General features: G+C 44.7%; 2 protein-coding genes across 2 annotated transcripts in view; both read right to left on the bottom strand.

Annotated features, from left to right (window-relative positions):
• Window positions 1-14,503, bottom strand: part of LOC309546563 (thiol S-methyltransferase TMT1A-like) — a gene marked incomplete at its 3' end in the record, with an annotated part of 21,613 nt that extends 7,110 nt beyond the window's left edge. Inside the window, exon 1 of the mRNA XM_082246313.1 lies at window positions 13,913-14,503. Within this exon, the coding sequence (XP_082102439.1) occupies window positions 13,913-14,410 (498 nt within the window). The 5' untranslated portion in view covers window positions 14,411-14,503. The remainder of the gene's footprint in view (window positions 1-13,912) is intronic.
• Window positions 14,504-72,344: 57,841 nt separating this feature from the next.
• On the bottom strand, window positions 72,345-185,983 carry LOC309545153 (thiol S-methyltransferase TMT1A-like). Its single transcript, XM_082244290.1, has 2 exons — window positions 185,403-185,983; window positions 72,345-72,607 (listed from the first exon to the last, which is right to left on the bottom strand). The coding sequence occupies exons 1-2, from the start codon at window positions 185,898-185,900 to the stop codon at window positions 72,368-72,370; spliced, it is 738 nt and encodes a 245-aa protein (XP_082100416.1). The 5' UTR covers window positions 185,901-185,983; the 3' UTR covers window positions 72,345-72,367.
• Between the last annotated feature and the right edge of the window lie 102,375 nt (window positions 185,984-288,358).

Genomic DNA, 288,358 nt, shown 5'->3' with positions numbered 1-288,358 from the left:
CTGCAATGTTAATTGAACAAAAAGATAAGGATTAGGAAAGGAAGTTGTGAGTCCCCCTAGCAAGACATTTGAACACTCACCCTCTTTTCTGCGGACAAGAGGACAGTCGTTTACCAGATGATTCGGGGATGCGCAGTACATGCAAAGATGTTCGGTTTTCCTCCTGGCACGTTCAGAAAGGGTCAGAGGTGGACGTATCATTCCTACTTCCATAGGAGTAGGGTCAGCAGGCAACATCCGAGAAGGACTGGAAAATGGTGAGCCCATCTTCTCAGCCTTTCTTTCTCGTAGTCGTCTGTCAATATTGATACTGGTCTGGATCAATCCCTCTAGAGTGCCAGGTAAATCCGCTCGGGCGAGCTCGTCTTTAACGGCCTCAGATAGGCCGAGTCTAAACTGCGTTCGCAAAGATGTGTCGTTCCACCCTGAATCAGGGGACCATCTTTTAAAATTGGCCACGAAATCTTCAACAGGTCTCCTTCCTTGTTTTAGGGCCCGTAACTGGGTGTCAGCAGTACTCTGCTTGTTGGGGTCTTCATATAAAGTAGCAAGTTGTACTAGAAATAAGGGATAAGAATTAAGGAGTGGATCATCCTTTTCAAAGAGAGCATCTGCCCAGGCCCGGGGTTCACCTGTTAAATAGGAGATGATGGTACAAACCTTAATTTGGTCAGTGGTGTAGGTTAGAGGTTTTAACAAAAAAAACAATTGACATGCGTTTTTAAATTCACGGAATTTGCTCCGATCACCAGAAAACACTATAGGAGGGTTTATCTTAGGCTCACGGGGCTGAGCAGCAGGAGGCTGTGTGAGGCGGCCAAGCTGCTGTCTCAAGGTTTGGTTGTCATTTTTTACCTCTGTAAGTGCATGGATCAATGCATCTACTTGTTGTTTCAATTGTAGTACATGAGTGGATAATTCTGCTGAATCCATATTTTTTTTAAAGGCTCGTTCAATCTGTAACGTTCATGCGTTTTTGTTTGCGAATGGATTTACAGCTGCAGAATTATTACACTCAGTAGCCTTGTAGAGAATGTGTTGAACAACATATCCAACTCTCAGGACTTCATCACCGTGTACAGCCTGTTATATACTATATATATTATTAATAGATGTTTAATGGAGGGATAGAGTATATGAGGATATATAGATGAGAGACAGGCTATTGTATGGTGAGCACTAGAAGTAGTATAGGAGAGTTGCAGGTGATGGTAAGCAGATAGGTTCTGATGTCAAGTATAGTGCAGATGGTAAGAGGACACAGATGGGGTATACTTTAGACAGAGTAACCTAGTGCAAGGATAGTTCAAGGTAGTCCCAAGAGCTAACAGTCTTATGCAGATGATAGTGAATAGATAGATACAGATAGTCTTGGTAATTGCAGTAGATGACAGTAGGAGATTGGTTAGTAAGAATCTCCTGCGGGGTATTTATCACTTAGATAGGTTAGGAAATACAATGTCCAGAGGAGAGGGGTGATCCCGTAGCGGGATACGGATCACCAGCGAGGTTTCCGGCTTAGTTCAGCAAGGAAGGTATGTCAGCAGCTCCGACTTCTCAGGCGTAGGTGCGATGAACATGTGGGTTTGAACGAGCGATGAGTGAGAGCAAACCGGCGATTGAAATAGCCGCTCATAGCGTCGCTCGGCAGTGATGTCATCCGGTCTTAAAGGTGTATGCGTCCTTTGTATATACAAGATGGGACGCAAGGAGAGGAGAAATATAGGAACAAGGGTACCATAGGTACCGGAACATTACAGTCATACAGGTGCCAAAAAATTGGGTGGTGCCTGAACACCATAACCCCTCACAGTTACTCTTGCTGGGCGCAGGAATGGTATCTGCTGGTAGGAATTCCATACAAATTTGAAATCGCATTTACTATACAGGTGCAAAAAATCGGGCCTTTGGTGTTGGTGGTGCCGGAACACAGTAACCACTCACAGTTACTCTTGCTGGGCACAGGGCACACTACATTTTAATTTGTATGCACCTGTCATACAGGTGCAGACAAATTAGGCCTTGGGGGTTGGTGGTGGTGACCTAAACCCAAAACATTGTTGGAAGATAGCAGAATCAAGGTAGAGGCATAGGATAGGCAGCATATGCAGTCTTTAAGGGATGGCAGACCCCTAGCAAATTCAATCAGTTACATCAGCATCAGGGGCTTGATAGCTCTTGTTGATCCAGGACTGGTTCATTTTGATAAAAGTCAGCTGGTCAACAGAGTCTGTGGACAGACGCACTCTTTTTCCGTTACAAAACCTCCAGCAGCACTAAACGTCCATTTGGAAAGCACGCTGGAAGCAATACAAACCATTAGCTCTATTGCATATTCCGGCCAGTGGTCCATCCTCAAGACCCAGTAACCTAGTGGATGCTCAGCTGGAAAGGTCTCCAAGTCTGCTCTTGCGCCTAGATAATCATGCACCATATGATGGAGACACTGCCGATGGTTGCTTGAACCTAACAGCCCTGGGTGCTGCTGAGGACTAAAGAAAGGCATCGGTCAGCCGGCTGCCTTCTCCACCACTCCTCCTGTGGCTGAAAGATGCCTCAGAAACATGTCCAGAGAATTTTGCCCTCCCAGTGTCTGGAAAGGTGGTACACAAATTTTTTTTCAAGGCCTCCTCAAGATGTTTCATCCTCTACTCCCTCTGTGAAAGCAGGATGAGCTTTGCAACTTTACCCTTTTAACATGGATCAAGAAGGGTTGCCAACCAGTAATTATCCCTCGCCTTGATAGCAAGAATCCTCGGGTCCTTTTGCAGGCTTTGCAGAATCAGGGAGCCCATGCAACGTAAGTTGGAGAGGCATGAGCTTCTCAGTCCTCTGGGTCACTAAGGATGACATTGTCAGGAGCAACCTCTCCTCAACCATGTACAACTCCTGGGGTTTCTGGGGAATCAAAATCATCCCTTGAAGACTGCTGTATGCTATCCTCTATATCCATGCTGCCGCAATCCTCCTCCTCCTCTTCCTTTTCCTCCTGTGTGTTTTGTGGCTCTGCATGAATGATATCTGCATAAAGTGGGCCTTGTGAGGAAAGGAAGTTCTCCTCTACCTCTGGCTGTTCTGCCTCAAGTGCCCTGTCAATGATTCCACGCAGTGCATGCTCCAGCAGGTAGACTAGAGGGATAGAGTCACTGATGCATGCACCTCAAATGGTGACAGGACGGTGCATGCATTCTTTATCAAAAGCCAGTGGCATGGCGAAAAAAAAGCCAGGCTCCCCTGACCCTGTTCTTGTGCCATACTCACACAGGTACTCATTGATGGCCCTCTGCTGCATGTGCAGCCACTGCATCATTGCCAATGTTGAGTTCCACCTAGTGGGCCTGTCACAAATGAGGCGGTTGGTGGGCAAGTTGAATTCCCGTTGAATGTCAGATAAGCGAGCACTGGCATTGTACGAACGGCCACAGACTTTTCTGGTCTGCCTCAGGAGATCTTGGAAGCATGGATATCTGCTCAAGAAATGCTGCACCACCAGATTCAGGACATGTACCAAGCATGGAACATGTGTCAAGTGTCCCTGTCGGAGGGTGGAGAGAAGATTGGTGCCATTGTTGCATACAACCATTCCTTGCTCAAGCTGTCTTGGCGTCAACCATCTCTGAGCCTGCCCTTGCATAGCCGACAGACCAACTGAAGCACGACATGCCATCATTTAGCCTGACTGCTTGGATAGCCCCTTGAACACTTAGGGAGAAGACAATTGAGCAGAAGAGGACATGGAGGAGGTGGTGATGGAGTAGCCAAATGTGGCAGAACCAGCACTAGCTTTTTGGACTCGTGGTGGCAAAACAAGCTGCAACACTGATCCCTGTCCTGCATCCTTTCCAGCTGCCAGCAAAGTTACCCAGTGCGCCATGAACGAAATATAACGTCCCTGTCCATGCCTGCTGGACCAAGAGTCAGCAGTAATGTGCGCCTTCCTGCTGACCGCTCTGTCCAACTAGGCCAAGATACTACCTTCCACATGACGGTAGAAAGCCGGAATGGCCTTACGCGAAAAGTAATGCCTTTTTGGTACCTGACTCTGTGGTGCAGTACATTCCACAAATTTGCGAAAGGGAGCAGAGTCTAAAATTGATGTCCTTATTTTCCCACAAATAGAGCTTTATTTTAATGGTATTTGGTCACCTGTGCGACTTTTATTTTTTGCGCTATAAACAAAAAAAGACCGACAATTCTGAAAAAAAAAAACAATATTTTTCACATTCTACTACATAACATCCCCCCCCCCCCCAAAAAAAATTAAATATCACATTTTTTTATCCCTTTAGACCAATTTGTATTTTGCTACATATTTTTGGTAAAAAAAAAGATCGCAATAAGCGTATTTTGATTAGTTTACACGAATGATATCGCGTCTACAAACTAGGGGAAAGATTTGTAATTTTTCTTAATTATTTTTTATTTTTTTTACTAGTAATGGCGGCGATCTGCGATTTTTATCTGGACTGCGGCATTGCGGCGGACAGATCAGACCCCTAACTGACCTTTTTGACACTTTTGGGGGGACCAATGACATTACTACAGTAATCAGTGCTAAAAATATGCACTGTTACTGTAATAATGACATTGGCAGGGAAGGGGTTAACCTAGTGATCAAGGGGTTAAATGTAAGCCTAGGGGCGTGTTTACTAACTGTGGGGGGGCGGTTGGGCTTTTGAAATGACCATAGAGACCTGTGATCATATATAGAAGGATAACAGTCCCTCTGTAATCATTTCAGAAAGAACGGTCAGCTGTGTTTACAACAGCTGCCCGTTCTTCTCTCTCAGCGGGGAGCGACCGCGGGTGGTCGGCAGCAATCACGGCCGCCGGCCCCGTGCATCGGCATCCCTGCTGCCTAGTAGTTGCGCGCTTGCCTCCCTGCACCAGGCACGTACCCCTGCATTGGTTCGCGCAGGAGGGGCTGCCTGCCGCAGTATAACTGCGGTGGGCGGTCTGTAACTGGTTAAATAGCATAATATCAGATACCTTATGGAGACCCCTAGTGGCCAAATTCCGCAATTGCATGTAATGCACACAATTATTTAAAGTACCGTATATACCCGTGTATAAGCCGAGTTTTTCAGCACATTTTTTGTGTGCTGAAAATGTCCCCCTCGGCTTATACTCGAGTCAAGAAAAAAAAAAAGTCCCTGGCCGCTCCGACTTGCTTAAGCTTTAACCACTTAAGCCCCGGAAGATTTTACCCCCTTCCTGACCAGGGGGTATTTTGCGATTTGGCACTGCGTGACTTTAACGGACAATTGCGCGGTCGTGCAACGCTGTATCTAAACGAATTTGGCGTCCTTTTTTTCCCACAAACAGAGCTTTCTTTTGGTGGTATTTGATCACCTGTGCGATTTTTTTTTTTTTTTTTTTTTTTTTTTTTTTTTTTTGATCACGCGCTATAAACAAAGAGCGTAAATTTTGCAAAAATAGCAATATTGTTCACATTTTTTTATATGAAATTCCCCCCCAAAAAAATTTAAAAATCAAAATTTTTTAACATTTTCGGCCAATTTGTTTTATGCTACCTATGTTTGGTAAAAAAAAAATCGCAAAAAGCGTATTTTTTGATTGGTTTGCGCAAAAGTTATCGCGTTTACTAACAAAGGGAAAGATTTTTGTCATTTTTGTTGTTTTTTTTTTTTAACGCGTAATGGCGGCGATCATCGTTTTTTTTGCGGTACTGCGACATTGCGGCGGACAGATCGGACCCTTGACTGACATTTTTGACACTTTTGGGGTTACCAGTGACATTTCTACAGTAATCAGTGCTATATATATGCACTGTTACTGTAAAAATACACTGGCAGTGAAGGGGTTAACTTTTTTTGAAAGGGAGGGGCTATGTGTGTCCCTAGGGGCGTGCTTTCTACTGTGATTGGCTGTGGCTTCAGATGTATGAAGAGTGATCAACGGTTCTACATAGTAGAACCGTATGATCATCCTTCATACACAGGGGAGAATGACAGGCAGCTTGTTTACACAAGCTGCCTGACTTTCTCCCTCTCCCCCGCCGATCGCAGAGTGACCGGCGGACATCGGGTCCGCCGGTCACACGCGCGGGGGGGTCCGTGACCACACGGGAGCGGGAGCGCGCCTCCGGGGGCGCGCGCTCGCTCCCTAGACCCTCACAAGCTAGTGACGTAGCCCTACGTCACTTTGCCTGTGAGGGGCTGACTGCCGACGTAGATCGGCGTTAGGCAGTCGGCAAGTGGTTAAACATGTCACCGCGCATGCGCCGCCGCCGCTCGGGACAGGCCGGGAATAGCCGAACGTATACGAGCGGCGGCGGCGCGTGCGCAATGACGTGTCGGCGCCGGGCGGCGCCATTTTTAAAATGAAGGTGCCTCTGGAACAGGTAAGTGAAACAGTTGCACTACCTGCCTTTATGCAGGGCTGCGGGCATACTACAAGGGATGCAGTGCTGCGGGCATGGTCCACCTGTACCATGCATCTCCTGTAGTATGCCCACAACTCCGCATCCTCTTGTACCATGCCAGTCACCCTGCATTCTCCTGTACCATGCCTGCCACCCTGCATTCTCCTGTACCATGCCTGCCACCCTGCATTCTCCTGTACCATGCCAGCCACCCTGCATTCTCCTGTACGATGCCTGCCACCTTGCATTCTCCTGTACCATGCCCGCCGCCCTGCATTCTCCTGTACCATGCCCGCCGCCCTGCATTCTCACCCTAGGCTTATACTCGAGTCAATCATTTTTCCCATCTTTTTGTGGTAAAAGTAGGGGCCTCGGCTTATACTCGGGTCGGCTTATACTCGAGTATATACGGTAGAAGTCCAGGCAAAACCTAGCTTAACCTGCTCTGTGACACATTCTAAACCTAATCTACAGTATCTAACCCTGTAAAGCAAAAATCGCTCTACTAACCTATTCTGCAGCCGATCCGGTCCGGTCCCAGCACCAGCTGTCAGTGGCGTCTTCAGCATGGAGGCTGGTGCAGGAGAGGCATCTGACAACAGAAGCCACACAGTAACTCTATGGGTGACGTCACTTCCCAGGCATTTCATGGCCGTTGTCAGTCCTCTCCTGCACAGAACTTCTGACGCTGGAGATGGGACTGGATTTTGCTTTACAGAGTTAGATAGATTAGGTTTAGAATGTGGCACAGAGCAGGTTTAGTGTTAGTTAGATTTTTCCTGGACTTCACCTTTAACCTTTTTGGTATCACAATGAGTCACATAAAATACAACCACAGCTCTATCAGCTACCATAAGCATGTTCACAGCTGAAGTTCCCTAATAATACATAGACCTAAGATGATCACTGTTTGACTTTGCAGGTTGTTCTAGTCCTTTAAGAATGTGGTAAGTGCAAGGAGTTTGGCACTAGAGGAAGTTCTGTCATTCGGCCCTGGGGGTTCTCTTTACCCTTAATGTGAGAACAATCTAACATCTTTGGGTGGTTTTGCATCTGATCTACTCTCAACTTGAGTGTCCTACAGTGTGCCAGGGAGCTTCTATTCATGCAAATGATGACCTATTAATTTAGGAGGCCATGGAACTATAGTAAGTGTTTATACATTCATTTTTGGTGATGAATACACTGGTGGAGGATGCACTGATTCATTTGATTTTTCAAAGATTGGGACTACATGGGAATGAGTTACAAGTAGACATTTTCTCACTTTTATATGTTTTGTATTTTTTAATTTCAAAGTGGATCGCCACATTCTTTCTCATATCTCTTCCTCTGCACCCCTCCTGCCCTCTGATGTTGAAATCGTTTTTTTTTAGCTTTTTCTTTGTAAAAACTCTTCTGGCCTGCCCCCCATGCACGTTATTTGCCTAGGCGTATGACGTGATTTTTACCCACTGTGCCTCCTCGGATATGCATGTCACATATCCCAGGACGCATTAGCTTTCACAGAGAAAAGAAGAGGGGGGTGGGCTTAGCGCTGAGACATTGAAGAGCCGCTGACTATTCTGGTATTAGAATCCAGAGGACATCACAAATGAAGATGGCGACGCTGGGCTGAGCATGGGGCAGAAGGGAGGAGGATCTCAGGGGGACAACACTGGATCCAGGGGGTGGGTGGGTATGTTTCCTGTGTGGGACCTGCAACCAGGTAAGCGGGGGCTAGAAAAACAAAAGGAGGAGGGTAATGGACTGCTTTAACTGCTTTACGACCACCCACCGCAGTTATACTGTGGCAGTCAAGCGCCTGCACGAACTGCCGTATCTATACGTAAGTCGTGCCCAGGAGGCTAGGGGGCGAGTGGGCGAGTGGTTCGTCAGCGGGGAAGCCGATGCAGCAGGCAGACGGCTCCGATTGCCGCCTGACACCAGCGATCATTCCCTGCTGGGGGAGAAGAACGGTCAGCTGTTGAAAACACAGCTGACCATTCTTCTCCCTGGAATGATCATAGAGCCCCTGTGATCCTTTTAAATAGGATCACAGATCTCTATGGTCATTTCACAAGCCACGCCCCCCACAGTTAGAATCACTCCCCTAGGCTCACATTTAACCCCCTAATCACCCACAATGTTAACCCCTTCCCTGTCAGTGTCATTATTACAGTAGCATACAGTGCATATTTTTAGCACTAATTACTGGAGTAATGTCACTGCTCCCCCCAAAATTGTCAAAAATGTCAGTCAGGGGTCCGATCTGTCTGCCGCAATGTCGCAGTCCTGCAAAAAATCGCAGATCGCAGCCATTACTAGTAATTACTAGTAAAAAAAATAAATAAAAATGACATAAATCTTTCCAGTAGTTAGCAGACGCAATAACTTTTGCGCAAACCAATCAAAATACGCTTATTGCGATTTTTTTTTTTTTTTTTACCAAAAATATGTAGCAGAAAACCAATTGGCCCAAAATGTTAAAAAATTTAGATTTTTAAATTCTTATTTTTGGGAATATCATATAGCAGAATGTGAAAAATACTTTTTTTTTTCAGAATTGTCGCTCTTTTTTTGTTTATAGCGCAAAAAATAAAAATTGCACAGGTGATCAAATACCACCAAAAGAAAACTCTGTTTGTGGGGAAAAAAGGGACATAAATTTTCTTTGGGTACAGCATTGCAAGACCGTGCAATAGTGAGTTAAATTCACGCAGTTCCAAGTTGAAAAAAGTGGCCTGGCCATTAGGGGGCAAATCGTTCCTGTCTTAAAGTGGTTAAAAAACTTCTTTGGTATTTCACTCATCTTTGCACCACAATTCATTTCTTTAGCACAGCACAGTATTTTTAGTTTTGTATGACTAAGTTGATATCAATTAGAGTGCTTGCAACTGGTTTTTACAATTATATTTGTTTGGTTTATTTGACCACTTATCTACTATCTCTAGTTTTTTCAGTTACACTGTAATATTGCTCTGAATGAGCGGAATTACATCTCCTAAATTCTCCATCCCCAGCACAATATACTTACCTTCCCTTTGCTCAGCCTGCAATACCTAGTACTTCCAGGTATGGAGGAGCATGTGACAGTACTGTGCAAAACAGAGGTGTCATATTGGAAGTCTTTATCACAGTGTAGGCTACAACTCCTGGATACATACATATATATACAGTATCTCACAAAAGTGAGTACACCCCTCACATTTTTGTAAATGTTTTATTATATCTTTTCATGTGACAACACTGAAGAGATGACACTTTGCTACAACGTAAAGTAGTAAATGTAAAGCTTGTATAACAGAGTAAATTTGATGTCCCCTCAAAATAACTCAACACACAGCCATTAATGTCTAATCTGCTGGCAACAAAAGTGAGTACACCCTTAAGACCAGATTGGGCACTGATGAGGCTGCACTGTGTCAAAGTGTCAATATATTGTGTGGCCACCATTATTTTCCAGCACTACCTTAACCCAGGGTTCGACAAACCCCGGGCGCCAGGTCGCATTTGCGCCTAGAATTAGCGACCTGGCGCCTGGGGTGCCCTGCAGGAGGTGTCCTGTCCCTTTTGCGCCCCCACCTCCTCCCCGAGTGCACGGACTGCCACGCCGTCCGAAAATTGAGGCCCCGGCTTTTCGGCCTTCTTCTGTGAGTGAGAGAGGCTTCCAATGGGGAACTTTCGCCCTCTTGTGGTGGCCGGGAGTAATGACTTTCCACTGCCTGTTCTCAATGCAATGACAGGGAAGTTTTTGCAGGCTTCATCTCCCTATCCAGTTACCTTTGCTTAAAGGTAAGTGAACAGGGAGTGTGGTTATAATTATTAATTTATTTTTTAAATTAAAAAAAAATAAATAATAATAATTTTTTTCTTTTTTTTTAATTATTAAAAAAAATAAAACATTTATTTTTCTTTTTTTTTTTTTCAATTATTGTTATTAAAAAATTATATATATATATATATATATATATATATATATATATATATATATATAAAAAATCTTTTTTTTTTCCCTCATCGCCATGCCACAGCCAAAGGCCCCTTTCACACGGGCTGTCTGATCAGGTCCGCCTGTCAGTTTTTCAGGCAGACCTGATCGGACCCTTCATTCTCCTCTATGGAGCAGTAATCTGCCGCCATCTGATCCTGTCCGCCAAAAACAGACGGATGGTGGTTCTATTTTCTATCCATCCCGACCGTGGATCGGATCAGATGGCAGTGGATGGAAAGAGACAGTCTGTTTCCATCCAATTGCGCTATAGAGGAGAGTGGGGTTCTATTCGTATTAATGTGTAAATTTAGTATCCGTTTTATTAACTAAAGCTTGGTTGTTTTAAAAAAAAAAAAAAACTGGCTCCTAACTTTTTTTAGCTGGCTCCTAGATTTCAGGCAAATTTGTCAAGCCCTGCCTTAACCCTTTTGGGCAATGAGTTCACCAGAGCTTCACAGGTTGCCAATGGAGTCCTCTTCCACTCCTCCATGTAGACATCACGGAGCTGGTGGATTTTAGAGACCTTGCGCTCCTCCACCTTCCGTTTGAGGATACCCCACTAATGCTCAATAGAGTTTAGGTCTGTAGACATGCTTGGCCAGTCCATCACCTTTACTCTCAGCATCTATAGCAAGGCAGAGGTCCTTTTGGAAATGTGTTTGGGGCCGTTATCTTGTTGGAATACTGCCCTCTGGCCCAGTCTCCGAAAGGAGGGGATCATGCTCTGCTTCAGTATGTCACAGTACATGTTGGCATTCATGGTTCCCTCAATGAACTGTAGCTCCCCAGTGCCGGCAGCACTCATGTGGCTCAGACTACAACACTCCCACCACCAAGCTTGACTGTAGGCAAGACACACTTGTCTTTGTACTCCTCACCTGGTTGCTGCCACACACGCTTGACACCATCTGAACCAAATAGGTTTATCTTGGTCTCATCAGACAGCAGGACATGGTTCCAGTAATCCATGTCCTTAGTCTGCTTGTCTTCAGCAAACTGGTTTTCTTGTGCATCATCTTTAGAAGAGGCTTCCTTCTGGGACAGCCATGCAAACCAATTTAATGCAGTGTGTGGCGTATGGTCTGAGCACTGACAGGCTGACCCCCCACCCCTGTAATCTCTGCAGCAATGCTGGCAGCACTCATCTGTCTATTTTCCAAAGACAACCTCTGTATATGACGCTGAGTACACACAACACCTTTGGTCAACCATGGCAAGGCCTGTTCTGAGGGGAACCTGTGCTGTTAAACCACTTATGGTCTTAGCCACAACACTGCAGCTCAGTTTCAGGGTCTTGGCAATCTTCTTATAGCCTAGGCTATCTGTATGCTGAGCAACAATTCTTTTTTTCAAATCCTCAGAGTTCTTTGCCATGAGGTGTCTTGTTGAACTTCCAGTGACCAGTATGAGAGAGTGAGAGCGATAACACCAAATTTAATTTCCTGTTCTGAAAAGTCCCCCTGACTTTTCAGAACAGGAAGAGATATAGCACTGAAAAAAACTGATTTTAATAGAATGAGGAAGGGTTAGACTGTCTCATTTGTTTTGCTGTCACAGTGACACCACAATCTCTTATGGCTGCCACATAAACAGGAAGTGAGGTGTAATCTTTCCAACTGGATCACAGGCAGAAATAAAAAAGACTTAGCATAGAAGTAGGCCAGGACAGCAGATTTAAGTGCAGAGCATTTTCTGGAGTTCCATGTAAAACCAAGGTTTCAGGGAACATCTTGATAGCGAACATTGGTTTCACATGTAGGTTTCCTTTTTACACCTAGACATTATACAGTACTACCAAGCCAAGCATCCCTTATGATATTGTCCATGAAGGAGTCAGTGCGGGACAGATGACAGCCAAAAACAAATTGTTAACAGAGAAAGGATAGGTTAGGACTTCTAACAACATTTTTATTGCTGCCTGTACCTTCCTGTCAGGTGACACCTCAACTTGAATATTTGTCACATAAACAGGAAGAAAGGGAACATGTCCCAATGGGGTCACAAGCAGAAATTGAAACCTGGAGTAGATGAAAGCTCGTGGGACTCCTTACAATATTGGGAATTAAAGTATAACTACATTTTTTTTTTTTAAGTTTTGGATAGAGTGCAGAGAGATTAGAACGCTTGTCAGTTTTTATTGCGGTCTGTGCCTCCTTTAAGTAGATTCAACCTCTCTGTTTGCCCTGTTTACCATTATTATTGAAAAAGTAAAAGAAAATGTACTTAATAGTAAAATAAAATTTACGTAATAGAGAGGAAATCTTCCAATAAGAACACTAGTTCTCGTGACTAGGGAAAGAAATTTCCCTAAAATGTTTTTTTTTTCTTTTTAAATAACCCGCGTGACAGTTACCGCTCGTGGTTGACAAATCAGCAATCTGCCCAAATTGTGCTCTTTTTGTTCTTTGTGCAGCATTCATTACTTACTATAAGCTCCTGATTCACAATGCGGCCATCATGACTATGGGCATCTGAAGCCCGCTGGGACTCTCTTTGGGCATTAGGTGCAGTTGGCTACCCAGCATGCAAATCCCAATCTCAAACATGTGCAGTGGGAATGAAGCACGCCCCATACAATAGACTGAATTCTCAATGGGACAGGAAGTGAAGGGAAATCTTGACAATGGGACACAGATGACGAAATAAAACCTGACAGGGTTTATAACCCTCCCTCGCTCTATTCAAAATGAAACTGAAGAAAAAGTTTTGCCTTTAGTTCTACTTAACCACTTGTCGCCCGCCCGCCCGCCCACCATCAAATTACGGCGGAGCGGTTCTCATTCTGGGACACTGTCATATGACGGCGATCCAAAACGGCCTTTCTCCCGCGTCCCGCGGGGGCTCGCAGTGCAGCGATCGTAGCCGCACTGTGTTGCTAGGACATGGCGCGACCCCCGATCTTGGTAAAGAGCCAATGACATGGCTCTTTACCCATGTCATCAGCTGTGTCCAATCACAGCCGGTCACATGTTAATGAGGAAGTGCTGTTTATCAGCTCTCCTCGCCTCACACTATCAGTGTGTGGCAAGGAGAGCCGATCAGCGGCTCCTCCTCAAGAGGGGGCCTAGGACAGGTAATCAGGGCACTGATCATCAGTGCCACCCGTCAGTACCCATCAGTGCTGTCCGTCAGTGCCCATCAGTGCCACCTATGAGTGCTCATCAGTGCCACCTATCAGTGCCCATCAGTGCGGCATATTCGTACCTCCTCATCAGTGCCCATAAGTGTCACCTCATCGGTGCCCATCAGTGCAGCCTATCAGCGCACATCAGTGAAGGAGAAAAATTACTTATTTTCAAAATTTACTGACAGAAAATAAGAAAAACATTTTTTTTTTTTTTCAAAATTTTCGTAATTGTCATTCAACGTGTGACAGTGCTGTAAGCTGAAAATTGGCCTGGGCAGGAAGGGGGAGAAAGGTCCCTGTATTGAAGTGGTTAAAGGAGTTTTTTCCTAATACACCTGCATGTAACTGATTACATGCCACTGATATATTCACCAATAGCCAGTATTGAACATCTAACGTACATGTGAGGCACCAGAAATACACTTACAGGTCTCAGCACACGATGAACTTCCTCCAGAATCCCTTCAATATTGTCTACAGAGCACAGCACCAATGTGCAGACCACAACGTCCATGGATCCACTCTGTATCTGGGCCATGTTCTCCCCTGGAGCCACCACAAAGGCCTGGAATTGGACATGCTGATTCTCCGCAAGGCTGTTGCTAAGATACTTCTTGAAGTTAGGGTTAGGATCTACACAGGTGACTTTACATCCTTCAGGATAGAACTGAAAGTTTGCACCAGTGCCGCAGCCCAGCTCCAGGATTCTGAGCTCCCTAGAAGGGCCTCTGAAGTCATTCAAATTCCTAAAGAGCTCCTTCTTGTGCTCGCCCATGTGTTTGTTATAGGTCTTGGTGACTTTTTCCAGGAGGTAAGGAGCTACTTTCTTGACTATGGGATCCCACAGGCCCAGGAAAACAAGGATGTATATGGGCAGTGCTATGAGAACTACACATATCTGGAAGAATAGAATGTGCACGGCCATTGTCAGAGAGTGCAGCCTGTAATGTGTGCAGCCTGCGTGTGAGCTGAACAGGGAGGGGGCGGCCCTGCTATTACTGCTGATGGGCGACCGAGCAGGAGGAGCTTTGCTATTATCAGTGTAACAGTAACCTTTAAACAGGAAAAGTGTCATGTACACAAAGCTGGAAAAGCTAAAGCATGTGATATGATAGTCATATACTTAAGGTTCATACAAACATGTATGTCTTATGTCTCCTAAAAAAATCAAATGCTTTTAGCAGTCTTTAATTTGCAGCTCTGAGGCTTGGGAAATGTTTGGACGATGCATTAGCTGGCTGCTGAGAGACCACAGCTTCCCTTCCCAGAATTTTAACTTAACCGGTTGCCGACCGCCGCACGACTATATATGTCGGCAGTCAGCCCCGGCCAGGCAAAGTGACGTATTATATATACGTCACTAGCCTGTCACTTGCTTGGGAGCCAATAGCGGGCGGGCGCGATGTCCGCCGGTCACTCGGCGATCGTCGGTGCAGAGGGAGAAAGGCAGACGGCTGATGTAAACAAGCCGCCTGTCATTCTCCCCTGTGTAGGAATGGTGATCATACGGTTCTACTATGTAGGACCGTTGATCACTGTTCCTACACTAGTAGCCATGTCCAATCACAGTAAAAAGCATGCCCCTAGGGACACACTTAACCCCTCCTTCCCCAATAAAGTTAACCCCTTCCCTGCCAGTGTCATTTTGCAGTAACAGTGCATATGTATAGCACTGATTACTGCAGTAATGTCACTGGTAACCCCAAAAGTGTCAAAAATGTCAGTCAAGGGTCCGATCTATCCGCCACAATGTCGCAGTACCGAAAAAAAAATTGCAGATCGCCGCCATTATGCGTTAAAAAAAACCCACCAAAAATGACAGAAATTTTTCCCTTAGTTAGTAAACGCAATAACTTTTGCGCAAACCAATCAAAATATGCTTTTTGCAATTTTTTTTACCAAACATATGTAGCAGAAAACAAATTGGCCAAAAATGTAAAATTTTGATTTTTACATTTTTTTTTGGGGAATTTCATATAAAAAAATTTGAAAAATATTGTTGTTTTTGCAAAATTTACGCTCTTTTTTTTTTTTATAGCACAAAAAGTAAAAATCGCACAGGTGATCAAATTCCACCATAAGAAAGCTCTGTTTGTGGGAAAAAAAGGATGTCAAATTCGTTTAGGTACAGCGTCGCACAGCCGCGCAATTGTCTGTTAAAGTCACGCAGTAAAAAAAATCGCAAAAAAAACCCTGGTCAGGAAGGGGGTAAAATCTTCCGGGGCTTAAGTGGTTAAAGGTTCTTTAACCAAATCTGGACCGGAAGGTTCTACCCCCTTAATGACTAGGCCATTTTTTGCAATACGTCACTGTTTTAATTCAACTGACAATCGCGTGGTCATGCGACGCTGTACCAAAATAAAATTGATGTCCTTTTTTCCCCACAAATAGAGCTTTCTTTTGCTGGTATTTGAGCACATCTGTGATTTTTATTTTTTGCGCTATAAACAGAAAAATAGCGACAATTCTGAAAAAAATATATAATTTTTTGACAATCTGCTATAAAACATTCGCAATAAAAAAAAAAAAAAAATAAAAAAATTAATGGCGGCGATCAGCGATTTTTAGTGAGACTGCGACATTGCGGCGGACAGATCGGACACCTAACTGACATTTTTGAGATTTTTTTTGGGGGGGGGGGCAGTGACATTACTACAGTAATCAGTGCTAAAAATATGCACTGTTACTGTACTAATGACACGTGCAGGGAAGAGGTTAACACCAGGCTCGATCAAAGGGTTAAATGTGTCTCTAGGGGGTGCTTTCTAGATGTGTGAGGGATGGGCTTGCTGCATGAAAATGGAGACTTGTGTTCCTAAATAGGAGGCACACGGGATTCCTGTGTTCATTACTGACAGAACAGCTATCTGCCATGTTTACATCGGCAGACCGCCGTTCTATCTCCTCGGGGAGTGATCGCGGGTGCCCGGCAGACAGGCTGCCAGACTCGCCGATTGGCTCCCCCTGTGGCCAATCGGCGCGCACCCCTACTAGCTGTCCCACAAAATGATGTACAGGTACGTCGTTTCGTGGGACAGAGCAGTATAATTACAGTGGCTGGTCAGCAAGTTGTTAAAGGAAAGAGAATATTAAAAGATTGTTTACCTAAAAACTGAATGCGCCCATATTAATAAATGAAAATAAATGTGCATTGCAGTTGTAGCAGTATTCCCAGGTCTTATACCTGATGTGGGTATGCCATTGTTACCGGTGATACCTCCAACACATTTGAGTTGTGACCCCAGGTGTGAGAACTGAGACAATGGCCATTCCGGCATCTTTGGTTTGATTTGTTTTATTGTATTTGGGGATGGGAGAAGGGAATGAGTGGGATATTCCTCTGGCTAAACTAGGTACACTTTGGGACACTTGAAGAAAAATAAAATGCCTGTTGGCGCGGTCTTGACGCCAGTTGAATGCCGACCAGCGCTTTCTGACACCTAAAGATACCGTAGTACTGAAACTGTGCTGGAACCTTGACTTTAACTCAAAAGATGCAGGACTGTAGAACACTTGACTCCTGACACTCTGTTTTAGCTCAAAAGTCACTGAACAGCTCCCTCCAGCCCTGCACTGGCTGAGGTAGCTCTGTAGATACTTGTGCTGCTGCAACTCTTAACTTGTAAACTTCCAACTGTACACTGACTCTTCAGGGCCCAAACTACAGGCGCCCCCTTTCACAATTCGGGGTCCTCTACCTAGGTACCCCCTCTAATACTTCAAGGTCCTCTGACTAGGTACCCCCTTTCACAATTAGCTGACTCCTGGATCCCTAGAACCTTCTTCGGAGTGGTCCCCTCTGACTCTAGGCAGTCCTCAGTACTTACAACCTTTGTAGGCTTTCCTGGAACTGGACCACTCTCTCTCTCCGCTGGTTCTCGGCACACCGGATCCCCTCTGCAGCTCAGCTTCACACTCTCTGGATTCCCAGGCCGCCACCCGGGACACTCGCTTCCTCTGATAGAAGGAGAGACAGCCATACTCTCCCTCCTGGGACTCTGCTTCCCGCCAAAGACGCTGCGTCATGCGTTCCCTTCAATTTTATACTTGCTCCCAGAATCCTCTGCGGCAGAATCTGCCTTCTGGGGTAGATACAAGCCTGACTGAGCCACTGATTGGGTTTCCTCCACTGCCCTATGGGAATCCTCTCACAGAGCCAGTCTGACGCGTTTCGAAGCAGTACCTCTTCCTCAGAGCCTAGGGGCCATGACAGTCATGGCCCCTAAGCTCTGAGGAAGAGGTACTGCCTCGAAATGCATCAGCCGATCTCTTTGACTTAAACAGTGGACTCCAACATTATGGACGTTGTCAGTCGGATTTGATATGCTGGTTTACATGACTTGTTTGTGAGTAGACATTTTTTAACAATTTATTAATAAAAGCCTGTTGAAGATAATGCGCTAGGCTGGTGCGCCCTCTTTTTTTGTGTTTGTTTACTTTAGCCTGACAAGAAGTGCTTTGAGAGGCAGCCAGGAGGCGCTGTGTCTCCCTTCAAAGAAAGGACTCTGCATAGATAGCCAGTGTTAGGGCACAGATTTTCCAGCAGGAGGGAACTAGTGGACCCGGCGAGTCAAGATACTGGTTAGCAGAGGTAGTCAGGGAAGGGAGTGAGAAGGTCGCCCTGCATAGGAGGGTCTTCTCACTCAACTGTTCAGTCAGTTAGTCTTGTATTTTCTCAATGTATGCAGTTGACTAACTTTTCCTTCCATTTCTCTATAGGTGGGCTCATCATAGATATAGTCAGTAAGGGAGTGTAAATTGTGTTTGAAAATCCCCACCAAGCAAGTTTGTTTGGTGGGAGGTGCATCATCTTTATGCACCTAATTTATTTGTACATTCATTCTTTCCCTTTTCCCCCTTTCCAGGTTTGTGGGATACTCCAGATTTATGGCTGAAGTTTTTGATAGGAGGCAGCTGCCAAAGAGTTAATGGGGACATGACTCAGTTTGGTGTGGGGTGGATGTAGCACCCTACAAGGTAGGTGCTAGGTAAAGTGTAGTAGGCCTTGACTGCTTATCATCGGGGCCATGATTTTCAGCTAGGTTGTCATGGTTCCCAGGTGTGGCTGTTGAGACTGGGGAGTCTCCCCACTGTACTCAATGAGGGCTGTCATTGGGCAGTGGAGTTAACCAGGCCAATGGCTCACCCAGGCTTGTATCTATCCCCGGAGGGCAGATTATGCCACAGAGCATTCTGGGAGGGAGTATAGGTTTGAAGGGAGCACATGATGCAGCATCTTTGGCGGGAAGCAGAGTCCCAGGAGGGAGAGTACGGCTGTCTCTCCTCCTGTCAAGAGGAATTGAGTGTACCAGGCGGCTTGCCTGAGGGGACAGAGGGCTGGGCTGAGCTGCAGAGAGGATCCGGCGTGCTGAGGATCAGTGGAGCTGAGAAGGGTCGAGTTTCAGGAAAGCATTCCCAGTCGTGAGTACTGCAAACTGCCCCTGGGGGTCTGCCTAGTGAGAGGGGACCACTCCGGAGAAGGTCAGAGGGATCCGGGAGCTAGCTAGCCGGTGCAGGAAGAGAAAAAGGGGGTGCCAGTGTTGACCCTGAAGAGTAAAGGGGGTGCCAGTCTTTGGGCCCTGAAGTATTCAGTGTACAGTGGAAGTGTACTGAGTACAGTATACAGTGTTGAGAGTTGCAGCAGCAGCAGCGTTACTAAAGGCTGCCTCAGTCAGCAATATCATTCGAGATTATGATACACAAGCCGATGTTCTGATCCATAGATTTATGGAAAGAGAAGGATCTGAAACATCTGAAATATCTGGTAAGGAAAATGAAAAGAGAGGATCTCATACAAGAAAATAACAATAACAACAAACACAACAACAACAAACATGAATTTGCTTTTATCACTGGTTTTAACAGACAGCATAAGTTACATAGTTACATAGTTAGTGAGGTTGAAAAAAGACATCAGTCCATCCAGTTCAACCTATGATGTGTGTGTGTGTGTTTGCTTTTAACCGTACATTGTATACCCCTGTATGTTGTGGTCTTTAAGGTGCCCATCTAATAGTTTTTTGAAACTATCAATGCTCCCTGCTGATACGACTGCTTGTGGAAGAGAATTCCACATCCTTACCGCCCTTACAGTGAAGAACCCCTTTAGTATTTTAAGGTTAAACCGCCTTTCCTCTAGTTTTAGTGAGTGGCCACATGTCTTATTGTATTTACTTACTCTGAATAGTTTGTTCCTTATGCTAGGGTCGCCAGTACAGTATTTGTACATTGATATCATATCCCCCCTCAAACGTCTCTTCTCTAGAGAGAATAGGTTCAGTGCTTGTAGTCTTTCCTCATAGCTGATGTCCTCCATTCCCCTAATTATTTTTGTTGCCCTTCTCTGGACTCTTTCCAATTCCAGCACATCCTTCCTGAGGACCGGTGCCCAGAACTGGACAGCATACTCCAGATGTGGCTGGACCAGAGTCTTGTAGAGTGGGAGAATAATCTCTTTATTTCTGGAGTGAATCCCCTTTTTTATACATCCCAATATTCTGTTGGCTTTGCTTGCAGCTGCTTGGCATTGCATGCCACTGCCAAGCCTGTTGTCAACCAGTACCCCCAAGTCTTTTTCCATCCTAGACTCCCCCAGAGGTTCCCCCCCTAGTGAGTAGCTGGCTTTCTGGTTTCTGGCCCCCAAGTACATTACTTTACATTTATCAACATTAAACCTCATCTGCCATGTAGTTGCCCACCCCGTTATTTTGTTCAGGTCCGCTTGTAAGGTTTCCACATTCTGCATAGAAGATATTGGCATGCTTAGTTTAGGATCATCCGCAAATACTGAGATTGTACTAGATATCCCCTCCTCCTGATCATTTATGAATAAATTAAACAGGATTGTTCCCAGGACCGAACCCTGGGGGACCCCACTTTCCACACCGCCCAATCCGAGTATTCCCCATTAATCATCACCCTCTGGACTCTCCCCTGGAGCCAGTTCTCTATCCAGGTACTCACCTTATGGTCCATACCTACCTTCCTTAGTTTGTACAGTAAGCGTTTGTGGGGAACAGTGTCAAAGGCCTTTGCAAAGTCCAGATACACCACATCCACAGGCTTACCTTTATCTAGGTGGCAGCTCACTTCATCGTAGAAGGTTAATAGATTGGTTTGGCAAGAACGATTTTTCATAAATCCATGCTGATTACTACTAATTATATTGTTTTCATTACTAAAGTCTTGTATGTGGTCCCTTAACATCCCCTCCAAAATCTTGCAGACTACAGATGTTAGGCTGACAGGTCTATAGTTACCCGGGATACACCTTGGCCCCTTTTTAAATATTGGTACTACATTGGCCTTTTTCCAATCTGCTGGCACCATACCCGTCTGTAAACTATCCTTAAAGATCAAGAATAATGGTCTGGCAATCACCTGGCTGAGCTCTTTAAAAACCCTCGGGTGCAAGCCATCCGGTCCCGGTGATTTATTTATGTTAAGTTTCTCAAGTTTAGTTCTAAGTCTATCTTCTGTTAGCCATGGGGGTACTTCCTGAGGTGTGTTGTTTAGTTTGGCCTTACAAGCTGGGTTCGTGTAGCCCCCCTTCTTTTGTGAAGACTGAAGAGAAGAAATTATTTAACACTTCCGCCTTTTCCCTGTCCTCAGTGGCCATATTTCCTTTGTCATCTTTTATGGGGCCAATGTGTTCTGACCTCGCTTTCTTACTGTTTATATACTTAAAGAACTTCTTGGGGTTCTTTTTACTCTCTTCCGCTATATGTCTCTCGTGTTCTATTTTAGCCGCCCTAATTTCATCTTTACATTTCTTATTACACTCTTTGTAATGCTTAAATGCTGCCAATGACCCCTCAGCCTTGTATTTTTTGAAAGCCTTTCCTTTAGCACTAATATGCATTTTTATGTTGGAGTTTAGCCACCCAGGGTTTAATTTTGCTCTTTTAAATTTATTTCCCTTTGGAATGCACTGGTCAATCCCCTTGTTAAGTATGCTCTTGAAGCACTCCCATTTTTCCTCCGTGTTCTTTGTTCCCAGGGTTCTATCCCATTTGATATTTTCTAGCAGCGAGCGCAGTTTTGGGAAATTGGCTCTTTTGAAATTCAGCGTCCTTATATTACCCCTCTGCTTCCTATTACTGTAATTAATACTGAAACTTATTGACCTATGGTCACTGTTTCCTAAGTTCTCCCATATTTCTATATCCGTGAGCAGGTCTGTATTGTTGGTAATCAGTAGGTCAAGTACCGCATTGTTTCTTGTCGGTGCATTCACCATCTGACCCATGAAATTGTCCTGCAAGATATTTAGGAACTGCCTAGCCTTGGCTGAATGTGCGGTTCCATCTGCCCAGTCTATATCTGGATAATTAAAGTCCCCCATTATAATGACATTTCCCATCCTTGCTGCCAATCCTATCTGTAAAATGAGGTCCGCCTCCCCCTCCTCCCTCAGGTTGGGGGGCCTATAGCATACGCCCAATATTACCTTCCCCACTGTGCCTTCCCTTTGAAGCTCTACCCATAGGGATTCTGCCTTGTCCTTAGCTCCATTATTAATATCATCCCTCAAATTTACCTGTATACTGTTCTTAATATACAGACATACCCCTCCCCCTTTTTTACCTTCTCTATCTCTGCGATAAAGGGAATACCCCTGAATGGTCGTCATCCAGTCATGGGAGCTGTCAAACAAAGTCTCAGTTATCCCCACAAAATCTAAATCCTCCTCAAACATCAGCAGCTCCAGCTCTCCCATCTTGTTGGCCAGGCTTCTGGCATTGGAATACAAACCTCTTAATTTTGAGCGGCTACATATATCACACATAAGGATATTGAAAGAATAATAAGAAAACATTGGCCTATACTCCGAGCTGACAAAACTCTGAAGAATATACTACCTGGGAAACCCTCTTTCATATATCGAAGAGCACCCACACTCAGAGATAAAATAGTGCATAATGTGGTTAATCCACCAAGGACAATTCATTTACCCACTAGCATTAATGGCTTTTTTCGATGTCAAAACTGTCTACCTTGTAAAACTAACAGGAATCAACAGAAGAAAATTAAAAGTTTCAAATCTAACGTCACAGGTATGGAATATAAAATTAAGAAAACCATCACGTGCACTAGCACACATGTCACGTATGTGATAGAGTGCCCCTGTAAATTGCAATACATTGGTAGAACCACACGTCCCTTATTCCTCAGGATAAGGGAACACATTAAAAACATTAAAAAAGGTTTTGATAAACACAACCTCTCCAGGCATTTTAAGGAAGCACATGCCCAGGATCCCACAGGGATGACTTTTTACGGAATTGACAAAATCAAAGGGGATTGGAGAGGCAGCAATAAGAAAAGGATGGTTTCAAGGAATGAAACCGAGTGGATCTATTTGATGCACTCCCTCCGACCTGAAGGTTTAAATGTGGACATTATTTAAACTGTTTCATTACGGATATATGAACAACCATGCATTACCTGACATTTTAACCTATTTATTATATATTTTTTACAAGCGTGACTTTCTTACCCCCTTTTTTACTTCCTCCAGTGACAATAAGTCCTAAATTTAACTTTATATAGTTTTTCTGTTTTTGGGTTTTTAAACTCTTATGCCCCATACACACGTGCAGATTATCTGCAGACTTTTGTCTGCAGACTTACCTTTTCTATGTAGTGCAAGGGCCTGCCGGATTGCATACAAATTGAAAGTGTTTAGGTTTGACCTCATATTATATGGTTTTGGTAAGTCTGCAGACAAAAGTCTGCAGATAATCTGCACGTGTGTATGGGGCATTAGCCTTCTCCTGCATTTTCCTTTTGTATCATTCTTCTGCATCAATTTGCATCAATCACCATATCTCTTTGTATGTCCTCCACCAATCACATCTCCGCAATTTTAAATTTTTTTATACAATTTTTATGTATTTTAAAATAATTTTATCTGTTTTTATATATTTTTTTTATATTTATATATGTATACAATTTTTATGCATATTCCCTATTGGTTCACCTTTTTTTCAGCATTCTCCTCCAACATCTATTTACGGCTTATATATATTTAAATTTCTCTATATATTTTTTTAGCCTTCTCATCCAACATCTTTTTATTTTTAATTATATATAAACCCTGTCTCTGTTTTTATCAACGTTTTACCTTCACCTTTCAAGAAAACCCTCCTTTTATAGGATTCTAATTCATTTGCCTCCCAATACATAGTTTTTATTTGTCAATATAATTTTTTTCTGACACCTCCTCTTTTGCTATCTTCAACCAAAGACTTTCTTCTCCTAGAATATATAACTTTACTTGGAATATAACTTTTTATCCTCCTCCTAATATATAGAACATAAAAAAATCTTTGTGGGGCCTTCTCGTCCGGCATCATCATGTATCATATGGTTAACCTTCTTATTCAATATTATATTATATATATATATATATATATATATATATATATATATATATATATATATATATTTATTCCACTTTTTAAAAAAAAAATTGTTAGCCTTCTTATCCAGCATCATACAGTTTTCATGTGTTGTTTCCCCGACTCACATCGGCTCCCTCATCCCAGCCATGACGCTTATGTTCCACGCTGGGTCACCACGGTGACGTTCGCAGTCCTGCGCATGAGCAGGGACTTTCGGCCAGGGTTGATGACGTCACTCTGAATGACTCATCACCCGGGGGCCGCGGCGTTTAAATAGAGCACGGTATGTGCTCTCATTTATGGCGGCATTCCCCATCCGGGGGGACACACTGTTCTCAGACTGGAGCAAATCCCTGCCTTCACACATCTTGGTAAGCAAGCCTTCGCTTCTTCTTACCCTCTAATAGTTTTTTCTGATACCTGATACAACATTACTGATTTCAGGTCACAGGATGATAAATCCGTACATAGCCTCAATAATACTGATATGTGTCTAGGCAGTATGCTCCAGGTCCAAAGAACGTATTCCCTCGTTATCTATTACAGTTCATAAGGCACATTCTCCTTATATCTTTTTCTCGCCTGATTGGCTTTTAGGTACGTATAGGTTGATTACTGTTATATACTATGTGCCCTTTCTATATATATCCAACTGAAGCGCACTGTACTATGTATCACTATGCAGCTGTGGCCCCCACGTTTGTTCCCACCCATGTCCACTTGCCCAGCCGATGCATCCATGTTACAGGGCCTCCCCCTTCTCCCTTCCCCCTGGTGTTTGATAAGGGTATCTAATTTAGCCTCAGACCACCATGCTTTATTTACCTTTAGTTGTCTCTGTCACATCAATAGTTGGGACTCAACTTTCACTAAAATGTTTAGAATTGTATGTATGTCTCTGTATATTGGTATACTTATCCCTTTATGTCATTATACAGATGTTTTGTATATACCACTTGCTCCAGAGGAAGCTTACAGTGATAAGCGAAACATGTAGGGCAACCTGGATATAATTCAGCATCTGTTCACCAGCATTGCACTGAAGGATTCCAGAGACGGTTGTATACCCCCTTTTTTCTACAGCCGTCCCATGAATACAATTACCTGGTGATATACTCCATTGTCGCTATTGTCTATTGTGCTATGTGACGGAATTTGCACACCGTTTTGAGGCCTTTGCCTTATTTTATTGTATGTATGTAATTGTTCGTCTGTATTTCATTTCCTATATTTTTTTTTGGTTTTGAATCAATGTTTGTGAATTTCTCAATAAAATATATATTTTTTTAAATACTGGTGCCATTAAAGTCCACTTTCTTCTCTTCTGCCTTTCAATTTCCTGATTGTATATGATGATAACTGAGCCGATTGAAATCTATTCCTATACCAGCCGGCATTTTGGCTGGGGGGACCAACATGGCCTCCTTTCCGGCTTCGCTGGAGCACTAACATGGAGGCGGTTGCATCGTTAGTTGCTAGGATATGGCTGGCTTTAAATTGACTGGAAGTGTGATTGGCAGACACCGCTCCAGTAGACGTCCAATGACGAAGCGTGCATAGGGCGGTACTCTACGTCAACGTCACTTCCGGTCTGCAGTTTGCCAGCTTTGGAACGCGGAAGCACCACGGCGCTGCAATTACCTTACTGAATCAATTAGCCTGAATCGTGAGTCGATATTACTTGCCTTATATGTTTGACAGTATATGCTACACCATGGGGATCTCTCTGTGTTTGAGCACCAAGATGGGACCTGCTTATCCGTGAGGATTCTCTGGAACCCGGCTCAACAGCCACAGTTTGGACCCCATTCACCCCTTTGGAATCCCATCCATTTTCATAGCATTTATTGTGATTCCAAGGTGGAAAGAAAGGGTGAGTGCTACATCTAGTGGACATTACAGGTACAGGCACCTGTGTTTCACTATACTCACCTCTATTTTATCTCACTTATCACGGACAGTAGTCCAAAGCACAGTTTTTATATAGAGGGTTTCCCTCCCCCCTTTCATCACCACACTATTACAGTGTCACCGATTTTTTTATTTCATTATCACTCAGGTTATCAAGATCCTAGTGCACAATTTTGTATTGATACATTTTTTTTGCACTTGACAATAAATTATTTCTCTGCACTTTGTGTTATCAGTTTATATCTTTCACAGCACTTTAAGTACTTCTCAGGGCTTATACAACTCAGCCCAGATATTGTCTCTGCTAGTTTGCACTTCACACTTTATTCTGCACCAATGCATTATGTATTGATTCACTATTTATATGGTTTGCACTAAAACCACTCTGTAGGATCTTGGAATATCTACATACTAGGTAGCGCCGATTCCAACCTTTTTATTTTCTCCTATACATTTTTGGCTCCTAATTTTTAGGGGCTGGTTGTTGGCAGCTTCTACACCTGTATATTTGTTTTCATCACTCCATAGCGCTGGTCACCCCCCCCCCCCCCCACTCACATATTTATTAGTGTCAAGGACTTTTGAGCTAACCAGAGTGTCAGAAGTCAGTGTTCAGTACAGTACAGTACGAGCAAGTCAGTGATTTCAAGCACCAGCAAGCGTTGGTCGGCATCCAGCCGGCGTCAAGTCAGCGCTGAAAGGCATTTTTTTCTCAAGTGTCCCAATTTGTACCTAAGCCAGAGGAGTATCACACTCATTCCCTTCTCCCATCCCCATATAAAATAAACAAAACAAAACAAAGATGCCGGACTGTTCTTTGTCTCAGATCTCACACTTGGGCATTCAGCCTAAAGCGGTTGTATACTGCCTTAAAAACCCTGCAAGACAAAGGCATAATGAGCTAGTATGCATCGCATACTAGCTCATTATGAAATACTTATCTTAAAACAAAGCCCCGACACAGACCCCCAGACACCGCTGTGGGAGCTGACATGCTCCCTCGGCGTCTCTTCCGGGTTTGCGACTCCGACGCTGTGAGTGGCCGGAGCCGCGATGATGATGCACGAGAGCCACTTTCCGGCAAGTGCCCGGCAAGGAACTCTGAAGGTCCGCCGGACCTTCAGAGCGCATGCGCCACTAGCGTCAGCGGCTGCATGCAGGGCAAATATCTCCTAAACCATGCAGGTTTACGATATATTAATTGTACCTACAGGTAAGCCTTATTATAGGCTTACCTGTAAGTAAAAGAAAAAAAAAAGGAGTATACTACCGCTTTAAATTGACTGTTAATGTTACCGGTGACCATGGCAGACCCACGTCAGGCCCAATGCCTGGAAATGCTGCTACACCTATTTCTGACACATGTTTACAAGTTAAAATCAGTATTTTTTGCTAGAAAATTGCATAGAACCCCCAAACATTATATATAGAAGTACAAAAGGTTCTGGGATTTCCCTGGGGTCGGATTTTAAAGGCACATAAGGATGTAATACAAAAACTTGGCGTAATAAACATGATATATATATATATATATATATATATATATATATATTTTTTTTTTTTTAGCAAAGACTCTGGAGAATAAAATGGTGGTTGTTGCAATATTTTTTGTCATGTGGTATTTGCGCAGTGGTCTTTCAAACGCAGTTTTTTGGGAAAAAATAAATGTCATGCTGAGTAAATAGATACCTAACATGTTAAGGTTAAGGTTTAAAATTGCGCACACTTGTGGAATGGTGACAAACTACGGTGATGCTTTAACGGTTACCAGTTTGGAGTTACAGAGGAGGTCTTTTTCTAGAATTATTGCTATCGCTCTGGCAATCGCGGCGATACCTAACATTTGGTTGGAACACTGTTTTCATTTGCGTGCGCGACTTATGCATGTGTTTTTCTTTGTGCTCGAGCTCACGGCGACTGGGGTGATTTAAATTTTTTTTTCCCTATTTTATTACATTTTTTATTTTTAGCACTGTTTTTATTAAAAAAAAAAATCTGATCACTTTTATTGCTGTCACAAGGAATGTAAACATCCCTTGTGACAGTAATAGGCAGTGACAGATACTCTTTATGGAGGAATCGGGGATCTAAAAGACCAACGACCATTCCACTGCACTTCATAGTATTCAAAATGCCGAAATATGCATTTTTGAATACTGACAGATTTTTAAAAAAATGTTGTGACGTCACTTCCGGGATACTACATCGGAGACTTGATGAAAGCCAAATCCGGCTTTGTTTGGGGATTCCAACCGGCCGGCGGATGTGGCTGCAGGTTGCCTGGGTCTCTCGGTGGGACGGGAGACCCGGCCAGAGCCACGAAAGGCGGTGGGAGGGGGCGTCCCCTCCCGCTCGCTGGGATAACGGCCGAGCAACTGCTGAGCCGCATCGGCTGTCATCTCTTGAAAGCCGACCGCTGGATCTAAAAAACAGTACTGGGTTGATAAAAAACTATAGACAAAAAATGCAGCGCTCATAGAGTAACATATGGTGTAAATGAATATATGAAAGTCCACTTCAAGCTGTCGAAATGAGTTGTATAGTCCACGACAACACCCTTAATGTGTGACAAACCATTTATGAAATCACAGGGACAGTGAAGACCTGCACCACACACAAAGTAGCCTGCTGGCCTCTTACCAGATGGGTATGACCACCGCTCTCACAATGGTCACACAACGCTTGTTGTTATAAAGCTTGATAATGGACCCTGAAAGCCTTCCAACAGGTGCTCCCAATTCAAATGTCGGATCCCAAAGTAGAAGTAGCCAGGCACAGTCACTCCCAAAAGTTAAAAAACAGGGGGAAGACCATGGTGAAGTACGTTTTCACAGGTGTATGTTTATTGAAAGTAAAATGCACTCACCAGATACATCATCAACATAAAACAGCCTTGAATCAATAAAACCACTGTAGCAGTAAAGCACTTCCAGCTTGTGACGTCGAACCGTGCTGAAGCTCCGCCTACATGTTTCGCAGGCAACTTCGTCATCAGGGGGGGAGGGATTGGCATCGGGAGACGTCTTAAATAGTGATTGAAACAGGAAAGAGGAAGCATAAACATCCGGACACACCCGCTGGAGCCCTTGACCTGGAACTTCCTGTAAACCACAGTGATTGAAACAGGAAAGAGGAAGCATAAACATCCGGTGTTCCGTGAAAAAACCATACCCGTGAGAAAACCATACCCTCATCACTTCCAGTGCACCTACGGAGGGTATGGATTTCTCACGGTACTTAAACTTGCGGCGGTTACATTAAAACAGCTCCTCTGCATCATGGCTCATCTCCGCTCCTTCCCCTGTCACTTCCTTGCTCTCAGGTAATAAACACAAAAGCAGATCACGGAGCCGTGATCGCCGTCATTTACATCTCATACACCCGCCGCCGCTTTTATATTTATTAGGCGAGATCAGGGAAGTGACAGGGACAGGAGAGGAGATTATTGATGTTGCAGCCGAAGTGTTTTTATTTAACCGCCGCAAGCATAAAATTACACACAGTGCCGTGAGAAGTTCATTCCCTCTGAGCATGCGCACTTCTCAAATTCTTTGCTCTTCAATTACGTTTCCGGGGCTCTGAGCATGCGCACTGCTGCGCTGCTCAGCTGTTTCAGACAGGAAGTGACGACGGTATGGAAATCTAACGAGGTATGGAATTCTAACGTTACACCGGACATGCCGGCTGGGGCCCTTGACCCGGAACTTCCTGTAAACCACAGTGATTGAAACAGGAAAGAGGAAGCATAAACATCCAGACACGCCCGCTGGAGCCCTTGACCTGGAACTTCCTGTAAACCACAGTGATTGAAACAGGAAAGAGAAAGCATAAACATCCGGACACGCCCGCTGGAGCCCTTGACCCGGAACTTCCTGTAAACCACAGTGATTGAAACAGGAAAGAGGAAGCATAAACATCCGGACACGTCCGCTGGAGCCCTTGACCCGGAACTTCCTCTAAACCACAGACAAGGAATAAAAGGAATTGGTGGAAAACATATAGCATGTAACAGGGATGAGGTCACAAGCAGGAAAATGCAAGAAATCTTATAACAAAGCAAGGCACACATTATTAACATATCATAAATCTGTCACATTACATATGAGAATGCAAAAGACATAATGTGAAATATCATGAATAAAAATATAAAAATATATAAATATATCATAAATATATAAAATACCAGTAAGTACATGACACTAAATGAATCAGAATCAGCTATTGTTGATAAAAGAATTGATGTCAAGTTCGACATTCAAGCCTGACGGCCTAAGACTTTTTAGGAGATATATCCATTTAGTCTCCAACCGCGAGACACCCCTACGTAGGTGGTCTCCTCTCCAGTTGGATTGGAAGAGATCGATCACCATAAAAGAGGTCCCTGAGGGGTCCCTCCCATGGTGCTTGTCATAATGTTTAGACAAATTGTGTTTCGGGAATCCCCTCCGGATATTCCCAATGTGCTCATTCATTCGCACTCTAAATTCTCTAATCGTATGCCCTACGTTGTGTAGCCCACAGGGGTAAGTTATCAAATACACCACCCTTTTAGTTGCGCAAGTGGCAAAACATTTGATGTCATATGTTATGCTGGTCTTATTGCACGAAAATTGGGTGTACCTCCTCTGCTTCAAATGGTTGATGGAGCAGACGGCACAACGTCTGCAGGGATAAAAACCATCTTTATCAACAAAGAATTTAGGTCTGACAGGAGGCTCAATGATATTTGGAGCTATTGTCAACCTCAGAGGGGGGGCACCCCTAAAAATTACAGATGGGTGATCCGGGATAATGGGTCCCAGAACCCTATCCCCCTTCAGAATGTCCCAATGCCTAGTCAGAATCCTCTTTACCATATAATGGTGTGAAGAAAAAGATGTAAAAAAAGAGAACCTGGGCGAAAACCTGGAGGATTCAGCCACTATCGTATCATTTGAAAGGTTCTCCCTTGCTGGATTTAGAATCAGATTCCTATCAGTCTCTGCCACCGTTTGGATGATAGAGTCAAGTTCATCCGAACCATACCCTCTGTCCAGAAACCATTCCCTCAAGACTTGAGCCTCTGCATGATAGTCCTGCAATAAAGTACAATTTCTCCTAAGTCGCTGAAATTGGCTCCTAGGTACTCCTTTCAGCCATGGTCTGTGGTGGCAGCTCTCCAGACTAATAAACCCGTTACGATCCGTTTCTTTGAAGAACGTGGATGTAACGAGTGTATTATCCTGGACCCGGATCTTCAAGTCCAGGAAATGTATTTCTTCCCCACTGATGTCATATTTGAGGGCTATATCACGATCATTGCTGTTCAGAGTGGAAAAAAAGGACTCCAAGGAGTCCCTATCTCCACCCCAAAACAGCAATATATCGTCGATATAGTGCCCCCAGTAGAGAAGTTCAGGGATACTAGGTTCATAAATCACCTCCTCCCACCTTGCCATAAATAGGTTGGCCATTGAAGGGGCAAATTTCGCCCCCATGGCCACACCTCTGCATTGGACGTAGTGGTTACCCCCAAACCAAAAGAAATTATGCCCCATCGCATAATCCATGAGGTCAAGAATAAAATTTTGATGCCTTCTAGGGAGAGAAGCATCCTTCCGAAGGAAAAATTGCACTGCCTCCCGACCATGCTGATGGGAGATGATAGTGTAGAGAGAGCTCACATCTGCTGTGGCCAGCAGCAGGCCTTCTCTCCACTCAAAAGCATCCAATGTTCTAACCACCTGTGTCGTATCCTTGATATACGAAGGCATACTGGTGACAATAGGCTGGAGATAGTGGTCAATGTAACGCCCTACTCTAGACGTTATAGAATTGATGTCACTAATTATGGACCATCCTGGAGGATGGAGGGGGTCCTTATGGACTTTCGGCAGATAGTACATAATTGGTATGCGAGGTGCTGCAGGTACCAAAAATGCCTTCTCCTTCCTATTCAGGATCTGTTGTTGGTAGCCCTTCTCCACTAGTAAGACTGGGTTGATGCCTGCAGCTGCAGGCTTCATCCAGGTACAACCACTTCTGCAAGCCGACGTACAGGTATGTCGGTTTGCGGGAAGTGGTTAAGCAGATCCTGTGTTTGACGTGCATTTGGAACATACGTCAAATTCAGGTCAGAACAAGACCTTATTCCCTTAAAGCCAGGTTCACACTGAGGCCGTTTTGAAATCCTTTTAAATCGATTTCAAGCCGGCATTTCAGTACGATTTCGGGGGCAATTTCACAGACATCTGTGCGGGTTCCTGCACAGATGTCTATGGAAGTCGCCCCCCGAAGTCGCCAAAAGTAATACAGAAACTACTTTTGGGAATCGGTGCGGAGCCGCAAAGTCGGCGTTGCATCGATTCGGACGGTGCAATTGGGTCCGATTTGACTTGTCAAATCGCATGTCAAATCGTACCAATGGGAACGTGGGCTAAATTGAACAGCACACATTGCATTGCACTGAGTTTCTCTGGAAACCTAGTTGCTGAACCTGGAAGAAGACTAGTGTGCGGGCATTGGATCACTACAGGGTGGGAAAGTATTGGCGGATTTAGTTACTCTTTAAGTTTGAATCAGCCCTTTTAGAGGTTCCCCTCATTTATTTTCACAGGTGAAACCAGGAATTACAGGGCAGATTCACATCAGCCACATGACTGCTGAGAAGCATAGGCTAATTTATGGCCAACTAATAAATCAATACTTTGCCCCCCAAAAAGACACAGAAGCTGATTAAGTTGGAAATAGAGCAAGGCCACAGCTTTATAAAAAAAGTGGTTGAACGAGAAACTTCCAAACACTCGCCCAACGCTTAGTGTTGTAAGGGATATGGCATACAGTTAAAAACTAAAAATAGTTAAAATCTCATAAAATTTGCTGATAGCAGCTACTGTGATAATAAAACCATCTGTAGAAAAATGTAAAAAATACTAAAACTGGAAAATAATCAGCAGGAAGTAGTACGGGGGATACAGGTCTGCTGTGTGGTCGTGTTTCTAGTCTCCAGTGAGCGGCACATATAGAAAGAAGCGAGCACGGAGCCTTATACCTCCAGGCAGTCCCCTCTAGCCTTAGCCTACCTCACAGAATTGGGCGGCCAATGGGACGCACAGCTCCTCCCCGGAACTGAAAGTGCCTGTGAGGGGGTGTAGCAGGGCCGATTTGACAGTGACACCAACAGAGCTGTAGCGAAGCTCGCTCTGTGTTACGGGGGGTGCGCTCCTCTATAGCGGGGAGGCTGGAAAACCCCGGCATACACCCAGCCTGGAGAGAGGAGCCTTCTGAGAGGGGACGTCATAGAACAACACGGGGGGAAGAGGAAGAAGAGAGGGCTAGGAAAGACCCCCACACCTGGGCACACCGTGCATAGCGGCCCGGCGGCTTACTACGACACTCTGTCAGCGCCTTGGACTTCCCCATGGTCCCTGAGGGATATTGGATTGCAGTGGTCATCTGGTGGTAGCAGAGGTGTTCCTGGCCTTCAAGGGTGCAAGCAACCTTTGCTTACAGGTGCATGATCATTATACTTCTGGTGAGTGCCCATTCCTAAGGGGAGCACTTTTGGTGTGGTGAAGGTGAACGCCGGATCAGAGTATTGAGCACTGGGATTACAGATGTTATAGTGGAAATCTGTTTTTCCTCAAACAAAGACTTTTGGCTGATATATTACTCACATTATGAGGACTGTATGATTTACAATATGCAAGCACATATTGAGCGCTGCTGTATGTAATTAATGCTGAATATTTTCCAGTTTTAGTATTTTTTACATTTTTCTACAAAGGCCACAGCTTTATTTAACTTTCCAAAAGTAACAACTTTCCAAATATACCAAACAACAATGCCAGTCACAGTTATACCGTGCACCCATAAAACATAAACTCACATAGTCTAGAGGCCTGCCCTTACCATCAGTGCCAGAAAGGCATTAGACTGACCCCAGAATTTATCTTGAGGGCATAGCCCATAAAGCAACATCATTTGCTGGCAAGGTCAAAACCGCCACACGCAAGTCAGTGGTACACTGATGAGCGCCCCACCACAGCCAGCACCTGCTCGATACCAGATTGTAGGCCAAGATTAACATATTTAGGCCAATCATTTAAATGAACCCCATAAGGTCTCAATTAATACTATTATATCCCTCAAGACCCTTGTGGCGCATAATCTCCATCGAGCTAACCAGTGACCTAAGGGTTCCTGTGTGATTCCCCTCTACAGTCCCCTCTACAGAAGGAGCTGACTATGCCACCAATCCTGTGGACAACTTTAAAAACCTAGGCATTCACCTTGCAGCAAAACAGCTCCAAACAAGAACTAAAAAACAAGAACAAAGTATGTGAGGTCCAAAAACAGAAAATGGGGACAATGTTGGACCAAATGATAAATTGGTAAAAGTGGCACAACATTGAACAATAACATGCTTAATAGATGAGATTGAATCTACAGACTGGCAATGCCCTTCATCGTTACCCCATACATAAATAAGAAGCTCCAGACCTAGTGACTTGGGATGATGAAAAAATACATGCTTACACAAGGTTGAAAACTGCAATGGTGGGTGCCCCAGGGTTGGGACTCCCTGATTATTGTAAACCTTTTCATTTGTATACCAGGGACAATTGTAAAACAATGGCTGCTGTCCTTGCGCAGGAGCATGGAGGTAAGCTGAGACCTGTAGCCTATTTTTCCAAAGTAGTTCCAGTTCTGGTATAAGAAATACCAGCATGTTTATGGGCTCTGGCAGCCTGAGCAATGGGGGTAGAGATGTCAACAGTTCTCACATTGGGACATTCAACTGTTTTGCACACATCACATCAAGTTTTGCAGTTGTTAATGTAGCGGGCATCCTCCCATTTACAATTGTTCATTAGTAGACTGTATAACATTTTGAAGGAACTCGGCTCCATCTAGTGGCCAAACTGCCACACTGCAGCTTGGTGGTTTTCATCAGAAGTTTTTTAGTGGCCAAACTGCCACACTGCAGCTTGGTGATGTTCATCAGATACTACGATACCCACAATTCAGTGGGAACACCAGGGTGCATTGCTTCACCGCACAGCCTTTTGGGGGAAGCTTTATAAAGGAAGGGAGGAGCCAGGCTCTCTCTCTTGTCTCCTGACACAACAGCTAGAAGGAAGCAAGTGCTGTGGGCTGATGCTGCGGACTAGGCCTGAAGCCTGAGCCTGAAGTGACGGAGTGGAAGCATTTCATCTGCAGTAAAGGAGCCTTCCCAGAGAACCCATTGATGCTCTGCAGAGACTGGTGTTGCCCACATCTAACCACAAGCGCGGCTGGTGACAGAAATCGGAGGTGGAGAGCTCGGGAAGAAAGAGGCCGTTTGGTGAGCAGGGCACATGCCCAAATCTGTTTCTCGCTTGGAAGAAAGTAACTTTAGCCGGTGCTAACTACACTTCAGATAGTACGCAGTACACTCAGCGGCCTAGTGCACCTTCCAGGAGACTAAGCATTTAAACACAAGTACATAAGGTGTCAGGGGCCTATATATGCACCACTAAGAAGATTAATACGCCCAATTACGCAGTAACATTGCGGGTGATTGTAACCCTTTTTTTTCTCACCCCTTTTGACTATATATCCTTACTTTTGGATTACAAATAGCTTGTGCACCAACGATTGCTAGCGAAGATTCCAAACCAAAAGGAAGGAACTGTGTATGGGATTCAAATAGGTTCTGCCTACCTGATACAAGAGACTAGACGTGTGTAAAGTATAGCCTGCATTGGGTAAAAGAAAGCCTATGAGTTATCTTTTAGTTGCATAAGTATACAAAAATAGCTATCTTAATCATATTGTTTATTATTGTGTCAATAACTTTATCTTTCTTAGTTGACTCTTGTGATGTCTTTTGGAGTCAACTTGTACTTTAACTCTCAGTAAAGCTACTTTGGTTAAGCAAAAGTCTGTGTGTTGCACCTTGTGTCACCCAGAGGGACTGCGGCTGGAGAAAGGTAACAAGTTATTATTACTTATTGGGGTGATATATCCTGAACTGTGTTCTCCTGTAGCCATTTGGTATTATAGTCCCATTTCGTGTCAGTTGTGCCTAGGGAGGGTTCGAGCCAATTTCAGGGGTTGGAAGGCAGGACGTAGACCCAATAATCTAATCAGCAGCTCCTGCGGGGGTGGTGCTACACGTGGGGGCTCGTCCGGGATAGAAGTGATCCCCGAAGTGATCCCATTGAAGGCATTACAGAAAAGTCATGGGAAGGTTTTGGTGAGTGTCAGAAATACTGCTACTACTCCGGTGAAGGTGCCGGCCAGGGTGCTGTTGGGCCAGGTGAACCCGGCCACCCCAGTTGCCCCATCAGATTTGAAGAGGGAAGACGGGGGCGAAATCACCATAGAGGAGCTCTGCTCTGGAAATACGGCCCTCCCACCGGAATGGAAGAAGAGAGCCAGGGCCCAACTGATTCGATGGAAAGAAATATTCTCTAGAGATGAATTCGATGTGGGGTGTGCAAAGAGTGCCACCCATAATATCCGTCTACATGAAGATAAACCCTTTCGGGAGAGAGTCCGACGGGTTCCCTTGGGTGACTTAGAAGATCTACGGGAGCAGTTGGGGGAACTCAAGAGAACAGGGATTATTCGAGAATCCAGGAGCCCGTACGCTTCTCCAATAGTGGTAGTCCGGAAGAAAACTGGGTCCCTGAGGCTCTGTATCGACTACCGAACACTGAACAGAAGGACTATTCCAGACCAGTATACCACCCCCCGGATTGAAGACGCTTTACAAAGTTTGTCAGGGGCCAAGTGGTTCAGTGTGATGGACTTGAAGAGCGGATACTACCAGATCCCCATGAACCCTGAGGATAGGGAGAAGACAGCCTTCATCACCCCCGTGGGGTTCTTTGAGTTTAACCGCATGCCTCAAGGGTTGTCAGGAGCCCCAGCCACCTTCCAAAGACTGATGGAGAGAACTGTTGGAGATATGAACCTGATAGAGGTACTGGTATACTTGGATGATATTATTGTGTTCGGCAGAACCCTAGAAGAGCATGAAGAGAGGTTGGAAAAGGTCCTAAAGAGGTTATATGAAGAAGGCCTGAAACTTTCTCCGGAGAAGTGCCAGTTTTACCAGTCCTCGGTCCATTACCTGGGTCACATTGTGTCTGCAGAAGGAGTGTCCACCGACCCAGAGAAGCTGGATGCTGTTACTTCCTGGCCGAGGCCCACAAATGTGACTGAGCTCCGATCATTCCTGGGTTTCTGCTCCTATTACAGGAGATTTGTGGAAGGGTTTGCCAAAATTGCCCGACCCCTCAATGAATTACTCAGAACCGAAGGGGAAGATGATGTTCCAGAACTAGTCAAACCAGTGAAACCCGCCATGGGGCCTAGAAAGCCCAAGGAATCTATTCAGGATCAGTGGACCTCGAAATGTGAGGAAGCCTTCATTCAGTTGAAGAAGAGCCTGACCACTGCCCCTGTGTTGGCCTACGCAGACCCCTCAAAACCCTACGAACTACATGTCGATGCCAGCAGAGATGGGCTAGGTGGGGTGTTGTACCAGGAGCATGACGGTCACCTGCGGCCCGTTGCTTATGTGAGCAGAAGTCTGATACCTTCCGAGAGGAATTACCCCACACACAAGCTGGAATTCCTGGCCTTGAAGTGGGCTGTAGTAGACAAACTGAAAGATTACTTATATGGAGCAGAATTCATAGTCAAAACGGATAATAATCCACTTACCTACCTGCTGACCACTGCCAAACTGGACGCTACAGGACATAGGTGGTTAGCCGCTCTCTCTAGCTTTATGTTCAGTTTAAAATACCGACCAGGTGTTGGGAATAGGGATGCAGACGCCCTCTCCAGAAGGTCTCATGCCCCCAACGATCCTACTGAAGAATGGGCTCACTTGACCTCAGAGGGAGTGCGCGCCCTATGTCAGGGAACGGAATTTCGATCCAGTGGAGGAGCAAGAGCCGAAGAGATTGGGGTCTCAGCTGCTGGAGTACCCAGGTGTTATTGCAGGGTGACCCAGGTTGAAGAAGGTTTGCCTAGGCTATCGAAAGGGGACTTGAGGAAGGAGCAGTTAAAAGACCCTTTGGGGAAACTTTTGCTGAAGGCCATAGAGACTCAGCGCCCTGAGCTGCTTCTAACAGACTCCCCTCGGGAAGCCCGATTGTTGCATAAAGAATGGGACCGGCTACAGATACGCCAAGGGGTGGTCTACCGAAGGGGCCCCTCTGATGATCTGGAAGAGAAGTGGCAACTGTTCCTACCAGCTAAATTCAGGGAAGGAGTCTTGGCTGCTCTCCATGACAATCATGGTCATCTGGGGCCTGAAAGGACTTTCCAACTTGTGAGAGACAGGTTTTACTGGCCCTGTATGCGGGGTGAAGTTGAAGGATACTGTCGTTCTTGTGCTCGCTGCATCCAGAGGAAAACTTTGCCACGTCAAGCAGCCCCAATGGGCCATCTGCAAAGTCAGGGGCCTATGGAACTGGTGTGCATTGATTTCCTTTGCCTGGAGCCTGACTTGAGTGGTCAAGGGAATGTCCTTGTGGTAACAGATCATTTCACCAGATACGCCCAGGCGTTTCCAACAAAAGACCAGAAAGCCACAACAGTGGCCAAAGTATTAGTGGAAAAGTTCTTTGTGCACTATGGTTTACCGCAACGCCTCCATTCAGATCAGGGAAGAGACTTTGAAAGCCGGCTGATTAAGAAGTTGCTAGACTTGTTAGGCATCCAAAAGACTAGGACTACTCCCTACCACCCACAAGGGGATGCTCAGCCTGAACGGTTTAACCGGACTCTTTTGAACATGTTGGGGACCCTGAGCTCAGAAAAGAAACAGCACTGGAGTAAACATGTAGCTGCCATCGTACATGCCTACAATAGTACTGTCAGTGATGTTACAGGATACTCCCCATACCGATTAATGTTCGGGCGGGAGGCTCGGCTGCCAGTGGACTTGGCTTTCGGCATATCACCTGATCACACCTCAGCAGCATCTCACAAGGGGTATGTGGACCGGTTGAGGAAGAGCCTAAAAACGGCCTACGAAAAAGCCCAAGTCTCATCTGATCAACGGGGGCTGAGAAATAAAAGAAACTTTGACCTGAAAGTTAGGATCCAGGATTTGCAGCCAGGGGATAAAGTGTTGTTGAGGAACTTGGGTATCCCTGGGAAACACAAGTTGGCTGACCGTTGGAAATCCCAGCCCTATGTCATCTGTAAGCAGCTGCCAAACCTTCCTGTGTATCAGATTAGGCCGGAAGGGAGAGTGGGCCCACTGAAGACTTGGCATAGGAACCACCTATTACCTCTCTCAGAAGCAGTTCGCCTACCTCCTGACCCAGTCTCACATGAAGTCCCTTCAACGTCTCAAGGGCACAGGCCAGTTACCAGATCTCAAACAGCATTTCCAGATGTGAGGGATGGAGATTCTCCAATTGAAGATCTGGAAGATGAAGAGGAGGTACCTGATTGGATGTGGTCATCTCAGTTACCAGAACCCACGACTGAGTACCTGTCTTCATCCGAACTGGTTGAAGGAGGAACCCTTCGGGCAGAAGCTCCTGAATTTGTGCCTTTCCACATGCTTACAGAAGAAGTAGCTGATGGTGAAGATCCTGAGGAGGAGGTTGCACCTTTCTCTGTAGAAGAATTAACTGCTTCTGAAACCCCAGAGTCCAATGCGTTGGGACTAGAGGAGGAAGCTCTTGAAGAATCCCCAAGAGCGGCTGGTTCCAGCACTTCTAAGATTGTGACTCCCAAAGAACAGAGGGAAAGAAGAGTCATTCACCCACCCAAAAGACTAACTTACGACCAATTGGGGAAATGCTCGGAAGAAGCTGTCCTTACTTCTAAGAGAACTCTTGATCAGCCTAGTTCTTCCACTGCAGATTTAGTGGAGGACAACCCTAGCTCACCCCCAGGCACATCTGTACAAGCCACTCAAGTGTCGGGGGTTTGTGAACAGAACCACCTTCTCTCCCCCAACAATTGGTGGGAGGTTCCGCTGTCGGCCCTGTGTTTTAATGTGCAGTTGTTGGGTTTGAACTCTGCTTCTGATAAGGGACATGGTTTACCGTTGTGCATGAGTTAATTGTTTTTTTTCCAACGTATGTGACAGGATACATGCTGTCGTTATCTTTGGGGACCAAAGTTTCTAAAGTGGGGGAGTGTGTAGCGGGCATCCTCCCATTTACAATTGTTCATTAGTAGACTGTATAACATTTTGAAGGAACTCGGCTCCATCTAGTGGCCAAACTGCCACACTGCAGCTTGGTGGTTTTCATCAGAAGTTTTTTAGTGGCCAAACTGCCACACTGCAGCTTGGTGATGTTCATCAGATACTACGATACCCACAATTCAGTGGGAACACCAGGGTGCATTGCTTCACCGCACAGCCTTTTGGGGGAAGCTTTATAAAGGAAGGGAGGAGCCAGGCTCTCTCTCTTGTCTCCTGACACAACAGCTAGAAGGAAGCAAGTGCTGTGGGCTGATGCTGCGGACTAGGCCTGAAGCCTGAGCCTGAAGTGACGGAGTGGAAGCATTTCATCTGCAGTAAAGGAGCCTTCCCAGAGAACCCATTGATGCTCTGCAGAGACTGGTGTTGCCCACATCTAACCACAAGCGCGGCTGGTGACAGAAATCGGAGGTGGAGAGCTCGGGAAGAAAGAGGCCGTTTGGTGAGCAGGGCACATGCCCAAATCTGTTTCTCGCTTGGAAGAAAGTAACTTTAGCCGGTGCTAACTACACTTCAGATAGTACGCAGTACACTCAGCGGCCTAGTGCACCTTCCAGGAGACTAAGCATTTAAACACAAGTACATAAGGTGTCAGGGGCCTATATATGCACCACTAAGAAGATTAATACGCCCAATTACGCAGTAACATTGCGGGTGATTGTAACCCTTTTTTTTCTCACCCCTTTTGACTATATATCCTTACTTTTGGATTACAAATAGCTTGTGCACCAACGATTGCTAGCGAAGATTCCAAACCAAAAGGAAGGAACTGTGTATGGGATTCAAATAGGTTCTGCCTACCTGATACAAGAGACTAGACGTGTGTAAAGTATAGCCTGCATTGGGTAAAAGAAAGCCTATGAGTTATCTTTTAGTTGCATAAGTATACAAAAATAGCTATCTTAATCATATTGTTTATTATTGTGTCAATAACTTTATCTTTCTTAGTTGACTCTTGTGATGTCTTTTGGAGTCAACTTGTACTTTAACTCTCAGTAAAGCTACTTTGGTTAAGCAAAAGTCTGTGTGTTGCACCTTGTGTCACCCAGAGGGACTGCGGCTGGAGAAAGGTAACAAGTTATTATTACTTATTGGGGTGATATATCCTGAACTGTGTTCTCCTGTAGCCATTTGGTATTATAGTCCCATTTCGTGTCAGTTGTGCCTAGGGAGGGTTCGAGCCAATTTCAGGGGTTGGAAGGCAGGACGTAGACCCAATAATCTAATCAGCAGCTCCTGCGGGGGTGGTGCTACATTAAAAAATCTGAAATACTTCTGTCTACTACCTCTCTGACTATTCAGTATGCTTCTCCCACATCAGGACCTGCCCCATTCCTAATGCTTTATTGGGTTTAAAAGGAGAAAACGATGAGGTTATTGAGCCTCATGATTGCAACACACAGATTCAAGACAGGCAGTCAATATTTATACTGATTCCAAATACAGTGGAACCTCGGTTTACGAGTACCGCGGTTTACGAGCAACTCGAAAGACGAGCAAACATTTTTTATTTTTTTTGCTTTGGTTTGCGAGCGGCACCCGGAAGTGACATCATCAGCCGAGTGCCGAGTGTCTCGGACTTCTGCAGAGCGGAGCGGATGGGCGGATGGAACCCCTGCACCTGCATTCTAAAGAGGCACAAGTCAGGCTCAGGCACATTTGAGTTATAAAAGGAACCAAAATACATTACACAGGGCTGAACAATGAGACTATACAGGGCTGGTGAGCTACAGTATGTACTGTGCAGGCACAAGTGAGTTATAAAAGGAACCAAAATACAGTACACAGGGCTGAACAATTCTTTTCAAAGGCAAAGTGCAGGTTAATTTGTTTCATTTTTACTGTACAGTACAGTACAGTACAGTACTGTATTTTGAAGTTCAGCTTAATTTGTTTTATTTCTACAGTACACTTTATACTGTATTTTGTATTGCCATAATGAATAAATGTTTGTGGAACGAATCATCTGAGTTTCCATTATTTCCTATGGGAAAATCTGCTTTGATATAAGAGCGCTTTGGATTACAAGCATGCTTCTGGAACTAATTATGCTTGTAAACCAAGGTTTTACTGTATGCACATTTTGGCTGTATAGGGATGCAGAGGGGATTTGTCTCGGCTGATGGCAAGCCTATCTCTCATTCAGAGCTAGTCAAACATCGTATGGATGCTTTTCTCTTGCCTTCAGAGGTTGCTGTAGTTCATTGTAGGGCACATAAAAATGGGAGAGATTTTGTCTCCAAAGGCAATGCCTTGGCTGATAAATTGGCAAAGGAGGCTGTCCTGCTTTCTTCCTTTCAGCCCTGTTTTCTTGCCCTACCACCCTTGAATCTCCCTTTGCCCCCTTCTGATCAAGGATTTCCAAACATATGTCTTGATTATTGGTCTGCTAAAGGTTTGGCGGTGACTCCTGAAAAATTAATTGCCAAAGGGGGGAATGCTTTAATAGTAGGTATTCCACAACATAGTGCCTGTGTGTTTTTAAGTCATGTACATGGAGTAGAACATAAGAGTCGGAAGGAAAGCAGATTTTAGGGAGGTAAAACTAACTTAAAGCGGAGTTCCACCCAAAAGTGGAACTTCCACTTTAGGTATTCTAACCCCCTGACATGCCACATTTGGCATGTCATTTTTTTGGGGGGGAGCGGGCCGCGGCGCCCTGAACGGAAGTTCTCCTCTCCCCCTCCCTCCCTGCAATCTTCTGGGACATGTCAGAGGTCCCAGAAGATTGCCGGCCAATCAAGATGCGCAGCGCGACTCGCGCATGGGCAGTGGGTACCCGGCTGTGAAGCCGCAAACTGTCACAGCCGGGTGCCCACAGCAGTGATGCCGGCGCCGAGGGAGAGGATCGAGGCTTCGGGCGGCCGCATCGCTGGACCGTTGGACAGGTGAGTGAAATGGCTGGAACTCCGCTTTAAGCAGGGAAATAAGTTAAAAGAAAGTGAGAGAATGATATGCATGTGTTGTGTACAAATGGGAAAATGATGGCAATTTTAAAGAGATAATTGCGTATGTGTGTAAATGCTGGAACTCTTAGTTCTACATCTTGGGTGTGTCATGTTAGCTGTGTGCAGATGTGATACCATCCCTTTCCCCCCTCCCTTTTCTCTTTCTCATAAAAGGAATGTACTAAGATGAGACATTAGTGATAACTAAATGTTAAGACACAGCAGGAGGAGGGCCGTGGGAGGAGAGACAGCGATTGCCGCCTTCCTCCCCCAATCGTCTGGTAATTGGAGAGAAGACCCGCCTGCTTATGTAAACAAAGCAGACTGATGTTCTGTGAGACAGTCAGGGACAGATCTGAAGTTCCAGCTAAGCTGAAACTGCGATCTGTCTGTGCCTGTCACAGAACCCCCCCCCCCCCCCCCCCACACACACACAGTTAGTAAGCATACAGGCATACATTAACCCCTTTGATCACCCACAGGGTTAACCCCTTCACTGCCAATGGCATTATTACAGTAACAGTGCATATTTTTAGAACTGATTACTGTAGTAATGTCACTGGTACCCCCAAAAGTGTCAAAAATGTCAGTTAGGGTTCCAGTCTGTCCGCCGCAATGTCGCAGTCCCGCTAAAAATCTCAGATCGCCGCCATTACTTGTATAAAAGAAAAGAAAATAAAAATTACATAAATCTTTCTCGTAGTTACTAGACGTGATAACTTTTGCGCAAATCAATCAAAAGACGCTTATTACGTTTTTTTTTTTTTTTTCAAAAATATGTAGCAGAAAACAAATTGGCCTGAAATGTTAAAACATTTTGATTTTTACATTTTTTTGGGGGGGATTTTATATAGCAGAATGTGAAAATATTGATTTTTTTTTTTTCAGAATTGTCGTAAATAGGACGTAAATTTTGTTTGGGTACAGCGTCACACGACCGCGCAATTGTCAGATAAAGTCACATAGTGCCAAGTTGAAAAAAGTGGCCTGGTCATTAAGGGGGCAAATCCTTCCGGTCTTAAAGTAGTTAAAGATGACATGTAGCGACAGCTCTTGTAGCATGGCCTGCAGGGTTGTGGTCAGTGGATATATAATGCCATTGTGTTGGATGGGTGAATCTCCTAATCCTTAGCACTCTGTTGTTAACATTAACATAGAATGTTCTAATCTCGTTATAGATGTAACCTAACACCACTTTGCTGTCAGTGTAAATATCAGCATCTTTAAGGTCAATGTCCATTTCTGATGCGATAAGTTCGGCTAGCTCAACAGCTAATACCGCAACACAATGTTCTGGTCTGAGTATGGCGGGCTCAGGGTGTGGACTCAGTTTTGCTTTGCCCATGACAAATCCTATGTGGTGTTTTGCTGTAACATCTACAGTTTTTAGGAAGGCAACAGCAGCTATAGCTTTGACAGAAGCATCGGAGATTAGTCAAAGTATTTGGCTTTGTACTTCTGTAGAGGGTACAGGAGCATATGGGCGTGAAACATGCAGATCAGATAAAGCTGTCAGAGAATTTCTCCACTCTACCCAATAGTTCCTTTTATCAGGGGGCAGAGGGGCATCCCAGGCAGATTTTTCACAGGTTAAGTCTCTATGAAGTGGTTTACCTTGAATAGTGACAGGGGCTGCAAAAGCTAATGGATCATATATACATAGCTGCCAACTGTCCCGTTTTTGACGGGACAGTCTCCCGTCAAATAGGACCTCGTCCCGGCTAATTTACACTCCCGGGACTTGTCCCGGCCAGTGAAGGCTATCTGACCTTTTTTCCCTATATCTCGTCTCCCTGCGCTGAGTACAGCCGTCATGATCTTCATGCTCAGGATGGCCGGCGGGAGCGCCCTGTGATTGGGCGAACTGTGGCAGGGGGGCTGGCCTCTGTTCCTGTCCAATAGCGTGGGTTGGGATATGCCCCGCCCACACAGTGTTCGTCACCAGCGCGGGCTCAGGACTCAGAGCACACAGCCTTCAGCTATGGATGGAAGTCAACTGAACAACGTTCTTCTTCCTCCTCAACAGTGAGTGACAATGTGCAGTGCTGGCAGATACATTGCATTTACAGATGTCACAGATCATACAGTGTGCCAATGTGCCACAAAGGGGGACAAGGAGATCCATAAATATTCATTTTACAGTCTGATGAATGTACTGAGATCAATGCAGTGACAGACATTGGCATGGGAAATGTTTTTTTCTTGATGAATCCCCATTCAGTATGTTTCACAATTGTAGGCAATAAGTAAGATTAAAGTCCCGGATATCTCAGTCCCTGTGCTGCTGGTGGAGGAGTGACTCGGCTTAGTAAGCGCTGAGGGAATCTGCTGTAGAACGGTGGCAGGCTCAGGGCAGATTGGGAGCGAGAGGTCCGTGCAGAGGCAAAGCCAGCAGTGCATCCATCCCTCCTCTGACACAGACTCAGCAGGCAGCAGTGCACACAGAAATGTCAGGTACAGAAGGGACATCTGCTATGTTTACACTGTTTCCTGTCTCCTGCTACAGCAGCACCTTTCACATCCAGTTTTACTCCCCCCCCCCCCTCTCTCTCATAGTTGCCAACATTTGAAAAAAATTTCCAGGGACACTTTGCAGCGCAGCTATCAATTACTTACCACACCCACTTCCCCGAAGCTCCGCCCACTCTGCATAATTAATCTCCGCCTACTTATCAGATTATAGGGTCTACTTCAAAAAGAGAGAATTACAGGAATTTGAAAAGGGAATTGAAAACTTGAGGCCAAAGTAGCAGAGTTGGAATAATTCTCCCATTCAGCTGCACTACTTCTGCCTAAAGTTTAAAATTCTCATCACAATTCCCTGCAATTCTAAAGTGTCAGCTTGTCGGAAGGTGCTCTGCCTCCCCCTGCTGGCGGATTTCAGAAAGTGCACCATGCTAACACCCTGCCTTCTGTGACACGTTAAATTTGCGACAGGCGGGAAGAGTGAGCAGGCACATAGAGAGAGACAACCTGCTGCCAGAACTACAACACATAGCTGGGGTGAGAGCGACACTGTGTGGAACAAAATAAAAAAAAAAAAAAACATTTTTTTTTTTTTTTTTTAATGATTTACATTGTCCCTGATTAACAGGGACAATGTAAATTACCCGGGACAGGCTCCTATTTGCCGGGATTGTCCCGGGAAAAACGGGACAGTTGGCAGGTATGCTCTCTGTGTACTTCAAGTCTTCCCGGTAAAATTAGACAATCACTGATTCTCCCCCCTTCACTTTCTCCTGTTTGCTCTCCACTCACATCCTGCAGCCTCCTGTCTCAGCAGCTCAGTACAACTGCTGAACAGTTAGAAGAGATAAAAAGTCATCTGGGATGAAAAGGGAGTCAGGCATACAGTCAGTGTGTGGACCCCTAGAGAGGAATGTCCAGATCTGAGACCATACCTGTAAAGAAGACCTTAGGGGCTCATTAACACAGGTATGTGGGGCAGTACAAGCAGGCAGTTGAGCTGAAATTTTACCACCCCCGACCACCCCACCTGAAAAAGGAGATGTAGCACTAGTGCTCTTCAATGACAAAAATTAAATGACATGTCACCATGAATGGGGTACACCACAACTCCCCTGCAAGTGTGTGCAATCAACATGGCTGGGGCATTGTGGATCTGCAGTTAAAACAGGCGGTGAGTAAATGACATATTGCCCCCTCACTGCATGTCAAACACCACGCTAGATGGCCTCCCATCCAAATTAGCACTTAAATTCCTTTTAGCCCCCCTTTCTCTCTTCAAGTTCCCCTAGAGCCCCTTAGTTTCATGCATTCCAACAGAGCCAAGTTCCCCTCTTTTATCCCACTGACATACAGGAGATGCCAAATGAGTCCTCCTCAGATTGACAAGTGACGTAGTCTGATGATGATCATTGAAGGACAGTGAAATGCGTCCTTAGCCCCTATCACACAAGTGGGACTCCACTTAGCTCAGTGGCGGATCTGTCCATTGATTCCCCACTGATCAGAGTGGATGGATGACAGGTCCATATCCACTCAGTTTATGCAGAGCAGCCACGGATCGAGCCAACTCTGCTCTATGGTCAGTCGGGTGTAAATGGACTCAGCTGTCTGTTTACACCCAACTACCCTCCAATCTGCCTGGACGTAGGAGGACATATCTCCTTACGTTTTTTGGGGGGTCTTTTTGCGAATTGGAGGTAGTCAATGAGCAGGATCAAGGGGTTGGGTTGGGGGCCCCATGATTTCTAACATCAGCCCTGGGTGTGACCATACAAAAAATGTAATATGTAAATATAAAGTGCAAGGTGTAAATAAGTACAATAAAACCTAATTATACCAGGTAGTATAATCGTACTTATTTACACCTTGCACTTTATTTATATTTCCATATTACATTTTTTGTATGGTCACACCTCAGCACATTTCACACTTTAGAATTGTAGGGAATTGTGATGAGAGTTTTAAAACTTTAGGCAGAAGCAGTGCAGCTGAATGGGGAGAATTATTCCAACTCTGCTACTTTGGCCTCAAGTTTAAAGTTCCCTTTTTAATTTCCCATAATTCTCTCTTAATTGAGTAGACCCTATAATCTGATGATGAGTAGGCGGAGATTATGTGAAGTGGGCAGAGCTTCAGAGAAGTGGGTGTGGCAAGTAATTGATAGCTGTGCTGCAAAGTGTCCCTGGAAATTTTTTTCAAATGTTGGCAACTATGTATATAGGCTATTAATCGTGGACAAATCACGTGGTTTACAAACGGAAGAGAACATTGTTTCTGCTTACAGTTAAGCAGCCCATAGATGATTCAGTTTTTTTTCATTTAACTAGTGGCGGCTGGTGCTCAAAATTTTTGGAGGGGCGCAAACAGAAAAATGCAATAGGCATTGCTCTGCGGCAAAAAACGCTGTAAAAAATTGCGTGACTTTGAGGTCACAAAAGTGTGAAAGGGGCCTTCAGTAATCAAGGTATAGTGTGCCCCCTTCAATGCAGAGTGACCACAGCGTGCCCCCTTCAATGCAGAGTGACCACAGCGTGCCCCCTTTCAATGCAGAGTGACCACAGCGTGCCCCCTTTCAATGCAGAGTGACCACAGCATGCCCCCTTTCAATGCAGAGTGACCGCAGCGTGCCCCCTTTCAATGCAGAGTGACCGCAGCATGCCCCCTTCAATGCAGAGTGACCACAGCGTGCCCCCTTTCAATGCAGAGTGACCACAGCGTGCCCCCTTTCAATGCAGAGTGACCACAGAGTGCCCCCTTTCAATGCAAAGTGACCACAGCGTGCCCCCTTTCAATGCAAAGTGACCACAGCGTGCCCCCTTTCAATGCAGAGTGACCACAGAGTGCCCCCTTTCAATGCAAAGTGACCACAGCGTGCCCCCTTTCAATGCAGAGTGACCACAGAGTGCCCCCTTTCAATGCAGTGACCACAGCATGCCCCCTTTCAATGCAGAGTGACCGCAGCGTGCCCCCTTTCAATGAAGAGTGACCACAGCGTACCCCCTTTCAATGCAGAGTGACCACAGCGTGCCCCCTTTCAATGCAGAGTACCACAGCGTGCCCCCTTTCAATGCAGAGTGACCACAGCATGCCCCCTTTCAATGCAGAGTGACCGCAGCGTGCCCCCTTTCAATGCAGAGTGACCGCAGCGTGCCCCCTTCAATGCAGAATGACCACAGCATGCCCCCTTTCAATGCAGAGTGACCACAGCGTGCCCCCTTTCAATGCAGAGTGACCACAGAGTGCCCCCTTTCAATGCAAAGTGACCACAGCGTGCCCCCTTTCAATGCAGAGTGACCACAGAGTGCCCCCTTTCAATGCAAAGTGACCACAGAGTGCCCCCTTTCAATGCAGTGACCACAGCGTGCCCCCTTTCAATGCAGAGTGACCACAGCGTGCCGTACCCCCTTCAATGCAGAGAGACCAGTGTACTTAACTGCAGCGGCGGCTTCTCCTCAGTCCCCCGCGTCTCATTGAGTCCTCCCGCCTCCTCCTCGGCGTTGTAAACACAGCTGACCATTCTTCTCTCTGCAATGATCATGGTCATTTCAGAAGCCACGCCCCCCACAGTTAGAATCACTCCCCTAGGCTCACATTTAACCCCTTGATCACCCATAATGTTAACCCCTTCCCTGCCAGTGTCATTACAGTAACAGTGCATATTTTTAGCACTGATTACTGTATTAGTGTCACTGGTCCCACCAAAAGTGTCAGAAATGTCAGTCAGGGGTCCGATATGTCTTCCCCAATGTCGCAGTCCCGCAAAAAATCGCAGATTGCTGCCATTACTAGTAAAATAAAAAAAAAAACAATAAAAATGACATAAATCTTTCCCGTAGTTAGTAGACGCGATATCTTTTGCGCAAACCAATCAAAATACGCTTATTGTGATTTTTTTTTTTACCAAAGATATGTAGCAGAAAACAAATTGGCCTAAAATGTTAAAAAATGTAGATTTTTAAAAAATTTTTTTTGAAAATGTCATATAGCAGAATGTGAAAAATATTGTTTTTTTTTTTTCAAAATTGTCACTTTTTTTTGTTTATAGAGAAAAAAATAAAAATGGCACAGGTGATCAAATACCACCAAAAGAAAGCTCTATTTGTGGGAAAAAAGGACATCAATTTTATTTGGGTACAGCGTCGCACGACCGCGCAATTGTCTGTTATAATAACGCAGTGCCGAATCGGGCCTGGTCTGGAAAGGGGGCAAATCCTTCTGGTCTTAAATTGGTTAAAATAGAATCTGAGCTCCAAAAACAGAAAAGCCACTGAAGTGGCTACATTTCCCCGGGGGGACTTTATATGAGGCACCACACTTATTTATAAAGACAAAGTAGTATTACATACTATAAAAATTGAATAATTTTATTGCACAAATAGCAAAAATTACATTTATAAATTGACCCATGAGGTTCTTTGGCACTCCCCGCACTCCTTTGGCAGCAGACATGGCGTTGGGGGATGCCCTGTTCAGGCATTTGGGATTCGCCATGAGGGAGCAGAGCTTCACCTTCCTTCACCTTTGTGCATCATTGCTGGGCTGCTACATTTTATTAATATCACAGCAAGTGAGTTCATAATTTTTTAAATTTTAATGTTTTAAATTTTTTCCACTTGTTTTGTAGATCCCACTTATACAGTATATACAAAATAAATTAATTTCACCATTATGCAACAGTGTTTGGCTGTTGAATGACACACCTCACTGTACACTTCACACATCCTACTTTGCCAGTCAGCATTACTTCTTTGTCACCCATACTTTTTTATACTTGACTTATATACTTTTTTGGTCTCTGATTGGAATACTGATCTTCCCCTATTTTTTCCCCCTCCTATCTACACCCAAACACAGGTGCTATACACTGTATCACTTGCTCTGCGTTCCTCATCATCCCTTCGTTCGTTGGTTCCCCCCCCCCCCCACGGCTCCCGGGTTGAACTTCCCAGCTGACCGCATTCTCCAGTTTTTGTCCTGAGCAGACTGATTCAGTGAGTATAGAGCTTTGATAGTTCATTGTCCAATGTTTGACTCAATACCCATGATATTGATACAGTCTAGATACCTATAAAATATAATATATATACAATACTTATACTACTGTTTTATTTTTTAGATGCATGACATGCATCCACTCCGGAAGAAGCGAATCATACTTCGCGAAACACGTAGAGTGCATTAAGATGCAGGGTTTTACTATGATTTTCATGTGTATGCTTATATTGGTAATTTATCATTGCTTTATTTGATCAATCTAACATGTCTCATGGGTCAATTTATAAATGTAATTTTTGCTATTTGTGCAATAAAATCATTCAATTTTTATAGTATGTAATTCTACTTTGTCTTTATAAATATAAGTGTGGTGCCTCATATAAAGTCCCCCCGGGCAAATGTAGCCACTTCGGTGGCTTTTCTGTTTTTGTATGCATATTGGGATGGAGGCACACCACTTTGATGTTAGATCCAGATCACACTTCTCTGCAATCAAGAATCTGAGCTCCAACGATGCACCTGTTTCCTTTTCTCAGAATGAAGGATAATGAGAATTCATATTAACCGCTTCCTGCCCAGCCTATAATAAAATGCCAGCCAAACAGGAGCGCTGCCACACTAGGTGGATGTTATAGACATCCTCCCAGGATCGCGCCTTGCGTAGGCCACACTCAGGCGCAGTCTGTCATCCACTGTGACCAATCACAGCAGATCACATGGCAATTGTACACAATGAATGGCTTCCATTCATTGTGTACTATTGTGTTGATCTCTGTGATTGGTCACAGTGATCACATGGTACAGACTGGACCAATTACAGTGCATCTGTACCATGTGATAGCTGTGGCCAATCACATCTTCACAATAGCACACATTGTATGAATGGTGGCTTATAACCATTTAATAAGGAACAATTTGGGAAACACACTACCGTGGGGTGGTAGCATTAGTGTGTACATCATAGAACTACGTGACACATCCCAAAACTTAGAATATAAAGAAACTAGAACAAGATGGACTTTATAGGCACTGGTAAAACAATTTCATGAATTTTATTATTTAAATATACCAAAATGTACAATGTATACACAATTTCATATCATCAATGTTAAAATCAAAAACAGGAGAATTGGATTTACCCTAACCAGACCATGTGTGTCTGACCCTAGTGGGTGGGGATGGAAAATACCACACCATTGATACTACAGATTTGGTTAACAGCTGATTGGACCGAGGTCCAAGCTCAGGGTCGGTGCTAGACTATTTTACGCCCTAGGCAAGACCTTCTACTTGTGCCCCCCCCAAAAAAAGGGAAGGGGTTAAAAACTCCTCTATGTCATACCCAGTGACCCTGATCCGATGGTTCCTCCATGTTATGCTTTCATACCCATTGACCCCCATATTCCTCCATGTCACACCTGGGGACCCTAATGTCCCTCCGTGTCACACCCAGGGACTTTGATGTTTTTCCATGTCACACCCTTGGACCCCAATATCCCTCCATGTCATGCTGTCATACCCACTGACCCTGATGTTCCTCCATGTCACACCCAGGGCCCCTGTGTTCCTCCATGTCATGCTGTCATACTCAGTGACCCTCTATGTCACACCCTGATGTTTTTCAATGTCACAGTTGGGGACCCTGATGTTCCTCCATGTCCCACCTGGGGACCCTGATTTTCCTCCATGTCACACTTGGGGACCCCAATCCCCTATGGCACACCCAGGGACCCCAATTCCTCATGGCAAACCTGGTGACCCCGAACTCCTGTTACACCCGGTGACCCCTATCCTCCATGTCACACCTGGTGACCCCGTTTCCCTTTCATACCACGGATGCTCCATGTAACACCCAGGGACCCCAATCCCCTATTCTGGGGACACTAACTGGGCGGTATGAAGAGAGTGGCCACCACTCTGCCCTCCTTCACAGTAATCCTGCTGATTCCTTCTCCCAGGACGCTCCTCTCCTGGACCACAGTACTCACCACAGCTTCTGCCCCAGTAAAGGTTCTGCCCTCCAGTGCTGAGCTCCGGCTCAGCTCTCCTCCGCTCCCTGCTTAATACCAACCCAGGGAAATGAACGGCTGCCTACCAGCTCAGTGCAGAGAGTCATTTCCTGCCTGGGGTTAAGGCCGTTCAGCTCCAGCTGAAGAGGATCATCATGCAGGCAGCACTCTGGTGGGCTCCATTCCTGCCTCTTGGGGCCCCTCCAACAGTGGTGGAAAGCCAGGACCTGATAGTTCCGCCACTGCCCAAGACACCTGGCATCTTTCTCTGTCCTTTCTTCCTCCCCTACCGCCACCTCTCCCCTCAGCTCACAATAATCATTCATGATGGAGAGAGAGTACCGACTCCTGGCTGCGCCCCTAGGTGGCAATGCACCCTAGGCGGCTGCCTAGTTTGAAGAAATTGTGTGTGAACCAGGCAGGGACTTTGCAAGCACGATTTTCATAAAATACATTTTATTATAGAAAATTTTTGAATTAAAATCTACAATGAGAATGCATATATTTCAATGCTGCCTAGTTTGCCTAGTGGAAGCACCGGCCCTGTCCAAGCTCTACATGTTTTACCAGATAACGCTTCTTCAGGAGCTCTTCAGATCATTCCCCAAAGAGGTCCAGATTGGAATAGTTGGAAAATGAAAGCACAATTCCTTGGCTGGTTTCTTAGACATGTGAACACAATATATAAAAAAGAAAGGCGAGTATCGGTTCATAGAACTAATTTGGTAATTATATAGCACCTGGCGAATCCCACCATTAGGGAAATATATATACAGGGGGGGGGGGGGGGGAGAAAGCAGGTGATTGTATAGGTAACGGAATGGTCAGTATAGAGTTAGGTAAATAATATTGCCAAATTGTAGCAATGATAGTAGAAAAGTCACCACATATATGTATAAGGGGATACGGGCTGATATGATAGCAAAACAGTGTATCTTTCCAGATAGAACTCTGTTAAGCTATATCATCTCTTTCGTTCCCCATCCTAATCGCAGGATAGGTCCGGGTCCATGTATTATGTTTAATTAATAACTGTTATAAGCAATCATAGTGTGTAAAAAAAATAAAAAATAGATCACCTCCTTAGAGTAGTACAGTGTCACTATGGTAACACTGTATGCAAAAAAAAATGTAAAAGAAGAAAAAATCGTAATAAAAAAAAAATGTAAAAACATTTTTTTTTTTTTTTTTACACACTGTCACCAGTCAGTGTCCCTGATCACCGCCACACCAGATATATGATGATGCTGTACTGCTCTGGTGACAGTATGTAAAATTTAATTTTGCATACATGTCTTAATTCTTATTTATGGCAAAAAATTACTTAAATCTTGTCATGTCTCTTACTAAATACCTTGGACTGTCTACTTTTCAAAAAGGGGTAATTTGGGGGGTATTTGTACTGTCCTGGCATTTTCGGTGCTCAAGAAATGACATAGGCTGTCAGTACATCAGGATTAATCGAATTTTAAATACACAGTAGATGCCATAGTTTATGGACTCTATAACTTTGATAAAGACTAAATAATATACACTGATCTGGGCTATTTTTTACCAAAGAAATGTAGCAGTATGCATTTTGACCTAAATTTATGAAGAATGATTGTTTGCAAAATGTTAAGACACATGAAAAGTGTTTTTCCCCCCCCAAATTTTCAGTCTTATTTGCTTTAATGAGCAAAAAAATAAATACCTAGGGGTGCTTAAAGAGGAAGTAAACCCTCCTCTGACACTTTTACCTATAGGTAAGCCTATTATAAGGCTTACCTATAGGTACTGTAAATATCTCCTAAACATGTACCGTTTAGGAGATATTTACCTTACATGCAGCCAGTGACGTCACTGGCGCATGCGCTCTGAAGGAACGGCCGCTGGTGCCGTTTCTTCAGAGCCCCGTGCCATGACTGTCGGCTCCCGCGCGCGTGCGCGGGAGTGATATCACCGCGGCCTCGGCAAATCAGATGGCCGGATGCCGCGATCCCATGACTGGACATGTCGCCCGTCATACAGGTGAGCAGGCGGCACGGCGGGGGCTCGTTCTAAGGTAAGTATTTCATAATGAGCTAGTATGCGATGCATACTAGCTCATTATGTGTTTCTCTCACAGGTTGCAAAAAAAAAGTAATATGGGTTTACAACCTCTTTAAATACCATCCAAAAAAAGCTCTAATTATGTAAAAAAAGAGAAACATTTCATATGGGTACAGTGTTGCATGACTGAGTAATTATCATTCAAAATATGAGTGCTGAAAGCTGAAAATTTGCCTGGGCAGGAAGGGGGGGAAAGTATTGAAGTGGTTAAAGCTCAACAGTATCTAACTTCTGTAAAGCAGTACATTTGTTCCAGGCTCCATCTAGTGGCCATATTTAAAATTGCAGGGAGAACACATAATTAATTCCCCTGCTGAAGGCAGAACCCTCCCTGCCTTGTATCAACAGATCCCACTATTTGGGTCCTCAGAGGAAAACAAAACAAGATCAGAAACTGGTCTGAGGAACAACTTTGCTTCCTTTTTCAGTGAACTTTCACTTCGACCCTTCAGACTCTCCCATCCTCACTTGGAAGAGTTCTGGTGACAAGGCTTTTTTGATCAAGAAATGGGTCAATTTTATTTACAGAGCACTGTCAGTGGGAATTGATTTTTTGTTTAGGATACAGTCAGTCAATCCCCCTGGTATAAGTTTCATATTGCACAGTACGGATGATGAAATCTTAAGACTGTTGCAGTTCTACTGCTAAACAAATCTTTTGGCAGTGGTGCCAGCCTTTACAATCATAGCCATTTGCATGGGTGGCATGTTTAAAAAAATGAGCTATATGGATGAAGCAGTACAAGAATGCAGGTCCTGAAAACAATGTTGTGTCTTTAACCTCTTTACGACCGCTCCTGCGCAAACCGCCGTAATTGTACAGCGGTTGCGAGCAGGAGGCTAGGGGGCGAGCGCGCTCCCGCCCCCACTCGTCAGTGGGGAAGCCGATGCAACGGGCAATTTTCCCTGCTGAGAGAGAAGAATGTTCAGCTGTTGTAAACACAGCTGACCGTTCTTCTCCCTGGAATGATCATAGAGCCCCTGTGATCCTTCTATATAGGAACATAGGTCTATATGGTAATTTCACAAGCCACGCCCCCCCCCCCCACAGTTAGAATCACTCCCCTAGGATCACATTTAACCCCTTGTTCCCCCACAATGTTAACCCCTTCCCTGCCAGTGTCATTATTACAGTAACAGTGCATATTTTTAGCACTGATTACTGAAGTAATGTCACTGGTCCCCCAAAAATGTCAAAAATGACAGTCAGGGGTCCGATCTGTCTGCTGCAATGTCGCAGTCCCGCAAAAAATCGTAGATCGCCGCCATTACTAGTAAAAAAAAAAAAACAAACAATAAAAATGACATAAATCTTTGCCATAGTTAGTAGACGCAATAACTTTTGCGCAAACCAATCAAAATAAGCTTATTGCAATTTTTTTTTTTTTTTTACCAAAAATATGTAGCAGGAAACAAATTGGCCTAAAATGTTTACATTTTTTTGGGGGGGAATTTTATATAGCAGAATGTGAAAAATATATATTTTTTTTTTTCAGAATTGTCTTTTTTTTTGTGTATAGCGCAAAAAATAAAAATTGCACAGGTGATCAAATACCACCAAAAGAAAGCTCTATTTGTGGGAAAAAAGGACTTAAATTTCGTTTGGGTACAGCGTCACTCAACTGCGCAATTGTCAGATAAAGTTAAGTAGTGCCAAGTTGAAAAAAGTGGCCTGGTCATTAAGGGGGCAAATCCTTCCAGTCTTAAAGTGGTTAAAGATGACATGCAGCGACAGCTCTTTTAGCATGGCCTGCAGGGTTATGGTCAGTGGATATATAATGCCATCGTGTTGGTTGGGTGAACCTCCTAATCCTTGGAACTCTGTTAGTGTAGACATCAGCATCTTTAAGGTCAATGTCCATTTATGATACGATAAGTTCGGCTAGCTCAACAGCTTATACCGCAACACAATGTTCTGGTCTAGGTATGGCGCGCTCAGGGTGTGGAGTCAGTTTTACTTTGCCCATGACCAGGGCCGGATTAAGAGCATCATGGGTTTGGATGCTGAGGATTTTGAAGGGCCTTAAGGGCTGTGCCTTGGCATTCACCCAGAGGAGGAAGGGTGCAGCCATGCATGCCTAATTCAACATGGGATGCTGTCTCTGAAGCCCATAAACACATCCATGCATCGGCAACTGTCCCTCCTTGTCCGGCCTTCGTGCCGTGTGGGGAGGTTCTGAGGGAGCTGCCTGGGGAAGCGAGCATAGAAGCCAGACTTCTGTGTTTACAAGTGACAGAAGAGCAGTCACAGTGAATATGGCTAACCCGGGGCCTATATTAAGGTAGGGGCCTGGAGCTGCAGCTCCAATAGCCCCTACGTTAATCTGGCCCTGCCCATGACAAATCCTATGTGGTGTTTTGCTGTAACATCTACAGTTTTTAGGAAGGCAACAGCAGCTATAGCTTTGATGGAAGCATCGGGGATTAGTCAAAGTATTTGGCTTTGTACTTCTGTAGAGGGTACAGGAGCATATGGGCGTGAAACATGCAGATCAGATAAAGCTGTCAGAGAATTTCTCCACTCTACCCAATAGTTCCTTTTATCAGTGGGCAGAGGGGCATCCCAGGCAGATTTTTCACAGGTTAAGTCTCTAAGAAGTGCTTTACCTTAACCACTTTACCACCGGAGGATTTTCTTGCTTTATGTCCAGGCCACTTTTTTGCACTGCGCGACTTTAACTGACAATTGCGCGGTCATGCAACCCTGTACCCAAACGAAATTTACATCCTTTTTTTCCCCACAAAGAGAGCTTCCTTTTGGTGGTATTTGATCACCTCTGTGCTTTTCACTTTTTTGCGATATTAATAAAAAAAGAGTGAAAATTTTGTGAAAAAATTGACATTTTCTACTTTGACAGTTAAAAAATATCCAATATATTCAATTTTTGTCATATATTTAGGCCAAAATGTATTTAGCTACATATCTTTAACAAAAAAATTCTCAATGAGCGTATTTTTAACCGTTTTAAGACCGGAAGATTTTACCCCATTCCTGACCAGGCTAATTTTTGCAATTCGGCACTGCGTTATTTTAACGGACAATTGCGCGGTCTTACAAAGCTGTACCCAAATAAATTTGATCTCCTTTTTTCCCACAAATAGAGCTTTCTTTTGGTGGTATTTGATCACCTGTGCCATTTTTATTTTTTGCTCTATAAACAAAAAAATGTGACAATTTTGAAAAAAAAAAAAAAAAAACAATATTTTTCACATTCTGCTATATGACATTTAAAAAAAAAAATTAAAAATCTAAATTTTTTAACATTTTAGGCCAATTTGTTTTCTGCTACATATTTTTGGTAAAAAAATCACAATAAGAGTGCGCATGCACAGCAGCTCAGCATGGACGCCTGATCCCGGAGCTCCGTCCCGCTCCGGCATTTAAGTGCTCGATCCACCAGCTACACGGCACCCCCAGCAACATCGAGGCACCCGCTGCGCCTATGAACCTTCCGGGCACCCCCCCTATGTCAGGGGCTTCGGTCAGGCGGAATCTGGAGCGGTCTCTGACCCCGAACCTCCCGCGGCCTACATACGCCATGATGGCAGCGTCCTCACCTCCACCCGGACCTCGCGGCGGGAACGCGGACTCGGAGGATATAGCGGACCCTCCAGCTACTCCACAACTATCCAGGGACCATCTTGTTCTCCCCGTGAGTACCTCACCTGCCCCCCCATGCTCCCTGGCCTCCACGGAGTCCTATATAGGCCGCAACTTGGAAGACCTTCTCCTCTCTCCTATAGCATACATTTCCTCCAGCCCAGGCCTCATACCTGGTCTGCAACTAGAAGACCCCAATTGCCCCTCTAATCTACAAGGAATGATGGCTATGTTCTCTAAAATGCTGGCTAGGGGCCTCTCCCACACAGCTGCCCAGATTACATACACTATTCAGGGGGATCTGCAGAATTTGGGGACCCGCATAGAAGCGATAGAACAGAAAGCTGAGCATACTATTGCCAGAACCAACCAGAACACAGCTAGAATACAGGACATTCAGGACCAACTTGAGACGGCGCTATCTAAGATTGATGATTTGGAGAATAGGTCCCGTCGTTACAACTTTAGGATCCGGGGGTTCCCGGAATCCATCGCGGATGTCACGGCTGCAGTGCAGTCCTTTATCTCTGGTCTGCTTCCTGGCATTTCTGCACACCGTCTTGAATTGGACTGTGCCCACAGGTCTCTGCTGCTCCCTCGCAAGGATGGCCTCCCCAGGGACATTATTGTGAAGCCCCACTACTATTCAGTGAAAGAGGAAATTATTAAACTCTCCAGGTCTTCACCCCAACTCACCGTCATGGGACATTCGGTCCAAATATTTGCGGACATTTCACCGTTCACTATCCAACGGAGACGATCCCTCAAGCCACTTCTCACCCAGAAGAACGTTAAGTACTGGTGGTCGTTCCCCTTCCGCCTTAGCTTCTCATTCCACCAGAAAACCTATGGCTTTTCTTCCATGGCAGAGGGTGAGAAATTGCTCCTCCATTTAGGTATTCTTTCTCAAGACGCACCGCTCCCTGCTTCACAGAGATCTTCGTCCTCCAAGCTCCCCACGCCTTCCAGCCCCCTGGTTCCCCTGTGGCAAAAGCAGCAACATAAGCGGTCAAAGGAATCTAGACCTCCATGAGACTCCCTCATCATGGTTCCATGTGCCTTACTCCTTTTTCTTCCCCCACTGGGAAGGCCTGCCCTTCTTACCATGCCACCCCCGCTTTTGGCTGGCTGGTCCCACTGAAAGTTTTTCATTTTGCGATTTTTGGACTCTGACTCTGCCGATTTTTTACCTTTTACAAATTTTTTGATGTTTTATATGCCTTTTTATATGTGCTCTTGGTGCCCTTTTGAGCTTAATATATGTGTTGTGCCCTTTTTTTTACATGGAGGGCATGGTGGGGGGCTCCTCTCCCCACTGTGTTGGCTCCGTTTCTTTTTTTTTGAGCCTTTGCCAGAGCGGCTGTCATGCCACTCCACTTGCTCCAGCGGTTGCACAAGATACCTTTCTTGTGCCCCACTGGGGCTCCCCCGGGTCCTTTAACCAGGCTCCCGGCGTGTTTATTCGGGTTGGCCCCCGGGCGCTACTTGCCCGGTCGCGAGTAGTTAATGTAGATGCATCAGTATGGTTCTTACCATGGTCTTCACTAACGGTTGTTTTTCTACATGTGCTCTCCCCTTCCCCCCTCCCTTTTTTTTTTTCCTTCTTTCCCCCTTCTCCTTTTTCTCCTCTCTCTCCCCTTTTGTCCTAGGTCGGCAAACTACTGGGATCCTTCGGCTCTGGCTCCAGTCCACAGGCTCTCCTCTGGCCTCTCCTTCCGCAAGCCCCTCATCCGAGAGGCCCACCCATTGTTTCCATGGCCTCCTCTGACCTTCGAACTCCACCGCTAAGACTGGCTTCCCATAAAGTCAAGGGTCTTAATTCCCCGCTCAAGAGGCATAAGTTGTTTCAATATTACCACACCTCACCCTATGACATTTTGTTCCTACAGGAAACCCACTTTCCTCCCTCATACAACCCCTCCTTTGTACATGCTAAGTACCCGCTGTTCTATTTGGCGAACTCTGACTCTAAAACTAGGGGGGTAGCCATATTTTTTTCAGGCAGGGTGAAGTTCTCCCCCACCAAGACAGTCTGCGACCCTAATGGGCGCTATCTTCTCCTGATTGGAGACATCGCAGGACAGACATTTATGTTCGTATCCTATTATGCTCCTAACAAGGGACAAGCTAAATTTTTCTCCACTTTGGCCGACCTGGTCTCCCAGCACGCAGTGGGATCCTTGATCCTTGAGGGTGATTCCAATTTAGCATTTGTCCGCAGCCTGGATCCAGGCCTATGTCCTCTCCTTACAAACAGCCCCCCAGACAGAGCTTTAGGATCGCCAAGACGATTTCCTCCATGGGCCTAGTCGACATTTGGCGGGAGCTACACCCAACCTCTAAGGACTACACCCATTATTCGGCCCCTCATCGGACTTATGCTCGGATTGACCATATCTTCGTCCCTGCTCCCTTTATCCCCAATGTGTTCAAATCCAAGATTCGCTATACCCCTTTATCTGACCGTTCCATAGTTTCGGTCTCGTTCCTTATACCGTCTCGCTCTAGTTCTCCGTCCTACTTGAGACTTAATGAATCGCTTCTATCCAACCCAGTACATTGCACGATGATCGATAAAGGGATTAGAGAATACTTCCTGCTGAACGATGTGGATGATATCTCCCCAGTCTCCCTTTGGGCGGCCCATAAGGGCGTTACCCGGGGTCATATCATTCAATTGGCGTCCAAAATTAAGCGTGAACGGCGGCTTGATGTGCTTAACCTCGAACGCTCCTTCCAGTCATTGCGCAAAAGTCATAAGCGGAATCCCACAGCGGACTCTTTGCGTCTTGACGAAGCCAGAGTAGCCCTGAATATGGCTCTAACTACGGCTGCAGAGAAACATCTGTGCTGGACTGGAGCCCGCTTCTATGCGGAACGTGACAAAATAGGCTCCCGCTTGGCCTCCAAACTGACCCCTAGGACCCGATCCCGGGCCTTCCCTAAGATAAGACTTCCTACTTGAGTTTTGTCTCCAAATCCAGCCCCAGTTATGGAGCAACCTAGAATTTTTTTCCTAGGTTGTATGACAAGGGTTCGGACGCCCCTGGGGCGACCGAACATTTCCTTGACACGATCCCCCTCCCTATGCTCTCCTCACCCCATAGGAAGAGCCTAGAGGACCCGATTTCCGAAGCCGAGGTACGCAATGTCATTAAAAACTTGAAAACCTCCTCGGCCCCGGGCCCCGACGGTTTTTCGCCGATATATTACAAAACGTTCTCTGATACCTTGGCCCCTCACTTAACGAAATTATTCAACTCCCTTACTTCCGGTGCTCACCCACAGACCTTAATGCAGCTCTCATCTCGGTAATCCTCAAACCCTCTACGGATCCCTGCGATGTCTCCAATTATAGGCCTATTTCCCTTATCAACAATTAAGATTCTTACTAAGCTCCTCACGAACAGACTGAATGCTTTTATCTCGCAATTTGTCCATAGGGACCAAGCTGGGTTTATTCCTGGCAGACAGTGCACGGATCAAATCCGTCGAGCTGTTGATCTGATCATGGTCCTGGGCTCAGCCTGGGATGGTGGGCCTCCACAGAAAGGTTTCCTCCTCTCTCTTCTGAGATCCCTGTACTCCACTCCCTCGGCCAGGGTGCAGCTTCATGGCTGCTACTCTAAATCCTTCCCTATAACTAGAGGCACCTGCCAAGGTTGTCCTCTCTCGCCACTGTTATTTGCAATTGTGATTGAATCGTTAGCGATTGCTCTTCGGCACAATAGCGACGTGTCTGGGGTGCGCTGTGGGGACAGGGAACATAAATGCGCGTTGTTCGCGGACGACATACTACTCTTTGTAACAAATCCTGCGATCTCTATACCAGTTATACTTGCTCAACTTAAAATCTTCGGCGCTGCTTCGAGCCTTCAGGTCAATTTGTCAAAATCTTGGGCCATGAATGTCTCCCTCAATTCATCGCAACTAGCCATCGTGCAAGCTACCTTCCCTTTCTCTTGGAAAGCGGATTCTATCCCGTACTTGGGCACTCACCTGACCCCCTCTATAGCCTCGCTCTACTCTGCTAATTACCCCCCCTTGCTTAAAAAACTTAAAGCCGATCTTTCTAACTGGTCCACACACGCACTGTCTTGGTTGGGGAGAATTCATGCTGTAAAGATGACGCTGCTCCCCAGGATACTGTATCTTTTCCGTTCGCTCCCGATCCCGGTTAACTCCGCGCATCTGGTGGAGCTCCAAAGGGCCGCCACCAAATTTATTTGGGGTTCTAAGGGTCATAGGTTCGCCAAATCTGTACTGTATCATTCGAGGGAGAAGGGGGGACTAGCCCTCCCCAATCTCCGCTGGTACTACCGCTGGTACTACCAAGCAGCCCAGCTGGCCCAGTTCTCAGCTATTTATAGACGTGCAGCCAAACCTGACTGGGTCCACATTGAAAGACAAGCAACCCCTCACCACACGTTGGATTTTCTGGCCTGGTGGCCCCCTAAAACTAGAACCCTGATCCTCTCACCTACACTGTCGCATTCATTCTCCATCCATGACGCACTGTCTAAACACCCCAATCTCGTATCTCCCATGAAACCACTTACGCACCTCTTTCACAACCCGGACTTTCCCCCTGGCCTCAATATCAGAACTTTTGGCTGGTGGCTCAACAAGGGTCTTTTTCGCATTGGCCATTTCTTTAATTCTATGGGCCCTCTGTCCTTCCCACACTGTGTCAGCTCCCTTAAAATGCCGTTGACAGAGAGATTCCGCCACACGCAGATTTCTCATTTTCTTCACTCCATTTGGCTAATGAAGCCTGACCTACGAGCGGTGGTGTTCTGAAGCTGGTGACCCTAAAGGGGGTATCTCCCTGATTTACAGCGCCCTCTCTGACACTAATGACAAACCGAAATATATGCTTGATTGGGAGAGGGACCTTGGAGTGTAGCTGGAGCTGGACGATTGGAGTTCACAATTTCACCACGCCTTTAAAGGTATAGTTAATGTTTCTTTGATTGAAGCCAATGTTAAGTTGCTCACTCGCTGGTATTTGGTTCCTGCACGTTTAGCTTGTATGTACCCAAATGCCTCTGCTTTATGTTTTCGAGGATGTGCAATGACTGGAGATTTCCTTCATACCTGGTGGTCATGTCCGAGGATCCGCTCCTTCTGGTCGTCCATTTTTCGTATGGCCGGAAGGTTCTTGATCATCCGATAAACCAGTCTCCCCAAATAGCCCTACTCAATGGTAGGGTTTCTGGTGTTTCTAAATTATCTCAAAAACTCTTCCATTTTATCCCTCTGGGGGCTAAACTTACCATAGCCAGGGCGTGGAAGAAACCGCGAGTTTCGGTTAGAGAGGCCAAACTGAAAATATCCTGGATCATGTCCCAAGAGAAACTTTCTAGCATCCTTTCTGATCGAGTGGCCCAGTTTGAATCCGCCTGGGAGCCATGGGCTAAATATGTTCATATTACTATCTGATGTAAGCTATTCCACGCCCGACCTAGGACCCTCTACCTATTTTCTTTCTTTCCCTCCTACTCTATTTTGGTATGGTATCAGGCTTGTATTCCGGACGGGGGCTCCGCCACTGGTTTCCCGCTCAGGGGGCGAATGTATTGCCACCTTTTAGGGGCTTGTCCTCTGTGGCGGGTGGCCGGCTGGGGGTGGTTCTGCCTGGACGGATTCTTTTTCCATTCCCCTCACCTTTTTGCTCACATCCTCGCAGTCAGCGGCGAGTTGCCGCTTCTAGATTTCCCCACTCCCTTAACCCCCCATTTTGCGTTTGTTGGTATTCGCAAGGACAGATGTTGTTCTTTTTCACCCATGACTCTCATGGCTGCCTATGTTGTTCAATTGCTCTTTGCTCCTGTTTTACCAGACTGTACCTTTGCATTGTTATGGATATCTTATTGTTATTGTTATTCTTCCTATTTGAAAATTCAATAAAAATTATTGAAAGTAAAAAAAATCACAATAAGTGTATTTTGATTGGTTTGCACAAAAGTTATCACGTTTACTAACTACGGGAAAGATTTGTCATTTTTATTGTTTATTTTTTTTTTTACTAGTAATGGCGGCGATCTGCGTTTTTTTTTTTGCGGGACTGCGACATTGCGGCGGAAAGATTGGACCCCTAGCTGACATTATTGACACTTTTGAGGGTACCAGTGACATTACTACAGTAATCAGTGCTATAAATATGCACTGTTACTGTAATAATGACACTGGCAGGGAAGGGGTTAACACTGTTGGTGTTCAAGGGGTTAAATGTATGCCTCATGCTTACTGAGGTGTGTGGGGGGAGGGGGTTGTGTGACACAGACACAGATCGCAGGTTCAGCTATGCTGAATCCTGTAATCTATCCCTGTCTGTCACATAGGAGATCCGCCTGCTTTGTTTACACAAGTGGGCAGATTTCCTCACTCGATCCCCGACGATCGGGGAAGAAACTGCGGACATGATACAAGAGATGGTTAAAGACTGCGGACATGATACAATAGATGGTCAGAGACTGCGGACATCATACAAGAGATGGTCAGAGACTGCAGACATGATACAAGAGATGGTCAGAGACTGCGGACATGATACAAGAGATGGTCAGAGACTGCGGACATGATACAAGAGATGGTCAGAGACTGCGGACATGATACAAGAGATGGCCAGAGACTGAGGACACGATACAAGAGATGGTCAGAGACTGCAGACGTGATACAAGAAACGGTCAGAGACTGCGTACATGATACAAGAAACGGTCAGAGACTGCGTACATGATACAAGAAATGGTCAGAGACTGCGTACATGATACAAGAGATGGTCAAAGACTGCGGACATGATACAGGAGATGGTCAGCATACAAGAGATGATCAGAGACCGCAGACATGATACAAGAAATGGTCAGAGACTGCGGACATGATACAAGAAATGGTCAGAGACTGCGGACATGATACAGGAGATGGTCAGAGACTGCGGACATAGTACAGGGGATACACCCCAAATGCCCACCCCAGCTCCATCCACCCCCTCACCGGCTCTATACACCCCAAATGCCCACCCCAGCTCCATAACCCCCAAACTTAAAAATGTACAATCACCCAAAAAAATTTGTAATGTTTTCAAGAATATTTATTGCAAACATTTCACAGCCCCCCATCTCTCTAATCACAGTGCCCCCTTTTGCACTCTCTGCCTTCCCTGCACAGTCCTACCTTTGGCATAAACAGATCGCTAATACTATTAGCAATGTGTTTAAATTTGAGTAAGAGATTGGAGACATCCTACAGGAGATGGTCAGAGACTGCGGACATGATACAAGAGATGGTCAGAGACTGCGGACATGATACAAGAGATGGTCAGAGACTGCGGACATGATACAAGAGATGGTCAGAGACTGCGAAAATGATACAAGAGATGGTCAGAGACTGCGGACATGATACAAGAGATGGTCAGAGACTGCAGACATGATACAAGAAACGGTCAGAGACTGCGTACATGATAAAAGAAACGGTCAGAGACTGCGTACATGATACAAGAAATGGTCAGAGACTGCGTACATGATACAAGAGATGGTCAAAGATTGCGGACATGATACAGGAGATGGTCAGCATACAAGAGATGATCAGAGACCGCAGACATGATACAAGAAATGGTCAGAGACTGCGGACATGATAAAAGAAATGGTCAGAGACTGCGGACATGATACAGGAGATGGTCAGAGACTGCGGACATTGTACAGGGGATGGTCAGAGACTGCAGACATGATAGAAGATAGAAGAGCACTAGGGGGCTGGAGAGCACAGGAGGAGCTGAAGGGCATGGGGGGGGGGACTGGAAAGAAATAAGGGGGGGGTTGGAAAGCATTGCAGGGGGGTTAGAAAGCAAGGGGGTGGAGAGCAGGGGGGGCAGGGAAAACCATGGGGACAGAGAGTACGGGGGAGGGGGGAACTGAAGAGCACTGGGGGGGGCTGTAGATCACTGAGGGGGGAGCCAGGGAGCACAGGGGGGTGGAGAGCATTGGGGGAGTTAGAGAGCGTGGGGGGGAGCTGTAAAGCACTGTGGGGAGCTGAAGAGCCCTGGGGGAGGGGTGGCTAAAGAGCACTGGTGGGGGGGGGGGCCTGAAGAGCTCTGGGGGGTACCTGAAAGGAGGGGGGTGTAAAGTATGCATTTATTAGATACCGAGCAGAAAAATACATCAACATCAGCAGTTCTATGGCACATCATTCTTTATCAGTTAAACACTCTGACCTATACATATCTGTGAACACTTGCAGATTAATATGTGCACATTATTCTAGGTATATTGGGGGCAGTGGCGGCTGGTGCTCAAAATTTTGGGGGGGGGGGCGCAAACAGAAAAATGTAATAGGCATTGCTTTGCGGCAAAAAACACTGTAAAAAATTGCGTGACTTTGAGGTCGCAAAAGTGTGAAAAGGGCCTTCAGTAATTAAGGTATAGTGTGCCCCCTATCAATGCAGAGAGACCAGCGTGCCCCCTTTCAATGCAGAGTGACCAGCGTGCCCCCTTTCAATGCACAGTGACCAGCGTGCCCCCTTTCAATGCACAGTGACCAGCGTACCCCCTTTCAATGCAGTGACCAGCGTACATGTCCCCTTCAATGCAGTGACCAGCGTATATGCCCCCTTCAATGCAGAGATCAGCGTACATGCCCCCTATGCAGTGACCAGCATACATGCCCCCAATGCAGTGACCAGCATACATGCCCCCAATGCAGTGACCAGCGTACATGCCCCCAATGCAGAGATCAGCAAGCGTGCCCCCAATGCAGTGACCAGCATACATGTCCCCAATACAGTGACCAGCGTACATGCCCCCAATGCAGAGATCAGCGTGCGTGCCCCCAATGCAGTGACCAGCATACAGTACATGCCCCCAATGTAGTGACCAGCGTACATGCCCCCAATGCAGAGATCAGCGTGCGTGCCCCCAATGTAGTGACCAGTGTACATGCCCCAATGCAGAGATCAGCGTGCGTGCCCTCAATGTAGTGACAAGCATACATGCCCCCAATGCAGAGATCAATACCTGGAGCAGCAGCGGCGGCGGGCGGCTTCTTCTCAGTCCCGTTGACCGGCGGCGCATCTCCACGAGTCCTTCCAGCAGCGGTGGCGGGCGGCTTCTTCTGAGTCCCGGGGATCGGCGGCGCGTCTCCACGAGTCCTTCCGCTTCCGCCTCCTCCTCGGCTATTGGCAAGGGGTTTGCCTTGCGGCCAATCAGGAAGCGCGTATCCGACGCGCTTCCTGATTGGCCAGGAGGAGGATCGGTGTGACAATAGAGAATTTTCATTCGCTATTGTCACGCAATGGGTGGGCTCGGGACGCACTGCTCTGCGCCCCGGGTCCACCCTTTGCATCGCCCTATTAGAGCCTCTGGCTCTAATCAGGTGATGCCAAAAAAAATAAAAATTTCATGGAACTCCCTGCGTCAGGCGCCCCTGCATGCAGATTAGGGGGCCGGACGCATGGATGGGGGGGCGGCGCCTCTGCACCCTCTGTACACCGGCCGCCACTGATTGGGGATCTTTTACAACCTTATGTGGATGGATTCCAAGGATGCCCCTCCTATTCAGTCACACAGGGAGACTTGCTCAGGCACTCACCTTCTTCCTCCTCCCTCCCCCCCTCAGGCACTCACCTTCTTCCCCCCCCCCTCTGGCACTCACCTTCTTCCTCCTCCCTCCCCCCTCAGACACTCACCTTCTTCCTCCTGCCTCCCCCCCCTCAGGCACTCACCTTCTTCCTCCTCCCCCCGGGCACTCACCTTCTTCCTCCTCTCTCCCCCCCTCAGGCACTCACCTTCTTCCTCCTCCCTCAGGCACTCACCTTCTCCCTCCCCCCCCTCGGGCACTTACCTTCTTCCTCCTCCCTCCCCTCCTCAGGCACTCACCTTCTTCCTCCTCCCTCCCCCCCTCGGGCACTCACCTTCTTCCTCCTCCCCCCCCTCGGGCACTTACCTTCTTCCTCCTCCCCCCCCCTCAGGCACTCACCTTCTTCCTCCTCCCTCCCCCCCTCAGGCAGTCACCTTCTTCCTCCTCCCTCCCCCCCTCGGGCACTCACCTTCTTCCTCCTCCCCCCCCTCGGGCACTTACCTTCTTCCTCCTCCCTCCCCCCTCAGGCACTCACCTTCTTCCTCCTCCCTCCCCCCCTCAGGCAGTCACCTTCTTCCTCCTCCCTCCTCCCCTCGGGCACTCACCTTCTTCCTCCTCCCTCCCCCCCCTCGGGCACTCACCTTCTTCCTCCTCCCTCCCCCCCTCAGGCACTCGCCTTCTTCCTCCTCCCTCCCCCCCTCAGGCACTCACCTTCTTCCTTCTCCCCCCCCTCAGGCACTCGCCTTCTTCCTCCTCCCTCCCCCCCTCAGGCGCTCGCCTTCTTCCTCTTCCCCCCTCAGGCGCTCACCTTCTTCCTCCTCCCCCCTCAGGCACTCACCTTCTTCCTCCTCCCCCCTCAGGCACTCACCTTCTTCCTCCTCCCCCCCCTCAGGCACTCACCTTCTTCCTCCTCCCTCCCCCCCCTCAGGCACTCACCTTCTTCCTCCTTCCCCCCCTCAGGCACTCACCTTCTTCCTCCTCCCTCCCCCCTCAGGCACTCACATTCTTCTTCCTCCCCCCTCGGGCACTCACATTCTTCTTCCTCGCCCCCTCACATTCTTCTTCCCCCCCCCTCAGACACTCACATTCTTCTCCCCCCCCCTCGGACACTCACATTCTTCTTCCTCCCTCCCTCACATTCTTCTTCCCCCCCCGGACACTCACATTCTTCTTCCTCCCCCCCTCGGACACTCACATTCTTCTTACTCCCCCCCCCCCGGACACTCACATTCTTCTTCCCCCCCCTCGGACACTCCACTCACATTCTTCTTCCTCCCCCCCTCTTTCTTCTTCCCCCCCCCTCGGACACTCACATTCTTCTTCCTCCCCCCTCGGACACTCACATTCTTCTTCCCCCCCCGGACACTCACATTCTTCTTCCTCCCCCCTCGGACACTCACATTCTTCTTCCTCCCCCCCCTCGGACACTCACATTCTTCTTCCCCCCCCTCGGACACTCACATTCTTCTTCCTCCCCCCCCTCGGACACTCACATTCTTCTTCCTCCCCCCCTCGGACACTCACATTCTTCTCCCCCCCCCTCGGACACTCACATTCTTCTTCCTCCCCCCTCGGACACTCACATTCTTCTTCCTCCCCCCCTCGGACACTCACATTCTTCTTCCTCCCCCCCTCGGACACTCACATTCTTCTTCCTCCCCCCCTCGGACACTCACATTCTTCTTCCTCCCCCCCCGTGCTTCACTTGTCCGTCGCTTCCTTCGGCTCTCAGCTGAGCAGCGCTGCAGCCAGAAGAAGACGGAGGGGGTGGAGGCGGAGCCAACGCTAGGCGGCAAGGAGAGGAATTTGAAATCCTCCTCCGCTCCGAGAACCTCTTCAGACACTCTGGGCTAATAAATGGAAATGATCCACACGAGACCCGGGGCTTTTTGGGGGCACACTCGGGGCTGAAGCCCCGGTCAGCCCCCCCCCTGCCGACGCCACTGGGCCGGCAATTAACAGCGCTCTCCCATTGGTTGTTCGCAACCTCTGCCTCTAATTGGGATGGAGAGGAGAGGTGGGCGGAGTTGGGTTCCCCGGGAAGTGTATGGTTGCCATGCCGCCCTGGACTTCCTGTATACTATCCAGCCGTTACAGTGATGCGGTTGGGGTGGGTGTTTTTGCAGGGCTGACAGGCCGGGCAGATTTTCCGGGACTTCAGGCCGGCTCCGCGGGACCGCGGGACTCACGCCAATTTGCGGGACAGTCCCGCGGATTCCGGGACGGTTGGGAGGTATGCATTAGAGTGGTCTCTATTGATCTAAGAAGGGAAAGCTTCCATTACTTCTCTACTGTTAGAAGCAATCTTGTGAAGCCTGAGATTGGAGCAGGCTAACATTTGATGTGCTCTTTTGAAACACAGCAGACCGTTGTTCTCTCTGGAATGAACACAGAGCGCCTGTGATCCTCCTATTTAGGATCACAGGTCTCTGTGTTCATTTCACAAGTCCCTCCCTCATACAGTTAGAAAACACTCCCCTAGGCTCACACTAAACCCTTTGATCATCCCTAGGTTAACCCCTTCCCTGTCAGTGTCATTATTACGGTAACAGTGCATATTTTTAGCACTGATTACAGTAGTAATGTCACTGGTTCCCTCAAAAAGTGTCAAAAATGTCAGTTAGGGGTCCGATCTGTCCGCTGCAATGTCGCAGTCCCACTAAAAATTGCCGCCATTACTAGTAAAAAAAATAAAATAAAATAAAAATGACATAAATCTTTCCCCTAGTTTGTAGATGCGATAACTTTTGCGCAAACCAATCAAAATATACTTATTGGGATTTTTTTTACCAAAAATATGTAGCAGAATACAAATTGGCCTAAAAGGATGAAAAAATTAGTTTTTTAAATTTTTTTGGGGAATGTTATATAGCAGAAAGTGAAAAATATATATTTTTTTCAGAATTTTCGCACTTTTTTGTTTATAGCGCAATAAATAAAAATTGCACAGGTGATCAAATACCACCAAAATAAAGCTCTATTTGTGGGCAAAAAAGGGCATCAATTTTATTTAGGTACAGCTTCGCATGACTGTGTAATTGTCCATTAAAATAACGCAAATGGGCTGGTCATTAAGGGGGCAAATCCTTCTGGTACAAAAGTGGTTAAACAGTCATCTACTTTAAAAGTCCTTTTGTATGAATGCATTTAAGCCATACTCTGGCTCACCTTCCTGAGCCGAATTACGGAGTTATCTGAGATATGCCTGAGATAGCAAATGCAGGGGAAGATCTGTTGCCAAAAGATGTGTACTCTAATGCGGTACTCGATGATGTCTTTGGAGGGGTCATTATCTTTAAACCAAAGAAATCTCAAGAAGTTTATGTCTTTCTCTCTGGCAAGGAAGCAATGAAACATCTGTTGGTGTTGGATGTCAGCTATGAAAGCAAGAGTCCCTGTGGAAGCGTAAGAGCACCCCCAGAAGTTTGTTATTTAGGTCTGGACCTGTCAAGAGGACATCCGTAAGGGAGACACCCTTGAAATTTCCACTAGTGTCAAACAGTCAAGGCTGAGGTTGTCTCTCTTATTACCACCATAGGACTCAGTGGATTTGTGGCACCAGGGATCTTTCCTCTCTTCTTTCCAGTGACTACAGGAGCCGGCGACGAGCTCCATTCCTTGCTGGCACTCCTGCAGTGGATATGGCATCACCCACACTACTCCCCACAGTGATCGAGCCTGAGCGGCACACTAAAAATCTGTTGGTCACAGCAGGATAAGAAACATGGTTAGCAGTCACCAGCAGCAAAGACAGAAAGTCACAGACAGAAATAATGAGCTAACATAGATTTTATAGATTTTTTATTGAAAACATATGGTATGTTGCGGTTTATGCCCCCATTGGAGAGAGTTACTTACTGTCTCATCAGTATGGGACAGAAAATATCCCCAATGTTGAACCAGAACATAGTGAAGACTTAACAGGGCTTCTATGCCTTCCCCTCATTTATCTTCTTATGAAGAGCTTTTTCACATTGAGGCCGGGTTGAGGCCAGGTTCACATATGTGCGAATTGGATGCGGTGTTCACCGCATCCATCTTGCATGACATGCGAGTGTGACCAGGCCTCAATAGAGCCAGTTCACACATGTCCGTGGCAGCCACAGTGTGGTTTCCATAAGAGTCCTGTGCATGTTATGGTCTGGTTCAGGTGTGAATTCAGGCAAAAATTCAGACCTGAACTGGTGAACAAAAACGTAACGGACCCCAGACTGGAAACCGAGACCGGACATTTGTAAACCCGGCCTTAGGTTTTAAAAGGCACACATTTGCAAGTGTATTAGCTCAGATTTTTGTGCATTTTATGTATAGCAGTGTGTTTTTTCTTATTGGATTTACCATTTTGAAACACAAGCAAAAATAAATCTCACGGCATATTAAAAAATACCAGCAAGCTAAAACACATGTTAAACAAGTGAAAGTCTCTCTAAAAACATATATGGTGGTGTGTGAATTTCTGCAATGTAAAAATGCAAATGGAACTGAAGAAGTGTTTTTTTTTTTGCCTAGTTGGTGCAAATCCCTACTGAATGCAGAACCCTGTACATAGTGCTTACCTGACTTCAGTCAGAACTACAATGCAATTAAAATACATCTGACACATCTATTCATGTAGATTTGTTTTCCAAATAAGGGAAACTGCCTAACACTCTATTAAAAATGTGCATTGAATGAATTTATTTAACAGCATATCCAATGATATGAGGGTTAATAAGTTTCATAGATGTCGGAGCATATATATGGCGCAGGTTGAGCTCTGAGAAATTGGCATCTTCCAGGTCCTTCCATGTGATCTTCTGTATGCTGCAACCATCAAAAATCAGCTTCCAGGTTGGATTCATGACCTTCTGGAAAAAACTTGTCCAGCTGGAATCATCTGTGGCGGCAACATGTTCAATAAAGTAGAAAGCTCCACCCTGGAAAATGAGAAATTATATTATTACGAATATAGAAATGCTGTCCTGACAAATTGCAATCATCTTGTTCTGTATTCTTCACATTATCCTCTTCATGATGGAGGGTAAAACAAATCTTTAGCCCCTGTTCACATTAAGGCGATTTAACATGCGAGTTGACATGTCAAATTGCATGCCAAATCGGAGCCTATTGCCAGAAATGACACGGTCCGAATCTGTGCAACGCCATTGTGGTGCTGCACCGATTCCCAATAGTAGTTCCTGCTCTACTTTTGGTGACTTCGGGGGTGATTTCAATAGACATCTGTGTATGAACCCGCACAGATGTCTCTCAAATCACCCTGAAATGCCGGTTTGAAATTGTTTGAGTTCAGCCCGCCCTCAGTGTGATTGTGTGCCGGAACACAGTTTTGCAACTTTAACATCTTTAACCACTTGCCTACTGGGCACTTTTACCCCCTTCCTGCCCAGGCCAATTTTCAGCTTTCAGCGCTCTCACGCTTTGAATGACAATTGCGCAGTCATGCTACACTGTACCCATATGAAATTTTTATCATTTTTTTCACACAAATAGAGCTTTCTTTTAGTGGTATGTAATCACCTCTGGGTTTTTTATTTCTTACAAAACAAAAGAAAAAAGACAGAAAATTTTGAAAAAAAAAAGTTTTTCTTATTTTCTGTGAGTAAATTTTGAAAATAAATACATTTTTCTCCTTCACTGATGTGCACTGATAGGCGGCACTGATGGGCACTGATAGGCGGCACTGCTGGGCACTGAGAGGTGGCACTGCTGGGCACTGAGAGGCGGCACTGATGGGCGGCACTGATGGGCACTGAGAGGCGGCACTGATGGGCACTGAGAGGCGGCACTGATGGACACTGATGGGTGGCACTGATGGACACTGACGGGTGGCACTGATGGGCGGCACTGATGAGCACTGATGGGCAGCACCATGAGTGCCCACACTCAGTGCCCATAGTGGTGCTAGTTAGTGCCCATCAGTGCCTAGATGAGCAGGCACTGATGGGCACTGACTGGCAGCACTATGGGCACTGATTGTGGGCACTGATGGGGGGCACTGTGGGCGCTTATGGCATTTTTTCCCCTCTTGTGTAATCAGGGCACTGGTGATTAGGGCCCTGATTACATTCCTCTGTGTCCCCTTACCGCCGATCGGCTCTCCTCTTCCTCACACTGCAGTCTCTGTGTGAGGAAGGAGAGCTGACGATGAGAGATGATCTCATATGCTTACATATGAGATCATCTCTCATTGCACGGTCCGATCACGTTGTAAATGGCCGCTGTGTTTGGCCATTCACCACGATCTGTGATTGGCTGTGTCCAAGGGACACGGCCAACACAGATTTTCCCCAATGCTCGCGGGAGTGCGCAGGGAGCCTGTCACTGGGAAATTAGAGCCCGCGATGTTGCCGTCTTTCGGCTATAGCGCGGGCCGGCAGAAGTTAAGTAAAATTGTACATATCATTGCAACTACTTAGTGTATCGAAATATACCTTTTTTATGGATAATGGATATCTCCTGTTATTTATTATCAAAAGAAAACTGGCACAAAATAGTAATTTATTTTATTTTTTTAATGTAGCTGTATAGTTCTTGCTATTGCCATAACCTACCAACAAAAAACAACCCAACATTCTCTTGCTCCTGATGATTGCTGCAATACTGCATATGTGTATGCTATTTGTTGTATGTACCTGTAGTCCCAGTCCCAGAAACAATAGTGCATTTTATTTTTTATCCTGCAAAAAATACACTGGGTAAGAATCACCCCTCTTTAAAATAATCATATTTTGTTGCTTTGCTGCCTGAAATGAAGACAGACACAGTTTTTGTTTTATCCATTTGGATTTAATCAGTGGAACTTATAAAATTCAAGTGAAAGATATAACACCAACATGTCAGAAACAAAAAAAAAAAATCAAAAAACAGAATCACCGAGTTGGAAAAAGTATCACCCCCTTGTGTCAGTATTTTGAATCACCTTTTTCTTTAACCACTTTAGGACCAGAGGATTTTCCTGCTAAACGTCCAGGCCAATTTTTGCAACTTGGCACTGCGCGAATTTAAATGACAATTGCGCGGTCATGCAACGCCGTACCCAAACAAAATTTACGACCATTTTTTTCCCACAAACAGAGCTTTCTTTGGTGGTATTTGATCACCTCTGCGCTTTTCATTTTTTGCGATATTAATAAAAAAAGGGCAAACATTTTGCGAAAATTGACATTTTCTACTTTGACAGTTAAAAAATATCCAATATATTAAATTTTTGTCATATATATTAGGCCAAAATGTATTAAGCTACATGTTTTTGACAAAAAAATTCTAAATGAGCGTATTTTTAACCACTTTAAGACCAGAAGATTTTTCCCCATTCCTGACCAGGCTATATTTTGCGATTCGGCACTGCGTTATTTTAACGGACAATTGCACGGTCGTGCGACGCTGTACCCAAATTAAATTTATGTCCCTTTTTTCCCCACAAATAGAGCTTTCTTTTGGTGGTATTTGATCACCTGTGCGATTTTTAATTTTTAAAAAAAACGGCAACAATTTTGAAAAAAAAAAAAACAATATTTTTTACATTCTGATATATAACATACCCCCCAAAAAATGTATAAATCAAAATTTTTTAACATTTTAGGCCAATTTGTTTTCTGCTACATATTTTTGGTAAAAAAATAAATCACAATAAGCGTATTTTGATTGGTTTGCGCAAAAGTTATTGCGTTTACTAACTATGGGAAAGATTTGTCATTTTTATTGTTTATTTTTTTTTTTACTAGTAATGGCTGGCGGCAATCTGCGATTTTTTTTGCGGCATTGCAGCGGACAGATCGGACCCCTCACTGACATTTTTGACACTTTTGGGGGTACCAGTGACATTACTACAGTAATCAGTGCTATAAATATGCACTGTTACTGTAATAATGACACTGGCAGGGAAGGGGTTAACAGTGTTGGTGATCAAGGGGTTAAATGTATGCCTCATGCTTACTGAGGTGTGTGGGGGGGAGGGGGTTGTGTGAAAGAGACACTGATACAGCTATGCTGAATCCTGTAATCTGTCACTGTCTGTCACATAGGAGATCCGCCCGCTTTGTTTACAAAAACGGGCGGATTTCCTCACTCTGTCCCTGACGATCAGGGAAGAGCGGCGGTGATCACCACCTCTCCTCCCCTAGCCCGATTCCCGCTGTGACTGAATACAGCGGGGGCAAGCCTCCGGAGGCAAGCGGGCGCCGCCAAGAGGCGGCGGGATCCAGCGACGTAGGTCTACGTCTCCAGACCCAGGAGAGCCACTTTGCCGCAGTACTGTCATTGTGAGCAGTCGGCAAGTGGTTAATTACAGCCTTCAGTCTGTTGGGATATGTTGCTACTAACTTTGTGCAATATTTGCCCACTCATCTTTGCAGAAATGGTCAAGTTCAGTTAAATGTGAGGTTGTCTGTTTGTGGACTACAGCCTTAAATCCTTCCAAAGATTTTCAATGGGGTTTAAGTCTGGACTTTGACTAAGCCATGCAAGGAAATTCACCTTTTTCTCCTTCAACCATTGTGTGGTAATTTTTGCTGTGTGCTTTGGGTCATTGTCATGTTGTAAGGTAAACCTTCTTCCCATTGACAACTTTCTGGCAGAAGGCAACAGACTTTCCTCAAGAATTTGACGGTATTTTGCCCCATCCATTTTTCCTTCTATCCTAACAAGTGCTCCAGTCACTGCTACAGAGAAACATCTCCATAAGATATTACCACCTCCTTGCTTTACTGTAGGAATTGTGTTTTTTGGATGGTGAGCTGTATTGTATTGCTCCAAGACATATCGTTTGATGTTTAGGCCAAATCATTTAATTTTAGTCTCATCTGACCATAACACCTTTTTCCATGTGGCCTCAGAATCTTCAAGGCATGTTGTGACTGCATTTGGCCGTTCTTGAGGAGTGGCTTTTTTCTTACAACCCTCCCATACAAGCCACATTAGTGGAAAATTTGTGCTATTGTTGTCATATGCACACAGTGACCACTCTGTCAAAATTCCTGCAACTGCTTCAGAGTTCCTGTAGGCCTCTTGGTAGCTTCTCTGATCAGTTTTCTTCTGGCTCTTTCATCAGTTTTGGAGAGATGGCCTGTTCCAGGGAGGGTCTGCATTGTACCAAATACTTTTCAGTTCTTAATAAAAGACTTCCCTGTGCTTCTAGGCATTGATAAAGCCTTTGAAATGTGTTTGTATCCATCTCCTGACTTGTGCCTGTCCACAACGTTATTCCAGAGATCTTTTGACAGTGCCTTGCCACCCATAGTTGATTGTTTACTTCAGTTGCACTACCAGGGACTAAAATGCTCTAGGAAAGCTCTTTTCATGCTGAGCTTATTAAAATGACCACAGCTGATCACAATTGAAAGTCAAATAGCTTTGTGTGCCATTGAGAAGGTAATTAGCTACACCTGATTGAGTTTACAAGTTATTTTTAGGAGGGGGTGATCCTTTTCCAACTCAGTGATTCTGCTTTTCAATTTTTTTCAATTAGTTTCTTTTCTTGTTATATCTTTCACTTGGATGAGTAAATGCAGCTGGATAAAACAAAAACTGTGGGCGATTCTTTTCTAAACCCACTGTAAATATTATGTTTATATTATACAGCACATTTGAATAGGTTATACCATACAGGTGTTTGCTATACACACATCATACTATAATAATATCAAAAAACTTATATATGAATTAATTTTCAGTAAAGTGCTCAGTGCTTAATAATAAGGTGTATTATAAAGGAGGTGCATTATTATAGAAGTGTATAATAAAGTGTCAGAAATTCAACAACAAAGTGCCCAGTGTAGCCACCTTCACACTAGTGAGAACTCACTGACTCAGTTAGTCAGGTTGAAAAAAGTCCATCTAGCCCAACCAAATCCCATATACACAATTCTATACCCACAGTTGATCCAGAGGAAGGCGAAAATCGCCAGCAAAGCATGATCCAACTTGCTACAGCAGGGGAAAAATTTCCTTCCTGATCCCCTGGGAGGCAATCCGATATTCCCTGGGTCAACCCTTTGTATTAGAAGTGTTTCAAACAGCCACAGCGCTTTTTCCCTAAAGGGATTCACTCATTATGTATCTTCCACCATTTTTTTCATGCTATATCCCAATAAACATTGACCACGGGGAAAGACAAGAAGACCCAAATTGTATAAAATTGTTTTTTCTATTTTAAAACGGCATAAACTATAAGTATGGTACACACACTTATTGTGCTATATCCCAACACTTGGTTGTATAATTCTTAAAAATTACCTTTCTTTTTCAATCTGCAGCTCTGTAATTTCTGTAACATGCAATGCAATATGGCTACCTGGAAGCATTCCATACACAAATGGTGTACAGAAATCCCCCAAGAAATGTCCTTTCCTGCCAGTGATTGACTTACTGATTTTCCCAGGCGTCTGCACTAAGATAGAAATCGGATTTTGAGGATCCCCTGCAACAAAAATGTCATTTTTTTGAGAGACACAAGGGAAATTCCACCTAAAAGGATGCAGACCCTGTCACTTTCCTCATTAGAGGCCTGCAGGTGCAGCAGCTATTTGATAATTATTAAACCACTCCCATACTAATTCTCTCAGCAAATGGACACAGACAAACAGCTATTCTTTCAAAATAACAAAAGGTAGGAATTTGCAACAAAGTTTGTTAAAATCCCTGCAATGTACATAGATCACCTAGAGGGGAATGTTTTTTTTTTTTAACAAAAGTGGAGTAACTCTTTAAGCTTGTGTAGATGCCAGCTCCACTTGCTCTCTCTGTGGGAGCACAGCCCCACCCTGCAGGATGACGTCAGTGCCTGGAATTCTGCCGGGGCTCACTGATGGAGAAGAGGCACCGAGTGTTGTTGAGCACTTAGTACAAAATTGACAGCAGTTATACAGTAAATGGAGTGAAGTGAATCATGCAACACTGAGCACTTTAATATTGGATGAACTGGATCACAGAATATTTTATTGTGCTGGATACTTTGTAGTTGAATTTCTGACACTTTTTTATGAAGCACGGAGTACTTTTCTGTAAATGTATTCATATATAATCCATAAAAATAATGAGGTGCTATACTGTATATTATATATATTTATGTTTTTAATATTATAGGGTTTTTGATATAGGAGCTGGTGGAGATTTGCTAGGATAAGTGCAGTCGTTTTTCAAGCTCTTTGGTGTTAAAAAAAAAAGCTCCTGAAAAGCTCAAGAAAAAAATGCTTTCCTTTAAAATCAATGATTTCTTTCACAATGGGGTGGTGCACTTGCGGGGCAATGGAAAAAATCCTACTTGCAGCATCTTTGGAGCTTGTTTGGGGGAGTTAAAAAAGTGCACCAAAAACGCCCCACAGCGTGTCCTTTAAAAATCACTTCACAAATGCCTCAAAAGCACTGCAAAAGTGCTGCAAACGCACTTAGCGTTTTACTGGCAGTTCTGAAGTGAATCAGTGTGAAAGGGGCCTAAAGGAGAAGCAGCTCTTTTGGTCTTACTTCTCCTGTGGGTCCCAGAGGTTCCCTTTGTTCTGCACTTCCGTGACCTGGTTTCAGCCAACAGCGGGCTAAAGTCTGCTGTCAACTGACGTCACTCAGCCGGTCCAGAGTCTGGAGAGATTCTTTCTTTAATGTCAGGATCCACCCAGATGGCTCAGCCTCTCAGCATGTCACTGGGAGACTGAGCCAGCAAATCCTGCCACCTCCACAGCCCGGCGCTCCAGCAAGTGCTGGAGGAGCAGAGCAGAGAGCCAGTGACTGACAGTCACAGGCTTTCTGTTTACTGAAGACAGAGAACTGAGTGATCAGCGGTCTTTCGTCTTAGATGCAGCAGGGAACAGATACAGCATTGGAGCAATGCAGCATCCACCTAGGTGAGTATGTTAATTGTTTATTTCAATTCCCATACTTCTCTTTAAAATCCTAACTAAAAAATACTGAACATGATCTTTGACCCTGACCCTGACCTTTGACCCTAACTCTAACCTTGAACGTGGCCTAGATTAAACCCTGGTCTAGTTTTTTATTTTACACAGACTGTTTTTGTTTACAATGTTCTCCTCTAGCAAGGTGAAAAAAGATACATTGTATATTTTTCTCCATACCAGAGGAGAAAACAACACAGGAGTGGGCTGTACAGTGGCTTTTTTTTGGACAGAGTGGAGTGGAATTTGCATAGCTGTGAGGTTTCTATTGCTAGAAAAGACAAAAGAAAAAGGGGCGCACCGACCTAGTGCATCACCACTAAAACCATTTATTAAAATATTAAAAAGTATACAATATACTCACAAGGCAGGTGTGATAATACACACATCAACATTGCATATAAAATTTCCAAGGTAGCCAAGGTCCCATACGTAGCCGAATGGCATGCAGAGTGCCGCATGGGGCTGCTGTGGCTGGGCTGACGCGTTTCAGGGGCGAACCCTTCCTCAGAGCCAGACAACTTTTCATTGCATTTATATGCAATGTTGATGTGTGTATTATCACACCTGCCTTGTGAGTATATTGTATACTTTTTTAATATTTTAATAAATGGTTTTAGTGGTTATGCACTAGGTCGGTGCGCCCCTTTTTCTTTTGTCTTTTCTCTCAGTTGGTTCTGGATACCCTTGATCCTGAGGGGGCAGCAAGACCATTGGCTTTTTTCCACCTGAGTCTGAGGTGCATCTCTCTTCCCTCCGTCATATTCTACTTGAGCGCAGGAGATTTGCTTTACTACTTGAGGTTTCTATTGCTGTCTGTGCCACTGTTAGGGAGATTCATTCTCTCTATTTGTCCGGTTCACCATTATCACTGAGAGTGAAAGTGAAAGAAAATCCCTAATCTTGGATTGTGACCAGAGCAGGGATAGAGGGGAAATCTTCCAATGGGAACACTAGTTTTGGTGACAACCAGGGATTCCCTCACCTTGAAGGGATTTCTTCTCACTTCCTGTTTTGGCTATAAAACATGAAATGAAGGGAAATTTCCTCAATTAGACACAGATGGCAAAAAAAACCTGATGGGGTTAGAACTAAAAAAAGGTTTTTAGTTCTACTTTATCCACTTGCCGACCGCCGCAAGTATATATACTGCGGCAGTCAGCCCCGTGCAGGCAAAGTGACGTACCGGTACGCCACTCGCCTGTGAGCCAATAGGGGGCGAGCGCGCACCGCCGGAGGCGCGCTCCCGCCCCCGCTCGTTCACGGACACCTCCGCGCGAGTGACCGGTGGACCCAATGTCCGCCGGTCACTCGCGATCGTCAGTTACAGAGGGAGAAAGGCAGGCGGCTAATGTAAACACAGCCGCCTGTCATTCTCCCCTGTGTAACAGCAGAGATCATACGGTCCTGCTATGTATTACCGTAGATCTCTGCTGTTACAAACACAGCCACATCCCTGCACAGTAAGAAACACGCCCCTAGGGACACACTTAACCCTTCCTTCTCTAATAAAGTTAACCCCTTCCCTGCCAGTGTCATTTTTACAGTAACAGTGCATATGTATAGCACTGATTACTGTAGTAATGTCACTGGTACCCCCAAAAGTGTCAAAAATGTCAGTCAAGGGTCTGATCTGTCCGCCGCAATGTCGCAGTCCCAAAAATCTTTCCCGTAGTTAGTAAACGCAATAACTTTTGCGCAAACCAATCAAAATACGCTTATTGCAATTTTTTTTTACCAAACATATGTAGCAGAAAACAAATTGGCCAAAAATGTTTAAAAAATTTAGATTTTTACATTTTTTTGGGGGAATTTCATATAAAAAAATGTGAAAAATATTGTTATTTTTTCAAAATTTATGCTATTTTTTTGTTTATAGCGCATGATCAAAAAATCGCACAGGTGATCAAATACCACCAAAAGAAAGCTCTGTTTGTGGGAAAAAAAGGACGTCAAATTCATTAAGGTACAGCATCGCACAACCGCGCAATTGTCCGTTAAAGTCACTCAGTGCCGAATCGCAAAATAGGGCCTGGTCAGGAAGGGGGTAAAAACTTCCGGGGCTTAAGTGGTTAAAGCTAATCTCCAGGTTTTAGTGAACTTTAAATAGTTTGATTGGAACAAGCTGATCCAAACAAACTATTTACTTTACTAACAGATGCAGCAGCTGTGAGGGCTGTATAAACTGTACGTAGCACCAGCTACATAGAGCAAACAGCACTGTGTTCCGGCAGAGGAACAGGAACTTCCTGTCTTGCTCCCAGTACGAAATCAATTAAGGCTGAGTGCTGCTATGCAGTTCACAGTGGAGTTTGGATTCTATAAATGAATACAAAGCCTCCTCTGATTGGCTGAGACAGAGATTGTGATGTCATCTGCATGCATTTCCACCTAAGCCAATCAGAGAAAGCTTTGCAAAGGAATGCTCCTTAACCAAATCCCCTGGACGGAAACAGTAGTTAACCCATGCAGTGTGGGCACAGCCCCATTGCATGGAAATAAGTTGAGGTTTGTTGGAGTTCACTTGAAATAGGGGAACATATGTGTCTGAGCTTTCTAATCATTATTAGGGTGCTGTTTCAGAAGTTCTAGTCCAGTTAGGTGTGGAGTGCCACGTGGAGGGGATTCACAATGATATACATGAAATGTACAGTATATATTGTTTGGACACCTTTGATCATGCCTGGAATATTTTACAGAATTGGATGAGTAATACCATCATGAAAAACTATACAGTATGGTACGGGTACCTGATATATTTAAAACATTCACTTGGTAACTACTGACACATTTTTTTTTTTTTTTTTATGGATGATTTTTAAGTCTGTTTTATATAATCACTGTCTTATGTGAGTATGATTTTAAATGCATGCACTTTTTATATGTTTATCTCATTTTATATGTTTATCTTACTAAACAAATACTCTATATAATCTTCTGCCTCCAGGGAAGCTGTGCCCCAGCCACACAGCAGTCCGCAACTTTGCCAAAGGCATATACCAAAGAAAGTAAAAAAATAGGCTCATGGAATATCTTGCAAAATTTTTATATAAATCAAAGCATAACACAAGAACTGGGTCTCAGTCAAATGCTGACCAAGTTTCCCAGCCAAAAGTGCTTACTCATCAGGTTGCTGGGTTTCTTCACCTGTAGTACATACCCAAAATTAAGCTGGCTGTAATATCCCAAGTTTGATCCATGTAAGGCACATGGCAGCCAGGCACACTGTAATTTACAGTCACTTTTTGAAATTTTTTTGCTGGTTTAACTTGGGTAGGGTGTGGGTGAGCTTTGGGATACTCCAAACTAACAGAAACACAATGGAGGACAATTCTAACTGTTCTGACTCTTCAGGGTGCAACCACCCCTTGTATTGAGTAATCAGTGATCTACAACTCAGGGAACCCCTTTGCGAAGGTATACTCTGATTCAGCAAACTGTAGTAAGCTCTCCCAAAAGTGACAAGGACAGTCTCTAGGATCTTTAAGGCAAGTAATGCCTTCTTGTAGTACCAGCCAGCCTTTGTACTGGAGGCCTCCAAGCTGGATTTTCCATAGACTTCCTGCAATGTTTCAGAGACTCTGGATGTGGAACTCTGAGCTCCAGCTGGAGCTGGGACCCAAATGGATTTCTTCAATTCTGCAGCTAACAGCCCAGAGGGCCTCAGCCTTCATAGCAAACACACAATCTCCTGCGCTTGAGAGTGGGTCCCAAAGGTAAAAGGTGCCTATATTCCCATCCTGGCTTTAATGGATATGCTTCGCCTTGCTGCCCTCTTAATACTATGGGAATCTGGATACACTAAAACCATAACAAAAAAAAAAAACAGAGGGCGCACCAACTTAGTGTACTATTCTCAAAATATTATAATAAAAACAGAATGGTGTAGCGCTAAATTATGAATGACAAACACTGATACTGAATCAAAGTATGATGTTAACATATACAGTCCAAAAAATGAACACTGAAGTCCACAAAGGAAGGTATTGGCTGAAACAGATTCCCAGGAAAGGAAAAGCTCCAAACAAATGAAGAAAGGTGAAGATCAGGTGTGCCCAGGAGTATAAATTAATCCACCAGACAATATAGTGAGAGATGGCTCCTTACCAAATAGCTCTTGCCACTAGATTATAGGTGGCTGAACGCTCATATGAAAGAGAGATCCTCCAATGTAATGGAATGGCCAGGCAGGAGCATAGGTCACTCTCTCCGGGGACAACCAATCATAGGTCCCAGGGATATCCAGTGTATAGCCATGGAAATAAAAAGGGGAAACACTCCCATAGTGCATTACCAATGTATAACTTTAATAAATAAAAAGGGATGCACTCACATGTAAAAACTTTGTATGTCAGCGGAACAAACAATGACATGCAGATGCAGCTTTCCTGCAGAACATTCCTCCTCGGATCATGAGTCACCCGGCAGTATGGTGGAGAGCTAACGCTGATGATCCATCCAAACACCAGGGACCAATACGAACTCTCGCGCCGTCAGGATAAACCACTACATGTTTCGTGATAACTCACGTCCTCTGGGGGTTGGTCCTAGGCGGCACTGTGTGAGGTCAGGGGTTTAAATAGGCTAAACCGCCATATTGGATACTGGCAGTTTGCCCATAAACTACCCCAAATGAGGAAAAACAGGAACAAAAATACTCATATATACAGTAATACAGTATATTTATATTTTTATTGTCCCCAAGTATTTTTGTTCCTGTTTCAAAAGAAGCATCTGCAGATGCCTACACATCCACTTTTTAAAACTTTGTGAATGTGTGTATAGACAACCAGGTAGCTGTCTGCAAACCCGCATCACTGACGCCTGATGACGAAAAGGCCCAGGAGGCACTACGCGCCCGAATAGGGTGCGCTTTGACAGGGAAAGGAGGAACCTGACCCTTAATAGAATAAGCCTGAACCGCAGTCTGTCTGATCCATCTCGAAATGGTCACAGGAGAAGCAGCCAGCCCTTTGCAAAGTCCATCTGTGAGGACAAATAGTGAGTCTGATTTCCTAAAAGACTCCGTAGCTACCAAATACACCCTTATTGCCTGAACCACATCCAGGGAGAGAAAGGCAACTTCCTTAGGATGCGACTTTACTTGAGAAAGAAGTGTGCATGCCCTTTGAGGCTACTGCGCACGCTCGGAAACGCATTGTGCAATTGGCTGCTGGATCTGTCACGCTGGGCTCCCCTATCTGTCGGCGCCGGATGTACTAGCTAACAGTCTCTCGGCTCACCAGGTGTCTCCCTGAGGAACAGAACACCTTCCTGAAGCATCTGGCCATCCTACTATCTGGTCTCTTGGCCCTCCAGACATCTCCCTCCTTCACCATCCCCTGCACCACCTCTTGGAGCCACAAACATCCAGCTGTGGACCCCTGTGTTCCTGCAGACCACCTAACAGATGAGCTATTTTACACTGTTTTAAATGTGAGCAGTTTTCCTGTACCTGCCTTACCCTTTTAATTAAACTGATAACACTTAGAGGCGCTCTGCTTTTTGTTTTTATTTCCTTAGGATGCTTAGGCTTGGGACACAGGGAGGGCAACACAATGTCTTCATTCAGATGAAAGTCAGAGATGACCTTCGGAAGGAACGATAGACATGGACGCAGAACCACCTTATCCCTGTGTACTACCAGGTAAGGTGAACCACAAGACAATGCCGCCAGTTCAGACACTCTGAGCACCAAGGTAATGGCCACCAAAAAGGCCACCTTCTGGGACAATGTAAGCAGGGGAATATTTTCAAAGGGAGGCTTCTGGAGAACTGACAACACCAAATTGAGGTCCCACGGTGGCAAAACTGAACTGAAGGAACCAAGTGTCCCACGCCCTGGAGAAAAGTATGCCCCAAGGAGTGTGTGGCCAATGGGCGTTGAAAGAAAACCGCCAAGGCCGAGACCTGGCCCTTGATGGTACACAAGACCTGCTGCACAACCCCTCTTTGGAGGAAAGCTAAGATCTGAGCCACCGAAAAGCAACGAGGGTGAACCTGGAGGGATTCACACTACGCAATGTATGTCTTCCACATACGATGGTAAATCTTCCTAGAAGCAGATTTTCTAGTCAGACAACCCTCTGTCCTTTAGCACCTTGCTTTCAACAGCCAAGCCGTCAAAGACAGCGACTGTAAATCAGGATGGACGATTTGCCCTTGGGACAGCAGATCTTCCCTGAGAGGGAGTTTCCAAGTAGCATCGGGGACCAGCCATACTAGATCAGCATACCAAAACCGGCGGAGCCATTCTCGAGCCACTAGAATGACCGGAATCCCTTCTGCCCTGATCCTGCGTAGTAGTCTTGGCAGAATCTGGAGAGGAGGAAAGGCGTAAATCAGACGATGCTGACTCCAAGGAGCCACTAAAGTGTCTGTAGCGACGGCTAGAGGATCCCGAGACCATGCCACAAACCTCTGAACATTCCTGTTGTAGCAAGAGGCTAACAGATCCACCTCTGGAGTGCCCCACCAGAGACACAACTGATGAAACACTTCTGGATGACAAGACCATTCTCCCTGGTCTAACAGCAGAGAGGGTTGGAACAAATTTTTCTGCCCACCTTAGAATGCTGGCTACTTCCCGAGCCACCAGGACACTCCTTGTGCCCCCTTGGTGATTGACATAGGCCACGGCCGTGGCATTGTCCGATTGAATCTGCACCAGACTCCCCTGGAGACCAAAGACCCACAGTGACCAAAATTTTAGATGGGCTGGGGGGAAGAATGGGAACCCGGGAGTCTGACCATCCCAGGGAGGGGCCCATGCCCACCTCAAATCCCTCCAGGAGTAGTGAGGGGATGGCTACTTACCACACCAAGAACAGGGTGGGCACCGCTCTGGACAGGACACCGCTCCACAGTAATTGGGGAGATGTCAGCCAGGAGGAAACGCTGCAACTCAGGCCAAAGCCAGTTTGTATGCGCCCTCACAAGAGGTTTAACTCGCAGGCCAGCCCCGTCCAGTGGGGCTATGTCGCGGCTGACCTAGCACAGAGCTGCGGTCTGCACGCGCTCGCTGGCCGGACTGGGGGGACCCTATCTATATTATCCAGTTTGTCACCCAGTCCAGCACTTAAATGTAGCTCTCACAGGAACAAAATAATAGGAAGAGGAAAAAATTCCATGTAATAAGAAAAAATTGCCAGGAGCATAGATCCCAGCAAGGAACTAGGTCTTTACTCCTGACTAGGCAGAAAAAACTGAACACCTAGAGCAGGAAGTGGGAGTATACCCCCAGGGACTGCCCCATAGGCGTGTTAAAGCTTTTTCTCTGCCTAGTGTCCTACTCCTGTAGGGGGCAGTATAACCCTATGGTCAAGAAGATGAAGAGCTGTGTCCGTCAATGAACGAAAGAGAAAATAGGTCCTGTCCTCATGGGCCATCCAACAAAAAGGCCTTGTTCCTAAGAGTGGAGTGTCTTGCAGCAACAAGGGGAAAGAATCAGGGAAAATACCAATGTTACCAATTTCTATGTGGCATTTCACATAACAACCTTTTTGATATAAAAATTACATTTAAAGAAATAAATAACATATTTACAAGTGGGAGAGGAGACTGGAACCTGACCAAGTAGGTGGCCATAAGGCATCAAACTCCAATATAACATCAGCAAATTTTCATATATACAATCCTATCGGGAGCTATCTAACACCCTACTCCTAACTACAACAGAAGGGGTTAGCATATACAAAGAACATGGGCAGGAAGAACGCTTGCTCTGAAGTGACGTCAGCTCAACACCTGCAAAGCAAAGAGGTTAGTAGCACGCAAAACTCTCCATCCATCCAGGACCCTGGAACGAAACAGAGAGAAAGGCACCCTAACTAACTCTAACTAAATTAAACTACAGCATGCAGGAACAGTTCTCTACCTAAGAAACTTCTGCAACAACAGTCTGTATAAACCACCAGGCCCTGGCTCTAAAGGTCTTCAAAGTCCATCAGACCAAAAAATAAGAAACTTTATTTGAAGTCACTCTTCCTACCAGGGATTGGCTGAGGCTGCATGAATATGCTGGGGAGAGTCTCTCTCCTTCACCCACTAAATTCTGGTACCTACCAGAATCCAGGGCAAAGCAGCAGAGCCTGCAACCAGCAGAACCCAGGACAGTCAAAAGCAATTGAACACTGCTCCTCTGCTGCAGGAGAGGCTAAAAGTAAATAAGCCTCAACTATAGCAATCTAGCTAGGAGGTTGCTTCATACTTTAAAGAAACATTGTCAGCTTGCCCATGCAGCTTTCTCGAGCCCAATGTATTGACCTTACCTGTGCTCTCACTGTTTCTTACTCCATGGCAGTTGGGGATAATCCCTAGAATTTCAAGGTATGGGCAAGCCTGTGACCTTATCCCCTGGGACAGTGTCAGTGCCTAGCAGCCAATGGCTAGTCCTGAGCACTGCCATGTTACCAGGGAAGTAACTTTACCACTACTCTAGGTTGTTGACGGTATGCTGGCTGTGGAGGAGCAAAGAACTGTCTCTTTGGAGATTTCCCTTTATTACCAGTCCCAGAAACATGGCAGGAAATAAGAGATCTCTCCAAAGAAAAGACTTTTTCCTATTGGATGATTTTCCCCCATAACATTTTGGATTTCTTGTCACTTTGCTATTATTTTTTGGACAGAGAGGATGACCGCTAAGCCTTCTCCAAACGGTTTTGACTGCAAATAAAAAGTAATTACTTTCAGGGGAGCTTTATATTTTTTCTCTTGTGTTCAGTGCTGGGAGTGCCACACTTAAAACTACCAGCATAGGACTTCCAGTGCCAAGAACAAGTGCTCTTGGGCCTGTGATGACAGCTCTTAGAGCATGAGTAGAGAAAAGGCAGAGGCAAGAGATTATATTTGCAATGTTTCTCGGTATCTCATGATATGTTAAGAGAATGATTGTGTTTTAAAAGTACAAGTATCCTTTAATGGTTGGGAAGTAAGGGAACATTCTTGAATCAAAGTTACAGCTGGACCGCCAGGGAACTGTAACTTGTAACATGATATACTGTGGAGCTTCACGATTCTGGATTAAATGAGAACCATCATTTTTTGCTTAAAATATAGATCACGATCCTCTCGCGATTCTCGGGGTAACATGATCTTTCACATTATACAAAAAAATTGGGCTAACTTTACTCTTTATTTTTTTTTTGTTCATTGAAGTGTATTTTTTTTGCAACAACCACTATTTGATTCTCTATGGTCTCTGCTAAAAAATATATATAATGTTTGGGGGTGTCAGAAAAAAGGCTTAGTCTTTAAGTGGTTAAACTGACCTCATTTAAAGACTGAAGATACTGAAAACCGCTTGAGACGTAATAATATCTAGATTTTGGGGTTGCCTGAGTGAGCGGAAGGCAAAAACGCCACAGAATTCGCTGAACGCCTACTTGTCTCCCTTCTCAATCTAAGAGAAGTGCCCCCCACCCCCACCCTTGTGGTTGAACGGCCCATCGGGTTCCATCGCGGCCTCCTGTTCCGGGAGCCCCCCCATGATCTTTCTTGCTGCGCCTACTGAATTACAGAAATTGTGATCGTATGCTGGCAGCAGCACGAACGACTTTGGATCTACAGTATGAAAGCGCAAAGCTCCTCTTTTTCCCTGACTATTCTCAGGGGGTACAGCAGCGTTGCAGAGCGTACACAAATGTTCGTAAGAGGCTAAGGGGATTACATTCAGTTTTTGTATCCCAGTAGGCTGCGAGTTGCTGATGGAGACTGTGCAAGATTCTTTGATTCTCCTGAGACAATCCACTGAGTGGCTAGACGCGAGGTGAGCACTTGTTTTTCCTGAAATACGTTTCTGGACTCCCTATACTGTTTTTCGCTTGTTCATTTGTCCACTGACTACCATTTTATGTTACTTTAGTTTTTTTTTTTTTGTTTTTTTTTCTTCATCTTGTCCTGGAATTGCTCAGTGGACTCTTTTTTTATAGGGAGTTTTTTTTTTTACTGTTTGCGCTCATAACATGTTTTTTTTCAGTAATATATTTTTGTGACTCATAGCATTAACTTTAAATAGTTCAGTTGCAACATTACCTTCAAGAGCTCCAGCTGCCTTTTCTTCAATCCAGACAACGTGTGGATTTATCTTTTTGTTTTGTCTAGGCCGGATGCTGTTGGTTCCTTCCTCCCTCAACTGGGTCCCTCGGCCTCAGCCACGGACGCGGGTGCTATACTAGAGGCCTCTAGGCCCAAATGGACATAGTTTGATTGCTATCACCAGTCATATTTTGTTATGTTAAGGGTATTAGGCCTCTACCTGGATCCTTCCTTGTTTTTGGTTTGGAATCAGGTATGGGCAGGGTGTGCATTCCAGTGCGCAATGGGATTTTGTGTTTTGTTGGGCAATATGTTTTTTCTTTTGGTGTTGGTCCGTACAGGAAATGCTGCTCCTGAGATGCCTTTCTAATCTTTTTAGGTTCATACCGTTATTTCTTTTTCTTTCAACAATTATGGCTAATTGAGCTGACAATTCTTTTAAGATTGTCTCTTGGAATGTACGGGGGCTTAACTCAAAATTTAAATGGGCTTTGTGATTCCAATATTTGAAATCTCATTCCTCGCACATATTCTTCTTCAGGAGACGTATCTCATGGGCAGCAAACTTCTGGCTCTCAAAAAACCGTGGCTGCAACGAGCGTTTCATGCCACTTATTCTACCTTTGCTAGGGGGGTGTCGATCCTTGTTCATAAAGCCTTCACATGTGTAGTTGAAGAAATTCGTACTGACCCCCAGGTTAAATATGTAATTATGGTTTTTACCCTCTGGTCGCAGAGATATGTAGTGGTATCTGTATATGTCCCCCCTCCCTTTTCGCCTGCTTTATTGTATTTGATTTTAGATAAGATTGCCATATATTGTCCGGCTAAGGTGGTAGTTATGAGAGATTTCAATGCCAATTTATCACCCGATCTGGATAGACCAGTACCTCCCAAATATTTCTGCTCGGATTTGTCCATCTGGGCACGGTCGGCGTGATTGACGGAGGTTTGGAGGTGGAAACACCCCGATATTAGGGCATATTCCTGCTTCTCTGCCTTTACAAGACCGCCTCCCGGATTGATTTGGCCTTTGCCAACCCAGAACTCTTTGCAGATGTTCTGGATGCAAGCTATTTACCCGGTGGACTTTCCGATCATAACCCCCTGGCTTTGGTGTTACGCTTGCCCTCTTATCGTAATGCTTCTCTCTGGCGTCTTGGTCCTCAGTAGGTCACCCACCCGGCTGTGGCGGATAGGGTCTCTCCACTGCTGACTGAGTTTTGGGAATTTAATGAAGGGTCCTCTTCTCCAGAGATGACATGGGATGCCTTCAAGGCATACACCAGGGGCCAGTACATGTCTTCCATTGCTGTGGTTGGGAAGGAATTGACTGCTACCACTCCCTTCCTCCAGCAAACAGTCTTGCAACACACTGACGTATATACCTCAGCTCCCACAGTTGAAAACTTTGATCTATTGTTGGCCTCTCAGCGGGAGCTACATTTAAATTTGTCTGAGATTACTAGATTAGAGCTTTATAAGAATAAACAACGTTTTTTTGAGCAAGGAGATAGGAACGGTCGGTTGTTGGCCATGCTAGCCCAGCATGATCATCCCCCTATGCAGAAAGAAAAAGAACGAAAAGGAAAACAAAACAAAATAAAATAAAAGATGGAATAAAAGATGGAAAGACAGACTCTACGTAATGGTGCTGCTATAATTACCAGATATTTTGGGTTCCCCCCCCTCCCCCTCTCCCTGGGTTTGGTTGGATAAATGGGATCCATCTCCTGTACTACAACCTCCTCTCCTCGAAGGTACTTCCACTGTACTGTACATATATGTGATTGTGACCTCCTCTTTCTGAAGGTGGTCTCATTGCATTGTGTGGGTATAGCGGAATGGGATTATATATCATCACCAGCACTCATATGTGTCCGTCTTTCAATCTTTTATTCCATCTGTTATTTTATTTTGTTTTGTTTTGTTTTCCTTTTTCTTTCTGCATGATATTCATACCAATTCCTAAGAAAACATATCCGCTTTAAAAATACTCATATTTGGGGTATTTTTTTGTATAAGCTCTTCTATATATCCTGCTGTACCTAAATGGTATATGATAAGACGATTATTGTAACAAATGTTTAGGCAGAATGTGCAGGAACCGTATGTCTATATGCCTATGATTGCTGCACCAGATAATTGGGCAGACTGCATAAATATTGTATGTATGCGTTTACGTGCCCATGAGAACTGAAGTGCATGGAGCTCTTCCTCTAGCTTGCGCACTCTGTGTCCCCATTGTGAAAGTGTACCACGGGTCCACCGCTTCCGGGGACGCCTTCTTGGGAGGTGATTGGGCAGCGATGACCCACCCCTATGGGTCATTGGTGAGCGCTCGACACTTCCGCTCGGCTTCCTCTTCCGGTGGAGATGCGTTCCACGGAACGTCATCTCCGGCGGAGGCTACATGACGCACTTCCGGTGCGCAGTAGTCATCGTTTGGCACCTGTGTCGATTAGCGGCCTGTAACGTGAGAATTACCTACCCCGTGAGAAAAACCTACCCTCGTCACTTCCGGCCAGGAACAGCTGAGCAGCGCAGCAGTGCGCATGCTCACAGCCCCGGATACCTAATGAAAGAGCTGAGGACCTGACTAGTGCGCATGCGCACTAGTAGTAAATTATCACGGTGTCCGTGAAAAAAAACCTACCCACGCCACGCTTACATTAAAACAAATGTGCTGCAATATGTCATCTCCACTCCTGTCCCTGTCACTCCCCTGATCTTGGCTAGTAAATATAAAAGCGGGTCTCGGCTCCGTTATTTATGTTCTCATACACCCGCCGCCGCTTTTATATTTACTAGCCGAGATGAGGGAAGTGACAGGGACAGGAGTGGAGATCACTCGTATTGCAGCACAGCTGTTTTAATGTAAACGCCGAATTACATACAGTGCCGTGCAACCGGAAGTGACGAGGGTAGGTTTTTCTCACGGGTAGGTAATTCTCACGGAACACCGGTGTGCTGGGGACTATATAGGTCACTATACCACCACTGAACATAATAGGACGGCTGGATGCGGACAGAGGCACACATCCATGTGAGTAAACTGGTGTTTTGAGCTGGCCCCATTACATGCATTATGTTGAGATATATCCTAAATTTTTTTGAAGCTTCATAGACTTCATATCCTCTTGTTTTTGTGCCAAGGGACTTCTTGGTGGTCATATGGGACATGGGATATTTTCCTTCTCCCCTCCCACTGAGACGTTGATTTTTCCAAACACTGCTACTTTGTATCAACCTTATTTTGGGTGATAAGCTACCTGTAAGTATCTAACAAACAACAACTGGAGTATGAAACATTATGACACTCCTACCTATTAGAATTTATGTTTGACTGACTTTTATTGTAGATCATATAAAGAAAGCAGTCCGGTATCTTTCGTCTCAGAATATTGTAACTACCTCCCCCTGTGGCACATGGAGAAATAGAATAATTTATTGAGCTGTGATCCTTCATCACACAGCCCGCAAGGTAAATGCAAGCTCAAATTACCTTTAACCAACACTAGCTGGCTACCAGATAATGTAACAATGTAATATATATACACCTCTTATACCCAGGCTTGGTTTTTCCACCCGATAAGTTAGATGCCATTTGTCGCCCAGCCGTCCCTTACTCGAGATCAGCCAGAACCATAGGTAATTATGGGACGAATACTCACCTGTGATACTGCTCCTAGTTAAAGTACCCTTGAAAGCTGATATACCCCTTACTATTTTACAGTACAGGTGGGTTCTGTCGGCCCCCCACTGGCCGTGGTTCACCATGGATTACACAGTGTGTTGCACTACAGGAGGTTGGTCTATGCATTAATTTTTGGTTCTCATGGTCACAATATAAAGTATTGCATAAATACAGGCACATGATAATATGTACTGTTGACTAATTTGTATATTCTGCTTATTCTGTCAAGAGAGTACTTAAGCGTCTGTGGTCCTGAAGAAGCACAATGCGAAACGCGTCTACCTTTCCAGACCAGTACAACACACGTATCTCTTGTAAACAATCTGTGTATAATGTTTGTATACCTATTCTGAACCCATATGGAGGGTTTTCTTCTCTCCACAAATAGTGCTGTTTTTAATATGTTGTATCTTGCACATATAATTTCTTGATTTTTTTCTTTTAAAAAATAATATTCTCAATAAAATATTAATGTTTTTAAACCAATTACTCTGCCTACTTAGTATGTGCCTCTAAAGTCCGCAATCCTTGGTTGGGCAACTGTTTGTTGTACCAATCCTTCCTTTCTTTGTTCATATTTAGGATTATGGCACACAAGGGCTAGCTCACTTTCTTTTTTAGTCCCAATTGTTGTTGTTACCTATTGATCAAGAGGCTAAATTTACAGCTTTTCCTGATAATCCTCTACAATGGGTGGATACCATTAAGTATCTTGGGGTGATAATTTCTTGTCAGGCCTCGGACTTTATCTCTTTGAACCTGACCCCGGTTCTACAGATGGTGAGGCAGACACTGAAGGCATGGGGAATTTTCCCTTATCCCTTTTAGGCCGCATCAACTTAACCTCCCTGGCGGTATCCCCGAGCGTGACTCAGGGTGGATTTTTTAGTCCAGGATCGGTATCCCCGAGTCACGCTCGGGGTAGATGTGCAGAGAGCGCAGCGGTGTCTCTTACCTTCTCCTGGCGATCCAGCGATGATCTCCCATTGCTGTGATCGCCAGCCGTCTGAGATCCCCGCCGCTCGTCCGTCCTCCATCGGTATGAGGACTTCCTAGTTCCGTTCCCTGCAGCAGAAATGCTGCACGGGAGCGGAACTGGGAGGGAAATTCAAACGTTGCACAAAACACAAACACATAACACATTTTATATTATATATATATATATATAAATATAAATATATATATATATATATATATGCGAGACCTGTGTGCCTTGTTACGCTGTAACATATGCAGACTAGGCCGCAATTTATTTTTTTCCCTAAATGGGTTTTTATTGATAAGCGGAATACAACAACAGTATCCAATGGGTGTATCTCGCTGTAACATATGCAGACTAAGCTGCAATTTTTTTTTCCCTAAATGGGTTTTTATTGATAAGTGGAATACAACAACAGTATCTAAAGGGTGTATCTCACACGTACAGATACAGACTAGGCCGCCATTTAATATTTTTTCCCTAAATGGGTGTTTATTGAATAGCGGAATAGAACAACAGTATACAAAGGGTGTATCTCACAGTAAAATATGCAGACTAGGCCGCAATTTATTTTTTTCCCCTAAATGGGTGTTTATTGAATAGCAGAATAGATATCTAAAGGGTGTATCTCACACATACAGATACAGACTAGGCCGCAATTTAACATTTTTTCCCTAAATGGGTGTTTATTGAATAGCGGAATAGAACAACAGTATACAAAGGGTGTATCTCACAGTAAAATATGCAGACTAGGCCGCAATTTATTTTTTTCCCCCTAAATGGGTTTTTATTGATAAGCGGAATACAACAACAGTATCCAATGGGTGTAGCTCACTGTAACATATGCAGACTAGGCTGCAATTAAATTTTTTCCCCCCTAAATGGGTTTTTATTGATAAGTGGAATACAACAACAGTATCCAATGGGTGTATCTCACTGTAACGTATGAATGAAAAATTTATATTTTTCCCTTTAATTGGTGATTTTTGAAGAGCAGATTTGAACAGCAGTGTATAAAACACTGTATGACAGTGTCACAGTAAAGTATGAATGAAAAACTGAAAAATTGTTTTTTCCCCTAAATACTGAAAAATAATTATTTTCCCCTTACATTGGTGCTTTTTGAAGAGCATATTAGAAAAAGCAGTGTCTAAACAATGTATGTCAAAGTAAAATATGAAGGAAAAACTTTTTTTTCTTTTTTTAAATGCAGATTAAGCAGACACATATGCACTGAGCTTGCATTACCAGGCCGCTACACACCGCACGCCTAACAGGTTGGATAATGTTGTTGTTCTATTCCGCTATTGAATAAAATAAAAAACCCCATTTGAATGAAAAACTGGAAAATAATTTTTTTTTCCCAAAATACTGAAAAATAATTATTTTCCCCTTACATTGGTGCTTTTTGAAGAGCATATTAGAAAAAGCAGTGTCTAAACAATGTATGTCAAAGTAAAATATGAAGGAAAAACTTTTTTTTCTTTTTTCAGATGCAGATTAAGCAGACACATATGCACTGAGCTTGCATTACCAGGCCGCTACACACCGCACGCCTAACAGGTTGGATAATGTTGTTGTTCTATTCCGCTATTGAATGAAATAAAAAACCCCATTTGAATGAAAAACTGGAAAATATTTTTTTTTCCCAAAATACTGAAAAATAATTATTTTCCCCTTACATTGGTGCTTTTCAAAGAGCAGATTAGAAAAAGCAGTGTCTAGACAATGTATGTCAAAGTAAAATATGAAGGAAAAAGTTTTTTTCTTTTTTAAATGCAGATTAAGCAGACACATATGCACTGAGCTTGCATTACATGGCCGCTACACACTGCACGCCTAACAGGTTGGATACTGTTGTTGTTCTATTCCGCTATTGAATAAAAAAAAAACCCATTTGAATGAATAACTGGAAAATAATTTTTTTCCCCCAAAATACTGAAAAATAATTATTTTCCCCTTACATTGGTGCTTTTCAAAGAGCAGATTAGAAAAAGCAGTGTCTAGACAATGTATGTCAAAGTAAAATATGAAGGAAAAACGTTTTTTTCTTTTTTAAATGCAGATTAAGCAGACACATATGCACTGAGCTTGCATTACATGGCCGCTACACACCGCATGCTGCCCACCTAACAGACTAATAAAGGTTTTTTTTTTCTCCCTCCTCCTCCTCACTGGGCGCAGGTCAGGGCATAAAGATCATGCACTGCACCCCCACACAATACAACCAATGTAGATCGCTGTCTGATTAAAGAAGATTCTTCCTATTCTTTCCCTGAAAGCAATCTCCAGCCTGCCCCTACAATAATCTCCTATCTCTCCCTCAGGGCAAAAAGATCGTGCACTGCACTCCCACACAATAAAATCAATGTAGATCGCTGTCTGATTAAAGAAGATTCTTCCTATTCTTTCCCTGAACGCAATCTCCAGCCTGCCCCTACAATAATCTCCTATCTCTCCCTCAGCAGCAGCATCAGGAACCTCTCCCTAGTATAGTTATAGCAGAGTGACATGCGGCGCTATGAGACTCCAGCTTATATAGAGTCTGGGTCACATGCTGCACTGGCCAATCACAGCCATGCTATTAGTAGGCAAGGCTGTGATGACTTCTAAGGGCACACTAGTTAAACGCTTGCTGATTGGCTGCCTTGCACCTGTTGAAACCGCGCCAAAACATCAAATAACATTATCGAACAAAGGACAGTATCCCAAACATACAGTGAAATGTTCGGGTCCGTGTCCGGGTACCGAATACCCAAAAGTCCGGTACGATCCCGAACAATACAGTTCGGGTTCGCTCAACCCTAATCAAGATATATCAAAAGAGTTAATGTGTTTTATATTTATCATTTAATGGTTGGAAAATTCCTAAATCAGAGTTGGACTCCCAGGGCAAAGCCAGCATCAAATAATGACCATTGGGTGGATTGTAACTTGAATGTGCGGGCACCCATACTGTGAAATAAATAATTGAAAATGCGATATTGAGGAGGAGTAGGGGGAGTATATAATTAATGGTGGATCATTTAAAAAGCCAAACTAACTAAAGCTGATATTTATGTTTTTTGGAAGCACTTGAACATTAATCTCGTGTGTACCAGCCTGTATTTCCCCTTCATTACTAGGCTATTTACCGGTTTCCAGTGCTGTAAAGGCTGTTCAACACTACCAAAACCACAGCATGGGTGCAGAGCAATGTACCCATGGTTTTTGTGCAGGATACACACTGTTTTCCTTAGAATTCTATTATGCCCTATGTTTTTGGCGCATTTTCTGAAAGTGCACCAAACATGCAGCATGCAGGACTTTTGGTGCGCTTTCAGAAAATGCGTCAAACACATGAGACATAATAAAAATCTAAGGGAAACTGTGGGAAACACTGCTGGTACACTATGCTGCACCTGCGGTGCAGTTTGGCAGTGTGAAATCGGCATCATACTTTGACCAGCAGTTAGTAAGTAAGGCAACATTGTAGCCAAATTAATTTCAGATCATTTATTTTGATACAGATAGAGCTTTCTTTTAATTGTGTTTAATCATCACTGTTTTTTTTTTTTTTTTTTTTTTACTTTTTTACTATATAAAGGGAATAAAAATGCCAGGAGTGTAAACACCACCAAAATTACACCTTTTTGGAAAATAGACATTCTAAGATAATCTAATTTTTTGCACAATTTCACAATTTTTGGAAAGAAAAACATGCTAGTATCTAGGGCAGGAATGTCCAAACCATGGCCCTCCAGCTATTGCGAAACTACATATCCCATGAGGCATTGTAAAACTCTGACATTCACAGACATGACTAGGCATGATGGGAAATTGTAGTTCCTGAACAACTGGAGGGCATAGTTTGGAGACCCCTGCTCTAGGTGTTTAAAACATGGAGATTGGTAATGGTGCAGTAGACCCAGCACATACATGTCATACACAGAGCGAGGAGGTGGTGAAAAGATTATTGTACAGGTCACATACAGTGGGAGGATAGAGATTATGGGGTTATTGTGCAGATGTGCAAAATAAGCGAGGTGAATATTTAGTAGATGGCTGTTGAGATAGTATTGAGATCAGATCTTTCCTCCCCTTCCTCCATTGTGAGAGTTAGGGGTGGGCTCACATATATTCTTTTTGTCTAGGAGGATCTGAATAAGCAGCTAGCCTCATTCATCCTTCTCTCTGCAGCTGGCCCCCCCTTTTCCATTCAATGATGCTTCCTTCATGTGGGTGGCCCTTGGTGTTGGTCCTACATAGTTACATACAATAGTTAGTCTGGTTGAAAAAAGACATAAATCCATCCAGTTCAACCCACAGATTGTGCATGATGATGCCATAGAGCTGCAACTGGTCAAGCAGCAAAGAGGAGTGGCTTCAGGGGACCAGTGGTACAGAAAGAAGGAAGCTTATGGGAGGAAGAAATAAGGTAAGTACTTTACCTTATTCCAATCCCTCTAGGCTAAACAACCATTTCAATTTTGCAGTGTGGAATGGGGGGCCCACTGCAAGGGTAATTCTTTTCAACTACTTGGAGCTGGGTTTTGACCAATGCCCATATAACTTAACTGAAACATAAATAAAAGATAAACACCTTGCAGTCTCAAAACTATAAACTCCAAAGGTTAGACATCCTGGGTCCAGCATCAGATGTGGGCTCTTCGCATAGAGGAGAAGCTTGGACCCACCATCACCACAGATGTGTTCCCCAACACCTTCAGTGACTGGAATTCAACACCTCACTGATACTGCATTGTCCCTAGACCTTATGGATAAACATGTTCTGAAATATCTTATCTGACAGGTGTCTACAGTCATTACAAGGGCCCATAAATGCCTGCATGACAAGATGATGAACCAGGAGGAATCCCACCACAGCAGAGTAGATGAAGCAATCACTTCTCAAACTGGGACACATATTAACTACAGACATTTAGCTCAGCCATAGATGGTTTGAATCTCGTCCAGTTCAGCAAGAACTGTCTTCTCTTGGCAGGAACAGCTTCCCCCCCCCCCCCCCCGGAGAATACAATGGCTCCATGGGAGAGATTCCGCTGTTAACATTGTCCGTGTAGTTGCTGGAAGGAAATTTGATCCCTGTATGGCCTGCCTTAGATGCACATGTAGAGGCTGCCCAGGATGGGAAGGGGTTAACTTGATCTAGACTCTTTTCCTGGGCTTTCTGTGTCCCACCCCCTTTTGCAAGCCACATAAATACCAGGGGAGAGCTCAGGGCACCCAAATGGGGTACACAGAGGAAGAACTGCTGCAACATGTAGTCCTACTGGAGCAGGTAGCCCCCTACTTTGTCATTCTGCTGGGATTCCCCTCGGACTAGGAACCTGCCATTCCTGGACTTTTGCCGAATGGACTTTGCTTCTCTGGAAGGTATGGGTCTGTGCAGCCTGCATTAGTTAGTTAGGGCTGGACTCTGTTTCATGTGTGCTCTGCTGTTGAACTGTGTTGCTGAACCTTTAGTAAGGCTGGTAACTGTTTGAAGCCTGGTCTGAGGTTATTCAGGGAGTGCATGGAGGTACATGGCATGTCAGACGAGCAGGGCCTATAAAGCACACATGGGATATGAAGTGAGGCCACTACAAGTGCAGCGTCCCACTCAGGACACGTGGGAACTGCAAATGTATTACTACTTTGTCATTTGTTAATCCCTGTTCATAGGCTGGTCAAGTGTGCTTCATACTTCCCACCACAAGATGGGGATAGCACCACTTTGGGCTATCTATCCCAGCTCAGGATTATCTGTGGTCAGTTGTGCAGTTCAGGAAGTCAGTGTGTGGAGAGAGAAAGCTCATTGTAGAGGTTAGAGAAGGTCAGTCCTAAGAAGGGACAAATGGGAACTGCTCAAATCAAAGGGTAAAAGCCACCAAACGGCAGCAACTGACCTTTGAGAATAAAGGTGAAGGATTCCTTAGCCACTGGCAACCTCACCAAATTTCACTGGATTCTAAAGGGACCAGAAACAAGTAAGCATTATACTGAACCACAGCCTGAGTCAAGACCTACCAAAACCTATTAACAGTGGATCAGCAGAATTCCTCTATTTACCCAGAGACTGTATTCTATCTGGATGTTTATGCTGCAATCAAAACCAGTCACAGTAAAAGTTGTGAGTTGTATCCTACCACTGTCTACCTCATTCTTCACTATTGCTATTACAACTGGTTGTACCACCATTAACGGTACTGGCGTCACGACAAATACCATCAAGGGTCCCAGCCACCACAAGCACTCTAAACACCCCTGTCATCACGGGCACCTCAACCACCATCTTGGCTGGCGTTTCCCTATCACAGAGCGTGCCCCGGAGGATTTCGTGCTGTCTTCCTCTTCACTGTGCGACCAGCCCAGGGAGGCTTTCTGCTAACCGTGAGTAAACCGATGAACTGTATTATTTCTGTCTCTCATCGGCCCACCGTGCACCTCACGTGTCGCCCCTGCGGTTCTGGCTCATCGCATAAAAATTTGGCGTCACGAACAGGATATTAACCCCTGCGCCTCATCTAAAAGACTGTCGCATCAAAATAAGCCCCTTTGCTTTATTGAGAGACTGTTTACTTATTGCACCCTGTGTGGGGCCACAGAACTGTTTAAACTGTTTCAAAGTCGCATGGAATTGTTATCCCAGTTATCAGCATAAAAATCGCAGCATCCAAAGAGAGGAAATCAGACATTTGTGTGTCAACAAAACTGCTTGCTGTATTTGAATTGACTATTCACTTAAAATGGCTGCCGGAGGCCTTCTTGTTCAAAAATGTCTGTGCCATGACTGTGAATAAGTTAGTGACACCCCCTGAAGAGCGGGAAAGTTTGGTGCCACCCATTTATGCAAAATTGTCCGGCCAGCCCGCCTTACCTTTGCTGTGTCAATCCTGGGAGGAGAGTGTGACAAGCGCATGCCCCAGAAGTCGCGAGACTTCGCATGCTTGCAAAAGAAGAGAAAATAATCGCATTGCTTGCTGTCCGAGCAGTAATCGCAACCTGTCATTTGCCTCTACTAACTATAAGGAGCACTAATAGCAGGAACTCTGCCAGAGACCCAAAATCAACATTGCCGCAGCATTGTCTTCAGCCGGCATTAAATTCTTAAAGGGCCATACACCCGCAAGGCAGCGGTCGCCCATAGCAACACCGCACAAAAAGTGTCTAAAAACGCATTTGACTTACCTAACTATAATTCACCTGCTGTCACCATGTCTGTGCAGGAAGATGACGTGCAGCCTGACCTCAGCGGACCCCCTGCAGCAGCCGCAGTCGGTCCCAGTACAATACCAACCGCTGCAGCACCAAGCTTAATGCCTTTAACCATGCCTTAATATTTTGGGGCCCCCTGGTTCCCACGATATTCTGGAGAAATTCATACTTTAAGGGACTTTAAAGAAAAAATTCTTGCTGTGTTCAGATTGTACCCTGTATCCTCAGAGCAACAGATGGAGATTCTTCTTGCGCAATTGGAAGGAGCTGCGCTCAGAGAAGTGAAATCTTGGCCGAGCTCAGAGAGAAAGACCATGGAGCAAATTTTTGAACGTCTCTACACCACCTTTGAAGCCAGAACCGTGTCAGAGATAAAGATGAGGTTCTTCAGCAAGAAACAGCAATCTGGTGAGTCACTCAGAGACTTTGCATTATCTTTGCAGGAAGCCCTTAGAACTGTTGTCCAAGTAGACCCCCGAGAGGCAGAGAATCAGGACAAAACCCTGAAAGAACAATTTATTGAAGGTGCCAATACAGACAATCTAAAGAGCCAACTAAGAATGTTAGCTGCCCAACATCCAGGAGCTACCTTCTTAGATTTTAAAGAATTAGCTATCAGCATACTGGGAAAAAGCCCACCAACAGAACCTGTTAGATCTGTTGAAGTGCCTGTATCACAGCTGGTTACCCCTGCAAAGTCTTTACCTATAGTCAGTCAGGCAACCCAAGCTCCAGTTCCTGACGCAGTTGCCGCCTTGACTGAGCAAGTCCATTTCCTGACTAAAAGTCTGGAGAAAGTCCACCAAAAGTTGGAACAAAGGGAGAAACCATTAATGCTAGAGGATGAAAAACCTGTGTCCAGAAGACTCTTCCCTTCTAATTATAGAGAGACTTATTCCAGAAATTCTGACGGACACCCCCCTGACCGCACTAGTACCCCTAAGCGGCCAATCTGCACGTACTGTCACAAACCAGGCCATACAGAAGCAACCTGCTGGCAGTTAAACGGGAAACCCCCGAGGCCAAGGACCACCCCTCGGGAGGTAAACCAATAGGTCCAGAAGATCCCCACTGGATGCCAAGATACGTTGGATCACGTCCAGAGGTGACACTTCAAATAAATGGAGTTCCTTTTGTTGCCCTAGTTGACACCGGATCCCAAGTCACCACTATCCAACAAGCAGCCTTTGAAAAATACTGGGATCAAAATCAGCTTACCCAGCCTCCAGAATCCTGGCTGAGTCTCATAGCCAGTAACGGCAAACCCATACCAGTCCATGGTTATTGGGAACCTACCATTCAAGTAGGAAGAACTACACTACCTCGACAAGGCCTTATTGTGGTACGAGTCAGAGACAATAACCCTAACCCTCCAATAGTCCTAGGAATGAATGTCCTCAGGAACTGTTATGTTGAGATGCTAGAAGCCTTGCACCAGTTAGTGCCTACTGCCTCTCCTGATTTTAAGAAGGTGATCCAACAAACCATCCGTGTACTAAATGCGCAACAGAGATTCACCAACGAAAAAGGAGAAATTTGCTGTGCCCGCATCCGGGATAAGCAACCTGTGATCCTCCAAACCCAACACCGAAACTCTCTTGTGGTGCCGAGCTGTAGTCGGAATTCAAGGTCAAGACTACCAAGCCCTGGTAGAGCCTGTTGTTTTGGAAGACTATCCTCTAGTTAGAGCTGCAAGAAGCCTAGTAACCGTCTCTGAAGTTAAAGTGCCTATTCGACTCCTAAACTTTAGTGATAGCAGTGTAACACTAACAAAACACCGTCCTATAGCACAGCTAATCCAAGTCACTTTTCAAGATGTCATCAGTGTGGCTACAGCTACCACAGAGCAAATTACCCAGAGACAGAACCCACAGGACCAAAATGTAAACACATCCTGGTGGAAAGAACTTCATGTGGGAGATGCTTCCACACCAGCAAACCAAATTAAGGGAGTACTAAAAATTGTGAAGGAGCTTCACCGTGCCTTCAGTAAGCATTGTACAGACTATGGAGAAGTGGATATCATCAAGCACTCCATCCCTACAGGTTCACACCCACCGATCAAGGAAAGATATCGGCCTATACCACCAACTATGTACCAATCAGTAAAGCAAATGATCCAAGAGATGAAGGACTCCAATGTCATTAGAGACAGCCATAGTCCATGGGCTGCACCTCTAGTCCTTGTCCGTAAAAAGGGTGGTAACATCAGATTCTGTGTGGATTACAGAAAAATTAACCAAATCACCCATAAGGATGCTTACCCTTTACTACGCATAGAGGAATCTTTGACAGCTTTAGGATCTTCAGCCTACTTCTCTACCCTTGATTTAACCAGTGGATACTGGCAAGTACCAATGGCACCTGAAGATCGTGAGAAGACTGCATTTACCACTCCTATGGGCCTATTTGAGTTCAACTGCTTGCCTTTTGGACTTTGCAATGCGCCCGGAACTTTTCAAAGATTAATGAAGCGTTGTTTAGGACACAAAAATTTTGAAACCGTCCTGTTGTATTTAGACGATGTCATCATCTACTCCAAATCTTATGAAGATCACTTGAAACATTTGGCCGAAGTTTTTCAAGTCCTCATTAAACATGGACTCAAAGTCAAACCATCTAAGTGCTATCTACTGAAGTCAGAAGTCAAATACTTAGGGCATATTGTAAGCTCTGAAGGTGTTAAACCGGATCCAGAGAAGATAGCCGCAGTCCGAAATTGGCCTACTCCTACTACAGTGAAAGAAGTGAGGAGTTTTCTCAGTTTCGCAGGATACTACAGATGCTTTATTCCTCATTTTGCCCAAATTGCGGTGCCAATACTAGAACTTCTGAGGGGACATCCTAAGAGGTACCAAAAGTCTCCAATACCAGTTGAATGGAACACAGAAAGAGAAATTGCCTTCCAGCTCCTGAAGAAGAAGTTAACAGAACCACCAATCCTAGGCTATCCAGATTACCAGCAGCCATTTCATCTTTACACAGATGCTAGTAAGAAAGGTCTGGGAGCTGTCCTGTCGCAAGTACAAGAAGGAAAAGAAAGAGTAATTTCCTACGCTAGTAGATCTCTTAGAGGTACTGAAAGAAACAACCAAAACTATAGTTCCTTCAAATTGGAATTCCTTGCACTCGTGTGGGCTGTTACAGAAAAATTTAAAGATTACCTTGCCGCAACACCATTTGAGGCCTTCACAGATAACAACCCGCTAGCACATCTTAATACCGCTAAGCTGGGAGCATTGGAACAAAGATGGGCCTCACGCCTAGCTAACTACAATTTCACCATAAAATACAGAACAGGAAAAGCAAATGAAAATGCGGATGCATTATCCCGTCTACCTACCCAAGAAGACCCTACTACACAGGAAGATGTTTGAGAAGAGGTAGAAATGCCAGCTTTTTACAAAAATTTTGCCCAACAAGACATTATCACCATCAAAGGAAGAAAAGTCCTTAACCTTCAACAACAAGTGGATCCAAAATCCCAAGTGGACAAAGAAAAGTGGATCAAGCTGCAAAATGAAAGCAGAGTGTTGGGAGAACTGCAAGATTTCTTCACCAGCGGAAGAACACCTGAAAGGATTCGCAGAAGAAATGCTGATCCAGAATTGTCAAAACTTTGGAGACACAGAAAACATCTCTTCCTACAGAAGGGCCTACTATTAAGAAGAACTTTAGACCCAATTACCTGGGATCGTCTATACCAAATCTTAATACCACGCCGAGATGCAAGAATCATTCTTGAAATGTATCATGACCAATCAGCACACTTTGGCATGCAGAAGACAGAAGCTACCATCCGTAGAAGATTCTATTGGATTGGGATGAGAGGAGACATTGAAAAGTGGTGTCGAGAATGTTCCACCTGTGCTGTTGGAAGAAATGAAAAACATGACCAAAAAGCACCCTTACACCCCATTGTAAGCCGAACACCGCTAGAAATAGTTGCAATTGACCATGTGAAGCTGGAACCAAGTCGCTCAGGTTACACATATGCCATGACCATCATTGATCATTATACCAAATTTGTTGTAACCGTACCTGTCAAGGACTTGACTGCTAAAACAACTGCAGATGCCTGCTGGAAACATTTCCTATTGCCATATCGATGCCCAGAAAGAATCCTTACAGATCAGGGATCTGCCTTTGAGTCGCAACTCTTCAAAGAACTGTGTACACTTCACAATTGCCAGAAGATCAGGACCACAGCCTACCACCCCCAAGGGAATGGGCTTTGCGAGAAAATGAACCAAACTTTAATTGAGATGTTAAGAGCAGTACCACCTGCTACAAGAAGTGATTGGCCTACTCTATTGCCTCAATTGATGTACACCTACAATAACACCATTCACTGTTCTACTGGGTTTACACCTTACTATCTCATGTTTGGCCGACAAGGTAAACTACCTGCTGACCATACTTCGGGCGTACAAGTGCCTGATGCAATCAACCCTCTACCAAAGACTGATTGGGTGAGTGAGCACTAAAGACGTCTAATTGATGCACAAGAAATTGTTCAACATCGCATGGAACATGCTCATGAAAAGCAACAAAAAGATTATAACCAATCTGCCAAAGCAGAACCTCTCAAAATTGGTGACCATGTATGGTTAAAAAACGACCATCGCACCAGCAAGTTAGATAGCAAATGGGAGAGAGAACCTTACACCATTACAGCTATTCTCAATCCAGAGACTCATACTTATGTGATCACCAAAGAAAACAAATCACGTGTAGTACATCGCAATCGCCTTAAGTTATGTCTCAAGGAAAGTACTCAAGAAGAAACTCTTCAAGAAGAAGCTGTTCAAGAGGAAACACAATCCATAGAACCAGAGCCTACAAAATCATCTGATTCAGAGAATCCACTACAGTCTTTTGGAAAAGCATTATTAGACTCTGATCCTTTACAGTGGTTCCTTACACCATGGCTCAATATCTTAGTGCCTGCCAAGACCAATACAACCACACTTCAACCAGAAGAGCTATCTCAAGAAGTGTCTACTACAGCTCAAGAGACACCAAGTTCCCTTGAAACAAGGCCTATAGAACTCAGCCGCTACGAAGATCCGACAGGACTACAAGAGGACAACCATCTGTCCGTTTTAAGGATTTCCTACACCAGCAGCCAAGAAGACAACTACCAACCCTGCCATCTCATCGTTCAATGCATCCTTACATTGTCTGAAGTTCCAGAGTGAGAAGAAGACTTACTTGTGATGATATGTTCATTTCCTTTAAAGGACTTTTTAAAAGGACTACTTACCTACTGTTTTGCAACGTTCAAGCCTGCACCCGGAGATAGACTTTCACGTACCTGAGCCTTCGTGATATTCTTCTGTTGACATTTTCCTGTGCCCAGGGAACGGACTCATACCCTGTGAGCCTCCTGAGATGTTATTTTTGTTTTGTTTTTCCTTTTTGCATCTCATCGTGGACTATTCTGGTTTTGCCATATATCACCAGTCTTCAGAGGAAAAACTACAACACCTTTTTGACACATTTCGTTGTTGCCTGAGATATGTTTGCCTAACCCATTTTACTTGCAGATACAAGAAGTACAAGAATGGGGTTATGTCGTTATTTCCTATGCATGCATGCTTTTCCCTTTCTCTTATATCTTACAGGAAGACACAACATCGAGTCAAAAAATGTGTTGAGGTCGACACACGTTTTACCATGGGGGTATGCAGCGTCCCACTCAGGACACGTGGGAACTGCAAATGTATTACTACTTTGTCATTTGTTAATCCCTGTTCATAGGCTGGTCAAGTGTGCTTCATACTTCCCACCACAAGATGGGGATAGCACCACTTTGGGCTATCTATCCCAGCTCAGGTTTATCTGTGGTCAGTTGTGCAGTTCAGGAAGTCAGTGTGTGGAGAGAGAAAGCTCATTGTAGAGGTTAGAGAAGGTCAGTCCTAAGAAGGGACAAATGGGAACTGCTCAAATCAAAGGGTAAAAGCCACCAAACGGCAGCAACTGACCTTTGAGAATAAAGGTGAAGGATTCCTTAGCCACTGGCAACCTCACCAAATTTCACTGGATTCTAAAGGGACCAGAGACAAGTAAGCATTATACTGAACCACAGCCTGAGTCAAGACCTACCAAAACCTATTAACAGTGGATCAGCAGAATTCCTCTATTTACCCAGAGACTGTATTCTATTTGGATGTTTATGCTGCAATCAAAACCAGTCACAGTAAAAGTTGTGAGTTGTATCCTACCACTGTCTACCTCATTCTTCACTATTGCTATTACAACTGGTTGTACCACCATTAACGGTACTGGCGTCACGACAAATACCATCAAGGGACCCAGCCACCACAAGCACTCTAAACACCCCTGTCATCACGGGCACCTCAACCACCATCTTGGCTGGCGTTTCCCTATCACAGAGCGTGGCCCAGAGGATTTCGTGCTGTCTTCCTCTTCACTGTGCGACCAGCCCAGGGAGGCTTTCTGCTAACCGTGAGTAAACCGATGAAATGTATTATTTCTGTCTCTCATCGGCCCACCGTGCACCTCACGTGTCGCCCCTGCGGTTCTGGCTCATCGCACAAGGGTTAACTCTGCAGGAGAGTTGGAGTTGAAGAGCACTTGCCACACAAAAACCAGGAACTGGTTGGAAGTATATAGCAGCAAGTCATGAGGTGTGGTGTTTCGCAAATGTGGCAGGTCCTCCCTAGCGGTCTGTTCCCTTACGTTGCGGAGACCTCATGTGCCTGGCTACATGGTGTGGGAGAGTTTAGGAGTTGAGTGACAGCTTGCATGGGGTCTGTGCTAGCGCTCGCTGGAGCCCCATTCTGTCGCTGGAAGTGGGGTGGCGGAGGTGCGCTGGACTAGTGGAGTGGGCATAGACTTAGCAGTGTCCCTCCTAAATGCAACCACTTGACAGCAAGGTGTGTAATAACAAGGGACAGTATGTTTTACAGAGGAACTCTGTACATTTAACTATTACACACTGTATGGTTCATCTCTAGACCAGGGTACAGCCAAAATGTTTGATGAGCTTGTGCACAGCGAAAAGTACCCCCACGTACAGGGCGAGTGGCCCCACCCACAAGCTGGGCCCAATAAAGAATGAACAGGTCACCCACACTAAGCAGCTACGAGAGCTAGAGACATAAGTTAGCACAGTATAGTAGATGACTGCCTCTCCGAAACATAAGCACAATGTAAAACACTGCAATGCTGCCTTGAGAGCTTGGCAGAAAAAGCTGACAATTTAGGAAATGAATCTAGGCACAACAACTTCAGGGCAGTGAGTGTCACTGGGAGTGTCTGCCCAACAAAGCTGGCCCATTTCTGCACCCACATTATGCCACAGGCATTGGGCCTGTCCGGACAGTTTAACATGGAAAGGGCTCACTGACTGAGACTGCTAAGCTTGAAAGGAATGGGCACGGCTTGTGATAGTGTGCTATCTAGATTTTCAGAATACAGAATACAGATTCTGAAATTGTATAAAACACAATGTAACCTGCTAGCAGATGGCCACAAGTTGCTCTTTTTTTCAGATTACTTTTTAAAACTTATCAAAATGTTTGAAACCTTTACTGTCTTAATTTGCCTCTTTTGCACCTTCTTGGAGTTTGGTTTTAAAGTAGAAGTCTAGTCAATTAATATCTAGGCTTAAATCTGCTCCCAACACCATGCTAAGTCCTGTACTACCGTGTTCCCCCCCCAAAAAAAGCCCTACCCCGAAATTAAGACCTAGCGTGATTTTTAGGGATGGCTGCAATTTAAGCCCTACCTTGAAAATAAGCCCTAGTTTAAGTCTTTGTAAAAACATGTAATCCGTTTTGAAAAAGATTATATAATATGCAGTCTGTCTCCTTGTGTAACTTTATTGTGGAAAATACCTTCTTTACAGCACTGCTGGGTGCTCATGTGACCCGCCGGAGATATTCTCCTCTCCTCCCAGCTGATGTCAGCGGCCCCTCCCTTTGCAGTGCTGGGAGAGGGCTGACATCAGTGGGCATTTCTGCCCTTCCCTCTGCAGTATTCAGAATGGGGAAGAAGAGCAACGGTGGGTTATGGGAGCGCCCAGCGACGCTGTAAATAAGGTTATTTTCCACACTAAAGTTTCACAAGGAGACACACTGCGCCTTATATAGTCTTTATTAAAAAAGGGATTACATAATTCTACAATGACTTTAACCACTTGCCTAGGCCCAGGCCAATTTTCAACTTTCAGCGCTCTCACATTTTGAATGGCAATTGCGCGATCATGCTACACTGTACCCATATGAAATTTTTATCATTTTTTTTCACACAAATAGAGCTCTCTTTTGCTGGTATTTAATCACTGCTGGGTTTTTTATTTCTTACAAAAAAAAAGAAAAAAGACAGAAAAGTTTGAAAAACAAATAAAGTTTTCTTATTTTCTGTGAGTACATTTTGAAAATATTTTTTTTCTCCTTCACTGATGTGCACTGATGAGGTGGCACTGATGGGGACTGATGAGGTGGCACTGATGGGCACTGATGAGGTGGCACTTATGGGCACTGATGAGGTGGCACTGATGAAGAGGTACTAATATACTGCACTGATGGGCACTGATAGGTGGCACTGATAGCCGGCACTGATGAGCACTGATAGGCGGCACTGAGAGGTGGCACTGATGGGCACTTAGAGGTGGCACTGATGGGCACTGTGAGGCAGCACTGATGGACGGCACTGATGAGCACTGACAGGCGGCACTGATGGGCACTGACGAGTGGCACTGATGAGAACTGATGGGTGGCACTAATAAACAGCACCATCAGTGCCCACAATCAGTGCCCATAGTGCTGCCAGTCAGTGCTCATCAGCGCCTAGAAGAGCAGGCACTGATGGGCACTGACTGGCAGCACTATGGACACTGATTGTGGGCACTGATGGTGGGCACTGCGGGCACTGATGGTGGGCACTGATTGGCACTTTATTTCAATTTTCTGTAATCAGGGCACTGATGATCAGTGCCCTGATTACATGTCCTTGTCTCCCCTGCGAGGAGGAGCCGCTGATCGGCTCTCCTCGCCTCACACAGAGTGTGAGGCGAGGAGAGCCAAATAACCGCACTTCCTTATTTATATGTGAACGGCTGTGATTGGACACAGCTGATCACATGGGTAAAGAGTAATTTCATTGACACTTTACCGAGATCGGGGTCGCCCGTGTCCTAGCAACACAGCGCGGCCACGATCGCCGCTCTGTATGCCCCCGGGGGGCACATGAGGGAGGCTGTTCTAGTACGCCGTCATATGACGGCGTCCCAGAACAATGGATACACCGCTCCACCGTCATTTGACGGCGGGTGGGTAAGAAGTGGTTAACCAAGGTTTAATTTTGGGATTACAGAGTGTCATAATGCTGACTCCTGAGCTGACAGAGGGAAAGAAGAGAAAACAGGGGACATAGGAACTTTTTAAAAAAATGTATTGTTTTATTCCAGATTTTTTAGAACATAGAGAGGGGTAAATGGATCAGGATAGTTATTTATTTTTTTTTTTTTTCAGAAGATGACATTACTGTATTTGAATAAATGTAGATTATTGTACATACCGTAAATAACACAGTAAGCAAGTAAGACATCCCCTGAAAATAAGCCCTAGGGCCCTTTCACACGGGCGTTCCGCATGTCCGTAAATCATCCTATTTTTTTGCGGATGATATATGGACATATGTATGTCAATGGCATTGTGGATGTCAGCGGATGACCATCCGCTGACATCCGATTTTCATCCTTTCAGTTCTGTTCCGTTTTTTGGAACGGAACAGAACCCTATTTTTGCTCTGTTTAAAAAACGGAACGGATGCAAAATTGGATGTCAGCGGTGTCATCTGCTGACATCCGCAATGCCCATAGACATACATTATGTCCGTATATCATCCGCAAACGGATGGGATGATATGCGGACATACGGAGCGGATGACACGAGTGTCATCCGCTCCGTGAAAAAAAAAAAAAAAAGTGCCGGAGTGGATCGCAATGCGGTCCGCTCCGTGTGAAAGAGCCCTTAGTGTGTTTTTTTGTAGTCAAACAAAATATAAGCACTGATCTTATTTTCAGGGAAACACGGTAACTACCCTGTAAAATGTAAGATGTCTATACATACTGTGATATTTATGGGTTATTTAGCTTAGTGTAGAGTCAACCAGTGAGCTGAGTCCATGTTAGTTGTGCCATTCAAGGGCTTGTTGGTCCACTTTTATTAAAGAAAAAGGAAAAAAAAACATAGTCCATCCAGGATTCCCACGCAGGGGTTTCAACTTTACACAGCAGTAAAGGAATAATAAAAGAATACTACCAACCCACCTGGCTCTCTGGTCAGCACTGCAGCTCAGGTTTTGACCTTGGTCCTCTTGACCCTGTAACAGTGCCCCTGTTTGGTACACACTCTGTACCCCTACTGACACTCTCTTTCACAGCTTTCTTGCTGCTCCAGCCCACAGGCTTGGGCCCTCCATCGGCTCTGTCAGACGGCACCGTGCAGACATGCACACTTCTCCCTTGCAAGCAGGACTCCTCGGGAGAGTGGAGCACAGAACCCTGGTCCTGTCTCTACTAAAAGGCCCAGACCCACCTGCACAATCAGTGTCCTGGCTGTTCCCAAGACCTGGTCCCAGGACTGGAGATTTCATCCCACCCAGATCGCTATGAAATCTCCAGGCTCCAGGTCAGTGGTGTATTTAGGTTTTGTGCTGCCCTAGGCCTGACTAAACGCGTGCAACCCCTAATTTAAATATGATCCACTTCTTCCTGCCAAGGCCACACCCCTTACTGTTTAAGACCCCCCTGTTATCTGCAAACCACACCCCTTCATCCTTAGGCTTCACCAATGCAGCGGCTGGTGAGAATTGACCCTAAGCTGGGTTGAGAGGCTTTTGCTTGCTTCAAGTAGGTTTTCCATACCTATGCAAGTCTATTGGAATGCAAAATCTGCATTAAGCACAGGTAAATGCAGGTGAGAAGGAGGTCAAGTGCACCTGTCAATGAAAATGATCACTGAAACATCTCAAACTGATGTCAGAACAAATGCCAGTGCTAAGTGATAACAAAAGCACTTCCAGTGGTGGAAGTGCTCATATTCACCTGCTAAAATACCCCTAAATGACATCACATTGGGCCAGGAGATAAGGTTGGGCTAAATCAATATTTGTAGATTATTGGACATACAGTACAATGCTGATCTGACAACACAGGTTCCGCTCTTGGCTGTCAGTGCCACTTATCCCAGGAGGAACAGTGGGGATGGGGACCTGTCCAACTACAGTTCCATTTGAAGGTGGTCATGTGACATAAACCAGTTTAATAGTCAAAGCATTAGGACTCAATCAGGCCAAAAAATGACCCCAAAATATGTCAACACACAGACTGAAAAACTTTTTACCTGTGTATGTTTAATTACAATACATTTTGCTAAATAAAACAGGATCAATTGGCATTAAGATGTTCTTATAGAGAAAAACCTAAGACAAATCAGCAGGTTGCAAAACCATAAGCAAAAAAAGTATATGTTCCAGCTTTACTTCTCTTCCAGAAGACTACAAAAGCCTGGTATGCCACAGGGGAGGGTAGGCGGAGGATTAGGCTGCTAAGACCTTCTGCCATATCCACACTTACTAGTATTGGCGGCCGCCAGTTGTATTAAGTGCGGCTGCCGGTCTGTCCAAATGTCAGGCCAGTCATCGGCCGCCGGCCAGTATTATCATACTGGCAGCAGTGCGGCCGTTTTATGGGGGCACCAGACCGATTTGTCTCCTAGGCCCTGCCACACGGCCCAGTCCAGCCCATAGAACTGGCGCGACACTAAAAGGAGGCTGTTTTTTTTCATGCAGAGGGGGGGCAATTTACAATTTATGTGACACTCCAGATCTATGTAAGATCTATTTTAAATTTTGTTAATAAAATTATTTAACTTTTACATATTTGTGGAAGCGTGTTTGCCGGTAAAGTCCCACACCCTAGGGGGACCCCCCATTCTGCATGTTCAGTCCAGGGATGTTGGCAAACCACTTCTAAGCTCTCATATAGCTGGGGTATATATCTTCGAATTAGTAAAAGCTTAAAAACACAAAATTGTGAAGGTGACAATAAAGTGCTCGGTGCATAAATAACGGGTGGGTGAGTTGATTATTAATCCTAATATTCAGTCCTTATAAAGTGCTTAAAGTGTCCAGAAAAATCACAAATCAATTGTGTCGAAGAATATCTGTGATCTTCTTCTTCTATAAAGTGCTGCCTCCACCTAACACCGTGTAAAATGTGGGGTGCTTCTTCTCACTCGTTACCCCTAAGGGTGTGCTACTTGCTCACCTCAATATATAAGGTAATGCCAAAAAAGAAAAGCAAGGTAGTGTTCTGTAGAGGGCTCAAGAGAGGTACACTTGAATTATGGTGGACATATACCTTGATAATTTACATAACCTTAAGTGGTGACCATTGGCATCAAACATATGAGCAAAAGAAAAAAGGGAAAGAGGTTGGGGAATCGTGAAAATACAAACACAAGTCTGTTATCCACTATCCCAACTACCAACTAAGGGCACCACAGGTATGTATTCTTTAAAAGATATAAGTTTATTAGGCACGTATGCCTGAAGGCAAAAATATGACAAAAACAAAGGCAGTGAGCCGTGGTGTTACAGGACAATGATTTAAAATCAACAATTGGAAGCACCCATGCACATTGAAAATAGAACCTTCTATCTAACTACACATGGACCCGACGGATATCAGCATGCAGTGGAGGCTGGATTATCCATGGGGTGCAGTGTGAGGACCTCAGTTATGTAGAAAACCCCTCCAATTCCCTATGGAAAATGAGTTTAGCTTGATTGTACCATGGATATATTCATTGCAGTGGAATGATCAATTCCTTGATAAGAACATGAATAGCACAGAGAGATTTAACTCATTGAGCACACTTTGGCCTGCCAATAGAATTGTCCATAAACAGTTAATAAGCTGTAAAAGATTATATAAAACTATGAAAAGCAGTGCTTTGAGTGGTCTGCTAAAGATTCAATGGTGAGTTTTCACAAGGGAATCCTAATGGATGAAGTAGTTGAAGGCCGTAGAAATCATTGAACAAAGCTCAAGATGAATCCCAAAGGAGCAATGGATATGATTAATGACATGCCGTCCTTACAAGGAGAACAGACCGATTAAAGGTGGAGCAGGTCAGGGAGTTACCTTAGAATATGCTTCATTCAATTGCGGCATGTACTTCATGTAGAAGGGGGAGGATAGATAGCGGTGTATCACGACAGGAGTTCCCGGTGTCCGGTTAGCCTGTTGCTATCGTCTTCAACCCGCGGCGTTCTTACCCTTCCGTATGGCTGAACCAGCGACTGCGGGGCTTGACTTCCGGGTCGGAGGTGTCCTCCCGGTCGTCACTTCCTGTTAGATTAGTCAGCCGGATGCCTTCTCGGGGAACAGCCTGGGGAGCGATAGGTGGCGGATCCTGTGCAGGGGATTTAGCTGTCGTTAGTGCATGGGTGCTCTGTGCACAGTGCTGGTAATGCGCCTTATGATACAAATCAGCAACTTCTCTCCTCTCCTTCCTTCTCCTACAATCAGGGATGGTGTACAGCCTGTGTTGTATGGATCGGGGTACATTGTTCTCCAGGTGTCCCACGGATCTCAAAATTAAAAGCTCACATAGTACAATATTGCCATACTCAAACCACTTTATTAAAAAGATTTAAATGCACTTACAAACAGACGTTTAAAATAGCGCTTTTCGCTGCAAACAGGATATTGCGGTCCTCACTTCCGCATACGAACGTCACTTCCGGTCAAACGGCCCTCTATTAGACTAGGTGCGTTACTTCCCTGAAGCGCGGTACCCCTCCCCCCCTAGTATATACTTCACACTGTATGGTCTACAGTACCAGTATATGCAGCATCTAGGAAGTGTACACTAGATTTTCTCCAGACAGCGCGAGACTCACACCAATACATAGGTTTTTCCATATGCTAGGGTTGCCAGTACAATATTTGTACATTGATATCATATCCCCCCTTAATCGTCTCTTCTCCAGAGAGAATAAGTTCAGTGCTTGTAGTCATTCCTCATAGCTGATGTCCTCCATTCCCCTAATCATTTTTGTTGCCCTTCTCTGGACTTTCTCCAGTTCTAGCACATCCTTCCTGAGGACCGGTGCCCAGAACTGGACAGCATACTCCAGCTGTGGCCGGACCAGAGTCTTGTAGAGTGGAAGAATAATCTCTTTATTTCTGGAGTGAATCCCCTTTTTTATACATCCCAGTATTCTGTTGGCTTTGCTTGCAGCGGGCGGCTTGGCATTGCATGCCACTGCCAAGCTTGTTGTCTACCAGTACCCCCAGGTCCTTTTCCATCCTAGACTCACCCAGAGGTTCCCCCCCCCCCCCCCAGTGAGCAGCTTACTTTCTGACTTCTGGCACCCAGGTGCATTACTTTACATTTTTCAACATTAAACCTCATCTGCCATGTATTTGCCCACCCCCTTATTTTGTTCAGGTCCGCTTGTAAGGTTTTCACATCCTGCATAGAAGATATTGGCATGCTTAGTTTAGTATCATCCGCAAATACTGAGATTTTGCTAGATATCCCCTCCTCTAGATCATTTATGAATAAATTAAACAGGATTGGCCCAAGGACAGAACCCTGGGGTACTCTGCTTTCCACACCCGCCCAATCTGAGTACTCCCCATTAATCACCACCCTTTGCAACCTCCCCAGGAGCCAGTTCTCTATTCAGGTACTCACCTTATGGTCCATACCTACCTTCCTTAGTTTGAACAGTAAGCGTTTGTGGGGAACGGTGTCAAAGGCCTTTGCGAAGTCCAGGTACACCACATCCACAGGCTTACCTTTATCTAGGTGGCAGCTCACTTCATCATAGAAGGTTAATAGATTGGTTTGGCAAGAACGATTTTTCATGAATCCATGCTGATTACTACTAATAATACCATTTTCATTACTGTCACTCTCTTCTCTCCTCCTATCATCATGCTCCTTGCAGTGTAACACAACTGATTAGCTCTGATTGGTTCTTCTTCCTTTTGCAGTTTGAGCTCTTCTGTACAGGGCCTCTATCAATTAAATTTCAGGAGCAATTGCCATGTCTTTGCATTAGCACTGCAAATGCAGTAAACAAGCCCTTCTTTGCAGTGTGCTGGCAGCAGACAGGCTTTTCTACTGGAAATGTAAGACTTTGTGCACCTTTTGTTTTCATGCACCTATTGTGCATTTAGCTGAATTAACGTGCCATTTACATGGGTTTTACCATTTTCAGCAGCGTGTTGCTTTATAAGAAGCAGAACATAGTGTAACAGGACGTCAATTAAATGTGACAGGAAGTCAGCTAAATCTGTGAGTGTTGTCACAGATCGGAGATACAATTCACCAGTTACTATAGGGTGTCGGCTGCAGAAGGCAGCAGGAAGGTGTAAAGAAGTTGAAAGGCCTTCAGCTGTTCAGAATGAGGGAGTTAAGGCTTCTATAATTGTCCAAAGGAAATCTGAGGATTGCTGCCTCCGGAAGCTGTCTCCTGAAGCCATGTGGGCTGGGAGAAGGAGGACAGTCAGACGTGTGCCTCCCGACAGGATGTGTGGGCCTGGGAGAAGACCCCCCGGAGTAATGTGTACCAGGGAGGGTAACCAAGTGTGAAGACGTCTCAAAGGTGAGAAGACAAACTGTTTCTGTGTGAAAGAAATAAAGGACTGTTTTGCCCTGTGAAGATATTATAAATGGACTATTGAGTGTCCGCTGTAGGACAAGAAAGTCTGCCCAACAGTAGGTTGGAGACAGACTCTTAGGTAGGTTCCAGAGTTAGAAGGTAGCCGCCAGGGGAGGGCTGGCAGCCTTAGGCCTGGGGGGCAAGTCCAGTCAAGTGGCCCACTGAACCACCGAATGAGCTCACCATCCATCTGCTCCACATTGCCTGCACAGAGAGAGAGAGAGACCACTCAACATTGTGCAGGCTATGTGGAGCGGTCTCTCTCTCTCTGTGCGGGCAGCGGTAACTCTCTGTGCGGGCAGCGTGAAAGTGGTCACTCTCTGTGGGGGCTACTCTCTGTTTGGGCAATCATGTGGAGCAGTCTCTCAGAGACTGCTCCACATGATTGTCCCAGAGAGAATGAGACAGAGAGCCTGCCCCTTCCCCACACTCAGTACACAGACCAAAGAGACTGCAGGAAGATGAAGACTAAAGTCTTGGCAGTCACTGCTGCCACACTAAAGTCCCGTACACATGCAACGATTGTTGGCCGTATATTTTCGGCCAACGTCTGATCGGCTGATTGTCGGCTTGTTAGTATGATGCTTCCGACAACCGACTCAGACTTTTCGGCCGAACAAAATCTGGTGTGCATGCTATAAAATTTTTGTTGGCCGTCAACACAACGGCCGATTTTCGTGCAGTCAGTACAGATTTCGGCAGACAAAATTCAGATGAGCAAGACTGGGCATGCTCAGAGAGGAAAAAACACACGGAAAGTTAACCATCACATGACATCACTTCTGAAGTAGATTTTTGTTGGCCGAGAAAATTTGTGTGCAGTCTAGAGCACATTCCAACCAACAAAACACCACTCTGGACAAAAGATGGCCGATAATCATTGCGTGTGTACGAGGCTTAAAGCTACTTGTGGAGTTTGGATCTTCTCTGGTGAGTGAGCACCACACCACTGGGCAAGCCAAGCAAGCAGTGTAGCCGAGAGTCACAGTTAGGCTCCGTTCACATGTAGGCGTTTTGGGGCGTTTTTGGGGAGTTTTTCTGCTCTAGGATCAGCTCTCAAAACGCCCAACAAGACAAATCCTATTTATTTCAATGGCCCCTGTTCACATCTGAGCGTTTTGATGCTGTGAGCAAAACGCCCAACGCTCAAAAAAGTACATGAGCTTCTTTTTGGGCAGATTACAGGCGTTTTCCATTGGTCTCTATTAGGGCTGCCACGGCTCGTCGACTAAAAAAATTCGTCGACGTGCGTGAAAGGCGTTGACGCATCACGTCACACGCCCCCTGCTTGCATTGCCAGCCGGGCTGCTACATTGATTGGGGTCACTGCAGGCTGCACTGCCCCGCCCCCGGCTGTGCTCCAGTCCAGAGTGTCTGTGATCGGCATGGTGTCCCGAAGGCGAGCGACGCTCTACACACTGAGGCAGTGATGTGGTTGCAATGCTCTGCAGGTGATTGTTGTCACATTTTTTACATTTGTTATAAGGGCGGACAATGACTTTACCATACAGAGAAGTCTCAGTCTTTGTTCTATGAAGTGTAATAGAACACCATGTGACCCTCATTTTCATCTCTCATTGGACTCAGCTGAGAGTGATTGCCTGAGACTGATCTTTATTACTTGTCAATGGACACTGTATGGTGGATTTCCTGCGCATTTCTAGTGATTTCAGTATTTCAAACACAACTCCTGGGTAGGCAGTACCCCCTCCCCCCCTCAGTCACATGGCCCCCCCAACATGATTATGTATATTTTTTAATATACAAAATGTTATCGTCTCTTTAAAGCAAACCTATCCATAGAGATGCATGGAGACTGTCATCCCCAATCCACTCCTGAAGATGCAGGTTGTCTGGCTGTCACAATGCTAAGATGATGTATATGTTTCCTATGTATATCCTGTCCCACATAAAGGATACCATGTATTAAAGCAGGAGGATAAACATGACAGCCAAGTAACCAGCATAACTGGATCACTTTTCAGAGGAGTGTAAGTGCCTGCTGTAAGTGCATACAAGCCTTTGGGCTCACACGGTGTGCTGTGCTTTGGCTGCAGTGCAGGTGTGCTGGCACTTTTCCTTAGCCGCAGGCCCTTAGACTCTTTTAGGTTGTGCGTTTTTGCTGCATTTTCTGAAATTCCACCAAGGAAGCAGCATGCAGCATTTTTTGTGCAGTTTCAGAGCATGCAGTAAAAATGTGCAGTCTAATAGGAGGTCTATGGGACTGGGGTAACATACAGGAAGGCTGCCAGTACACTAGCATTGCAGCCAAACCCCAGCATGCCAGTGTGAGCCCAGTACATAGCATAGGGCAAGGTACTGTAACAGGCTGATAGAAAGAAAAATCTTTCTCTGCAGTGAAGGGGAGGGGGAGGGATTTGGGAGAGAAATGGAGGGAGGAGAGGTTACACTCACTTACTTGGACGTTCACTCACTGGAGCTCTCTATCTGTTGAGCTGACAGCTTAGTTTGAACTTTCCCGCCCGCCTCACACATTCTCCACATTCTCTTCACCGACTGCACTCGGCTGATCGGAATGTGGGCGGGCAAAGAGAGAGAGAGAGAGAGAGAGAGAGGTTCCAGCCTCGAGTCTAGCAGCTGTTCCTGTGGAGGAGGGAGGGGCTGGGTAGCTCCTTCGGTAATGCAGTCACTCAGCCCTGTGACAGAACACTGCCTCTGCCTGCCTCGCAGTCCTGGATGGAGTTACTTGTGTACAGCCGCACTCGGCCAACTCCGGAACTGCGCGTGCGCAGTTCTGAGCTGGGGACACAGCGGCCTTTTTTACAAAGCATCAGAGCAGCCCAGGGGGAAAATGCATCCCTTCCCCCCGGCCCAGTCCGCCCCTGGTAGCCGCCCACAGAGGCAAGGATTTATTTTCTGTTTTATTTTATTTTGGATGTTTTTGCTGCATGCAGTCTGGTGAAGAAAACACCATTAATAAACCAAATTGTTGTTTGCAAGCACTTTTTGGCTATCTCTCTGTGAAAACGCACCCCAAAGGGGTCATCTACGCCTACCACCGAGCTAATCCCTCACAATAGCAATAAATATTTATTTATTAGGTATAAAAAGGTATTTTACTCTAGCCAGGTGCTAAAGAATTAATACAGTTCTGTCATGAAGCCAACTAGGATAAAGGTTGTAAAAGTTGAAACAAGAAGCTAACAGTCCAGAGACTTTTGATCTTAGTGGTTATCAAAGGTATTTTTATACAGCTATACTTAGTCTCAAAGACAGAAACTTTTAATTGACATGCTTGTGTTTAGTCCTCCATTTAGACAGGTGGACAGACACTATGGTGCAGTACATGCACATGTAAAATACTGTATCATGTATCTCTAAAGGTTAGCCAGTGGAATGTAACTGGATGAGACTGGGTGAGAAAATTCTGCAATGTTATTCCCATTATGCAGAATGGGAGCCTCCACACACATTTTTATGAAAGGGAGAATTCTGATGGTGTCTGTTCACTGTGGGATTCAACACAAGTCTCTGAAAATACTGGGTATGCCATCAAATTGAGAAGAGCAGGAAAAATGTGTGTAGCACCCCCCCTGACCTCCAGATGCAGGGTGGTGACCCCCAGAGAAAAGGAGGGCTAACATTTCACCTCAGGGTGCAGGTTGCTAGGCATGGTGGGTGGTGTACAAGATGGAAAGATGGGCGCCAGTCACTTGCTTGAACAAAAAGAGTGTATTTCTCACAACAGGAACAAATCAGGGAGAGAGGGGTAGGGCACAGGACACTCTTAGTTGAGTTAAACAGCACACTAGCAGACCGGCAGACTCCGTAGACAAAAATGTGGACAAGGTAGACAGCAGTAGAGGAAAATAGCATTAAACCACTTACGGATCGCCCGCTGCAGTCTTATGACGCTACTTTGACGTTAAATACGGGTGTTATGGCAGCAGATAGCTGCCATAACCCCAGTATTTTTTTACAGGACCGGCGGACCTCTTTTACATAAAAGTGGTCCCAGCGACTGATTCACTTTTATGGGCAGCAGGAGAAGTCCCCCTCCCCTCCCGCCGATTCCCGGTCATTTTCCCCGCTTAACGGAGCCGTCGGTATCGGGGAAAACAATCCGGTCCTTTCCCCTCCTGGGCAGGAAGTCGAGTGAGGGCAAGCTGGCCCCAACTCGACCCTATAGCCTTGGAGGACCGGAGCACGTCATATGTTGCTTCCTCCCAACGGCCTTAAAGGGCCCATTTCTTTTCATGATGACAAAAAATTACATTTTTTTTTTTTGCTTTTTTGTGTAGATGTGAGATCTGAGGTCTTTTTGACTCCAGATCTCACATTAAAGAGGACCTTTCCTTCTTATTTCTATTACATGGGATGTTTACATTTCTTGTAATAGGAATAAAAGTGATTAAAAAAATAATTTTAAAGGGACAGTGTAAAAATAAAAAATAAAAGGTAAATAAAGAAACAAATAAGAAAAAAAAAATTTAAAGCGAGCTTGCGCGCAGAAGCGAGCACATACGCTACAGAGCCCAGCATTCCTCCTTACCAGGGCCTGTTATACTACAACTAGGGGGACTACAGAGCCCAGCATTCCTCCTTACCAGGGCCTACTGTACTACAACTAGGGGGACTACAGAGCCCAGCATTCCTCCTTACCAGGGCCTACTGTACTACAACTAGGGGCACTACAGAGCCCAGCATTCCTCCTTACCAGGGCCTGTTATACAACAACTAGGGGGACTACAGAGTCTGTAGTAGTCCCCCTAGTTGTAGTATAACAGGCCCTGGTAAGGAGGAATGCTGGGCTCTGTAGTGCCCCTAGTTGTATTATAGCAGGCCCTGGTAAGGAGGAATGCTGGGCCCTGTAGTGCCTCGACTTACCAGGAAGCAGAGCTGCAGCCAGTTGTGGATGAAGTAGCAGTAGGTGTAAGGAGTAGGGCTCGGACAGGTCCTGGGTGATGAGCCTCATGTCGGGAATTTGGAGCTCTGACTAGTGCAGTGCACGGTACAGGCGGAAAGCAGGGCCTCCTCACTCCCCTGCGGTCAACTCAGGCTGTCTGCCGAGAACCGCACCGCTACCAGAAGTGTACCGAGCTGGGAAGGCCGCGACTTCGGGCGGCCGGGCTGTCAGAGCGGGCGGTCGGGCAGCAGCGTGCTAAGTGGGCGAGCCGTGTGTATCCCGGGGCCAGAGAGAGCACTGATAGCTCCGCTCTCCTCCTCTCCCGCGCCACGAGGAGGAGCTCCGTATCCCACAAGCCTGGCCAGCGCCGCCATGTCACTTCTGTCCCCGCCCCCGGAAGTGACGTCATTAGGTAATCGATTATTCAACCACCCCGAATCGATGCAGAATCGCGAAGGGTCGCATCGCGATGCATCGATTCGGCGATTATATTCAGCAGCCCTAATATATACTGTATGTATATATATATATATATATATATATATATATATATATATATATACTGTATATGTGTATATATATATATATATATATATATATATATATATATATATATATATATCTCATGATTTTAACTTGTAAACAACAAGTGCCAGAAATAGGACTGGTCCTTGCGCTCTGAAGGACCGACCACTCGTGCCGTTCCTTCAGATACCTGTGCCATTAATGACTGCTTAATGACGCGGACCCGGAAGGAAGACCGGGTGAAGATGGACGCTGCCTCCATCACTGGAGGGCTTTGTTTTCAGGTAAGTTTCACATAATATCCTAGAATGCAATGCATACTAGGACATTATGCCTTTACTTTGTAGGGCCTTAAAAAAAAAAAAAAAAACAACCAGTGGTTTACATCCGCTTTAAGCTGGAACCAGCAATCTGTAATTTTTTAGTAACAACTGTCTGCTATAGCAACTGAAAGGAGAACTCACAAGAAGGTGCAGGAATTCTCTGGATGATTCTGTCTTGACGCTTTCCCAGGCTCTCCATGAATCCCTGGTCCATGCAAGAGTAATTACTGGTACTTCATCTCAGATCTCTATCTGTATATTTATGCATTGAAATTGATCCAATTACATGACCCAAATTTATTGGCCTGCCCTTTGAGGGAGGGGTTTGTACCAGAGGCTATGTGTCATTGTGATTATTTAAAGACCAGCTACTCACATTCCAAATCCAGTTCTGAAGAAGAGGGGTCATCCGTGAAACGCGTCAGCCCTTTTCGGTTTCAGACCAGTGGACTATGCTGTATGACAATTCGTGGACTTACTGTATGCACACACACACACACACACATATATATATATATATATATATATATATATATATATATATATATATACACACATACATCTATATTTTAATCATAAATTTAAATAAATTGTTGGAAAGGTAATGGTGGTGCGCACTCTGTATTTTTTCATTCTAGAGTCTATTTGGGTTTCCCTGATCTGTTTGGAGTGGCAGCACAGCTGTAATAGTGGCTAAACAAGTGGAGTCGCTCTTCTATAAGACCAAGCTATTCAACTGGGAAGCACTGGGAAACACTTTTTGAAATATAAAAAGTGCATTTTATATACAACTATATAGACCAGTCCAAAATGAGGGACAAATGAGGAGGAAAGAGGGACAGAAGGTCTTTGTTTCAAATCAGGGACAGTTGGGAGCTATGCCTTCATGCCTCTAGGTAGTGAGCAGGCTCTCTGTTGCCTGGAGCATAGAGCACATGGTTAGGCCTCAGGCTTCAGGCCTACCCAGCAGCAGCTGTTCCTCACACATCCAACCCAGGCAGCAGTCTGGGTGGAAGGACCTAGATCACCTGACTTTCTCCAAATATGTGCTCTCTCCCAGCATCCTCAACTGCCAGAGAAATTCCTGCTGATTGGCTGAGAAAAGTATGCATATTCATAACCTAGATTAGCTCATCATACTAATGCCAAAGGTAATAGTGCCACCAATTGACAAAAGGTACAGCTAAACCAGGCTCTCAGCGCTGAGCAATGTTGTCATAAACTTTGCCAGCTGTTTTTTTTTTTTTTTTTAGGCAGCTCTGAGCAGAGAACGTCTCTGCACTGTTAGATGAATACTGGCTGGAAATGCCGGAGTAGGATCGGGGTTTATTTTTTAACGATTGATTGTGCAGCTCTAATGTACTGTATGAAAATATCTATTGTGTTTCAAAAGTACAGTTATTCTTTAATGGTTAGGAGGTATGGGAACATACCTATAGCTGAATCTCCATAGTAGAGCAAGACAATGATCAAGATATATCAAAATTCTTAAATCAGAGTTGGACTCCCAGGGCAAAACCAGCATAATGACCATTGGGTGGATCATAACTTGAATGGGTGGGCACCCATACTGTGAAATATATAGCTGAAAATGGTATATGCAGGTGTGTGTGTGTGTGGGGGGGGGGGGGGGGCATATAATTAATGGTGGGTAGGCATTGCACTGTTGCTACATCAGTTAGCCTGAAAAAGTTTATACTTAGGACTTCATCTTTGGATTTTTGCTATAACTGGACTATTTAAAAAGCTAGTAGTAGTGATGACAAAACATCGCAATTCAGTGATGAAAACTTTAAGCATAGTCAAATAAAAAAAAGACCCATGCCCATATAAACACCTTGCATTCTCAGAACCACAAACTCCAAAGGTTAGACATCCTGGGTCCAGCATCAGATGTGGGCTCTTAGCATAGAGGAGAAGCTTGGACCTACCATCACCACAGATGTGTTCCCCAGCACCTTCAGTAACTGGAATTCAACACCTCACTGATACTGCATTGTCCCTAGACCCCCCTTATGGATAAATATGTTCTGAAATCTCTTATCTGCCAGGTGTCTACAGTCATTACAAGGGCCCATAAATGTCTGCATGACAAGATGACGAACCAGGAGGAATCCCACCACAGCAGAGTAGATGAATCAATCACAGCTCAGCCATAGACAGTTTGAATCTTAAAGGGAAACTACAGTCAAAAATTATGTTTTTCCTATTATTAGAATGTTAAATATATTTATCTTTGATATTATTCATGTTCTGCCTAGCTGCTTGTGAAGCTTAGAAAGCCTTATCTAAACTGGACAAACAGCTTCTTCCTGTTCTTTACTGACAACTCTATTTCATGTTAGATGAAATTTGATAAGCTTTATTTCACTTCCTGATAAGGTTGTCAAGCTTTCTTAGACAGGCATGCCTAGACCTGCCCGGCCCTACCCCCATCCCTCCTATTCTTCACCATGACCTACTCCTGTGTTCATTGCCTTGTATAGACTAACAGCTTCTCCTGAGAGGAGGGGGCGGGGTTGGGGGTCATGTGACTGGCACAATATATGAGAGAAATAAGGTACAAAGGAACATTTTTGAAAGTTTAGAAGAATACAGATCCGTTTCTATTCCTCATTTTATGTGAGTAATGAGTTTAAAGCTCCGTTTCCACTAGTGCGACTTGTCATGTGACTTTGGACACATTAGGTTGCATGACAAGTCACAGCCCCACCTGCACTACTTTGATGCAACTTTTGGTGAGACTTTGATCCAGAGAGTGTAAAGTTGGATCAAGGCTGCACTCAAAGTCGCACTTTAAATCACACAACTTAACCACTTAAGCCCCGGAGGATTTTCCTGCTAAACGACCAGGGGGTATTTTGCGATTCGGCACTGCGTGACTTTAACAGACAATTGCGCGGTCGTGCGACGCTGTATCTAAACAAATTTGGCGTCCTTTTTTTCCCACAAACAGAGCTTTCTTTTGGTGGTATTTGATCACCCGTGCGATTTTTACTTTTTGCGCTATAAACAAAAAAAGAGCGTACATTTTGCAAAAATAACAATATTTTTCACATTTTTTTATATGAAATTCCCCAAAAAAAAAATGTAAAAATCAAAATTTTTTAAAATTTTCGGCCAATTTGTTTTATGCTACCTATGTTTGGTAAAAAAAATCGCAAAAAGCGTATTTTGATTGGTTTGCGCAAAAGTTATCGCGTTTACTAACAAAGGGAAAGATTTTTGTCATTTTTGGTGTTTTTTTTTTAACGTGTAATGGCGGCGATCTGCGATTTTTTTTGCGGTACTGCGACATTGGGGCGGACAGATCAGACCCTTGACTGACATTTTTGACACTTTTGGGGTTACCAGTGACATTTCTACAGTAATCAGTGCTATATATATGCACTGTTACTGTAAAAATACACTGGTAGTGAAGGGGTTAACTTTATTTGGGAGGGAGGGGCTGTGTGTGTCCCTAGGGGCGTGATTCTTACTGTGATTGGCTGTGGCTCTAGCTGTAAGGACACTGATCAACGGATCTACATACTAGATCCGAGTGATCAGTGTTTTTACAGCGAGGAGAATGACAGGTGGCTTGTTTACACAAGCTGCCTGACATTCTCCTTCTCCCCCGCCGATCGCCGAGTGACCGGCGGACATCGGGTCCGCTGGTCACACGCGCGGGGGGGTCCGTGACCGCGCGGGAGCGGGAGCGCGCCTCCGCGGGCGCGCGCTCGCTCCCCAGAGCCTCACAGGCGAGCGACGTAGACCTACGTCACTCTGCCTGTGAGGGGCCGACTGCCGCAGTAAATATACTGTGAGCAGTCGGCAAGCGGTTAAGAGTCGCACTAGTGGAAACATAGCCACTAGGCTAAAGTGTGACTTTGGAGTGCAACCTTGAGTGCAACTTTGATCCAACTTTACACTCTCTGGGTCAAAGTCAATTTAAAAGTTGCATCAAAGTAGTGCAGGCACCTTTTCAAGGTCACTGATTTTCTAAGTCCCACAGATGGGAATGGGTGCCATTGAAATCAATGGACTGTGACTTTTCTTTGCGACTTTGTGTGTCCAAAGTCGCACTAGTGAAAACCGAGCTTTAGTCTATGTTTCCACTATTGCGGTTTAGAGTCTGACTATGATGCGACTTTGATCCAACTTTACACTCTCTGGATCGAAGTCGCATCAAAAATTGCATCACAGTAGTTCAGGTACCTTTTCAAGGCCGCTAATTTTCTAAGTCTGGTAGATGGGAATGGGTGCTAATAAAATTAATGAGCTCAGACTTTTCATGTAACTTTGTGTGTCCAAAGTCACATGACAAGTCACACTAGTGGAAACAAAGCTTAAGTCTATGTTTCCACTCTTGCGATTTAGAGTGCGACTTTGATCCAACTTTACACTCTCTGGATCAAAGTTGCATCAAAGCAGTGCAGGTACCTTTTCAAAGTCGCTGATTTTTAAAGTCGCATAGATGGGAATGGGTGTCATTGATTAGTCGCACTAGTGGAAACGTGGACTTAGTGTGGTTGCCTGTACTGTGATCATTGTAGATTGTGAGCTGAGACCTCAGAGCACTTCCAGCTACACTGGCAGCCCCCCTCCACCCCTGTGTCCACCTTCCTCCTCCTATGGTAGTCTTCATTCAAAGCCCAGCACAGCTATACTGTATATGTGTCCCTCCCCCACTCCCCCTCAGCACAGCTATACTGTATATGTGCCCCTCCCCCCGTGTCCTGTGTGAAGTATTTCTTCATTTTCTCATGAATTGTTAGTATGTACAATGCATCCTTACTGATGCGAGAACACTGGGCGGGAACCTATGATCAGCTCCTCCCATTCTGTATATGCCCACTGGGTACACAGGAACAGTGCCCCTCCCTGGAAGTGATGTCACTGGCTTTCTGTAACCACACCCACTTGCTTTTTTTGGACTCAGCAAGAAGTGGAACTGAAGTCAGGTGACAGCACTGAAAACTGCAGAATTCAGGTACAAAAACGGGGATTTTTTCATTTTGACACATAAGGCTGAAGTCCGCTCACATTAATGATTGCAGGGGAGAATATAAGGTATTAGGCTGGACTTTTGCTTTAACTTGTTCAGCAAGAACTGTCTTCTCTTGGCAGGGACGGCTTCAGGGCCGGACTGGCCTACCGGGATATCTGGAAATTTCCCGGTGGTCCGCTTTAAGATGGGTGGCCGCTTTAAGATGGAGCCGCTGATGGCCGCTGCAGCCCCGACCCCCACTGCGCTCCAGCGACAGATATCTTATTTTCCACGCCAGCCAATGTAAACAGCATTACGTCACATCCAGAGGGCGGGCAGCAGATGCACGGCGGCGGATCATCTCCTGCATGACAATGGCGCCGATCCCTCCCACACATGCCAGGCTCCGCCAGCAGCATCATCGCAGCAAGCAGGAGTTAGGACAGGTCACTCACTGACTGAGTGAGTGAGCGAGCGGAGCAGAACCTGAGCTGCCACGTGTAGACAGCCAGGTAAGAGTGGCTAGGCTGGGCTGGGGGTGACAACCTTGTTATCTTGTATTGCATTTGCTGGGGAGAATCAGCATATTAGGGCCCCTAATACAATGCTGACCCCCCCCTTATACAATGCTGATCGGCCCCCCTCCCCCTAATACAATGCTGATCCACCATCCCCCCCTGGCCCCCTCCCCCTAATATAATGCTAATTTCCCCCCCTCCCCAAATTTAGGGGGAGGGGGGAAACAGCATTGTATTAGGGGGAGGGGGGAAAGAGCATTGTATTAGGGAGGGGATATCAGCATTGTATTAGGGGGAGGGGGGGAGATCAGTATCGTATTGGGGGGCAGCATTGTATTAGGGGGAGGGGGATCAGCATTGTATTAGGGGGAGAGGAGATCAGCATTATATTAGGGGGAGAGGACCAGGGGGATCAGCATTGTATTAGGGGGTGGGAGGGGGATCATCAGTGTATTAGGGGGGATCAGCATTGTATTAGGGGGAGGGGGATAAGCATTTGTATTAGGGGAGGGGGATCAGCATTGTATTAGGGGGAGGGGGCCAGGGGGGGTCAGCAGTATATTAGGGGGGTTGGAGGGGGATCAGCATTATATTAGGGGAAGGAGCCCGGGGAGAACAGCATTGTATTAGGGGGAGAGGGTCGGGGGCCAGCATTTTATTAGGGGGAGGGGGGGATCAGCATTGTATTAGGGCCCCTAATACAATGCTGATCCCCCCCTCCCCCTAATAAAATGCTGTCTCCCCCCCCCCCGGCCCCCTTTCCCTAATACAATGCTGATCTCCCAAATGTAGGGGGAGGGGGGAAACAGCATTGTATTAAAGGGAGGGAGCTGGGGGGTACAACATTGTATTAAGGGGAGGGGGCCAGGGGGAGTCAGCAGTATATTAGGGGGGTGGGAGGGGGATCAACAGTGTATTAGGGGGAGGGGGGAATCGGCATTGTATTAGGGGGGGGCAGGGAAAACAGCATTCTATTAGGGGGGGATCAGCATTGTATTAGGGGGAGAGAGGGCTGGGAGGGGGAGAAGCATTATATTAGGGGGGAGGGGGGATCAGCATTGTTTTAGGGTCCCTAATACAATGCTGGTCCTCCCCCTAATACAATGCTGTCTCCCCCCCCCGGCCCCCTCCCCCTAATACAGTGCTGATCCCCCCCCAAATTTAGGGGGAGGGGGAAACAGCATTGCATTAAAGGGAGAGGGCCGGGGGGAACAGCATTGTATTAGGGGGAGGATCAGCATTGTTTAGGGGGAGGGGGCCAGGGGGGGTCAGCAGTATATTAGGCGGGTAAAAAAGGGGATTAGCAGTGTATTAGGGGGAGGGGGGAATCAGTATTGTATTAGGGATAGGGGGTCGGGGGGGACCAGCATTGTATTAGGGGGAGGGGGATCAGCACTGTATTATGGAGAGGGGGCTGGGGGGGTCAGCATTGTATTAGGGAGAGGGGGCTGGGGGGGAACAGCATTGTATTAGGGGAGGGGGATCAGCATTGTATTAGGGAGAGGGGGCAAGGGGGGTCAGCAGTATATTAGGGGGGTGGGAGGGGGATCGGCAGTGTATTAGGGGGAGGGGGGACAAACATTGTATTAGGGGGAGGGGGGATCAGCATTGTATTAGGGGGAGGGGGTAAGCATTGTATTAGAGGGAGGGGGGATCAGCATTGTATTAGGGGGGGGGGGCAGGGGGGTCAGCAGTATATTAGGGGGTTGGAGGGGGATCGGATCAGCAGTGTATTAGGGGGAGGGAGGAATCAGCATTGTATTAGGGGGAGGGGACCGGGGAGAACAGCATTGTCTAAGGGGCAGAGGGCCGAGGGGGGGGGGCAGCATTATATTAGGGGGTAAATCAGCATTGTATTAGGGGGGGGGGGTGGGAGGTTGATCAGCAGTGTATTAGATAGTGGGGAGGGGGGGTCAGCAGTGTATTAGATAGTGGGGAGGGGGGGTCAGCAGTGTATTAGATAGTGGGGAGGGGCGGTCAGCAGTGTTTTAGATAAAGGGGAGGGGGGTCAGCAGTGTTTTAAATAGTGGGGAGGGGGGCCAACAGTGTATTAGATAGTGGGGAGGAGGGCCAGCATTGTATTAGATAGTGGGAAGGGGGGGTCAGCGGTGTATTAGATAGCGGGGAGGGGGGGTCAGCAGTGTATTAGATAACGGGGAGGGGGCCCAGCAGTGTATTAGATAGCGGGTAGGGGGGCCAGCAGTGTATTAGATAGTGGGGAAGGGGGACCTGCAGTGTATTAGATAGTGGGGAGGGGAGCCAGCAGTGTATTAGATAGTGGGGAGGGGGATCAGCAGTGTATTAGATAGCGGGAAGGGGGGTCAGGAGTATATTGGATAGTGGGAAGGGGGGTCAGCAGTGTATTACATAGCGGGAAGGGGGGGTCTGCATTGTATTGTATAGCGGGGAGGGGGGTCTGCGGTGTATTAGATAGTGGGGAGGGGGGCCTGCGGTGAATTGGATAGTGGGGAGGGGGGTCAGCAGTGTATTACATAGCGGGAAGGGGGGGTCTGCATTGTATTGTATAGCGGGGAGGGGGGTCTGCGGTGTATTAGATAGTGGGGAGGGGGGCCTGCGGTGAATTGGATAGTGGGGAGGGGGGTCAGCAGTGTATTGGATAGCGGAAAGGGGGTGGTCAGCAGTGTATTAGATAGTGGGAAGGGGGGGTCAGCAGTGTATTAGATAGCGGGAAGGGGGGTCAGCAGTTTATTACATAGCGGGAAGGGGGGGTCAGCAGTTTATTACATAGCGGGAAGGGGGGGTCTGAAGTGTATTAGATAGCGGGGAGGGGGGTCTGAAATGTAGTAGATAGCGGGGAGGGGGGGTCTGCAGTGTATTAGATAGCGGGGAGGGGGGTCTGCAGTGTATTAGATAGCGGGGAGGGGGGGTCAGCAGTGTATTATATAGTGGGGAGGGGCTGTCCTTGAATCTGTACGAGTGGTAGAGAGCCAGAGAGCGCTAAATGTCCGTTGGTTAGGGGCGCAAATTACTTGCCTTGGGTCCTGACAACCCACGCTATGCCACTGGGGCTGGCATAATATTGCTATGGGGCTGGTATGAAATTATTTCCAGGGCTGGTTTTTATTCCCAGTCCGGCCCTGATTGGCTCCATGGGAGAGATTCCCCTGTTAACATTGTCTGTGTAGTTGCAGGAAAGAAATTTGATCCCTGTATGACCTGCCTTAGATGCACATGTAGAAGCTGCCTAGGATGGGAAGGGGTTAACTGTATCTAGACTCTTTTTCTGGGCTTTCTGAGTCCCGCCCCTTTTGCAAGCCACATAAATACCAGGGGAGGGCTCACGGAACGCTCTTCCACATGGGATTTACAGAGGAAGAACTTCTGCAACATGTAGTCATACTGAAGCAGTTGGCCCCGTCCTTTGTCATTCTGCTGGGATTCTCCTTGGCCTAGGAACCTTTCATTACTGGACTTTTGCTGAATGGACTTTGCTTCTCTGGAAGGTATAGGTCTGGGCAGTCTGCATTAGTTAGTTAGGGCTGGACTGTTGAACTGTGTTGTTGAACAGTTCAGTTGTTGAACCTTTAGTAAGGCTGGTAACTGTTTGAAGCCTGGTCTGAGGTTATTCAGGGGGTGCATGGAGGTGCATGGCATGTCAGATGAGCAGGGCCTGTAAAGCACACATGGGATATGAAATGAGACCACTACAGGGGTTAACTCGGCAGGAGAGTTGGAGTTGGAGACAGGGGCGTAACTACAGGGGTTGCAGGGGTTGCAATTGCAACCGGGCCTCATGCTGCAGGGGGCCTGTGTGGCTCCCCTGTACACCTGGATAAGAGGGGCAGTGGGGGCAGCATGTAGAGAAATCACTGTCCCCCTTTTTCCTCCTGTAGCTGCAGGAGGAGAATGGAGGAGATTGGTTCCTCTGTATGCTGCCCCTGCCACTCCTCCTATCCAGTTCACTTGTGCTCTGCTGTCTCTGGGCCCCTGTGTGCTCCCCTGGTCCCCCTCTCTCTACTGTGCTGCCCCCACCCCCCACTGTGCTCCCTTCCCTCTCCTTCCGGCTGCTGCTGGGGATGTGTCACAATAGAGAACCAGGAAGGGGTCGGTAAATATGTAATTTACCAGCTCCTTCCTTTTCTGAATGACAGAGTCATAGTCAGTGACATTGTAAAAAAAATAAAATAAAATGATAAAAAATAATACAATTAAAATATCAAAAAATAAAAACTACTGACACCAGTGGGTGAACTTCCAGGGTGCAAAGGTCACACTTGCAACCAGGCCTTGGCATTCCACCACCGTGGGGAGGCGCCAAGATGGCAGGAAGGGGGCACACTGCAGAACTTGTGAAAGGGTCCTGCTGCAGGACTGTAATAAAGGGCCCCGCAACAAGAGTAAAGGGCCCCAGGATCAGTGGGAAAAGCCCCAGGCTGCCAGGGGGCCAGGGGCCCTTCATGGTTTCTTGCACCAGGGCCCTGATAGTTCTAGTTATGCCTCTGGTTGGAGAGCACTTGCCACGTGAAACCAGGAACTGGTAGGAAGTAAAATAAAGAAGCAAGTCATGAGGTGTGGTGCCTGGCAAAAGTGGCAGGTCCTCCCTATAGGTCTGTTCCCTCACGGTGCACAGACCTCATGTGCCTGGCTACATAGTGTGGGAGAGTTTAGGAGTTGAGTGACAGCTTGCATGGGGTCTGTGCTAGCGCTCGCTGGAGCCCCATTCTGTCGCTGGAAGTGGGGTGGTAGAGGTGCGCTGGACTAGTGGAGTGGGCATAGACTTAGCAGTGTCCCTCCTAAATGCAACCACTTAACAGCAAGGTGTGAAATAACAAGGGACAGTATGTTTTACAGAGGAACTCGGTACATTTAAGAATTGCACACTGTACGGTGTACGGCTCATCTCTAGACCAGGGTACAGCCAAAATGTTTGATGAGCTCGTGCACAGTGAAAAGTACCCCCACGTACAGGGCGAGTGGCCCTGCCCACAAGCTGGGCCCAATAAAGAATGAACTGGTCACCCAAACTAAGCAGCTACGAGAGCTAGAGACATAAGTTAGCACAGTATAGTAGATGACTGCCTCTCTAAAACATAAGCACAATGTAAAACACTGCAATGCTGCCTTAAAAGCTTGGCAGAAAAAGCTGACAATTTAGGAAATGAATCTAGGCACAACAACTTCAGGGCAGTGGGTGTCACTGGGAGTGTCTGCCCAACAAAGCTGGCCCATTTCTGCACCCACATTATGCCACAGGCGTTGGGCCTGTCCGGAGAGTTTAAAATGGCAGGAGCTCACTGACTGAGACTGCTAAGCTTGAAAGGAATGGGCACGGCTTGTGATAGTGTGCTATCTAGATTTTCCCAGACAGAATACACACTCTGAAATTGTATAAAACACAATGTAACCTGCTAGCAGATGGCCGCCCACAAGTTGCTCTTTTTTTCCCAGATTACTCTTTAAAACGTATCAAAATGTTTAAAATCTTTACTCCAGTACATTTCACAATACATTTTGTGAAATGTAGATCAATACTACCTGTCTACAAATTTAATGCAATTAGATTTCAGGTACCAAAGGTTCATTTACGCAACCGTATCTTGCAGGCTCAGAAAAGCATTGGCCTCCACTTGTATCTGAATGTTATGACAGTGCAGAATCACTCAAATTTCTAATAAAATATTTACTCAGTGCCAGCAGTGGACCTTGGAAAAGTCTGTAAAAAAAGTATATCTGAAAAGGGAAACTTCTGAGTATCAGATGAAAAACAATGGTCATATCTGGCACATGATACCTTCATGGTATTTTTGTTTTAACCTTAAAGCAGAACTCTAGTCAACAATAAAACATGAAATGAGTGGGCCATTTCAGGATTTAAAAAAAAACAAAAAAAAAAAAAAACATCTTTTGCTGCAATATTCATCTTTATTCCAGAGCTACTGTATGTCCTACTTTATTTTCTACCATAAGATGTCCTCAGTCTTTAGGATGAATGAGAGTCAGCACTGTTTCATTCAGTTGCTCTGAGCCTAGGTTGTCATGGAACCTCCTCTAGCCTGTGATTGAACAGGGAAGGAGAAACAGCACAATGATGAGCTACTATCGCTGCTTTCTCCTTTTATCAGCATGTAACCCTCCTAGGTAGGTGCTAGAGAGTGAGTATAGTTTTTGGCTCTATCTGCTTATCAGAGGAGCAGCAGCTAAATTCTATATTGCACTCTGTTTAACAGGGAGCAACATCTGCGAGTTAGGTCTGCTCAGTGTGCCCAGTGTGTGATTTATATGGTCTGAGGGAGTGTCCCCACTGTGCCCAATAGGGAGGCACATTGGACAGTGGAGGAAAACTGGGCAATGAGGACAAAGGCTTTTGATACAGCCCCAGGTATTTGCACAGACTTCTGTCTTGGTGCATTGTGGGAAGGGGTATAAAAAGCCAGGGACACGTGTGCACGAGGTCTTTGGCAGGAAGCAGACTCCCAGAAGGAGGGAGGTGGCTGCCTCCTCTTCTGAAGTGGTTGGTACGTGGTCACAGGCAGGCGGCCTGGTGAACCAGAGGTGTTGAGCTGAGCCCAGGGGTCCAGGAGAGCTTACTGGAGGAGTTGAGGCACAGTGAGAATCTGGAAAGCAGTATCGTGAGTACAGAGGATCGTGCCTAAGGGTCTGTCCAGGAAGGGGACCACTCCGGAGTAGTGTAGTCAGTGGACGGGTGTCAGCTGGAGGAAAGGGGGTACTAGGTGAGTGCCCTGAAGAAAAATACTATAAGGAAAATTGACCTCAGATTCATCCAGTGGCAGGATGAAGTAGCGGCCTTGCTGCATCCTCAAGTTAGAAGTCCTCAGAATTGTGAATAGTTAAAGCATTGGAGTATCCCACTCATCCCTTCCCACATCCCAACATAAAATAAAAACAACAAAAACATCAACCCTTAAACTGATCATTGACTGAGCCAAGAACGTAAAGTGCTAAGATTTCTGCTTGCAGTTGCTACGGGTAACCCAGGGGAATCCAAAAGTGTTAAACATCAGCAGCTTTTAGGGGGGCAGTGCTACAAGCATATTCCAATCATTATGATCCGATTAGCTGCTTTTGCTATTTTTTTTTTCTCAGTCTGAGTTCTGCCATACAGTGTTTGCAAGAAGCTGGTACCAAGTCAAATTAATCAACTCGGTAAAGGAGGAGAGCATATTTAAAAGAAGAAAAACTACCACAAGAGGACACCGTTTTAAATTAGAGGGGCAAAGGTTTAAAAGTAATATGAGGAAGTATTACTTTACTGAGAGAGTAGTGGATGCATGGAATAACCTTCTTGCAGAAGTGGTAGCTGCAAATACAGTGAAGGAGTTTAAGCATGCATGGGATAGGCATAAGGCTATCCTTCATATAAGATAGGGCCAGGGACTATTCATAGGATTCAGATATATTGGGCAGACTAGATGGGCCAAATGGTTCTTATCTGCCGACACATTCTATGTTTCTATGTTTAACCACTTCAGCCCCGGAAGATTTTACCCCCTTAATGACCAGGCTATTTTTTGTCATTTGGCACTGCGTTGCTTTAACTAACAATTGCGACGATGTACCCAAATACAATTGATGTCCTTTTTTCCCCCACAAATAGAGCTTTCTTTTGGTGGTATTTGATCACCTCTGCGGTTTTTAGATTTTGCACTATAAACAAAAAAAGAGCAACAATTTTGAAAAAAAAAATATATATATTTTTTACTTTCTGCTATAAAACATTCCCAATAAAAAAAATGTAATTGTTTTTATCGGTTTAGGCAAATTTGTATTCTGCTACATATTTTTGATAAAAAAAAATCCCAAAAAGGGTGTATTAATTGGTTTGCGCAAAAGTTATAGCGTTTACAAACTATGGGTTAGATTTTTTTACTTTTAATTTTTTTTGTTGTTGTTTTTATTAGTAATGACGGTGATCAGCGATTTTTTAGCGGGACTGCGATATTGCGGCGGACAAATCTGACACAAAGTGACACTTTTTGGGGACCAGTGACACCAATACAGTGATCAGTGCTAAATAATATGCACTGTTACTGCATAAATGACACTGGCAGGGAAAGGGTTAATACTGGCGTTGATCAAGGGGTTAAGTGTGCTCCTAAATTGTGATTACAAATTGTGGGAGGGGAAGGTTCTGTGTAAGGCACACAGAGATCGGTGTTTCAGCTTAGCAGATACACACAATCTCATTGTGCCTGTCTGACAGGAGAGCCACCTGGCTTGTTTACAACAGTCAGTTTCCCTGAAGATCGCGGGAAGCCGGGGGTGATCTCACCACAGTGGGAGCATAGCTCGGGCAGCGCGCGCGTACACATAATCACGTAGATCTATGTGATTATATGCAGCCAAGCTGCCCTGCAGCAGTAAATCTGCGTGGGGAAGTCGGCAAGTGGTTAAAGAACTTACATAGCTTGCATTTAAAAAAAATTATAAATGCATTAATGAATACAGAACTGCTTAATTTACGTCTTTTGCATCTGCCTGGAGTTTGGTTTTAAAATAGAAGTGCAGTCAAATAATATCTAAGCTGAGCACATGCACTCAACCCCTATGGTCGACCATGGCGAGGCCTGTTCTGAGTGGAACCTGTCCTGTTAAACCACTGTATGGTCTTGGCCACCATGCTGCAGCTCAGTTTCAGGGTCTTGGTAATCTTCTTATAGCCTAGGCCATCTTTATGTAGAGAACAATTCTTTTTTTCAGATTCTCAGAGAGTTCTTTGTCATGAGGTGCCATATTGAACTTCAGTGACCAGTATGAGAGAGTGAGAGCGATAGCACCATATTCAAAACACCTGCTCCCCATTCACACCTGAGACCTTGTAACACTAATGAGTCACATGACACGGGGTAGGAAAAATGGCTAATTGGGCCCAATTTGGACATTTTCACTTAGGGGTGTACTCACTTTGGTTTCCAGCAGTTTAGACATTAATGGCTGTGTGTTGAGTTATTTTGAGGGGACAGTAAATTTACACTGTTATACAAGCTGAACACTCACTACTTTACATTATAGAAAAGTGTAATTTCTTCAGTGTTGTCACATGAAAAGATATAATAAATGAATTGTATTTACATAAATGTGAGGGGTGTACTCACTTTTGTGAGATACTCTAAATACACAGGTGAAATACATATTTTGGAGTTCTTTTGCCACACATGACTGCTGATCGTTTAGTTCTTGGTCTTTCTGGAGCAGAGAGCGGTGACTGTCAATTACTGCTCTCTGCACTACCCCTCCAGCGCTCACTGGAGCGCTGGGCTGAGGGGGCAAGAGCAGCTGGCTCCAGCTTTTAGCAGCCGGCTGTGAGGCTGAGCCAGCTGCTGATCAGGCATCTGGGTGGATCCCTATAATATGGTTGTGGCTCTGTGACATCAGCTGACAACGAGCTTTCGTCCGGTGTCGGCTGATTCTGGGTCACAGGGGAGCAAATGTAAATGGACTCAGAAGAGAAGTATGACCAAAAACAGCTTTGGCCATTCTTCTCTTTTAAGTAACACTTACAGGTGTTGCCTCTCCCCCAACCTGTGGCTGGACATTGAAAAAAGCAGCAGCAGACTGATGTGGTCATCTTTCTGTCACTCTGTTCTCTCCTCCTATCATCATGCTCCTTGCAGAGTAACACAACTGATTGGCTCCTTGTGCTGCTTATCCCTTTTCCAGTTTGAGTTCTTCTGTAAAGGGCCTCTATCAAGTAAATTTCAGGAGCAATTGCCATCTCTTTGCATTTTGACTGCCTTGCCAAGTGAAAATGCAAATGGTGTAAACAAGCCTCCTAATCCTGATGAGTCAAAGCTAGAGTTCTCAAGTCAACAGGGGTTAGGGCAGATCTCTGCAGAGAGGCCACTGCTTCCATTCAGAGAGCAATGGTCCTTCTTTGCAGTGTGCTGGCAGCAGAGTAAGGCTGGCCATACACTATACAATTTTCCTGTTCAACTTTCCTTTAGAGTTACCAAAACTATATAATATAAGGTCAAACCTAAACACTTTCAATTTGTATGCAATCAGACAGGCCCTTCCACTATGTAGTTGAAGGTAAATCTAAAGGAAATTGAATAAGAAAATTGTATAGTGTATGGCCAGCCTAAGACTGTGCACCTTTTGTTTTCATACACCTATTGTGCATTTAGCCGAATTAACGTGCCATTTAAATGGGTTTTACCATTTTCAGCAGTGTGTTGCTTTATCAGAAGTAGAACATAGCAATACATATTTATTTATTAGGTATAAAAAGGGATCTTACTCTAGACAGGTGCTTAAGAGTTAATACAGTTCTGTCATAAAGCCAACTAGGATAAAGGTTGTAAAAGTTGAAACAAGAAGCTAACAGTCCAGAGTCTTTTGATCTTAGTTGTCAGCAAATGTTTTTTATACACCTATACTTAGTCTCAAAGACAGAAACTTTTAATTGATATGCTTGTGTTTAGACAGGTGGGCAGACACTATGGTGCAGTACATGCATATATAAAATACTGTATCATGTATCTCTGAAGGTTAGCCAGTGGAAATGTAACTGGGTGAGACCTGCCCATCATGTGAGAAAATTCTGCAATGTCATTACCATTATGCAGAATGGGAGCCTCCACACACATTTTTATGAAAGGGAGGATTCTGATGGTGTCTGTTTACTGTGGGATTCAACACAAGCCTCTGAAAATACTGCGCATGACATCAAATTGAGAAGAGCAGAAAAAATATGCGTAGCACCCCCATGACCTCCAGATGCAGGGTGGTAACCCCCAGAGAAAAGGAGGGCTAACATTTCACCTCAGGGTGCAGGTTTCTAGGCATGGTGGGTGGTGTACAAGGTAGAAATTGATCTCTGCATTGTTGTACTTTCCGAGCGGTGTGGCAGGCTGGGCCAGATGTGACCTTGGTATATATTGGGGGGATGTCTGGGTGCCAAGCAAAGTTGGGGGAAATTTGGTTTCCTTCTTCCTACCATCTACATCCGATCGGTAATTCCACCTCTGATTGCTGGTGGTGCTGGGCAAGCTTTATGGGCGGTCCTGAATGACTGTTGCTGTCTGGCAGTGTCCCGGCACTCGCGCATGCTCAAATACCTTGGCGCCCGTGCGGGATGTGACTTATGGGTCTGCGCGCGGCCTTGTCACATCCGGTGGGACCATATTTAGTTGGTGAGCGGCAGGACATAGAGTTAGGCGCGCTGCCATTGCCTCTCTCATCTCACCGCCCCATAGTGGATAAGACCACAATCAGAATGGAGGACATAGTATTATACTATATATATAGGCCAGTGATAGGGGACTATGCTTGGGGGATATATGTGACAGGATTCACTTTAGTTGGGCGGGCCCATGGAACACAGCTTACCTTAGAGAGGTTGGGAAATCCCTCTCTCAGCTCCCTATGCCCCAATTATGTATAAGTCACCCTGTGTTTATTAGGGACACATGGTGATTAATGAAATGACGGACAGGTACTTTATGGACACTGAGAACATGGTTTGGATTACTTCAAATGGGACAGTGATATTTATCAACCATATATCTCAAGAAACAAATGAAGACTGCTTCACACAGTCAGACTCATAGCAGATTCTAATATTATCAGCTCAACCACCTGTCCTCCACACATTGTTGAATATGCTGATTTACTCACCTGTTATCTACTGTGGGTTCTGTGTTTACACTTATGATAATGTGTACTGTATTTCAGGAGCTTGAGGACGGCAGTCTGCTAGGTAATTGGCTCAGGTTGATTGAATCATTGTCATCTATTAGTTACTGGTGGAGAGTATTTTGTAGAATAATGTTTGTGTTGGTTGTACTTTAGATATGTTAACTATATTTCTGTACACAAATTCATCTGCATAGGATAATGTAATCAGGCACCTGACCTGGTGGGGTAATCTGATCAGGAGGGGGATGTCCATCCTGTATATATTGATCAGGAGGGGGATGTCCATCCTGTATATATTTGGTGTGAGTTGTTCAATAAAAGTTCCAGCTCTATACAAGCTTAGTTCAGGCTAGTTTTGTATGTAGGGCGGCTGTAATATCTGATATTTATGTTCAAGACTGGAGGAAGCCATATACTGACGGAAGCCCACAAACACAGCGTGTGTCGCGGTTCAGTTACATGTATACGTGGATTCATATAGAGAGGGTTGATGGATATTAATGTGAGTAATAGATTTGGACATGGGTAAGGGGGAATCAGGGAAATGTTAGTGTTTGTCACAAGGGGCAACTTGGCCCTAACAAAGGATGTACAGGCAGTCCCGAGTTATGAACACCCAAGTTACGAACGACTCCTACTTACGAACAGATGTCAATTTCGGTCACTTGTGCTCCACACTGGTCACAGTTACCGCTGAGCAGCCATCTTGCACTGCCAGACACATTACACACTGCAGTAGAGTATGTATTGCATGGCCACAAGAGCCCCAGATAACATTGCTGTGCGCCCAGAAACACCCGAAACATCCCACATCCCTGCACCGGCTGAAGTTGCACTTAAAAATGCACTGTTTCAACTTACAAACAAATTAGACTTAAGAACAAACCTACAGTCCCTATTGTGTTTGTAACCCAGGGACCGCCTGTAGGTGGCGGTAGGTAGTGAGACATGGGGAGGGGTCCCAGTAGGGGAAGCAGAGAGAGATTGAGGGTTAGTAATAACCGGGAGGGGGGGTAGGGTTTTTTTTTTTTTTTTTTTTTACTATATAACTTCATATTGACACCTAGGGTGAGATATAGCTGGATGTACACCAGGACAAGTGGCTTCCAGTGCATAGCCCTATTCTGACCTGATGTTACTGATTATATTTTAGTGATTTGAAGAAAGACTATAACACAGACTAGGTGTGGTCTGATATCCCTCAAACCCGACCCTGGTTCCTTTACCGGCTGTCGGTGGGCCATCTGGCCGTGGTCTTGCCGCATTGTTTGGAGACAATAACAATTAAATATGGACTGTTGGTGAGCAGTAAAATTATTATTGCAGGTCTATGCAACCTATATGACAAAAAAATGTGCATAAGACAATTTAAAGTGCATAACCTATTCCTATGTTTTGAAATCTCAAGATGTACAAATTTGGACCACATCTACGAACAGCATTGTCTACATACAAAATGGCGCAGTCCTGTCTGCTCCTGTCAATGTTTTTTTTAGAATATTTGGAACATAATACATTTTGGAATTTTATATAAAATCCTTGGTTGTATATGCTCACCTCAATGACGTTGTCACTCCCAGAAAAGTCCCCTTACTTCTAGAGATACAATATCTATACACTGACTGTGGATTAAGCTTTTGCCAGTCTTCTCTTTTAAGTAACGTTTACAGGTGTTGTCTCTCCCCCAACCTGTGGCTGGACATTGAAAGATGCAGCAGCAGAGTGATGAGGTAATCTTTCTGTCACTCTGTTCTCTCCTCCTATCATCATGCTCCTTGAAGTGAACACAACTGATTGGCTCCTTTTCCCTTTTCCAGTTTGAGCTCTTCTGTACAGGGCCTCTATGAAGTAAATTTCAGGAGCAATTGCCATGTCTTTGCATTGGGACTGCCTTGCCCAGTGCAAACGCAAATGAAGTAAACAAGCCTCCTAATCCTGCTGAGTCAAAGCTAGAGTTCACAAGTCAACAGAGAAAATAAGCTTTTCTGTTTGCAGCGCTATAAGTCTGACTCAACAGGGGGCCAATCCCCATCTTCAGGTTTTCTAATGGGGTAAATTGCTTATTTTACCTCTGCACTACCTGTCACAGTTTCAGAGGCCCTGAAATTTCCAGATAGCACAAAACCCCCCAAATGACTCAATTTTACAAAGTAGATACTCCAAGCTATTATCTGTATGGTGAGTCCATGGAATAGTTTATATTTTGCCACAAGTTTTTGGAAAATTATTATTATTTTTTTTTTTTTGTTTTTTTACACAAAGTTGTCAGTAAATGATATAATGCTTACACATGCCATGGGTATATGTGAAATGACACCCCAAAATACATTCTGCTGCTTCTCCTGAGTACAGGGATACCCCATGTGTGAGACATTTTGACAGTCTAGCCGCGTACAGGACCCCGAAAACCAATCCGCACCTTCCGGCTTTCTAAGGGTGTAAATTGTTGATCTCACTCCTTACTACCTATCACACATTTGAAGGCCATGAAATGCCAAGATGGCACAAAACCCCCCCCAAATTACCCCATTTTGCAAAGTAGACACTCCAATCTATTTGCTGAGAGGCATGGTGAGTATTTTGCAGCTCTCATTTTTTTCGGAAAATGAAGAAAAAACAGGAAAATGCTTTTTCTTCCTCTTTCTTCAATTTCCAAAACTTTGTGACAAAAAGGGAGATCTGCAAAACACTCCACATGCCTCTCTGCAAATAGCTTAGGGTGTCTACTTTCAGTACTTTCAGAAAAGGGGTCATTGGGGGGGGGGGGGTTGTGCTGTCTTGGCATTTCATAGCCTCCGAAACTGTGATAGGTAGTCAGGAGTGAAATCAACAATTTACGCCCTTGGAAAGCCTGAAAGTGGGGATTGGTTTTCGGAGTCCTGTACTCGGCTAGACAACAAAAAAGTCTCACACATGGGGTATCCCTGTACTCAGGAGAAGAAGCAGAATGTATTTTGGGGTGTCATTTCACATATACCCATGGCATGTGTGAGCAATATATCATTTAGTGACAACTAAAACTTAAAAAACAAAAAAAAAATATATATCCCGGAACTTGTGGCAAAATATAAAATATTCCATGGACTCACCATGCCTCTCAGCAAATAGCTTGGGGTGTCTACTTTCCAAAATTGGGTCATTTGGGGGGGGGGGTTTGTGCTATCTTGGGATTTTAGGGCCTCCGGAACTGTGACAGGTAGTGCAGAGGTGAAATGCACAATTTACGCCATTAGTAAACCTGAGAGTGTTGATTGGTTTCGGGGTCCTGTACACAGCTAGGCTCCCAAAAAGTCTCACACATCTGGTATCCCTGTACTCAGGGGAAGCAGCAGAATGTATTTTGGGGTGTCATTCCACATATACCTATGGCATGTGTGAGCAATTTATCTTTTAGGGACAACTTTGTGTTAAAAAAAAATGTAATTTTCCCGAAACTTGTGGCAAAATATAAAATATTCCATGGGCTCACCATGCCTCTCAGTAAATAGCTTGGGGTGTCTACTTTCCAAAATGGGGTCATTTGGGGGGGGGGGGGGTTGTGCTATCTTTAAATTTCAGGGCCTCCAAAACTGTGATGGGTAGTGAGGAGTAAAATCAAAAATTTACGCCTTTAGAAAACCTGAAGATGGTGATTGATTTTCGGGGTCCCGTACACAGCTGGGCTCCCAAAAAGTCTCACACATGGGGTATCCCCATACTCAGGAGAAGTGGCAGAATGTATTTTGGGGTGTCATTCCACATATACCCTTGTCATGTGTGAGAAATTTATCTTTTAGTGACAACTTTGTGTTAAAAAAAAATAAAAAAAAAATTGTAATTTTCCCAAAACTTGTGGCAAAATATGGAATATTCCATGGACTCACCATGCCTCTCAGCAAATAGCTTGGGTGTCTACTTTCCAAAATGGGGTCATTTGGGGGGGTTTTGTGGTATCTTGACATTTCAGGGCCTCCTAAACCGTTATAGGTAGTGAGAAAATGCAATGAAAAATGTATGCCCTTTGAAATTCTGATGGTGGGGATTGGTTTTCGGGGTCCCGTACACAGCTAGGCTCCCAAAAAGCCTCAAATATGTGGTATCCCTGTACTCAGGAGAAGCAGCAGAATATATTTTGGGGTGTAATTACACATATACCCATGGCATGTGTGAGCAATATATCATTTTAATGTAATGTAAACTTTGTGTAAAAAAAAAAAAACATTTTTTTTTAGTCATTTTTTAAACACCTGTGACAAAAAAATGAAATATTCAATGAGCTCAACATGCCTTTTCAGGACATTCCTTAGGATGTCTACTTTCCAAAAAGTGGTAATTTGGGGGAGTTTTGTACTGCCCTGCCATTTTAGCACTTCATAAAATGAGATAGGCAGTCAGAAATTAAAGCTGCGTAAATTCCAGTATTTACACCATAGTTTGTAGACGCTATACCTTTTGCGCAAACCAATAAATATACGCTCATTGAGATTTTTTTTGTCAAAGACATGTAGCTAAATACATTTTGGCCAAAAAATATGGCTTAAATTGAGTATATTAGATATTTTATAAAAGACAAATTTGAAAATGCCATTTTTTCTAAAAAATTTTGGCTCTTTTTTTATTAATATCGCAAAAAATAAAAAGTGCAGAGATGATAAAATACCACCAAAAGAAAGCTTTTTTTGTTAGAAAAAAAGGACGTAAATTTTGTTTGGGTACAGCATTGCATGATCGCGCAATTGTCAGTTAAAGTCACGCAGTGCTAAGTTGAAAAAAGGGCTCTGGTCTTTGAGCAGGAAAATCCTCCGGGGCTTAAGTGGTTGACTAACAATTGTACCCGAAAACAATGTCGATGTCGAATGTGGAATACGATGTCCTTTTTTTCCCCACAAATAGAGCTTTCTTTTGGTGGTATTTGATCACCTCTGCGGTTTTTAGATTTTGCACTATAAACAAAAAAAGAGCGACAATTTTGGAAAAAATATATATTTTTTACTTTCTACTATAATACATTCCCAATAAAAAAAAATTAAATAGTTTTTATCGGTTTAGGCCAATTTGTATTCTTCATATTTTTGATTAAAAAAAATCCCAAAAAGCGTGTATTAATTGGTTTGCGCAAAAGTTATAGCGTTTACAAACTATGGGATAGATTTTTCGACTTTTTATATATTTTTTGTTGTTTTTATTAGTAATGGCAGTGATCAGCGATTTTTAGCGAGACTGCGATATTGCGGCGGACAAATCTAAAAACGGAGTGACACTTTTTGGGGACCAGTGACACCAATACAGTGATCAGTGCTAAATAATATGCACTGTTACTGCATAAATGACACTGGCAGGGAAAGGGTTAATACTGGCGGTGATCAAGGGGATTAGTGTGCTCCTAAATTGTGATTACTAATTGTGGGGGGGGGGAGGTTCTGTGTAAGGCACACAGAGATCGGTGTTTCAGCTTAGCAGAGACACACAATCTCATTGTGCCTGTCAGACAGGAGAGCCACAGTCAGTTTCCCTGAAGATCGCGGGAAGCCGGGGGTGATCTAACCACAGTGGGAGCATAGCTCGGGCAGCGCGCGCGTACACATAATCATGTAGATCTATGTGATTATACGCAGCCAAGCCGCCCTGCAGCAGTAAATCTGCGTGGGGCAGTCGGCAAGTGGTTAAAGAAGCTTGCATTTAACCACTTGCCGACCGCCGCAAGCACATATACTGCGGCGGTCAGCCCCTTCTGGGCAAAGTGACGTACCGGTATGTCACTCGCCCACGAGCCTATAGTGGGCGAGCACGTGCCGCCGGAGGTGCGCTCCCGCCCCCGCCCCTGCTCGTTCCCTGCCATCCCCGCGTGAGTGACCGGTGGCTCCGATGTCCACCGGGCACTCGCGATCTCCCGCTGGAGAGGGAGAAAAGGCAGGCGGCTAATGTAAACACAGCCGCCTGTCATTCTCCCTGATGTAACTGCAGAGATCATACGATCCTGCTATGTAGGATTGTATGTCTCTGTGGTTACATGACAAGCCATGCCCCTTGACAGTTAGAATCACGCCCCTAGGAACACACTTAACCCCTTGATCACTAATAAAGTTAACCCCTTCCCTGCCAGTGTCATTTTCTTTCCCGTAGTTAACTTCTGTGCAAACCAATCAAAACACGCTTATTGCGATTTTTTTTTTTTACCAAAAATATGTAGCAGAAAACAAATTGGCCTAAAATGATAAAAAAAAATTATTTTTACATTTTTTTTTGAAAATTGAATTAAAAAAAAAAAATCGCACAGGTGATCAAATACCACCAAAAGAAAGCTCTGTTTGTGGGAAAAAAAGGACATCAATTTCATTTGGGTACAGCGTTGCACGACTGCACAATTGTCCGTTAAAGTCACGCAGTGCCGAATGGCAAAGTAGGCCCTGGTCTTTGAGCAACCAAATCCTCCGGGGCTTAAGTGGTTAAAAAAAATTCTAAATGCATTAATGAATACAGAACTGCTTAATTTTTGTCTTTTGCACCTGCCTGGAGTTTGGTTTTAAAATAGAAGTGCAGTCAAATAATATCTAAGCTGAGCACATGCACTCAACTTCTATGGTCGACCATGGTGAGGCCTGTTCTGAGTGGAACCTGTCCTGTTAAATAGCTGTATGGTCTTGGCCACCGTGCTGCAGCTCAGTTGTAGGGTCTTGGTAATCTTATAGCCTAGGCCATCTTTATGTAGAGAACAATTCTTTTTTTAGATTCTCAGAGAGTTCTTTGTCATGAGGTGCCATATTGAACTTCAGTGACCAGTATGAGAGAGTGAGAGCGATAGCACCATATTCAAAACACCTGCTCCCCATTCACACCTGAGACCTTGTAACACTAATGAATCGCATGACACGGGGTAGGGGAAATGGCTAATTGGGCCCAATTTGGACATTTTCACTTAGGGGTGTACTCACTTTTGTTTCCAGTGGTTTAGACATTAATGGCTGTGTGTTGAGTTATTTTGAGGGGACAGTAAATTTACACTGTTATACAAGCTGTGCACTACTTTACATTGTAGAAAAGTGTAATTTCTTCAGAGTTGTCACATGAAAAGATATAATAAAAAACTTGTATTTACATAAATGTGAGGGGTGTACTCACTTTTGTGAGATACTCTAAATACACAGGTGAAATACATATTTTGGAGTTCTTTTGCCACACATGACTGCTGATCATTTAGTTCTTGGTCTTTCTGGAGCAGAGAGCGGTGACTGTCGATCACTGCTCTCTGCACTACCCCTCCAGCGCTCACTGGAGCACTGGGCTGAGGGGGCAAGAGCAGCTGGCTCCAGCTTTTAGCAGCACGCTGTGAGGCTGAGCCAGCTGCTGATCAGGCATTTGGGTGGATCCCTATAATATGGTTGTGGCTCCATGACATCAGCTGACAACGAGCTTTGGTCTGGTGTCGGCTGATTCTGGGTCACAGGGGAGCAAATGTAAATGGACTCCTGTGACCCGGAAGAGAAGTATGACCAAAAACAGCTTTGGCCATTCTTCTCTTTTAAGTAACACTTACAGGTGTTGTCTCTCCTCCAACCTGTGGCTGGACATTGAAAAAAGCAGCAGCAGACTGATGTGGTCATCTTTCTGTCACTATGTTCTCTCCTCCTATCATCATGCTCCTTGCAGTGTAACGCAACTGATTGGCTCCTTGTGCTGCTTATCCCTTTTCCAGTTTGAGCTCTTCTGTTCAGGGCCTAGATCAAGTCAATTTCAGGAGCAATTGCCATGTCTTTGCATTTTGACTGCCTTGCCCAGTGCAAATGCAAATGAAGTAAACGAGTCTCCTAATCCTGCTGATTTAAAGCTAGAGTTCTCAAGTCAACAGGGGTTAAGGCAGATCTCTGCAGAGAGGCCACTGCTTCCATTTAGAGAGCAATGGTCATTCTTTGCAGTGTGCTGGCAGCAGACAGGCTTTTCTACTGGAAATGTAAGACTATGTGCACCTTTTGTTTTCATACACCTATTGTGCATTTAGCTGAATTACCCTGCCATTTAACATTTTCAGCAGTGTGTTGCTTTATCAGAAGTAGAACATAGCAATAAATATTTATTTATTAGGTATAAAAAGGGATCTTACTCTAGCCAGGTGCTAAAGAGTTAATACAGTTCTGTCATAAAGCCAACTAGGATAAAGGTTGTAAAAGTTGAAACAAGAAGCTAACAGTCCAGAGTCTTTTGATCTTAGTTGTCAGCAAATGTTTTTTATACAGCTATATTTAGTCTCAAAGACAAAAACTTTTAATTGATATGCTTGTGTTTAGACAGGTGGGCAGACACTATGGTGCAGTACATGCATATATAAAATACTGTATCATGTATCTCTGAAGGTTAGCCAGTGGAATGTAACTGGGTGAGACCTGCCCATCATGTGAGAAAATTCTGCAATGTCATTACCATTATGCAGAATGGGAGCCTCCACACACATTTTTATGAAAGGGAGGATTCTGATGGTGTCCGTTCACTGTGGGATTCAACACAAGCCTCTGAAAATACTGCGCATGACATCAAATTGAGAAGAGCAGAAAAAATATGCGTAGCACCCCCATGACCTCCAGATGCAGGGTGGTAACCCCCAGAGAAAAGGAGGGCTAACATTTCACCTCAGGGTGCAGGTTGCTAGGCATGGTGGGTGGTGTACAAGGTAGAAATTGATCTCTGCATTGTTGTACTTTCCGAGGTGTGGCAGGCTGGGCCAGATGTGACCTTGGTATATATTGGGGGGGATGTCTGGGTGCCAAGCAAAGTTCGGGGAGATTTGGTTTCCTTCTTCCTACCATCTACATCCGATCGGTAATTCCACCTCTGATTGCTGGTGGTGCTGTGCAAGCTTTATGGGCGGTCCTGATGACTGTTGACTGTCTGGTGGTGTCCCGGCACTCGCGCATGCTCAAATACCTTGGCGCCCGTGCGGGATGTGACTTATGGGTCGGTGTGCGGCCTTGTCACATCCGGTGGGACCATATTTAGTTGGTAAGCGGCAGGACTCATCTCACCGCCCCATAGTGGATAAGACCACAATCAATATGGAGGACATAGTATTATACTATATATATAATCAGCAGAAAACACTGACCATGGAGAGGCTGCTCACCCAAAATGAATAGGAACAAGGGATACCGGAGGTATCGACCCCCAACGATTGGATCTTCTTTTACCAGCATGTGTTCTTAAATCTTATCTATATGTGTGTTTGAACTCCTGTTTCTCAGTCTTTGTCCTCCTTATGTTTGGTTCTGTTCCACACTCTTCTAGTGGGTCTTTTGTCGCCCCTATCTCTTTCCCAGCCACTCTCTCTTCTTTTCCCTTTCTCCTTGCTTTTCCCCTCTATCCTACCAGTCTCACCCACTGCCCTGTCCTTATCGCTACTACAGCCTCATAAATTAATATGCCATTTCGCTTGGATAGCTTTATCATGGTACACATCTCTTACCAGGTGTTTTATGCCCCATTTTTGGCGATCGTCTGTTGGTGACTCCCTGCAGACCTCTACATCTACTTTGTCCTGCATGGTGGTAGAGGGTATGCCCTTTCAACTCTCGAGGATGTTTTAACTATCCAATTTGCTCCCTGGCTCCCAGCCGTTTATTGCTACAATGGTAAAATCTATTACATAACCGTGTAAAAAGTGTGGCTTTTCTACGATGCGAACATATTGATAATGCTGATATGCTTTTTCTAGATATCACAGTCCCCTTGAAGAAGACCGCCATTAGGTCGAAACGCGACGGGGCTAATGCCCCTCCACCATAAAGTGTTTGGGGTGTTGCGTTGTATTTACCTTGTGATTATCATTATGCAATCTAATCAACATGTATCAGCAATCAGGAGCTCATAACATACTTCCCTTTTAAGGGTTGTTTTTAACATTTAATATTTATTTCACTTTTGTCACTTTTTCTACTTTTTTGTTTAATAAAGTAAATTTTTATAAATCTTTTTGAAATCTTTATTCCAAGATTTGGTTCAATTTGCTGCCAAAAAACCCGTTGGGGGTATCCCTTGTTCTTATACTATATATATAGGCCAGTGATAGGGGACTATGCTTTGGGGATATATTTGACAGGATTCACTTTAGTTGGGCGGGCCCGTGGAACACAGCTTACCTTAGAGAGGTTGGGAAATCCCTCTCTCAGCCCCCTATGCCCCAATTATGTGTAAGTCACCCTGTGTTTATTAGGGACACAGGATGATTAATGAAATGACGGACAGGTACTTTATGGACACTGAGAACATGGTTTGGATTACTTCAAATGGGACAGTGATATTTATCAACCATATACAGTGCCTTGCGAAAGTATTCGGCCCCCTTGAACTTTGCAACATTTTGCCATATTTCAGGCTTCAAACATAAAGATATAAAACTGTAATTTTTTTGTGAAGAATCAACAACAAGTGGGACACAATCAAACTTTGCTAACAAATAAAAAACTGAAAAATTGGGCGTGCAAAATTATTCAGCCCCTTTTCTTTCAGTGCAGCAAACTCTCTCCAGAAGTTCAGTGAGGATCTCTGAATGATCCAATGTTGACCTAAATGACTAATGATGATAAATAGAATCCACCTGTATGTAATCAACTCTCCGTATAAATGCACCTGCTCTGTGATAGTATCAGTTTAAAGCGCAGAGAGCATCATGAAGAACAAGGAACACACCAGACAGGTCTGAGATACTGTTGTGGAGAAGTTTAAAGCCGGATTTGAGTACAAAAAGATTTCCCAAGTGTTTACACTTATGATAATTTGTACTGTATTTCAGGAGCTTGAGGACGGCAGTCTGCTAGGTAATTGGCTCAGGTTGATTGAATCATTGTCATCTATTAGTTACTGGTGGAAAGTATTTTGTAGAATAATGTTTGTGTTGGTTGTACTTTAGTTTTGTTAACTATATTTCTGTACACAAATTCATCTGCATAGGATAATGTAATCAGGCACCTGACCTGGTGGGGTAATCTGATCAGGAGGGGGATGTCCATCCTGCATATATTTGGTGTGAGTTGTTCAATAAAACTTCCAGTTCTATACAAGCTTAGTTCAGGCTAGTTTTGTATGTAGGGCGGCTGTAATATCTGATATTTATGTTCAAGACTGGAGGAAGCCATATACTGACGTAAGCCCACAAACACAGCGTGCGTCGCGGTTCCGGTACATGTATACATGGATGCATATAGAGAGGGTTGATGGATATTAATGTGAGTAATAGATTTGGGCATGGGTAAGGGGGAATCAGGGAAATGTTAGTGTTTGTCACAAGGGGCAATTTGGCCCTAACAAAGGATGTACAGGCAGTCCCGAGTTACGAACGACTCCTACTTACGAACGGATGTCAATTTCGGTCACTTGTGCTCCACACTGGTCACAGTTACCGCTGAGCAGCCATCTTGCCCCGCCAGACACATTACACACTGCAGTAGAGTATGTATTGCATGGCCACAAGAGCCCCAGATAACATGACTGCACGCCCAGAAGCACCCAAAACATCCCACATCCCTGCACCGGCTGAAGTTGCACTTAAAAATGCACTGTTTCAACTTACAAACAAATTCGACTTAAGAACAAACCTACAGTCCCTATTGTGTTCGTAACCCTGGGACCGCCTGTAGGTGGCGGTAGGTAGTGAGACATGGGGAGGGGTCCCAGTAGGGGAAGCAGAGAGAGATTGAGGGTTAGTAATAACCGGGAGGGGGGGGGGTAGGGTTTTTTTTTTTGTTTTTTGTTTTTTTTTTACTATATAACTTCATATTGACACCTAGGGTGAGATATAGCTGGATGTACACCAGGACAAGTGGCTTCCAGTGCATAGCCCTATTCTGACCTGATGTTACTGATTATATTTTAGTGATTTGAAGAAAGACTATAACACAGACTAGGTGTGGTCTGATATCCCTCAAACCCGACCCTGGTTCCTTTACCGGCTGTCGGTGGGCCATCTGGCCGTGGTCTTGCCGCATTGTTTGGAGACAATAACAATTAAATATGGACTGTTGGTGAGCAGTAAGATTATTATTGTAGGTCTATGCAACCTATATGACAAAAAAATGTGTATAAGACAATTTAAAGTGCATAACCTATTCCTATGTTTTAAAATCTCAAGATGTACAAATTTGGACCACATCTACGAACAGCATTGTCTACATACAAAATGGCGCAGTCCTGTCTGCAAGTCTGATTTTATTGTATCAATGTTTTTTTAGAATATTTGGAACATAATACATTTTGGAATTTTATATAAAATCCTTGGTTGTATATGCTCACCTCAACGACGTTGTCACTCCCTGAAAAGTCCCCTTACTTCTAGAGATACAATATCTATACACTGACTGTGGATTAAGCTTTTGCCAGTCTTCTCTTTTAAGTAACACTTACAGGTGTTGTCTCTCCCCCAACCTGTGGCTGGACATTGAAAGATGCAGCAGCAGAGTGATGAGGTAATCTTTCTGTCACTCTGTTCTCTCCTCCTATCATCATGCTCCTTGAAGTGAACACAACTGATTGGCTCCTTTTCCCTTTTCCAGTTTGAGCTCTTCTGTACAGGGCCTCTATGAAGTAAATTTCAGGAGCAATTGCCATGTCTTTGCATTGGGACTGCCTTGCCCAGTGCAAATGCAAATGAAGTAAACAAGCCTCCTAATCCTGCTGAGTCAAAGCTAGAGTTCTCAAGTCAACAGGGAAAATAAGCTTTTCTGATTGCAGAGCTACAAGTCTGACACAACAGGGGGCAAGGCAGATCTCTGCAGAGAGGCCACTGCTTCCATTCAGAGAGCAATGGTCCTTCTTTGCAGTGTGCTGGCAGCAGACAGGCTTTTCTACTGGACATGTAAGACTTTGCGCACCTTTTGTTTTCATGCACCTATTGTGCATTTAGCTGAATTAACGTGCCATTTACATGGGTTTTAACATTTTCAGCAGTGTGTTGCTTTATAAGAAGCAGAACATAGCAATAAATATTTATTTATTAGGCATAAAAAAGGTATTTTACTCTAGTCAGGTGCTAAAGAGTTAATACAGTTCTGTCATAAAGCCAACTAGGATAAAGGTTGTAAAAGTTTAAACAAGAAGCTAACAGTCCAGAGTCTTTTGATCCTAGTGGTCAGCAAGGGTTTTTAATACAGATATACAGTACTTACCCATCTCAAAGACAGAAACTTTTAATTGACATGCTTGTGTTTAGTCCTACATTTAGACAGGTGGACAGACACTATAGTGCAGTACATGCATTTGTAAAATACTGTATCATGTATCTCTGAAGGTTAGCCAGTGGAATGTAACTGTTGGGTGAGACCTCCCCATCATGTGAGAAAATTCTGCAATGTCATTCCCATTATGCAGAAAGGGAGCCTCTACACACATTTTTATGAAAGGGAGGCTTCTGATGGTGTCTGTTCACTGTGGGAATCAACACAAGCCTCTGAAAATACTGCGTATGCCATCAAATTGAGAAGAGCAGAAAAAATATGTGTAGCACCCCCCGACCTTCAGATACAAGGTGGTGACCCCCAGAGAAAAGGAGGACTAACAGTTCACCTCAGGGTGCAGGTTGCCTGGCATGGTGGGTGGTGTACAAGGTAGGAAGATGGGCGCCAGTCACTTGCTTGAACAAAAAGGAGTTTATTTCTCACAACAGCACACTATCAGACCAGTAGACTCCGTAGACAAAAATGTAGAAACGGTAGACAGCAGCACAGGGAAATGGTGTTTAAAGAGGAAGTAAACTCCTGTGCATAATTTGTACATATAGGTAAGCCTATAATAAGGCTTACCTATATGTACTGTACATACCTCCTAAACGTACACAGTTTAGGAGATATTTACATTACATGAAGCTGATGACATCATCGGGGCATGCGCTCTGAAGGAACGGCCACCCGTGTTCCTTCAGATACCTGTGCCGTTAATGACAGCTCCCCCGCACATGCACAGGAATGACGTCATCACGGCTGCGGTCTGTCACACAGCCGGAGCCCATGGACCCAGAAGGAAAACCAGGTGAAGATGGACGCTGCCTCCATCGATTACATCGCATCGCTGGAGAACTTTGTTTTCAGGTACGTTTTACATATTGTCCTAGAATGCGATGCATACTAGGACATTATGTCTTTATCTTGTAAAAAAAAAAAAAAAAAAAACAACCGGTGGTTTACATCTGCTTTAAGCTGTAACCAGCAATCTGTAATTTTGTAGTAACAACTGTCTGCTATAGCAACTGAAAGAAGAACTCACAAGAAGGTGCAGGAATTAAAAGGGGAATTATATAAAAAAAAGGATAAGTTAAACTTGCTTTTTTTTTTTTTTATTTATTTATTTACCACTTCTATTCATTTATATTGGCTTTTGAAATTTACAAATGCATCATCGGCGCATGCGCTCTGAAGGAACGGCCACCCGTGTTCCTTTAGATACCTGTCCCGTTAATGACAGCTCCTCCGCACATGTGTGGGAGTGACGTCATCACAGCTCCGGTCTGTCACACAGCCGGAGTCCACAGACCCAGAAGGAAGACCAGGTGAAGATAGATGCTGCCTCCATCGATTACATCGCATCGCTGGAGGGTTTCGTTTTCAGGTAAGTTTGCGATGCATGCTAGGACATTATGTCTTTATCTTGAAGGTCCTAAAAAAAAAAAAAAAAAAAAAAACAACCAGTAATTTACATCTGCTTTAGGCTGGAACCAGCAATCTGTAATTTTGTTGTAACAACTGTTTGCTATAGCAACTGAAAGAAGAACTCACAAGAAGGCGCAAGAATTCTCTGCATGATTCCGTCTTGACACTTTCCCAGTCTCTCCATGGATCCCTGGTCCATGCAAGAGTAATTACTGGTATTTCATCTCAGGTCTCCATCCTTTCCTTCATCATACCTTTTTGATATGGGAACGAGGGACAACTATTAGAAAAAGTATGTAGGCATAGAAAACACCCCCTGCCACACCCCCTTAAAGGGGAATTATATATATATATAAAAAAAAAGTTAAACCCACAAGTGCTTTTTTTTATTTATTTATTTATTTTTTTACCACTTCTATTCATTTATACTGGCTTTTGAAATTTACAAATGCAGCAATTTAGAAATTGGATAAATTGTTTAGAACTGGGAAACACTTTTTGAAAGCTAAAAAGTGCATTTTATATACAACTATATAGATCAGTCCAAAATGAGGGACAAATGGGTAGGAAAGAGGGACAGAGGGACTTTGTTCCAAATCAGGGACAGTCACTCCAAATCAGGGACAGTTGGGAGCTATGCCTTCATGCCTCCAGGTAGTGAGCAGGCTCTCCGTTGCCTAGAGCCTAAAGTGGGGTACACACTAGTAGAAAATCTGACGAAAATTCCCGCCCAATATGAAATCGTCAGATTTTCGGCTAGTGTGTACACAACTTTCAGCAGCCGATCCCGACATTTTCAACGAAAAAAAAACGGAGGGACAAACACCAAAGTTTTCTTCGGCTGTCCTCAGCATGACCAATTTTCGTTTAATGTGTACACAGTAAGTCCGGGAAAAATCGGCTACGAAAGACTGCGCATAATCGTAAGTTACTGACGACCCGGAAGTTTATCAGAAAAAAAAACAACTAAAATGGATAATTCGTATCTATCTTCGTTGCACTTGTCTTTGCATGTCTATTAGCAATTCATTCGTTTCAATACATGTGTATTCAGTCTACAGGGGTTGTGTATATTCTATACACCAATGTTGTTACATGATATTATATTACCATGTATGTGTGTTGGATAAATAAAAACACAACTATTAATATATGAAATAACAGTTTTTCTTTAATTTAAACAAAATCAACAAAACATTGAACACTACTCATCTCAACAGGAAATGGAAATAAATAAATTCATATAATAACTTAACAGAACACAAATAATTAAAAAAGTGCAAATGCAAAGTAGCAAAAAAAAAAAAAACAGTTTTCAAATGTAACTAAAATCATAAATTAGTGTATCGGTAATCCTGGGGCCATGGTGAGTTATTATGTCCATCTGGTCCAGGATAACGCCAATGTGATGTTGGCAGAGGTGAGGCTGGAGTTGGAGGTGGAGTAGGAGCCATGTTCTCAGACACACAAGTGTTGTTGGTAATATCACCTCTTACACCTTTGTTGAGAACGTTCAATAAAAGGCACTCCGCCATTTGTCTTTGCTCCTCAGACATGCTACGCAGTTTATTGGCAGTCAGTAACCCAAACGCATCTGCAGCGTCATATTTTTTGTTTAGAGCTGCAGACGCATGATTCAAAAATGATGTTGTAGCATCCTCAATATTTTTACGATTCCTCTTTGCTGCAGGCAAGCGAGGTGTGGGCATGACAGTATCGCTGTCCTAGAGATGATAATGAGAAAAAACATATAAACATCTTTTGTCATTTAACTAATGTCATTAGAAATTTCACATTAAAAAAAACTTACCGCCGTCCCTGAGAACTCCTGGGTCAATGATGGCTCTTGTGTGAGCGGTATCTCCTCATTGCCTTCTCCAAACAGTTCAGGTGACTCTGACTCTGTAGAGGTAGACGGTAATGTGGAGAATGAAGGCCTGCAGTCACACTGATCCGTCAGAAAGCGTAAGCTTTCAAAGTACCACAATCTTGGCACGTAGATGTCATCTGCCCCAGCTCCAGAACGTTCTGACTCCTTCATCTTGTTCAATTCCTTTTTGAACACTGTGCGCAGGTTGGAAATTTTATTCTTCACATAGGTTATGTCTGCATTAGGACTTATGGTTTTGCACAGCTCCACTAGCTTTCCCAAAGCCTCATTTTTAAGAACCCTGTTAGAATATTCCTTAGATTTTATTTTCCATAAGCAGGGCATCTTTCGGTACTCCTCAAATTGGGGCAAGAAAGAAGGTGAGGTGAACTTGTCTGCCATGTCTGTCATCTGCAACATACAAAAAGAATGTCAACCATCGTTTGTAATAGCATATACACTACAAAGAATATTCTCGTAAAGAAATTAATTTACCTTCGTTCGTACAGCCAAGATTCTGCAGTGGGTGAACTTTGGTGATGGGGAAAAATCCGTATCACAAAGAAAAATCTGTCTCACAAAGAAACTTCCGTAGTACAGAGTAACTTTCCAGGAGAACTTCGGGAACAATGGCGAAAGTTCCGGTGTGCTAACGGTTATAAAAGGTTTGTGACAAACGTCTCATGTGTTCTGTGCGTGGCTCCGCCCTTGCATATCACGCGGAGTCGGTATGTGCCCGCCAGACGCCATCTGCGACACAGGGCTACAGGGAAGATGGAAGACACCGGAGAAGGCCGCAAGAGCAGCAATCAAGCAGGTAGAGAAAAGGCAACAGCCATGAGCAGTGAAGAAATGGTGGAGATGGTGCACCTGCTCGAAAAATACGATTATGATGGACGGTTGAAGAACTACCTCAAACCAAACGCCAGAAAGGACCAGATTCTTACGAAAATTCTGCAAGTTCTGCAAAAGAAGTGTGGGGTTGAAAGATCCAAAGAACAAGTCCGAAAGAGATGATCAGATCTCAAACATCGAGAACTTGAGAAGCTTGCAAGTATCCACAAAATCCTAAAGAAAAGTAAGTATTGTGGCTTTTCAATCTTATGTTTTTTGCAATGTGGTTGAACTGTGCACCTGTTGTAAGCATATAGAATTGACATGACATGTTCTTCTTTTCAGGAAAAATCAAGAAGCACCTTTCTAAACTGAAAATATCTAGGAAAAGATATGCTAACAGCACAAATGGGAAAAGTGAGCAGTGTTCAACGATAATAATTGAAAACGTGGACTCAGACACCCTTCAGAGCAGTACAGATAGGTGCACATAATGTATGATTTGTGTCCTATCCAATGAACATTGCATATTTGACATATATGTAAAAAGATGTATGTATACAACTATATATATATATATATATATATATATATATATATATATAATCTATATACACAGACAGGGCCATCTTTACCGCAGGGCAAATGGGGCAGCTGCCCAAGGCCCAGTCATTGTTTTAGGGCCCAAAGCAGTTGCCCCTTAAGTTAGCGCTGCCCGCAAATACAGAGCCCCATCACCGCCACAAAATGAGCACTCCAGTCCACACAGCCAACAGCCGGCATAAGCGCGTTGTGCTGTACATTTCTCGAGCAAGGAGAGGGTGGGACGTGAGCTCCAATGACGCTCTGACTCCACCCCATGCCATGCCTGCACATCGGCACCCGACTCGGGAGACCTCGGGTAGGAGCTGATGTCAGTGTGCAAGTTTGAGCCTATGGATGGTGAGCGAGCGGAGCTCAGCAGACCAGGACCAGGTAGGTCCTTCTTCTCCCCTGGCTCCCCATATTAAGTTCTTAAACTCTCACCTGGCTGTGGCTTTTCTTTAGAGAACAGGCATCATTGCTCACAAAACCAGTGGTAACACTGTGCTGACATCTTCCACACAGACAGTAAAATGCAGCACTGCTTGATGAGCTTCTTTTAGGCCTGGCTTACATGTATGTGGGTTTTTGCAGGCATAACAGCCCATTCATTTAAATGGGCTGCAATGCCTGCACTTTCAGCAGAAAAAAGGTGCATGCAGCATTTTAAAAATGCAGTGGCCCTGAAAGCACATCATGCTTTTGCACCATGCGATTTCTCTGCAGTTTCTGCACCTGCAAACATGCTGCATTTTTAGATGCGTAGGCTACACATAAAAAAACAAAGTGCATTTGCGGATGCGGAATGCGGGAACTGCAGGTAAGTCGCATGGTGCAAAAGCATGATGCAATTTCAAGCCACTGCATTTTAAAAATGCTGCAGGCACCTTTTTTTGCGGGAAATGCAGGCATGGCAGCCCATTCAAATAAATGGGCTGTTGTGCTTGAGCAAACTTGCATACATGTTAACCAGGCCTAAGTGTCTGTTCACATTGGTGCAGTGCAATGCGGGAACCCTGCAAATCCACTGCGGGTTCCCGCATCGCACCCGACTCATAGGCAGTTCACACTGCCATATGCAAACTGCTGGGAGTGTCAATACAAAGTTAATGACACCCCTAGATTAGTTCACATATCGCAGTGTGAACTTTCAATTCGGACAAGAATCGGATTGCATAGGTGTGAACACCAATGCGATTCGATTCCGGTGCGGATCAAAAAAAGGGTTCCTGCATGACTTTGGTCCAAATGCGATGCAAATATAGCCATACCATCTGTATGGCTGAATTTGCAATGCACAGACATCGCATGGGATTTGCAGAGCAGTGCGGTGCGAATCACGTGTCATGTCTGACATCACTGAAGTGTAAACCCGCACTAAAGCAGTAGCAAAGTCATTAAAAAAATAAATAAATAAATAAAAAATGTATGCACAATCCAACACACTTAGGCTCCTTTCACACGGCCGCTCCGTGTGAAAGGTCCGCTGCGGGACTTTTTTTTTTCCACGGAGCGGATGACATTTCTGTCATCCGCTTCGTGTGCCCGCATATCATCCCATCCGTTTGCGGATGATATGCGGACATAATGTAAGTATATGGCACTGCGGATGTCAGCGGATGACACCGCTGACATCCGATTTTCCTTCCTTTCCGTTTTTTACACGGAAGGAAAAATGGGGTTCTGTTCCGTTTGTAAAAACGGAACAGAACTGACAGGAGGAAAATCGGGTGTCAGCGGATGGTATTCCGCTGACACCCGCAGTGCCATTCACTTACATTATGTCCGCAAATCATCCGCAAACGGATTGGATGATTTGCGGACACACGGAGCGGCCGTGTGAAAGGACCCTAACAAAATGAAGAAAAATTAGAAAAAAAAAACAGGTAGCAGCCAACACTCAAATGTGTCTCCACATATATAAAAATAAAATAAATGTGGCGCTACCTCCAAAGTGCTTAATAATAATAATGCTATGTGCACACAGCAGTTGACTAAATGACATAACATATTGTGGGGGATTAGCTCGGTGGAGGGTGTGGATGACCCCTTTGGGGGGTTCGTTACACAGGGAGATAGCCGAGAAGTGGTTTGCAAACAACAGTTTGGTTTATTCATGCAATTTTATTCGCAAGTGTCAAAAACATCCAAAATAAAAATAAAACACAAAATAAATCATTGCCACTGTGGGCGGCTACCTTCTCACATACAGGAACCTACCTACGGAGTCTGTCTCCCCAGCTCACACAGCGTCAGGAGGCAGCAATCAATCGACTTCCTCTGGACCAATTATAGAGGCCTTAATTTCCTCACTCTGAACAGCTGAAGTCTGCCCAACGTCCCCAGACAGTTCTGGCTACCTTTGCAGCCAACACCCTATAGTAATTGGTGAATTTTCTAAACCAGGTGGAAATGTATCTCCTGTCTGTGACTACATCCACAGATTTACCTGACTTCCTGTCACATACCCCCCCCCCCTCTTGTTTCAACCCTAGGGTTGGGACACAGATTTCCAGGCACGCATGTGTCAGGCACTGCTCTTGACTCTCACTGATAAGCCTCCTAGTATCTTCAAGCTTCAGGATGAAACTGTTTCTGTCATCTTCCTTGACAGATTTCTCATAAATGTCAGACAACTTGTCCCTCATCTCATATACACATTCTTCAACTGCATTTTTGGCATCATTTCGCTCCTATGGTTTCTGTCATCTTCATTGACAGATTTCTCATAAATGTCAGACAGCTTGTCCCTCATAACCGTCTGTCCTATCCGCCATGGAGGACCATGATCCATAGGCAACTCAATTCTGCTAGTCTTAAAGTCTTCAACATTCTTGAGCCGCCTCTCTCTGCAATCAATAAATGATTTCCACAAAACTTTGAGAACCTCTGCTTCACTTGGCTTTGTTCCAAGAAATGCCTTCTTGAGCTTAGCTTGCTCTAAGATGCTGTGCAGAAGGCCTTCCATTTGCGACAACAGGCTGTCACACATTTCTTCAAAGTGACCCCTGTTCATTTTTCCAGCGACATCATCAACTTTCCTTCCACCAACATATGGGTCAAAAGCAACAACACAGTCTATTACAGGTTTCTTCAATGCACTCTCTGCTATTGCATTACTTTTCCCTTGTAGCTCCTTTTCTTTATCTGAACTCCACATGGAATGTATCTCAAGATCACGCTCAAACTTCTGCCACCTGTCTTTCACCAGTTCCATTTTGGAAATATTCCCTGAAAGGCACTTGAAATTCATTTGCTTCACGTTTTCACCAACAGCCTTAGTTTTCTCCACTAGGTGGTGTTTGCTTTTTTCTCCAAGCTTTATATCACTTGCTTTAGTTTTCTCCACTAGGTTTTCAGCCTGAACTGAGAAATCATCCCATTTCTTACACAGCTCCTTTGTTTGCTGAAGTTCTAATGATAATGATACATTTTCCAGTGCTTGAAGTTTTTGAAGGAACTGTTTATTCCAGAGGGGTGATTCAAGCAACATGTCATCAAATTTCTGTTGCTCACTCAGGACAGACCCCAAAACACTGATCCTTTTATAAACTGCATCAGGCACACTATCCCCTCTTTGGGACAGATCCTCTGTTGCCTGTAATTCCTCTTTAAGCAACGGAATCTTCATCTCCTTTACTTGCTGTTCTAAGGCTCGCTTAGACTTTTCTAGCTCCTGAACGCTTTTCCCAACATCATCCTTGGAGCTGACCAAATCTTCCATTTCTGTACACAGCTGTTTGTTAACTCTTTCTAGTTCAACCTTACACTCTAGAGCTTCCTCCAAAGAGCGAGCCAAGAACAGGGCTTTGCTCTCTTTATCACGCGCCTCCGTTTCTGCACGGTCGCGTTCTTCTGCATATTTCTCAGACAGTCTTCTCCTCGCCAAGCATCTGATCCAACTTCTTTTTCACATTTCCAACATTTTCTAATGAACCAACACTTTCTTCCATGCGTTTTTTCATATCCGCTATCTGAGCTTGCAATGTTGCGACTTGCTCTGATAGGTTTTTCTTGGCTTCCTCCTCCTCATTTAATTGTTCCAGGATGCCATTTTTCTCAACTTCCATTTGTTTTAGTTTTGTGCTAAAACTCAGCCTTTGACACCTCTCTTCCTGTAAGAGTTCCTGCGTGTCTTGCAGCTGCGATTCCAAGATAGAGAAATCTTTGGCAATTTCTCTAGATTTTCTGTCTGCTTGAGAAAGCTGATTTGTGACATTGTCCAACTCAACCTGCAGTCGGTTTGCCTTCTCTGACAGCTTAGCACACAATCGGTCACCTTCTGACACCTTGACTTGCGATTCCTGCAGCTGTGCCTCTACTTTTTTTCTCTTGTGTTCAGAGTCTCCTTTTCCCTGCATACGAGCCTTCACCTCATTGGCTAGTTTCTGGGAATGAGAATGTAATTCTGCCACACAGGCTTCTTTCTCCTTTAACTGCTGCTGGACACGTTGGGCTTCCTCTTTCCAACTTTTACAGTCCGTACGCAATTCATCTACCACATTGCTCAAAGTGGTGAGCTCATACACAGTACTCAGTAATTTAGCCTCTCTCTCACTTTTCTCCTTGTCGCTGAGAGACAATGTAGTTTTCAGAGCGACATTCTGTTCCTGCGCCTCCTGCAGGTCTATTTTTGTAGCTTCCAAGGACTGAAGACTTTTTTTCAGCTGATTACGCAACTCCAACATTTTACCCATACTTTGCTCCTGCAAAGTCTTAACTTCAATTTCCTTCTCCATGAGGATGGTATCTTTCTCCATTATAGTCTCTCTACGTTTTTGTAACTCGGAAAAAAGAAGAGCAGTGGATTCTTCCCACTGTAACACCTAACACCTTTGCTGCTGGCGTCTCTGTTTCCAGCCTGCCATGCTCTCTTGGTGAGCCTTTTGTTGAGCTGCAAAGCTCCGCTGAAAATCCGCATTTGCCTGCTGTTGAGCTGCATTTGCACCAGTGTTGCTAGGGACAACAACCTCTCTTTTTAGCAGACTCCGTTCAGGCATGGATGGGGCTCGTTCAGGCGGTAACATCCCCTCCATCCATAGAATCCGGTCTCTCATTTCAGCTATGTTTGCATCTTTCAGGCGTTTTGATCGCTCCATCTTCAATAACTCCACAAACAAATTTTTCACAGTCCAGCAAAAAATTTTGAGACCACTGTCTCTTTAAAACTAGTAGTTTTTCTCTCTCTTTCAGGATTTCCTCTCCCCATATGCACTTCTTTGCCCAATGCATACCTCCACCATATGTGGGTGATTAGCTCGGTGGCGGGTGTGGATGACCCCTTTGGGGGGTTCGTTACACAGGGAGATAGCCGAGAAGTGGTTTGTAAACAACAGTTTGGTTTATTCATGCAATTTTCTTCACACAAGTGCAAGTGTCAATGTTAGGAACCTGTCAGGAAGGCTCTGGCAGTGGATGAGTTAAGACTCACAGGCTATTCCGGCTCCACCCCTCTCATCTAGAAAGAGCTCTATTTAAGCTGGATCTGCACACAGGTTCAGTGCTGTCTTGTCTTCAGCTCCTGCCGTTGTTCCTGAACCTGTGACCTGTTTGCTGCTGATTTCCTGTTGACCTTTTGGCTTGTTCCTGACTCCGCTCGTCTGCTGCCCGTCCTGACCCCGGCTTGTTTGACCATTCTCTCGGATCTCCCTTGTCTGTTTACCCGCCTTCGGACCTTGATCGGTTCACCCCTGGTGGGGCGACCCTGAGGACCGCGACCTGGTATCCACACGCAGCGAACTCCATCCTCACCACTAGAGGCTCTGGCGAAAACCGGTGGATACTTAGACTCCGCACCTCAGGCTAGCCTGTGTCACTTACCTTGGGGGGTTCCGTCCAAGCTCCGCCCTCTAGCGGACATCGGGGCCTATCTCTGTCGCCAGGTTACCACCAGCACCCTAACAGTACAAGACAGCCATGTCGGAACCTGCAAGAGAGGCTTCACCGTTAGAGGAGATCGGCCAACACCTAGCAGCCCTGTCTCAAGCCGTGAGGACGCTTCAGGATGGCTATACACAGTTAGAGGGACGATTACGCTCTGTAACCCTCACGGCAGATTCCACTGTGCCATCTGCTTCCTCCTCCGCTGCCGCAACCGCAGCACCGGCCTCCAGCCCCACAGTAGTGATGCTGCCACCGGAACCTCGGGTCCCTACCCCTGAAAAATATTCCGGAGATCGGGGTAAATTCCGAGCGTTTCGCAATGCCTGCCAGCTCTACTTCTCCTTGCAACCCCGGACCTTCTCCCTGGAGGCCACCAAGGTGGGGTTTGTTATTTCATTGCTACTATGCGGACCCCAGTCCTGGGCCCATCGGCTCCTTGAAGAGAGTAGCCCCCATTTGAACTCTCTATTGTCATTTTTTTGAGGCTATGGCCCAACTCTATGACGATCCACAGCGATCTTCCATCGCAGAAGCTGCGCTACACATTCTCCAGCAGGGGCGCAGACCCGTAGAAGACTATGTCACGGACTTCCGTCGCCTGAGTTCCGACACTTCCTGGAACGAGGCTGCACTCCGGTACCAGTTCCGTCTAGGCTTGTCCGAAGCACTGAAGGACGAATTGGCCCGGGTGGGCATCCCCGACGCACTAGAAAATTTGATCTCCCAGGCCATTCAAATTGACCGTCGGCTCCGAGAACGCCGGGCGAAAAGATCAACGCAGCAGTTTCGGCCAGCCTGGATGTTGCCACGAGTAGCACCTCCTGTACACTTCACTTCCGCTGGGGCAGTCTCTCCCAGCCCTGCTCCCGCCGGAGCCATGCCTGATGCCCCTGAACCCACGCAACTTGGGGTCATGCGGCCTGTCTTGTCTCCGGAGGAGAGACGTCGCCGCCAGCTGGGTAATCTTTGCCTGTATTGCGGAGAAGCTGGCCATTATGTGCGCTCTTGCGCAGCAAAACACCATAAGTCTTTGCCAGTCTCGCCCTCCAGTTGTGTGGCATCAGTTACCTCCACCTCCCACTTAGGTTTTCCTGTGTCTTTGCAACTCCCAGAAGGACCCGTCCAGGTTACAGCAATCATTGACTCGGGAGCCTGCAGTTGTTTCATTGACCGTTCCTTTGCGGGGCAGCAAGGCATACCTTTCCAGACCAAGACCCAGGACCTCACTATCTTCCTGGCCGATGGCTCCCACATCAAGTCTGGACCCGTGACCCAAGAAACCCTTCCTCTTCCAATGGTCTCTCCATCTGGCCATAAGGAATTGATACGTTTGGATGTCATCGCATCTCCCTTATTTCCCATTATCCTGGGATTGCCATGGTTGCAGGCACACAACCCGCAAATCAACTGGATCACAGGAGCCGTCCAGTTCCCGTCTCCTTACTGCAGGAACTCCTGTCTACCCGCTCCATCCAAGTCCCCCCAAACTCTGTTCTGTCTCGAATCTGAGCCTGATTTATGTTCTGTTGTACCCAAGGCATATCACGACTTCCTGGATGTTTTCAGTAAGCGGGGAGCTGAGACCTTACCTCCTCACCGTTCATATGATTGCCCCATCGACTTGCTCCCGGGAGCCGAGATCCCATTTGGCCGAATTTACCCACTATCTGAACGTGAGCTGGACGTTTTAAAGGACTATGTGGACGAAAGTCTGAAGAAGGGGTTTATCCGTCCTTCCACCTCTCCGGCAGGGGCAGGTATCTTTTTTGTAGAAAAGAAGGATCACTCCCTTCGACCTTGTATCGATTACCGAGACTTGAATAAAGTTACCATTAAGAACCGCTACCCTCTCCCTCTGGTTCCCGAGCTCTTTCAGCGGCTCAGATCTGCTGTCCTGTTCACTAAGTTGGATCTCCGCGGGGCCTACAACTTAGTCCGTATTAGAGAAGGCGATGAGTGGAAGACAGCTTTTCGTACCAGGTTCGGGCATTTTGAATATCTTGTGATGCCTTTTGGCCTCTGCAACGCCCCAGCTACGTTCCAACACTTTGTGAACGATATTTTCCGGGATTGGCTGGATATCTTTGTCATAGTTTACCTAGATGACATCCTAATCTTCTCTACATCCCTGGAGCAACATCGCGAGCATGTTCGAAATGTCCTCGGCCGCCTCCGTCAGCATGGTCTCTATGTTAAGGCCGAGAAGTGTGAATTCGAGCGGAGCAGCATCCCGTTTCTGGGGTTAATAATTTCTACAGAGGGTATAGAGATGGATCCCCAGAAAGTCTCTGCCATCCTGGATTGGCCACCTCCATCTGACAAAAAGGGAGTGCAGCGATTCGTTGGCTTCGCCAACTTCTATAGAAAGTTCATTAAGGGTTTCTCTCATATCATCACTCCCATTACTCAGCTCACCAAGAAGAGTGTTCGCTTTCAATGGACCCCCGAAGCCCAGTCCGCCTTCTTGGTCCTTAAGAAGCTCTTCACGTCAGCCCCTGTGTTGAGTCACCCGGATCCCACCTTACCCTACCTCCTCGAGGTTGACGCTTCTGAAGTTGCTGTCGGGGCAGTCCTCTCCCAAAGACAGGGAACCAAGGACTTGATACACCCAATAGCCTTCTTTTCCCGGAAACTCTCCTCTGCAGAGAGGAATTATGATGTTGGGGACCGGGAACTTCTGGCGATCAAAGCCGCACTTGAAGAGTGGCGGTATTTGCTTGAGGGGGCTGTACACCCTATTCTTATTTTTACGGATCACAAAAACCTTGAGTATCTGAGATCTGCAAAACGTTTGAGACCCCGTCAGGCACGGTGGGCACTTTTTTTTTCAAGGTTTTCATTCCATATCACCTATCGGCCTGGGTCTAAAAATGTTAAACCGGATGCCCTGTCCCGGATGTTTGATAGCCCGAAGGAAACTTCAGTACCTGACACCATCCTATCCGAAAAGAACTTCCTACTTTTATTCACAAATCTGAAGGCCCGTCTTGAGCAAGCCTCTGCCCACATTCCTGGTCCACCTGGAATACCCCTGGTGCACAAAAATGGCTTGTTATGGGTTAAAGACAAGATCTTCGTCCCGGAAGAGGTCAGAACAGCAATTCTGGCTGCCTGTCATGATCACCCTCTGGCCGGTCATTTTGGCGTCCATAGGACCCTTGACCTCCTGCAGCGTTCTTTTTGGTGGCCTGACATGGAAGAGAGCTGCAGGAGTTATGTACTCTCCTGTACCACCTGTTCCCGGTGTAAAACCGCCAGAAGTAAGGCATGGGGCCTTCTCAGACCTCTTCCCATCCCTGATCGGCCCTGGCAAACAATTGCCATGGATTTTATCGTGGAACTTCCACCTTCTGCAGGGTGCTCTGCCATTTTTGTGGTCGTAGATCGACTCTCTAAAATGGCCCATTTTTTGCCCCTCAAGGGTACTCCCACTGCAAGGGAAACTGCAGAGATCTTCATTAGGGAGATCATAAGACTCCATGGGATTCCCAGGAACATCATCTCTGACAGAGGGGTACAATTTAGGTCCCGCTTCTGGAAGGCTTTATGTAAACTGTTAAAGATCGAGCTGTCTATGTCCTCAGCCTACCACCCACAGACCAACGGACAAACTGAGAGGACAAACCAAACCCTGGAGCAGTACCTGCGGTGCTTTACCACCTTTGTCCAGGACGACTGGGTAGCCCTGTTACCATTTGCAGAATTCTCCTACAACAATTCCAAGCACTCTGTTACTGGCCAATCTCCCTTCTTCGCTAATTATGGATTTCATCCCTCCTTCTTACCAGATATTCCATGTGAATCCGGAGTTCCTGCAGTCCAAGACACTATCAACTTCTTTTCCCGGAATAATAACCTTCTGCGGGAGACCTTAGCCAAGGCCCAAACTGCGTCCAAAAGGATCTTTGACAAGAGAAAGAAGGGAGAGTTGATTCTTCAACCTGACGATCGGGTCTGGCTTTCCACGGCTAATCTCCGCCTAGCCTGTCCATCCAAGAAACTGGCTCCCAGATTTATTGGTCCATTTCCAGTTAAAAGGAAACTCAATGATGTGTCCTATGAACTATCCCTACCCGATACCCTTCGGATCCATCCCATATTTCATGTTTCCTTACTGAAGCCCGTGATCCCCGATAACTTCCCTGGTAGAAGTTCAGGTACCCCAGAACCTGTGTTCGTGGATGGAGATGTGGAGTATGAGGTTGAGGCTGTGGTGGACTGTCGAAAGAGAGGCAACCAGCTACAGTTTCTCATCAAATGGAAGGGTTATGGTCCGGAAGAGAACTCCTGGGAGCCTGAACGGAACGTCCATGCTGCGGACCTAATCCAAGCATTTTTTCGTGCTCATCCACAAAAAAGGAGCTTGTTGGGCACCCGGAGGTTGCCCTTAAGGGGGGGGCAATGTTAGGAACCTGTCAGGAAGGCTCTGGCAGTGGATGAGTTAAGACTCACAGGCTATTCCGGCTCCACCCCTCTCATCTAGAAAGAGCTCTATTTAAGCTGGATCTGCACACAGGTTCAGTGCTGTCTTGTCTTCAGCTCCTGCCGTTGTTCCTGAACCTGTGACCTGTTTGCTGCTGATTTCCTGTTGACCTTTTGGCTTGTTCCTGACTCCACTCGTCTGCTGCCCGTCCTGACCCCGGCTTGTTTGACCATTCTCTCGGATCTCCCTTGTCTGTTTACCCGCCTTCGGACCTTGATCGGTTCACCCCTGGTGGGGCGACCCTGAGGACCGCGACCTGGTATCCACACGCAGCGAACTCCATCCTCCCCACTAGAGGCTCTGGCGAAAACCGGTGGATACTTAGACTCCGCACCTCAGGCTAGCCTGTGTCACTTACCTTGGGGGGTTCCGTCCAAGCTCCGCCCTCTAGCGGACATCGGGGCCTATCTCTGTCGCCAGGTTACCACCAGCACCCTAACAGTCAAAAACATCCAAAATAAAAATAAAACACAAAATAAATCCTTGCCACTGTGGGCGGCTACCTTCTCACATACAGGAACCTACCTACGGAGTCTGTCTCCAACCTACTTTTGGGCAAACTTTGCTGATCCTACAGCAGACACTCCATAGTCCATGTTTTTTCTTCACACAACAAATGTCCATTGAACATGTCCCTTTTCCTCTTCACATTGAACATGTCCCTTTGCTTGTCTCTTCACATAGCAAACAGTTCATTTATTTCTTCCACATAGAAATAGTTCATTTTCTCACCTTGAGAAGTCTTCACACTTTTTACCCTCCTCAGCGCACATCAGGTCTTCTCCCATGCTCACACAGCGTCGGGAGGCACACATCTGACTGTCCTCCTCTCCCCAGCTTCACACAGCGTTAGGAGGCAGCAATCCTTCTCCCAGGCTTCACACAGGGTCGGGAGGCACACATCTGACTGTCCTCCTCTCCCCAGCTCACACAACGTCAGGAGCAGCAATCAATCGACTTCCTCTGGACCAATTATAGAGGCCTTAATTTCCTCATTCTGAACAGCTGAAGTCTGCCCAACGTCCCCAGACAGTTCTGGCTACCTTTGCAGCCGACACCCTATAGTAATTGGTGAATTTTCTAAACCAGGTGGAAATGTATCTCCTGTCTGTGACTACATCCACAGATTTACCTGACTTCCTGTCACAATATATAACAACTGGAAAAGTTGACCCTACTGGGCAAGGCTCCTAAATCTCCAGTGCTGTAAAAAATATTTATGAGTTTTCTAATAATAATAAATAATAATAATAGCTTTAAAAAGCTTGCCTTGTTTTATGTGAAATCTGCACAGCATTTTAGTGATTATAAGACATAATGAAAAATAAAAAAAATTAAAAAACAATGTTCATAATAAAATAAAACACATTTAACAGAATATCATGCCGAAGATGCATTCCAATCAATAAAGTGTGTGTGTGCAAGAGTAATGATAAGATGATTGATAGAAGAATGTGAAGTATATACAAAATCCAAGTGTAAATAGATTGTTTAGAGCCGGTTCACACTGAGGCGATCCGACTTCGGGGGGCGACCTGTGAAGTCGCGTGCACCACTGTGCACCGCGACTTCGGCGCGACCTGCAGGGACTTCACATAATGGAAGTCTATGCAAGTCACTCCCAGGTCGCCCCAAAGTAGTACAGGACCCTTTTTCTAAGTTGGAGCGACTTGTGTTGCTCCTATTAGAATGGGTCCTGTACTACTCAATAGACCGCGACCGACCGCGACTTGTCAGGCTGACAAGTCGCCTGACAAGTCGCGCTAGTCTGAATGGGCTCCCAGATAAGTCTATATGTGTGTGTTTGTTTTCTTTTTGTTTGTTTTTTTTGGGATGTTTTGGAGAAGAGCAAAATTGCATGGGGGCCCAAGAAAATGTTTGCCCAGGGTCCAATCCATATTAAAGACGTCCCTGTATATATATATATATATATATATATATATATATATATATATATATAGAGAGAGAGAGAAAGAGAAAATAATGTGGATTTATAAAAAGTGTACAGTCACATTTCTTTTACCTTGCTGAATACTACAGTTAATTGAATGTTTTATAATCTACAGTTGTACAGATAGATGTCAGTGATGAGGATAGTTCAAAGACAATGGATACAACTAGTATACAAGATCTAGAATTTGAAAAGGAAACACTGGAGAAAATCGCCAGCAAAGATCTGTCATGCACAGGTGAGTTTAATTATACAGTATTTAATATCATTAAAAACTGTCTCTCTATGCTATTGTTCACAAGGCTCTCAGACATTTTTTTTTTTAGAAAAGTTGAGTATTATATTAGAAACCAAAAAGGTCAACAACACCCCCTGTAAACTTTTGTTTTTTGGTATAATAAGGTGTGGGCACAACCACTGCAAATGAAGATATATACCGCATTCAACATATCCCGATTCTGCGATTGACATCCAAGACTATTCCTCAAGCCAAGTTACAGATGACATTCCCAATCTAGATGTGAGCTTGGATGAAGAAAATGCTGACTCTCATGTTTCTTCAAGAATACATAACAGTGAGTATGTCTCCTACACATGTATTGTACATATATTTTTAATTAACATTATCTTTTCGACAATTTTGGTTTGATAAATGTCTTTTTTTTCTACAGGCCGCGGTGTGGATAGTGGCACCATTGCACAACTGACCATGGATTTGTTCCACTGCTGTCACGAATTAGAGAAAATAAGGGATGCAGCTGATGTTTTACGTCAAAAATTGCAGGAATTTATCGACGTACTTTGTAAAATTCAACCACTCAGAACTGAAGACCTGACCCCCCCCCCCAACTAGTGAAACAAAAATCTCAGGGCCTCAGGCTGGGACTTATAGCCTTTCACTAGTTTGGGTGCTGTCATGTCCTCAGCTCTGAGGGGTTCATGCTGGAACTTGCAGACCTTGGCAGGTTCATTCACAGGACTACAAGTCCCAGTATGACATACTCAACAGTGCCCATCACTGTGGGTCCAAAAATTGCATGACTGTATCGATGCACTTTGTAAAATTCAACCACTCAGAATTGAAGACCTAACCCCCCCCCCCCCCCAACTAGTGAAACAAAAATCTCAGGGCCTCAGGCTGGGACTTATAGCCTTTCACTAGTTTGGGGGCTGTCATGTCCTCAGCTCTGAGGGGTTCATGCTGGAACTTGCAGACCTAGGCAGGTCCATTCACAGGACTACAAGTCCCAGCATGACATACTCACCAGTGCCCATCACTGTGGGTCCTTTTTAAACTCATTTCGATTATTATTGCCACAGTGTTTAATGTTGCTATGGTTGTGAAAAATTGTTTAATAATGTTGTTTTTTGTTTTAAACATGTAATTGCCCTTCCACTCTGTTAGTACATTTCATTAATCTTAGTAAAAGTAAGGTTAATTTATATTGTGCAAATATATCCTCACCTGGAATCAAGATGGAAGACAATGACACTCCTACATACTGTAATTATGTATAAATGACAATGTTTGCCTAATAAAAAAGTGTTAATTTTTCCTCCTAATATTAGAGGTGAATTCAAGATGACATTGCACAACATTACTGTACTATATACAGTGTTGGTCATGTAACTTAAAAAAAGTAATTAGTTATAGTTACTAGTTACTTCTCCCAAAAAGTAACTGAGTTAGTGACTAGTTACTTTTTTACTGATGTAACTCAATTACCAGGGAAAGTAACTATCGCGTTACTTTATAAAAATAATCAAATAAGTCAAATAACTTGTATGCCCCTTGTATGTGTGGTATTTGCTTAGTGGTACTTGCATGGTATTTGCTGAGTGGTACCTGCGTGGTATTTTCTTAGTGGTACCTGCGTGGTACACTGGTACGGTACCTGAGTGGTATTTGCTGAGTGCCACTGGTGGTACCTGAGTGGTATTTGCTGAGTGGTACTGGCTGGCTGCGTGGTACACTGGTACCTGAGTGGTATTTGATGAGTGGTACCTGCGTCTGCTGCCTGGAGTGTATGGCTGCTGGTAGTGGCTGGTGGTGGTGTGGCACACTGGTGGTGGGGGTCTGAGTCCCGAGTCCTCCTGTCCTGACTGTGACTGAGTCTGTGACTGTGAGAAACCGTATTTTTTTTTGTACCTGTGCTGCTGCTGCAGTGCTGCCTGGCTGGCTGCTGTTGGTGGTGGCTGGCTGCTGCTGGTGGCTGCTGCTGGTGGCTGCTGCTGGAGGTGGTGGTTGCTGGCTGCTTCTGCTGGTGGTAGTGGTGGCTGGCTGCTGCTAGCTGCTGCTGCTGGTGGTGGTGGCTGGCTGCTGCTGCTGGTGGTGGTGGCTGGCTTCTGCTGGTGATGGTGGTGGCTGGCTGGGGATGGTGGTGGTTGGCTGCTGCTGGTGGTGGCTGGCTGGGGTTGATGGTGGTGGCTGGCTGGGGATGATGGCGGTGGCTGGCTGGGGATGATGGTGGTGGCTGGCTGGGGATGGTGGTGGTGGCTGGCTGGGGATGGTGGTGGTGGAAGGCTGAGGATTATGGTGGTGGTTGGCTGGGGATGATGGTGGTGGCTGACTGGGGATGATGATGGTGGTGGCTGGCTGAGGATGGTGGTGGTGGCTGGCTGGGGATGGTGGTGGTGACTGGCTGGGGATGGTGGTGGTGGCTGGCTGGTGGTGGCTGGCTGGGGATGGTGGTGGTGGCTGGCTGGGGATGGTGGCTGGAAGCTGGTGGTGGTGGTGGCTGGCTGGGGATGGTGGTGGTGGCAGGCTGTGGATGGTGGTGGCGGCAGGCTGGGGATGGTGGTGGTGGAAGGCTGGGGATGGTGGTGGTGGAAGGCTGGGGGTGGTGGTGGCTGGCTGGGGATGGTGGTGATGATTGTGGTGGTAGTGGTGGCTGGGGATGGTGGTGGTATTGGTGGCTGGCTGGGGATGGTGATGGTGGCTGGCTGGGGATGATGGTGGTTGTGGTGGTGGTGGCTGGCTGAGGATGGTGGTAGTGATGGTGGCTGGCTGGGGATGGTGGTGGTAGTGGTGGCTGGGGATGGTGGTGGTAGTGGTGGCTGGCTGGGGATGGTAATGGTGGCTGGCTGGGGATGATGGTGGTGGCTGGCTGAGGATGGTGGTAGTGATGGTGGCTGGCTGGGGATGGTGGTGGTAGTGGTGGCTGGGGATGGTGGTGGTAGTGGTGGCTGGGCATGGTGGTGGTAGTGGTGGCTGGCTGGGGATGGTGGCTGGCTAGGGATGATGGTGGTGGTGGCTGGCTGAGGATGGTGGTAGTGATGGTGGCTGGCTGGGGATGATGGTGGTGGCTGGCTGAGGATTGTGGTAGTGATGATGGCTGGCTGGGGATGGTGGTGGTGGCTGGCTGGGGATGGTGGTGGTAGTGGTGGCTGGGGATGGTGGTGGTAGTGGTGGCTGGCTGGGGATGGTGGCTGGCTGGGGATGATGGTGGTGGTGGCTGGCTGAGGATGGTGGTAGTAATGGTGGCTGGCTGGGGATGATGGTGGTGGTGGTGGCTGGCTGAGGATGGTGGTAGTGATGGTGGCTGGCTAGGGATGAAGGTGGTGGTGGTGGCTGGCTGAGGATGGTGGTAGTGATGGTGGCTGGCTGGGGATGGTGGTGCTGGCGTGCTGGCTGCTGCTGGGCTTGGCACGCTGTACTCACTCAGTCTGGAGTCCGCACTCGTCCTCTCTGTTCACTCACAGTCTCTTCCTCCTCCTCTCTCGTCCTCGGTCATAGAGGAGAGGAGGAATTACAATTACATTACTGCCATCTAGTGGCGGTAGATGTAATTGCGGAAACGCCGCCCAAGTAATGGCAACGGCGTTACCGTAAGAGGAAGAGTAATCAGTTAGATTACTCGTTACCCTCTAAAGTAACTGCATTAAGTAACGCCGTTTACTTAAACGCAGTTACTACCATCACTGCCCCCCACCCCTTTAACCGCTTGCCGACCGCCCACAGTATATTTACTGCGGCAGTCAGCCCCTCCTGGGCAAAGCGACGTAGTACTATGTCGCTCGCCCAGGAGCCTGCAGGGGGCGAGTGTGTGCTGTCGGAGGCGCACTCCCACCCCCGCTCGTTCACGGACATCCCCGCGCAAATGACCGTCGGCTCCAATGTCCGCCGGCCTCTTGCGATCTCCCGCTGGAGAGGGAGAAAGGCAGGCGGCTGATGTAAACAAAGCCGCCTGTCGTTCTCCCTGGTGTAACTGAAGAGATCATACAATCCTGCTATGTAGGATCGTATGTCTCTGTGGTTAAAACACAAGCCACGCCCCTTTACAGTTAGAGTCACGCCCCTAGGGACACACTTAACCCCTTGATCACTAATAAAGTTAACCCCTTCCCTGCCAGTGTCATTTTTACAGTAACAGTGCATATGTATAGCACTGATTACTGTAGTAATGTCACTGGTACCCCCAAAAGTGTCAAAAATGTTAGTCAGGGGTCCGATCTGTCCACCGCAATGTCGCAGTCCCGCAAAAAAAATCACAGATCACCGCCATTACTAGGTTAAAAAAAAATAATAAAAATGAAATAAATCATTCCCTTAGTTAGTAAACGCAATAACTTTTGCGCAAACCAATCAAAATACGCTTATTGCGATTTTTTTTACCAAAAATATGTAGCGGAAAACAAATTGGCCTAAAATGTTAAAACATTTTGATTTTTACATGTGTTTTTGGAAATTTCATATAAAAAAATGTGAAAAATATTGTTATTTTTTCAAAATTGACGTTCTTTTTTTGTTTATAGCGCAAAAAATAAAAATTGCACAGGTGATCAAATACCACCAAAAGAAAGCTCTGTTTGTGGGAAAAAAAAAGGACGTCAATTTAATTTGGGTACAGCATCGCACGACCGCGCAATTGTCTGTTAAAATCACGCAGTGCCGAATCGCAAAATAGGCCCTGGTCTTTGAGCAGGAAAATCCTCCGGGGCTTAAGTGGTTAACCTATGCAGCAATGCTGGCAGCACTCATACGTCTATTTCCCAAAGACAACCTCTGGATATGAGGCTGAGCACGTGCACTCAACAACTTTGGTCGTCCGTGGCAAGGCCTGTTCTGAGTGGAACTTAAACCACTGTATGGTATTGGCCACTGTGCTGCAGCTCATTTTTAGAGTCTTGGCAATCTTCTTATAGCCTAGGACATCTTAATGTAGGGCCACAATTTATTTTCAGTTCCTCAAAGAGTACTGTGCCATGAGGTGCCATAAGGTGCCATGTTGAACTTCCATTGACCAATGACCTGAGACCTTGTAACACTAACAAGTCACATGACACATGGGGAGGGAAAATGGCTAATTGTGCCCAATTTGGACATTGTCATTTGGGGGTGTACTCACTTTTGTTGCTAACAGTTTAGACATTAATGGCTGTGTTGAGTTATTTTGAGGGGACAGCAAATTTACACTGTTATACAAGCTGTACACTCACTACTTTACACTGTAGCAAAGTGTAATTCCTTCGGTGTTGTCACATGAAAAGATATAATAAAATATTTACACAAATGTGAGGGGTGTAGTCACTTTTGTGAGATACTGTGTGTGTATGTATATATATTGTAACAGGAAGTCAGCTAAATCTGGGAATGTAGTCACAGGAAGGAGATACATTTCCACCTGATTTAGAAAGTCCATTAATTAATTTAGGGTGTTGGCTACAGAGCTAGCCAGCAGGAAGTTGAAAGGCCTTCACCTGTTCAGAATGAGGGAGTTAAGGCTCTATAATTTGTTCAGAGAAATTCCTATTGTTTGCTGCCTCCAGAAGCTGCCTCCAGAAGCTGCCTCCTGTCGCCGTGTGGGCTGGGAGAGGAAGGCAGACAAACTGCTGCATCCTGACGCCATGTGGGTAGAGGACAGTCCTGTGTGCCCCCTGAAAGCTGAGTGAGCATGGGGAAGACCTCCTGAAGCGGTGTGCGCTCAGGAGGGTAAAAACGAGTGAAGACGTCTCAAAGGTGAGAAGACAAAGTGTTTCTGTGTGAAAGAAAACAAAGGGACATGTTCAATGGACAATGTTTGTGCTGTGTGAAAAGCAAACAAATGGACATTTGAGTGATTGCTGTAGGATCAGCAGTGTCGGCCCAACAGTAGGTTGGGAAGACTTCTTAGGTAGGTTCCAGCGTGAGAAGGTAGCCGCCCACAGAGGCAAGGATTTATTTTGTGTTTTATTTTATTTTGTTGTTTTGCTGCATGCACTTGTGTACAGAAATTGGAAGAATAAACCATAAACCTGTTGTTTGCAAGCACTTTTGGGCTATTTCTCTGTGAAAACGCACCCCCAAAGGGGTCATCCACGCCTACCACCGAGCTAATCCCTTACATATGGTGGAGGTATGCAGTGGGCATAAGCAGAGATCCCTGCAAGGAAGTGCAAATGTTTGATGAACTTTATCTGGTGCATGAGATTGCACAATCTATGTGTGCAGGAGAGAAGATCCTGACAGTAAAAAAAAAAGTGTTTTAAAGAGACAGCGGTCTCAAAATTATTTGATGAACTTTGTTGTGTCTGGTGCAAGTGACTGCACAAACTGTGTGCGCAGGAAAAGAGATCTTGCAAGAGAGAGAACAACTACATGTGTTAAAGAGACAGTGGTCTGAAAATTTTTTTGCTGGACTGTGAAAAATTTGTTTGTGGAGTTATTGAAGATGGGGCGATCCAAACGCCTGAAAAATGCAAAGATCGATGAAATGAGAGACCGAATTCTATGGATGGAGGGGATGCTACCATTTGAACCAGCCCCATCCATGCCTGAACGGAATCGGCTAAAGAGAAAAGTTGTTGTCCCTAGCAACACTGGGGCAAATGAAACTGCTTTGGAGACGCAGGGTTCTCAGATGAAAAGTAAACCCAAAATGGGGGAGATGCTGAAACAACGGAGCTTTGCAGCTCAACAAAAGGATCACCAAGAGAGCATGGCAGGCTGGAAACAGAGACGCCAGCAGCCAATGGAGGCCATCGGTTTGGAAGAAACCGAGTATGTGTGCAGGGCTGAGTTGGATGCCTTGCAACGGAAAATGGAAGAAAAGGAACAAGCCGTGGAATTGCTTAAGATGGAGCATAGAAACTTGCAGGAAACGAATGAACTACTCAAGTCTCATGTGTCACAGTGGGAAGAAACCACTGCTCTTCTTTTGGTCGAGTTGCAAAAATGTCAAGACACTATAAAGGAGAAAGATACCATCCTCATGGAAAAGGAAATTGAAATTCAGACTTTGCAGAAGCAAAGTATGTGTGAAATGTTGGAGTTGCGTAATCAGCTGGAAAAAAGTCTTCAGTGTTTGGAAGTTACAAAAATAGACCTGCAGGAGTCGCAGGAACAGAATGTCGCTCTGAAAACGACATTGTCTCTCAGCGACAACGAGAAAAGTGAAAGAGAGGCTAAATTACTGAGTACTGTGTATGAGCTCACCACTTTGAGCAATGTGGTAGATGAATTACGTGCAGACTGTGAAAGTTGGAAAGGTGAAGCCCAACGTTTCCAGCAGCAGTTAAAGGAGAAAGAAGCCTGTGTGGCAGAATTACAGTCTCATTCCCAGAAACTAGCCAATGAGGTGAAGGCTCTTATGCAGGGAAAAGAAGATTGTGAACATAAGAGGGAAAAAGTAGAGGCACAGCTTCTGGAATCGCAAGTCAAGGTGTCAGAAGGTGACCGATTGTGTGCTAAGCTGTCAGAGAAGGCAAACCGACTGCAGGTTGAGTTGGACAATGTTACAAATCAGCTTTCTCAAGCAGACAGCAAATCTAGAGAAATTGCGGAAGATTTTTCTATCTTGGAATCGCAGCTGCAAGACACGCAGGAACTCTTACAGGAAGAGAGGTGTCAAAGGCTGAGTTTTAGCACAAAGCTCAAACAAATGGAAGATGAGAAAAATGGCTTCCTGGAACAATTAAAAGAGGAGGCGGAAGCAAAGAAAAACCTATCAGAGCAAGTCGCAACATTGCAAGCTCAGATAGCGGTTATGAAAAAACGCATGGAAGAAAGCGTTGGTTCATTACAGTGTGTTGAAGATGTGAAAAAGAAGTTTGATCAGATGCTTGGTGAAGAGAAGAATGTGTCTGCAAAATATGCAGAAGAACGCGCACGTGCAGAAACGGAGGTGCGTGATAACGAGAGCAAAGCCCTGTTCTTGGCTCGCTCTTTGGAGGAAGCTCTAGAGTGTAAGGCTGAACTAGAAAGTGTTAAACAGCTGCGTACAGAAATGGAAGAATTGGTCAGCTCCAAGGATGATGTTGTGAAAAGCGTTCAGGAGCTAGAAAAGTCTAAGCGAGCCTTAGAACAGCAACTAGAAGAGATGAAGATTCCGTTGCAGGAACTGGAAGAGGAATTCCAGGCAACAGAGGATCTGTCCCAAAGAGGGGATAGTGTGCCTGATGCAGTTTTTAAAAGGATCAGTGTTTTGGGGTCTGTCCTGAGTGAGCCTCAGAAATGTGACGACATGTGGCTTGAATCACCCCTTTGGAATAAACCGTTCCTTCAAAAACTTCAAGCATTGGAAAATGTATCATTAGAGCTTCAGCAAACAAAGGAGCTGAGTAAGAAATGTGGTGATTTCTCAGTTCAGGCTGAAAACCTAGTGGAGAAAACTAAGGCTGTTGGTGAAAACGTGAAGCAAATGAATAAGTGCCTTTCAGGGAGTGTTTCCAAAATGGAACTGGTGAAAGACGGGTGGCAGAAGTTTGATCGTGATCTTGAGATGCATTCCATGTGGAATTCAGATAGAGAAAAAGAACTAGGTGACCTTGAGCGGTCAAATAGTTCAGCAGAAAGTGCATTGAAGAAACCTGTAAAAGAATGTGTTGCAGTTCCATGCTTCTTCACTGATGCAGAGAGGAGGTCTATAATGGATACCACCCAGATCGCTGGGTTCAACTGTGTTGTTGCCTTTGACCCCTATGTTGGTGGAAGGAAAGTTGATGATGTTCTGGTTGGCTACTTCTGTGAAGAGTTTGGCAAGAAATATAAACTGAATATCAAATCAAATAGTAGGCCTTTACTGCGACTCGCTCAGGAGGGCGAAAAGTTTAAGAAGTTGATGAGTGCAAATGCTTCAGATCTGCCTATGAATATGAAATGTTTGAATGATATTGATATCTCTGGGAAAAGGAACAGGGGTCACTTTGAAGAAATGTGTGACAGCCTGTTGTCTCAATTGGAAAATCCTCTGCACAGCATCTTAGAGCAAGCAAAGCTCAAGAAGGAAGATCATTCCCTTTTACAACAAAAAGTCAATGATTGTGTACAGCTGTATGGAGAGGCAACTCAAGTCACAGAGGGATGTCAAGAGTCCCTACTTGGAACAAAGCTTAGTGAAGCAAAGGTTCTCAAAGTTTTGTGGAAAACATTTATGGATTGCAGAGAGAGGCGTCTTAAGAATGTTGAAGACATTAAGACTAGCCCAATTGAGTTGCCTATGGATCACGGTCCTCCGTGGTGGATTGGACAGACGGTTATGAGGGACAAGCTGTCTGACATTTATGAGAAAGCTGTCAATGAAGATGACAGAAACGAGAAGGAGCGAAATGATGCCAAAAATGCAGTTGAAGAATGTGTATATGAGATGAGAGACAAACTGTGTGGCATTTATGAGAAATCCGTCAATGAAGATGACAAAACAGTTTCATCCGGAAGCTTGAGGATAATAGGAGGCTTATCAGTGAGTCAGCAGTGCTTGACACATGCGTGCCTGGAAATCTGTGTCCCAACCCTAGGGTTGAAACAAGAGGGGGGGGTATGTAACAGGAAGTCAGCTAAATCTGGGAATGTAGTCACAGGAAGGAGATACATTTCCACCTGATTTAGAAAGTCCATTAATTAATTTAGGGTGTTGGCTACAGAGCTAGCCAGCAGGAAGTTGAAAGGCCTTCACCTGTTCAGAATGAGGGAGTTAAGGCTCTATAATTTGTTCAGAGAAATTCCTATTGTTTGCTGCCTCCAGAAGCTGCCTCCAGAAGCTGCCTCCTGTCGCCGTGTGGGCTGGGAGAGGAAGGCAGACAAACTGCTGCATCCTGACGCCATGTGGGTAGAGGACAGTCCTGTGTGCCCCCTGAAAGCTGAGTGAGCATGGGGAAGACCTCCTGAAGCGGTGTGCGCTCAGGAGGGTAAAAACGAGTGAAGACGTCTCAAAGGTGAGAAGACAAAGTGTTTCTGTGTGAAAGAAAACAAAGGGACATGTTCAATGGACAATGTTTGTGCTGTGTGAAAAGCAAACAAATGGACATTTGAGTGATTGCTGTAGGATCAGCAGTGTCGGCCCAACAGTAGGTTGGGAAGACTTCTTAGGTAGGTTCCAGCGTGAGAAGGTAGCCGCCCACAGAGGCAAGGATTTATTTTGTGTTTTATTTTATTTTGTTGTTTTGCTGCATGCACTTGTGTACAGAAATTGGAAGAATAAACCATAAACCTGTTGTTTGCAAGCACTTTTGGGCTATTTCTCTGTGAAAACGCACCCCCAAAGGGGTCATCCACGCCTACCACCGAGCTAATCCCTTACAATATATATATAAATATATATATATATATATATATATATATATATATATATATATATATACACACACAAGTTCACATATACTTTTGTTTTAACATGTAAGGGTTTACATATACAGTATGTCCAATAAGATTTTAGAAATGTAGCCACATGGCTAAAATAAACATACTTATTTTGGTGTTAAAGCGATTGTTAATTAAGTATTTTGTCTCTTCTGGAAATCTAAGCAGTGCAAGTCTGATTTTGTTCTATTTGGATTGTCATAGTGAAACATCAAGAGCAATATAACTGGTAGCCTAATGTCCCGTACACACGATCCGAAAATCAGAGGAAAAACACCACTTTCGAAGCAATCGTACGATAATAGGTTTGCTAATACAGAGCTTTCGAGAGCCGATCATGACAGTTCCTCCGATATTATCCGATCGGACAAGCCCGAAAATGTTTCATGTACGATACCAGATCATACGATTTTAGTTTAGGCCCCGTTCACACTGGGGCAACGCTACTTCCCGGGGCGACCTCCGAGGTCGCGGCGTGCTGCTCGCACCGCGACCTCGGAGCGGCCGGCACGGACTTCATAACATTGAAGTCTATGCAGGTCGCTCCAGGTCGCCCCAAAGAAGCGCCGGACCCTTTTTCTAAGTCGGAGCGACTTGTGTCGTTCCTATTAGAACGGGTCCATAGCTTCTCAATGCAAGGTGACCTACGGCGACCTGTCAGGCGACCAGGTCGCCTGACAGGTCGCCCCAGTGTGAACGGGGGCTTAATCAGAACAGTTGTCCAAAAATACAATACAAATACACTGCAACACATGACATCACCTCCGAGTTTTTATCCTGTCGTACAATAATTTTCAGAACTTTTCTGTCAACCTAGGTACACTAATGGCGCTTTTCCACTGCATGGAACCGTACCGGTTCGGCACGCTTTTGTGCTTTTCCACTGCTGGTACCGCATGGTATAGGGTCGGAACGGTTCGGTACGGTACGGTATAGTTTTGCTTTTCCACTGCATGGAACCGAACGGTACGGAACCACAATCGAGTAGGTACTGTTTTTTCAGAGCCGTACCGTACCGTTCGGTTCCATGCAGTGGAAAAGCAAACCTATACCGTACCGTACCGAACCGTTCCGACCCTATACCATGCGGTACCGCAGTGGAAAAGCACAAAAGCGTGCCGAGCCGGTACGGTTCTATGCAGTGGAAAAGCGCCTTAAGAATAATTTTAGGGGCCTGTTTTTGGGGTTCCAACCCACAAAATGCACACAGTGAAGTTGAAAATTGCTGTATGACTTTAAAGGATAAAGTGCCTGATGATGTTTAGTGCAATAACACATCTTAAATTTGTATTTATTCTACTTTGACATGGGTTTGCAACAAAGCCAAAATTGACCTTTCATTTATAGTACAGCATGACCTGACCAATGACCATATTTAGCACAGAATGTTCTGTATCAGTAACACTAGAACAAACAATGTTTCCTGATTCTTCCACTGTTAATGTAAAACAAAAGAAGGGTTATCTGTAATCCTACCTGTAGTACGTCCAAGCTCACAGCTGTGTGTAGTGTGATAATTGAGCTAGCCATGATGCGCAGGTAGAATTTGGTTTTGAAAAATTGCACATTTGAAATGTTTGATTTTCTAATAGGTAATGGGGTTGAATCAAGGATCATTTTTGATTGTACTGGGGATAGAAATTTAGGGAGCAGGATGGAAAAATGTTTCCAAATGAATGTGATTCACACAGTGTATGTGCTTTTCCTTGGGAAAATTATTTTCATTCCAAAATAAAATGTTAAAAGCAAACAGACATTTGAAGTACTTTCTGAGGACATTTACACGTCTCTGGTGACAGTATTGAATTTGCTGAGGTAATATTTCATACAGACCTACGTATGAATATCTACCAGTGTATTGCCAGCTTAAGGCAATGCTGAAAAGAAAGCTGCTCCAGGTGAGCACATTGGCCATCCAGCCACAGCATAGCCAGGGTTTAGGTGAAGGTGCTAAAACAGCTCATCTGCAGATACACAATCAAAAGAAATACGAAATTTGCTGCAACACTTGCGGGGTACAGTAAAAGTTGACGCATTTCCTGCTGTGACTAGCGCTTACTCATAACAGGGGTTGCACTGATACCGGTATCGGTGCTGATCCTAAGCATTTGTATGGGTGTTAGTACTCGTGCAAATCCACAGATACCCAAAACCGGCACCTTCTGGCTCAGTTCTTTCAGCTGTCAGCGGGTTTTCCCCACTAACACTTGAAATGTAAAGAAAAGAATGCCGGCGAATATTGGTTGTTAAGGAGCTGGGCCGCTGCATCCTTAACAACCAATGATATATCAGCTGTCTACATGATTCCCCTCCCTGCCTCTTCCTCCCCTCCTGCCAGCTGTCACCCTCCTGTACTGGCCCGGCTCTGCAATCTCAGTGGGGGAGCGAGCAGGGACTTCAAAATTCTATGTACCAATGATTTATTCCCCTGCTGTGTAGCTATTTTTTAAATAAACATCTCCGGGTCCCTTATGTTCAGTGGGTGCCGGGTGACAGACAGCAGACTATTTATCCACTTTCAGGTTTAGGCAGATTAATCTGCAGCAGCACTCCACACAATTACATTGAAGGCCAGCCTCTTCTATATCAGTACACGGGGGCAGGTTTGGAGCGCTGCTGCAGATTAATCTGCCTAAACCCGAAAGCGAGTAGATAGTCCGCATTCTGTCATAGAGTCTGACAAAAGGTCCAAGGATTTCATCCCAATACCTAATGGCAGTCAGGGTGCAATTGTCTAGCCTGTTAAGGTCTGTGCGTTCCTTAATGGATATGCCTCCCCAGACCATCACTGACCCACCACCATCGATGTTACATGCAGCATAACGTTCACCACAGCTTCTCCAGACCCTTTCACATCTGCCACATGTGCTCAGGTGAACCTGCTCTCATCTGTGAAAAGCACAGGGCGCCAGTGGTGGACCTGCCAATTCTGGTGTTCAATGGCAAATGCCAATCGAGCTCCAAGGTGCCGGGCAGTGAGCACAGGACCCAATGGAGGACACCGGGCCCTCAGGCCACCCTCAAGAAGTCTGTTTCTGATTGTTTGGTCGGAGACATTCACACCAGTGACCTGCTGGAGGTCATATTGTAGGGCTCTGGCAGTGCTCACTGTTCCTCCTTGCACAAAGGAGCAGATACCAGTCTTGCTGATAGGTTAAGGACCTTTTACGGCCCTGTCCAGCTCTCCTAAAGTAACTGCCTGCCTGATGGAAACTCCTCCATGCTCTTGAGACCGTGCTGGGAGACACAGCAAACCTTCTGGCAATGGCACGCAGTGGTGTATTTAGGTTTTGTGCTGCCCTAGGCCTGACTAAACTTGTGCACCCCCTAATTTAAATATAACTCACCCCTTCCTGTAAAGGCCACATCCCCTTCCGGTTTATGACCCGCCCTGTCATCTGTAAACCACAGACCACAACCACAGTCTATCAGTGCCCATCAGTGCAGCCTCATCAGTTACCATTAGTTCAGCCACATCAGTGCCCATCAGTGCTGCCTTATTAGTGATTTGCCTCCTGGACCCTGCCCTCCAGCCCAATTCGCCCTATAAGACTGGCACTATACTAAAAGTGTAGCACAAGCCGGCGAGGACCCCTTTCGTGCGGGATCTGGGAGGAGGCTGTTTTTTTTTTTTTTTCGTGTGGGGTGCAGCTTTTTTGCTGCCCCCCCTGCAAAGTGCCGCCCTAGGCCTTGTAGGCCTAGGCCAAGATACAGCACTGATGGCACGTATTGATGTGCCATCATGGAGGAGTTGGACTCTGTCACACCTCTGTAGAGTCCAGGTATTGCCTCATGCTACCAGTAGTGACACTGACCACAGTCAAATGCAAAACTAGTGGAAAACAGTCAGAAAAGATGGGTAGGAAAAAAAATGTCAGTGGCCTGTTTTGGAGGTTGTCTCATTGTCGCCCAACTACTGCACCTGTTGTTAATTTCATTAACACCAAAGCAGCTGAAACTGATTAACAACCTCCTCTTCTACTTAACTGACCAGAGCAATATGATAGGAGTTTAAATGTCTTGATGCTATACTCTAATTAAAAGGTGTTCCTTTAATTTTTTTGAGCAGTGTATAAACTGCAGATGTAGAGCTTAACCACTTAAGGAGCGCCCGCCGCAGTTTTACAAATTGGCCTAAAATTATGAAAAAAATTAATTTATACCTTTTTGTTTTTGGTAATGTTATATAGCAAAAAGTAAAAAATATAGTTTTTGTTTTCAGAATTGTCGTTTTTTGTTTGTTTATAGCGCAAAAAAATCGCAGAGGTGATCAAATATCACCAAAAGAAAGCTCTATTTGTGGGAAAAAAAAGGGCATCAATTTTATTTGGGTACAGCGTCACACGATTTTCCTTTAAAGTAACGCAGTGCCAAATCGCAAAAAATGGCCTGGTCATTAATGGGGCAAATCCTTCCGGTCCAGAAGTGGTTAAACATTTAATGTGGGATTTACTGTTCTGGGATTAAAAACATGCAAGTTCTCATGTGAGAATAAAACACAATATAAAATATAAAAAAAAAATTTGGTTTGTTGCCTATAACAACCAGTCAAGTTTTAATTTATGTTTCCTAACCTGTGCAAGATTGATAACTGCTGGAATTTGATAATAAAAAAAACTTACCGGCCTGAGAACTCTCTTCACCTCCTTCAGTACTGCTGGTGTGCTTGGTACAGAACAAGCCAACAGGGTACATACAACCACATCCATTGAAGCATCAACCACTGGCATCATGTTGTCCGCTGATGCAACTAGAAACCCATCATATTTTAGGTGGTCGTTCTCTGCTTGGCTTTTGCTGAGGAATTTTTGGAAGTTTGGGTTGAGATCCAGGCAGGTCACCCTGCATCCATTGGGGTAGAATTTAAAGTTGGCACCTGTGCCACAACCAATTTCCAGAAGCCTGAGCTCTTTAGAGGAGCCTGCAAAATCAGAGAGGTTGTTGAATAGGCTCTTTTTCTGTTCTTCCATCAACTTGTTATATGATGCAGTGAATTTTGATAAAAACAAGGGAAATAATTTCTTTACTATCAAACCCCAGATTCCAAGGTAATGAAGAATATAGAAAGGCAGCATTATAACAGCCAGTATGAGCTGTAAAATATAAATGATTGCAGACATGTTTGGGAGCTCAGATGCTGCAGCATGCAGTGCATAAACAGATCTAAGGCCGAGCTTCAGCACAGTAATCCTAGATATGTGCAACTAGATCCTCCCCTCTGAGGTACAGAATGGGAGGAATTAACAATGCTGACACGGTAGAAAGCTTTATACAGCATTCACATAAATGTAACCTTTGCCAGGGTTTGTAACATTTTTTAACATGCTATTGGTCAGTTTGACTTTCAGTAAGAATGTAACACTTGCATGCATAGCAATGCTAATAAGCTATGTTTCCAATCCACGTTCAGAGGGCCTGATTTATTAAAGCTGAACTCCAAAAATGTAAAAATCCTCCCTTGCAGTGGGGTGGCAAACACACTGCAAGGGTTAATTGCACCTCTACGGGGTCTAGGGGGTACATAAAATATTTACTCCCTGATTCTCCACTTCCCCAAAGTGTCTTTTCCCCTATTCCCTACAGGTCTAAGGTCCATAGCTCTGCATGGGACATAATGACACCAAGGTGCCATCTGCTTTTTTCTTTTTTATCCCTTCTTGGAGCCTGTGGTGCACAAGCAGAAACAAGCAGCAGAGTGAACCAAAAAAGGGCACGTGAACACGTGTGGATGGGGCTAGTTGATTGGTACCCGGGATGGAGTAAAGGTACACAGAGACCGAGGCGGGTGGCACAATTATTATTCTGGAAAAGAAATAGTAATAAATAACGCGTGGAAGGCAGCAGTTTTTAGGTGCCATTAGTATGAATGGCATCTGAAATGCGATTTGTCATTTTAGCAGAGCGTTTTGAAATCGCGGCAATTCAAATTGTCTATGTGTGAATGCAGCCTTAAAAATACAAGCTTTTGGAACACCAGGTACCTTCTTCAGGTATATAGTTCAGAATGTGTATATATTTGTGTATTCTGCCTCTTCAGCTTTTTTATCTGTTAAAGTTATTGCATACAGATAAAATGTAAATAATATCTACATAAATTAAAGTGTCAGGGGAAAAACATATATGCAGTAAATCTCTCTAATACATGCACATTTTCACATCTCTTTAGGACCCCGCAAGTACAGAAAAATGTTGTTGAACTTTGCATGCACTCAGCTCCTAATTTCTTGTTGTGGACTGACAACACTGTGGATTTTGTTAAGGTATGCTGCTGCTCTGCATGTCAATCGCCCCCCCCCCCCCCTCTCTCCCCACTGGCTCACAGAGCACACAGAAGGTTTTTACCTTCATGCATAGAATGTATGAAGGTAAAACACCTTGAGCCTTTACAACCACTTTAAAAGCAGCACTCACTAGTGTTGAAAACGTAATATGTACTCAATAAACAAATAATCACCTTAGTGAATAACATACAGCAGAGGCGTAACTAGAACCTTCAGGGCCCCGGTGCAAGAAACCATGAAGGGCCCCCTGGACCCTTGGCACCCTTTACTCTAGTTGCGGGGCCCTTTATTACAGTCCCGCAGCAGGACCCTTTCACAAGTTCTGCAGTGGGCCCCCTTCCTGCCATCTTGGGGCCTACCCACGGTGGTGGAATGCCAGGGCCCTGTCACAAGTGTGACCTTTGCGATCCTGGAAGTTCACCCACTGGTGTCAGTAGGTTTTTTTTTTGGTATTTTAATTGTATTATTTTTATCATTTTATTTAATTTTTTTTACAATGTCACTGACTATGACTCTGTCCATTCAGAAAAGGAAGGAGCTTGTAAATTACATATTTACCGAGCCCTTCCTGGTTCTCTATTGTGAAGGGAGCATTCTGAAGGGGGGGGGCAGCACAGAAGGGGGGGGGGGACCAGGGGAGCACACAGGGGCCCAGAGACAGCAGAACACAAGTGAACTGGATAGGAGGAGTGGTGGGGGCAGCATACAGAGGAACCAATCTCCTCCATTTTCCTCCTGCAGCTACAGAAGGAAAAAAGGAGGACAGTGATTTCTCTACATGCTGCCCCCGCCGCCCCTCCTATTCAGGTGTACAGGGGAGCCACATGGGCCCCCTTGAGCATGGGGCCCGGTTGCGATTGCAACCCCTGCAACCCCTGTAGTTACACCCCTGACATACAGTACTGTACAAAACCTTTAAGTAGGTTTTTAAAAATGCTGTAAAGTAAGGATGGTTTCTAAAATTCATATTTTAATTGTTCATTTTTATCAATTTACAAAATGAAAAGTGAGCCAACAGAGTAAAAATCGAAATAAACTGAATATATGGTGTGACTGCTTTTTGGCTTCAAATCGGCATCAATTCTTACACTTGCACAAAATCATTGATTTTGTAGGAGTAGAGTCAGCTGTATGATTAATCAATTATACAAATAAGGGGCTAATGATCATCAATTTCATATGTAGGTTGAAACACAGTCATTAACTAAAACAGAAACAGCTGTATAGGAGGCTTAAAACTGGATTAGGAACAGGCAAAGTCTGTTTGAGCAGATGCAGTTGTAGTTGCAGTAAGGTGAGGCCAGGTTACTGAACATCCCAAAAATTTAAAAGCAGGAGGCTTTTGGCATGGGCTGGACTGGAAAAACTGGTGCACAGGCAGTCTGGGCACATTATCAGATGTAGAGGCAGCTGAACTTGAGAACAAGTTAGCCTGGATGTGTGTCCAAGGGCGTTTAGGGACAGACAAAGGGCTTGACTTTTGAGGATTTAGAGCAAGCACAGGTTTTGTAAGCTTTTACATAGGAACATGAGTCCTTATGGAGAGAGGGCCACCAAAGCCCTTTTTTTTATTGTTTGAGCCAGATGGACTTGTGTCTTTTTTCAACCTGACTATGAGAAACCAAAGAAAATGTTTTTAGTAATCCCTTGGTGCCTGGCCTTAGTGTCATGTGCTCCTGAATGCACTTTAAGTCTAAGGTCGAGAGGAACAAACCGCTTTCTAGGGGGTAAATTGGAAAAGCTGCCTTTAAAATAGAGTCCAAATGGCCAGGGGAAAGGGTCCCCATTACTTGTGCTGGAACTAAGATATTGTTATACTTAGAAGAAGTTTCTAAACAGGGCTCAAAGCTGCGTGACAGCAGGTAAGTTTGGTCTCTAGGAGAATACAACTGTTGCAATTGACTGGAGAGGTGGCCTGTAGTGGATTCAATAGACTTGTCAGTCTTTTCTGCTACAACAGAGTCATATAAAGGCAAATGATTATGCAAACTGGAGTCACACTTGGAAAAGTTGCCATTATCAAGACTTGAATAGGACTGTAATAAATGCCAGTGACTGGTACTGGCCACAAAAGATTTACAAATGAGCAACTGGTCCAGTGGCGGCTGGTGCTCAAAATTTTTGGGGGGGCACAAAAAGAAAAAAGTAATAGGCATTGCTTTGCGGCAAAAAATGCTGTAAAAAATTGCGTGACTTTGAGGTCGCAAAAGTGTGAAAGGGGCCTTCAGTAATTAAGGTATAGTGTGCCCCCTTTCAATGCAGAGAGACCAGCGTGCCCCCTTTCAATGCAGAGTGACCAGCGTGCCCCCTTTCAATGCAGAGTGACCAGCGTGCCCCCTTTCAATGCAGAGTGACCAGCGTGCCCCCTTTCAATGCAGAGTGACCAGTGTGCCCCCTTTCAATGCAGAGTGACTAGCGTGCCCCCTTTCAATGCAGAGAAACCAGCATGCCCCCTTTCAATGCACAGAGACCAGCGTGCACCCTTCCAATGCAGAGATGCCAGCATGCCCCCTTTCAATGCGCAGTGACCAGCATGCCCCCTTTCAATGCACAGTGATCAGCGTGCCCCCTTTCAATGCAGTGACCAGCATGTGTGCCCCCTTCAATGCAGTGACCAGCGTACGTGCCCCCTTCAATGCAGTGACCAGCGTACATGCCCCCTTCAATGCAGTGACCAGCGTACATGCCTCCTTCAATGCAGTGACCAGCGTACATGCCCCCTTCAATGCAGAGACCAGCGTACATGCCCCCTTCAATGCAGTGACCAGCGTACATGCCCCCTTCAATGCAGTGACCAGTGTATATGCTTCCTTCAATGCAGTGACCAGCGTACATGCCTCCTTCAATGCAGTGACCAGCGTACATGCCCCCTTCAATGCAGAGACCAGCGTACATGCCCCCTTCAATGCAGTGGCCAGCGTACATGCCCCCTTAAATGCAGTGACCAGCATACATGCCCCCTCCAATGCAGAGACCAGCGTACATGCCCTCTTCAATGCAGTGACCAACATACATGCCCCCTTTAATGCAGTGACCAGCATACATGCCCTCTTCAATGCAGAGATCAGCATGCGTGCCCCCCTTCAATGCAGTGACCAGCGTACATGCCCCCTTCAATGCAGAGATCAGCGTGCGTGCCCCCTTCAATGCAGTGACCAGTGTGCATGCCCCCTTACTTACCTGGAGCAGCAGCGGCGGCTTCTCCTCAGTCCCGGCGGCGCGTCTCCTCGAGTCCCCCCGCTCCCGCCCCTGCCTCCTCCTCGGCCAATGGCATGGGGTTTTCCTTGCGGCCAATCATGAATCAGGTATTAGACCCACTCCCTGATTGGCCAGGAGGAGGATCCGTGTGACAATAGCAAATTTTCATTCGCTATTGCCACACAATGGGTGGAGTCGGGGCGCACTGCTCTGCCCCCCGGGTCCATCCTTTGCTGCAGCCTATTAGAGCCTCTGGCTCTCATCAGGTGATGCAAAAAAAAAAAAAGCCCCATTGAACTCCATGCGTCCGGCGCACCTGCATGCAGATTAGGGGGCCGGACGCATGGATGGGGGGGGCGGCACCCCTGCGCCCCCATCACACCGGCCGCCACTGAACTGGTCAACAGTTTTAATGCAGTTCTGGAGGCAGGTCTGGGACCAGGACCTAATCTCTCCTGTAGCCCAATCTATGTGCAGGTTATGAAGTTTAAGCCAAGGATAACATAAGATAAGGGAGATGTTATCAAGTAGAAGCTGATTGTCTCCATATGAAGTTCCCCAATAGGTACAGTGCACAAGGTGACCAGGCCCATGGACAAAGGAGAGTTATCAACATCTAAGACTGAAAAGGGTCTGTGCACATTAGTTAAGGGAATCTTTAGACGGCGTGCTAAGTCACTATCAGTGAAATTGAAATTGCTAGTGGCACCCGAATCTATGAAAGCTGAAAGGTGATGAGAGAATGTGGCAGAACTAAGATGTGCAGGTACAAATAGTTTATCTTGGGGGTAACCTGGCACTGTAATGTCTAAAAAAGCAAACCCCACCCGAACTTGGCGTTTCATGTCTAATTGGAGTAGCTGGTGACAAAGTGACCAAGTTGCCACAATATAAGCAGAGTGCTGCACTGCACTGGTGACAATATGTAAGAAATAACACATTTTATTCAATTTCTTCATTTTTAAAACAATTGTGACAAAAAAATACAACTTTGAAAAACTTGCCATGCCTCTTACTAAATGCCTCACACTATCTACTTTACAAAAAAGAGGTTCGTTGGGGGCAATTTGTACTGTCCTAACATTCCTGGCCCTCAAGAAATGAGATGGGCCATCAGTACATCGGAATTGATAGATTTTCATATGTGTGTGTGTGTGTGTATATATATATATATATATATATATATATATATATATATATATATATATATATATATATACAGTGTATATATACAGTGTATATATACAGTGTATATATATATATATATATATATATATATATATATACCATAGTTGGTTGAGGCTACAACTTTCACACAAGCCAATTCATTTTTATTTTTTTTAACCAGAGACATGTAGTAGAATACATTTTGCTCAACATTTATGAAGAAATGTGATTTTATTAGATGTGTTTTATGACAGAAAGTAGAAAATATCAGTTTTTTCAAAATTTGTGTTTTCTTTGTTTAAATCGCACCCCCCCCCCCCCAAAAAATAAAAAAAAAACAGTGGTCATTAAATACCCAGGGCCGGTGCAAGTATTTTTGCCTACATAAGCGAAGGTGCATTTCGGTTCCCCCTTCCTACTGTCCTCCCACCACCCCCCTTCCCTTCACAACGCACCCCCCACCCCAATATGGCATACACTTTATTTGCACATCAGAATCCCTTCCTATGTCAGAGTCCCCTCTTACATCAAAGTCCCTACTATTACTCTATACATCATGGTCCCCAGAGTCCCCCCTTACCCCAGAGTCTCAAATTTTCCCCCATTTACACCAGAGCCTCCCTTTCACATCAGAGTCCACAGAGTTCCCCCTAAATCAAAGTTCCCAGCATTCCCTCTGTACATTAGTGCTCTCCTTACGTCAGAGTTCCCCTTTACAGCAGTCCCAAACATTGCCGTCTTACAATCAAGGTTCCCAGTGCACAGATTTCTCCCCAAATAAAAGTCCAAAGAAGTCCCTCCCTACAAAAGAGTTCCCTTTCATTCATTCCTTACAATCAAGGTTCCCAGAACCTCCCTTACATCAGAATTCCCCTTTACATCAAAGTCCTCAACCTTCCCACCTTAAAATCAAGGTTCCCAGTCCCCTTTTAAATCAGAGTCTACAGAGTTCCCCCTTACATCAGAGTCTGCAGAGTTCCAAACATACATTAGATTCTGCAGAGTTCCCACTTACATTAGAGTCCCCAGAGTTCCCCCTTAGGGCTCATTCAGATCAGTCCTCCATACTGAGCCGCTGTCTGCTGTATATACATCCACCTTGCAGCTGTGTGCAAAATGGCCGCAGACAGTGTCTGCAGAGACAAAACAGTGTCAAAATTTGACATGTGGGCATGAGCATGAGATGCACAGATCTGAAAGCAGCTGCTGTGTCTGCTTCCGCTTCTATGGGCTGCAAGCACGCAGCTCCAAGATGGTTGGACACACAGAAGACAGCAGCTCTGCAAAGAGGACAGGAATCATGCTTGTCTGAATGAGCCCTTTCATCAGAATCTGAACAGTTCCCCTTTACACTGTAAAGGGGAGCTATGATGAAAGAGGGCTCTGATCCCCCTTACATAAGAGTTCCTCTTTACACCAGAGTTTGCAAAATTCTCCCTTTATATCAGTGTCCTCCTTACTCCCCGCCCCCCCCCCCTTACATTAGGGTCCCCAGTCACACTTCCCTCTTCTTACATCACTTTCCTTCCATGCATTCAGGCTGTAGGGCACTGTGGAAAGGTAGGCTGTAGGGCACTGCAGGCTGGCTGGGGTTCAGGCAGGCTGTTGGTCCATCCTCACCCTCCCTCCAGTCTTCTTTAAACTAGATGAAACGGGTGGAAAGCACAATGCACATCACAAGCACCCTTCAGTATACGCCACCTGCCCAAGTCAGGTGGAGCTCAGCTGTCTAATAACCGTCAAGCTTCCAAACTGTGCATATGCAGAATAGAGCTGGGGTGAAGCAGAAAAATTTACGGGAGCTCTTCTCCTGTCTACATAAGTGTGTACCACAATAGAGTGCTATAGTGTGATAGAGATTGAGAATAATTGATATATGTGTAGCACCACCCCCGCAGGAGCTGCTGATTATATTATTGGGTCTACACCCTGCCTAACAACCCAATCAAATTGGCTCGATCCCTCCTCAGGCACAACTGACCCAGAATAGGACTGGACTATCAAATAGATACACAGGTTGGAATACAATACTTCACTATGCAACAATACCTTGTTACCTTCTTGAATAGTAGTCCTTCTGGGTGACACAATGGAACAACGCACAAGATTGTAATTAACCAAACTTAGTTTACTATATATCAAATTGAATAGGGGAGATACAATACAATACAATACAAGTCCATAAAAGGTTATTTAAAACAGCTTTAAAAAAGGTAAAAGAATACCCCCACACTCCTCCTGCATTAAGGCTAGACACAGTACCAGGTAGGTGGGCCTATCTGAGTCCCTCCCCCAGAGTTCTCTTCTTTCTTGTTGATCTTCGCTAGCAAGGTTATTGAATAGAGCTCATTTGTAATCCAGATTAGGAATAAAGATCAAGAGAGAAAAAACAACGAGCTGTTAGTTGTCACCGCAGGGTGTCTGCGTAACTGAGCAATAACTTCTGCGAGAGAGATAAGCCTCTGGCAATTCCTTTACAGACCTTATTGTTTGTCTATGAGTCTCCTGAGAGAGTATGGTGATAAACCCCGGGGTTTTATCACCTCCTGCTGCGCTACCGCTATCTGTAGATAAAACTGTCTCTTCAGCAGATAAAGTCAGTTATTGGGCATGTGCCCTCTCACCAACAGAAGTTTCTCCTTCGCGCGCTTCCACTGCGGTCTCAGTCCTTTGGCTATATGCCAGCCGCGCGGGGTCCTTCTGGCGGATGACTTCCGGTCTCGGCAAACAGCAGTATGACCTCCAGGAATGTGCCTCGTGCTTGAGATGGGACGGTTCCACGTCGTCCCTCCAGGCTAAAAGGCTCTGGCCCAATATCCAGTGTCAGTCCTTCACTCTCGCTCGCTGGTTCCTCAGAGTCCAGCGCAGAAAGGCCCCCCCTTCGCGCGCTTCTCTCTTCCTTTAAATAACCTCCCCCATAGTGCCGTGCGGTGCAGCCGTGCACCCTGGATCTTGCAAAGCAGCCTGGGAGATGTAGTTTCTTCATCTTGTGAAAAGGAAGTCACAGCCCGGGAAATTCCATGCAGCTACCACTAGAGGGAGCCTAGTTCCTTCCCACATATCAAACAGTGTCTTTAGGCATGTTTAACCCCGCTACACACTCCCCCCACTTGAGAAAACTTTGGTCCCCAAAGAGGTCAACAGTATGTACCCTAGTGCATAGGTTGGCATTATACAACAAAAACATTAACATTTTGCTGAAATAAGTCAATCTGAATACATCCAATTTTGTATTCTAATAGCAGTGCAACAGTAAAACGATAAAGTGCAATTAATAAACAAATAAGTGATTTCTACAGTGTTAATATAGTGCTGATTTCTAGTGCTTTTATATAGTGCTCCTTTAAAAAGCACATGTGCCTTTGCAATTTCTTAAACACTTACATCTTAAAGTTTGTGTTGAAAAAAAAACATCAAAAGGTGAGAAAGAGAAAAAAACATATAGTGAGGTCAGAGCAACAAAATGTGCGCAAACATTAACTCACAAAGTAAACCAAATTGTGAACATCAAAAACTGTGCTTATTATAATGGCCAAACCCAATATCCTTATGTACAAACCTAAATGCAAACGTTTTCTACTTCAATACTTTGTTCTCATGATCTCTCACAGACCCCCCAAAACTTGGGTGGCTTGTACAGTTGTGCCTGGGGGTGAGCTAGGGTTGTCCCCCACCAAATCTACAGTGGAGGAACTAGGCTGGTCAGGAGATCTTTTGGAGGAAAAAACAGCTTCTTCCGAACATTCACCCAATTGATCATAGGTCAGTCTCTTAGGTGGGTGAATGACTCTCCTTTCCCTCTGTTCCCGTGGAGGCATGCTCTCAGAGGTGCTAGGATCAGGCACTTCTGAGGATTCTTCAATGTCCCCCTCCTCATGTTCCAACACAGAGGAACCTGATGGTTCAAGAGAGGTCAGTTCTTCTTCAAAGAAGGGTGCAACCTCCTCCTCAGGATCTTCATCCTCAGCTGCTTCTTCTGGAAGCATATGAAAGGGTATGAATTCAGGGGCTTCTGCCCGAAGGGCTCCTCTATCAGCCAAGTCAGATGAAGACAGGGAGGCAGGTGTGGGTTCTGGCAACTGAGATGACCACAACCAGTCGGGTACCTCCTCTTCATCTTCCAAATCTTCAGATGGAGAACTTCCCTCTCCCTCATCTGGGAGCGTCGTCTGAGATCTGGTAACTGGTTTGGACCGGCGAGAAGTCGAAGGGGCCTCTGACAAGTCTTCCACAGGGGGCATACGAACCGCTTCAGAGAGAGGCAGCAAATGGTTCCGATGCCAAGCCTTCAATGGACCCACACTTCCTTCAGGCCGAATTTGGTACACAGGAAGGTTTGGCAGTTGCTTGCAGATAACATAAGGTTGGGACTTCCAGCGGTCTGCCAACTTGTGTTTTCCCGGGACACCCAAGTTTCTCAACAAAACCCTGTCCCCTGGTTGCAGGTCATGGATCCGAACTTTTAGGTCGAAATTTTTTTTATTCCGCAGTCCACGTTGATCAGATGTGGCCTGAGCCTTGTCATAGGCCGCTTTCAGACTCTTCCGCAGTCGGTCCACATATCCTCTATGCGATGCTGAAGAGGTATGATCAGGCGAAATGCCAAAGGCCAAATCCACTGGCAACCGAGCCTCCCTTCCAAACATCAGCCGATAAGGGGAATATCCAGTAGCATCACTGACAGTGCTGTTGTAGGCATGCACAATGGCAGCTACGTGCTTGCCCCAATGCTGTTTCTTCTCTGAGCTCAAAGTCCCCAACATATCCAAAAGAGTCCTGTTAAATCGTTCAGGCTGGGCATCCCCCTGTGGATGGTAGGGAGTGGTTCTAGTCTTTTGAATGCCTAACATATCTAACAGTCTCTTGATCAGTCTGCTTTCAAAGTCCCTTCCCTGATCAGAATGGAGGCGTTGTGGTAACCCATAATGTACAAAGAACTTCTCTACAAGAACTTTGGCTACCGTTGAGGCCTTCTGATCCCTTGTTGGGAATGCTTGAGCATATCTGGTAAAATGGTCTGTTACCACAAGGACATTCCCCTGGCCACTCAGATCAGGCTCTAAGCAAAGGAAATCAATGCACACCAGCTCCATGGGTCCCTGACTTTGTAGATGGCCCATTGGGGCTGCTTGACGTGGCAGAGTCTTCCTCTGTATACACCGGACACAAGAATGACAGTATCCTTCAACTTCGGCCCTCATACAAGGCCAGTAGAACCTGTCCCTGACAAGCTGAAAGGTTCTTTCGGGCCCCAGATGGCCATGATTATCATGAAGAGCGGCCAGAACTCCCTCTCTGTATTTAGCTGGTAAGAACAGTTGCCACTTCTCCTCCAGATCTTCAGATGGACCTCTCCGGTAGGCCACTCCTTCTCTGATCTGTAACCGGGTCCACTCTCTATGCAACAGACGGGCCCCCTGAGGGGAGTCAGTTAGAAGCAACTCAGGGCTCTGGATCTCCAGGGCTTCCAAGAGAAGTTTTCCCAAAGGGTCTTCCAACTGCTCCTTCCGCAAGTCCCTTTTGGACAGCCGGGGCAAACCCTCCCCTTCAACTTGGGTCACCTGGCAGTAGCATTTGGGTACTCCGATAGCCGAAACCCCAATCTCTTCTGCTCTTGACCCTCCTCGGGATCGAAATTCAGTTCCCTGATATAGGGCACGCACCCCTTCTGGAGCCAAATGAGTCCATTCTTCCGCAGGTTCCTGTGGAACATGCAACCTTCTGGATAGGGCATCTGCATCCCTATTTCCGATTCCTGGCCGATACTTCAGGCTAAAATTGAAGCTAGAGAGGGCAGCCAACCATCGATGTCCTGTTGCATCCAGCTTGGCCGTAGTCAACAGATAGGTGAGGGGATTATTATCTGTCTTGACAATGAATTCAGCTCCGTACAGGTAGTCTTTCAATTTGTCAACCACTGCCCACTTCAAGGCCAAGAATTCAAGTTTGTGAGTAGGATAATTCCTTTCAGCAGGCAGTAGGCTTCTGCTCACATAGGCAACAGGTCGCAGATGACCCTCATGCTCCTGATAAAGTACCCCCCCCAGCCCATCTCGGCTGGCATCAACATGCAGTTCATATGGTTTTGTGGGGTCCGCATAGGCCAACACAGGGGCAGTGGTTAGGGTTTCCTTCAGCTGGACAAAGGCCCCTTCGCATTCCGGGGTCCACTGATCCTGGATGGATTCCTTAGCCTTCCGGGGGCCTATGGTGGACTTCGCCGGCTTTACCAACTCAGGGACATCATCTTCTTCATTCTTCAGGAGCTCATTTAGGGGTCGGGCAATCTGGGCGAACCCCTCCACAAACCTCCTGTAATAGGAGCAAAAGCCCAAGAATGACCGGAGTTCGGTCACATTTGTGGGTCTCGGCCAGGAAGCAACAGCATCCAGCTTGTCCGGGTCAGTGGCCACCCCTTCTTCAGACACGATATGGCCCAGGTAATGGACCGAGGACTGATAGAATTGGCACTTCTCAGGAGAAAGTTTCAGACCTTCTTCATGTAGCCTCTTCAAGACCTTTTCCAACCTCTCCTCATGTTCTTCTAAAGTTCTGCCAAACACGATAACATCATCCAAGTATACCAGTACCTCTATCAAATTCATATCTCCAACGGTCCTCTCCATCAGCCTTTGGAAGGTAGCAGGGGCCCCGGACAACCCCTGAGGCATGCGATTGAACTCAAAGAACCCCACAGGGGTGATGAAGGCTGTTTTCTCCCGATCTTCAGGGTGCATGGGGATCTGATAATACCCACTCTTTAAGTCCATCACACTGAACCACTTCGCCCCTGACAGACTCTGTAGGGCATCTTCGATTCGAGGAGTGGTATACTGGTCTGGGATGGTTCTTCTGTTCAGCGTTCGGTAGTCGATACAAAGCCTCAAAGATCCATTTTTCTTTCGGACTACCACTATCGGGGAAGCATACGGGCTCCTGGATTCTCGGATAATCCCGATCTTTTTGAGCTCTGCCAGCTGTTGACGTAGATCTTCTAAGTCACCTAAGGGGACTCGCCGGACTCTCTCCCTGAAAGGCTTGTCCTCACTCAGGCGGATCTTATGAGTGGCGCTCCTGGCACATCCCACGTCAAACTCGTCCTTAGAGAATATTTCCCTACATCGAGCAAGTTGTGCCTTGGCCCTCTTCACCCATTCCGGCGGGAGGGCAGCGTTTCCAGAGCAAAGCTCCTCTATAACCGCTTCACCCTGTTCCTTTTCTTTGAAATCAATGGGGGCAACTGGGGTAGCCGGGTTGACTTGGCCCAGGAGCACTCTGGCCGGTACCTTCACTGGTGTAATAGAGGTGTTTCTGACACTCACTAAAACCCTTCCACGGTTTTCCTGTAACACCTTCAAAGGGATCACCTCAGGGATCACTTCTATCCCTCTCTGTCTCTCCTTTTGACCTGATTCAAAGATAATGAAGGGACCCGGCTGTTGCCATGTGAGTTTAACAGAAGCCTTAAAACAGGCCACCTCTCCTGGCTGTAAGACCTTTTCTGCTCTATCCAGCTTCCAGAGTCGTCCAACTCCTTCTGCGGGGGTCTCTTGCTCCAACACTAATCGTTGGTAGGCCTGCCGTAGCATGGGATGGATCCTTGGCGCCTGAGCATCTTGTCCCTGGACCAGTTGTATCAGAAGGCGCCTTACCAGGTCAGTGTTTGTTCCTACGATGAGAGAGCTTTTGTTGGCCCCGGGTGGACGAGGACAGACCACCGCTAAGGTGTCGAAGGTTTCCGCTTCACCAGCCACTGATGGATCAAAGGTCAACTTGATTGGCAGATACCCGTCATAGGGAAAACTTTGGGTCCCAATACCCCATATCTCCAGATCTTCCAACTTCTGCAAAGGTAGATGGGTAAGATATTTATCATAGAAGTCTCTATACAAAAGAGTCACCTGGGCCCCTGTGTCAAGGAGGGCTCTTGTGTAAATTCCTTCCACCTGAACCGAGACCACTGGGGAGGGCCCGACCAAGTTAGTTGGGAATTCTCTTGATGTAGCCTGGTTGTCTGATTCAGTTCTCTGTACCCTGGCCCTCTTCTCCTTTTTCTTCCTTGATCTGGGCCCCCGCTGAACCCGGTGTGCATTGACTTTCCTTCCCTCAGTAACCCGGAGTCTAGAACTGGGGGTGTTATATTTGGGTCTGACCCCCTGACTCAGTTTCCCTGATCCTGCACCACTTCTGGAGTCCCTTAAGACTGGCGGACACCCGGTTGACTCCTTCACCGGTGTCCTCTGAAGTTTCCCGCTGGCTCGCGAGGTTTCGCGGCAGCATTTCCTGAGCTGGGACATACCCTTCTAACATGCCCAACTCCCCCGCAGTTGAAACAAGTTAACAATCTTGCAGGCCGTGGCTCTGGATCTGTGCTGAGACTAACAGGTTCATCTGGCCTCTCCGATATACTCCCCTTGGGTAGAGTGGATACCTGACCAGTCAGGATGGACACCATTTCTATCAACTGAGACACTTGGGTCTTTAGGAGTTCAACTTGAGAGTCACCCTCTTCCACACTTATCACTCCAACCCGGGCAGTTGAGTCAAACTGCCGACTTTTCTTCTTGTTGTCCAACATAACCTCTTCCTCTCTGACCATTCGAATCAGATCGGGGTATTCTAGAATGCCGCCATCTCGACGAGTTCGTAACAGTATGGCAATGGGATCTAAAGGTTGAGCCCCTTTCAGAACCTGTCGTGCACGAGTCTCATCTATTTTCCGGTGGTCTATTCCTTTCTTTAACAGAATCTGGTGGATAATCCTATCCAGACGTTTAATGAATTCGGACAACTTCTCCCCCTCTTCTTGATAACAGTGGTCCAACTGGTAGAGAAGTTCAGCTGCGTTCTCCGTCCGACCAAACACATCTTGCAGAATGTCCAAATAATCCTGTGCAGTGCAGTTCTTCTTGCTAAGCTTTAGATTACGTACAGCCTCTAATGCAGGTCCCCTTAAACTCTCTGTGATTCTCTGCTTCTTGTGCTGTTCTGGTACCTCCCATTCCTCCAAAGCCTGAGTGGCGGTATCTAACCACTCTTCGAACCCATCTTCTGCTGAAGGCACAGGCTGTTTCCCAGAGAATGTCCGGAGCTTCCTATATCCAGTCATCAAATAGCTCGAGGAGTCCCTACTACATTTTGCCACAATCTCCCCAAGAACAGCACACAGTTCTGAGCTAAAAGTCGACAAAGGTGATGACTCAGGATGCCCTTCTTGGACACCTTTTTCTTGGCTGGATACCCCAGGGGTGGTGGATGAGGGACCCGCAATAGGAACTCCTGGATGTATCAGGAAAAGTTCTGTTTGGTCAGTAGTTTTTACACTGTTTCCGTTGAAATAATCAGGGACCCCCTTCCTCCACTCACACAGTGCATACGTGTGTGGGACAGTGGTGTCAGTTTTCATGTCAATCACCCAGAATTTCCTGTCTGTGGATAGTGCCCTCAAAACAGGGAGGAGCTTTTCTTCAGTCCAGGCTTCTCCCTTGATTTCAACCACCAGGCCATTTTCCACTATGACATTCTCTTCCTTGCACCACTCAGCAGCAGCGACAGGATCCATTTCTGCGTGGGAGGGGATTCTATGGCTGAGAGGGTTGTATTGCAGGACTGTAGAAATCCCGGACGAGCCCCCACGTGTAGCACCACCCCCGCAGGAGCTGCTGATTATATTATTGGGTCTACACCCTGCCTAACAACCCAATCAAATTGGCTCGATCCCTCCTCAGGCACAACTGACCCAGAATAGGACTGGACTATCAAATAGATACACAGGTTGGAATACAATACTTCACTATGCAACAATACCTTGTTACCTTCTTGAATAGTAGTCCTTCTGGGTGACACAATGGAACAACGCACAAGATTGTAATTAACCAAACTTAGTTTACTATATATCAAATTGAATAGGGGAGATACAATACAATACAATACAAGTCCATAAAAGGTTATTTAAAACAGCTTTAAAAAAGGTAAAAGAATACCCCCACACTCCTCCTGCATTAAGGCTAGACACAGTACCAGGTAGGTGGGCCTATCTGAGTCCCTCCCCCAGAGTTCTCTTCTTTCTTGTTGATCTTCGCTAGCAAGGTTATTGAATAGAGCTCATTTGTAATCCAGATTAGGAATAAAGATCAAGAGAGAAAAAACAACGAGCTGTTAGTTGTCACCGCAGGGTGTCTGCGTAACTGAGCAATAACTTCTGCGAGAGAGATAAGCCTCTGGCAATTCCTTTACAGACCTTATTGTTTGTCTATGAGTCTCCTGAGAGAGTATGGTGATAAACCCCGGGGTTTTATCACCTCCTGCTGCGCTACCGCTATCTGTAGATAAAACTGTCTCTTCAGCAGATAAAGTCAGTTATTGGGCATGTGCCCTCTCACCAACAGAAGTTTCTCCTTCGCGCGCTCCCACTGCGGTCTCAGTCCTTTGGCTATATGCCAGCCGCGCGGGGTCCTTCTGGCGGATGACTTCCGGTCTCGGCAAACAGCAGTATGACCTCCAGGAATGTGCCTCGTGCTTGAGATGGGACGGTTCCACGTCGTCCCTCCAGGCTAAAAGGCTCTGGCCCAATATCCAGTGTCAGTCCTTCACTCTCGCTCGCTGGTTCCTCAGAGTCCAGCGCAGAAAGGCCCCCCCTTCGCGCGCTTCTCTCTTCCTTTAAATAACCTCCCCCATAGTGCCGTGCGGTGCAGCCGTGCACCCTGGATCTTGCAAAGCAGCCTGGGAGATGTAGTTTCTTCATCTTGTGAAAAGGAAGTCACAGCCCGGGAAATTCCATGCAGCTACCACTAGAGGGAGCCTAGTTCCTTCCCACATATCAAACAGTGTCTTTAGGCATGTTTAACCCCGCTACATATGTACATTCCAAAGTGCTAGTACAATAATAACCATAAAACATACATTTCACACAAGAAAATCCAATAAAACTGTGCTGTGATATTTTTGTGCAGATCCACTGCAAGCTGTTTGCACCAACTTCAGTGTATCAACGCCCGAGACAAAGCAAATACCATTTGCTTACCAAAAAATGTGACCCCCTTAAATTTATGAGGTCACATGTTCTTGCTGAAAAAGCAACACTGCAGTTATAGTAGCTTGGTCTGATACCAACCACAGGCAACCCCATATTTGCAAAGAATAAAGCACACTATAGTGCAATACCAGGAAAAGTAATCAATATGTTGCTTTATCCTAGTAACGTTTTCAGTAAGTACATTACTTTAATAAAGCAGCGCAGTATGTCCTGGTTAGGGATGAGCTTCCCGTTTGTCGAATTGCGAACAAATTGGCTTCTTCTTGGGAAATTAGAGTGCCCACATCCATAATACGCTGCGCGCATGCAGTGCATTATGTGATTGACCAAAGCATGCACCCTGACCTCCATGCTTTGGCCAATCAAATCATCTCTGCCATGATTGGACAAAGGCAGGCTGCCTTTAGCCAATCATGGCTCAGGGGCAAAGTACACGCCCCACACTATAAATAGGGCTGCTCACACAGCAACCGCGTGTACAGTGTGATGGCGAGATAGGAAGTGGTTGAGGCAGGGAGTGGAACGTGATTTGTAGTTTATCAGACAGTCCGTTTATCAGACAGTGCAGTGCAGTGTAGTTTGGTAAGACGTTGCTAGCAGTCAGTTAGGCGGGGAGAGGAACGTGATTTTTACACTTTATCAGACAGTGCAGTGCAATGTAGTCAGTAGTGCAGTCTAGTTAAGACATTGCTAGCAGTCAGTTAGGCAGGGAGAGAGATTTGTGCTTTTTACGAATTAGGAGATCAGACAGTGAAGTGTATTCAGCAATGCAGTATATACCACAAAGTACTATATATATCCATCAATCACCAACATCAACACCCGTGACACTGTGGCCTGGCTAATGCCCATTATAGTGCCAGTAGTGGCTTGGAAGCTGCCATGCCCTAATAAGTACAAAGTATCCAGCAACCTGACCATGCCGGGCACCGCATGGCAGTGGGGTGTGTCAGGTCCAATTTTGTCCTATATGAGCTGGTAGAGGGGTAGAACTGCTTCTCGCTCTAGGCGGAATTTACTCCTAAAATCCGAATCCTGCATCTTGTCCAAATATAGCAGCGGAGCAAAAATTTGTGGCTGGCGCAGTAAGCGCAGAGGGACTGGAGGTGCTGCTTCAGCTGCTTCCCCAGCTGCTCCCTCAGGTGCTGCCCCACCTGCTGCTACCCCACCTGCTGCTGCCTCCTGTGCTCTGGCCTCCTCAAACAGGGCACCAATAAATACCAGGAGCGCATTTTCAGAAATCCGTCTGTCTGCCATTTTGAGCACGGGATTTAGCCGGCGCACCGGCGCAGGTATATATATACACACGCGTGCTAATCTCTCTCTCTCTCTCTTTCTCAATTCAATTCAATTCAATTCAATTCAAATAAGCTTTATTGGCAGGACCAAATACATTTTAGCATTGCCAAAGCTGATGATTTTGGGGGGGGGGGGGGGTGTAATATAAAGGGGGAATTGGGGGTGGGTCCATGTAAAGGATTTTTAAGTCCTCAGTTTTTCATGTCCCTCTCAGTCTGTGACACGCTGTCACATATTGTGCAGCTATTCTCACCATTGGCTCCTCTTCTCCCAGTAGGATTTGGAGTTTCCTCTTCTCTTCTAGAGAATTGAAGTCCGGGATGAAAGTGGAGAGTCTCTGGAAGTGAGTGTCCCTCACTGATGAGTACTTAGGGCACTGTAGCAGGAAGTGGTCCTCGTCCTCCAGGACCCCCTGGTCACACTGCTGGCACAATCTGCTCTCCCTGGGCTTGTAGGTTTGTCTGTGCCGTCCTAATTCCATTTCCAGGCTGTGGGCGCTCAGTCTGTACAGGCTCAGGGTCTGTCTGTCTTTGAGCTCTTGTAGCACCTCCAGGTATGGGGCCAGATTGTAGTCTCTCTGCAGTGACTGGTAAACAGTTAGTTTCTTCGAGTTTGTTATTTCATTTCTCCATTCTGCAACATATTCTTCTTCTGAATAATTTGCTATGTTTTTTATTTGTGATTTTGTCAGGCCAGACTGTTGGGAGGTTGGGATAGACAAGGCGCTGATGAGTTGTTGCAGACCGCCAGGCTTGGGCTGGTTCTTATTGGTCAGTTGGGCCTTATGGTGGTACGAGTCAGGACTGCTTTTTTGTAGATGATCCCAGAATGATAGCGCCCTCTTCTGTATTGCAAGAAGTAAGGGAAATCTGCCCAGCTCAGACCGGCAGGCACCGTTAGAGGTGCTCCGGTGGACTTGGAGGAGGTGCTTGCAGAATTCCAGATGGAATATTTCTGTCGGGCTTGAGTCCCATTTGGATTGGTCTGGGTAGGTGACAGGACCCCAAATCTCACTGCCGTAAAGAAGGATTGGGGTGATGACGCTATCAAAGATTCTAAGCCAGACTCTCACTGGGGGTTTTAGGTGATACAGCTGTCTCCTGATGGCATAGAAGGCTCTGCGTGCCTTGTCTTTTAGTGCTTCTATGGCTGGCTTGAAACTTCCTGATTGGTTGCTTTCTAGGCCGAGGTAAGTGTAGCTGTTAGTTTCCTCAAGGGTGCGGGCGGCTGTTTAGTGTAAATGAAGGGCTCTTTGTGTTCTTTTTTTGGAAGACCATGATTTTTGTTTTCTTTGGGTTGATGGGTAGTGCCCATGTGGCACTGTATTTCTCCAGCACTTCCAGGCTGTCTTGTAGGCCTTTCTCTGTTGGTGACAGAAGTAGGAGGTCATCCGCATAGAGCAGGAACTTCACCTCGGTGTCATGCAGAGTCAGTCCAGGAGAGGATTCTAGAGCTGCAGCCAGTTCATTGATGTAGATGTTGAAGAGGGTTGGACTTCGACTGCAGCCCTGTCTGACTCCTTTGGCCTGCCGGAAGTGCTCTGTCCTTTTTCCATTCACCTTTACGCTGCAGCTGTTCTCAGTATATGAACTCTTGATGACATCATACGTTTTCCCTCCTATTCCACTCTCCAATAGTTTGATGAATAAGCCTGGGTGCCACACTGAATCAAAGGCCTTCACAAAACAGGCGAATATCTTCCCATGTCTTGTATTGTGGACGTGGTTCTTGATCAGACTGTGCAGGGTGTAGATGTGGTCTGTAGTGCGATGGTTTGGCATGAACCCCACCTGACTTCTGTTGAGGACGTTGTGTTGTGTCAGGAAGTTTAGGATCCGTTTGTTGAGAATACTGTTGAATAGTTTCCCTAATGTGCTGCTGACACATATCCCTCTGTAGTTGGCTGGATCATACTGGTCTCCACTCTTATGGATGGTTGTTATGAGGCCTTGGTTCCATACTTTAGGGTAGTGACCAGCACTCAGTACCAGATTGAACACTTTACATATTGCAGCATGTACGTCTGGGGAGCCATGTTTAATCATTTCAGGCAGGATTCCATCCATCCCACTGGCTTTTTTAGTTTGCAGGTAATGGATTTTCTCTGTTACTTCTTGTAGTGTAATTGGTACATCCAGGGGGTTTTGGAAGTCCTTGATTTTTTCCTCCATATCGTGCAGTCTTTTGATGAGGTCTTTTTGTTCTGCAGTTAACTCCTCTTCTGGGATATCTTTGTAGAGGTTCTTAAAGTAAGTGAGCCAGATGTCGCCATTTTGGATGTGGAGGTTTTTTTTCCTGGGTGCTGAGCCAATATTCTTCCATATTTCCCAGAAAGAATTTTCCTGAAGTGCCTCTTCTAACTGTTGAAGGTTGTTGGAAATGAAGTTTTGCTTTTTCTCTTTAAGGATTTGTTTGTATTGTTTCTGAAGAATGCCGTGGGCTATCCTTAGGTCGCTGTTGTCGGGGTCTCTGTGTTTGTTATTGGAGGCTGTTCGTAAGGTGTTCCTTAATGCTTTGCATTCTTTGTCGAACCATTTATTGGATTGTTTGTTGAATTTTTTCTTGCAGTTGGCTTTTTTCAGCTGGGCTGTTTCTGCTATGGTGTGTAGTATATTATGGAAGTCCTTTGCTGCCTTGTTCACACCTCGTGGGCTTACCTCATAGTTGTTGTTTTGAAAGTTTTCAAGCTGTTTTTTAATGTCAGGTCTGTCAGTTACCTCTCTGTATTTTGTGGCAGACTGTTTTGACCATTTAAATGATGGTGGTAGGTTGCTGAGAGAAGCCTGGTGGAATTTTGGAGACGATTTAATATATAGTATTAGTTGGTTGTGGTCTGACAGGTGTGTTTGTGGGGTTACTGTAAATGCATTGATGAGGGCAGGGTCCATATCTGTGATGGCATAGTCTACCACACTGCTGCCTACATGGGAGTTTAATGTGTACCTTCCCAGAGAGTCTCCCTTGGTACGGCCGTTGAGGATATAGAGCCCCAGACTGCGGCATAGATTCAGCAATTTCCTTCCATTTTTGTTGATTGTACCATCATAGCTGTTTCTTTGTATCTGTATCAACTCGTGGCCGTAATTTGCAGGGCCCAGTATGTACGTGTTGCTGTCAGAACTTGTATAGTCTTTTTCTCTTCCTGTTCTAGCATTGAGGTCTCCAAAGATGAGCACTTGGCCCAGGGATTGGAAGTGCGTTACCTCACCTTGTAGGACCTCATAAATATCTGGTCTAAAATATGGGGACTCTGGTGGGGCAATGTATGCTGCACATAAGTAGATATTCGACTGAGAGGCAAGGATGGAGCTACTTATTCTGATCCAGATGTGGCTCTCTCCTTTTTTGATTTTTGATTTTTTGATTGCATTGATGTTGTCATGTAGCTCCTCCTTATACCAGATTAGTATTCCTCCTGAGCAGCGACCCTGTTTGATGTTTTTATCCTTTTGTGCGGGGACAGAGAATTCCCTATAGCCGATAGGTACTGTTGGTTTGTCCTGTGCCCGAGTCCATGTTTCCAGGAGGATTTGTATGTCTGTCTCATATAGTCTTTGTATGAAGTCTGGATCGTTTACTTTGGACCCGAAGGCTGAAGCATTCAGACCCTGAATGTTCCAGCTACTAATTACTAAAGATGACATTTTGTAGTTATATTTTGTGGTTATATACCTTGCAATGGGTAAATTTCCAGGGGCAAACTGGATTTTGGGTGGTTGTCTCTGTCTTTTGTGCTGTTTGAGCTCATCAGTAAATCGCATAATGTGCTGAGGAGGAAGGATCTTATCTCCTCCTCCTCAATTTCCCTGCTTTTTAGTACTGGGGCAGGTGGTTTCCTCCATTCTTGCCATCTTTGTGGCCCTGTTTTTCCCTTTAGTGTGTTGTATTGGGTTAGTGGTGGGGCTTGTAATTGTTTCTGTCTGAGAATGTTTTGTGCCAGGTTCAGGGTAGTGAGATCTCCCAAGAACAATGTCTTTAAATTCTCTCGCCAGGAGACTGACCCCTTGTTTGTTCAGATGTTTGTTGTCATAGAGGTGTTGGGGCATTATAAAAGGGTGTTGTGCCAGGTGAATGGAAGGTTTTGACCTGGTTTTGTCTGCCAGCTCTGTGTTAATTTGCTGGGTTATGTCATTTGATATATCCCTCCTTGGAAGAAGGGAGGACAGGATTACTTTGGACTGTGGAAATTTTTGTTGTGCAGTCTCTGTTAGTTGTAATAATTTGTCCACAATAACTTCCTGCTGATCTTGGATGTTGTTTGTTCCTGTGTGTATGATATGTTTGGGGTTAGTGAAATAGGGGTCGTTGATGACTCCTGTTGCCTGTTCAATTGTTGAACAGTGAATTTTGGAGACTCTTGTTCCTGGGAAGAGCCGTTTGGTGTTAAGGTATTTCCCATTTGAGTCTATTATTAAAACAATTTCAGGAGTTTGTTGCCTGTTCCTGTGGTTTGATGATGGATTGTTTGTGGTTTCTGGATTATTGGAGTTGTCTTGGCTATTGTTGGGCTTTGTAATGTTAATTTTTGGGAGTTGAGGAGTTCCACTAGTCTGTTGTTTGCTGATGGGTACTTTGTCTGTACAGACCATAGCCTTTGATTTTCTTTCTTGGTTGTTAATTATCATTTGTGATTTAAGTGTCATTACCTCTTCCTTCAGTTGAGTGTTTTCTTGTTGTAGCTGTTGTATTGTAGATCGGATTTCTTCTAGGATAGATTCGTGTTCAGATTTCAGTGTTTTCAGCTGGTAATTAACATTTTTGTCACTTAACTGTCTTTGAAGCTGTTCTTTGAATTGTATAAAGTCTCTCTCGAGTTGAGATAAGCAATCTCTGGGTACAGTGGGTGAGGGGACATCAGGCATTTCTCTGGACATAGTGTCTTTTTGTGTCTGTTCCTCATGATTTTTGACGGGAAATTTTAGATCCATATAGACCTTGGCCTGATCTTTAATTTGTGGGAAGACCTGTTTAAGCTCTTCTAATCTTTCATCTGTGTATATGTTCAAGGTGAGTACCGCGCAATCGTCCTCCTCGTCATCCCTGACCTTGATCTGCCGGCCCTTGCATATACCTCCTTTTGCAATATTATTGTAAAATTTACAGAAAGCTGTATGCCAGGCTTCAGTGTACTCAGTATGGAATATCAAATTAGTTATCTTTCTTCCATGTTCACTATTGGAAAAATCAGCAAACAGCGTCTCTGGATTTTGCTTGAGTAGTTCCTCTTTTATGGCTTTCTTTGTTGGTTTGCTCATTCCTTTCTCTGTATAAACAATCTCCAAAACATCAGACCCCCTGCTGACTTTGGCTTGTGTAAGGTAGTCTGTGTTCAGGGTAATTTCTCTCTCCTCTCTCTCTCTCTTCTCTCTCTCTTCTCTCTCTCTTCTCTCTCTCTTCTCTCTCTCTTCTCTCTCTCTTCTCTCTCTCTCTCTCTCTCTCTCGTTTTCTCATGTTTGTTATATCTTTGCAGTCTATATTTGGGCTGTGTGCCTCCCCCCTCACCTTCCCCGCAGGAAAAGGCCCCTTTTTGCTTTCTTGCTAAGTGTTATTCGCCCTCATGTGCAGGGATTTAGCTCATGCGTTTTCGGCACTGCAGAATTACCTTTGGTATTTTATTTGGAGCCTCCTTTCGGCTTTATCGGCTGCCACCACCACCACCAACACCCACGCCACTGCAGAATTACCTTTGGTAAGTGTTTGTTGGGCCCACATGCAGTGACCTTGCAGATGCGTTTTCTCATGTTTGGATTTTATTTGCAGCCTCCTTTCGGCTTTATCGGCCGCCACCAACACCACCTCCAACACCCACGCCACTGCAGAATTACCTTTGGTAAGTGTTTGTTGGGCCCACGTGCAGTGGCCTTGCAGATGCGTTTTCTCATGTATTGATTTTATTTGTAGCCTCCTTTCGGCTTTATAGGCCGCCACCACCACCACCAACACACACGCCACTGCAGAATTACCTTTGGTAAGTGTTTGTTGGGCCCACGTGCAGTGACCTTGCAGATGCGTTTTCTCATGTTTGGATTTTATTTGCAGCCTGCTTTCGGCTTTATCGGCTGCCACCACCCACCACCACCACCACCAACACCCACGCCACTGCAGAATTACCTTTGGTAAGTGTTTGTTGGGCCCATGTGCAGTGGCCTTGCAGATGCGTTTTCTCATGTTTGGATTTTATTTGCAGCCTCCTTTCGGCTTTATCGGCTGCCACCACCACCACCCCCACCAACACCCACGCCATTGCAGAATTACCTTTGGTAAGTATTTGTTGGCCCCACGTGCAGTGGCCTTGCAGATGCGTTTTCTCATGTATTGATTTTATTTGCAGCCTCCTTTCGGCTTGATCAGCCACCACCACCACCAACACCACGTGGCTTTGCACTCAATCAGTGGCTAGCTTTGGTAAGTGTGTTCTCTAATCTCTAATTGTTCACTAATTATACTGTAGTATTTCGCATTCTGCAACTCATGTTTTTTTCTCTTTCCTTTTTTCTCTTTTTTGTGCAGATTGTGGTCTTGAGGTACAAGGAGGAGGAGTGGAAGGGTAGCAGCTAGGGTGGGCAGATTGTCTGGCTCGGGTGCGAGGGAGGCTCCAGCTGTCTCCAGAAGGGAGTCCACCGTCTCCAGCCCGGAGGAGGAAGCCGGGGGGGGGGGGGGGTGTTACCACACCAAGTGGACAAGCTGCTTCTCCTCCCAGTCCTGGAGAGGGACATTCGAGGAGGAGAGGCAGCGTGTCCTCAGCCTCCTGGCTTCCCCAGTTCTCCCGCGGGCAGAGCCGGGTCCTGGTCCAGGCTTATATGGATCGATTTGACCGTATACCAGGGACCAGGGCCCAGGCAACCTCAGGTACTGAGAGGCAACTGGGAGGAAATCCGGGATGCCATTAATGCAGTGGGTGGTGTACGCCGCAAGGTACGAAATGTACGTAAGAGGGTCAACGACATCCATGGGTCCGTCCGGAAGAAGCTGCGTGCATTGGCTGCGGAGGGCCTTTATGAGCGCCAAGGTCGGCTGGATCCATCCGTCCAAGGTTTGCTCTGGGATTATGAGGTTCAATTCTTGCGCATCCTAAGCCCTGGCACCATCCTTGGCACGGAGGGGGTTGATACGGATGCTTGGCACAGAGGTAAGTTACTAACTTAGATGTTAATTGTGTGAGTTGTTGTGAAATTAGTAACTATTATTCTATGTGTGACATGAATAGACTTTTATACTTGGCCTTCAAGTTTTTTTATTTCTTTTTCAAACACCCCCGATTTGTTCATCTGCAGCACGAATCTCAGTCCCTCCGTAGCCCATGCAGCTCGGCGACCAGCACAGACTCACGGCTGCTGACGTCAATGTTGACCCTCCTCCTGGTAGGTCCCAAATTGTCCTGTTCTAAATAATGTAGAAGACTAGTCTCTCCTTTCCAAATGAGAGCTCACATTGCTATTAGAGATGGACGAACATGGGTCATATTTGCAGACACAAAAGACATACTAGCTGTGCACAAATAGTCCCAGAACATGGACAATGTCATAACAGAAGTATTGCAATTGAAAAAGATGTCCAACATTTTTTTTTTTTTTACAGCAAAAAATATTTTTTATTTTTTTCATAAATCAGCCAGAACTGACAGCTAGAGATGGACGAACATCGGCCGGGGTGGTTCGCAAACGTCAGCTGCAAATTTTCTCAAAAGTCCACGAACCACAAGATCGCGACGGGCCCCTTTCACTTTAATGGGAGGCGAACTTTAAAAACCTTTAGGTCATATTTGCAGCCACAAAAGACATACTAGCTGTGCACAAATAGTCCCAGCACATGGACAATGTCATAACAGAAGTATTGCAATTGAAAAAGTTGGCCTAAATTTTTTATTTTTTTTCTTTTACAGCAAAAAATATTTTTTTTTTCATAAATCAGCCAGAACTGACAGCAGCTGGTAAATACATGTCTAATACATGTAGGGTCCATTCACACATCTGTAAAATGAGTCCGCCTCCATTCCACAATTTGACGGAACCCATTGTTTTTCATTTCCAGTCTGAAAAATTAGGCATTCACAGGATAAAGAAGTAAGTGTCGGCCATTCCAGGCCCCAAAAATTAGCCCACATGCGTTTACCTGACAGCTAAGAACGTAGTATTCTGTGGCTGAAGGTACATTAGGCATTCACAGGATAGAGAAGTAAGTGTCGGCCAGTATTGTCCCCAAAAATTAGCCCACATGGGTTTACCTGACAGCTAAGAATGCTGTATTCTGTGGCTGAAGGTACATTAGGCATTCACACAGGATACAGAAGTAAGTGTCGGTCTGTATAGGCCCCAAAAATTAGCCCACATGGGTTTACCTGGCAGCTAAGAACCTAGTGTATTTGATGGCTAGAGGTACATTAGGCATTCACACAGGATACAGAAGTAAGTGTCGGTCTGTATAGGCCCCACAAATTAGCCCACATGGGTTTAACTGACAGCTAAGAACATAGTGTATTTGATGGCTAGAGGTACATTAGGCATTCACACAGGATACAAAAGTGTCTGCCTGTATAGGCCCCAAAAATTAGCCCACATGGGTTTAACTGACAGCTAAGAACGTAGTGTATTTGATGGTTAGAGGTACATTAGGCATTCACAGTATACAGAAGTAAGTGTCGGCCTGTATAGGCCCCAAAAATTAGCCCATATGGGTTTAACTGACAGCTAGGAACGTAGTGTATTTGATGGCTAGAGGTACATTAGGCATTCACACAGGATACAGAAGTAAGTGTCGGCCTGTATAGGCCCCAAAAATTAGCCCACATGCGTTTACCTGACAGCTAAGAACGTAGTATTCTGTGGCTGAAGGTACATTAGGCATTCACACAGGATACAGAAGTAAGTGTCGGCCAGTATAGGCCCCAAAAATTAGCCCACATGGGTTTACCTGACAGCTAAGAACGTAGTGTATTTGAAGGCTTGAGGTACATTAGGCATTCACAGTATACAGAAGTAAGTGTCGGTCTGTGTAGGCCCCAGAAATTAGCCCACATGGGTTTAACTGACAGCTAAGAATGTAGTGTATTTGATGGCTAGAGGTACATTAGGCATTCACACAGGATACAGAAGTAAGTGTCGGCCTGTATAGGCTCCAAAAATTAGCCATTCAATGGACATGATATGCCTTTTATGCCGCTGTATGTAGCGAAGCCAAGGACCAGGAATTGCTGTGGGTGGATGGTGGTCAGGCGGATATTTGTGACCTGGCATGAGAAATTTCAATGGAACATGGTCTACTGGTCACATGTGTTGAATGCCTCATTCATTTTTATAAATGTGAGGTAGTCTACACTGTCATGAGCTAGGCGAGTGCACTTATCGGTCACGATCCCCCCTGCTGCGCTGAACGTCCTTTCAGACAGGACACTGGATGGGGGGCAAGCCAACAGTTCCATTGCAAATTGTGCAAGCTCTGGCCAGAGGTCAAGCCTGCCCACCCAGTAGTCCAGGGGTTCATCACTCCTCAGACTATGCACATCGGCTGTTAACCCGATGTAGTCGGACACCTGTCGGACACCTTTTTTTACGCTCCAAAATTTGGGCCACAGAAGCCTGCCTTTTTCCAGAACAACGTGACGACGGCATCATGGAAGGTGGAGTGGAGGACAAATGTGAGGAGAGAGGATAAGGAGAAGAGGCTGGATGGTGAGAGCCTGGAGTGTGGCTTTGTGGGTTCTGACGGTGTTGCTCCCACTGGGCTCGGTGATGGGATTTCAGGTGCCTTCTTAAGGCGGTTGTCCCTAGGTCAGTGTTGGGCTTACCGCTACTTATGCGTTGACTGCAAAGGCTGCAGATGGCAACACTGTTGTCAGCAACGGACACATTAAAAAAAGCCCACACTGCGGAGCCATGTGCCGGCGTCCTGGGAGCGCCAGATGTGGCTGTACATGGTTGATGGCTCGCTCCTGATACATTTGCAGTCTGCTTTGTAACTCTTGTGTAATGCAAGTTCTGCCTGCCTCTCCTCCCTATCTGCCGTTCCGTCAGTCTGCCAGTTCTACAAATAATTGGCCAGTAACTGTTGTCACTGTGTGTTGCACAGTTAACACAGCAAAAGAGGCCAAATTTTTGCAGGACAAAAATACAATCTTAGAAAATTAGACTGTTAAATAACACCCCACTTCAATATGTGGTATTTGGGGGCCACTGGTCTATCACACCAGTTGTTCAAAAAATTGGTCAGTGAGTTTGGCACTGTGTGTACCAGACTTAATTTAGTGAAAGAGGCAATATTGTTGCAGGACAGAAATACACTTGTAAAAGTATACTCAGATAACACCCCACTTCAATATGTGGTATTGGGGGGGGGCCAGTTATAATACATTATAAGTGTTTTTGTCCCTGTTTGTAGTATTGCTGCAGCAACGCTCAGTCACCACACCTGTCACAATGCTGCACAGTGTACAATAATACTACTAATCCACTATAATATGCTTTCTACAAAGTATATTATACTGTGGATTACCCCCCCCCCCCCTATATAGTGCACTGCATAGCAATACCAAAAAAATTGCAGCCCTTTAAACGACTTTTGTGGACATTAACAGAGCTATTTGTGTGACTGCTGCCAATCTCTAACTGCCCCTAAAGCACAGACTGGATACCTGTCCCTAACCTGAAAAGAGACTGGACCTATACCAAAAATTGCAGCCCTTTAAATGACTTTTGTGGACATTAACAGAGCGATTTGTGTGACTGCTGCCGATCTCTAACTGCCCCTAAAGCACAGACTTGATACCTGTCCCTAACCTGAAAAGAGACTGGACCTATACCGAAATACCAGCCCTAAAAAGGACTTTTGTGGTCATTAACAGAGCGATTTGTGTGACTGCTGCCGATCTCTAACTGCCCCTAAAGCACCGACTGGATACCTGCCCCTAACCTGAAAAGATACTAGTAGACCTATACCGAAATACCAGCCCTGAAAAGGACTTTTGTGGATCTTAACAGAGCTATTTGTGTCTGGCAATCTCTCCCTGATGCATACAGCAGACCTCTCCCTACGCTGGCAAAAAGCAGAATCAGGTCTATTTATTGGGTAGGGGGCATGTCCATGTGCTGAAATGTTTTAATTGGCTGTCCCGTTCCACCTGACGGCTGTGTCATGGGTCAAAGTTCTCCCCAATGTAAACTAATATGGCCGCCGCGAAAATTAGACTGTTAAATAACACCCCACTTCAATATGTGGTATTTGGGGGCCACTGGTCTATCACACCAGTTGTTCAAAAAATTGGTCAGTGAGTTTGGCACTGTGTGTACCAGACTTAATTTAGTGAAAGAGGCAATATTGTTGCAGGACAGAAATACACTTGTAAAAGTATACTCAGATAACACCCCACTTCAATATGTGGTATTGGGGGGGGGCCAGTTATAATACATTATAAGTGTTTTTGTCCCTGTTTGTAGTATTGCTGCAGCAACGCTCAGTCACCACACCTGTCACAATGCTGCACAGTGTACAATAATACTACTAATCCACTATAATATGCTTTCTACAAAGTATATTATACTGTGGATTACCCCCCCCCCCTATATAGTGCACTGCATAGCAATACCAAAAAAATTGCAGCCCTTTAAACGACTTTTGTGGACATTAACAGAGCTATTTGTGTGACTGCTGCCAATCTCTAACTGCCCCTAAAGCACAGACTGGATACCTGTCCCTAACCTGAAAAGAGACTGGACCTATACCAAAAATTGCAGCCCTTTAAATGACTTTTGTGGACATTAACAGAGCGATTTGTGTGACTGCTGCCGATCTCTAACTGCCCCTAAAACACAGACTTGATACCTGTCCCTAACCTGAAAAGAGACTGGACCTATACCGAAATACCAGCCCTAAAAAGGACTTTTGTGGTCATTAACAGAGCGATTTGTGTGACTGCTGCCGATCTCTAACTGCCCCTAAAGCACCGACTGGATACCTGCCCCTAACCTGAAAAGATACTAGTAGACCTATACCGAAATACCAGCCCTGAAAAGGACTTTTGTGGATCTTAACAGAGCTATTTGTGTCTGGCAATCTCTCCCTGATGCATACAGCAGACCTCTCCCTACGCTGGCAAAAAGCAGAATCAGGTCTATTTATTGGGTAGGGGGCATGTCCATGTGCTGAAATGTTTTAATTGGCTGTCCCGTTCCACCTGACGGCTGTGTCATGGGTCAAAGTTCTCCCCAATGTAAACTAATATGGCCGCCGCGAACAACGCCATGTGTTCGCAAATTTGGCGGGTAGCAAACAAGCAAAATTTGCCGCGAACCGACTGCCGGGCGAACCGCAAGGCCATCTCTACTCCTTATCCCTGCAGGAGTGCAGCCTTTTGGTGAGTGTGGATCTGAGGGGGGAGCATGAGTGGACTTGTCACCCACCTTTCACTTATAATTATCAAAGTATCAGTCACCTTCTCACAAGTCACTTTGGATTGAAGATATATGTGTATATTTATGAACTTTTTCCTGATATATTGTTGGAATTTTGGCTCTTTGGAGTTTGTTGCACATCAAGCAATAATTTTTGCCATGGACTATGATTCATTATAATTTTTATAGCAATGTTTATGCACTTTTTTATGCACCAATTTGCACTGATTGTTTGTTCATATCAGTGATGGGAATAACGCCGTTAAAAGTAAACGGCGTTACTAACGCCGTTACTTTTGTTGGTATCTAGTAATCTAATTGATTACTTTTCCCTCCGCGTTAACGCAGTTCCTGTTACTTATGCGGCGTTACTGCAATTACATCTACCACCACTAGAGGGTAGTACAGTAACTCCTCTACTCCTCTATGATTGTGTAAGTGATTATCATCTGCTGACGTCACCCTGCTGCTGTCCGCTCCTCACGTCACTGACTCCTCTCTGAGGCCTGAGCAGTCCTGGTATGGAGTTAACAGCGCTTCTGCTCTGCAGCCAGCCACCCGCCAGTAGGTACCGGTGGTCCGATACCACCACCACCGTCCACACCACGCAGCAGCCACTGCACTCTTCTCAGGACAGGAGGGACAGCACAGGAGTCAGACAGTCAAAGGAGTCAGACCCCACCAGTGCCACACCACCAGCCACCACCACCAGCAGGTACCAAAAAAAAATACCACAGTAAGGACTCAGGACTCAGGTCAGGTATCATTGCCAGTACCCCCACCAGTGCCACACCACCAGCCACAGGCCCACCTACACCAGTCCACCACCACCAGCAGGTACCACTCGAGTAAAAAAAAAAATACCACTCAGTCAGGACTCAGGACTGGTACCACTGCCAGTACCAGTGTACCACCATGCAGCCAGTTGGTACCACTCAGCTCAGCACTGTCTGCAGCATCAAATACCATACCAATCAGGTTGTGCCATTACTACCAGTGTACCACCACGCAGCCAGGCCCGGTACCACTCAGCAAATACCCACTAAGGTACCACTCAGAAAATACCACTCAGGTACCCACTGCCAGTGTACCACGCAGCCGGTAACATTTAGCAAATACAACTCAGGTACCAGTGCCACCAGTGGCACTCAGCAAGTAGCATAAAAAGTATTGCAGCGCTCATAAAATGTTTATCAGGAAATGTCCATCAATCCAAAGACCAAAGGATATGTCCCAAATAGTAAATCCAGGGTAGAACCTCTCCATTAACAGAATCAGCCTGGTACCAATGAAGAGTATACTCCTCAGATGTTGAATCCATAATATAATTTGCAAAAAGAGAAGAGAAGACAGATCATGGTGCAGTACATCAAATTAAGTGCATACTACACACATGGGGAGGGTAACACGAGTGTTGTATCAACACAATTAAGTATGTTCACCCCTCATGGAGTGCAAACTCACCAGAGTTCAAAAAATCACTCGCTCACAGCGCCAAATGCTCAGGAGGATCTCGGTATGCACTCGGTAGGATAACATAAAACACCCCAAGGTCTTCTCTTAATCTCTCAATCAATCACCATCAATGCAAGTAAAATGGAAAGTATAATTTATTATGTGATAAAAAGCACAAAAGCAAATGTAGTGCATGTAAGATCACTTTACTGCTCCCAAATAATGGTATAGGTAAAGGTCCTCAGTAGGCGGCCTTGCCCGACATGTTTTCGGCCTATGCCATTCTTCTGGGGCTCCTTTGTATTGCTGTGTTTCCATTCCCTTAAATGCTCCTAGGATGCCGCGGGCGGAACGTCACTTCTGCCCACAGCGCCATCTTGCTGTGGTCTGTGACGTCATTTCCATCTGCAAAAACCGGGAATGGAAATAGTCACCAAGCGCAGCTTGCATGTAATGTATTCGGCCACAGCAGGGGACACACTACACACCCGTGGGACTGGAAAGGGCGATAATAATACCCAAAACTGCCTACATTATTCATGGTCAACAGAGCATAAAAATAACTACTTTGAGCAGAATACTGCTTCCGCTCCTAGGGAAAAAATTCATACTAAGCCTAAACTAAGTGACTCCAAATGCAAAATACAACTCCATATGGATTCCAGATGCAAAATACAACTCCATATGGATTCCAGATTCCAGACTGATTCCAGATAATGAAATCTGTCTACATCATCCCGAGCCCCCATTGGCTGTCATATGAGATCTGGTCTTCAATCCTCTGCACACGCTTGCCATCAATATCTGCCTACTATATACCATCATCTGGTAAGGTCATTTAGGGTTGGTGTTGAGGATACAGCTCTAGCATATTTGGGATCCTTTGTGGATTTTTTCTATGAGCATTTACACTAATTTTTCTGGTAAGCTGCATTCCTATTGGTGGAGGTGTCTGGATTTATCATTTAGTCTGTCACTTTTTGCATCTGGTAAGGAGTACCTTATTGGTCTGTTTTGGTGGTGGACGTCTCACTTTCTTCACATCACATCTGGATTTTATGTTAATTTATTCCTCATGAGCACTTCATTATCACTGGAGTTTTGGTGACTCACATCCCTATAGAGTGCTATTTTTTCTATTTGTTATTTTGGTTTTACGCTATGGCGTTTATATTTTTATTTCACATATAACCATACCATTGAGGGGATCATTTGGGATTATGAGATCTATCGTGTATAGCCCTTGCCGAAATTCTGGAGTCGTTGTTATCATTTGGCACGATTTTTACCGAATTCTGGTAAGCCTTCCATCTACATGGATACCCCTAAGTCACGTCTATATTATTTGGTTTTTCACGGACTTTATGGACTACTATTTTTTCACATTTTTTATTTAATGTTTGATCATTTTTTAGCGTGACTTGTATCTATTGTTGTTCTTTGGGGTGTTGGTCACACTTGAAGTCGCTGCTTTACACTCATATTCTGGTTGGATTAGCGCATCTGTTTCTCTATTTTTTATTATGAAACATAATATCATAACAAGAAAAAACATCCTGGAATATAAACTCAGCAAGTACCACTCAGCAAATACCACTCAGGTACCAGTGTACCACGCAGGTACCAATGCCACTCAGCAAACACCACCACAGCAACATTAAAATAGTGTAGATTGGGGAGGGGCCTGTCAATGGCGCCAGCAGGAGGGAGAGATTGCTGAGTCCCAGGTTGCGCCCATCCGGCATGAAGGCTGACCGCAACTTGCCCTCCCCGTCCGTTTGCTAGCCCCCTGCCGGCTATACCCGACTCGCTTCCCCCCACTTACCATTACCTGCCTCCACCGCTGTATCGTATGCCCCAGCCAGCATAGGCGGCAGAGAAGCTGACGGCGGTGCACAAAGAGGTTGATCCAGGAAGAGGTGCTGTGAGATGCCGGGAGGACACGTGTGCCCGGCGTTCAGTACACAGACACCGCGGACGAACAGCCTCTACTATGCATCATGGAAGCAGCTGATCTGTGAGACAACTCGGTGGACGGAGCATTTTTTTTTTTCATGGTACATCCAGGAAAGTAGAGGTGACAAACCTATCCAGCAAACGGAGGTCGGTTTGAGAGGTTGGGAGAGGTGAGAGGGGAAATATCCCCCCATAAGTTTAAGATTCCTAAGATGTTAAGTTGATGCAAAAAAAAAAATAAAAGTAAGAAAATCATATCTATGATACCTGGTATATGTCAAGAAAATACCTTGTGGATTCTGTAAGGAGACTGTACCCACTACCCACTACTAAGGGGGATTTATAATACCCTCCTAACATACTTTTACACCCCCAGTATGGAAAATGTGTCATGATGTGAAGTAAAGTTATCGTCAAGTCTGTGTGAGGTTTATGTGAAAATTGCCGACAAAGTGTCTCAGGGAATCCTCTGCTCACTGTAATGTTCTGGTACCTTTGGGTACCCTAATTACTCTTTCATAAGTGTATGCGCCCCACCATTCTCTTTTGGTAAGGTGCGCATACACCTTTAAGACTGATGCTGTCATCACTGAGCGCCGGACTGATGGCTATTTAGATCGCCGGCTCTCACTCACATGTGTTCGTTCAAACTGCTTTGTGCCTTGATGCTAACCTGTCTTGAAGCTCTCATGCTTGCAAGCTTACCTTGCTGTCGGAACCACGCTGCGCTGATCCCTGTATTCCGCTACCGGATCATCCGCTCTTGCCGAACCTCTCCTCTGCTACATTGCTATTAGTAATAAGTACCCCGTAGGGGAAACCTCTATAACTTTCATACTAAAGCTTACACTATCTAGCTCTGCATACTAAGGACTATTACTACATCTGCATTATCTAAGATTGCTAGCTCTTGAGCCTACTACCACCTGTTCTTGCACTGGGTTGATCTCTCTTGTATGTCCACCTGCTACTCTGTCATCTGCTACCATACATGATTGCTAAACCTATCTGCATCTCATCTGCTACTATCTTACTTTCAAGAACATTTCCTTTCAAGTGTCTGTCATCTACCATCTCTACCCAACCTGTCTCTTCAGCCTATCATCACTGTGTTACTATATACATAAGCCACTCTAGGAAACATCTTATTGAGTGTGTGTATTTACTTGCTGAATTGAGATCCTCCACACATGATGAGTCATTGAGAGTTGGGAATGGTGTCTCAGCATTTCTCTACATGACTACTGAAGTGGAATATTTCTGCAGCTGAAAATCCACATCATACATAAAACGCAGGAGCGTTACAGATTGAACGAACCACAAATGGATTCAGCAGAAATAACCACTCAGATGACACAATTAAAACAGCAAGTAACTGCGTTAATACACGCATTTGCTGAATTAAAAGAAGACAATCAGGCTCTGTCGCAGCAGGTAATTAGACTGACACAACTTACCACTGCTCAGTCCCCTGAACCCAAAATAAATCCTCCTTTGGTATTTACAGGCGATCGCAAAAAATTTCGCGAATTTAAAAACGCATGTGAGTTACTTTTCTTGCTAAAACCCCGTACCTACCTTACTGATCACATTAAGGTTTGTACTATTATTTCTTACCTAACAGGCGATCCTCGGGCCTGGGCAGACTCTCTTTTTGAGAAAAGCGATCAGCTTCTCAACTCCTATGCCTTGTTCCTAGCAGAACTCACTAGCCTATATGATGATCCCAATAGGCAGAGTACTGCCGATCTTCAATTAAGATCCTTGAAACAGGGTGGGAGACCTGTAGAAGACTTTGTCGCAGAATTCAAGAGATGGACCCTTGATTCAGAATGGAATGATGCATCTCTGAGAACCCAGGCTTGGCCTATCAGAGGACGTTAAAGACGAGCTCGCCCGAGCGGATCTGCCAAAAACCCTGGATGCATTGATACAACTCAGTATCACCATAGATAGAAGACTACGAGAAAGAAAGGCTGAGAAAATGGGAATGCCATTATCCAGTTCTTCTCGGATTTCGGCCGTTGACCCCGTTCCTATGGAGATAGGAACCATACGCCCACCTCTATCAACTATGGAAAGAGCCAGAAGACGATCTGGTAATCTCTGCTTGTACTGTGCATCCCCGGATCACAAGATAAACGTCTGTCCCCTAGTCTACAAAAAGAAGGGTGAGTGTTCACATGTCCTCCTAGGGGGATTGACAACTTCAATCACTAACCCTTACCTTTCTGTTTGCTTGACATTACAGTGGGACCAGAACAGGATTACTACTAAGGCCATGATTGACACAGGATCTTGTGGAAATTATATTGACATACGTTTTGCTGCTTTAAATAAAGTTCCTATTATTTCTAAACTTAAACCTGTCTCAGTGAGTCTTATTAACGGTGTTCCTTTATCCTCTGGTCCGATCACTGATCAGACACAGGCACTCTTAGTCACTACTAACGGGTCTCATATGGAGACCACTACCTTCGATCTAATATCTTCACCCCACTTTCCCATTGTTTTGGGACTTCCCTGGTTGCACACACATCAACCAACCATAGATTGGAAGGAACGGACCCTGACCTTCCTCTCTTGCTATTGCGAGGGTAAGTGTAACCTCCCGTCTTTCAGGAAGATCCTGTCTGTGGTGACAGATGAGATTGCACCACTATGTTATCAGGATCTCTCTGAGGTTTTTCTTGAGAAAAATGCTCAAGCACTACCTCCCCATCGAGACTATGATTGTAGCATTGATCTACTCCCAAATAGCAAATTGCCGTTCGGTCATGTTTGTCCTCTTTCACAGGATGAGCTTTCCCATCTCAAAGACTATTTGGATGAGAGTTTGGAAAAAGGTTTTATTAGACCTTCCACTTCTTCCACAGCAGCTAAGAACAAAAAGGCGGATGCACTATCACGACTAACTGAAGAAAACTACTTCGAAATCCCTTCCGTTCCTATAATACCTCACAAACGCATTATTGGAGTTGTCCGTTCCTTGAAGGAAGAGGTTTTGCATGGTATAAGTTTGGATTCACCCCCACCACAACTAAATACTGATGCAGAAGGCTTCCTCTACTACAACGACAAACTTTACATACCACCTACCATACGCACCAAGATCTTGGAATTATCGCATGATGTGCCAATGGCAGGACATATGGGTATGACAAAGACTATTAATCTGATTGCCAGGCAATTCTGGTGGCCTGACATGAAAACATCTATACAAAAATTCGTCTCTTCATGCAATGTCTGTGCCAGGTCCAAAATTGACACTACAAGACCATCCGGTCTACTATGCAGTCTACCAATACCCCAAACTCCATGGGAAGTTGTGTCCTTGGACTTTATAGTGGAATTGCCTCCTTCCAAAGGATTTAATACCATCTTAGTGTCAGTGGACCATCTGACAAAAATGGCACATTTCATTGCTATTCGCAGACTACCTTCGTCCAAACAAACGGCAGAACTCCTGATGAAACACGTCTTTAAGTTGCATGGTATCCCAAAAACTCTTCTGTCTGACCGTGGATCACAATTTATTTCCAAGTTCTGGCAAGAACTATGTCACATACTACGGATCGAGCGGAAGCTCACTTCTCCTTACCATCCGCAGACCAACGGACAGACTGAAAGAGTCAACCAATGCATCGAGCAATATTTACGTTGTTACACTTCTTACCAACAGGATGATTGGGTGGATCTTCTCCCTCTGGCAGAATTTGCCTACAACAACGCAACCCACAGTACGACCAAGCAGAGTCCGTTCTACTTGAACTATGGGTTTCATCCCTCTATTCTTCCACCACGCATCCTTCCTTCAAATAACCCAGTAGCTTCAGACTATCTTACCCAAATAAAGGACTCTCTGGGTTTGCTTAATACTACCATTGCACACGCTCATAGTCAACAAAAGAAATACTATGATCTTCGCAGAAGACCTTCTCCTCAGTACGCTATCGGGGACCTCGTTTGGCTCTCAACAAAAAATTTAAGACTGAAAATCCCTAGCAAAAAGCTTGGACCTCTGTTCTTGGGACCTTTCCCAATCAAGAAACTTATTGGAAAAGCTGCAGTACAGCTTACATTGCCAATAGACCTCAAAATACATCCCATTTTCCATGTGTCGCTACTGAAGCCCCATGTCCCTGACCAAGGAATAAGGCCTACTATCCCACCTCCTCCTCCTGTACAAGTTGAAGGTGGAGAAGAATATGAGATAAAAGAGATTCTGGATTCTCGTATCCACAGAGGAAGACTTCAGTACTTGGTTCGATGGAAGAACTATGGGCCCCAAGACGACACCTGGCTAAACACCTCTGACATACATGCCTCTAGATTAATCCGCAATTTTCATGCGAAGTACCCAGACAAACCAGCTCCAGAGGCCTTCAGGAGCCGGACTTAAAGGGGGGGTACTGTAATGTTCTGGTACCTTTGGGTACCCTAATTACTCTTTCATAAGTGTATGCGCCCCACCATTCTCTTTTGGTAAGGTGCGCATACACCTTTAAGACTGATGCTGTCATCACTGAGCGCCGGACTGATGGCTATTTAGATCGCCGGCTCTCACTCACATGTGTTCGTTCAAACTGCTTTGTGCCTTGATGCTAACCTGTCTTGAAGCTCTCATGCTTGCAAGCTTACCTCGCTGTCGGAACCACGCTGCGCTGATCCCTGTATCCCGCTACCGGATCATCCGCTCTTGCCGAACCTCTCCTCTGCTACATTGCTATTAGTGATAAGTACCCCGTAGGGGAAACCTCTATAACTTTCATACTAAAGCTTACACTATCTAGCTCTGCATACTAAGGACTATTACTACATCTGCATTATCTAAGATTGCTAGCTCTTGAGCCTACTACCACCTGTTCTTGCACTGGGTTGATCTCTCTTGTATGTCCACCTGCTACTCTGTCATCTGCTACCATACATGATTGCTAAACCTATCTGCATCTCATCTGCTACTATCTTACTTTCAAGAACATTTTCTTTCAAGCGTCTGTCATGTACCATCTCTACCCAACCTGTCTCTTCAGCCTATCATCACTGTGTTACTATATACATAAGCCACTCTAGGAAACATCTTATTGAGTGTGTGTATTTACTTGCTGAATTGAGATCCTCCACACATGATGAGTCATTGAGAGTTGGGAATGGTGTCTCAGCGTTTCTCTACATGACTACTGAAGTGGAATATTTCTGCAGCTGAAAATCCACATCATACATAAAACGCAGGAGCGTTACACTCACAAGGTCTAAGCTATTTATGAGGAAGATCCAGTTTGAGGAGATATAAAGGTGTATCTGGTTATAGTTGGCAAAGATGTTCTGACACTGTACTCTCGGACATTTGGACATTTGGGTAATTAAAAGGATACTGACTTTATAAGAACAAACAGAGATGTAAGTGGGGGAACGAATAAAAAATTAATAAAACAATTGGAACAAAAAAATCTAATATTCCTCTATATATACGTAAAGGGGAAGCAGAGTTGAGGAGGCAGACCCTTTAAAAAATGAAAAATAAATCAGTTAAAGATGGAGGAGGTAAACTGCCCAAATTAAGTACCAGTCCAGGGTCCATCAAAAAAATGTATGACACCCGAAGCAATGGGGGAAAACAGTAAAAAGCAAACACCAACGAAACCAAAACAAAATAATGAAAACAGCAAAAAAAAACCCCAGTCAGAAAACAACAGAAGGTAATACCCTAGGACAGATGGACAAGGTACAGACGGACCAAGACCCAGATACAGAGGGAGACGGAGCATCAAGTGTTAAAGAGCAACTTCCCACAAAAGACAAAATAAGAGAAATGTTCTCAAATTTGGAAAAGACCATCAAAGAGAAATGACAATTCTACGTGGAGACCTAGGACAAATGCTGAGGAGAGTTAAGGATGTAGAAGAAAAAACAGAAAACCAAGGAAAAGCACTGACATCATATAAGGAAAACACAAATAACCCAGAGAAACATAATCTATAAATTGGAGGACCAGGAAAATAGAGACAGAAGGCAAAACTTAAGAATTAGAGGAATACCAGAAAATGGGAAAGAAGAAAATTTAGAAGAAATGCTGGAAGCAGTGTTTAATCCTTTATCAGAAAGAGAATTAACAACAACATTAGGAATTGAAAGAATACACAGAATCAGGAAGCCACAAAAGCTACCAAAAGAGTCTCCAAGAGATGTTGTAGTAAGATTTCTAAGCTATGGAACAAGAGCCTTGATCTGGGAAAAATGATAAAGCGACCCCCTTTGAAATATAAGGATACAGATATACAAGTGTATGCAGATCTATCACGGGAAACATTGGCTAGAAAACGGACATTGAAAGGGTGGGGGGGGTTGGGGGAGGGGGAATGGGGAAGGAAGGGGGGGTGGGGGAGGAGAGGGGAAGGGAAGGGTTAATTACAACCTAGAGTATCCACTCCATTGTTACTTGAGACTATCCGAGATAAGTCTGACGGGAAGAGACAATTACAATTTAAGGTATCCACTCCATCCCTTTTTTTTTTTTTTCTCTCCTTTTTGGACAAGATGGATTTTCTTCTGTTCTCTGGGGAAGAATGCAATTTTTTTTTTTTTCATAGATGATGACAGAGATTAGTTATGTAACGTAGGACATAAGAGGACTAAATTCCCCAGAGAAGTGACAAAAAATCCTGAAAGAGATTAAGAATATGGGAGCCGACCTAGTTTTCCTACAGGAAACTCACATCCTACATTCCTCTAATATCAGATTATTAAAAAATAGGAACAAGGAGGGGCAGGGGGACTTTTAAAGGGGATACCGTCATTAGACCAATAATCAAAGTACATATGGGGTAAAAAAACAATCTTTATTGGAAGAAACCATCATCATATATAGAAGAGATTGCTGTATTAAAAAACATAGATACTGTATTGCAAATATTGTAGGTAGCATGCACAGAAACCCAAGGGGTAACATAGGTTTGATGTAGTGATGAACGTTGATGCCCATACACTGGCCCAACATGTTTCGCGGGTGACCGCTTCTTCAGGGGCATATACACAGATAAAGGGACATCACAGATGCTACCAGAAGAATGAAAAAGAACATGATGAGTGGAACAAAATATCACACAAAACATAATACATGCAGTACATGAGTATTCATTTGAGATGTAGGGGTCAAAAGGAGAGGCTCACATGAGGCCTTAACACCCACCTGCAACCAGACCAATCCTGAAACCCAGAGGACAGACCAGGGATCGCAATTAGGGTAGATGTCCCCCCAGGCGGACATGGGAGCAGTCCAAACCTAAACAAGGCTAGGTAGTAAGGGTCACGATGGTGGCGTGATTGTTCACTATAAAACAAGGTAGGATAAGGAAGAAATTGAATATATAGAATATTCATATTGATCCTCAAAGTATATGGAAGATTATAAGTGTGGGTAAAGAAAAAGGGGGGTATGTATGGGAAACAATCTTACCGAAAGGTATGTATGTATACATCCCATAATCCATCCAGATGAGAAGGCTACGGGGTGGCTAATGGAAGAGCCTATGCTGGTAAGTAGGAGGGGGGGGGGGATCAAAGATATATAATCCAATATCCCTAATCGGGTGTAAGAAAAACAAAGGTTACCATATAAGGTGGATGTTAATTAAAAATAAACAAGGAGTGACACCCAAAGTGTGAGGGAAGAACCTAAATAATGTGGAAGATAATATGGGGAACCATAGTGAACACCATATGTGTATATATATAAAAATACACCTGTACATACACATGTATATACCATAAGTGTGATGAGCTATGTTGAGTGATTTAGAAGTGAGAAAGGTGAGAAAATGGTGGTTGTAGGGAATCTACAACTTGAAGAAAGAGTGAGGGAAAATTAATAGTGGAGATGAAGGAAATGCAAGTGACAACCAACACCGCCATAAATTTATGGCATAATGTGCTGGCGTGAATAGATACCAAGGTGAGAATGTGAACCAAACCGAACCAGTGAAAAATCAAAAAAAAAAATAAAAAAAAAATAAAAAATAAAAATTAAATTAAAAAATAAATAATAAAATAGAAAAGAAATAAATAAAATAAACTAAATAACAGTGTGCAGACAAGGGGAGTGAGAAAGATGAGAAACACCAGTGCGATAAATAACTAGTGATAATCATAATAGCATAGGGAAAATGCTAGATAGTTGTGGTAGAATGAATAATGACAGCCAATGTAGGTGATTACCTGGCAATCCAAACAGCAAGGTATCCTGTAGCCGTATGGACTGGAATGGAAAGAAATGGTGCCTATAAGGAGAACAGCTCCACCCCAAACACAGCTGACACGGCTTCTGTTGAGAGCCGTGTAATTAGTGGCATAATGTGCTAACATGAATAGATACCAAGGTGGGAATATAAACCAAACCGAACCAGTGAAAGAACAAAAAATAATAAATGACAGTGTGCAGACAGAGGGAGTGAGAGAGGTATCTAAACATCAGTGCGATAAATATTAGGGATAATCATAATAGCATGGGGAAAATGCTAGATGGTTGTGGTAGAATAAATATTGATGACCAATGTAGGTGAATACCTGGCAATCCAAGCAGCAAGGTATCCCGTGGCCATATGGACTGGAATGAGAGAAATAGTGCCTATAAGGAGAACAGCTCCACCCCAAACACAGCTGACACGGCTTCTATTGAGAGCCGTGTAATTGTGCTGTGTCCGGGGCCGACGCACCGAATGCGCATGCGTGGTACCCAACGCATGTCTCATGCGCCGGGAAAGAAGCGCAGGCGCATAGTTGGTAGCAACACATTGTCAGCCAATGGGCGGGCAAAGGGCCGATTGCGGCCATATGTGTCCACGAACAGAGGGAGATGAGTTGGTATCCAACTCAGGGACACACAACCCTTGTGGGGAAGCAGTCCCAGAGGGGCGTCACATGCCCGCCAATGGGGAGCACCCAATACGATCCTGCCACCTCCAATCAATTGGAGGTTCATGATGGAAAAGGTCATGTCCTATAGGGGTTGGGATGGACATGGTGGGGAATGGGTTTGCCAAGGGGCTCCCCCTAGTGACCACAAACATTTACAAAATAACAAATATACATATGACATTGCACTAGAATATAAAATATAAAATAAATAAATAATAAATGGAAAATATATATATATTAGGTGGTTATATAAATAAAGGACATCCAATAAATCATAATGACTATATAGATGTATATTTGGGACATTAAGTCCCAAATTCTATAGCTAGATAGACTACCCTGGTAAGGGTCTTGATCTAGCCAATTGAGGTGAATAATGGATCAAAGGGGAAAGGGGGAAGGGGATGGGGGCATGGAAGGATGGACAAGGGAGGGAGGGAGGAATAGAATATGGGCCATGGAGTCTACCAGACTCAACCCAGCAGATCCATAATTGCACAAAAAATAAAGTAATCAAACATAAATTGATATATATATGTATAAATGATTATTATTATGCAGGTTTGCTAGAGCTGTCAAAAATGGAAAAGGCCCCGGGTGTGTTATCCACCCAAACATATAATAAAAGACAGACAAGCTCCAAAACAGAAATATATATCCTAGATGGATATTGAAGTAAAGGTATCCACGTCCCAAAATTCATTAAAAAATAGGAACAAGGAGGGGCAGGGGGACTTTTAAAGGGGATACCGTCATTAGACCAATAATCAAAGTACATATGGGGTAAAAAAACAATCTTTATTGGAAGAAACCATCATCATATATAGAAGAGATTGCTGTATTAAAAAACATAGATACTGTATTGCAAATATTGTAGGTAGCATGCACAGAAACCCAAGGGGTAACATAGGTTTGATGTAGTGATGAACGTTGATGCCCATACACTGGCCCAACATGTTTCGCGGGTGACCGCTTCTTCAGGGGCATATACACAGATAAAGGGACATCACAGATGCTACCAGAAGAATGAAAAAGAACATGATGAGTGGAACAAAATATCACACAAAACATAATACATGCAGTACATGAGTATTCATTTGAGATGTAGGGGTCAAAAGGAGAGGCTCACATGAGGCCTTAACACCCACCTGCAACCAGACCAATCCTGAAACCCAGAGGACAGACCAGGGATCGCAATTAGGGTAGATGTCCCCCCAGGCGGACATGGGAGCAGTCCAAACCTAAACAAGGCTAGGTAGTAAGGGTCACGATGGTGGCGTGATTGTTCACTATAAAACAAGGTAGGATAAGGAAGAAATTGAATATATAGAATATTCATATTGATCCTCAAAGTATATGGAAGATTATAAGTGTGGGTAAAGAAAAAGGGGGGTATGTATGGGAAACAATCTTACCGAAAGGTATGTATGTATACATCCCATAATCCATCCAGATGAGAAGGCTACGGGGTGGCTAATGGAAGAGCCTATGCTGGTAAGTAGGAGGGGGGGGGGGATCAAAGATATATAATCCAATATCCCTAATCGGGTGTAAGAAAAACAAAGGTTACCATATAAGGTGGATGTTAATTAAAAATAAACAAGGAGTGACACCCAAAGTGTGAGGGAAGAACCTAAATAATGTGGAAGATAATATGGGGAACCATAGTGAACACCATATGTGTATATATATAAAAATACACCTGTACATACACATGTATATACCATAAGTGTGATGAGCTATGTTGAGTGATTTAGAAGTGAGAAAGGTGAGAAAATGGTGGTTGTAGGGAATCTACAACTTGAAGAAAGAGTGAGGGAAAATTAATAGTGGAGATGAAGGAAATGCAAGTGACAACCAACACCGCCATAAATTTATGGCATAATGTGCTGGCGTGAATAGATACCAAGGTGAGAATGTGAACCAAACCGAACCAGTGAAAAATCAAAAAAAAAATAAAAATAAAATAAAAAAAAAAAATAAAAAATAAAAATTAAATTAAAAAATAAATAATAAAATAGAAAAGAAATAAATAAAATAAACTAAATAACAGTGTGCAGACAAGGGGAGTGAGAAAGATGAGAAACACCAGTGCGATAAATAACTAGTGATAATCATAATAGCATAGGGAAAATGCTAGATAGTTGTGGTAGAATGAATAATGACAGCCAATGTAGGTGATTACCTGGCAATCCAAACAGCAAGGTATCCTGTAGCCGTATGGACTGGAATGGAAAGAAATGGTGCCTATAAGGAGAACAGCTCCACCCCAAACACAGCTGACACGGCTTCTGTTGAGAGCCGTGTAATTAGTGGCATAATGTGCTAACATGAATAGATACCAAGGTGGGAATATAAACCAAACCGAACCAGTGAAAGAACAAAAAATAATAAATGACAGTGTGCAGACAGAGGGAGTGAGAGAGGTATCTAAACATCAGTGCGATAAATATTAGGGATAATCATAATAGCATGGGGAAAATGCTAGATGGTTGTGGTAGAATAAATATTGATGACCAATGTAGGTGAATACCTGGCAATCCAAGCAGCAAGGTATCCCGTGGCCATATGGACTGGAATGAGAGAAATAGTGCCTATAAGGAGAACAGCTCCACCCCAAACACAGCTGACACGGCTTCTATTGAGAGCCGTGTAATTGTGCTGTGTCCGGGGCCGACGCACCGAATGCGCATGCGTGGTACCCAACGCATGTCTCATGCGCCGGGAAAGAAGCGCAGGCGCATAGTTGGTAGCAACACATTGTCAGCCAATGGGCGGGCAAAGGGCCGATTGCGGCCATATGTGTCCACGAACAGAGGGAGATGAGTTGGTATCCAACTCAGGGACACACAACCCTTGTGGGGAAGCAGTCCCAGAGGGGCGTCACATGCCCGCCAATGGGGAGCACCCAATACGATCCTGCCACCTCCAATCAATTGGAGGTTCATGATGGAAAAGGTCATGTCCTATAGGGGTTGGGATGGACATGGTGGGGAATGGGTTTGCCAAGGGGCTCCCCCTAGTGACCACAAACATTTACAAAATAACAAATATACATATGACATTGCACTAGAATATAAAATATAAAATAAATAAATAATAAATGGAAAATATATATATATTAGGTGGTTATATAAATAAAGGACATCCAATAAATCATAATGACTATATAGATGTATATTTGGGACATTAAGTCCCAAATTCTATAGCTAGATAGACTACCCTGGTAAGGGTCTTGATCTAGCCAATTGAGGTGAATAATGGATCAAAGGGGAAAGGGGGAAGGGGATGGGGGCATGGAAGGATGGACAAGGGAGGGAGGGAGGAATAGAATATGGGCCATGGAGTCTACCAGACTCAACCCAGCAGATCCATAATTGCACAAAAAATAAAGTAATCAAACATAAATTGATATATATATGTATAAATGATTATTATTATGCAGGTTTGCTAGAGCTGTCAAAAATGGAAAAGGCCCCGGGTGTGTTATCCACCCAAACATATAATAAAAGACAGACAAGCTCCAAAACAGAAATATATATCCTAGATGGATATTGAAGTAAAGGTATCCACGTCCCAAAATTCATTAAAAAATAGGAACAAGGAGGGGCAGGGGGACTTTTAAAGGGGATACCGTCATTAGACCAATAATCAAAGTACATATGGGGTAAAAAAACAATCTTTATTGGAAGAAACCATCATCATATATAGAAGAGATTGCTGTATTAAAAAACATAGATACTGTATTGCAAATATTGTAGGTAGCATGCACAGAAACCCAAGGGGTAACATAGGTTTGATGTAGTGATGAACGTTGATGCCCATACACTGGCCCAACATGTTTCGCGGGTGACCGCTTCTTCAGGGGCATATACACAGATAAAGGGACATCACAGATGCTACCAGAAGAATGAAAAAGAACATGATGAGTGGAACAAAATATCACACAAAACATAATACATGCAGTACATGAGTATTCATTTGAGATGTAGGGGTCAAAAGGAGAGGCTCACATGAGGCCTTAACACCCACCTGCAACCAGACCAATCCTGAAACCCAGAGGACAGACCAGGGATCGCAATTAGGGTAGATGTCCCCCCAGGCGGACATGGGAGCAGTCCAAACCTAAACAAGGCTAGGTAGTAAGGGTCACGATGGTGGCGTGATTGTTCACTATAAAACAAGGTAGGATAAGGAAGAAATTGAATATATAGAATATTCATATTGATCCTCAAAGTATATGGAAGATTATAAGTGTGGGTAAAGAAAAAGGGGGGTATGTATGGGAAACAATCTTACCGAAAGGTATGTATGTATACATCCCATAATCCATCCAGATGAGAAGGCTACGGGGTGGCTAATGGAAGAGCCTATGCTGGTAAGTAGGAGGGGGGGGGGGATCAAAGATATATAATCCAATATCCCTAATCGGGTGTAAGAAAAACAAAGGTTACCATATAAGGTGGATGTTAATTAAAAATAAACAAGGAGTGACACCCAAAGTGTGAGGGAAGAACCTAAATAATGTGGAAGATAATATGGGGAACCATAGTGAACACCATATGTGTATATATATAAAAATACACCTGTACATACACATGTATATACCATAAGTGTGATGAGCTATGTTGAGTGATTTAGAAGTGAGAAAGGTGAGAAAATGGTGGTTGTAGGGAATCTACAACTTGAAGAAAGAGTGAGGGAAAATTAATAGTGGAGATGAAGGAAATGCAAGTGACAACCAACACCGCCATAAATTTATGGCATAATGTGCTGGCGTGAATAGATACCAAGGTGAGAATGTGAACCAAACCGAACCAGTGAAAAATCAAAAAAAAAATAAAAATAAAATAAAAAAAAAAAAAATAAAAAATAAAAATTAAATTAAAAAATAAATAATAAAATAGAAAAGAAATAAATAAAATAAACTAAATAACAGTGTGCAGACAAGGGGAGTGAGAAAGATGAGAAACACCAGTGCGATAAATAACTAGTGATAATCATAATAGCATAGGGAAAATGCTAGATAGTTGTGGTAGAATGAATAATGACAGCCAATGTAGGTGATTACCTGGCAATCCAAACAGCAAGGTATCCTGTAGCCGTATGGACTGGAATGGAAAGAAATGGTGCCTATAAGGAGAACAGCTCCACCCCAAACACAGCTGACACGGCTTCTGTTGAGAGCCGTGTAATTAGTGGCATAATGTGCTAACATGAATAGATACCAAGGTGGGAATATAAACCAAACCGAACCAGTGAAAGAACAAAAAATAATAAATGACAGTGTGCAGACAGAGGGAGTGAGAGAGGTATCTAAACATCAGTGCGATAAATATTAGGGATAATCATAATAGCATGGGGAAAATGCTAGATGGTTGTGGTAGAATAAATATTGATGACCAATGTAGGTGAATACCTGGCAATCCAAGCAGCAAGGTATCCCGTGGCCATATGGACTGGAATGAGAGAAATAGTGCCTATAAGGAGAACAGCTCCACCCCAAACACAGCTGACACGGCTTCTATTGAGAGCCGTGTAATTGTGCTGTGTCCGGGGCCGACGCACCGAATGCGCATGCGTGGTACCCAACGCATGTCTCATGCGCCGGGAAAGAAGCGCAGGCGCATAGTTGGTAGCAACACATTGTCAGCCAATGGGCGGGCAAAGGGCCGATTGCGGCCATATGTGTCCACGAACAGAGGGAGATGAGTTGGTATCCAACTCAGGGACACACAACCCTTGTGGGGAAGCAGTCCCAGAGGGGCGTCACATGCCCGCCAATGGGGAGCACCCAATACGATCCTGCCACCTCCAATCAATTGGAGGTTCATGATGGAAAAGGTCATGTCCTATAGGGGTTGGGATGGACATGGTGGGGAATGGGTTTGCCAAGGGGCTCCCCCTAGTGACCACAAACATTTACAAAATAACAAATATACATATGACATTGCACTAGAATATAAAATATAAAATAAATAAATAATAAATGGAAAATATATATATATTAGGTGGTTATATAAATAAAGGACATCCAATAAATCATAATGACTATATAGATGTATATTTGGGACATTAAGTCCCAAATTCTATAGCTAGATAGACTACCCTGGTAAGGGTCTTGATCTAGCCAATTGAGGTGAATAATGGATCAAAGGGGAAAGGGGGAAGGGGATGGGGGCATGGAAGGATGGACAAGGGAGGGAGGGAGGAATAGAATATGGGCCATGGAGTCTACCAGACTCAACCCAGCAGATCCATAATTGCACAAAAAATAAAGTAATCAAACATAAATTGATATATATATGTATAAATGATTATTATTATGCAGGTTTGCTAGAGCTGTCAAAAATGGAAAAGGCCCCGGGTGTGTTATCCACCCAAACATATAATAAAAGACAGACAAGCTCCAAAACAGAAATATATATCCTAGATGGATATTGAAGTAAAGGTATCCACGTCCCAAAATTCATTAAAAAATAGGAACAAGGAGGGGCAGGGGGACTTTTAAAGGGGATACCGTCATTAGACCAATAATCAAAGTACATATGGGGTAAAAAAACAATCTTTATTGGAAGAAACCATCATCATATATAGAAGAGATTGCTGTATTAAAAAACATAGATACTGTATTGCAAATATTGTAGGTAGCATGCACAGAAACCCAAGGGGTAACATAGGTTTGATGTAGTGATGAACGTTGATGCCCATACACTGGCCCAACATGTTTCGCGGGTGACCGCTTCTTCAGGGGCATATACACAGATAAAGGGACATCACAGATGCTACCAGAAGAATGAAAAAGAACATGATGAGTGGAACAAAATATCACACAAAACATAATACATGCAGTACATGAGTATTCATTTGAGATGTAGGGGTCAAAAGGAGAGGCTCACATGAGGCCTTAACACCCACCTGCAACCAGACCAATCCTGAAACCCAGAGGACAGACCAGGGATCGCAATTAGGGTAGATGTCCCCCCAGGCGGACATGGGAGCAGTCCAAACCTAAACAAGGCTAGGTAGTAAGGGTCACGATGGTGGCGTGATTGTTCACTATAAAACAAGGTAGGATAAGGAAGAAATTGAATATATAGAATATTCATATTGATCCTCAAAGTATATGGAAGATTATAAGTGTGGGTAAAGAAAAAGGGGGGTATGTATGGGAAACAATCTTACCGAAAGGTATGTATGTATACATCCCATAATCCATCCAGATGAGAAGGCTACGGGGTGGCTAATGGAAGAGCCTATGCTGGTAAATAGGAGGGGGGGGGGGGGGGATCAAAGATATATAATCCAATATCCCTAATATCCCTAATCGGGTGTAAGAAAAACAAAGGTTATTATTTTTTGTTCTTTCACTGGTTCGGTTTGGTTTATATTCCCACCTTGGTATCTATTCATGTTAGCACATTATGCCACTAATTACACGGCTCTCAACAGAAGCCGTGTCAGCTGTGTTTGGGGTGGAGCTGTTCTCCTTATAGGCACCATTTCTTTCCATTCCAGTCCATACGGCTACAGGATACCTTGCTGTTTGGATTGCCAGGTAATCACCTACATTGGCTGTCATTATTCATTCTACCACAACTATCTAGCATTTTCCCTATGCTATTATGATTATCACTAGTTATTTATCGCACTGGTGTTTCTCATCTTTCTCACTCCCCTTGTCTGCACACTGTTATTTAGTTTATTTTATTTATTTCTTTTCTATTTTATTATTTATTTTTTAATTTAATTTTTATTTTTTATTTTTTTTTTTTATTTTTATTTTATTTTATTTTATTTTTATTTTTTTTTTTGATTTTTCACTGGTTCGGTTTGGTTCACATTCTCACCTTGGTATCTATTCACGCCAGCACATTATGCCATAAATTTATGGCGGTGTTGGTTGTCACTTGCATTTCCTTCATCTCCACTATTAATTTTCCCTCACTCTTTCTTCAAGTTGTAGATTCCCTACAACCACCATTTTCTCACCTTTCTCACTTCTAAATCACTCAACATAGCTCATCACACTTATGGTATATACATGTGTATGTACAGGTGTATTTTTATATATATACACATATGGTGTTCACTATGGTTCCCCATATTATCTTCCACATTATTTAGGTTCTTCCCTCACACTTTGGGTGTCACTCCTTGTTTATTTTTAATTAACATCCACCTTATATGGTAACCTTTGTTTTTCTTACACCCGATTAGGGATATTGGATTATATATCTTTGATCCCCCCCCCCCTCCTACTTACCAGCATAGGCTCTTCCATTAGCCACCCCGTAGCCTTCTCATCTGGATGGATTATGGGATGTATACATACATACCTTTCGGTAAGATTGTTTCCCATACATACCCCCCTTTTTCTTTACCCACACTTATAATCTTCCATATACTTTGAGGATCAATATGAATATTCTATATATTCAATTTCTTCCTTATCCTACCTTGTTTTATAGTGAACAATCACGCCACCATCGTGACCCTTACTACCTAGCCTTGTTTAGGTTTGGACTGCTCCCATGTCCGCCTGGGGGGACATCTACCCTAATTGCGATCCCTGGTCTGTCCTCTGGGTTTCAGGATTGGTCTGGTTGCAGGTGGGTGTTAAGGCCTCATGTGAGCCTCTCCTTTTGACCCCTACATCTCAAATGAATACTCATGTACTGCATGTATTATGTTTTGTGTGATATTTTGTTCCACTCATCATGTTCTTTTTCATTCTTCTGGTAGCATCTGTGATGTCCCTTTATCTGTGTATATGCCCCTGAAGAAGCGGTCACCCGCGAAACATGTTGGGCCAGTGTATGGGCATCAACGTTCATCACTACATCAAACCTATGTTACCCCTTGGGTTTCTGTGCATGCTACCTACAATATTTGCAATACAGTATCTATGTTTTTTAATACAGCAATCTCTTCTATATATGATGATGGTTTCTTCCAATAAAGATTGTTTTTTTACCCCATATGTACTTTGATTATTGGTCTAATGACGGTATCCCCTTTAAAAGTCCCCCTGCCCCTCCTTGTTCCTATTTTTTAATGAATTTTGGGACGTGGATACCTTTACTTCAATATCCATCTAGGATATATATTTCTGTTTTGGAGCTTGTCTGTCTTTTATTATATGTTTGGGTGGATAACACACCCGGGGCCTTTTCCATTTTTGACAGCTCTAGCAAACCTGCATAATAATAATCATTTATACATATATATATCAATTTATGTTTGATTACTTTATTTTTTGTGCAATTATGGATCTGCTGGGTTGAGTCTGGTAGACTCCATGGCCCATATTCTATTCCTCCCTCCCTCCCTTGTCCATCCTTCCATGCCCCCATCCCCTTCCCCCTTTCCCCTTTGATCCATTATTCACCTCAATTGGCTAGATCAAGACCCTTACCAGGGTAGTCTATCTAGCTATAGAATTTGGGACTTAATGTCCCAAATATACATCTATATAGTCATTATGATTTATTGGATGTCCTTTATTTATATAACCACCTAATATATATATATTTTCCATTTATTATTTATTTATTTTATATTTTATATTCTAGTGCAATGTCATATGTATATTTGTTATTTTGTAAATGTTTGTGGTCACTAGGGGGAGCCCCTTGGCAAACCCATTCCCCACCATGTCCATCCCAACCCCTATAGGACATGACCTTTTCCATCATGAACCTCCAATTGATTGGAGGTGGCAGGATCGTATTGGGTGCTCCCCATTGGCGGGCATGTGACGCCCCTCTGGGACTGCTTCCCCACAAGGGTTGTGTGTCCCTGAGTTGGATACCAACTCATCTCCCTCTGTTCGTGGACACATATGGCCGCAATCGGCCCTTTGCCCGCCCATTGGCTGACAATGTGTTGCTACCAACTATGCGCCTGCGCTTCTTTCCCGGCGCATGAGACATGCGTTGGGTACCACGCATGCGCATTCGGTGCGTCGGCCCCGGACACAGCACAATTACACGGCTCTCAATAGAAGCCGTGTCAGCTGTGTTTGGGGTGGAGCTGTTCTCCTTATAGGCACTATTTCTCTCATTCCAGTCCATATGGCCACGGGATACCTTGCTGCTTGGATTGCCAGGTATTCACCTACATTGGTCATCAATATTTATTCTACCACAACCATCTAGCATTTTCCCCATGCTATTATGATTATCCCTAATATTTATCGCACTGATGTTTAGATACCTCTCTCACTCCCTCTGTCTGCACACTGTCATTTATTATTTTTTGTTCTTTCACTGGTTCGGTTTGGTTTATATTCCCACCTTGGTATCTATTCATGTTAGCACATTATGCCACTAATTACACGGCTCTCAACAGAAGCCGTGTCAGCTGTGTTTGGGGTGGAGCTGTTCTCCTTATAGGCACCATTTCTTTCCATTCCAGTCCATACGGCTACAGAATACCTTGCTGTTTGGATTGCCAGGTAATCACCTACATTGGCTGTCATTATTCATTCTACCACAACTATCTAGCATTTTCCCTATGCTATTATGATTATCACTAGTTATTTATCGCACTGGTGTTTCTCATCTTTCTCACTCCCCTTGTCTGCACACTGTTATTTAGTTTATTTTATTTATTTCTTTTCTATTTTATTATTTATTTTTTAATTTAATTTTTATTTTTTATTTTTTTTTTTTTATTTTATTTTTATTTTTTTTTTGATTTTTCACTGGTTCGGTTTGGTTCACATTCTCACCTTGGTATCTATTCACGCCAGCACATTATGCCATAAATTTATGGCGGTGTTGGTTGTCACTTGCATTTCCTTCATCTCCACTATTAATTTTCCCTCACTCTTTCTTCAAGTTGTAGATTCCCTACAACCACCATTTTCTCACCTTTCTCACTTCTAAATCACTCAACATAGCTCATCACACTTATGGTATATACATGTGTATGTACAGGTGTATTTTTATATATATACACATATGGTGTTCACTATGGTTCCCCATATTATCTTCCACATTATTTAGGTTCTTCCCTCACACTTTGGGTGTCACTCCTTGTTTATTTTTAATTAACATCCACCTTATATGGTAACCTTTGTTTTTCTTACACCCGATTAGGGATATTGGATTATATATCTTTGATCCCCCCCCCCCTCCTACTTACCAGCATAGGCTCTTCCATTAGCCACCCCGTAGCCTTCTCATCTGGATGGATTATGGGATGTATACATACATACCTTTCGGTAAGATTGTTTCCCATACATACCCCCCTTTTTCTTTACCCACACTTATAATCTTCCATATACTTTGAGGATCAATATGAATATTCTATATATTCAATTTCTTCCTTATCCTACCTTGTTTTATAGTGAACAATCACGCCACCATCGTGACCCTTACTACCTAGCCTTGTTTAGGTTTGGACTGCTCCCATGTCCGCCTGGGGGGACATCTACCCTAATTGCGATCCCTGGTCTGTCCTCTGGGTTTCAGGATTGGTCTGGTTGCAGGTGGGTGTTAAGGCCTCATGTGAGCCTCTCCTTTTGACCCCTACATCTCAAATGAATACTCATGTACTGCATGTATTATGTTTTGTGTGATATTTTGTTCCACTCATCATGTTCTTTTTCATTCTTCTGGTAGCATCTGTGATGTCCCTTTATCTGTGTATATGCCCCTGAAGAAGCGGTCACCCGCGAAACATGTTGGGCCAGTGTATGGGCATCAACGTTCATCACTACATCAAACCTATGTTACCCCTTGGGTTTCTGTGCATGCTACCTACAATATTTGCAATACAGTATCTATGTTTTTTAATACAGCAATCTCTTCTATATATGATGATGGTTTCTTCCAATAAAGATTGTTTTTTTACCCCATATGTACTTTGATTATTGGTCTAATGACGGTATCCCCTTTAAAAGTCCCCCTGCCCCTCCTTGTTCCTATTTTTTAATGAATTTTGGGACGTGGATACCTTTACTTCAATATCCATCTAGGATATATATTTCTGTTTTGGAGCTTGTCTGTCTTTTATAATATCAGATTATACTCAAAAGACCACCCCACGTGGTATTATTCTGATTCCACAACAAAAAAATCAAAAGGGGTGGCTATTGGGCTCGCCAGAGGAATTCATTTCGTATTAGAGGAAATTATGGTAGACCACGAGGGAAGGTTCCTTTTCTTGAAAGGGAAACTTCATGCCAAGGATGTGACTCTGGTAAACGTGTATTGCCCTAATGACAAACCTATGGGATATCTAGGGAAAATTTTAGATAAGCTAATAGAATTTAGAAAAGGGAGAGTGATATTAACGGGCGATTTCAATTTTTGTCTTGACCCAGGAATTGATTGTACATCGGCTTTACAGAGGAGTAGAGCAACACATCTGAAAATGATCAAAAAGAAGCTATTCCAATGCCAATTACTGGACATTTGGAGGGTGCTTCATCCGAAAGAACGAGACTATACGTTCTACTCCTCTGTACATAAAATACAATCAAGGACTGATTATATCACGATAGATCATAGAGGGGTAGAATTAGTGACAGAGGCTAAAATAGGGATTAAAACCTGGTTGGATCATGCACCTGTTAAGATAAAGCTGAAAATAATAGGGGGATCATTTAAAACAAATACCTGGAGATTAAATGAGGAATTGCATAGGGAGAAAAGATGGGGAGAAGAAATTAGAAAAGAATTACAACTATATTTCCATATTAACGAAAATGAAGAAACTTCAAAAAATATACTCTGGGAGGCGCATAAAGCATACATGAGGGGGATATTAATTTCTAAAGGATCAAGAAGGAAAAAAGAGAGAATAGAACATAAAGAAAAACTGATAAAAGAGATTTATGAATTAGAACAAAGCCATAAAAATATTCAGTCGGTTGAGACCCAACACCAGTTAGTCATAAAAAGAGAAGAGAACTAAAAGAATTAATATAACAAGAAATCAGACAGGAAATCATGAAAGTAACCAAAGAAAACTATCAAGGAAATAACAAGATCGGGAAGAAACTTGCGAAAATTATTAAAAAAAGAAAGCGATAAATTATATAGAGAAAATAAAAGATACTAAGGGGGAAACGGTATATTCAAAGGCTGATATAGCAAAAGTATTTCAGGAGTATTACGGGAAACTTTACAATATCAAAGAAACAGGAGGAGAGAGGGACCCATCTAAAATGGAAAAAATTAAACAATATCTGAAAGAGGCGAAATTACCTAAAATACAACAAGATAAAATAAATCAACTAGAAGCCCAAATCACAGAAGAAGAGATAAGTATAGCCCTTAAAACTACACCCTCCGGGAAGAGCCCCGGACCGGATGGGTTCACGGTAAGCTATTATAGAAGACATAAGGACTTGTTAATACCTAAATTAAAAGATTACTTTAATGGCTTAGGGCAAGAATATGGGATGAGTAAGGACGCCCTCTTAGCATCAATTACTATAATCCTGAAAGAAGGGAAAGACGCGACCGTATGTTCAAGCTATAGACCCATCTCGCTTTTAAATATCGATACGAAACTCTTCGCAAAAGTGTTGGCAACTAGAATGAAAAATTTGATGGAAGAATGGGTCCATAGAGATCAAACAGGATTTATACCTGGGAGACAGGGCCGTGATAACGGTGTAAGAACAATTCTGTTGATGCGGCAGATGGCTAGGAGTGGATCCCAAGGGCTGATTCTGTCGATAGATGCTGAGAAAGCATTCGACAGGGTCAGCTAGGATTTTATGATGGGAACCCTGGAGGAACTGGGAATTGGAAGAAAAATGTTGGCATGGATAAAAACACTCTATGGCCACCCCACTGCCAGGGTGAAAGTCAATGGGGCCCACTCTGAGCCATTTGGGATGTCTAACGGAACAAGGCAGGGATGCCCCGCTGTCCCCGTTACTGTTTGTACTTTCATTAGAACCCTTATTAGTGACAATTAGGGAGAACCCAGATGTGAAAGGAATAGAGGTGGGGGATGTGGAGCATAAGATTGCCACATTTGCGGATGATCTGTTACTGTACATCACCAGACCGAGGATAACCCTACCAAATGTATTAGAAAGCTTGAAAAAATACGGAAAACTATCTAACCTAAAAATTAACCCAACTAAGTCAGAGATATTAAATATTAATGTAAATAAACAAGAAGAAGAAAAACTAAAACTGGAATTCCCCTTTACCTGGAAAAAACTAGGATTAAAATATTTAGGAATCATTCTAACAAAAAAACTCGAAGGATTGTATGAAGAAAATTATATCCCGCTATTAAATTAAATAAATAAAATAAATAAATAAAAAAAGAGCTTAACAGGATATCACATAGGCCGCTATCATGGATAGGGAGAAAAAATATAATAAAAATGGCAATTCTACCAAAAACAACCTATTAATTTCAAATGTTACCCATTGCAATCCCTCAGATTAATTTCAGAACTCTGAAATCTTTAATAACTAGATTTATCTGGAAAATATGTAAACCCAGAATACAACATGCAGTATTAATTAAGGGTAAAAATCAAGGGGGCCTAGCAGTACCAGACTTTAAAAAATATTATGATGCAACTATTCTCTCACGCGGGATGGAATGGGGGAAAACAAAAAGTGAAAAAAACTGGGTAAAAATAGAATGCACAATGAGTCACACTCACTTAGGAAAAATTATATGGATACCTGCACAACACAGAAATTTAAATTTTAATTCACACCCGATCACAATTCAAGCACTTAAAATTTGGGATTTAACCCACAAAAGAAATAAATGCCAATATAATTTACCGTTAATTCCTTTAAAAGACACTAATTATTTCCCACCAGGACAAGAAAAAATGGGAGGAAAATGGATAGGAGACGAGGATGCACGTTTGAGAGACATTATGGACAATGACCAAATATACACATATGAGAAATTAAAACAAAAAAGGAAAGATTGGAGACTCGATGAGTGGCGGTATTGCCAGTTGAGGCACTTTGTGACTTCCCTGCCAAAACCGCTTAGAAGGGGAGAAGATTTGCTCCCTTTTGAGCGGATCTGCTCCTCTGAGAAACATGAAAATAAAATATCAAATATATATAAAATCTTGGTGGACTTGACGGGACCGGCGGTCCCGCCATTCATCGACAAATGGGAGAGGGAACTGGGCACACGAAATAGAGATTTTCACTTGGGAAAAAGTTTAAAATTAATACACAGCTCCACAGTTGATATAAACACAGCTGAAATTAATTACTAATGCATTGAAAGATGGTACATTACCCCCCGATAAAGCTTATAATTATCAAAAAGAAAAATCAAAAACCTGCTGGAGGGGTTGTTTAGAAGAAGGCACAATGGCGCATCTATGGTGGGACTGCCCAAAAATTAAAAAGTACTGGAAGAAAATTTCGGACCTAATCAAAATAATCACGAAAATAGAGATCCCGGAAGACCCCTGGTATTGCCTATTTCACGGTATGAAAAATCCCGTTAGACAATATAAAACAACATTAATACCCCATCTGATGAATGCAGCAAAAGGATTAATCCTGTTATTCTGGCGAAAAGGTAGAGGCCCCGACCATGGGAGACTGGGTACAAAGAGTTGAGAGAATAAGAACATTGGAATACTTGAGAGATTGGGAAGAAGACGATACAGAGGAATGGGGGGATATATGGGAAAATTGGAGAGAGTTTAAGATAAGACAACAAGAGAATACAGGAGTGGAGAAAAGGAGAAAGATAATTAGAATAGATAAGGGGGGGGGGGCAATAGAGGGAAAATAAGGGAAGGGAGAAGTTATATCACTGGAAATTGAAGTTTTTATTGTATGAAATGTACTTGTATGTTCTCTTCTTTTTGAAAACAATAAATAAATAAAAAAAAAGAAAGTGTAGATTATTGTACAATGTTTTATAATAATAATTGCTTCTATTTAGTGTTCGTTTCATTCTTTTACCATTTATAAAATTGGGGGCATACAAGTTATTTGACATATTTGATTATTTCTTTAAAGTAACGCAATAGTTACTTTCCCTGGTAATTAGTTACTTTTTTACTGACGTAACTCAGTTACTTTTTGTGGGAAGTAACTAGTAACTATAATGAATTCCTGGTACTTTTTTTAAGATACATGCCCAACACTGGTTCATATAAAGGTATAGCTTTGAGCTATTGATATAATTTATAGGGACACCACGATTTGTCTGTAAGATAGCACATTCATTCACATTTATAATTTTGGGTTTAGCAGCACATTTATATTTTTTAAAGAGACAGTACACAGTACTTACACTCATTTGCATATTGCACATTATATAAGGCAGCACCATCTTTACCTCCCACTATTTACTTCTACTTCTGATATCCCACCTAGGTGGAATTTTGAGGTAGACAGCAGCCTTTCACTTATTACCACAGCGCGGATTCCTAGAGTATTTAATTCCCCCTGTGAAGACAGGTGGTCAGTTTGGCGCCAGTCCGGGAGTGCCAGAGGGTGGCGAGATACACTGGAACAGTTTATACCCTGTTGGGTTTACATATCCACCCCCCACTGACACTGTCCCACCAAACACACTCTCGCTATACATGAACCACGGAAACAGGAGGATTGTGTACACAGAGATATTACATTGGTCCCCTTACGGAGCAATCGTTGCTCTTGTGGGTCTACAATCACTTTCCTTAATTGTGGTCTTTTTGCTGCCTATATACATATATACATCAATATGCGAGTGGATGGATGAGTGCCCATGGTAGCTTCCTGTGTCCTGTGACAACGTTGTCCTATTTTATTTTGTATATATGGTGGAGGTGTCGTTTATGCATTAATCGATATTGTTATTCAATAAAGGTTGTTATGCTGGTTAGAAGAAAATAGTCCTAATAGGAACTATCTACAGCGCTTGCTAGTAAATGTACAAGTTGTGCAAAAATATTGTGCAAACAATATATACCAAAGTGATCCCAATATTTTATAAAAACATATATATATTGAAAATAAATAAATCATGTGAAAATTGTATCAAAATGTGACATAAAAGACATAAAACATTTTTTTATATATTTAAAAGTTCATCACGTGATATAAATAAATAAGTGATAGTGAAAGTTCCAATTTTTGTCGTTTTCCTTTCTTCCAGTAACTGGATAATAAAGTGAAGGTGCTCAGTGATATTTTCCACAGTTTTCATACAGTGTATAGTGACTTTTCTTAAAAGTGCAGGTGCTGATTTCCTTTATCCTGTGATATAGTTTAGAAGGTGGGTGACTTACCAGATGTAATGGGCCTCATATATCATACAATATTGAGACCAATCACGCTTGTAGGCCCTCAGGGCCACGGTAGGTCCCCTTGTAGTGCCTCCTGGGTGTGCTGGTGGTGATTCCCTCCTCACTGGGTGGAGCACATCGAGGTGGCACACTATTGTTTTTTTGCACTGAGAAGGAATTGCACGGCGGATCAAGCATATGCTGACCTATGCAGCGGTGAGGAGGGAATCACCACCAGCACACACAGGAGGCACTACAAGGGGACCTATCGTGGCCCTGAGGGCCTACAAGCGTGATTAGTCTCAATATCGTATGATATATGAGACCCATTACATCTGGTAAGTCACCCACCTTCTAAACTATATCACAGGGGGGGGCGTGTCCTAGACATGGCGGCGTGAGGAAGCACTTGGCCTGAGCTCCTGCAATCCCTCCCTGTACTTTGGGTTTTAACTGCCTTTACATACCCTGGAATGAGCTCTGGACGTAGAAGAGGACCCAGGAAACCTCTCCGGACCTCGCCCCGTTCGGAACTCCACCGGTACTTTCCTGGAACCCGCTCTTCCTCGGCTCGAGTCGGGCAGCCCCGGACACGTGCGGCCTCCCTCGCGCCCATGTCTTCTGCTCTGGTGTCCCCGACGGCTCCTGTTCTCTTCCCCTCAGAGACTCAGTCGGCCTCCTCCTTGACCCCATCGATGTCCTCTTCCACGCCCGCCGATACCCGAGATGACGAGGGAGACCTCCGGGCCCTGATCCGGGCCTTGCCCACCAAGCGGGACTTTGAGGCCTTGGCCCTGCGCCTAGAAGAGGCCCACGCTAAGGACATCCAGGCCATCCAGACTGAGTTGACCCTGCTGGCTAATCAAGTTACTGCCGGGGAGTCTTCTGTCTCCTCCCTTGAGGCGCGGGTGTCCCGACTTGAAGGAGCCCAGACGACACACAGGCCTCTCACGTCACGGCCCTGCAGCTGCGCTTGGAAGAGATGGAGGACCACAGCCGCAGAAATAACCTGAGACTGCGGGGCCTTCCGGAGGCTACGGGCCAAGAATCCCTCCAGCCCACGGTTCTGGCTATCTGTCAGCGTCTGGTCCCAGACATCCCACCGACTGCGCTGGAGTTCGACCGCGTGCACAGAGCACTGGGGCCCCGCTCTTCAAATGCCGATCGGGCGCGAGATGTGATATGCCGGCTCCATCGCTATGCCCACAAAGACGCCATCATACGGAAGGCCTGGGAGACCGGCGAGATAGACTTTGATGGGGCCCAGGTGAAGATACTACCTGACCTCTCCCGGGCTACGTTGCAGCGCAGAGCCCTGATGCGCCCCTTACTGTAGAAGATTCATCAGCTGGGCTGCACCTACCGATGGGGCTTCCCCATCTCCCTTACGGTCCGTAAGGGCGCCTCATTGTTTGCGGTTCACCACCCGGAGGACCTCCCGGGCCTCTTTCAGTTCCTGGATGTGGATCCGTTCCACGTTCCCAACTGGCTACAGCACCTGCAGACCTCCGCCCGCAGACCCCCGGCCACCCCTGGTCGGGGACGAGGCTCGACACCCCGAGTGCCTAGAAGCCGCCGCCGGCTGCAGACGGGTCCGGAGGTTCGTGAGGATTGAAAGCCCTGTGAGTATCGCATCTGACCTGTCTCTGCTGTGACTGCTACGAGCACTTTTGACCCCTGTCTGGATGCTCCTGTGCCACCTCGGGCGGACGGATCCATGGGCCCTGTGGCTACCCCGGACCTTGTGACTGTTTTGGAGCCCCCTGCTCTAAACCCCCCCCCGTGACTGTGGTATCCCCCGGCCCCCATGCTCCCCTATATTTTTGGACTGCCTACACCCTGAGACCTTTTGGCTACCCGGATTCTGACTTTGTAGACCTGCTTCTGGGTGTCTCTGTACCCTTCTACAGCTGTGCCTCGAACGCTGATGGACATCCCCTCCGGAACGGCTTTGCTGCCCGCCCGTCTTGCTGGTTACAGAAGGAGCACCGTGGGTTATGTTATATGGTTTCATCTTTCACTTTACATGTTTGGTGTTCTCTTCGTCTGCTGATTCAGGTTTATGCCATGCCTCTTCCCGTGGGACCCCTCCCTGCCTGGGAAGTCATGACCTCTTCTATGATGCTTAGTACTGGGCAGCTCTCTGTTCTCGGGGTGGGGGTTGGTGGGTGGGGGGACGGCGGGCTGGAGGTTTACACCATGCTGAGGTTATGTTTTTTCTGTATCCTCCTTCCCGCCGTCCTGGATCCCCCTTTTTTTGGGTTTGGGCAGTTTCCGCAGTTTCCGTAGATTATTGTTGCTTTACTTTGGGACAGGAGGGGGCTGTGGGTTCAATGGAGCGTTGCCCCCTGTCCTTGGGCTGGGGGGTGCGGGTGCCGCCCCGGGGTCTCCTCGGCTGCGGCCTGGACGGGCTGTTGGGGGGCCTTCCCCCCTCCCCCCCCGGCGGCAGCTGAGTGGGGATTTGGGTCTTGGTCTTTATGGCGGGGCTGTTCGTGATGCATCTCACTTTGGGGTTGGGGTCCTTGGTCCCCGGGCACACCCCCCTTCTCTCTCTGCCTGGGGCGGGGGTGCCCCACGGATGAAGGATCCTCTCTCAGGTATTCATACTTATTTGCACTAATGTCTATGGCAGTTTATTTGTTTATGTTTCATTATCTGTTTGTACCCGATTTAGTGCAGGGAGGGCTCTGGCCACGGAGCCTGCCTTCTCCTGTGCTGTTACTGTGGTTCTCAGGCTCTAACCCCCAATAGGCCTGCATCCCGTGGTTGGTTCTCTCTTATTTTGAGGGGATCCTGGGGTGCCTTCTTCTTCCGGTCTCTTTTAGTGTTCCCCCCTCCCTCCTTTTTTCCGTTCCTCCCTCCTCTCCTCTGTGAGCCCTCTTTTTCCCCTTTTTCTCCTCCTCCTTCCTCCTGCGCTCAGCTTTCGCTAGCCTTTTCCCATCTCTTTCTGAGGTGACTTACCCCCCCCCCACCCCCCTTTTCTCTGTCTCGGCTTCCCCCCTTTTTCTAGTCTACCCCCTGCTTTCTATCACTCTCCCTCCCCAGTCCTCATGGATACCGTGCGGGTGACCTCCCTCAATGCCAGAGGGCTGAATGTGCCCGAAAAAAGGCGCATGCTACTAGGGGAGCTGAAACGCCTTCGCTCCGATATCGCCTTTATACAGGAAACTCATTTTCAATCGGGGGGTCTCCCTCTCTTCTAGAATCGTTTCTTCCCTTGCACGTACCATGCTGCCAACTCGGAGACTAAGTCCAAGGGGGTGTCGGTGTTGATCTCGAACAGGCTTCCTTGGACCCTCCTGGATCGCCGGGAGGATCCGGGGGGCAGGTTTTTATTTTTGAAGGGCCGTATAGGGGACGTGAAGTTTACCATAGCCACCATATATGCTCCGAATGTCCACCAAGACGTCTTCCTCCGGAAGACTTTGACCTCGCTTCTGGATTTTGCTGAGGGCAAGCTTCTCTTGGGAGGGGACTGTAACCTCCCCCTTTACCCGTCCCTGGACACTTCCACTGGGTCGTTGTCGGTTTCTCGGGGCACGCGCCGTCAGGTGCAGACGTTGCTCCATGATCTCCAACTAGTGGACGCCTGGAGATTTCTACATGCCAAGGAACGAGATTATCCATTTTTCTCAGGCGTATTCTTGTATCGACTTGTTCCTGCTCACACACCGCCTTCTCTCGGCCACGTTGGCCGTGGACATTGGATCCATCACCTGGTCCGATCACGCACCGGTCACTTTGACGGTTAGTCTGGGTGGCGTGAACGGGGAGGCTGACTGGCAGTCGAAACTGAACGAGGGCCTCCTGCAGGACCCAGAGGTGTTGGCGGACGTTACCCTGAAACTTCAGTCATACTTCCAACTTAATGCCACCCAGGACATGGATCCGGGAGTGGTGTGGGAGGCACACAACGGCAGGCCACTTCGTATCCCCCACCTGGTTGGTCACGATGGCTCCAAAGTCCATATTCCCAAGGACATCTCGTGGTGCTTTGGGGACTATTACTCCCGTCTCTACGGGCTACCCCCGACACTCTCTCTGGAGCCGTCCTTGTCATCATATTTGGATTCTGTGACGCTTCCGCGCATACCATCTCCGGAGCAGGCAGCCTTGGAAGCGCCCTTTACGCAAGAGGAACTGACTTCGGTTATTAAAAAACAAGATATGTGCAGCGCTAAAAAAATTATATAAATGTCCGACAACATATAGAGTCCAATCAATCAAAGTAAATACAGTATAATAGTGATGAAAAAAATCCAATAAGACAAAAATGATAATTTGTTGTGCAGCAAATCCCAACACCAGTGAAGGTAAATTAGATTGCGCTCACCAGATGGATGGGACCCAGTTACCATATAGTAAAAAGGGTCAAACGGGCTTAAGAGTGGATGAAGTGTCCCAATAGGATTCACCGGCCACGGTAGAAAGCATGTAGATCTCCGATGGATGTAATCAGTCAGAGGCTCCACTACCACATGATGAATGGTATGTCAGAAAAAACAGGGGGGGGGGGGGGACATAGCGTAATATTGCTAAAAACAGGTTTATTTTAAAAGTTGACTTGAGCATCTCATTGGTTGATAATCAACTTGTTACCAGTACTTTCTTCAAAGATACTGATCATAACTCATACCTACCAATCGACAGCTGCCACCACAAGGCCTGGCTGAATGGCATACCCAAGAGCCAATTTATCAGGCTCAGGAGGAATTGTTCTTACGATCACGAATTTCTCCAACAAGCTCAGCTATTGAAAAGTAGGTTCTTGATCAAGGGTTACAACTCAGACGTTCTTGAATCCACCATAGCTGAAGTTGCACAGATTGATAGAGTACAGTTACTATCTGGTTCAAAAAATAAAAATAGAGACCAGTCCAATTTTGCCAAATGGTCCCTTTTTACGAATTTTTCCACACAATATGGTTCCATCAAAAAAATATTTTCCAAACATTGGGATGTATTGAAAAATGATCCTATTTTGAACACTGTTTTGCCTGCTCGGCCATCGGTAACCTTTAGGGGAGCCCCTGCTTTGAGAGGACAACTAGCCCCCAACCTACCTGATGAACCTATAAAGCCAAAAAAGTTTTTTGCAGATTTGATTGGCTTTTATCCATGCCGGAGATGTAGGGTGTGTGAATACAACTGTGACAAGAGAAGAAAATTCCAATCTGTTGTCACAGGTAGTCTGTATCAGATTAAATTCTTTGCCACGTGCGTGACTAACCATGTAGTGTATCTGATGACGTGCCCTTGCAAAAAGCAGTATGTAGGGCGCACCATCAGATCTTTCAATGTACGTGTCAATGAACACATCACCAGCATCATTACAGGAAAAGATAAACACAATGTATCCAAACATTATCTGCTGTTCCATCACAAGGATCCCACTGGTACCTTGTTTCAGGTCATAGACCAGTATGTGTCTCCTTGGAGGGGTGGTTCTAAAATTCGGGGTGTTTCCAGGAGAGAGACATACTGGATCTATACCCTGAAATTTTACCATCCTTATGGGTTAAATATAGAGTGGGACATCAATGCCTTTATCAACACTGCATAATATATCCATCTTTGTCCCACTCTATATCATTATAATGTTCCCTTGTCGTATTTTCCTCCTTACTCGTTGCATATTTGTTTTTACTCTGCTTTTATGTGGGTGTGGGGTATATATCCTACACTTTTTATTATACTTTTTATTGTTCACCAAAATATGTGCATATATGTTGTGCCTTTAGTAGGTTTCATGCAATTTACAGCACAGTATATTATGGACTTTATTTTCTTCATCGGTTCCCCTGGTTAATGAAATAGGCTGTTGTTGTCTTATATCAACGGTTCCTTTTGACCCTTGTTAACAGCGGAGCGTTGTTTATAAGTAGGGATTCAGTTCACTGTCCCCTTTTTGTTTACGTTCCCTGATTTGGTTATCTGAATAAAGTGGGGCGGAGAGTCTGTGGTTCCGTGATCTTGGATGCGCTGCGTCTCAATGATGTCATTTCTGCTGAGTCCCAGACGTGACGTCGGAGCGTTCTCGCCTCGTTCTCATTGCGAGGCTTGGCAGCGACATCGCCGATCCCGGAAGCCTCCCGCTTGTTGACATCACTTCCTGTCAACTTCTGGAAGTGATCTCTTTCTTCTGGCGGGCCCTCATATTGAGTCCTGAAACGCACGCCGGTTCTATTTCCGGTGGTTATGCGTTCCACAGCCTGTTTTATCCAGGTGTACCTGATGAGTATCCATACTCTATATATAGGACAAGCGTAATGACTGACATTATCTTTTGAAAAAGGCACCTATGCCGAAACATGTAAAGAGGACTAAGTCAGCCCAGCTGTTGTTTTGCATTATACACACTATTCCTTCACGGATGTTTGTAAGTTTATCAGCTACTTTTAAAATAAACCTGTTTTTAGCAATATTACGCTATGTCCCCCCCTGTTTTTTCTGACATACCATTCATCATGTGGAAGTGGAGCCTCTGACTGATTACATCCATCGGAGATCTACATGCTTTCTACCGTGGCCGGTGAATCCTATTGGGACACTTCATCCACTCTTAAGCCCGTTTGACCCTTTTTACTATATGGTAACTGGGTCCCATCCATCTGGTGAGCGCAATCTAATTTACCTTCACTGGTGTTGGGATTTGCTGCACAACAAGTTTTCATCATTTTTGTCTTATTGGATTTTTTTCATCACTATTATATTTACTTTGATTGATTGGACTCTATATGTTGTCGGACATTTATATCATTTTTTAGCGCTGCACATATCTTGTTTTTTAGTATTACTGTTCATCACTTTTTGGTCTAGTGATTTGGTGTCAGCTGCTATTTTCACTCTTCAGTTAGCGCAGTAATTTATTTTTCTTATTTTTGTGACTTCGGTTATTGCCTCGGCAAAGAAAGGCAAAGCGCCCGGGCCGGATGGCTTCACTGTGCTGTACTATCAGACACTTAGCTCGGTACTGGTACCGCCGCTGCTTGACCTCTTCAATACAGTGGGCCTCGAGTCCTTCTTCCGGGAGGAGTCTCTGAGTGCCCACATTTCTGTGATACCTAAAGAGGGGAAGGATCCTTCTGCTTGCAGCAGTTACCGCCCGATATCCCTACTCAACGCTGATTTTAAACTCTTCACCAAACTGCTTGCTCTTCGTCTCCAGTCTCACCTTCCGGACCTCGTCCACCAGGACCAGGTGGGTTTTGGTCCGACCCGAGAGGCCCGGGACAACACAACCAAGGTCATAAATCTGATCCACTATGCCAGGAGCTCGGCCACACCTTCTATATTCTTGAGCACAGACGCGGAAAAAGCGTTTGATAGGGTGAGTTGGCCATATATGTTCGAGATACTACGCCGTTTTGGTTTTGGTCAGCGGTTGCTGGCCTGGATCTCGAGCATATACACCAGCCCTAGCGCCAGAGTGAAGGCGAATGGGGTCCTCTCGGACCCGATTCGCATCTCCAATGGGACGCGGCAGGGGTGCCCCCTCTCGCCGCTCCTCTTTGCGCTCTCCATGGAGCCCTTTTTTGCCAAGATTCGCGAGAACCCTGATGTGACGGTCCTGACGGCTGGAGAGGTTACTTACAAAATATCGGCTTATGCCGATGACCTCTTATTCTCTCTCTCCCGACCGTTGATCTCCCTGCCCTGCCTGTTGAAGGAGTTCGAAGTGTTTGGCAAATTATCGCATCTTAAAATCAATTTTTCCAAGTCGGAGATCATGGGGGTGGCGCTGTCGGCGGAGCTTCGGGACCTCCTGGCTCATAATTTCGCCTTCCGGTGGGCCACTGATGGCTTGAGATACCTGGGTACATGACTGTCTCTGAACCCGGCGGATCTGTTTCGGCTGAACTTCCCTCCTCTTCTAGAGGAGGTACGCACCCTACTTGACAAATGGTCACGGGGATTGCACTCCTGGTTCGGTAGATGCAACATCTTAAAGATGTCGATCCTGCCCAAGTTTCTCTTCCTTTTCCAAACGTTGCCGATTTTCATCCCACCGGCCTTCCTCAAGAAGGTCGAATCTGTATTTACCTCTTTCGTTTGGGCTGGGAAGAAACCTCGGATGGCACGGCGCCTACTCGTCTTGCCTAAAGCCTACGGGGGGCCTGGCGTTACCGGATCCTCAACGCTACTATCAAGCTGCCATGTTTACTAGGTGGGTTAACTGGGCACGGCATGCTGAGTTGAAACAGTGGGTGTCTTTGGAGATGTCTTTCTTTTTGTTTTATCTACCCAGAGCACTGCTTCTCAGCCGGGACCTCCCTGCCGCGGCAAAACTGCACCCCACGGTGGGGCCGACGGTACGACTCTGTGCATCGCTCGTTGCCAGTAAGACCCTTTCTGATGCTCACTCCCCGCTTTTCCCACTTTTGGGCAACCCGAACTTCCTTCCGGGGTGTTCGCGAGATAGATTCGGGGTTCTTCTTCGAGAAGGGACCTTTCAGGTGTCGCACTTTCTGATGGCCTCGGTCAGGCCGACTCTCTCCCAGTTGACCGCACGGGCAGGCAGGTTTCGGTTGTCCAGGTGGCAGGCGCTTCAGTTGCTCCACTATCTCCGAACGCTTGGCCCCCCCTCTGGGTTCACCAGAGATCTGACGTCCTTTGAACACCTTCTGGCCGCCAAGGGCCCTATGCCTCATGGCCTATCCCAATTATATGCTCTCCTCTCCCTCCCGGCGGTGGACTTTGTCCCGCCCGGGATTTTGAAGTGGGAAGAGGAACTCCAGAGGGTCTTTTCCGACTCGCAACGGCGCAACATGCTGAGGTTTGCTCTTAAGTCCTCTATTTGCACACGCATTCAAGAGTCGAACTTCAAGATTTTATCTCACTGGTACTACACCCCCTCTAGACTCCACCGTGTCTTCCCTGAGTCCTCGGACAGGTGTTGACGCTGCCAAAGGGAGAAGGGGACTATGGCCCATATTTTTTGGAGTTGCCCTGTGTTACGCGACTTCTGGGTGGGGGTGCGCGGGGTCGTTCAGAAGATGACGGAACTTGTCGTCCCGGATGACCCTGCCTTTTTCCTTCTGAATTGCTCTGGGATTGCGCCTAGAAAGTACAAAAGATCAGTACTTCGACACCTCAGGGATGCTGCTAAGTCCTGTATCGGTCTATGCTGGAAATCCCCGACGCCTCCGACTCTCCCTGTGGATTCGCAGGGTTAAATGGATCAATGATTTGGAAGACATGGTACTCACTGCACAGGGGAGGAGAGAACGATATTCCAAAACCTGGGCATGCTGGAATGACTTTATTCTATCGGACGAGGGTCTGGCGCTAAGTACCCCTGGCTCCTGAGTAGGAGTCCAGATGTGGCGGGGTCACTCGCGCGGGACACCTTTTCTGCTATATCCTTGGCCTTCCTCCCCCCTTTTTTCCCTCCTCTTTCCTCTCTCTGCACCTAGCTGCTCTTTGTCTGTTCCCTCCTGGTTTTCCTTTTTCCCCTCCCTTCAGAGAAAAGTGTTATTTCTATTTCCAAGTTTAGCATGTACTCGCAATGGTGTGACTTTCCTTTTTATTGCAACTCACTATCATATGGCGCAGATGCTACGTTTTTCTTTCGACAATTGCCTGTTTTGATGATTTGCTGTAGCCCTTCACTGACAGGGTCTTTTTTCCTAGTTTTTTCTGTTCGTGCATTGCCATGCCTTTACTTTACTTTTTCCTGCCACGCCTGCATTTTATTGTGTATGCTGTGATTTTATGTGTCATGCTACCTTTCTGTTTGTTTGCTCAATAAAGAATTTGGAAAAAAAAACTATATCACAGGATAAAGGAAATCAGCACCTGCACTTTTCAAAAAAGTCACTATATAAAAACTGTGGAAAATATCACTGAGCACCTTCACTTTATTATCCAGTTACTGGAAGAAAGGAAAACAACAAAAATTGGAACTTTCACTATCACTTATTTATTTATATCACGTGATGAACTTTTAAATATATAAAAAAATGTTTTATGTCTTTTTGATAGAATTTTCACATGATTTATTTATTTTCAATATATATATGTTTTTATAAAATATTGGGATCACTTTGGTATATATTGTTTGCACAATATTTTTGCACAACTTGTACATTTACTAGCAAGCGCTGTAGATAGTTCCTATTAGGACTATTTTCTTCTATACAATTTCTCACTACTGCTGCTGCTACATTCAGTTTTTTCACTATAAATTTTAAATTTTATATAAATTATTACATTTTAAAACACCAGGTGCGGGGAGTGCACTTCTATAAGTGCTACTTTACACATATGTTATACTGGTTGTTCCTTGTTGATTAATTCTTGCAGACCCTCTGTCCATTTATGTATAGGCTGACATTAATCTAGAGGAATACACTCGCCTTCCCCCTGTGGAAGAAATGGAATGACGGTATGTACTGATTCAAGGTTTCGTAATGAAATTTTCTCCCCCTGGATCCATTACAGAGGTGAAGATTTGATAACTATTTTATTGTTTTGTTTATATTATATAATATCCTTGATAATATCTTGAATATTCCAAACCCTTTCAAACAGGCTGGGCTCTACTGAGCTTCTTTCCTGGGCCTCCACAGCAGGGCTTTCTGCCCCTTGGTTTCAGTGAAAAGGCGTCAGCGACATTTGGGACAATTTCATGCTCCCAACTTTGTGGGAACATTTTGGGGATGGCCCCTTCATGTTCCAACACAACTGCGCACCAGTGCACAAAGCAAGTCCATAAAGACACGAATGAGCGAGTATGTGGTAGGGTAATTGGGGTGTAGACTAGGTAGTTGGTCTCTGTTATATAGCCAGTAAGTGGTTTTGCTTTCTGCAACTGTTTTTGCCCTGCGAAGCCTGTTATTGTGGCGTTGTGGCCACCGCTACTATGTTTTTGCACTTTATACATTTTCAATAAAAATTATTTAAAAAAAAAAAATATACTATACTGTTGTAATTTTTAGTCAACATATTGAAGGTTTCAGAGAAACAAAATATGTGCTGGTTAGTTCAGTGATCCTCCCTGTCCAGCCATACAAAATTAAAGGAAATCTTCCTTTTGAGTAGTATTTGGTTTTACCACTAGGTGTCTCCCAAGCTTAATGTAATTTGCGAAAGTGCACTAAAAGTGTTTCTTATTTTTATTTAAAGGCTTCTTTTGATGGTATTACAATGCAGTACACAATAAGAATCTGCAAACATTGCAGTTGGCGAAACCCAGTCTTCTACTATCATAGGCTGGAATAATACCTCTCTTTATATGTGGTTGTCAATTTTCTACTATCATAGGCTGGAATAATACCTCTCTTTATATGTGGTTGTCAATTTTCTTTATCTGGTCCTATCTACAGTCTATCGTACTAACAACCTGGCTGGAATAATACCTCTCTTTATATGTGCTTGGCAATTTCCCTTATCTAGTCCTATCTACAGTCTATCATACTAACAACCTTTTAAGATGTAAAAAAGTTACACCATTTAGTACTAACGTTTTTTTTTTTTTTTGCACAAAACACACCTCCTGTACACTTTTTATTAAAATTCCCATAATTTCATAAAAACAGAAAGACCACAGTAATGATTACATAAAAACCATGTTCACATGCATTTATGTGAAATGCTCAACATAAAAAAACAACAATCTGCACATGGTTTTTATTTATTTTATTAATATTATTATTATTATTATTATTATTTTGGATTTATGTAGCACCAACAGTTTTACCAATACTCTACAAAATGGAGATCACTTTAAGCTGAACTCAAGACACATTTAAAAAATAATCCCACTATTTATTAAAGTTATGTGTTCAGTAAAGAGAAGCTGTACTGAATGAAAAATGGGAACATATGGGTCACCACTGCTGATTTCCTACTGCAAATTCTAGTTGCTTGTTTGTCTCTGGATTCAGTATGTCATCCACCATTGACAGGTTTGCGCCAAGTTATGCCACAGTGAAGTAAAACATGTTCTACTTACTTTTGCCAGGTCAGTAAGTTAGAATGTACTGAAACCAATAACTGATCAGCACAACAGACAACTAGCAAGCTCAGAGGAGTGCACGAATGGCAGTATACATATTTCTGTCAGTACAAGTTAATTTAAAAATTAATAATAAATATATGTATTTTTCAATACAACAGGTATACGTACCTGAATTTCTTATTTTCCACAGTACTGTCAGCCTACAGTAGGGTTGAGAACACAGACAATCAAAATAGTGTGGGGTTGCTTCTTCATCTAGTCTCAAACTGGAGAAGGGAAGTACATATACTATGAAAGTGAAGTGCCACGCTGTAATATTAAATCCCAGATACAAGTTCCAATGAAAAATGAGATGGGAGGCCGTACACAAAACCAACATGTTTTGGGGGGCCGCAATTTGCCTCCGTCATCAAAGCAAGGCTTGATCCCTGAAATGAGTTGGCCTTTTGTGAATTTAAACAAATATTTTATTGATATAAAGTACATTTATTTATATGATTTACAAATCATACTGCTGGAAAAAAAAGTCAGTCTGATACATTTTGTTTTTAAAAAGGACTTCTCTATTAATAGGGTAATAGATAGGTGCTATAGGTATAAGACCTGTTATGATCAGTGTTGGATGTTAATCATGATTAACCCAGACCACATTAAATAAAAGCAGGGAGCATGCAGACAGAAATTATTGTAATCAAACTGTTTCAGCTCAAATACTAATAATTAATAATAATAATATTATTATTATTATTATTAATAATAATAATAATAATAATAATAATAATATACTTTTATACCTGGTAAATACTTTGTAGTAAATGTGTATACAATAATATTAATAATAAAAGAACAGCCTGTTGCCTCCTTTAACCTTACTGCCCAACAATCATATGGTCTTCACAAAGACCTAGGCCTAGTTGTAACATTATTTCCAATTCCATGATAGAAGTCAATTTGAGAAGAATCTTATACGCATTCTAATTCTTATTCTATCGCCTAAAAGGTCTTTCCCTTAACACCTGAGAGTAAGGTGGTAGGGTTCAGTTCATCTTTCAGAATCACCAGAGTTTAAAACATTTTCTGCTTGAATTTTCAAATTTATCCAGCTGCCATGGGTATTGCAAGGGGGTTTCACCTACTTTATTCAGGTGATACCGACACTGGTCCAAATCACTATCACTGCAGGGCGTAAACTTAAATAAAGTGCAACTAAAGGCAAAAGGGATTAGAACACCTCTAAATTTGTTCTACTGTCTGTGCCCCTGTTAGTGAGATTTACCTTCTCTATTTGTACTGTTTACCATTATTAGTAAAACAAAGTGAAAAAAAAAAAGTGAAAAAGTGAAAATGAAAGAGAATTCCAAATTGTGGAGTGACATCAGAACAGTAATAAAGGGAAAATCTTCCAATGGGGGTATTAGTTCTGGTGACCCTGTTGTCGCGCCACAATTCCCTCACTTCCTCTTTTTTCTACGGGACAGGAAGTGAAGGGAAATCTTCCCTATAGGACACAGATGGAAAAAAAAAAGAAAAAACTCTGACAGGGGTTATACCCCTCCCTCTCCCTCCCTATAATACCCAAAATGGGAAAAAAAAGTATTGGTTTTAGTTATGCTTTAAACCCAGAGATGACGTATATATATACTTTTCTGGCTTAAGGGAAACCTCACCCCTGGGTGTGCAATGTGGGTTCCTTTACAAGCTTGGGCCAGAAGAATTAGGAGTGGGAAGTTATTGGGAAATGGTAGCATGCAGGGAATCATTATGTAGGTTGCAGTCTAGTGATGGTGTATGCCCCGTGGAATGGGCCTAAGGAGAGAGCCCATCTCAGGGAAACTACAGCAGAGGAATGTGGAAGTGCTGGATAGAAACCCTGTGTTAAACTTAAATTGGAACATGTGGGCAGGGCCACCCTAAATACCATACATGTGACGGGAAAATATGCAGCAGAGCAGCCAATCCATTACACAGAGTCTCAGGCTTATAAATCTTTCTTCTGCTGAGCTTCTACAGGTACACAGATGCAGGTCAGAGGACACACTACTTAGCCTTTTTCTCACCCAGAACTCTAGGTTAGAGCTCCCAAAGTTCATACGAACTCTTGGAGCCCAGCTGGCACGGGGGCCCATGTCACCTGGCACATGCTACCTGAGGGGGCCATCGCTCATCACCAGGCGGGTGACCCTGTTTCTTCAACCACCCCCAGCTCTAAGGCCAACCAGTTTGCACCAAACACTTCAAAGTTACTATTACTCCACTCTTAGCTGAATTTGTTCTTCTTCACAGACACCATGGAACAGTAATGTGTAACTATATATGATACACTACCCGGATACCCTCCCCAGCTAAGACAATAATGAAACAAGTTGGTTCGTTGCCTGAAATGGTATTTCTAAAAGCATTTCAAAATGTAACAGTCCATAAATTGGCAGAAAACCGAACGTGTCCTATTAACATATGCAAACATGGTATTAGATGCAGAACATCAATTAACAGTTCCAAATCCTGGGGGTAAAGTTGAATATGTGTATTAGAAGCAATCCTAATCCTACTATAAAGTGAGCTGCAGGAGGGGTGCTGTGGTGTACTCTCAGTCTCCCACTGAGAATCAATCCCAGGCTTTCTCCACCCCATATCCTCTGACCTAAGCTCTGGGGGATGCTCTTCTGCACTAAACAGGCATCATTCTCTCTTGCGGCATGGATCCCAAGAGTGTAATTGAACGCCACCAACCAAATATAAAGGGAGAGGGCAGGGCAATGATTACCAGCCCATTAATTAAAGGGAGTGACTAGTGTTACAGGGGAACAACCTCTTGTAACACCTGCCCCACCCCATTAGATTGTAAGCTCTTCTGAGCAGGGCCCTTCTAATCCTCTTGTATTTTATTGTATTGTAACTGTATTGTCTCGCTCTAACATTGTAAAGCGCTGCGTAAACTGCTGGCGCTATAGAAATCCTGAATAATAATAATAATAACTCTTACTTTCATCTACAAACAGAAAAATATTGTAGATGTCTTGTGGAAAAAGGATGTGCTATACATCTGTACTGGGAAGAATTTTGCACTCTGTTCATGTTACAGTAACAAATTATAAAGGCTGATCGTGTGGGCCTTCCTTTGTTTTTGGAGGTGGGCCTCTGGCTGGAAGCTATGAGTAATTAAGTATGCAGAGTTCCTCTATGCTACAGGTACATGGTGCCCCATCCCATTTCTATTGCAGGAGAATAATGGGAGACACCCTAGTCTCGCATGACTATTACTGGCAGCAAATTGGTGGCCTGCTTGTAGAAGATCTTGAAACTTCACTGCATAGCAGATCCCTGGCCACTGCAGGTATCAAACACTTCCCAATGTTTTGAATACCTGCTCGGTGGTTCCTTTTGCCATCTAGCACATCCTTCAGTGACATGGGAGCCAGAGGGAGGCACCAAAGTTCACCGCAGGGGAGCAGGTATATAACACATGGTCAGGGCTATGCAATGTACAACATAGAAGACGGAGTACATCAGTCAGGAGGATCAAAGCGTTCTTTATATTTCTGGTCAGTGGAAGAAAAAACTGCCCCATAATCATGAAGGAAATAATAGCCAGTGTCATAGGAAGGGGGTGGGAGTGGCATCAGTTAGCCTACAATTATTGGTCAGCTAGGGAGAAAAACTGCCAGTGGACCCCGGGCAGAAAAAAATGCCTAGTGTCAGGGGGAGGTAAAAAATGCCTAGCAGTGATGGACAATGGGGGAAACATGTCAGGCACTGGTAGTCTCTGTGAGGAAACAAATGCCTGGTATTAGTGTCAGTGGGAGAAAGAATGCTCATGCTCTGACATTGGTGGGACGGGGAGAAGCAGAATAGATAAAAAAATAATTGATGCCAGTTGGGGAGTATTGATGCTTAGTGTGGCTGGGGCAGATAGGGGGTTATTGGTGCTCAGTGGAATCTAAATGGGTATATTGGTGCTCGGTGGGTCCTGGGGGCGAACATTGGTACTTATTGTGGGCTGGGGGCAAACACTGGTGGTGTTTGGTGGTGAGGCTGGAGGGGTACAACACACACCAGACCAGCAGGGCTGTGTGAGAATGCATTTTTAAACAACTAAAATGTGGTGTTCACTCCTGTTTAAAATGATACCACAATTCCTGTTAATAGCTTTTTATGTAGTGTTCAAAAAATGTTCCTTAAATTCATGTTTCATGTTCTTTAACCACTTAAAGTCCAGACACTTTCTCCCCCTTCCAGTCCAGGCCAATTTTCAGCTTTCAGCGCTGTCACATTTTGAGTGACAAATACATAGGCATGGAACACTGTACCCAACATTTTTATATTTTTACCCAACATTTTTATATATTTTTTTAAAACAGATAAAGCTTTATTTTGGTGGTATTTATTTACCACTGGGTTTTTATTTTTTGCTATATAAATGAAAAAATACAAAAAATTTTGAAAAAAAAACAGCTTTTTTCTGAGTTTTTGTTATAAAATATTGCAAATAAATAATCTTTCTTCGTGAAATTAGGCCAAAATGTATTCGGCTACTTTTTTGGGGTAAAAATAACCTGAAACAGGGTATATTATTTAGTCTGTGTGAATGTTATAGAGTCTACAAACTATGATGTATATATTTGAAAATTGATCAGTCCTGATGTACTGACTGCCTATCTCATTTCTTTAAACCCTAAAGTGCCAGTACAGTACAAATACCCCCCGAATGACTCATTTTCGGAAAGTAGACAGTTCAAGGTATTTAACAAGAGGCACGAGAGACTTTTTCACAGACTAGATGCATAGAAGGTTCTGAATTCCAAGGAGCCCCTTCAGGCATTCCATGGGCATAAATTATGCATTTCATTTCCTGACTACCTATTACATTTTTGAAGCACCAGGCTCTAACTAGATGGACTTGTGTCAGTTTTCAACCAGACTAACAATGTAACCCGGACTATGGAAACGCCCACAAAATTACTCCATTTTGCAAAGAAAACACTCCAAGGTATTTTTTAAAAGACATAATGAGTCTTTTGAAAATGTATTTTTTTTTTGCCACAAGTGTTTGGAAAATGTATGAAAGAAAATGAAAATCTATTTTTTTAACACAAAATTGTCAATTAATAAGATATTTCTAACAAACTGCATGGACATACTTGGAAATACACCCCAAGACACATTCTGCTATTTCTCTTGAGAGTGGAGATACCACATGTGTGAGACTTTTTCACAGCCTAAGCACACAGAGGGACCCAAAACCCAAGAAGCACCTCAGGCTTTCTGGGGGCATAAACTGCACATCAAATTTCTTGTTTACCCATAAAAATTTTGGAGGCCTTGGAGCACCAGGACAGAATAAACACTCACAAAATACCCCATTTTGGAGAATAAACACCCCAATTGTTTTAAAGAGACATTGGGAGTCTTTTAAAGACTTCCTTTTTTGCCACAAGATTTTGGAAAATCTGGAAAGAAAATTAAAATAATTTGTTTACACAAAGTTGTCAATTTAATAAGATTTCTCAAAGTATAATGGACATACTTAGAATTACACCCCAAAACACATTCTGCTACTCCTACCAAGTAAGGGAACATCACAGTCTAGCCCAGTGTTTCTCAACTCCGGTCCTCAGGGCACAGTAACAGGCCAGATTTTAAGAATTACCTTGCGGAGATGCAGACTAGAATACTGCAATCACTGAGCAGCAAATTATATCAACTGTGATGTATTTCAGTTTTCTTACAAAACTGGCCTGTTAGTGTGCCCTGAGGACCGGAGTTGAGAAACACTGGCCTAGCTAACGCAGAGGGGCCCAATATCCAAGAAGCATCCTAACCACTTCCAATCTGGGCCATTCCTCTTCTACATGTATAAAACATTATTCTGTGCTAGAAAACGACTTAGAACCCGAAACATCAAAGCTGAAATCCAACTTTTTTGTCAGGGATCCTGTGCGTCAGGTGCTCATTTCATGCAGCAAGTGATAATTCCTGTGGCGTAAGGGCTAATTCTCATTAAGCACCTGCTAATTCCCGTGCTGCAAGTGCTTATTTTAATGCACATGTGCAGAATCATAAGAATAGACCAAGACGAGCAAGGACTGGAATGCGCACGTGCATTGGCGCATACGTGCGAGCACGTGCGCGCACACATAGGCGTGGGCATGCATCCACAGATTCTGGCGCCCAGCAGCCTATTTGAACTGACAGTCTGCCTGGCTTCAGTGCTGGATTGTCTTCAGCTTTGGTTCCTGTGTTCCTGATACTTATCCATGTCTGCTTGTTCCTGACCTGGCTACATCTGACACATCTCTCAGATCACCCCTGCCTGCTATATCTGCTTCTTGCTTATGTTACTGACTTGGATTTATGACTACTTCTCTGCTTCTTGATTTGGTACCCCACTGTCAGTACATTACTGACTTCTGCCTGTTCCCAACCTTGAACCTGATCCTGATTCTGCACCTGTCTGTCTGGCCCCCGCTGTACATGGCTTGTGACCAGACTCCACGCCACCACTGAAAGGGCTCCCATGACTCCAAGCTACAGATTACTTCTACAGCTTCCAGGCACCTGCACCCTTCCACTGCCCTAACAATGCCATGTCTCCACTACCAGGGGTGCTTGGATAGTAATTGTGCAAGAGGCCACCCTCATCATCTCAGGCTCCACAGTCAGGTCCATGACATTTCTTTTCACTAAAATTGAATAGAATAATCAATCCCAACATAGATCATACTGCTGTACTATATTGTTCTGTTGTCTGCAGATCCCCTGATATTCTGGGTTTAGTTGTGGCTTTGTATGATGTGACACTCTGTATATCCTGCTGATAGAATCTGTCCCATCCGCAGATACTTCCTGCAGTAGCTAGAGTCTGTAACACTCCCCTCTGTAGTCTTTCAAACTCTGCATATTATGTAACTTCCTTCACAGCTCTGATGGTGGGTGGGATTAAGTACATTCTAATTATCATTCAATCCCACCCAGTCACAGCTACAGGAAGAGTTCAAACCTCCCAAGTCCTGCCTTACAGATCACAGCATCTGTCTCCACAGGTAGCTGTCGCGGGTGTCTGGTGGACATCGCGGCCGCCGGACCCACTGATTGGTTCCCCTTGTGGCCAAGTGGCGCGTGCGCGTGCCTCTACTAGCTGTCCCACCATACAACGTACAGGTACGTCGTTTCGCGGGACAGAGCTGACCTGCCGCAGTATAAGTAAGGCAACTGTTCGGCAAGTGGTTAATGCATTCACTTTTTTAATTCTTTAGTTTGCTGTGCTATTGCCTACAGCCCATTGAAGATGCTGTCACCTGGAACTTCAAATCTAACACTGGGAAACGAAAATTAAGACTTGGCAAGACACAAATACATACCTCCTGAACACCTTTACATTAAAGAGAATATGGTTTTTATAATAGGAGAACTGAAAGTGTCCTTTAGGGTCCTAAATAGCCAGCTACTCATCCTTGTCTGTAATAACAAGTTGACAAAATTCCCATTTCCTCTGAAAAAAAATTTATGAAAAGAATATGCTCACATTAATAAATGGGAAAGGCATAATAACAGTTGCAATGTGTTTTTGTGGAAAAAATATTTTGGTACTTAGTTTTGCTAATCTTGAATGTGGGTGGACAAGCCTGTTTTGAAAGAAAATAGGAACAAAATGGGAAAAAAATATTGGTATGATATATAATGAAAGATTAAGCAGCCTAATCTTAGATAAAATCATTTATTTTAACAGTATTAGGAAGCAGGGTTACAATATGAGAATACACAGGATTTTAAGGATTGATAACATACATATTTCCAATGTATGTTCACATGGTTTTTCATAGCATTGTGTTAGGCCCCTTTCACACGGGCGCCACCACTAAGCAGAATCTGCTTGCACAGCGGGGGGGGGGGGGGTCTCTCCACTGATCCCCGCTGAGCAGGCAGATTACAGGTCCGTGCATTTAGATTTAGATGGAAACGGACTGCCTGTTTGTTTCCATCCAATGCCATCCGATCCACCGAATGGATGGAGAATAGGACCACCATTCGCCTCTTTTTGGTGGACAGGATCAGATCGGATGGCGGTGGGTCCAGCGGGGCCGCTGTCTACTGACATCTGCCACTCCATAGAAGAAACAGGAGGGTCTGATCAGGTCAGCCTGAAAGACTGACAGACAGACCTGATCAGACAGCACGTGTGAAAGGGGCCTTACTGGATACATTTGGTCCCTTCACAAAGGGAGTGAGGTTTCCTAAAGCAACCAATGGCCCTGATTTACTATTGGTGTAGTGAATGCATGGAGGGAACAATAATGCGCACACCACCGATCGCCCATGTTGGCACATGAAGTGCTGTGAAGGTGTTGGCAAAAAGTGTGTCCTGTTGTGATGGTGGTTTAGTTTTATCATGTGGCTTGTGGGAATGCACCAGTTATGTACTGCAGATGGAACTCATATAATTTTTGCAAATTGTATTGACTTACCAAGTGGGTAATGGGTTAAGGAACACAATATTTGTAAGCCCATATAGAATTGATGAGAGTATTTAAAAAAATGAGAAATTAGGGTATTTAAAAAAATTATTTAAAAAAAGGGGGGCGTGGCTTGACGCGCGGCGAGGATGGCTGCCTAAGAAAGGAGCTCCGGACCCACACTGGCTCTAAAACCACTCTGCGGCCGCTTATTTAGCTCCGTTTGCACAGTAATGGGCAGACTTACCAAGCCGATCTCCCAGAGCAAGCACCTGAAATCTACCAAGGCGGTAAACGGCAAGATTATTGCCGACATCTTCAAATCCCAAACCACGGCCCAGAGGAACGCCTCAGGCCTCAAAATGGCGCGGAGACAGAACCAGGAGGAGGAAGAGGAGTTCGATGCGGACTCAATAGCTGCCTCAGAGGACACAGTAAGTGACTCCCCACATGCCGACAGGCAGCTAACCTTCAATGACATGACCGCTATAGCGGCGGACATAAAAGGGTAATTTGCAGCAGCTATCACTGACCTAAAAGCTGACATAGTCAGACTTACTGAGCAAATGGCGGGGGTGGAGAGATCAGGCAAACATAGGGACAAGGCAATAAAGAGACTGGAGGAAGTTACTAGTACTCACTCGAGTCACCTCATCGCTATAGATAGACATCTGGAGGATTTGGACAATCGGGGGAGAAGGAACAATATAAGAATTAGGGGTCTTCCTGAATCGGTGGAAGGGGGAGACATTAGGCAAGCTCTTACTTCCATTTTTAACAACCTCCTGGAAAGGCCAGCTGAATCCCCTATTGAGCTGGAAAGAGCACACAGAGCTCTGAGACCGAAAGCCCCTGATCCCTCACCACCTAGGGATGTGATATGCTGTTTGTTAAGCCATACTCTCAAGGAGGAAATCCTACATAAGGCGAGACAGAGTGAACAAATTTTATTCAATGAGATCCAGATACAACTTTTCCAAGACCTGTCTCCAATCACATTAAAAAACAGGAGAGCGGTCAGACCCATTTTGGATGTGCTTAGGGAGAAGAACATCCCCTACAGGTGGAAATACCCATTCGCAGTACAAGCTACTTGTCGTGGTAAGCAGTTCTTGCTGCGTACTCCTGAAGACCTGCCCGCCTTCTGTAACAATCTGCAAATTGATCTGATTGCCTTACCAGATTGGTATGCCGAATTCCTCCTACCCCCCACTCCACCTAATCTCTCCAACGGTCCCGGTTCGCCCAATGATCACAGATCCCCTTTTGCCAAGAGCAAGAAAGAAAAAAACAAGGGGACCCACCTTCCCTTCTCCTCCCCGCCAAAAACACCCAGAGCTAGAGATCACAACTAAAAATCACTGAACCATACTTCATGGGATGGAACCTGCAACCCATTTGACAGACACTTTATTCCTTGCTAACCATTGAATACATGATTCCTCATATACCTCAGGGTTTTCTCCTGACCTGTTATTGACAGCGTGTTGATCTCAACCTGTGTCATCCTGGAGGGAGATAATATTGCACTATAAAGGAACCTTGCTCCAAAAGCATCATATGCCCGCTGGGCTGTTTTTTCTATGGGTTATTTTCCGAACATTGCCTATGGGGCTCTATTTCCTCGATTCACCTATATGCATATCAGGTCCATAGGCTGATACTAATGACTTGTTATTCTCCAGCCGCAGTGTCAGCTTTCTCCAGCAGATGGCGCACATCCCTCATGTGTTGTCTGGAATCTCCAGACGAGCCCAGCAGAAAATCTCAGGTTAAAGACACAGAGTCTCAAGATGATGATTCAAATGACCCTGGGACTTCTGATCGATCAATCACTACGGTTCGGGCTCCTGGAGGTATTTATGTATCTGTCTCATCTACAGCATGTAGGCTATGACTCACCTTTTCCCCTTTTGTTTTTTCTTTTTTTTTTGGAATTTGCACTCACCTAATGACATTACCCAGACTACACATCTCCTGCTTACTATTCCCTGACTAGGTCCGATTTCAGCTGTCAGGAGCAAACTTCCAACCATATCGTGGTACACAGTATTGAGAGGTTACTCTAATGTGGGTTTATCCTACCCATGCCAGTTATGACTGCAGGTTCTCTTATTGGCCCGTTATACGTTACATTTGGCCGCAGAGTCCATTTTTCTTCTTTGTATTGCCATGCATATGTTTACTGAGCCGTTTTGTGTGGGTTTGGACAGTATGTCCTATTATATAGAATCCGTTTTTGAATTTCTTTGGGACGTCTCCTTTTTGCGTCTCTTCCATTGTTCCCAAAAGACACTTTTATACGTTTTCTTTTTTGTTCCCAGAGAGTACTACTGTACTTTGACAACTTCAGTATAAAATTGTCTATCAGTTAGTTGACGCCTGGGTTTCTTTCCCAACCGTCGACTCACTACGATATTTGTCTTTACTTCCTTCCTCTCTTTATTTCTCTTACTCTCTTCTCTCCCCCACTACCCCCTGTCCTTTCCTCCCCATTCCCCTGCATCCAATCCCCCTCTAGAGATATAATCATGGCTTTCTCACATCTGGGTAAAAATCCCTTCATTATATCCCATAACATCAATGGTCTCAATATCCCTGAAAAGAGAAAGAAAGTTCTGACCAAACTCAAAAAGAGCAAAGCACATATAGTTTTCCTCCAAGAGACACATTTCAAACACAACTCTGTCCCTAAAATGACAGATAAATACTTCACCAAAATGTATTCTGCCTCAAACCCTCTGGCTAAAACCAAAGGTGTGGCCATATTGATGAGTAAAAACGCACCATTTACAGTTGAAAAACAATACCTAGACCCTGAGGGTAGGTTTATTTTTTTATCTGGTGCTCTCAATGGGCAGCCATGTACGCTAGCTAATGTCTATTTCCCGAATAGGGCTCATGTGTCATTCTGTAACAAATTAATTACAGAACTCAAAAGTTTTGCTACGGGTTGTGTGATCCTGGGGGGGACTTCAACATCCCGTTGGACCCCATCCAGGACACCTCCTCTGGCAAAACGTGTATTGCTTACAAACTGCTGAAAAAAATCAAGGAATCGTTAAGATCCCTAAACTTAGTCGATACCTGGAGAACCCTACACCCCACAGAGAAGGATTTTACACATTACTCGGCTCCACATGATAGGTACGCAAGAATTGATCACCTATTCATCACTCAAAGAGATCTACCAGATTTGGTGGAGGCTGAGATCGGGATTATATCAATATCTGACCATGCCCCGATATCAATCTCCATCTCACCAGACACTAAATGCAAACCTATGTTCAATTGGAGGCTAAATCCCTCTTTGCTAATTGACCAAGAGATCAAGACAAATATTCACTCTACCCTGACGAACTATTTTCGCGAAAACATCTCTCCTGAGACCTCCCCGATCACGGTCTGGGAGGCTCACAAGAGAGTGTGATCAGGGGGGAATTTATCAAGTTTGGGGCTAGGAAAAAGAAAGAGAATGATAAACGCATTTCTGATTTAGTGACTAAAATCGCCCTATTAGAATCCCAACATAAACTTTCATTAGCTAAGACCTTACACAAAGACCTACTTGAACACAGAGAAGAATTAGCTGACATGTTGATCAAGAAGACCAAAAGATCCCTTTATTTGAGTAAGGCGATCTATTATGAACATGGGGATAAGAGTAGCAAATACTTAGCAAGAGCACTCAAAGATCTACAGACTGCTTCACATATCCCATGTATCAGAGACAAAAACAATAACAAGTTTCACGACTCTAGATCCATTGCGGAAGCATTCCGCCTTTTCTATGAAAAACTGTACAACCTCCCCTCCCAAACCCGTCCCCCCAACCTGACAGGTCCTAGGGACCTACTCATCCATCAATATATCAGGGGTAGTGGCTTACCCATTCTTGAACAAACAGACATTTTAGAACTAGAGAAAGACATCACCCTAGAAGAAGTCTAACTGGCCATCAAAGATCTGAAAAACGGCAAGAGCCCAGGACCAGATGGGCTGACTTCCCAGTACTACAAAACTTTTGATTCTACATAAACGACCCCTCTCACCAAAGCACTAAACATCCTCTCCAAACAATCCAGACCCTCTACAGACTTCCTCACTGCGCACATCACAGTGATACCCAAAAAGGATAAAGACTCGACAGACTGTGCAAACTACAGGCCCATCTCACTCTTAAACATTGACGTTAAACTTCTAGCGAAAATATTGGCCAATAGACAGACCCCTACTTCACCTTGTCATCGGACCTGAACAGGTGGACTTTATGCCCGGCCGCGAAGCAAGGGATAATATAGTAAAATCCCTGAATTTGATACATGAGGCACGCAGAAGGGGCTTGGAAGGCCTGGTCCTTTCTACAGATGCCGAAAAGGCCTTTGACAGGGTGGCATGGGACTACCTGCTAGCCACTTGTGAACATATAGGTCTAGGCAATAACATGATGAACTGGATTGGGTCTCTCTACGCTAACCCCATTGCGAGGGTCAAAGTTAATAATGTACTATCATCCCCCATTCATTTGAAAAATGGAACGAGACAGGGATGTCCTCTCTCTCCGATTCTCTTTATCCTAGCCCTTGAACCTCTGATTAGGCATGTGAATGCAGAACCGGCAATTCATGGATTCCGAATCGGAGACAGAGACTACAAAGTCTCGGCCTACGCCGATGATTTGTTATTCTACATTACCCAACCTCATATCTCCATACCCAACCTGAATCTTAAATTCCGCAATTTTCGATACCTGTCCAACTTTAAGATTAATCACTCCAAATCTGAGGCCATGGATATTTCCCTGTCAGATAATCTTAAAAAACTAACCCAAAGTAATTGCCCCTACAAATGGGAACCCAGATCCCTAAAATACCTAGGTATCCAACTTACCCCACATATAGATTCCTTATATGGAGCAAATTTTACACCTCTCCTGGGGAAAATTAATAAGGATCTACACAATTGGAATTCTAAAAACCTTTCCTGATTTGGAAGAGCCGCAATATTAAAAATGGTTATTCTACCCAGGTTACTCTATATGTTCCATGCACTCCCCATCAAAATTCCTGCTACCTTCTTTAAAAATCTCACCCACATTCAGAGACAATTCATTTGGGCACATAAAAAACCCAGAATTAACATTCGAAGATTGCACACTCCCAAAGCGAGAGGCGGTATAGGATTACCAGATTTCCTCAAATATTACCATGCCACTCACATTACTAGAGTTATCGACTGCCATTGCCATGCACATCAAAAAGATTGGGTGGAATTGGAGAGGAACTGCTCAAAGTTCTCAACCCATAATTTAATTTGGTCAGACCCTACCAATTATCCAATCGAAGTCAGACATCACCCACTAATATCTACCACACTCTCAATTTTTAATAGACTTGCCAATGAATACCAACTAGTCTCTAATCCGGGCCCTATGACACCAATATCTGATAACCCAGACTTTCTACCTGGCATTGACCTTAAATATAAGAGACCAGACACTCCTTTACCAGACTCCACCCTTCAGGTGAAGGACTGTCTCAAGGGAAATGACCTAATGTCCCTCAGTGAATTCAATGGGGCTAAACCAAAAAATTACACACTTTCCTTTTGGAAGCACCTCCAAATTCACGACTTTATCCAAAACCACAAACACAGACCCGCTCTGACCAAACCTCTAACGGCCTTCGAAAAGCTTTGCAGTGACCAATCACCTTGTTACAAAACCACCTCACAAGCATACAAGTGGATTCTGTGTACTCCAACACAGTCTCCAGATAAATACAAGAAAATATGGGAGAAAGACTTGGACTGCTCAATTTCAGATAAGAACTGGGAGAAAGCTTGCGTATTCACGCACAAATGTTCATTGAGCACGAAAATCCAAGAAACGGCCTTTAAAATTTTAGTACAATGGTACATTACCCCGGTGAAGCTACAAGCTTGGTCCTCGCAACGCTCCGATCGCTGTTGGAGATGTTTGAAACAGAAAGGTACTTTCGAGCATTTATGGTGGTCTTGCGACTTAATAAAGTCCTACTGGAACAAGATTATTAATCTCATCAAACTCATCACAGGCACCTCCTTGGTTCTCGATGCCGCGTGTTGTCTACTCCATATAAATAATCTCTCATACAAAAACTATAAACAATCCCTAGTTAGACACCTACTAAATGCGGCCAAAGCGGTCATACCCCTTCAATGGAACACACAAAACATCCCCTCCGCCAAAGACTGGGCTGAAATGGTAAAACTTATACATGACATGGAAGAGATCATTGCTATTAAAAAAGAATCGGATGTTACCTTCCATGAAACCTGGAGACCTTGGGTATTCTTTACACTGTCTGATGACTTTCCTAAACTGATAACACACTAACCTGACTCGAGGCCTGGCGGCACAGCCTCTTGAGCTGTTGATCTTTGTTTACCGAATATTATTAATACCTGTTACTTTGCCCTGATTGTAACAGATTGCTTCCTTAAGAATCTCCTCCCCCATACCTACCTTCCCCTAATATCTCTTTCTCTTTTTCTTTTCTTTCTCTTTATCTCTTTCCACTCTGTCTTCCTTCCTCTTGGCCGCTCTGGCCATCTGGTGTAGCGGTCTCTCCCAGTCTACACCAGTACCGGTTACATTAGTTGTTTAATTTGTTGTATGTACGAGAATTTCAGAACATAAATTCTTATTATATATGTCACTCAACTTACGTGCTGAAATGTCTGTTTGCAATCTTTAATGATGTTATACCAAAATGTTTACATCACTGTTTTCATTGTTGAATTTATTCCTCAATAAAGCTTTTATTGGAAAAAAAAAAAAAAAAAGGCTTTGAATAAAAAATTATTAAAATTGTTTTTTTTTTTACATACTTTCACCAGTTAGTACCCCTAATCATCGCTACACCAGTCATATGATGATTCTGTACTGCTCTGGTGACAGTGTGTAGAAAAAAAAAGAAATTATTTTATTTCTTTATTTTTTAAAAAATGCACAAAAAAATTATCATTGCCATGCCTCTTACTATATGCCTTGGACTGTCTACTTTGCAAAAAGGGGTCATTTGAGGGGTGTTTGTAGTGCCCTGGCATTTTAGGGCCTCAAAAAATGAGATAGGCCATCTGTACATCAGGATTGATCAATTTTCAGATACAGTATATACCATAGTTTGTAAACTCAATACCTTTCACACAAAAAAATAGTATACACTGATTTGGGTTATTTATTTATTTTTTTTTTTTTACCAAAGAAATGTAGCAGACACCATTTTGACCTAAAATTATGAAGAAAGATTTTTTGTTTGCAAAATTTTATAACAGAAACAAAGAACTTCCGGTTCCGGCGCTGCATGGAGTAGGTGAGCGCTCTCCAGCTCCCGCGGCGTGCCCTCCGAAAACGGCTTAAAAAACCTGCCCACAGCCCAGGATCAGCCTCTAATCCCCCTCCGGAGGTCCATCGACACCCAGGGACCCGGCGGTGCTATTTTAAGTCCGGCCGAATGGAGCGGTTCCTTGAGAAGGCCGCGTCCCGACCTCCGCCGGCCCCTCCGCAAATTGAGGCCCCGGTCTCGGCCTGCTCCGGCGCGACCGCGGAGTTTCCAGCCATGGACATCACTCCGCCGCAGCCGGGCACGACACAGCAGCCCCCTACACTGGCTCTCTCCTCTGCAGGGCTAGGCACCTCCACAGAGCAAATAGCTCAGGCTGTCGCAGCTCTGCTAAACCCCACCATTGCGGCCTCTGTGGAGAAAGCGGTGGCTGCTGGCATGGCCAGCATAAAGAAGGAGCTGGAGGCACATTCTAAGAGGCTTAATGAGGCTGAATCCCGCTTATCTAATATCGAGGATGAGGTGTATCAAATGCAGGGAACTGAACAGGCTCAGGATAAGCTCAATCGCATCATCATGGATAAGTTGGAGGATCTGGAAAACCGATCGCGTCGGAGCAATCTGCGATTTATTGGGATTCCGGAGAACATTGCCCCCTCTGCCATTCCTGAACTTTGCGCAAAAAAAATCTCCGCTGCCTTGGGGCTACATGGCACGTGTGTGGTCGAACGGGCCCACAAGATGGGGCTATACTCCAAAGACCGTAAAACCCCGCGCCCGATCATTGCAAAATACCTGAATTATGCGGACAAGTCTGCTATCCTACAAAAATTCCGGCAGACTTCCAATTTCCAAATTGAGGGCATGAAAATTCTAATATTTGCGGACTATTCTGTGGATGTCGCAAAAAGACGCAAAGCCTTTCAGACCGTATGCTCAAAACTGCACCAGGAACACTTGAAGTTCACCTTGGCCTATCCGGCGACGTTGCGCCTTCGTGCACCTAACGGCGACCAAATGGCGTTTCAGGATCCAGAGGAAGCGGAAGCTTTTGTTCGCTCACTTCGCCTGGGGGATCAGGGCCCCTCTTCTTCTTCATCTGCTAAAGCCCTTCCTTTTTCCAGACCGCTAGATCAAAGGAGCCCCAGTAAGGAATCTGCCAAACGGCAAAGATATGCCGATGTGGTCAGCTCTGGTCGCCCGAATGTTCACCGTTGATCTGACCCTCCCGACTGTCTCTGATTTGCACTACTGGGTCCATGCCTGGGCCTGTTCCCACTAGGACGTGGGCTTAGAGGACTCGGGGTACTCCCGCCATTCCCTCAGGTTTGATATCTATATTGCTCTGTTTTATTGGCATGTCTCTTTTGTTTGTTCCGATGCCTAGGTATATCGTTTACTGTTTCATGTATTTTTACACTGTGTGCTCCCGCTCTTCTTCCGATTTGTACACCTCGGCTGCCCAGAGTGCCAGAAGGGCTGGGTACCTGAGCCATACTGACCACTCGGACCATTAAGTGGGTTTACTACCCTGGCTGGACTCGGGGGCACGCTTGGTGGGCTGGGCTCCGTGTTGTACACATGCGGAAAAAAGAGAAGTTCTTACTGTTTACATTGTTATTCTGTCGTATTGCATTGTATGTTTATGCTCGGTTTCTCCCTGTTTTCCTACCTTCCCTACCTTCTCCCCTCTCCCCAACGAAGGTGTGCTTCTATCCTCAGTATGCGAGCTCATGGTTCCGAGAGCTGTCTAAGGTCAGACATGTAATTCGGGTGTTTTACATAACACTGCCCCAGGGTAGGGCTAGGCCGACTCTGCATGCTTCCAGTATAATTCCCCTTTTTCCTGTCCCATGCCTATAGTGACGTGGAATGTTAAGGGCCTCCGATCCCCGGTTAAGAGGATGAAAGTCTTGCGACATCTCAAACGGTTAAAGGCGGACAGTTCACCAGAAAACGATGCTCAAGTGTTCTCACACCAGAGCAAACTGAGCAGGGATACCATACAGATGTAGGGAATACACGCATGGAAGACCAGAGTCACTTCACCACTGCCGCATAAAAGTATCCTTCACACACTCTCCTCAATGTAATGGTATTATGGAAAAAGAGAAGGGCTCCAAATAGTGAAGTACCGTCAAAACACTTGCTTTATTAAAACATAAAAATTTTTGCACTCACATGTAAAAGCATATGGGTAGGCATTGAATAGCATGTCTCCGGTCAGAAAGGAAGCCTATCTCGTCCAGTGCACTGGGCTAACTCCACGCCAGCCCAGTCCCTTCCGGGTAGCTCCTCTGCCGTGTCCCGTGATGTCGGATGTGTCGTCAGGTCACGCCCCGACCGGTTTCGTCATGTCCGACTTCAACTGGAGGCGTGACCTGAACGACAACATCCGGCACCTAAATAGCCCTGCTGGAACGCTCTGCGTCCAATCGGCAATGAGGTAAGTAAACCGGAAGTGAACCAGCACCCCGCATTGCGGAACTTCCGACATCAATAACAATAATAGGGAAAACCTGCCATATCATAAAGATTCACTTTGGCACTGAAATATAAATAACAATACAGGTGCTATAATATGGTGAAAAGGATAACATTGTTATTTCTTGGAGTTCTACCCCGTGCCGATATGGATCTGCAGAGCATTGCCAGTAACATTCTGCATAAAAAACAGGTAATCATGGTAAACATAAAAAATGCAACAACCATCTACATTGCACTGATCAGTACCCCCATAGTGAAGGTTCCAATGCAATGTCTATTAGAAATGATAAAAAACATATAAAAAGCATATTTAAAAAATATATTTAAAAAAGCACACCACTGGAATCCAAAATATAGATTGAGACAAATCAATCGTACTCCAGTACCATTCTAGGGGTAAATGAAAGAGGCAAGATCATGAATCGCTAATATAGCAATTCAAGTCTAACTCTATATTTAACCCCGTCGGTGCGAGGGCCTGGGTGAGGAAAATCCACTTAGTCTCACATTTGGATAATTCCCTCACCCAATTTGACCCCCGCCACGACGGGGTAACTCTCTCAATGCCCCAGAAGTGAAGGCTTCTGGGATCCCTCTGATGGAATTGACGGAAATGTGCGGGCACATTGTGGTCGCGATTTCCTTTCAAAATGTTGGTGATATGCTCACCTACTCTGACTTTTAGGGCCCGCTTAGTACGGCCAATATAAACTAAATTACAAGGACACATCAGTCCATAGACCACATGTGTGGTGTCACACGTAATTAAGCTTTTGATTTTGAAGGATTTATTGATAGCTCGAACCATGAAAGAGTCCCTCCTCTTGAAATTGGTCGGTGTAAATGAACAGGCTCTACATCTTCCACAGGTGAAAGACCCCTTCATGTTCGGAAAGAAGGAGACGTTGGGAGGGTCTAGTACTTTCTTTACAATTTGGTCACCAAAATTTGGGGCTCGCCTATATATAAACGATGGTTTAGCTGGTAAAGCTGAACATAATGTTCTATCCATCTGCAATATAGGCCAATGGTGTCTAAAGATTTCCTCTACCTTTTTGTAGTCATTAGAAAAGTCTGACAAGAAGCTCCATTGTTTAGGATCATCATCCAACCTAACAGGTTTAGCCGCAGGTCTTAATGGTCTGGGGGCATTGCCTATTCTGGTGATTTCTTTATTTATTTAAAAATCTAGTCCTACGCGACCTGCAGGCCTTGGAACCTGGGTTTGAAATAACCAAGAAGTATAAACATATACAGGAAGGCCTAGATTCGCTAGAATCTCGTAAAGAGATTATCATCCGTCCAGCTGACAAGGGTGGAGGAGTGGTGGTGATGGACAAGCAATTCTATCACGATCAAATCATAACTATGTTAAGTGACACTACAACTTACACTAGATTATCAAAAGACCCGACAGGTGACTTTGCAAATGATTTGAAACGTTTGGTAGAATCGGGTTTCAGGGACGGTGTCCTGACAAAGAAGGAACGCAACTTTCTAACACCGAGTGTGTGCCGGATCCCGATTCTATACACGTTACCTAAGGTCCATAAGGACCCAACTAACCCTCCTCCACGCCCAATTGTGAATGGGATTGGTTCAGTCAGTGCTAGACTGGGCCAATACTTGGACCAATTTTTACAGAAAAGTGTGGTACAAACCAAGGCCTTTCTGAAGGACACCACGGATCTTCTTCTCATGCTGGATGGTGTGGTACTTGGGGACGACTCGCCGGTCTTCCTAGTGACGGCCGATGTGTCGTCCCTGTACACCATCATCCAGCATGATGATGCTTTGTTGTCCTTAAATTGGGCACTTAGCCAGAGGGAGGATCTTCCTCGAGAACAGAAAGTATTCATTGGTAGGGCGTTAGACTTTTGTCTGAGCCATAACTATTTTTGGCATCAAAGTAGGTTCTATAGTCAAAAAACAGGTGTTGCCATGGGCGCCAAATTTGCCCCCAGCCTGGCAAATTTGTTCATGTCGGAGTGGGAGGACAAGTTTGTCTATAACCAGGTACGGCATGAACTCAGGCTATATAAGCGCTTTATTGATGACATCATTTTCATCTGGCAAGGGGCAGAGGAGGATTTGATGTCTTTTATGGAACACCTCAATACCAACCACAATAACATCAAGTTGGATTTTCATCATAGTCCTGACGAAATTAATTTCCTGGATGTCACTATTAAGAGAGAAGGCAATAGATTAACCACGAAAGTGTACTTCAAAATGACAGACAGGAACAGTTATTTGGCCATCCAAAGTGGACACCACCCTAACTGGCTTAGGAATATTCCTAGGGGCCAGTTCACCCGAGTCAGGCGGAACTGCACTTCCGTAAATGATTACATGGAACAAGCAGCAGTTTTGAGGGATAGGTTTATGGCCAAAGGTTATGATGAGAGCATCTTAAATAAAGAAATCACCAGAATAGGCAATGCCCCCAGACCATTAAGACCTGCGGCTAAACCTGTTAGGTTGGATGATGATCCTAAACAATGGAGCTTCTTGTCAGACTTTTCTAATGACTACAAAAAGGTAGAGGAAATCTTTAGACACCATTGGCCTATATTGCAGATGGATAGAACATTATGTTCAGCTTTACCAGCTAAACCATCGTTTATATATAGGCGAGCCCCAAATTTTGGTGACCAAATTGTAAAGAAAGTACTAGACCCTCCCAACGTCTCCTTCTTTCCGAACATGAAGGGGTCTTTCACCTGTGGAAGATGTAGAGCCTGTTCATTTACACCGACCAATTTCAAGAGGAGGGACTCTTTCATGGTTCGAGCTATCAATAAATCCTTCAAAATCAAAAGCTTAATTACGTGTGACACCACACATGTGGTCTATGGACTGATGTGTCCTTGTAATTTAGTTTATATTGGCCGTACTAAGCGGGCCCTAAAAGTCAGAGTAGGTGAGCATATCACCAACATTTTGAAAGGAAATCGCGACCACAATGTGCCCGCACATTTCCGTCAATTCCATCAGAGGGATCCCAGAAGCCTTCACTTCTGGGGCATTGAGAGAGTTACCCCGTCGTGGCGGGGGTCAAATTGGGTGAGGGAATTATCCAAATGTGAGACTAAGTGGATTTTCCTCACCCAGGCCCTCGCACCGACGGGGTTAAATATAGAGTTAGACTTGAATTGCTATATTAGCGATTCATGATCTTGCCTCTTTCATTTACCCCTAGAATGGTACTGGAGTACGATTGATTTGTCTCAATCTATATTTTGGATTCCAGTGGTGTGCTTTTTTAAATATATTTTTTAAATATGCTTTTTATATGTTTTTTATCATTTCTAATAGACATTGCATTGGAACCTTCACTATGGGGGTACTGATCAGTGCAATGTAGATGGTTGTTGCATTTTTTATGTTTACCATGATTACCTGTTTTTTATGCAGAATGTTACTGGCAATGCTCTGCAGATCCATATCGGCACGGGGTAGAACTCCAAGAAATAACAATGTTATCCTTTTCACCATATTATAGCACCTGTATTGTTATTTATATTTCAGTGCCAAAGTGAATCTTTATGATATGGCAGGTTTTCCCTATTATTGTTATTGATGTCGGAAGTTCCGCAATGCGGGGTGCTGGTTCACTTCCGGTTTACTTACCTCATTGCCGATTGGACGCAGAGCGTTCCAGCAGGGCTATTTAGGTGCCAGATGTTGTCGTTCAGGTCACGCCTCCAGTTGAAGTCGGACATGACGAAACCGGTCGGGGCGTGACCTGACGACACATCCGACATCACGGGACACGGCAGAGGAGCTACCCGGAAGGGACTGGGCTGGCGTGGAGTTAGCCCAGTGCACTGGACGAGATAGGCTTCCTTTCTGACCGGAGACATGCTATTCAATGCCTACCCATATGCTTTTACATGTGAGTGCAAAAATTTTTATGTTTTAATAAAGCAAGTGTTTTGACGGTACTTCACTATTTGGAGCCCTTCTCTTTTTCCATAATACCATTACATTGAGGAGAGTGTGTGAAGGATACTTTTATGCGGCAGTGGTGAAGTGACTCTGGTCTTCCATGCGTGTATTCCCTACATCTGTATGGTATCCCTGCTCAGTTTGCTCTGGTGTGAGAACACTTGAGCATCGTTTTCTGGTGAGTTGCCATTTCTGCTATCTATCGGTGTGACACCTGGTGGTGGATGGTGATCCATTTATATACTTCACGCACTCCTGGATTTATGGACTTTTAAGGACATTGCTTTTCTCTACATGTTTTTGAGTGTTTATCAAGCAATATCTGTGACAAGCATGCTTTTTACACTTTAAGTCATTTAATAGTGATTTTATGCGCTACTTCTTTTCCATTTCTGTATTTCCAAATATTATCCAGTATTTGTTTAAGTAGCAGCAGTGTTTCTATACTATAGCAGTCAAGTGACTGACTCCTCCTAAAGCGCAAAGATATTTGGACTTGACAGTTGGTGTCTAAGTTTTTATATATATTTGGTTAAAGGCGGACATTGCTCTTATCCAGGAATCGCATCTGCCTGCGGAGGATATGAAGCGCATGGAGAAACTCTGGGTAGGCAAAATAGTAGGGTCACCCTCCTCCGGCCGCAAAGCCGGAGTGATGATACTGTTCCATAAGCGCCTCCCGGTGGAAATTCTTTCCACAGACACAGATAGCGAGGGGCGATATGCATCCGCACACATACGGCTCCGTGACACTGAGTTAGTTATATCCAACATATATGCCCCGAATGTCCTGGACCACTCCTTCCACGCCACAATTGCGGCCCGGCTCCTCTCCCTTCCTGATGTCCCCCGTATTGTGGGCGGTGACTTCAACGCGGTAATGGACCCGGTTCTGGATAAATCCACGCCCCGGCAGGGACTGCGCGACACCCTGCGAGCTGACCCCACTCCGCTGGCGTCGGTAATAGAATCACTCTCCCTGTCAGATGTTTGGCGTCACTCGCACCCCACGGATCGGGAATACTCCTTCTACTCCCACCCCCATAAACTTTTTACTAGAATCGATTACCTGTTCTGCACGGACTCCCTCCTTCCCCTCCTGCGCGACGCCACCATACATGACATCGCGATCTCAGACCACTCCCCAGTTTCAGTATCTCTACCATTAGCGGAATCCCCCCCAGCCCCTCTAATTTGGAGGTTCCCTTCCTACCTTAAAGACAATTTGGATTTTGCCCTGTACCTTCGTCGTGAGTGGGATGATTACTATGTGACGAATAAACAACACAGCAGCTCCCCTCTCCTCTTCTGGGAGGCGGGGAAGGCCTTTTTGAGAGGCCGTATTATTTCCTATGCGGCGGCTTTCAAACGGCACACGAATAGCAGCTACAAAACGGCTAGTGAACGGTTGGCGACGGCCCAGCGGGCACTGATACAGGCCGACACCCCCATGGTGCGCACGGCATGGCTTGAGGCTAAACGGGACTTTGACACTTGGGCGGATAGGGTTGAAATGATTCACAAAGCACATCTCGCGGCGACATTACACCGCTTCGGTAACAAGGCCGGGAAACTGCTTGCCCGGTTATGCAAGGGCCCGATGTCCACCACGCACATAGGCTCGTTACGGAACAAATCGGGAGCGGTGGACTCCACTCCGCAAGGGGTGCAGGGGATCATGCGCGATTTCTACGCCTCGCTGTACGCCCCCGAGGCCATGGACAGTTCAGTAGCTGATTTTTTCCTATCTGGGACTGAAATCCCCAAAATATCCGAAGAGCATTTAAATACACTTAACGCCCCGATCACGGCGGACGAGATTGCGTCGACAATAAAACATCTTGCAGCCAATAAGTCTCCGGGCCCCGATGGTCTTTCCGGGGAATTTTACAAGTTAGTCTCCCCTGGTGTGGTCCCGACTCTAGTGGACGTGTAGTCTTCAATTTGGCACGGCGGACCCTATCTCCAGACGGGTAACCAAGCCATTATCAAGCTTCTCTCGAAGAAAGGGAAAGATCCGCTGGAGCCGGGCTCATACCGGCCCATATCCCTATTAAATCTTGATGTCAAGATCCTATCTAAAATTGTGGCCACACGTCTGGCCAATATCATGCCGCATCTGATCCATCCCGCGCAGTCTGGGTTCACCAAGGGTCGTTCGGCCACTGTTAACATAAGGAAGGTCCTGGTTGCTCTGGACCAGGCTCGCATCCACCCTGGCCGAGACATGGCTATTGTGACTCTCGACGCCGAAAAGGCATTTGACAATGTCAACTTCCAATGGCTGAGTCGGGTTTTGTACAGCATGGGCTTTAGTGGACCCTTTGTGAATCTCATCACTTCCATGTATCTTACACCATCAGCCAGATTGTGTGTAGGGGGGGCGCTTACGGACGAGTTTAGATTACACAAAGGCACTAGACAAGGCTGCCCCCTATCGCCGCTGTTGTTTAACCTCGCTCTAGAACCCCTCTCCCGGTATCTACTGACCAGAGCCCCTCTCCATGGTATTCGCATAGGCTCTCAGGAGCTGCGCATATCCCTTTTTGCAGATGATGTTCTACTGTTTACTTCAAACCCCACAGAAGACGTCCCCGTAATAGTCTCCGCGTTCAACAGATTCAGACAGTGCTCGGGTCTCAAGATAAACTATTCTAAAAGCGAGATCCTCCCTTTGGGAACTGGCCCCCCCCCGTCCATGGGAAAGGGAATCCCCATTCATGATTGCATCTAATCAGATTACCTATCTGGGTATCAAGATAGGACGCACTCCGGCATCAATTTACACTCTGAACTACCCCCCCCCTGTTGTCCAAAATAACGAAGGAACTGGAAAACTGGAAGGAACTGCCGCTGTCGCTTTTGGGGAGATGCCACCTTATTAAGATGGTTAGCTTTGCCCGCCTTCTCTATCTCCTGCAAACTCTTCCCCTATTAATCAGACATAAAGATGCGCAAACCCTGCAGAAAACTTTCTCCCGATTTCTATGGCGGGGAAAGAGACCGAGAATCTCGTATAACAAATTGCAACTCTCCAGAAGCGACGCGGGTATTAACTTGCCTAATCTGAGAATGTATAATCTGTCTTGTTTGCTCAGGGCTGCTCTGGACTGGGTATCACAGACCTCACATTACTCCAATTATGAGCTTGAGTCTCAGATGGCCAGTCCATTCTCCCTAACTGCTCTCTTGCATGCCAAATGGGTGACACTGTGCCCTGATCTACGTCAAAATATACTTTTGAGAGACACTGTCATAGCGTGGAGGGAGGTACGAAAACTATTGAAACTGCCAATACACTTTTCCAAATTCCTTCCAATACGGGGTAATCCGACTTTCACTCCAGGATTGACCCAATCCGTGTTCCACCAATGGGAGGAGAAGGGTTTGAATACCTTTGGACAACTGTGCGACACCAGCTCGGGTACTCCCCTTCCCTTCCGGGTCATTAAGGATAAATTCGGTGTCCAGGACAAGGACATTTTCTATTGGACACAATGCATTCCCTATCTCTCCTCAACTACTGGGAAACCAGGGACCCGCTTTCATTTGTCATTAATTGACTCCCTGCTGGATGCTGACACCTATACTATTTCCACGATATACAAGCCCCTCTTGCGACAATGCCCGCCGGCTTTGTCCACCTCTACTGCCTCCAATAGGCTTAAGGACTTCCCAGGCAATGACAAGTTACCCAATATGGTCAAGGGTCTCCAAACTACCCTTGCTCTAACTCCTAACTCAATTTGGAAAGAGACCCAACTAAAAATCTTCCATCGGGCGCATATTCCTTTTCTATCGGACAAAACCATGCCGGACGCCCACAAATGCCCTTTGTGTCTGGTGGTAAGACCCTCACTCCACCACAAATTTTGGTCCTGCCCCGGTATAAGTCACTTTTGGGACCAAGTCCTTTTGTACATTACGGACGTGACCAAGTTCAGCCTACCCAAGGACCCTATGATACTCCTGTTCGGCCACTGGGACAAGCGACTCCAAAAATGGTCTAGCCCCCCTTCTAGGACACCCCGTGTGTGGATCCTGACTTGTCTACTAATCGCCAGGAGGACTATCCTAAGCAACTGGATCTCCACATCTCCTCCATCTCTCTCTCGGGTCAGATCAGAGCTCTCCACACTTCTCACAATAGATATCGCCAATACGGACTTCTCAGCTTCATCTTCAAGGGAATTCTTCCACCTGAAATGGGACAGATATATCACTTACACCTTTCCCCAGACTGATCCCACTATGGCTCATTACAGGTTTAACTTCAGAGACTCGCCCATGACCTTACCCCCACAATCAGATTCACCTTCCAACCTCAAGGACCATTGAGGCTCCCCCCCCCTCTCCCTCTCCACCCACCTCCCTCCTACTTTGCCAGCAGACGCTCTCTGCTCGGACCACCATTATGCTTAAAGTATGAAAATGTTTTTGTTACAGCTGTTGTTGTATTCTGTGTAATGTCTGAAAAATTTTAAATAAAAAATAAAAAAAAAATAAAAAAAATAAAAACAGAAACAAAAAAAAATGTTTTTTTTTTTTTTTTCAAGATTGCCAGTATTTTTTCATTTATATAGCAAAAAAAAAAAAAAAAAAGAAATAGGTGATTAAATATCACCAAAAGAAAGCTCTTTTTGTGTGAAAAAAATGATATAAATTTAGTTTGTGTACAGTGTTGCATGATCAAGCAATTTCCAGTTAAAGTAGCGCAGTCCTGTAAAGCAAAAAATGACGAGGCTTGTATACCAATGCCAGAAACCTGGCCAACAAGATGGGAGAGCTGGAGCTGCTGATGTTTGAGTAGGACTTAGATTTTGTGGGGATAACTGAGACTTGGTTTGACAGCTCTCATGACTGGATGGCGACCATTCAGGGGTATTACCTTTATCGCAGAGATAGAGAAGGTAAAAAAGGGGGAGGGGTATGTCTGTATATTAAGAACAGTATACAGGTAAATATGAGGGATGATATTAATAATTGGAGCTATGGACGAGGCAGAATCCCTATGGGTAGAACTTCAAAGGGAAGGCACTGTGGGGTAGGTAATATTGGGCGTATGCTATAGGCCCCCCAACCTGAGGGAGGAGGGGGAGGCGGACCGCCTTTTACAGATAGGATTGGCAGCAAGGATGGGAAATGTCATTATAATGGGGGATTTTAATTATCCAGATATAGACTGGGCAGAAGGAACCGCGCATTTAGCCAAGGCTCGGCAGTTCCTAAATGTTTTGCAGGACAATTTCATGGGTCAGATGGTGAATGCACCGACAAGAAACAATGCGGTACTTGACCTACTGATTACCAACAATACAGACCTGCTCATGGATATAGAAATATACGGGACAACTTAGGAAACAGTGACCATAGGTCAATTAGTTTCAGTATTAACTATAGTAATAGTAAACACAAGGGTAATATAAGGACACTGAATTTCAAAAGAGCCAATTTCCCAAAACTGCGCTCTCTGCTAGAAAATATCAAATGGGATAGAACCCTGGGAACAAAGAACACGGAGGAAAAATGGGCGTGCTTCAAAAGCATACTTAACAAAGGGATTGACCAGTGTATTCCAAAGGGAAATACATTTAAAAGAGCAAAACTAAACCCTGGGTGGCTAAACTCCAACATAAAAATGCATATTAATGCTAAAGGAAAGGCCTTCAAAAAAATACAAGGCTGAGGGGTCATTGGCAGCATTCAAGCATTACAAAGAGTGTAATAAGAAATGTAAAGACGAAATCAGGGCGACTAAAATAGAACACGAGAGACATATAGCGGAAGAGAGTAAAAAGAACCCCAAGAAATCCTTTAAGTACATAAACAGTAAGAAAGTGAGGCCAGAACACATTGGCCCCATAAAAGACGATAAGGGAGTTTTGGCCACAGAGGACAGGGAAAAGGAGGTAGTGTTAAATAATTTCTTCTCTTCAGTCTTCACAAAAGAATCAGGGGGCTACACTAACCCAGCTTGTAAGGCCAAACGAAACAACACACCTCCGGAAATACCGCCATGGCTAACAGAAGATAGACTTAGAACTAAACTAGAGAAACTTAACATAAATAAATCACCGGGACCAGATGGCTTGCACCCGAGGGTTCTTAAAGAGCCAGGTGATTGCCAGACCATTATTCTTGATCTTTAAGGATAGTTTACAGACGGGTATGGTGGCCGCTGATTGGAAAAAAGCCAACGTGGTACCAATATTTAAAAAGGGGCCGAGATATATCCTGGGTAACTATAGGCCGGTCAGCCTAACATCAGTGGTCTGCAAGATTTTGGAGGGGATGTTAAGGGACCACATACAAGACTTTAGTAATGAAAATGGTATTATTAGTAGTAATTAGCATGGATTCATGAAAAATCGTTCTTGCCAAACCAATCTATTAACCTGCTATGATGAAGTGAGCTGCCACCTAGATAAATGTAAGCCTGTGGACGTCGTGTACCTGGACTTCGCAAAGGCCTTTGACACCGTTCCCCACAATCGCTTACTGTTCAAACTAAGGAAGGTAGGTATGGACCATAAGGTGAGTACCTGGATAGAGAACTGGCTCCAGGGGAGGTTGCAAAGGGTGGTGATTAATGGGGAGTACTCAGATTGGGCGGGTGTGGAAAGCGGGGTGTCCTGGGGCCAATCCTGTTTAATTTATTTATAAATGATCTAGAGGAGGGGATATCGAGTAAAATCTCAGTATTTGCGGATGATACTAAACTAAGCATGCCAATATCTTCTGGGCAGGATGTGGAAACCTTACAAGCGGACCTGAACAAAATAATGGGGTGGGCAACTACATGGCAGATGAGGTTTAATGTTGAAAAATGTAAAGTAATGCACCTGGGTGCCAGAAACCAGAAAGCAAGCTACTCACTAGGGGGGAGGGGGGGGGGGAACCTCTGGGTGAGTCTAGGATGGAAAAGGACCTGGGGGTACTGGTAGACAACAGGCTTGGCAGTGGCATGCAATGCCAAGCCGCTGCAAGCAAAGCCAACAGAATACTGGGAAGTATAAAAAAGGGGATTCACTCCAGAAATAAAGAGATTATTCTACCACTCTACAAGACTCTGGTCCGGCCACATCTGGAGTATGCTGTCCAGTTCTGGGCACCGGTTCTCAGGAAGGATGTGCTGGAACTGGAGAAAGTGCAGAGAAGGGCAACAAAAATAATTAGGGGAATGGAGGACATCAGCTATGAGGAAAGACTAAAAGCACTGAACCTATTCTCTCTGGAGAAGAGACGATTGAGGGGGATATGATATCAATGTACAAATACTGTACTGGTGACCCTAGCATAAGGAACAAACTATTCAGAGAAAGGAAATACAATAAGACACGTGGCCACTCACTAAGACTAGAGGAAAGGCGGTTTAACCTTAAAATACGCAGGGGGTTCTTCACTGTAAGAGCAGTAAGGATGTGGTATTGTCTTCCACAAGCAGTGGTATCAGCAGGGAGCATTGAAAGTTTCAAAAAACTATTAGATGGGCACCTTAAAGACCACAACATACAGGGGTATACAATGTACGGTTAGCAGCAAACACACACGCACACATCATAGGTTGAACTGGATGGACTGATGTCTTTTTTCAACCTCACTAACTATGTAACTATATGTAACTATGTAAAAAAAATGCCCTGGTAATGAAGGGGGTAAAACCTGGAGGTCAAGTGGTTAAACAATACAAACAATATGTAAACATTAACTATAAATAAAAATAATTATAGCAAGTATTCTGCCTGACTTTACAATTAAAAAGTCTAAACAGCATGACAAAATGTGAGCAAGACTTGAATTATGAAGACATGGGGTATGTTGGCACAAAACAGAAAAAAATTGATTTTTAATTCCTACTTACCTGTAAAAGCAATCAATCAGAATTGATGACACCCTATCTAACCCCTCCCATACAGGAAGTACCTCAGTTTTGTAGTAAGCAATAAAAAGACCCCATAGAAGAGAGGAGGGACCTCTGCGTCCCATGATGTACTTCAAGAAATGGATTTTACAGGTAAGTATGAATTAAAAATCAATTTTTCTTTTTGTACATTACAGGACACAGAGCCAAAATCATAACATATGGGACATCCAAAAGCAAAGCATTTGAGGGGAGGGGGACACCAAAAAATACCGCCATGTGACCCTAAAAGAAAGATTACACTACCGCCTGCAGCACACTGCAGCCAAAAGCAGACTCCTCCTGGGTATCAACATCCACTCTATAGAAACGAGTGAACATATGCACCGACGACTAGGTCACGGCCTTGCAAATCTGAGCCATAGAGGCTTGATGGTGATGTGCCCAAGAGGCACCTACTCCTCTGGTAGAATGTGCCTTTACAGGAAAATGTGGAACCTTTCCTACTAAACCATACGCCTGGGTAATAACCTGACTAATCCAACAAGAAGTCATAGATTTAGATGCTGCCAACCCCTTGGACAGAGTACACGGTCACATAGGTATG

Source organism: Pelophylax lessonae (assembly GCF_965119305.1).
Source record: "Pelophylax lessonae genome assembly, chromosome: 2".
Taxonomy (NCBI): Eukaryota; Metazoa; Chordata; class Amphibia; order Anura; family Ranidae; genus Pelophylax; species Pelophylax lessonae.
This window is presented reverse-complemented; position numbering and strand designations above follow the sequence as displayed.

Bases quoted from the DNA above. Each gene is read 5' to 3' on its own strand.
- LOC309545153 (XM_082244290.1), bottom strand. From the start codon at position 185,900: ATGTCTGCAATCATTTATATTTTACAGCTCATACTGGCTGTTATAATG. The intron at 72,608-185,402 runs GTAAGTTTTTTT...CTCATTTTCCAG, and splicing joins TGAAGAGAGTTCTCAGGCCG to GGTGGAGCTTTCTACTTTAT.